General features: G+C 38.4%; 1 protein-coding gene and 1 long non-coding RNA gene across 8 annotated transcripts; both read left to right on the forward strand.

The window, feature by feature from the left end:
• The first annotated feature begins 31,320 nt into the window (after positions 1-31,320).
• LOC309860639 lies at positions 31,321-41,346 on the forward strand. The gene is made up of 3 exons (XR_014309509.1): positions 31,321-31,541; positions 40,426-40,503; positions 41,141-41,346. It is a non-coding gene; the product is annotated as an uncharacterized lncRNA (long non-coding RNA).
• Positions 41,347-54,478: 13,132 nt separating this feature from the next.
• PRR16 (proline rich 16) lies at positions 54,479-242,065 on the forward strand. Of its 7 annotated transcripts, none has more exons than XM_082724149.1 (3): positions 54,479-54,580; positions 55,174-55,335; positions 240,664-242,065. In XM_082724149.1, the coding sequence occupies exons 1-3, from the start codon at positions 54,545-54,547 to the stop codon at positions 241,417-241,419; spliced, it is 954 nt and encodes a 317-aa protein (XP_082580275.1). In that variant the 5' UTR covers positions 54,479-54,544; the 3' UTR covers positions 241,420-242,065. The 7 variants fall into 7 exon arrangements, with proteins under 7 accessions (XP_082580275.1, XP_082580276.1, XP_082580277.1 ...); XM_082724150.1 differs by having other exon boundaries at positions 54,564-54,774; XM_082724154.1 differs by lacking the exon at positions 54,479-54,580 and adding an exon at positions 225,402-225,509 and having other exon boundaries at positions 55,286-55,335.
• Positions 242,066-288,358: the final 46,293 nt, after the last annotated feature.

Consider the following 288,358-nt stretch of genomic DNA (forward strand, 5'->3'; position numbering starts at 1 on the left):
GCACCTTGACTGCACCACAGTTGATATATCCAGCTACATCTGTTCAGTCATCTCCCACCAAAATGACTAGAAGGAGGAATGCCCAACAGAAGAAAAATACAGAGGATGGGCCTTCTGCAACAGAGCTAATGACTATCAACATAGACAATATGTCGGAAAGAGAATTCAGGCTAACAATCATCCAGGCAATAGCTAGGTTGGAGAAAGCCATGGATGATCAAACGGAATTGATTAGTGCTGAACTGAAAGCGACCAGACAGAATGCTCACAATGTTAGGGCAGAGCTTAAAGCTACCAGGGAGGAGGTTCACAATGCTCTCAATGAGTTCCAATCTAATCTAAACTCTCTCAAAGCTAGGGTAACTGAGACAGAAGATAGAATCACTGATCTGGAGGAAAAACAGATAGAGAGAAAGGATCAGGAGGAAGCCTGGAACAAACAGCTTAGAAACCACGAAAACAGAATCAGGGAAATAAATGATGCCATGAAATGTTCCAACGTCAGAATTATTGGAATCCCTGAAGGGGAGGAGAAATAAAGAAGTCTAGAAGATATAGTGGAACAAGTCCTTCATGAAAATTTTCCCAATCTCGAAAATGGAACCAGCATTCATGTACTAGAGGCTGAACGGTCTCCATCCAAGATTATACATTCCAAAAAAAAATCACAACACCTGATAGTCAAATTGAGGAATTATAATTGTAGGTATAATCTCTTGAAAGCTGCCAGGGCAAAGAGGCTCCTTACTTACAGAGGGAAGCCCATCAGAATGACCTCATACCTGTCCACAGAGACCTGGCAAGCCAGAAAAGGCTGGGAAGATATATTCAGGGCACTAAATGAGAAGAACATGTAGCCAAGAATACTTTATCCAGCAAGACTGACATTCAAAATGGATGGAGAGATCAAGAGTTTCCAAGACCGGCAAGGCTTAAAAGACTATGCAACCACCAAGCCAACACTGCAGGAAAAATTTAGGGGGGTTCTATAAAAGAGGAAAAATCCTAACAATAGCATTGAACAAAAATATAGAGACAGTCTACAGAAAGAAAGACTTCAAAGGTAACTCGATGTAAATAAAAACGTATTTATCAATAATCACTCTCAATGTTAATGGCCTAAATGCGCCCATAAAATGGCACAGGGTTGCAGATTGGGTAAAACGACAGGACCCATCAATATGTTGTCTACAAGAGACCCATTTTGGACCTAAAAATACACCCAGAATGAAAATGAAGGGACAGAGAAGCATCTTTCATGCCAATGGGTCTCAAAAGAAGGCTGGAGTAGCGATTCTCATATCAGATAGTCTGGCAGTTAATTGAATTGTTTTTTCTTTTTCAATTTTTTGTCTCTCTTCTTCTGCTAAATCTTTTTTAAATTTTAGCCTTTTTTAACGTTTTTAAACAAATTTATCTAATATATATATATTCTTTTTTATATTATTTCTTTACTTGTTTTCTTTTTTTGTTTCTTTCTTTTTTATTCTGAACCTCTTTATATCCCCTTCCCCCACACACACACATGATTTGGGGTCTCTTCTGATTGGTTAAAGCGTATTTTCCTGGGGTCTTTGCCACCCTTTTAGTATTTTACTTGCTCCTTCACATACTCTTATCTGTACAAAATGACGAGGCGGAAAAATTCACCAAAAAAAAAAAAAAGAACAAGAGGCAGTACTGAAGACTAGGGACCTAATCAATATAGACATTGGTAATCTGTCAGATCTAGAGTTCAGAATGATGATTCTGAAGGTTCTAGACGGACTCGAAAAAGGCATGGAAGATATTAGGGAAACCCTCTCGGGAGATATAAAAACCCTCTCTCGAGAAATAAAAGAACTAAAATATAACCAAGTTGAAACAAAAAAAGTATTAATGAGGTGCAATAAAAAATGGAGGCTCTCACTGCTAGGACAAATGAGGCAGAAGAAAGAATTAGTGACATAGAAGACCAAATGACATAGAATAAAGAAGCTGAGCAAAAGAGGGACAAACAGCTACTGGACCATGAGGGGAGAATTCAAGAGATAAGTGACACCATAAGACGAAACAACATTAGAATTTCTGGCAGGCCAGAAAGAGCTGGCATGATATATTCAGAGCACTAAACGAGAAAAACATGCAGCCAAGAATACTATATCCAGCAAGGCTATCATTGAAAATAGAAGGAGAGATAAAAAGCTTCCAGGACAAACAAAAACTGAAATAATTTGCAAACACCAAACCAGCTTTACAGGAAATATTGAAAGGGGTCCTCTAAGCAAAGAGAGAGCCTACAAGTGGTAGATCAGAAAGGAACAGAGACAATATAGTCACCTTACAGGCAATACAATGGCACTACATTCATATCTCTCAATAGTTACCCTGAATGTTAATGGGCTAAATGCCCCAATCAAAAGGCACAGGGTACCAGAATGGGTAAAAAAACAAAACCCATCAATATGTTGCCTATAAGAAACTCATTTTAGACCCAAAGACACCTCAAGATTTAAAGTGAGGGTGTGGAAAACAATCCACCATGCTAATGGACATCAGCTGGGGTGGCAATCCTTATATCAGATCAATTAGATTTTAAGCCAAACACTATAATAAGAGATGAGGAAGGACACTCTATCATACTCAAAGAGTCTGTCCAATAAGAAGATCTAACAATTTTAAATATTTATGCCCCTAACGTGGGAGCAGACAACTATATAAACCAATTAATAACAAAATCAAAGAAACACATTAACAATAATACAATAATAGTAGGGGACTTTAACACTCCCCTCACTGAAATGGACAGATCATCCAAGCAAAAGATCAACAAGGAAATAAAGGCTTTAAATGACACACTGGACCAGATGGGCATCACAGATATATTCAGAACATTTCATCCCAAAGCAACAGAATACACATTCTTCTCTAGTGCACATGGAACATTCTCCAGAATAGATCACATCCTCAGTCCTAAATCAGATCTCAACTGGTATCAAAAGATTGGGAACATTCCCTGCATATTTTCAGACCACAGTGCTCTGAAGCTAGAACACAATCACAAGAGGAAATTTGGAAAGAACCCAAATACATGGAGACTAAACAGTATCCTTCTAAAATGAATGGGTCAACCAGGAAATTTAAGAAGAATTGAAAAAATCATGGAAACAAATGATAATGAAAACAAAACGGTTCAAAATTTGTGGGACACAACAAAGGCAGTCCTGAGAGGAAGATATATAGCGTTACAAGCCTTTCTCAAGAAACAAGAAAGGTCTCAATACACAACCTAACCCTACACTTAAAGGAGCTGGAGAAAGAACAAGAAAGAAACCCTAAACCCAGCAGGAAAAGAGAAATCATCAGGATCAGAGCAAAAATCAATGAAATAGAAACTAAAAAAAAAAACAAAAAAACAAAACAAAAAAAACAATAGAACAAATCAACAACACTAGGAGCTGGTTCTTTGAAAGAATTAATAAGATTGATAAACCCCTGGCCAGACTTATCAAAAAGAAAATAGAAAGGACCCAAATCAATAAAATCATGAATAAAAGAGGAGAGATCACAACCAACACCAAAGAAATACAAACAATTATAAGAACATACTATGAGCAACTCCACGCCAACAAATTTGACAATCTGGAAGAAATGGATGCATTTCTAGAGACATATAAACTATCACAACTGAACCAGGAAGAAATAGAAAACCTGAACAGACCCATAACTAGTAAGGAGATTGAAACAGTCATCAAATATCTCCAAACAAACAAAAACTCAGGGCCAGACGGCTTCCCAGGGGAATTCTACCAAACATTTAAAGAAGAACTAATTCCTGTTCTCCTGAAACTGTTCCAAAAGATAGAAATGGAAGGAAAACTTCCAAACTCATTTGATGAGGCCAGCATCACCTTGGTCCCAAAACCAGACAAGGATCCCATCAAAAAAGAGAACTACAGACCAATATCCTTGATGAAAATTCTCACCAAAATACTAGCCAATAGGATTCAACAGTACATTAAAAGGATCATTCACCACGATTGAGTGGGATTTATTCCAGGGCTGCAGGGTTGGTTCAACATCCGCAAATCAATCAATGTGATACAACACATCAATAAAAGAAAGAACAAGAACCATATGATACTCTCAATAGATGCTGAAAAAGCATTTGACAAAGTACAGCATCCCTTCCTGATCAAAGCTCTTCAAGGTGTAGGGATAGAAGGCACATACCTCACTATTATCAAAGCCATCTATGAAAAACCCACCGCAAGTATCATTCTCAAATTGACAGCTTTTCCACTAAGGTCAGGAATATGGCAGGGATATCCATTATCACCACTGCTATTCAACATAGTACTAGAAGTCCTAGCCTCAGCAATCAGACAACAAAAGGAAATTAAATTCCAATTCCAAAGGCACATTCCAAAAACTGAAAAATCAATTTTAAAATTTATATGAAACCACAAAATAACCTGGATAGCCAAAGCAAAGGTGAGAAAGGGTAACAAAGCTGGAGATATTATGCTTCCTGATTTCAAAAATAGATAACTGGACTATGTCAAGCTATAAAAGCTACTTAACAGCAAGGAAACAACAAAATTAAAAGGAAACCTATGGCACCGGCAAAGATACTTGTAAATCACATGGATGATAAAATAGGTTAATATCTAAAATATATAAAGAACTCCTATAACTCAACAGCAAAACAAACACACACACACAAACAGAAACGAGCTGCTCGGTTACAAAAAATGGAAAGAGGAACTGAACAGATACTTTTCCAAAGAAGATATTTAAATGACCAATAGGTAGACAGAAAGGGGCTTGGTCAACATCATTAATCACCAGGGAAATGGATATCAAAACCACCATGTGATTTCATCTCACTTCTTTTAAAATGGTAATTACTAGAACGGCAATGTATTGGTGAGGATGTGGAGAAAAGGGAACATCCTAGCATAGATACCTAGTTGGTGGGAATGTAAGTTGGGATAGCCACCATGGGAAATGGCATGGAGTTGGCCCCAAAAATTACAAACCGCATTATGATCTAGCAATGGTACTTCTGGGTATATTTCCAAAAGAAGTGATAACAGTATCTTGAAGATCTGCACTCTGATGTTCATTGAAACATTATTCACAACAGCCAAACTACAGAAACAGCCTCAGTGTCTGTCAACAGATGAATGGATAAAGAAGGTGTGTGCGTGTATGTTTCCATAGTGAAATATTATTTAGCTGCGAGAAGGAAGGAAGTTTGTCCATGGATCTTGAGGGCATTATTCTAAATGAAATAAGTCAGACAGAAAAAGACAAATGCTGCACGGTTTCACTTATATATGGAATCTAAAAAAGCTGAATTCATAGAAGTTGAGAGTAGAATGGTAATGGTGTTTACTAGGGGCTGAAGGATGGGGGAAATAGGGAAATGTCAGCCAGAGCATACAGACTTCTATACACCAGATAAACAAATTTTAGGGATCTAATGTGTATGCGGGTTATCATGGTTAATTACACTGTATTACATACTTGAAAGTTGCTAAGAGAGTAAGTTAAATTTTCTCAAATCCCTCCCCCGCAAATGGTAATTATGTGATGTGTTGGAGGTGTAAGTTAATGTTATGGTAGTAATCATTTTGCAATATATGAGTGCAACAAAACGTGATGCCCACCTTAAACTTACACAGTGTTTTATATCAGTTGTATCTCAGTAAAGCCAGGGTTGGGGGGCACACAGAGAAAAAAATAATAGAAAAGCATACAGTAGGCAAAGACTGCCTAAAAAACCACCAAGATACTATTCTAGAACCAGACAAAATACACTTCAGGCAAAAAAAAAAAAAAAAAAAAAAAAAAGAAATTTTCAGTACGTTTAAATTATAATGATAAGATGCCTTAGTCTATCAGATAGACATACTAATTACAGATTTGATTTATCTGTTAACACAAATACACAGCTTACCAATAGAGTGAACAAATCCACCAGCAAAGGGGAACTATCAAGCAAGTTCTAAATTAAATTAAAAAATAGTTATGAACCATATAAATGTATGTGTATTTTTAATGCATAATATATAAATAATATCAAAGGCATTATTTCTGTGCATATATTGAATTATATATATAAACTTCATATGTGTATGACTTCATTTAACAGCTATTACACTTTCTTTTCCAACCTACACACTGCATTTTACCTAGTTGACTATGTTTCAGCCTGAAAACTACAGTTCTTAAAATCCAGTATTATATTCCACATTTGAGCACATTATATTTCAACTCAATAACAAAAACGTTGATTAAAATAGCAAACATTTAGAATTTTAAAAGTACACTTTAAATACCTAATCATTTAAAGAAGAAAACGATGTAAAAAAATAAAACTACTTTTAATTGAACATTAAAGAAATTTCTACATGTCACACTTGTAGGATGTAGCTAAAAATAGTAGAAGGAATTTTATTACCTTGTATGTGTTTATTTTATATAAGTAAATGGACTAAACATCTAACTTAGGAGTTTCAAAATGAGAACAAAATAATAGGGGCACCTGGGGGGGGCTCAGTGGTTTAAGCCTCTGCCTTCTACTCAGGTCATGATCCCAGGGTCCTGGAATCAAGTCCCACATCAAGCTCCTTGTTCAGTGGGGAGCTTACTTCTCCCTCTGTCTGCTGTTCTCCCTGCTTGTGCACTCTCCCTTTCTCTGACCAATAAATAAATAATATCTTTTAAAAAGAAAACAAAATAATAAAATAACTCCAATGAAAAGAGAAGACATAATTACATGAGGTTTATAAATCAGTGAGATTAAGACAGATACACCTCCAACAAGCCTAAGATCTTTTCTTTCCAATGAAAAGACTAATAAAATGCAGAATTTTTTCAGGTGATCAGAACTCATTAAAAAAAGAATTTTAATTCAGAGAAAGTATACATTTTTTTTCTAAAAGATTTTATTTATTTGATATAGAGAATATAAGCAGGGGGATTGAGAGAGGGAGAAGCAGGCCCTCCCCTAAGCAGAGAGCCCGATTCGGGACTCAATCCCAAGACCCTGGGATCATGACCTGTGACGAAGGTGGACACTTAACTGACTGAACCATCTGGGTGCCCTGAATAAGTATACATTTTTAAAGGTGGTAAAAGAACAAGAAAACATTATGGTAATAATTCTCTCTTTGTAATATAGGTTAACTCAATATTTCCTGGAATTAATCAAAACCTATTCAAGAAATATCAATGTGTTTGTTCTCATGGAAGAAATTAACTCATTATTTTAAAATCTTCTCACCCACAGGAGATGCACCCATCCTCTTGATACACATAAAATTTTACCAAATGTGCAAGGAATTATCATTTCGATGCCCAAGATTCCTCCACAAAAAGCAAAAATAGGAGTACATCTTGTAAGGAGAATGATTATTCCCCAAAGATATCTGCATCCTGGTCAAAGGACTTGTAAACACATTACTTAACACAGCAAACGGGAATTTGCAGATGAACTAAGACCTTAAATAGCCTAGATTATCTAGAGGGACCCAGTGTAATCTCCAGGGTCCTTAGAAGTGGGATAGGGAGGCAGAAGAAGGAGTGTCACAGAGATATGGCAGGGAAAGCAGGTTCTAAAAAGCATGACTGGCTTTGAAGTTGGAAGAAGGAGCTCTGAGCCAAAGGAAGGTAGCCACTAGCACCTCAAAAAACAAGGAAATGAATAGTCTCTTAAAAGCCAAAAACTCCTACAATCCTGTTGGCATCTTTATAGTAGCCCAGTGAGACCCATGTCAGACTTCTAACCTGTAGAACTGTAAGGTAATAAATTTGCATTGTTTTAAGCCATTAAGTTTGTGGTAATTTGTTATAGCTGTAGTATAAAACTAATACATTCCTCAGTGAATTTATGAAGCTAATATATTCTTGATAAAAATTTCACATACGTTCAGAAAGAAAAAGAGAAATTTTATGTCAATCTTACTTTTGAAACAAAAGAAAAGAGTAATACCAGCAAACTGAATTCACCAATATGTAGAAAGTTATACATTTTATTTTATTTTTAAAAGATTTCATTTGAGAGCCAGAGAGGTCACAAGAGCAGGGGGAGGGGCAGAAGGAGAGGGAGAAGCAGACTCCAACTGCGCACGCCCAGCGTGGGGCTCAGTCTCAGGATGGGATCATGACCCAAGCCAAAGATGACAGACATTTAACCAACTTAGCCCCCCATGTACTCCAAAAATAGTACATTTTAAACTAGTATAGTTAAAACAAAGATGTTTTTAACATTGACCAATTAGAGGAGAAAAACCTTAAGATCTGCACAATAGATTAAAAATCATTATATAAAAATTCACCACATATTTATAATAAAAAGTCAAACCAGAAGTTGAAGGAAATTTTCTTAACTGAATATATCCTCGTCTGAAAAACTTCAGGAAATATTAATACTGGTGAAATGCTGGAGTAATTTCTGTTGACATCAGAAATAAGATAAGGATACTTACCATCATCTCAAAAAATATTCTATTCAGGGGCACCTGGGTAGCTCAGTGGGTTAAGGCCTTTGCCTTCAGCTCAGGTCATGATCCCAGGATCCTGGGATCAAGCCCTATATTGGGCTCTTTGCTCAGCAGGGAGCCTGCTTCTTTCTCTCTCTCTGTCTGCCTCTCTACCTACTTGTGATCTCTGTCTGTCAAATAAATAAATAAAATCTTTAAAAAAATTCTATTCATTCTAACTACTTTAGGGAGATAATAAGAAAAAAATAAATGATATAAGAAGTGGAGAAAAAGAAGCAGTTACCTGTATTCTATTTCCATGTAACAGGAAGTTTTTACTTATTTGTAGAAAGGGATTTGCTAAGGACCTCATTAGTATTGCTAATATACTGTTTCTTATGCTGGTGGCGTGTACATTGTTGTGTGATACAGTATTATCCAATCCTTACTGTGTACTGTGTAAAAATATCTTTTAAACCACAAAAATTTTAATTTTTGTTTTATTTTACATCTACAGTCTCTTGTTATGTATTATATGTAATTTGGTGTTTCATTTCACTCTCACTTTCTTCACATCCTTTGTTAGTTATGCTATTCAGATCTGGAGTCAATAAATAAAAGGTTTTAAATGACTCCACAGACCAGAATGGCTATTGATTATTTCCTGAAATGTAGATGCTGTAGGTTCTTCTGATACAATGTTAATCTTGAATATTATGGGTTGTTTAGAGAGCTACATCACTACTAATTCATATTCAATTTTCATTTAACCAAAGTATCTAATCCTAAACTATATAACTGGATGAACGTGTATTTCATTCATCCTTTAACGTAGCCATTCAACAAATAGGAATCGAGTGGTATCTCTTAAGAAATCTGTTTATGTCGCTCAGAGTCTCACAGGAAGGAATGACATGGAGTTAGTTAAAACACAGTCATCTACTCTAAGTCAAGTTGGGTTGGAAGGAAGTCAGGAGGACAAAACAAAATCCTTCTCAGACAGGTCCCAGCGTTGGCATTTGTCACAGCAATGTTACATCACAGCGTATTCAGTCTAACTGTTTAAAATCCGGAGCTCAGTCTACATGGCAAGAAAAAAAAAAACTGAAATGTGAGGAACCAGAAGGTTTGCTTGTGTTGTTGTTACCACATTAAAGAAGTTATATCCTATCCTGAAGGTGTTGGATACCAGCTTCCTTGCAACTTAAGCGAGGAAGTGGGAACATAAGTTTTACACCTCTAAAATACTACTTTGATCACCAAAGCAGAGTGGAAGCCTGAAGAAGTTAAATTGTACACTCAGAAGCCGTAGATGAAATCAGAGGTGGGATTTTTCAACAGGGATTTGAATTACAGTCCCCAAGGTAAAGCTAGTCTATTAGCCTTGTAAAGTGCTGTAATGTCTTCTCAAATTGCATGTTAGAGGTCTGCAGTTAGGGTGTGGATGAATGGGAAGGAAGTTTCTAGCAAAGTTACAAGTGAAGCGTTCTTGTCATATACTGTTGTGTTAGTAAGGAATGAAATCAGCAAATAGCACAGGCTTTGTTTTCAGTGTTTACATGAGCTTTTCACCCATGGAAAGTTTATTTCAACAACTAGACTGCCTTAACTTAAAATCGTAGGCTCTCGTTGCTTCTTCAGAGTCTGTATCATGAAATACTTGTAAATGATTAAGAATGCTAATAGTATAGGACAGTTTCCAGCCTTTCAAGGTGTTGAGTAGGCTTCTCATCTAGCCCACCTTCTAATTACTATCAGAAATAGTAAGTAGGCATTAAATTTAAATACTAGCTTGTTGTCTTGGAAGACAACCTTCAAGGGAGAACTAGTGTTAGGATAACCCCCTCCACCACTTCATTTTGGCCAGTTTAAAATGTATATTTGCGGGGCGCCTGGGTGGCTCAGTGGTTTGGGCTGCTGCCTTTGGCTTTGTCATGCCTTTGTCATGCCTTTGTCATGATCTCAGGGTCCTGGGATCGAGCCCCACATCGGGCTCCCTGCTCCGCAGGAAGCCTGCTTCCCTCTCTCTCTCTCTCTGCCTGCCTCTCTGCCTACTTGTGATCTCCATCTTTCAAATAAATAAATAAAATCTTTAAAAAAAAATAATAAAAAAAATAATAAAATGTATATTTGCAACAAGCCAGTCCTTTACAGGCCCCAGAGGGGGCTACACTGCTCTGAGTCCTGTGCTCAACAGGAGTTATGCTGAAGTCATCTTGGTGGTTTGCCTCTCGTTCAAATGGTTCAAGTCAGAATATGTTTTTCCCTATGGTAAGCTGTAGAGCCAAGAGCCACGATGAATCAATTATCTGCACGTTTAAGAGTGCTTCAAAGAAACTCTGTGCACGGAAGTATTCTGTGCCCTGTGTTCTCTCTGAGAAGCGAGATGGTCTTCCCAAGGGCCAGAATGCCCATTTGCCCCCAGCACTGAACTGAATGGGACAACTGTCACTTCCTTCCATACCTAAAAATCTACGGATTATTCTTTGTTCATTCTCCCACTGAGAGGAGACATTGGCTTTTTACAAATCTAGAGTATATCAAGTAGCACCAGTCTTGTTCAGAACCTTTCAGAAATCTACTGTGGTGCACTGGGGATAAACTCCAGCCTCAGAGCTCTGTGGGAACTGGGTAATGATGTCTCTACCTTCACGCTCTTAGACTGACTGGCTGGTTCTTCAGATACACACAGATATAAAGCCATAGATAGCTCCTCAAACACACTTCAGGATTCTCATCCACTTCAGGATGTTTCCACTTGTTCCTGAAACTAGAATCTCTGTCTTTACTCATGGTAAAGAAGTAATTCCTTTCAACCTTCCAATCTCAGCCCAACTGTGATTTCCTGACTTCATTGAAAAAGCTGATCATCATCCCCAATCTAATGAGGAACCATTGTATTTTCCAAGTACAATTATAGCTTCTTTCATAGTTGATGGGAAGGAGTTATACTGACATATTGAGAGGAGATCCGTTCCAACATGAATATATTAAAAATCATGCAACTCGTATTATGTTACAAAAATAGGTCATCATATGTTTGTGTTTTTACTTAATGACTGTGTATTTCACCTTTTAAACACTATATATTGAAAATCCTTGAGAATCAAGACTGTTTTATTGTGACCATCATTGTATACTGAGCACTTACTTAAGGCCTGATAGTTTTATAATGTATACTTACTTATGATAAATAACAAATAATTATAGTAAATAAAAAAATTGGAGACAGATGTCATGTAATTCATTCATTGACAGCAACCCAGCACATGGCTAAGACTGGATTCATATTTTGGCCTTTATATTTCAAATAGAAGTAGACCAGTAGATGTTTTCTGAGGTTTTGCTAATTCTTGTCTTACTTTAAAGTTCAGCAATAGTGAATTAAGATACACTGTTAAACAGCAGTTCTCATAAATAAGTGACTTATTTTTATCTGTAATTCCAGCACCACTGTTTGAAGAGGCTTTGCTTTTCCTATTTAACTGACTTTGTATATGTGTGGGCCCTTTGTGCACTTCCTCTCCCATTTCATTGATCCAGCTTTATATTATTACCCCAGGATCTTGATTACTTTGGCCTTTGCATAATTTTTTAGATACCATTATATAGCTCTGGTAAACTCATTCTTTATTCCAAGAGTGTTTTTTTATTTCAAAATCTTTTGTATTTTTTATACAAATTTTAGAAATTTAAAATTTGTAAATTTCTAAGAAAAAAAAACACTGTTGGAATTTTTATTGTGATTATACTAAATCTATGCATTAATTTTATATCTTAGCATATTATTGTCTTCCAATCCATGAAAATATTATATCACTCTATGTATAAGGTATTATTTAATTCACTAAATAATGTTCTGTAGATTTCAGTATGGGGATCTTGTATATCTCATGTTAAATTACTTCATGTTAAATTAAGTTAAATATGTTAGTTTTTTATGCTATTGTAAATGTGTTCTATATTTTACTTTGAATTGCTTCTTGCTTATATATGGAACAACAATTTATTTTGGACTCTTGACCTTCTATACAGTAATGTGTTAAATTCGCTTAGTTCTAGTAGATTTGGGTGATTTCTTAGAGTTTTCAATGCATATAATTATTGGTTATGAATAAAGGCAATTTCTTCCTTTCAACCTTCTTTTATTTCTTTTTCTTATCTCATTGTACTGGCTAGTAACTATGTTGATGACTATAAATTTTCATAGATACATGTTATTGGACTGAGGAAGTTCTTCTTATGCCAATACACTGACAGTTTCTTTTATGTATTATAAATGGGAGTTGATCTTAAAGGCTTGATATTTTTCTACATTGTTCTGTAAATGTGGCAAATAATTAATTTTTAAGTATTACACTAATCTTTCTTTCCTTGAGTAAACCCCATTTGGTTGTGATATGTTATACATTTTATATATTGCTGTGTTTAATTCACTAATTTTTTAAACAGTTCTTTGGTTTTTAATATATTCATAAGATTATACTATCAGGGCCCCTGGGTGGCTCATTCGGTTGAGTATCTGTCTCTTGATTTCAGCACAGATCATGATCTCAGGGTCCTGGGATTGAGCCCCACTTCGGGCTCCTCACCCAGCAGGGAGCCTTCTTGGGGATTCTCCCTCTTTCCTCTCCCTTTGCCCCTTCCCTGCTTGCAATTCACTAATATTTTCTTAAGGATTTTTTGCCTCATTCTCTATGATGGTTTTTAGTCTGTGATTTTCTTTCTTAAAATATCTTTGCATAAAAGTTTGCATAATACTGATATTATTATTGATATTACTTTTCCTTAAAAGTTCATGTAATTCATCAGTGAAACAAGCTAGTCATGGAAAATAAATAGTTTATTTTAAAGTATAAAGGATAATAAGGGAATTTTTATAAAGAACTATTTTCCTAGTTTTTAATTTTTTCCTCTTGTTTTCTTGTTAGTGTTTAGTAGTAGGAGTTAAGAAAAAAACTCAGAGAATAAAAATAACATTCTACAAAATTACCATCAGAGTATTTTATTGTCTCTCATAAGTGTACCTGGCAGGACAAAATAGAAAAAATCAGTATCTACGAAGGAGATCACTCAGGTGTAATATTAATATAGGAAGTCATTTATTGCAACTGTTTCCTATCAAGGACAACATGTCAGGGTTTGAGAGAGTTTAGTGGTTAGAAGGAATGGGATGGTATAATCCATTTAAATGAAAGGAGCGTTTATTTGCCTATTAAGGATGATGTAGATGTCACTATAGTCTTCCTTGCAATGAGAACTTTCTCCTAGCTAATGCTAACCTTTAAAAAGGGATATAGGTAGAAAATCAAATACCTCTATCTTTTGTACCCTCTTTACCTATTTTGAGCCCAGTTTTCTCATCATTAGAAAAGTATAGACTGGTTTATAATCAGTAACAAGTATTTTTTGTCATTCGTCTTTTTCTACTTTTCTGTTGAGCGAGTTTAATACTGTAGAAGTTTAATTGAACCAAGAGCAGCCTAATTAGAATGTTTTTAAATTTTTATTTTATTTTTTAAATTATCCTGTGAAGCACATACACACTTAAAACACAGACACGTGTTTGAAAAACACCAAATGTAGTAATAGCGTACAATACAAAGAGGGAAATGGAGGAAAAAATAGAGCCCTCAAGACTCATCGCAGGGATATTGCCTGTGCAGTAGCTGGTCTTTGTTCTGTTCTCATACTAATATCCAAGTCTTTCACTTCTCAGCTCTTTAGCCAGTGTTTCTGGACACTTTGCCAAATAGAGTGGTGTACATTTTTATTCTTCAGGTATCTTATCAACTTAGAGTTCTGCCTGGTTCCATTTGTTATAGCATCCTAAAATATTTACAACCAAATGTATTTCCTTTGAGATTCCAGAGCTCTTAGTCCAGACACTGTGACCTTATTTTCTACCTGCTCCCATGACATTAGTGGTCCAACATGGTCAGATGATAGCTTTAGTTTCCAGTTATTATCAGTCCTGGTTTTTAGTTGAAAACAAAGGAATCCAGTTTGGTTAGTTTCAGTGGGAAGGTAAACATTAAGGAGTTTAGACAGCTTTTAAAATACTGGCAGAGCTGAAGTAACAACTCTTACTTGAGACTTGAGGAATGAGCCTCTCCAAAGATGCTTCCAATTCTGCTATACTCAGACTGCTCTCGTTTCAATGAGCCATCACACGAGCTACTGCTTCCAAGCGTGTTCTCATTCTGCCACAATACAACCAGCATAATCTACATCCCATTCTCACAAAACCGATTCTGAATTAAAGTCCTGTGTGTATACATCTGATGGACAAAGCAGTGATAACATCCTGAGCCTTAGCTACAAGGGAGTCTGGGGGGAAAAAAAAAGGCTTTATTATTCCGTCCCCTGCACATGAGAAGTGGTTTGGAATAGAGAGTGAGTGAGTCATTCATAATATACAAGAGAATTGGTGAAAACAACACCTTCTCTGAATAAATAAACCTTGAGTCTACCACAGCCCAGAGTAAAACACATATACAACATCTTGCAAGATAGCTCCCAAATTCATAAATTTTCATCTTTATGTGAAGCCACTGGTGAGACTTCAATAAAGCATTCTCTTCCAGTACTTCCCAATATTGAAGGCACGAAAATACCAGTTAATCTCAAACACATGTGCCTCTTAACTTATTTATTTCCTCATTAAGTGTGTTTACTATGCCCATGCATAATTGTGTGGAATATCATCATCATCATACATAGGGAATTTGGTAAGTCCACAAAAGGTGATTCTGTCAGAAGTAAATTCAGAATAAGTGTCATAGTGTTATTCAGAATAAGAAGAAAATTACTGTTCATTTCATGATGGAAGGGATCTAATAGAATCTATTGGCCACCAACACTTGCCTCTTACCTTGATGCATGTTACTATAAAGGAATCTCAGGGCTAGTTGATTTTCTAAAAATGTGCATTCAACAGCCAAGTGGGGTCCCAGCAGTAATGACAGGATCATTAGTTATGGTAGAGTTGACCTTGTTCAAGGCATTCTGTGTCATTGTGCCCATGCACAGTCTATTTCCCTAGCCCATGGCAGCTTTTTCAGGATCACTGAACAAAGAAGATTAACTGATATTCACAAATGGGTCATCTTCTTTAATTTGTTGAACTCTTTCCTTGAGGGGCTCTTTTGGAGAACATCTAGAGAATATTCAAGTTCAGAAACTATCCTGAAAAGTTGATCCACATACTCTTTCTCTAGTCACGTTGCCATTAAGCCTCCGTCTGTCACGTGAAACCCTGATCATTACGCCACACCGTTAGCTACTGGCTGGTCCATCTCTTCTTCTAGATGACGTAGATAATAAAGGCGCACTACTTAAAGTTCTACCATTGCACTTCCAGAACACGACAGAAGCTGTAATGCCATAAAGTTCTGTTTCTGGAAAGAGTACATTTATTTTTAGCACCCCGCAGGATTTTGGATTTTATTCCATGACTTAGTCCAGAATATTACATCTGATTCTGAATCTTTTGTTTTATGTTATCTACTGCTATAAAAAATCATGTTTCTCTGGACCCATGATAGTTGCTCTAAATTTTCTGCAGTAACTTTTGTCCAGTTCTTCAGAGTTTTTACCTCACTGAGGTTATGGCCCCAGGATCACAGGAAATAATCCAATTCAGTTGTTCTGGCCCCATGTTCCATGAGCTGATTGCCATCCTAAAATAAGAGAAGGACTAAATACATTCCAGTCTTTCTTGACATGGCATTCTGTTCTAAATAGTCTGTGTGTCCCGGTTGGGAGTATGGGGTAACAGGGCGATGACTTTCAGCGGGGTGCATGATGTGATGAGCACTGGGTTATCTACAACTAATGAATTACTGAACTCTGCCTCTGAATCTAATAATACACTATATGTTAATTAATGGATTTTAAACAAAAATACACACACACACACACACACACACACATATATTCCACATGTCCCTGAATATCTGTTGTGTACAATTCACTGCCCGTTATCAATATCTGTATAATTTAAGTTTCCTTTTTATCGACAGGTGACAGAAACCACCTCTGGGCAAATTACCAACAATAACAAGACAGTTTATTTGGAAAAAGAGCTGGGGTAGAGAATAGGAATCATAGGAATAACTGGGTAAGTGAAGCCAACAGAAAGATTAAATGAGGACTTCTGTGTTCATGTCAACAGGATGCATGTATCTTCTCTTTAGGGAGTGGCCGTCAATGTAATTCTGTTCCAATGAATGTCTTGATGTCACATTGCCCAATTTTCAAATTCCTTGGATAATATCTCTAACTGGCTCATTTTGGCAGTTTTTAAGGGAGTAAGCTTCAGAGGATGGAAAAGAAGTCTCGTGCCAGTTCAGAGTCAATGGGTCTCTTGGGTATGGGTCTTTCCTTTTACAGAGAAAAGGGAATCGTTGACATGAGGATGCCATCAGAGTGTCTTACAGTCTTTCCATCAGGCCCTTAAGGATAGGATAGAAAGGTGCTAATGGGCAAAAGTAACCTTCAACCTTTCTAAGGCCGTCCTTGTATAAGCAGAATGCATTTCCTCTCTACTTTTTTTTGTGAAGTTAATGGTTATGTAAAATTGTCATTTTTGGCTAGTAAATTCATTGACACACTAGTCTCTCCTAAAGAGGTTACCTATTGTATTCTTTATGAGCATGTTTGTTCTATAAGTCATAATCAAAACTTCTTCCCTTGAAAGTTTAGATCACCTATTTCAGCTAATTTAGAAGCTGTAAAATATTTCAACACATGTAAAATCAAGGAAGTGTATATTTTTATAGATTAGAATTCTTTTTCACTTGTCTGCAGCTTTCATTTGCATTTTGAAGATTTATCAAAGTGTGCTGAGAGCACTCAGGGTTCTGAGATAACTAGGTAAGTCACAGGATTATCGGATGTATTTTGGAGAAAGTTCTAGGAAAGTAAATAAAAAGGAAGTGACTAGACAGGAAGTGCAAATGGTGTTAAACAAATTCAAGAAAGACACTAGTGGCAAGACTATGGTATCAACATCATTTTTAACTTTTGTATTTGGCTCTGGAGCGTTTATATTCATCCCATGGCCATTTGATCACCATCTGAGTTGGATGTTGCCTCTGTGTAAAACGCTTGTTAGAATTGCATAAATGTGAAAAATACCAGAGAAACTATTGCCAAAAGAAAAATGACTGTGTCATCCCTAAAGGAAGAGAGATGGAAAAACTGATAGGTTCGTCACATACGTGGTTTTACTCCCATCTCCCAAAATAACCTCAGTGTTTTTATTCCTTTCTCCATTGTACTTTCATGTTGTTAGTTTGACTATGGAATCCTTTTGCTTGGTCTTTAAGGCATTTTGGGGAAAGAATCCAAGTCTTTTCTCCTCTATTCCAGATGTTTGCAATAATGTGTGACTGACATGAAGTCTAACAGTAAAAGGATATTTTTTCACAGGACGTAGTTTGTAAGTCACAGTAACTCAGTACAAAGACGTGAGGTTAAAAAACTTTGTGGTAAGGTTAAAGAATTGGCTGCTAATCCACACAGAGCTATGCCCATCAGGTATTAGCACATCTGGAAACCCAAGTTAGGAAAGGAAGCTTGAAAAGAATAACCTGAATGAAGGATTAGAACTTGAAGCCTGTGTATGTACTAAGACAGGATTTAAAACAAACTGAACATAAATAAGTTTTATATTACCAAGATACACTACTGGGCAGTAAAATATAAAACAAAATATGAGTCCTTAGACTATAGAGAAATTGTCCCTCCAGTTCTTACTTCTATTTTATTTTTTAAAAGATTTATCTATTTATTTAAGACAGAGAGAGAGAAAGCTGTTGAGGGGTGGAGGGAGAGGAAGAGAGAGAACATCAAGCAGACTCTGCGCTAAGCACGAGCCCAATATGGGGCTCCATCTCATGACTCTGAGATCATGACCTGTGTCAAAATCAAGAGTCAGACACTTAATCAGCTGAGCCACACAGGCACCCCTATTTCTATTTTAATTAAATTCATTTACCTCTAAACTAAAATGAATCACAGAAACAAAGACAGCGCTTTTTGCTGCTAGTGGTTTTCACATCAAGACAGAGAACATTTGTGTAGATAGAGACATTACTTATATATTTACACATATAATTATATATATTATGCCTACACACACACATACACACACACACACACACACACACACACTACATAAATATCCACCTTGGGCACAATGAAAGTAAGGCACTTTTAACATTCTGAATGAAAAGTATTAGTGACAAGGATGAGATTTATTGCTATAAAAAATGCATAGGAATTGTTTTATGTGGGTAACTAGCGTCTCCTCCTATAAATTCCACCTGCCCCCCCCCCCCCGCCGCCAGAATTTATAATAGTTATCAGGACAAACAACTTACACAGACCCACAAATATAAAATCAAATTGATTACTCATGCAATAAACCACTAAAGGACTTCCTAGGGTGAAGTGTTGAAACTCTGCAGGGAGTAACCCAAGAACAAAGCAAAGAGAGGGTCCTTGTGGTGGCTTGGAGGTGGGTCCAGGCAAAAGTCCACATGCTTGGGTGGGGAGTCTGCAGATGGGTTGGCCCCTGACCTCACAAGATGAGTGGCACACGGGGACTCATCAAGCTTGCCCTCTGTGGGGCCACAGGAAGATAGGTGAGATATTAAAAGCTGTGAGATCAAACATAGAAATGGTGTACAGAGTAATCAACCCTGTAAGCACAGTTTTATGACTGGGCCTCCTATTCTGTTCTATTGATCTGTGTGTCTGTCTTGGTGCCAGTACTGTCCCGTTTTGATCCCTGCAGCATTGTAGTGTATCTTAAAATCTGGAATTGTGATACCTCCAGTTTTATTCTTTCTCAAGACGGCTTTAGCTATCTGGGGTCATCAATAATACAAATTTTGTATCATTTGTTCTAGTTCTGTGGAATATGCTACTGGTTGTTGGTAGGGATTGCACTGAATTTGTAGGTTGCTCTGCGGTGAGCAGCCTACAAATCATTATGCTATATCCAATTGTTACACTATACAACAGAAACAAATGTAACATTATATGTCAGGTGTGCTTAGTTTTGTTTTTTAAATGAAGTCCAGTTCTTTTTTTTTTTTTTTTAGTAAGATTTTTAAAAATTTTTGAGAGAGAGAGAGAGAGCATGTGGAGGGAGGAGCAGAGGGAAAGGAAGCTATCTCAAGGAGAGAATCTCAAGAAGAATCCCCACTGAGCACAGGATCCAATATGGGGCTCAATCCTAAGACCCTGAGAAGACAACCTGAGCTGCTATCAAGAGTCTTCTGCTTAACAGAGTCACGAAGGCTCCCTGGAATTCAGTTCTTTATTACAAGAATAAATGTAGAAGATATAATGCAATAGTCTATAAATTGTAGTCAAGAGAGGAAGAGATGGAGTAAGCAAAAAAGGATTGTGAATTAGAAAGTGAGGTAAATGTACAAATCTGACAGGTGAGAAAATTCTCTGTAAGGCTAAGAAGAACTTCGGCAAGGTCTAAGTGTTCTTAGGGAGAAACTTTTGTGGTGTCTCTGGGGATGATGAGGCAAGGAGATGGGCTGTGCTAAATTAGGAAGTATTTGTGAAGAATTTAAGAATCCTTAGAAAAGGTCCACTTAACTGATAATAATTTAGAATGATAAGAACAGGCAAAGAAAGATCATAAGTGAGGGTTTCTTGGGGAAACATCTGAAAAAGGTAGAATTATGATACACATTTTCTCTACTTGGCTTATTAGGTCTAGCATTCCATTGAATGTTTGGGTAGATAATGTAATAACAATCACCTTTAATAGAAGAGTATATTTAAAATTGCTTGAGGAAGATTATGCTATCCTGAAAAATAACGTTATCTACAAATATTTATAGTGTAGACCCTGTATATATTATGTTAGATACTTTAGTGTGTATAAGGATTGATATTTTCAAAATTATGATTATTTAACATGTAAAACATTTTTTTCTAGAAAAAGAGGCTTTCAGTGGGTTAGATTACATAATATAAAACCCAACTCTTATATGTTCTAGCCAGTAAATGTTTTTCTCTAGGATAAGTACAAAACTTATACTTTTTATCCCCCAAAACAATTTTTTAAAGATTATTTTTATTTATTTATTTATTTACTTACTTATTTTTGCACATGTGCACATGAGAGAGAGAGCAAGCACAAGAGCAATGAAGAGGGGTAGAGGGGGAAGAAGACCCCCTACTGAGCAGGGAGCACCATGCAGGACTGGATCCCAGGACCCCGAGATGATGACCTGAGCCGAAGGCAAAAGCCAACAGATTGATCCACCCAGGGGCCCCTCCCCTAAAACGTTTGTTGCTAATTTATTGAATGGGTTTGATGAAATATGTTTTATAATTTTAAATATTCTTTATAGAAAAATTCAGATTTACCTTCCACCTATCCCTGTATGGGGATTTTTTCCAAATCATGATAAAACTGAATGAAAGAAAGATTTAAGTGAAACATAGTTTCCCATTTTTAGACTGTTTCAACAAACTATCTTAGTCCCCAGCAGCCTCTGAGGACTGAGGGTTGAGTGGTGTGTGCTTAAAAGGAAGAGATTTTCTAGGCAATATTTTAAGATAGTTGGGTTGCTTTTTTTTTTTCAAAACTAAGAAAAAAATAATAGATGACCTCTCCTATTTCACAAATCCCAGAGACTGAATCATGCAGCAGTGACATTGTTTCGGTAGTCTTCATACTTAAAACGCTAGGCATATAAAGTTTACCTACAACCTGATTAATAAATGGGCCAATGATTTTAAAAGGCACCTTACCCAAGAAGATACACAGATGACATATAAGCACAGAAAAAGAATCTCCACATTATATGTCACCAGGGAAATGGAAATTAAAATGAGATACCACCACACACCTATCAGAATGGCCAAAATTCCAAGCACTGACAATGCCAAGTGTGAACAAGAATGTCAAATTACAGAGCTCGCATTCCCAGCTGGTGGGAATGCCAAACGGGACAGTCATTTTGTTGTTATTGTTGTTTAAATAAATATACACTTATGATATAATCCAGCAATTGGGCTCCTTGGTATTCACCCAAAGGAGCTGAAAACTTATGCCCATACCAGGACCTACTCATGAATACTTATAGATGCCTTACTTATAATTGCCAAAACTTGGAAACAACCAAGATGTCCTTCAGTTGGTGAATGGATACATTAACCATGGTACTTTCAGACAGTGGAATATTATTCATCCCTAAAAAGAAACAAGCTACCAAGTTATGAAAAAACATGGAAGAACTTAAATGTCTATTGTTAAGTGAAAGAAGCCAATCTGAAAAGGCTACATACAATAGTATCCCAACTATATGATATCCTGGAGAATGTAAAAAACTATGGTGAGAGTAAAAAGATCAGTGTTTGCTGGGGTTGTGGGAAAGGCAGTGGAACTATTTTCTGTGATATTAGAAGAGTGGACACATGCCATTATGCAATTTTCAATAACACAGAATATACAACATCATGAGTAAACCACAGTGTGAAACAGGGACTCTGGTGATTATGGTGTATCATTGTGGGTTCATCCATTTTACTGAATGTGCCACTCTCGTTGAGCGTATTGATAGCGTGGAGGCTATGCCTGTGTGGGGGCAGGAAGTATACAGGAATTTCTGTGCATTTTGCCCTGTTTTGCTGTGATCCACAACCTTCTATGAAAAATAAAGCCTAATTTAACAAATGAGTTTAACTAAGGTTATTATACATAGTAAACACTTAAGAGAAAATTTTTATTCATAGTAACACTATTTTTATAATCATGGACAAAGTCTTCTGTTGCCTATAAGACACAGTGATTTAAATTTCCTAATGTTCATCTAGCTCTGATGTTAAAGACAGGATGAAAAATAGAAAGAACTTTTTTGTACCATATGCACTGTGAAACGGTCTATTGTATGTAGTTTCATTAACTTATTTGGACAAGCATTTTGCTAATATTATAATTCTCATTTGGGCAAGTCAGCTGTGTTTTTGTCTCTGGTCATAGATTGTATCCTGACTCTCAGCCTTCTTTTAATGCATGCTTTTGGTAACAAGGAGGAATGGAAGAAGAGGGATAGGTCAACATATCCACAAATTAAACTAGAAAAAAATAGCTCAAAATATATTTCCATTAGCATTGTTTGGTGCTCTCATTTCTGACCTCCCTGTTACTGTAAGTGATTATTATATAAAGCAGTTGAGTTCATCCTCCAAAATGGTATTGCTTTATTAGATCATCTGCTATATTCATTGTGTCTATAAGAGGTACATATTTCTTTGTATTTGAGGTACATTGGGTTATGATGGGCACATTTTGACAATTAGGATTTTCAAAGGCCGTGTAGTTCTGTCTGTCATATTATTAAGGAAAGGACAATTTTTACTTTTAGTTTTGGGGGGGTACCTTTCAGTTTAGAAATAATTTAATTTTACTTTCTCTTTATCCAGTCCACACCAGATTGTTAGACTCTCAAATCTCTTGGGTGATCTATCATTTGCTGAGGTACATGGTGCTTTTAAGGAAACACACACACACACACACACACACAAATCAAAACTTTAGAGAATTGCAAATTGCATTACCCATACACAACTTCTGTCAATTCTATCACAGTCAAAACATAACCAGCTGCTTCTGAGATGATATCAAGTGGCAATTAAAATAGCACCAATACTGTTACACTCCAGTTAGGTACAGAAAATATTTTATCTGGAAAAAGCAAGAAGTATATTTAGATGGCTGGGATTTATGTTCCACATTAAAAGAACAGATGCCTTGAAAGATTAATCCTCGGTGCCATCATGTCTCTTTGTGCAGAATGTTGGACACGATGGGGCTTGTGTGGGCCAGATGCCTTCCTTGTCCAACTTTGAGTCCTCTCATCCTTCAACAATGGCCTCCTAATACGTTCTGCAGACCATTAGTTCAGGAGAATACTAAAAGATACCCTGTCAAAAATGGGTGCTGTGGTCAAACACGATCTGGAAACAGTGTGTTGAACCTGCACATTTTTCTCTCCAGTGAGCTGTCAGACTCTTCAATACACTCACACACATTATGGACCTTCCAGAGGAAATGCATCACTTCCCCCAAATTATTGAACTCTAGAACCTGTGCCAGAGTCACCATTAACCATGAGATAGATAAAATACATGTTTGGGACACCAGCAGATTGGGAGAGAAAAAACACCAGGGAAAATCAGAATTTTGTTGGGCTTATTGGCATTTATCCCACAGTCTAATGTGCTTATTTTGGTATGCACACGGGGGATGAACTTGACTTCTTTCAGTGTGAAAGGCCTTTACGGGAACTGATCCAGAACTCTTTTCTCTTTCTTTCTTTCTTTCTTTTTTTTTTTTTTTTTCTTTTAAGGAGCATCTACTGAGGTAATGTTGCTTGGAACTCACTTAGAGACTTGCTGCTCTAAATTCCATTTGTCGTATTTGTCATTCTTCTCATCTAAGGACACCATCATACTTTTCCTTCTTGGAGCCTTCCAGCCCTGCCAGTTCATCTAGGATAACTGTCGGTTTGACGTGGTTGCCTCAGGGTTTTGTGGTTAAAGAAGGACCCAGCTACCTCCCCAGATTATACAAGGGCCTGAGATCACATTAGGAGAATGCGGTGACGCCAAAGAGGTCTTCTGCTTTGAGCACTAGAGGCAACCGAGGAGGGTGCCCTCCATTAACCCAGATCTCTCGCTGAGCCAACCAGGATCCTGCCTGGCACTAGAATGGACACCTGGCATTAGGACCAAACCAAGACAAAATGGCAAAGCAGATGGTTTATTTTTTTTTAGCAGCCTCTTTCCGTATCCTTTCTCTTCTCTTATCTCCTCATCGGCATGCTCCCTGGGAGCCCCAGGCAGCTTTCCCTCTTTTTCAGATCCTTCCTCTGCAACAGCCCACTTCTCCTCTGCTTTGAAATTAGCTCCCTGATGGGCCACGGTGTGTATGTGATCTTTCTTCAAATATTGAACCAAATGACAGTGAGTGAGTTTTTTCAATGGCTTTATCACATGAAAAGAAAAAAGAACTGGAGCAGGGACAGCCTCATAGAAGGGAGCTATGTGACTTAGCACAGCTGAGAGAGTTAAAACCAGACTACCTTTGGAGAGACATGCAAAAGAGAAGGAAGGCAGTTTGTCCTGAAGAACCCACCAAAAAAATCTCAAAATCTCCAGGTACTCTATCGGAAATTATGTGGAGCTAAAACCAGGGGGACTGGCCAAAAACAGAGTCCTGCATTAAAAATAGAGAGAGAGGGAAATATAAAATATATGCTAAAAGAACTAATTACTAACTTGGTTTCTCTGTGTTAGTATACTCTCAGAAGAAACGATATTCCTTAGACTTAGAAATCACAAACCCAGAAATTCTGTCAGTACCTAACATTATCAGAAGGTGTGCAGTTATTATTAAGACATATGCCTGTCCTCATGGAGTCTTTTTAACAGAACAATTTTTTTTTTAATCCAGAAATAACAATGTAAGATGCATATCCCCAGACCACCAGCACAGGACCAGTGTTAAGACGAAGTCAGGACTATAGCAGCTCTAATGTCTGAACTGTTGGAACTTCTCCCTTTGGTCTCATAAGAAGGTGAATAGTTTAAGAGACAAGAATAATTTCCTGGATGTCTTCCTACAGCCTTGTCTTACTCCTGATTGCCCCGACACCTCTCAGAGAATGAGGTGTTGCAGGAATAGTCCACGACCTGCTGTTACAACCACAAATTCCTCTGTGCCTAAGTGGGATTGGGTGCTGGGAAAAGGATGTTACTCTGGGCACAGTCTTCCCTTGCGTTGGTCAGGAAGTTGTATGCCGGGAACTTGTGCAGAGAGTCAGCAAGTTTTTGTGTACTGGAAGAAACTAGGGAGTTTCATTGCAAGGCTGTTGTTCCCTCTGAGACAGCTGCTGTGCTCCACAAAGCTATTACCATCATTCCCAGCTGCCTACCATCATGCACTGAACTTCTGTAACAGCCCCCTGACAAATGCTTTGCTCGCTGCTCGGAATAGCTTTTTTTCTTCTCTCTGTACAGCTTCAGGAAGTTCTGGGCTGTAGGTTCCAAACTTACTTCTAATTCTTGAGAAATTTTCAGCCTCGTTGTTTCTTAAATTGTTGACCATGACTGACATAAAATTCCCTCTTTCCCTTTTCTAGAAGTCTCTTAGAAATATATCCATTAAACACCAAATTATTCTTTTGGGGTCTCACCTCTCCTGTGGAGACTTAACAGTTGTGATCAACAAATCCCTTTCCCCAGTGCTACAAGGAGATCTATTTTGAGAATTTTGGAAAGGACAGAACTGATCTGAAATACATTTGGAAGGTACAAAAGGCAGAACTTTGTGACTGATTGGATGTGAGTAAGGATGTAGTTAATAGATGTGCGCAGTGTCAGGCGGTAAATGCGCAAAGAATTAGGACAGGAAGGGGAAAAAGAGAAAGAGGTAGGGAACCAGGAATTTATTGGGAAGTAGATTTTACAGAGATGAAACAGGAAAAATATGGACACAAGTATATGTTCGTTTTTATAGATACATTTTCAGGCTGGGTAGAGGCTTTTTCCACCAAACAAGAAATGGCAGGAATGGTAGCCAAAAAACTACTGGAAGAAATAATTCCTAGGTTTGAGCGGCCTCTTACGATCGGGTCAGACAACAGCCCAACATTTGTGAGTTCAGTCTCACGGGCATTGGCCAAGGCCGTGGGCACTGATCAAAAACTACACTGTGCCTACTGGCTCCAGAGTTCCGGACAGGTAGAGGGAATGAGCCGGACTCTTAAAGAAACCTTGACAGAGTTAATTCTGAAAACTGGCGGTGGATGGGTGAATCTCCTTCCCTTCGCCCTCCTTAGGGCGCCATGTACACCCTACTTAAACAAGGTGACCCCATTTAAAATAATGTTCGGGAGACCCCCTCCACTCTGCTCATGGCTACAAAAGGTTACCCTAACAAAGATGACTGATCAGTCTGTATTCCAGTCACTACAGGCACTACCGTATGTCTTAAAAAGAGCCCATGCAGGGATCCAAGCTGCCTACACTGAGAAGGAGACAAAGGTGGAACCACATCCTTACCAACCCAAAGACGGTTTGGATACGCCGCCACCGAGTGAAAAACTTGAAGTATCATTGAAAGGGACCATTTACTGTCATCCTATAGAGGACCCGAGGGATTCCAACATCTTGCTGCAGAAATAAAACGGACAAAACCTGTGGATCCCATCCTAATTTCAGCACTAACTGATTCTTGAAAAAGTCAAAGAATTGACTAATCTCGAAAGAAAAGTGGGGGATGTTGGGGTCGATTCCATGTTAAAACATGTTAACCCCCTGGGCCTGCCTGGGCCTACTTAGCCATAGTGACTCCATGTTACCTAGGTAGACATTTTGTTGTTTAATAAAAGCCTCAGCAGTTACTGCTGTCGGTTCCAGGTAACTGTTACTAAAACACACACCTAAAACAAGACCATTTTGTTTATATCGGTTCTAGGTAACTATTACTAAAACAAGGCCATTTTGTTGTTTAATAAACGCCTCAACAGTTACTAGTTTCGGTTCCAGGTAACCATTACTAAAACACACAGGTAGGAGACATCCAATCAGCCAAAGCCACATATGTAGATGTCTGCGATTGTGCCCTATAAAAACTAGCCTGTAAGAACAAGGGGCGTCGCTCTCTTCGGAGGCGGCCTGGCCGGCCGGTCAGTCTGACTTCTAATGCTTGGCATAGAATAAAACTTTACATAACTTTCACTTTGTCTCAGCCTCATTTCCCTGACCGGTCAGTCTAATTTCTAATGCTTGGCATAGAATAAGGCTTTGCGTAACTTTGTCTCGATTTCATTCCTTTGATAACAACAGTATTACTGTATTACAGTATACAGTAATAGGTTGGAAGGAGGTAGGGCAAGTTGGAAGGAGTTAGGGCAGGATCTCAGATTCTGGTATAGACCAGAGGTAGAAGACATATGGTCAAATCCAAAAAGATGGAGAGCTAATGGATCAACAGGCCTTGGTAAACTCCAAGATTATGTTTTAAAATCCATGATGTTTGTCCAGCTTCAAAAGGGGAAGTTGAAAGTAGAGAGAAATTCAAATGGGACATGTGCAGAAAGGAACAAAGTATAGGCATTCAAGAAATATGACCTAGGCTTGGATCGGTCCTACTGATGGCTGTCACCCTCAACCCATGCCAGAATTTTCACCAAGAGTGAAATTTTCACTAGAGTGAATTTTCACTAGCCAAGAGTCTAGGCCAGAAGAGTCTTCTTACATTGATGTAGAACTTGACTATGTTGATATAATTACTTGATGGTAGGCCCGTGGCAGCCTCTGCTCTTGAAGATTTGAAATAAAAAATAGAAATGAAAAAATAGGAACTAGAATTTAGGGATATGTGATTTAGGGAATGAGACAGTGAAGTTCAACATTTCAGAGATGGAGCAGCTCTGGATTGTTTAAAGACTGGCCTGAAGGTAAAGGATATTGGAAATATAGGACATCAAGGAATTGTGCATTTAATGTGTTGACTCGGCAGGGTATTCTAATGGGGGTTTGTAGTAAACAAAAAGAAATAGCTAAGAACTGCAAATAAAGCAGGTGTTTCAAAATCCCTCTTATGATGGTAACTAGGATAAGGTGAGCACAGTAAATTATGGTGAAGATAAAATAATATGATATTCCACTCCAGCCCAGGCTAATAGAACTGTCTGCAGTGATGGAAATGCTCTATGTCTGCATTAATCAAATAATAGCCAGCAGCCACATGTGACACTGAGCACTGGACCAGGACTAGTTTAACTGAGGCACTGAATTTTTAATGCTATTTAATTTTAATTAATTTTAATTTACATAACCACATTAGGCTAATGGCTATCATTGGACACTGCAGCTCCACAGATCTGGAAGAACCATAGACAAAAACCATAAGGCCAAGGTAGCATAATGCTGATATTACCACCAAACTGGAGCACAGAACACAAATGAACACACAGTGTCCTCCACTTGTCTTTCCAGGCATCTTACTATCTACCCTACTCCTTTATGTGTACAATAGCATGGAGACCAAAAGAGTAAGTCATGTTTAGGGAGCAGAGAGTAATATATTGTGGATAATTATAAGCTCTTGTTAACCAGGTACTGCTGATAAATATGTGTCATTGTAGTCTTTGGTTTTTTTGTTTTTTAGATTTTATTTATTTGTTTGACAGATGGAGATCACAAGTAGGCAGAGAGGCAGGCAGAGAGACAGGAGGGAGCAGGCTCCCTGCTGAGCAGAGAGCCCGATGCCGGGCTCGATCCCAGGACCCTGGGATCATGACCAGAGCCGAAGGCAGAGGCTTTAACCCACTGAACCACCCAGGCGCCCCTTGTTATACTCTTTGTATATGGTAATTATTTTCTGCCAGATGTCTTTTAAGCTTCTGTATCTACAGCAGCGATTCCCAAAGTTTGGTTCATGAATGTGGGGAGGCGGGGGAGGTCCCAGGATACTTTAAGGAGGTCCAGGAGATCAAGACCATTTCCAAAATATACTGTGACACGACTTGCCTTTCTTAACTGTGCTAACATTTACAATGATATTACTAAAGATTTTATAAAATGATAGATACACTTGGCACCAATCACAACATTGGCACCAAACTATACAAGTGATTACTACATTTTTCACTGCCAGCACTTAAAGTTAGAGAGCGAGTAAGAGGCAGGAAGAATTTTACTTAGGAATATCTTTAGTAAAGAGGTAAGATTAGGGGCACCTGTGTGGCTCAGTCAGTTAGGCATCTGCCTTTGGCTCAAGTTGCAATCTTAGGGTCCCAGGATCAAGCCCCACATTAGGCTCCCTGCTCAGCAAGGGAGAAGCTTCTCCCTCTGCCTTTCCCCCTGCTCCTTCTCTCTCTCACACTCTCAAATGAATAAATAAAATCTTTTTTAAAAGGCAGTAAATTATTATTTTTATTAAATCATGGTTCCTCCTTACTCAACTTTTGAACATTCTCTGTGGCAAAAAGGGAAGTATACATAAACCACTTATTCTGGACACTAAAATACAATGGTTATATCCCCAAAACATTGTGCAGTTGTTTGAGTTTTGAGATGAACCACCATATTTTTTAATGAAAATGCATTTGAAAGAATACTTGAAAATTAAAATTATTCAGAATTGGGTATTTGGCAGAACTTCTCTGGAAAATGAGCAAAGTGAGCTTATCATTTCAAGTAAAAGAATGGATAGTATATGTTACCAGAGATAAAATTTGAAATTTGGCATGACTGTTGAAATTCTGAAAAATTTTTATTTGCCACTGTAGGCTTGGCCATTTCTCAGTGCTTAAAAGGTAGTTCTGATAATAAATGGGATATTTTTACACTGTATAATGAATGGTGTTAAAAATCGAAAGTTCTGCATAAGTCTATGAATGAATATTTTTCAAATGACCAGTGTGCACAGTGGTTCATGTAAAATATCAAAATATCAAAACAGGCCAGTGTGCCTTGAAACAGTATGAATAATTCACTAATACAGTTTCAGATTGCACATCGCAACTAGCCTGTAAGAGTTTACCACTTGTCAGAGCGTTAGTATAATATCAAAGAAGGGTAAGCTCAATTATCTTATATGGCTATTGAAATTATCTTTCCTTGATTTATAAATACACTTGTGATTCAGGAATTTCTCTACACCTTCAATCAAAACAATGTTCTGCAACAGATTTAATGCAGAACTGATATGAGAAACTAACATCATTCTGTAAAATCAGACATGAGATTTGCAAAATTGTAAAACAATGGTTTTCTGACTTTTGAGGGAAAATGTGGCTATTTCCTATAAAAATATATTTTATGTGGACATCTAATGGGTTTTTATGATTATTTGTAAATCAATTTAAAATATTTTGTAAATTTCTTTTTTTTAAGATTTTATTTATTTGAAAGAGAGAAAGACAGAGAGAGACAGAGAGAGAGCATGAGCAAGGCAGAGGGAGTTGAACAAGCAGACTTCCAGCTGACCAGGGAACATGACCCAGAGCTCAATCCCAGGATCAAGACCTGAGCCATAGGGCGACAGGTAACCAAATGAGCTACCCAAGCACCCCTAGAAACTTCTTTTTCAAATTATAGCATGAGGAGAGATAAAATTCAGATAAACAAAACCACTTTGGAATCCTCACTTACTTATAAGAACATAAAGGGGTTTTGAGATAAGAAAGTTTGAGAACTGCTGCTCTAGAAAAATCTGACTGATTCTTCCAGAGCCTAGATCAAACCTTTTCTCAGCCATTTGCTCCCTTCCTATACTGCATTTGTATAGAATTTGTATAATCCATGCTTATTATACATGCCATCGCGTGTGTGTATTTTGTGTGTGAGGGAGACAAAGACAGAGAAACTAATACACAGATAGAATCAAGCAACAGCCTTTTGTATAATGTGCAGGCAATGGTACCTTTACAGACAAAGACAATGGAGCCAGTGGATAGGGAAAATTAATATTAAATGAAAAATGCAGCACAGCAAAGCAAGAGCATTTGCTTGATGTTAAAAATACTGTTTGTGAAAAAGAGCCAAGGTAAAAGAATTCAACTTAGAAGTGGCTGAGTTTTTCTGTCTATATTGAGAGAGGGTAGAAGTGAGAAAATCTTCATATTGGTGAAATGACAACTCAGGACAATGAGATCATGTTGCATGGCCTCATCCTCTCCCAGAAAAAAAAAAAAAAAAAAAAGGCATCTCCACCATCTACTAAAAGAATAAAAGAAAGGGGAACTTGGAATCATGGTCACGTGACCACCCTGGCCAGGAAATGAACAGAGATGAAATAAATGAATTGCATCATGTCAGAGGGAGCGTGGTCATGGTTAATGAGCTAAGATGTTTGTTAGAATCTCCCTGACTTTCTCTTAAAGAGCAGGGCAGAGAACGCTCCTGAGAGTCAAAGTCAAGTTCAGAACCAACAGAGACAAAGCCATGGGGAAGGGAGCCAGTGAGTCCTCTGGGCAGGCAAGGAACTCTGCTATGAAGGAGTTCTAACAAGGGGTAAGGTTGTCGGCCTTTATTTGCCATATTTGGCTGTACTTTTATGTTTTGTTTTGTTTTCCATTTGGCTGTACATTAAGCATAAAGCAAATGATATGAATAACTTACTCTGGCAAATAATTGGTGTGTATTATGATTTTTGATGTCTGGCTAATGTCTAATTTAATTAAGAATAATGAGCAACTTAACTAATTAGGACTCTAATTATAATGCCTTTATGGGGATAAGGAGTCCTCGGGGTAAAACAAACCCTATGGCTTAGTTCTAAGAAAAACGGTATTTGTGGCTGGCGTGTTATGGAATCTGTTTCATTAGCAATCACCCTTACGTGGCATTGGTGAGGGTCCAGCAGTTCATGTAAATAAGTTACAGTCTTTTATAACAGTTATAAACTGGATCTCCTAAATTAAGTACCATATTGTTTTTGCTTCGTTCGAAAATTAACCTGTGTTTGTTCTCGGTCTTGTGACCCAAAAAAGGAGTTAACATTCCAGTTTGTGTACTCCCACTGATGGAAACTTTTGATTCCTCTTCCAGTTAGTTCTTATATCCTCTGGTGAGCATTCCATGATTTTCCAAGCCTAGCTGGATGCCTTTCTACTGGGCTCCCATAACTATGCTACCCTCTCTTTTGGGATCTATCATATGGTATTATAAGCACTTACTCATGTATCTGCATCTCTCAGACAAAAAAATTCCTAAAGGAGAAGATATATATTCTATTTATCATATCATCCTCAGAGCCAGACACAATATCAGGGAAATACTATATGATTTGTAAATATTTTTGATCATATTGAAAACACAAAAAATAAGAAAGTACTAAAACAAGTCACAAGAGCTTTAACCTAAGGTGGTCTTTCCAAGCTAAATAAAGGGCAAGGTGAAATATGGGGACAGGTTTAAATACTTACATTTGCACATGCAAACCCTGTAGTCTTTTTTTTTTTTAAAGATTTTATTTATTTATTTGACAGAGATCACAAATAGGCAGAGAGGAGGCAGAGAGAGAGAGTAGGGGAAGCATTGTCCCACTGAGCAGGGAGCCTGATGCAGGGTTTGATCCCAAGACCCTGGAATCATGACCTGAGCCAAAGGCAGAGGCTTAACCTACTGAGCCACACAGGTGTCCCAAAACCCTGTGGTCTTTAGTGTGGACGTAGGAGGTTCTGAATGAAGGATTACAGAGACAACTGGCCCTTCCATAGTCCTTTATTATTTAAATATTTGGGATCACTGGTTATCTAACATACACTCACATTTATTGCTGAAATACTTGAAATATTTTGTGTCACCCTCATCGTGATAGGGGACATTCTACTAGCCAGAGAATCTCTAAAACCATAGTGAATTGTCATGTGGTATATATATGTGGTATATATATGTCATATATATCTTTGGATATATATTTAAATCAGGAAAAAGTATTCACCTATTTCACTTCATACTTATTTTTAAAAAAGATTTATTTCTTTATTTTAGAGAGAGTGAGCTTGAGCAGGAGGGGCACAAAAGGAAGAGAAAATATCAAGCAGACTCCCTGCTGAGTGGGGAGCCTGACTCAGGGCTTAATCTCAGGACCCTGAGATCATGACCTGAGTCAAAACCAAGAGTTAGTTGCTTAATAGACTGTGTCACCTGGGCACCCCTCTGGTATTTATAGGCAATTTTATTTTTTTATTTTAATTTTTTAAAGATTTTGTTTATTTATTTGAGAGAGAGAGATCACAAGTAGGCAGAGAATCAGGCAGAGAGAGGGGGAAGCAAGACTCCCTGCCGAACAGAGAGCCCGATGTGGGGCTCGATCCCAGGACCCTGAGACTGTGACCTGAGCCAAAGGCAGAGGCTTAACCCACTGAGCCACCTAGGGGCCCCTAGATAGAATATATTTTTTAAAATAAGTTCTCTCCTGACCCTTCTTGTTGGCTTACTTTCTCTTGTTAGTTGATGCCATAATATCAGATAATTTCCTTACACTATGTATCATATCTACAACTTAGTATACAATATCTGTCTTTTCTCCCGGAGTGTAATTTTCCAGAAAGGATGGGAAGAAATGTGCATCTTACTTCCAGGTGGGATCCCACCCTTACATTCCCTTGCACAAATCTGATATGTAAGAAGTCTGGGTGAAAGAATGGGAAATGAGCAAGTGTGGGTGAATCTATAAGACCAAACCAAAGGAAGAAAGAAAGAAAAAGAGAGAGAGAGAAACAGTAGTAAGCCTTTCAAAAAGAGAGAGTAAAATTCAAGGAATTGTTGGCATAGTGATAGAGTTGCTGGTGAATCATTCCGGGATAATGAGGCCAACCCAAGATTAATAACAGCTGGAAGCACGAGTAGTCTGGGAGCAGATGGTGCAGAAGGAAGGGGTAGTAATACCAAATCCAAAAGTTGGGCTGTGTGAGGGGAGTTAGAACCATGGTCATTAGTGGTTGGGGTGCAGCGGGGCTGGGTGGGGCCTGTTCTACAGGAGCTCAGGAGATGCAGCTACTGCCAAAGATGTTGCCACAGTGTCTAACCATCCCATAAGAGAGGAAGAAAGACTCTGATTTCTCTTATTCTCACCTCCCTGTTTTCACCTTTGCCTAAACCTGCCAAAAAGCTAGTTGGCAAGAGAAGCTAGCTGGCAGGAAAAACGGTGTTCCCTGTGATGTAGAACAGAGCGAGGGTGAAAAGCACAGAAAAGGGATTAGTGAAGTAACAAATACCCAGTGCAACTGACCCTGTAAGTACCCCGCGGACTGATTTCCGACAGAGCCAGCCCATGGCCAGTAAGACACAAACTAATTCAGTGTCGATGAATTCAGTATAGATTTCTTTTCTGGCATTAGTTTTTTCAAGAGAACAAGGAGCAAAATAGGTCTATTTTAAAATGAAAGTGGGAAAATGAAAATGCACAGATATTAAATCTATGCATACTCATAAGATGGCACAGTGTATGAGAAAACACATACTAAGTAATTAATAAAATGAGTTATATCCATACACAACAGAGAATCATGGTGAGAGTAATCATTTCTGACATGTAGAGTGTGTAAGGCTGCTAGAAACACAAAGAATAGAGTAGGAAAAGTATTTTAAGACTTTTGTGGGAAACATTTATAGCTTCTGGGATGTAAAAATGCGTGATCATAAAAGATCCTGTGTTTTCCTGACATCAACTTTATGGCCCAAGTAATAGATTTCAGCCATCAGAGGAAACATTCCAGACCCTTTTTTCATTGTTTCATTATTAAAGAGCTGGAAAGAAAATGAGAAAAACAGTTTGTCAATTGCATAAATATGGAGTGTTTTTAATAAGTATTCTCTGTGTCTAGAATAGAGAAAACATTTATTAGGGTAAGAAAGATGAGGCCCAACTCTTGGAGATATATATATATATATATATATATATATATATATATATACAGAAAGATAGATAGATATAGATATAGATATATCTATATTACAGATATTACAATACACAGATATATATAGATATATAGATAGATATCTATATATAGATATACAGATATATAGATATATAGATAGCTATATATATATATGTGTGTGTGTGTGTGTGTGTGTGTGTATCTATAATATTTGGTGCAAGGTGTTCAAGGAAAGAAGCAAAGAACACAGACGATGGCTTATTTTTGTCTCCTGGTAAAATCTCCTATGAAAAACGAAGTAATGCAAGACAAGTAAATTATTTGAATTTATACCACCCAGGTCTTTGAGTGGTGTACTTTAACATTTCTAGACACCTGATGCGAGGTCACCAAGTAAACGATCGGTTGGATATATGAAATATTGCAGGTGGAAACTTTATTAGAGTTCATAAAATAAAATGTTTTCATTGTACAGGTGAAAAATTGAGACCAAGAAAGGACAGAAACATTCAAGTTTATAGATGCATGACAGATAATGGAGTTCCTGTTTTTAGTTTTTGTTTCTATTTTTTTAAAGATTTTATTTATTTGTTTGAGAGAGAGAGAGCACAAGCAGTGGGGAGTAGTGGGAGAGGGAGAAGCAGGCTCCCTGCTGAACAAGGAGTCCAATGAGAGACTCCATCCCAGGACCCTGAGAGCATGACCTGAACTGAAGGTGATGTTTAACCGACCAAGCCAGGCAGGCACCCTTGTTTTTGTTTTTATAACTTTGAGTTAAAGTAGTAGGTAAGGCTACTGAATTCGCAGTCCTTCAGCCTTGGGGTTAATTCAGAACTCTGCTACTTCTTGTGCTGAACTTCCACATGTAGTTAAGTTCTTTTACCTCAGTGTTCTCATCTGTACTTGGGGATAAACATCATGGAACTTAGGGTGTTTAGAAGGATGGAATGAACTAATGCATTTCAAGCACTGAGCAGAGTACATAGTAAGGACATGACAGATATTATATTTTTATTGTTCTGCCATACCCCAGACTTTCCATCAACCTCTTATTATCTAAGCTGTTGAGTGGAAAAGATGGTCTAAATTTCTATGGTGATCTCTAAGGAGCAAGGGGACAGCAGTCATTCACAATTTCCTGGGATATTTTCTTTAAAACCCACTCTAATAACCTCCCACCATTGTTTTATTATTTTTTTTTTGTCCAAACCAACAATCTAGATTTATTATTTCATTGCTCCTTCATTATTTCTTCATTACTCCATTAATTATTTATTATTTCTTCATTACTCCCATTATCCGAACAGAACAGGCTACTCAGCAGCAAACTGACCACTGGAATTTTTAGTCTGTTTGGACAAGGAACTCTGTAATTGGCCCTTACTTAAAGGTGTAGAAATAGGGAGAGTTCACTGAGGACAACACTTTTAGCTACATGGTTTTTACATGGGGGCATGGATGTGAGGACAGTGCCACATCGATTAACACAAAATAAGTAAGAGAAGGTAGTGAGTGTTCTGTGAGATGCTTTGTACATAATTGGTGCTCATAAGTTTCTGTTATAATGAACTGGATTAAAAGATATGGAGTTGGAATATGTTCCAGGCATGGTTTTCCTAGAGAATGTAGCAAACTTCTTGAGGACTTTGCAGATGCCTAGCATTCAGTCAGAAATAAATAAATTTTATATATATGCCAAAGTGAGGGCCTTGATAGGAAGGGTGGGTCCACGAGACTAAGGATGATTATATAGAGGTAGAGGCAGTTGAAATATACCAACTCCGAGATTCTCCTGAGCCCTCAAGTCTTGTGGACTTAGTGTACTCAGCTTTATTAGAGAAAAATGGTCACCCTTGTTCGAAGATGGAAGTGTGGCAGTTACTCTTCGGGACAGTCTTGACCTATTCAGGATTATCCCTCAACTACCATCCTTGCCACCATACCAATAATTTTTTTTTAAGATTTTATTTATTTATTTATTTATTTGTCAGAGAGAGAGAGAGAGAGAGAGAGAGTGCGAACAAGCAGGCAGAGTGGCAGGCAGAGGTGGAGAGAAGCAGGCTCTCTACTGAGGAAGGAGCCTGATGTGGGACTCAATCCCAGGACCCTGGGGTCATGACCTGAGCCAAAGGCAGCTGCTTAACCCACTGAGCTACCCAGGTGTTCCGCCACCATACCAATAATTTTGTCCAATCTGAGCATGACTTGAAAATGGAAAAGTTCATTATGTGAAGCAAAGAGATGAATGTTTTACCAAAGGAACTATCAGACCTGGCTAATATGACATGCTTTATATATGCCAAAAAGAATTGGAGAGTAGCCCTGTGAGTGGACACTAAAGGTACTGAACCAGAAGGGACAATTATGGATAAGAGAGAGTTTTAATAAGAGACAAAAACTTGAAGCACAAGTTTCATGCCTCAGGAATTAACCTCTGGGCACAGGCCTTTGGAGATGATCTTCCTATGCTTCTCAGACCACTCTTAGAAAATTGCAAAAATTGATGGCCCACCTTGTGTGAGTTAGAGATGGCAGAACAGCTATGGGAGAGTGTGTAAGAATGGTTCCACAGCCTCGGAGAAGAGCAGGTGTTGGAATGAATCTGTTAGATAAAATTGGAAGAGACTCCAGTTGAGAATGCCAAAGCAACGAAGGATGTGCTGGTGCACACCAGCATTCTTGAGTACCTCAATAATGGCAGTCCTCTGTATGACAGGATTACAGTGGATAATTCGGTCACTTAATGAGGTTGAGAATATCCCAGAATAGCCAAGGTCAGGGAACAGCCCTTAACGTTGGTGTCATGACCAGAAAGCGCATCTGAGTCAAAATGGCAGCCTTGAGACCTCTGACAGCTGGCTCATTTTTGGAGATGACTCCTAAAACATGGTGTCCTCAGAGGCAATCAAGAATATCTATTTCAGGGCGCCTGGGTGGCTCAGTGGGTTAAGCCGCTGCCTTCGGCTCAGGTCATGATCTCAGGGTCCTGGGATCGAGTCCCACATCAGGCTCTCTGCTCAGCGGGGAGCCTGCTTCCTCCTCTCTCTCTGCCTGCCTCTCTGCCTACTTGTGATCTCTCTCTGTCGAATAAATAAAAATAAAATCTTTAAAAAAAAAAAAAAAAGAATATCTATTTCATATATGTAGCCTTGGTGGTGCAGTTTGTGTTTAAGAGATCTTGGTGGGACCAGACTAGGTCATAGTAAGAGACCAGTCTTCTGAAACTGTGTCATGGACTGAATGGTTGTGTCCCTCTTGCAGTTCCTATGGTGAAGCCCTAAGTTCCACTGTGATGGTATTTGGAGATAAGGCTTTGGGAATATAATTAGAGTTAGATGGCATCATAGGGCAGATTAGGGTCCTCATAATGGGGTTACTGCACTTATAAGAAGACACTCTGGAGAGGCTCACTCCTTTGCTCTCTGTCTTTCCCTGTAAGTACAGAGTGAGATGTGGGGCACCTACAAGCCAAGAGAAGAGTCTCAGAATGGATTTACCTTTCTGGCATCTTGATCTTGGACTTCCCAGCCTCTAGATGGAGAAACAAATGTCTGGCATTTAAACCACCAAGTCTGTAGTATTTTGTTATTGCATGTTTTCTTTACACACCTCTGCCTTCCTCACATCCTTCCATGCTCCCCTTGGGAGTACTCTCTCAGTCAAGAATCTCTGTCTCAGGCTCTCCTAATATGGAACCCAACTTAGAATAATAACGTTTATTGAGACTGTACCAAACATGCCCACACTCGTATACAGTGGTGAATAAGACAAGTATTTCATGGCTTCATTGGGCTCAGAGCCTAGTGATCTCATCATTTACTAAGTATTATATTAATGGGATTTGACAGTTATTTATAAGAATACTTTTTTTTTAATTTATAAAAATACTTTTGGTCATTTCATAACATCTTTTAAAGCTTTTATTGGCTTCTGAATGTATTGTTTTTTGATCAGATAATACACCAAATACTATCTTACTTTATAGAAAGTGGACTAAGAGCTTAATACATTTTATACATATTCCAGAAATAGTCAAAGATGAAGTATATTAACTGACTTCTCAACCTGTTCTTGTCATGCTTTTCTGCTCTTGTTCCACAGGTGCCATATTTTCTTGTTTCTCATTGATATATCTAAATGGGTTTCTTTTATAAAAGCATTTCCTCTGATTTCTTCCTTAAATTATTTCTTCAAGCATCCTTTTTAGTATTTTCCAAATTAATTTTTGTTTTACTTGTTTTGCAGCATTTAGTAAGTCCCCCTATTCTTTGGTGCATGCGCGCTCTCTCTCTCTCCCTCTCTCTCTCTCTCTCTCTGCTGCTGCTGCTGTTCCCCATCCTTATTTGAGAAGATAGGCTCCCCATCTCAGTGTTTTCCAGCAATCACAGACTATCAGTTGCCCTGTTCTTTCCACATTCCTTTTGGGGACTACTGAGGATCTAAGTACGTATTTCAGCTATAACCAGAAAGCACATTGTGATATGTGAGTCCTGGCTCATTCTTGGCACTTAAGTTGGTGTATTTCTGCCTTAAGAGATGGTCTTATTTTACCCTCTGCAGTCTTCTTATATATCAAACTTAGAGAAGTAGACATCATGTGAAAACATACAATTTCTAGCATGCAGAGCTACATCTTGGTCTTTTCCTGGCTCAGTTAATTTGACATCTGAGGGCTGTACCCTCCTGCCTGGGATTCAGTTTGCCCCCACTTTTATGTCCTCTTCCATAGTTGCTCTGTTATCCATCAGTCACAGCCTCTGCAGAGAAGAGGACCCATGCAGGTGGGCATAGCTGTGTCCTGATCACACAAAGAAGAAATGTTCAACAGTGGTGAAGATTGCTTTTGTTCCATATTTTTGTTAGTGGTCTGGCATCTAATTTTGAAAAGAAAATTTAGGGAGGCAGAATCATCAAACACCAGGGACAAAAAAAAAAAAAAATTCAAAGCACAATCAGCTAATTGCATTTTGAGATATTTAAAGTAGTGTTAACTTCAGCTATCTTTTCCCAAAGGACAGACACTCACACTCACCAAATACCCTGAGAGCACTTCTTGGGCATATAGTCAGCTACACTCCACCTGCTCCATCACCCAGTGAAAACCCTTCCCACATGTCTTTGAAGTCTTTCATTTTATGGATCTATCATGGAGACTGGAGAGGTCTAATGGTGTAAAACTCTACAGAAAAATGCAAATGCTGTGAGATACTGTACAATGTCGAGTTGCATCTGCCATTATAAAATACTGAGATGAGAACACTTGAATAGAAAGAATAAGCCAGCACAGCATGGAAAGAAACTTGAGTATCTAATGGAGTTTCTAAAATAATTAACATATTAAACAATTTTAGTGTGTTCTTTTCAAGTTAATCAGCAGTGCAGTTCACTATTCTTGTATAAAAGACATAACCATGGGAGTTAAACATAATTCAGCAGCATTTTAAAAAATATTTATTTCCAACTATCATTGTGTTGCCTGATCCCTTTTATCTGCCTGTTCTTGCTTGTAGAAAAAACAGTTGGCACAGTTACGGACAATAATGGTGTCTAAATATGTCCTAATAGCATAGAAGGAGAATATGAACCAGGTGTGTATGATGGGAAACTTATCTGCATGATTTAAATGTGAGAGTTAAAGAAAGAAAACTAAGAGAAAAATACGAAATTTTAGGCATCTGTAGAAATGCGTTACTTTGATCATTTAAATTCACCAAAATTCTACTGTTTGTAAGTAATTTATTAAATAAACTGGATATGAATGCAGTCATATTCCAGGATGGGTATGTGGGTTGGAGAATGAGCCAGAAGATATACCCTATATTGTAAAACACATGCACGCATTATTTTCCTGCAATGACTATCAGCTTGGGACCAAGTCTGGGACCCTAGTTCACTCTTCTCCTAGAGGGAAAGACTTCCTACACAGTGTTTGTAAAAAGTCTTGCAAGTGGGACCCCTACTGGTGGGCCATTCATATGTGAACAGACATGACTGGTATAATATAATAAGGCAGGGAGAGGTAAAACATGGCACTTCCACATAGGGACAGTGGACAAGTGTATGACACAAAGCAATGGTACAGAATGTGAGGAACAGCCAAGGTCTGAAGGGAAATGTGGGGAGAATTGAATAAACAGAACCCAGGGAGGATTTTGTCAAAGACTGTGACTTGGGGACCCAGCCAACCCTGCAGGCAATATGCTAACGAAATATTCTTCCTCTTAGGACACATGGGCGGCACATTTGGTTAAGCTGCAGCTGTTGGCTCAAGTCATGGTCTCGGGGTCCTGGGATCAAACCCTACATCAGACTCCTTACTCAGCGGGGAGTCTGCTTCTCCCTCCGCCTCTGCCCCTCCCTCTGTTCAGACTCATACTCTCTCTATTACTGTGTCTCAAATAGATAAATAAAATCTTAAAAAAAAAAAAAAATTCTTCCTCTCGTCCCCATCATCTGAACCAGTGGAGAAGGCAGACAACAAAGGAACGTGTGGATGCTATCGAGGCAGGTAAGTCTCCCAGGAATAGATCACTTCAAAAACTAGCGGACAGTTTGTCTGGTTTCATTAATGCGATCCCTTGCCCTGGTGACCGCCTCATCAGGCTCCGCTCCATTCGTCACCTCTCTATCCCTCACCTGCCAGCACAATTCCGGCAGCAGAATCAGCAAGGTAGAAAGTCACGGGGGAGCTCTGTTTTAATTTCACAACTTTACTCGAGTTAGGCTTCCAAAATTGACCGAAAAGATCTTAATGTACGTATTGGGTCAAAAATCGAAAGGATCGTATGAAATTAATTTTATAATGTGTAATTGGTGACTGGATTTAGGGAAACCCTCTCTCTTCCCACAGTTTCCAAGCCTGGAAACATACGTGTTGTCAAGTAAATGAGAAATCGCTTATACCCCCGACGGGAATCAATACTGCATAACTTATTGATTTGTAGGCTGCACCTCGTAAAACAATAAATAAGTAAAAATCCTGGGGCAGGAGCAAATGGAGTCCAGTGGCGACATTATTGCAGAATTTGGTACCCGGCGCGGTTTTCACACCATCCCGACCATCCGGTTCGCTTGGCTATAAATTACCTGGCATTCAGCTTATCTCAAGAGGAGCCAACTGAATGTTACCTTGTGCTGGAGCCTGATGACATGCCAGTGGAGTCTAAGTCACACTTTTCTGTTCGTGTGCTGCTGCTCCGAACAGCTCAGAAATGTCGAGAATGTTACTGAGCTGCCAACATGTCAAAGGCATGGGGAAAAGTACATGGCAAAAAGCTTTCCCTTTTGTTTTCTTGGTTGCATTAGTGTATTCTGAGCCCTTTTATGGCTCCAGATGGGCAACACTTGAACAATTGCTTTTCTTGCATAGGAAACATTGCCGTGTCTTTGTGGCAGGGAAAGTCCCATTGTTTATAGCACAGACTGTTCTCCGCTGTGGAATTATGAACCCGAACCTTTGAGTGGATTCAGTCTAATGCTTAAAAAATCTGACATAACCACAATCTTGGAGGTTTCTAAAGTAAATCTTGGTCTGAACTTGAGAATGGGAAATTTCTCTTAAGTAATTCTAATGAAAGAGAACCCTCCCAACCCCCGCCTCCAGCCCCACATTCCCAAAGACTGTAAAGAATAAAGATTGAGTTCAGTTATCAGGCAGCTAAAAATAAGCAAATTCTCCCCTTTACGTATCTGACCGAAAGCAGAAAATACACTAGTTTTTGGCACTGGAAGACAGCAAAGAGGATTGGAGGTGCATGGTATGAAAGACGAGGAGTCAAGAAGCTCTGCACTGTAGGAGAAAGCTCAGTGAGCAAGAATGAGGACACTTGCTTTGTGCTGCTGGTCGTCCCACAACAGTTGTGTGATCTCAATTAAGGCTCCTAACCTTAAAGTGAGGATAAGGGTACTTCCCCACTCCAGTTTTATTGCTTGATACTGGGCCTTGAGGGAGATGATGAGACATTAGGCAGTGGTTGGAAAATAGTAGGGATCTATACAAATACAGCATGAAAAGAATAACAGAACAAAATTTGTTATTTGAAAAAATACATGAGCATAAAATACTCCAGAAACACAGAACAGGATTTCTGATAAAGTCCTCCTATCCCGAATAATCACACTGTATAGAATCAGTTCTTAGGAAAAGCAAAACATGATCAAGTGTAATCATCATTCGAAGCTTTTGGAACAGATCTTACTAAACTGTGTTCCATGAAATTCTTGAAGCAGAACACTTAACAGGTGTTATGTTAAAAGAAAAAGCAAGAGAAGGAAGGGACCAGACAAAGAAAGCATAGGATTCCATAGTCAAATCAAGTCTGGAAACTAAAACAGGTGAGACGCTTCAGACTTTCATATCCTGATATTTACCTTCATCATATGTAAGAGGGGTACATAGTACACCGTGCTTCAATTTTTTTTTTAATTGAAACTGTTAGAATATACTTTGAAAAATTGCTGTTGTAGAGGAGTTTACTTAATCAGGCAATTCTGGAAAGCAGCCAAGTCCTGGATCAAGGGAGGTGGCACGTTCCTTGACGCAAAGAGAAAATCAATCAGAACAAACAAAAAAGAGTAACAGTGACTAACAGTTGTTCAGTAATTCACAGTTTATAAAACGTTTCCACATAATTATCTCTGTTGATTCTCAATTCACTTTAGTTACTGTAAGCACACTGGTGGCGTTTCAGTGTCTAAGATCACAGAGCTAGGGACAGGATAAGAGTTTCAAACCAAAGGTCTAAATTTCAGATCTACTCAGTTTCCACCACCTCCTGCTGCTTTATTGTTTAGAACGAGTAATCGAGACAGAGTAACACTTTGTACCAGTTCTTTGAAAACCCCAAATAAGAGATAGAGATTTTTCCTTCTATTAGATCCTAAAAACCCCATGGCAAAGTGGTCTTTAAAGGAAACTCTCTAGGGAGCCTTTTAGACATCTGGACGGTTGATATGAGTGGCATTTAATGGGATGAGGGAACACTCTGCTGTCCCACTGTGCTACGTGGGAAGGGGCTGAGCCATTTGCAGATGCCCTGCGAAACTGCTAGTTGAGCTGGGGCTAAGCACAGCAGAAACACCGTCTGATAGGACTTTATACATTCTAAAATTCAAAAGGTTTTACAAAAATTATGTGAAACAATGTAGAAGGCATTATGCTGAAATGTCACTATGGAATAAAGACACTGTCTTAAAGTGATCAACACGAAGCATTCTTCCCTTTTAATTGTAGCATTTACAAATACATGCTGGTTGAAAATGGTTTCAGAGAATTAGAGGGGCACCTGGGTGGCTCGGTCAATGAAGCATCCCACTTTTGATTTTTGGCTCAGGTCAGGATCTCAGGGTCAAGAGCTTGAACCCCATGCCTGGCTCTGCTCAGCGTGGAGTCTGCTTCAGACTCTCCTTTTCCCTCTGCCCTTGCCCCCACCTCTCTCTTTTTCTCTCCGAAAAAAAAAAAAAATTAAAACATCCTTATCAAAGAATTAGAAGTTACTGTAAAAGAAATAAAACAGCTTATAAGTATGGAAAAGGATATTGAGAAAAATTTAATTAAATTAAAGCCAATATTATTAAAATAGCAGATATATCAAGACTTTGATCAAATTTCAGTAGTGACAGATGGTTAAAAATATTTTCTATGTTGCCATTCTATACACATATATTCAATTTTTGTGAAATATAACATTAAGAAATCTATGTTATGAAGTTATGTACTAATTATTTTTCTGTATTACCAAGTTAACAGTTTCTTTTCTATCTTATTCTGGTACTGTCCTTGGATGTCTCCTATATAGCTTTTCTAGAACTTGAAGTATTGATGCTTCCTTTTTCTGATCCCTGCTGTCTTTCAATGGATATGGTCATCAAGACTTTTAAAGTACTAGAGATAGGGGCACTTGGGTAGCTCGGTGGGTTAGAGGATCTGCCTTCGGTTCATGATCCCAGGACCCTGGAATCGAGCCCCGCATCGGGCTCTCTGTTCAGCGGAGAGCCTGCTTCTCTTCCTCTCTCTCTGCCTGCCTCTTTGCCTACTTGTGATCTCTGTCTGTCAAATAAATAAATAAATAAATAATTTTTTAAAAAAGTACTAGAGATTGCCCACAGGCCTCAAGATGTAGGAGCTTTTAACATAGGAGAGATGGTTCTTACCATATCTCATGATTACATAGTGCTTTCAAAAAGAGTTAGTTTTGGGACAGCTAATGTTCCCTTGACCTATTTGTATCATTCAAGGGTCCATGTGTGACCAAGTGTCAGGAAGTCTGATTCCAGTCACTTCTTAATTCTGGGTAATCTCTCTGAACTCATTGTCTATATCAGTAAGATTAAAAGATTTGGCTTATATGGTTTCTAAGGTCATTTCTAATCCTGAAATTCTAAGATTCTCTAAAATGTCACTGTAATGAGTGTTTTACATTAGGATGCAAACACCTGCTTATTTTATGATGTTGACTATTCTGACACATGAACTCTGATAATAATATCTGGTCTTTAAATGGTATTATCGTTTATGTACACACCTGAACTCTGCAGGAAAATAACACAGATGACCACTTGGTTTCCTCTTCGGGGAAACACTCCTCTAGTTTATTTTTTCTTCAGCCCAGCAAAATGCATCATTCCCAGATTAGGCATGACTTTTAAGTATATTTCAAAACCTATTAGAATGAACTCTTGCAAATGACGTAGACTCAAAATCTTAAAATCCAACTTGACGTCTTTTACACCAATGTCTCAAATCAGTTGCCAGAGCCTGTAGCTGATACCGCCTTCTCACTCCTGAAAGGTCTATGGATTATTTCCAATCCAGCCTCATTATTCCTCCCTAGTGTATGCCCTGAGGCTCTACCCACTGGGCGTCCAAGGCAAACATCTTAACTGGATTACTGACTGCCTTTCTCTCTCTCTCCCTACCCATTTCTGTCCATTTCAGAGGACTTTAACCTTCAACTTCAGAGCTTGTGAATTGCAAAATCCCAGAGAGCATTGGGCACATACATACTGTGTTTACTCACCAGACTCTACGGTTTAACTCACACACTCTCTAAGAGATGACACCCTCTTCATGTAATGATAGAACTCCTCCTAGGTGGGTAATACCTATCTCAGAGAGCTCTCCCTGCCATCACAACATACCAGAGGCTGGATGGCTTAAACAACGGAGATTTATTTTCTTGTAGTTTTGGAGGTTGACAAGTTGGAGATTGGGATGCCAGCAGATTTGGCTCCTAGTGAGAATTCTCTTCTTGGCTTGCAGATGCCTGGCTGCCTTCGTGCCGCTTCCTGACAAGAAAGGGCCTGTCCTTGGTGCCTCTGCAGAGAGAGGCAGAGAAAGAGAGAGGGAGGTGAGGAGGTGAGGGGAAGGGGAAGAAGGGAAGGGTGAGAGACAGAGAAGTATTGAGAGAGGGCTTCTTCTTAAAGGGCGGTCCCTAATCCTGTCATGAAGGCCCTTTCTAATGACCGCAGGTAACCCCAGTTACCTCCCAAAGGCCCCCATCTCCAAATAACACTGGGCTTAGGGTTCAAACATAGGAAATTTTGAGGGAACAACAAACATGAGTCAATAACACTGGGCTTCAGGCCCCCCCAGATTGATCTCCTCACATGCAAAACACATTCATTCCACCCCAGCAGCCCCCCAAATCTTAACTTGTCCCAGGATGAGCCCTACAGACTCGAGTCCAAAGTCTTATTCCAGTATCATCGGAATCAGGTATGGGTGAAACCGGATGCATAATTCATCCTGAAGCAGAACTGCTCTTTAGATGTGAACTTTTTGAAACCAGACACATGGTTACTGTGCTTCCAACATACGGTGGTGGGACAGCCATAGGGCGGACATTCCTATTCCAAAAGGGAGGAATGCAAGGAAATGGGGATGGGTCCCCAGCAAGTTCCATATCTAGTAGGGCAAATTTCATCAGATGTTAAAGCTCGACAATAGACCAATCCTTTTTGGTTCAGTGCTCCGCCCTAGAGGCCTGCAGGGGCAGTCATCCCACTTCTGTGGCTCCGCTGGGGGGCATGACACCCCTAAGGCCATGGGCTGCCTGGCCCTCTGGCTTTGTGAGAGGGACTCATCCCCAAGTCTTTGGTTGAACCCTATCCAGTCTGTTAAAACCAAGATGGTGCCCTGGATGAATTCTGAATTGCCTTTGGTCCTTCTTCCCCTTTCTTGGAGGAGAGTACAAGTTCATACCCTAATAATGCTATGACCCAATCCTATAGGATCTCACAAGTCAGACAGACTTCCTTTACTTCGTCCCATCTCCATCCCTTTCAGTTCAAAGTGGGTGTGTTCAATTTATATAAGCCTAGCTGTACCTTTGGTCTTTTCTTTGGAATGTGCTTATTTATTATTTATTTTTGCAAAATGGTCAAGCTTATAGTTTTCTTAATGTTGAAGTCCCGGTTCCTTTTTACCGAATAATTCCTCCTTCAGTTCATCTCTCTCTCCTTGCGTTACACTGTAAGCAACCAGGAGGAAGCAACTGTTCCTTTGATGTTTTGCTTAAAAATCTCCTCTATTAAATATCCACTTGCATGGCTCCTAAACTCTCCCTCTACAAAACAGGAAGAGTACCAAAAGGATTCAAAGAAGTCCTTTGCCCCTTTATAACAAGGATCGCCTTTCCTAGTTTCCTTTTTTATTTTTTTAAGATTTTATTTATTTATTTGAGAATGAGAGTGAGAAAAAGAACGTGAGCACAAGCAGAGCTAGGGGCAAAGGGAGAGGGAGAAACAGGCTCCCCGCTGAGCAGGGAGTCCGATGTGGGACTTGATCCCAGAACCATGGGCTCATACCTGGGTCGGATAACTGACTGAGCCACCTAGCTGCCCCTCCTCCAGTTTCCATTACGATGTTCTGAGACTCGCCAGAATGACCCATCATGTCCGTATTTCCATAAACATGCTGTACACGAATATTGTACACTCTCTAAGAGGATGGAGCCTCGCTTTTTAACTCTCTTCTTTCTCGATTCCCACCAGAACCGCCCTAATATCCGCAGTTCTAACATGAACCCCCAAACCCCTCTAGCCTCCTCCCGTCACCCAGCTCCAAAGCTGCTTTCACATTTTTACATATTTTTTTTCCAGCTCTGTCCTCCTTCTCAGTATCAACATCCGTCTTCAACTATGATTTGACTCAGTTATCCCACTTCTGGAAATATATCCAAAGGAAATGAAATCAGGATTTCAAAGACTTATCCACACTTTCCCATATTTACCATAGCTAAGATATGGAAACAACCCAAGTGTTACTCAACAAATGAATGAGTAAAGAAGATGTCTCTCTCTCTCTCTTTCTCTCTCTCAGTGGAGTTTTATTCAGCCATGATAAAGAAACAAATGCTACCATTTGTGACAAGTTGGGTCAATCCTGAACTAAGTCAGACAAAGACAGAAACTGTGTGGTATTAATTAAATGTGGAACCTTTAACAGCTGAACCTGTAGAAAGAGACAGTAGAGTGGTGGTTACTAGTGGTGGGGCATGGTGAAAAAGGGGAGATGTTGGGCAAAGGGTGGCGACTTTCCGTTATAAGATGAGCAAGTTCTGGGGATGTAATGGTGCAGCGTAGAGACTGTAGCTCACGACACTGTATTACACTCTTGAAAGTTTCCCAAAGAGAAGATTGTAAATGTTTTCACTGCAAGAAAGAAATGGTAATTATGAGAAAGGATGAAGGTGGTCAGTGGCCTTTGTTTTACGACATCTTTCAAACCACTACACTGTACGTTCTAAACTTACATAGCGTTATATGTTGCATATCTCACTAAAGCTGGAAAAACTAAACAAAACAAAATCTATCTTCGTCTGAGCTTCCATAACAAAATACTATAAGCTAAGTGACTTAAAGAACTGATACTTCTTTTCTCACCGTTTTGGAAGTGAGGAAATCCAAAATCAGGGTGGCGGCCAATTCAGTTCCTAGGGAGGACTCGCTCCCTGGCTTGTCGATGTCTGTCTTCCCACAGTGGCCTCACATGGCCTTTCCTTGGTGCACACTCCTAAAGGAGACCTCTTTCTCTTCCCCTCCTTATAAAGCCACTAATTTCGGGGCACCTTGGTGGCACAGTGGGTTAAGAGGCTGATTCTTGCCTTTGGCTCAGGTCACGATCTCACAGTGGTGGGATTGAGCCCCTTGTCGGGCTCCATGCTCTGAGCAGAGTCTGCTTGAGTTTATCCCTCTCCCCCACTATGCTATTTCTCCCTGCCCCCCAGAATAAATAAATAAAATTAAAAAAAAAATAAAGCCAGTAATGTTATTCTGAGGCCCCACTTTCATGAACTAATTTAAGTCTAGCTACCTCCCAAAGGCCCCATCTCCAAACATCATCACACTGGGGGGTGAGCCTTCAGCTTAGGAATGCATTGGGGACACAAACATTCAATCTATAACAATATTATTTGAAGCTTGAGTTGAGGCTTGGGCCAAAGCTCATGGACTTGCACTAAGCAAGTGGGATTAAAAAGTACAAGCAGCATACCGATTAGAGTAGTAGCTTCTTTATGGACCCCAATTATTGTATCAAGGTCCACTAGCTCAGATTGGCAGAGTGTCTAAGTCCTTATACTCAGCATTATGCAGAATGCCTAGACTCTTTGCAGAGCTGGGTCATCCCATGCCAATTTTCAGATGAGGAGCTAAAACTTCATATTCTAACTGGCCATACACAGTGGATGACCTTGCTGACCATCTTGTACCTGGAAGGACCCCGCTTTATTTTCCTGAAGGCCAGAATATTCCATAAATAGAGGGAGGGGTACAGCAGCTGCCAACTTCTCTGTCCACCTTGATTTTATGAAAACCAGTAATTCCTCTCGGCTTACTCTCACTTGCTTTCTTGGGGTGGGGGGAGCAAAAACTAAGACAAAAAACTAAGGACCCTGAAACGTACAGCAATAGCTATCACCAAGTACTTATGAAAATTAATTGGGTGCATGAACGATGGAGTAGAGTTTTCAATGATCTTGGGGCTAGTACGGTGTATTGTTTTCTATGCAATGATCAAGTTTGTGTTGGTTGTAGTTGAATCACCTTCTAGGGAAAGGGGTGGCTAAGCTGTTAAATGGTGCACAGTGGCAGGTGGCCAAGGTCTAAAAACACCTCTTTGGCACATCTGTAAGAGTCCCAGACTACCGATAGTCTCAGGTTCTCTCTTCACTTGGCCCAGAAGTTTGAAGCTGAGAGGCAGAATGGGATGTCAGGCACGGGTCCCAGGGATTCAGGATGAGTGGAAATTCCTAAAAACGGGTAAAGGGAATAATTGTGTCAGGATTGCTTGCACGTGTTCTGGGGCAGCTGAGCAGCTCTGGGCGGCTGAGGTCTTCCAGGCTGGAACCCTGAGATGGGGCTGGATGAAGGGTTCTTGGTATGAGTAAACCGAATGCCCAAAGGCAGACTTGAGTGAAGCTGGCTTCCAGAAGCAAGAACGATGAAAAGATATTAATCTCTAAGTGTCAGAAAGAAGTTATGTGATCCCGTTGAGGTCTATATGGGGGGTACCTATTGTTTTTATATTCCCAGGGGCACGTCTCCTCTTTTGGTGGTGAAATAGGGCACCGGTGTAGGCAACTTGATACAAGTTGGGCCAGTCATTAAACATCCTCATCCCAGTTTCCTCACCCACGCCTTGCTAACTCCTACGGTGTCTTTCTTTCTGTGAATCTGTAAATGATTTTGCTTCTTGAAAACACTTTACTTCTTTATTATTATTATTATTTTTAAAACAGTTTACTTATTTATGAGAGAGAGTGGAAGAGGGGTAGAGAGAGAGAATGAGAATCTCAAGCAGATTCCATGCTGATCAGGGAGCCCAGTGCTGGGCTGGATCCCCAGATCCTGGGATCATGACTTGAGCCCAAGGCAAGCACTTCACCCACTGTACCACCACCACCCAGGTGCCCCCAAAACACTTTACTTCTGTGTAAGGAAATTATCATACTAGACAGGCTTTGGTGGAATAACTTGTTTTACTGCCACCTGCTGGAAAATCATAGTAATAAGTATACAAATGCATGCCTTTTCTGTAAGAATGGCACAACCCTGCTCTTAGCTTTACACCCTACCCGGTAATGTCAATGGGCTGAGGTGTCCATACCCTGCGCTAGCCCTGTCAGAATCTTCTCCCGGAAGCTTGCTGTGATGGTCTTTTTCTTTTCTAGTTGCCACGTTGTGAAGATGGGAGCCTGGATTTACCAGGGACCCCATTTTAACCTTATATAGAAATAAGCTTAAGAGAAAGTAACAATCCACAGAAAGGCGGAGGGATACAAGGACAGAAAGAAGTAGTGCCAATGGTCTTAGAATTTCTGGCTGCAATCCTAGGTGAAGATATTCCTGTCTTTAACTTTTCTTTGGTTTGGCTCTGAAACAATTTCCTTTGTTGCGTTAGGCAAAGTTCAGTTTCTGTCACATGGATAAAAAGTAAAAAACATAAAAACAAAACAAAAGCCAACTATATAATGACTTCGGAGATCAAGTGAAATTAACTGATCACAGTTGGGAAACAGGGAAAGATGAGATACTCTGAGGTAATCTCAGTTTTTATATTTGAGTCCTGTGTGGAATTACCTAATTGTTCCTACTAGGACTATGTCTGGCTAAACCTAGTTGCTCCTCCGTAGTGTGGATTCTTGCCTAGAGCAGCCATTTAAAAAGTATTTGTTGAATTAAATTAATCTCAAAACACATAAAGACAGACAACACTTCATTCAGTATTTTATTTTCTTCTCTGGTATTTATTGAGCAAGTGTCTTGCAAGAGATATGGTTCTTCGTAGAAAACTTCCACTTATATTCTCAGATCACATTTTGTAAACCAATGTGCGCTTATCAGTTGAAGCTAGAGGTCATGCCAAAAGCAGTTGAAAAGAAGAAGACTCTTCTCCAAATAAATAGAGACCACTCCAGGAGAAGTATGGGTCAACACGGAGTTCTAGTTCTAGTTCCTTCATCTTTTCAAAGATCTCTAATAACTTTATTAGATTTTACAAACAAAAATAAATTCATATGAAAGAAAGAAAAAAAAAAAAAAAGAAAACCAGAAGTCTCATTAGGAGTGATGTTATGTGATGCCTATCATCTGTTCTTTGAGAATCAATGAGCATTGTTAAGGTAATAAATCAATAAGAGCCACTGCACCAAAATGGGACAAAGTATTTTGGGAATATTCTTGAACTCCTAATGAATTCAGAATTATGTCAGTGTCATAACATTTCCTGCACATCAATTATTAGGGATCAATTGCAATAGATTACACACACACACACACACACACACACACACACGTGCGTGCGCCCAAGAATACTGATAAGTGCTTGTAACTAAAAAAACAACCACTAGATGATCTCCTATAATTATCCAATCCTTCTTGCTGCAAATCTCAGAAAACATAAAGACACAGAATAAAATGCTGGGTGTACAATCACTTCTGTGAATAAGACCTTACGTTTTTTTAGAAGTATGTTTTTGTGTCTACATTTATAAGTGATGGGGTTTGAGTATGTACCCATTTGTAGCTAGTGCTTATACATAAACAAATTTATGGACAGATTTGTCAGAAATTTTACTATGTGTCACTTCTGCTCTGTGGTCTCTGTAATTTGGCTTTAAAACATCATATATGAAATTTTGACAGTCCAGGATGGGCCAAAGCAATGAATTATTTTTTTTCCATAAGGGTTAAAAATAAAAAGTAGAAAGTAAATAGAATACACACACACACACAGAAAATATATTTATATATAAATATGTTTGTGTCCTTCTTGTGTGTATGTCATTTTCTTCTGCTTTCTTTCCCTATTTTTTAACTATGTAAAATTTCTTCTTTAGAAATATTTTACCCATACCTGCTTAATAACTGGAAGATAGTGGTAGCCACAACTGCTTGGGTCCTATAAGCTTTTTCGTTTGGGTTTGGAAGTCAGTTTTAACTTTTCCCCTTTCAGTTCACTCCATGCTGTGTTCCAATATAGACATAAATAGAGGGCTGCCATTATTTAAGAATAAACTGATATGGGTGTGAATGGTGTGTTTCAGAACAATAATTATGATTCAGTTCTGAGCCAGAAGAGTTTTGTTCATTAATAGCAATGGATATCATAGGACAACAGATTTTTTTTTCATATCTTTAGTGAAGGTGATTCAGAGTAGCATGGATATATTCTTACATAACAAGAGTATTATTTTGTCAGTGGGAGGGAAAATACCACTTCCTTTCTTCTCCTCCAATATTCTTGCCTAAAATCATTATTTTTTGAGTTTGGGGGACTTTGGGATTTACTTGCCTACTACTGAGAGTCAAACATTCAAATCTAGAGAAAAAGCACTTTTTCTTTTTTCCTCATATAGTCTTCTGCGATTTCTGACCATTTATCTTTATTCACATATGAAATAATAATCTCAATAAAAATTAGAAATTTTCAGTGGGATAGTTTGTAAAGCTGATATAATTATTTTGACTGTTATATCTACATAATATAAAGAACCTGCAGAAGTAAAGGAATTTAGAAAAAACAAATCTATTTTCCCCAACTCAGAAACCTTAAACATATTACTTATTTAACACTTTTAAGTATTTCTTCTTTTTTTCTCCTCTCCAATTTGCTTACTGCACATTTGTTTCTTTATTCTTTCTTTATTTTAATTGTTCCCCAGTAGCCTCTGCTTTCTTCTTTGTCCCCTGATTTTTCAATGTATTTTTCAATGCTGTTACTGTTTTGACACCATATCTAAATTTCTGTTTTCTTCTGTTGCCTCTTTATTTTTTTCATATTTCATATATGACTTCCAGTGATTTTGTCAAGATAAATTGTTCAGAATTAACACTGACTGACCTTGGTGGGCTTAAGGAACTCAGAAGAACTGTCAAGATTTTCTTCAACTCCAGAAGCTTGTTGGAGCCACCTGGGGTGTGAGGAGGAAGAAGCAAGGGCCCTGGGAAGGCATGACGAAGAGGGGAAGCCTATTAAAATAATGATTCGGAGTAGTGTGTGCTGAAGACAATAAAGTACAGCCTTCCTGCCAGGTCAGTAGCTAATAGCCCATGGGTTTTTTACTAAGGAAATTAAAACTTTAGCTAATGAGAATGGGAGCCACCTACTGAGAATGAAACTGAAGGCTTCCTATTAACTCCCCTCCCTGGGTCCTTTTGACAGAACAGTCAGAAAGTTATTTCCTATTTAGTAGCAAAATGCTTGAAATGGAGATTTTTTTTTTTTAAAAAACGGATGAAAAAAAAAGAAAAGTTGTAGGCACTCTTCTTATTCAACTCCCCTAAGAAGAGATGCGGACAGCTTATTCCCTCCCCGCTCCACTCAAAACACACAGGGGCACAGGTCACGAAAACAGTTAAAAAAAAAAAAAAGAAAAGAGGAGCTGTCCCAGATAAGTACAGCCAAGATGACTCAGACAGTCTCCCCGGGGAATTTTTGGTGTGAAGACTTGAAATTAATAAATCCGCTGTTAGTTTTGTGGAATCAGCAGGATTAGGCTAACTCTTTCAAGAGTATTGGTTGAATTTCATTATTCCAGGGGGCGAGGGCTCATCACTTATGCACATCTCTCCCTCTCTCATGCAGAAGTAGGCACACCTCCGTTTAACTCGCAGGTCACCAGGAGTATGACTGGAGGCCTTCCGAACACACTCTGGTCCTGGGTAAACACCTAGGGTAGCTTTTCTACCCCCTCCCCCCCCCGCCCCCAAATCCAACTGCCGGCCCCACTGTGGTTCTCTGCATGTTGTCACAAAGTGTGCCGGGGCTCCATGGCTCTGCCCGCGGGCGAGAAGGAAGCCAGCGGGGCTAGCCGTGAGAAAGCCCACCTCGGGCTGCGGAGACGAGGGCAGCTCAGGTTCGAGGCCGGGGTTGGGCAGGGCGCGGAGCGCGCGGGCGCCCAGGTGCGGGGCCAGGGCTCCCGGAGGGCCGGGCGGCGGGGACTGCAGCTGGCAACCCCGGGCGCGGCGGGCGGGGAGCGAGCGCGTGTGTGCGCGAGAGCGGCGGGCGGCGGCGGGAGGAGGCGCAGGCGCGCTGCTCGCCCGTCTGCAGCCCCGCGCCGAGCGCCGCGTCTCGGGGAGTTGATGGCAGCACCACGGTGCGGCCGCCCTGCCGAGCGCCGAGCGCAGCCACCCGCCGCTGCCCAAGGAGCGTCCAGGATGTGGGGGGATCGCGGCGGCCGCAGCAGCGCCAGGGACGGGGGCGCGCAGCAGCCTCCGCTCGCCCGCCAGTGCTGACCTGCCTCGCCTGCCCCCAGAGAATGTCAGCCAAGTCCAAGGGGACCCCCTCCTCGTCCTCTCCAGCCGAGGGACCGCCGGCAGCCTCCAAAACCAAGGTGAAGGAGCAGATCAAGATCATCGTGGAGGACCTGGAATTAGTCCTGGGCGACCTGAAGGACGTGGCCAAGGAACTTAAGGAGGTGAGAGGCGCGGGGGTGGGGAAGGAGTTCGTCACCTTTCGCCCCCTCGGGGTTCCGGTCCCGTTTTCACTGGAGACCGCCCGTTTTCTTAACTCCTGGAAAACTATAGAAAGACGCCCGCAGACGGACTTTCTTTGCTCGGGCGACTCCGGAGAACAGTTGTTGCACTTTTTTTTTTTTTTTCCATTTTTTCTTTTTAATCAGGAGGAAATCAACTAGTGTTTTAATCGATGGACCTGGGACGGTGGGAAGGGCGAACGCGTGCGTGTCTCGGTTTGTGTGTGCGTGTAATGTCCGGGAAGGGGGCACATTGGGGGTGTGTCGACAGAGGAAGAAATGAGCAGCCGGGCCAGAGCGTGCAAAATGCTCCTGTCGTGCCCTCTTGCTTCCCCAGAGTCCTTTGGCAAGTCGCTCCTTGCCTGGCAATCTCCCCAAGCCCGGGCTGGAGGGGGGCCGGGTTCCGGGCCCTGGGCCAGGCCGGGGAGGGCAGCCCAGGGGAAGCTTGGCTCCGACTCGCCTCCCCGCCTCTGGAGCCCGGCTAGAAAGAAGAAGACCCGGGCGGCAGGCAGGGGAGCCGAGACTTGGGGATGGAGACGGTGGGGGTCTGGGACTTTCTCACTTTGGCAGTTCGTGAAGCATCCTCAGCTCTCCGAATGCCGCTCCCAGTAACTCCGGGCCTTCCCTCCACCCCACCTCCTTCCTGCCTCCCATCTTGTAGACACTTGGCATTGAACCTGGGGCGCGTCGGTGAGCGTGTTCGTGTGTGTGGTGGGCGTGCAGCAGGGTCTTGCCACTTGCGTCCTGGCTCTTGGGAACCGGACTGTTTCGTTCTTTCCCGCTCCCCCCTCCCCTCACCCTGACCCTCGTTCCACGTGTGCCCTCCCACCCCTACCCCTGTGATTGGGATCCGAGGAAGCCAAGGCGGTGCCGGGGTTGAGGCTGCGTAAGTCAGGCTGCTGCTCCCGGCGGCGGGGGTGGGGGGGAGGAGGGCCGGGTGGGAGAGGTGGGGTCTCCCGCGAGCCTGCCCCGCCGGCAGCGGGTGGCGTCGCGGAGCTGGTGGCGGAGTCCGAGAGCCCGCGGTTCCCGCTCGCGAAGGCTGGCTGGTTTGGCTCTCGGTCAGGGAGTCCGCACCCGCAGTTGTGCCTGAGCGAAGCCTGTAACTTCTAAGGTGGTGGCCGCGGCGGGGAAGGGAAGGAGTGGTACATACTCGAGGTCCAAAATTGTATTCCTGTTTTCTGAGGCCAAGGGGGAGGAGACTGGGGGGTGGATTGGCCGCCTGGCCTCTGGAGATGACCCTCCTCTGTCCAGTTTCCCATACAAACGCTAAGAAAGGGTCCCCTTTCCACCCCCACCTTCCCCAGCCCAACTCCCCTACTCCCCGGATTTCCTATCCCCTCTAGGAACCCAGCTCCGCATTTGTTACCAAATGCAAACCTGTGAAAATGGCCCATTCAGTGGCAGGGTTGGATTTGCCAGTGGCTCATGCCATTTTTGCAGGTTGTTCCAGAGACAGAACGTAATTACCACTGAGGTCCTGAGAGTGGGGACTGACACAGATGATGGGTGCAAGGATCTAACTTGTCCGTGAGCACAGGGCATGCATGGGATCATTGCTTCACAACTGGTTGACAGATGGCGAGGCTGTGCATTGCAATTCAAGTCTAAAGATGCTGTTCGTTTCTTCTTTGTTATTCTTTTATTTGACATCTTTGGCAGGCTGTGTTTCCATCTGAAACATTATGGTGTTTTAAAAAATGAGCAAATTTGGGCTTGCTCCCCTTGGCAGAACTGTGCTTTATAGTAGTTGAGGTTTCTACCGGTGGGGGATGTGGCAAGCCTACATCAGCAAAGTAAGGTGTTTGTTGTCTTGGGGAAGAGGCTGAAATTAAGAGAAAGGCAGTCAAAACTCTGCCTCTGTGGGCACATACTTCCTTATATTATGATGTGTCACTCCACTGTCTATTTTAGACAGAATAAATAAGGAGAAACTGCAGAGTCCTGGTTCTGCTGGGGCTCATTATCTTGTAGACATCTGGAGACCAGGTAGATATAGGGTGAAAACTTTTAACCTCCCCTAGGGCTCTTCATTAGAATCACGAAGAGGTCAGTCAGGAAATATGCAGATCTCTCACCTTTTCTATTTTCTTTGTCTTCTTTTATTTGAGCCTTCCCTAAGGGCAAAAACAAAAACAGGTCATTTACAAAACGTAAGGGGAAACTTAAATAATGTACAACCAAGTAAATGAAAGGATCTATCTTCTGGACAGATTGAGAGATAAAATTTTGACTTAAATGCTTTGGGATCTTTGATTGGCTGCCAGGGCCTGTTTGTGGAAAAATCTTACCCCAAGAGTGAAATTTATGAATGATAAAGGCTGTGATGCTGTTGCTAATTACTTTCTTGAGGCTATCATTGTCCTGGGTTTGCACATGGCCTTGTGTCTACTAAGGCCAAATCTCAGAACTCTGGCCTTTTATATAATGTGAATGATAGTTATTTTGAGAAAAGTATTTATAGGGCATGTTTAACTTATGACATCTTGCAGTTGTCCAGCATTTATCTTTTTAAGATAGTACTGCACATGTGATTGAACATGCCTTTGATGGAGTTTTGAATGGAGGGGTAACTTAAAACTTTGTAAAATCACAGAACTTGTTGGTCTCTAGCTATGACTTGCAGCTCTGAACCTCACTCTTCATCAATTGTTACATTCAGTATTCTGTCAGCTTGCCACTGCTATGTATTAAAAACATAAACTGTTATACTTAGAATTGTAATTCCTTTATTGGCAATGCTGTGCCCTTAGGCCATGCCATATCTTGACATAAATTAGTAGACAGTTCTTATTAACTTGGAGCAGAAATTAGAAATTTTTTAAAAGCTGATTATGACTAGATCACTATGTTAGTCACTGTATGGTATTTGTTTTTCTTTTTTGCTTCTTCTATTCTAAAATACAATATCCTTTTTTGAATATTTTTTTTTTTTTGCATAAATTCTGCACCAACAGCTTTAGACCTTTGAGGTTATTTCAAAACGGCTTTTTCTTTTTAGAAGTTTTCTGGACTTGAGTCATCAGAATATTCAGGTATTGGAGTAGATTCGAATATAATAATAGCTGCTAGAAACATTGTACTAATTAGAACAAAACTCCGCATTATACTGAGTTATGATTAGCTATTTACTTATCCACTGCTTCATCATTCACAATTGGATTATATATTGGAAGATGATGAACAGCATTTTTGCAAAGTCTAAGGGCAGTTTTATTCTATCCTCAGCAAATAGTAAAATCTTAAATAACATGACTTTTCAGAAATAGTAAGGGTCTTTTGATCTTCTGTAGTATAATGGAAAATCCTGAAGTATAATTCAACATATTTATTCAGTGCCTACAATGTGCCAAGTACTATATTATCTTTGTATGACTACCAAAATGAGCAAGTTGTAGATTCTGGTCCCAGTGAACTCAAAGCAGGAGCTTGGGATGCATTTTTCCTGTCTTTGAACATCAATAGTGTGAAAAGGCATTCTTCTTAGTGGCCACTCTGACTCTGGTCTAACAGGCTTGAGAATAAAAAACAGAATTGAGAATAAGAATTAGTGTATGTAGATTTATACGGTGACATTTGCCATGTACTTAGTAAGATAGTCAGCCTTTGGTGAAAAAAGAAGCAGCTTAAAAATGATGGTAAGGTAAGAATTTTAAGGAACTTACAATTTACTTAGATTGTCATGATTAATACAAGTGAATCAGTGCCTCACATATCTGAGTCCTACAATTGAATATTGGAGTTTCTTATGAAGGATAAATCCTTGGGGGGATGAATAGTCAAAAAGAAGATTTTAGATCTTTGAGATGTGGGTTTTATTGGAAGAGTAGAGAGGGGAAAAAATTAACAGGAAATAGCATTGTTACATATAATAATAATACAGTATTATTCCATGATGCTTTTTTCTGCACATAAAAAAAAATTGGGATGAAACTCTAGAGTTTTAGGGATGAAATTAGCTATTACTGGCTTATTAGATGTGAGTATATCTTTATTATTATTATTATTAAGAAATGTAGAAAAAAGAGTCATTACTCTTTAAAAATAGTTGTCAAATAATCTGATATCTTTGGGTACCAATGTACCTGTTCTTTTAGGAAGATCTCACTGGTGAACTGTTTTACCTCAAATGTTAGTTTTAATATGGTATCACAGATCTTATTGGTTAGACAGAGACTGGAATATGTAGTAAAGAGCCTTAGATTTCGGAACAAAATTCATTGCTGCTCTAGCTATATTCTCTTTTAGTTTTGACTGATTATAACTTTGAACATGTTTGTAGTGTTTCATTTTACAACTTGAAGTAAACACTGCTAATGGGTTGAATATATGCATATATTATTTCTTTGTTTAATACATATAATTTATTAAATGTAAAATATTTGATACATATAATTACATGTATCTGTATATGTGTGTGTATATCTATGTATAAAATTACATGTCTATATAAAATTTATTTATTTATTGCTAAGCTTTGTGAATACATATGTCTCTCAGAGAGGACCCAGTTAAGATAAATTATTCTTTCTGTGCCCGAGATCAACTCAGTGGTCAGACTCCTTAGGTGGCAAGTTAGGTCAGTACTGTGCCTGTGGATTGGTAAACACCCATGATCTTCCATATGAGGTCATACAGGGAAATAAATTAAACTTAAGTTTAATTTTGAGGGGCACCTGGGTGGCTCATTTGCTTAAGGGACTGCTTTTGACCCAGGTCATTGGGTTCCCTGCTCAGCGGGGAGTCTGCTTCTCCCTCTGACCCTCCCCCCTTCTCATGCACTCTCTCTCTCATTCTCCCTCTCAAATATATAAATAAAATCTTTAAAAAAAAGTTTAATTTTGAGAAGTTTGAAAATCCACTAGAAATGATCCATTTGGGGACTGATGAAAACAGAAGTCATAGAATTAACAATTAACTGCAGAATGTTTCTGTTTTTAAATGTTTTCTGCTTTTTAAATGGCTTTGCTGAGTGAAGTTCTGTAGTTTCTTGCTTTAGGAAATCCTACCAAGTATTCTTTGGTGAATAAGTCCATGCATATAAAATTCATTACTAGAACAAATTATAGAGAATGATCTCTGGAGTATTTCCCAAGTTCTAAAGTCGGGAATGAATGAAATTTCACAGTTCATTCAATCGTTGCAATAGCTGTACTTTTGCTACTTTATACAACAGTCTGCATCCTCAAACTCAAGGATATTTACCAAATGCCAAAATGTTTTTGAAATTTTTCTTGTCCTAAGCATGATGGCTTAGCATGTTAGTGAAGGAGCAGAATGGTTCTGAGAAAATAAAGATAACCAGTAACCATCTTTCACTGTCTCTGTTTTCAATGCATTAAAATCATTCAAGACTCAAGGAATTAGCTGATAGGAAATTCAGAAAGCCTTAAGGTAATAAATAGATAATGTGCCTTAGCCAATAGTGAAGTAAATATATAATAAAACCAATGAAACTAGGTTTCATTGTTACCTGGATTAAGTTTTTCCACCCTTACTTCTCTAAGGACCTCAGGTATGTAAATCAAAATGCAGCAAGAGAGTAATATAAGTTTGAGTAAAACATATTTTCCCAAACAAATTAAACCACAGATCCTTCTGTAGATCTAGTTCCTGGATAATTTCTTGGGCAATTTTTGAGAATTAGAGGGGTAAAATTCCGGTAGGCTGCTGATTCAGTTCTGATTAAATGTGCATAACTGACGTTAAGCTAAAAATAAAAGATGATAAACAACAAATAGTACTTTTTTCCTCTAAAATTTTTTTTAATTCATTTTAATTCATTTTCTAAGATTTTTTTTTTTTAGAGCAGATTTAGGTTCACAGAAACATTGAAGTGAAGGCACAGAGATTTCCCAAATACCTTCTATCTCCACACATGCGCCGCGTCCCCCCCCCCCCCCGCATTATCAACATTTCCCACTAGAGTGGTACATTTATTCCAACTGATGAGTCTATATTGATATATCGTAATCCTCCCAAATCCATAGTTGATAATATGGCTCACTGTTAGTGTTGTACATTCTACAGGTTTGGGAAAATGCATGAGGACATGTATCCATCATCATGGTATCTTACAGAGTATGTTTATTGTCCTAAAAATCCTCCATGTTCTTCTTAATCAATCCTCCCCCAAACCCACACCCATGGGTATTAGTTTTTTAAAGAACTCCTTTCCTTTTTTTTTTCTTTCTGATTTCAGAAGTAATAGAATATATGAATACTAGAGAAAGCATGGAAAAATCTAAAAATTATACAGGAGAAAATTAAAATTATCCTGAATGCCCAACGGAAGTAGACACATTGGACATTTTGCTGTGTTTCCTTTGGATCCTTTTGTATGCATATTTTTAACATGGGTCAAGTCATATAAAATTATTAAACTATATGCAGGGATATTTTCTCCTTTATTAAGGAGTAGATCATAAGGATTATGTAGATCTGCTATATGTTCCCCTAATGTTGGACATTCTATTAATTTATAAATTTCTGTGGCTGTTAAGTATCACAAAAACTTTTAGAGTAGCTCTGGCAATAAGAATAGCTAAAAGAGATTTTTACTGTCTGCCTTGTACTCACTAAGTATATTTGTTTGTATTAAATCTTCTGATGCCCAAAACACACATATGAGAAAGATAATATTGTTATACAGTTTTACAGATAAGAAGACAGAGGCTGGAGATAAGTCACTTGCCCAAGGTCACTTGACTTGTAAGTGAAGTAAGTCTTTGATGCCAGATATTTTAGTACTAAAGTCCAGGGATTGAATCACTCAGTTCTGTGACTTTTCTTAACTTGTTTTGTTGTTTACATTTTCTTAGAAGTCAAGAGTAGGAGTTTTAGAGTTTTTGATTCATATTAACAGTCTTTCAGGGAGTTTATACAAATTTTTACTCCCAGCAGCAGTATCTGTGGACAGTTTCTTTTTTTTTTTTTCTTTAAGTATGATTAACATACAGTGTTATATGCATGTCAGATGGTCAATATAATTATTCACAATTCTGTACCTTTCTCAGTGTTGATCAGGATAAGCGAACTCTTAATCCCCTTGATCTATTTCTTCCATCCCGCCACCCTCCTCCCCTCTGGCCACCACCAGTTCTCTGTATTGAAAGAGTCTATTCTCTTGTTTGTCTCTTCTGTTTATATTCTTCATTCGTTTGTTCTGTTTCTTTTATTTTTTTAACCTTTTTTTTTTTAAGATTTTATTTATTTATTTGACAGACAGAGGTCACAAGTAGGCAGAGAGGCAGGTGGAGAGAGAGAGGAAGCAGGCTCCCTGCCAAGCAGAGAGCCCTATGCGAGGCTCAATCCCAGAACCCTGGGATCATTACCTGAGCCGAAGGGAGAGGCTTTAACCCACTGAGCCACCCAGGCGCCCCTATTCTGTTTCTTAAATTCCACATGTGAGTGAAATCATATGGTATTTGTTTTGCTGTAACTGACATTTCACTTAGCCTTATACTCTCTAGCTCTATCCATGTCCTTGCAAATGTCAAGGTTTCATCCTTTTTATGGCTAAGTAATATTCCATTACCTGTGTATGCCACATCTTCTTTATCCATTCATATACCAGACACTCTTTTTTAAATTTTATATGAGGCTAATAAATCTTTTTAATTTTGTTTTGTGGTTTATTATTATTTTGTGGTAATAGTCATTGTTTTCCCTGGGTTATACTCAGAGTTTTCGACATCAGTCTCAAGGCAGAATTAATGAGTCAGTTAGACCTTGAAATTTGCGTTGTCCAAATAAATCGGTGCTACAGGATTACTTTTGACCTATTTAGTATTCAAAAAAATGTTAATGACAGCATTACTTAGCATTTTTATATGACAACAGCAAATAAAGGAACAGCTAAAATGGGTACTTGGTGATATCTAGTATTGTATACATCTGCTTTAAATGAATTTAAAAGAATTTGAGAACCTTATTTTCTTTTGATGTTACCAAATTGTCTCGGTAACAATTTCTTTTGATGTTACCAAATTGTTGTTACGTTTTTGGAAATGTTTGGGGTTTCATGGCTTTATGCGATGACTGATGAAGAGAAAAGCTTGTTGAACTCTCTACCAGAAACAAACTTTTTGAGATGACTAACAAGGTCATGTGTATTTTTATATACAGATTTCTCATATTGATTTCAGTGATAGCAATTTTCAGGCAATGCCTCTTCCCACGTACAAAAAGGCGATACACAAAACAACCTTTTTCTAAAATCTTTGTTTTTCCAGCATAATACGGATAGAAATGTTTTCTTTCTAAGCAAAGTTAGTTCCTTAGGATGAAGTGCTTTAGACTAACATTTCCCATAAGACCTGAGAACCCAGACTAAACACTTCTTACTAAGAGATGGAGGTGACATTAATTAAAAGGAGGTAATGGACATATCTAAGTAATGGCCAAAGCAGGCTCACAAGGTGTCCTGTCAACTCAGGACACATATTGCTTTATTTGCTATATATATATTTTTTGTTTTTGAAGATGGAAGGACATGCAGATTCCAAAGGAATTCGGCTTTTAAGCCCCACTTTAGGTAAAAACAATACCATTGTTCAGGCAAAATTTATATTTATGGTCTTTGTCTTCCCTCTTCCTTTGTAAATGACACTTCAAGTTGGTGTTTGGGATAAATGCTTACTTGTAGAATAGTGTGTGGAGATACATTACATACCTGTGCCCAATGAGTCAGTTACTAGAGTGTTTGGCACACTATAAATAGGTTCTCAGGTAATATATGCCATACTTGCTTGGAGAAAGCAAATTTGATGATTTCCAACAGATTTTCTTCTCCAGTACTACACAAAAGCGAACAGATATGTTGGCATTTCTTTGCCTCTTGCCTAGTATCAAATCTTATCCTAAAATTTCCAACTATATTCATGCTGCAGAAAAATACCAAGTAAAATATATAGATATGTATTATATTTATTTATATATTATATTATAAATATATTATTTATTATATATAAATATATATAAATAAATATATATTATTATATTTATTCTCTCTCTCTCTCAGATCAATTACTTCCTAGCAGCAATGGTTCTTAATTTTTTCCTCCATTATCACAGAGCCCTTTGAAAGTTTGACACAATCATGGATATTTCTCCTGGAACAACAGCTCATATGAAAATAAGGTTTTGCAAATAACTTAGAGAATTTTGGGGAGGTAAGAATAACACAGGAAAAGAGACAAAACAAATGACTGTTTGTGTTTTGTTTTGGTTTTTAATTTTCAGGTAGTTATTTGAAACCCAGCTCCTTAATAGTCAAGATTACAAGACCCGCCTCTACAAAAAGGAAAAAAAGAGGTGGTGCCTGGGTGGCTCAGTCGGTTAAGTGTCCAACTCTTGCTTTAGGCTCAGGTCATGATCTCAGGGTCATGATCTCAGGATCATGAGATGGAGCCCTGTGTCCAGGTCTGCGCTGGGTTGGGGTCTGTTTAAGAGTCTCTCTCTCCTTCCGCCCGGAAAATTTTATGCCTTTTATGCTTGTGGTGGGGCCCAGTGGATAGTTCATCAGCAGTTTCCTTCTGCTACACACACACACAGACACACACTAACACTTTACTACTGTTGCCACACTATTGAATGCCCATGTATCTAAAGGCTAACTCTCATATTTTTTTTAAAGACTTTTTTTAAATTCATTTGTCAGAGAGAGAGATAGAGCACAAGCAGGGGAAGAGGCAGGAAGAAGGAGAAACAGGCTCCTCACCAAGTAAGAAGCCTGATAGAGGACTTAAATGGGGACTCGACTCCAGGACCTTGGGATCATGACCTGAGCCAAAGGCAGATGCTCAACCGATTGAGCCACCCAGGCGCCCCACATTTTATTTTTTTTTAGATAGTAAGTGCTTGAGTACATCATCCATAGGACAAAATATTTTCAGAACCTATTGTAAATTAAGCATATGCTTTTCTTAAAACTTTTCCCAGAACAGCATTATTCCTTGTTTGCTTTCACATTTTCCCGCATGACATTAATTCACAAAATAAGAAAGATTTATTGAATTCTTGGTACATGTAGGACCCTGTGCTAAAGACCATAAAGGACACAATCATGAATCAGCTCAAGGACCTGGCCCTGAAGGAAGTCATCTGTTGTAGGGAGCCCCTTCTATGGGGGAGAAAGAAGGCTCTCTAAAGCAATGTGGAATGTGTAAAGGGCCATAATGTTACCCAGAGAATGCAAATATGGGAGGAAATTCATGTTGCTTTCCATTTTAATTGATTTTTCTGTGCTTAGAAAATTTGCTTTGTAAAACATATGCTAACGCCTGGAATGATACATCAGACGAACATGAGGGCAGGCCTTTGAAACTCAGACATTTCTTGCTTTGTTATTCCCCATTATGGCATTCTTTATTTTATTTTATTTTATTTTATTTTATTTTATTGTTTCAGTGTTCCAAGATTCATTGTTTATGCACCACACCCAGTGCTCTTACATACGATGTTAACATATCATAAAAACACAAACTGCCAACACCAGACGTCACTTTTGTGAGACACGTCTGTTACCCAGGAAATAAGGACATGGTTGAAAACCATTAGTGACCGGGTCTTGTTCTCTTTAAGATTTGTTAAAATTAATCATTACTGTTTTACATTCATTGTGACAACCAAGCCTTGGTTAGTAGATGATTTCTACATTTTAATTTAACTTCCTTGAACCTGCTAAAAACTGACATTCGCTGAAAAAGATATCTAGGCAACTATGGCTTTTTACTTTCCATGACAGTGATCAAGCTATACATAATTGGAAATTAACTTGGAATCTTAAAGGTCACATAGCAATGATAAGTTTGTATCTGTTCAGTCGTTGGGTAGAATAAAGAGTAAGTTTGATTATTCCTTGATTGGCTAAGCTGGATGTTCCTGACAAATAATTTAGACTTACTTTTTCTTTTAATAATAGAAAAATTCTAAGGCTCTGTTGCCAAAGAGGGTGGCATCGTTTAAAGGGCGGGTTCTCAGCTGGACCATTTCATATTGCTCTGCTTTGCAATGTTGGACATGTTTCTTAACCTCTCTCTGACTTCACTTCTTCCTTAAAATGGCAATGGAATGATAATTCTACCTATATCGTAGACTAGTTACAGAGATTCAAAGGCTACCTATATGTGAAGCCCTTAAAACAGTTCCCAGGAATAGAGTGAGCACTTTAGTGTATCTGTAATTGTTGCTACTATTCTTTGAATTTGTCTGAGCCTCTTTATTCATTTACTCAGCAAGTAATTGTTGGGAGCCTACTGTATGCCAGGCACTTTCCTAGCAGCAGGGCCTGTAGTGACCAACAAAATTCCTCATGGAGCTGACACAGTGGGTGGGATGGAGATGAGGAAAACAGACCAACATAGTAATTGTCAAATTATGTCAAATCCTAGAAAGTGCTAGAACACAATAGAAGATTCTAATGGGGGACACGGTCATGGGGAGGAGGTACCACTGTGACTAGGATGGTCTGGAATAAGCCTGGCGGAGAAAGAGACATGGCAATATCAGAGAAAAGTTGGAAGGTGAATGAGGGTCCTGTATGGGTGTCTAGGAGAGCACTTTTCCAGGTAGAGGGAACAGCAGTGTCCCGCGTGTTTGCAGAATAGCCAAGAGGCCAGTGAGGGAGGGAGGATGAGTAGGGGTCCCGGGGGGCATGAGGAGACATGTCTAAGGATCATAACTCCTAGAGTAACATGGGTGCCTGGGGGTCTCAGTCTTAGGGTTAAGCATCTGCCTTCAGCTCAGGTCGTGATCCTGGGACCCTGGGATCAGGCCCCGCATTGGGATCCCTGCTCAGCGGGGACCCTGCTTTTCCCTCCGTCCCTTATCCCCCATTCATGCCTGTTCTCTCTCTCTCAAAATAAATAAATTCAAAAAAAATTGTTAAAAAAAAAAAAAGATGGAGGCTTTGCAGTTTTGAACAGAGGAATGACAGGGTCTGATCTGTTTCCATCTTTTCTTCTCTACCTTTTACTCTCTAGCTGAGGCTTTCTCAAACATGGCTCTTTGGGCAAAAAATTCTGTTGTTGAAGGCTGTCCTGTGCATTGTAGGATCTTCAGCAGCATCCCTGGTGTCTACTAACTAGATGCCAGTAGCTACTGAGAATGTCAGTTTGAGAACTAAAAATGTCTCTAAACATTGCCAGGTGTTCCCTAGGGGAGAGGGGACTCATTGTGGTCAAGAACCATGGCTCTGTACAACTTAATAGTGCTTTCTTCACCCACCATTCTATTTACTTATGCCTTTATTTGGTGTTTATCCATCAAGCATTGGGATTTTATGTTTCTTTTCTATCTCAGTATTTCTCTCTCTTTAAACCAACCATTACTGGTGTTTTTCCCCTACATTTATCCAATTCTATTTTCCTTTACTAAACCTACTTTGAAAAGGCACCTTCTCATTTCCATTCAGCCCTTCTCCTATCTCCTTTGCCATTTTTCACAATGGAAAGTCAAACCGACACAGGTCAAGGAATTTAAGTGCAGGTCTGTTTTAGTATTCGGGGGAAACAAGGGAGACTCTGCAGAGGCAATGGCGGTGGCCACGGCTAAGTGACTATGTTCACGCTGCTCATGGTTCCCGAGTGGGGTCAGCGGCAGCCTCAGCTGGAAGGAAAGTGCTCTTCGTCTCCCCTGCCAATCTGTCTTATCCTCCTCCTGCATCTTGTGTAGAGATAGGAGATAGGAGAGGTTCAAATGGTGTGTCAGCTGTTGAAGCCGTTGAAGCTATTGAAGAAAGACAGTGATGGTGATGGTGAACATGACGGACATCAGTTCATCATTTAGAACACAAGGAGCTGTTCTAAATTAACTCATGGGATTGCACCCATTGGTTAACCTGTGAAGTTATTATAAGGTCTCTATAGAGGGGAGCTAAGACAGAGAGGGTCACCAATATGGAGGGCACGTGGTAGAGTTAGACTTTGAATATTTCTCCCTGTAAACCATGGTCCATAATCAGCTTCCCAGTTCCCAGCAGCAACATAGTAGCTCTTCTGTTTTCTGGGTTTTTAACTTCAGGGTCCTCTGTTTTTCTTCTCCCTCCTCCTTTCCTTTCTCTACTTCATCTGTCACTTTCCTCTTTCTTGTTTGTCCCTTCTTTCTCCTGTCTTCCTGTCTTCCACATTTTTTCATTGTCGTCTCTTTCCTTTTGCTTTCTTATCAGCTTCTTTGATATGCCCCATATCATCTTCAGTTATTCAGCCATTTTCTTTAAACGCCTACTTTCTGCAAGGCCAGTTAAATGAAAAAGCAAGCATGGCCCCTCTCATCGGGAACTTACATGCTAGTGTGGGCACATCGTTCAAATACAGGCAGAAATCATATATATGAAGGAGCAGTAAGGACTCAGAAAGAAAAGTGCAGGATGCAGCAAGAGCATAACATCACTGATAAGTCTTGCCTTATCAGAAAAGCCCTAAAAGGGATTTCAGACTGGCTGCCTTCTTCTTTCCACAGCCACCTCCATAATCCCTTTGCCGTAAACTTCACTGAAGATGTTTTAATAGCCCTACAGCTAACTCCTTTGTTCTCTGCAGATTCATTCTCTAAACACAGCCAGATTAATCTTCTTAATGCACTGCTTTCTTTGGGCCACTCCCCCGCCTAAAAGATCATATACTATCCTCCTGATACTTAAAATGTCAGATGAACCAACCCAGCCTCCCAGCTTACATCCAGAGTCCCATTTTTCCTCTTTGACTTTATCTTTGTTTTCCCTTCAGTGAATAACCCAGAGACCATCCCTGACAACGTTGACACCATCTCCGTTTTTTATCCCGCCTTGCATTCCATAGTCCTCTTTTTCATCACTGTGCCTCTGCTTGGCATTTACTTCTGTTGCTTAACAACTATTCCTTATTTGTGCCTTCTTAAAGACATCTAGTATCCTTTCTCTGTTAGCTACTAAACATGTCATCTCAATAAGACATTTTTCAGGTCTCATTCTTGTTATCCAGTGAGGAATTTGAATTTGAGGATCCATCTCCCCATAATACTTATTAAAGGTGCTAAGGGCTGAAAGTCAGTCATTCTGCATATGCAGGAGAGCCTGTCCTTTATCGTTTACTCGAGAAAATCACTGGCAGACCTCCCCATCTCTTCTGTACCTTCCCTTTTTCACTCTGGCACATACGGTGCCCATCAGTAGACAGATGAAAATGAAGATAATAGCAAAATCCTCTCTTGACCCAACTTTGCCTGAAAATTACCTTCCTACTTGCAAGCTCTCCTTTACAGAACCCCTGAGAGTTGTCTCTACTGTCACCACCTATTACCTATCCTTTTATAAAAGCACTCCGATCAGAACATATGCTGTAACCTCAACGACTCCTTATTTAATCATAGTTGATTTCAAGACCTCATTTATTTAATCCCTTGGCAGAGTTTGCACATCCCTAATAATCTTTCTTCACTCAGTTTGAAGACTACTACGCTTTTCTCACCTGATTTCTCTTCCTCTCTTACCTTTATTCCTTCCTCCTCTCAGGTGTCTAAACTCAAACTTTGATTCTCTTTTGGAAAAAAAAAATTTTACACTCTTCATCTTGGTGTTCATGTTCAGTCTTATGATTTTATTCCACGGGTAGGTCCATGACTTCCAGATCTAGGTCATCAGCCCAGACATTTCTTCTGAGGTCTTCTCCCCAGAAGACATATCTCTACTTGGCTGTCTGAAAGACATCTTCCACTTCTCATGCCCAAAACTGAACCATGATCTCCTTCATCCCTCAAAACCTAATACCTTATAGTCTTTCCTGTATCAGTGGATGGTGTTTCCATCCTTCCAGACCTTGGAATCATTAACATCTCATGCTCTCATGCATCGTCTATAGTTCATTGAAAAGTCTGGTCAGTTCTGTCTTTAAAATGTTTCCAGAATCTGACCGATTCTTCTTGCCTTCTGCCACCATTGTCTAAGCCAACATCCCCTCTCCATTGGATTGCTACAGAAGACTTCCTGACTATTCTCTTTGGCCTCCATCAGCCCTTTTCCCACTCACAGTCAGGGTCAAGCCACAGCACATCACCCTTCTCAAATCCCCTTAGTGACTTCCCATGTCACTCAGAGTCACAGTATGTACCATGGTTCTGAGGCTCACAACATTTCCTTCCTCACCTGTTACCCTCCCGCTTCCTTTCTCTCTGCTTTCTTTCTGACTCTTCTTGCTTTGGCCACAGTAATCGTGCTGTGCCATGCACATGTTCACAGCACTCCACTTCTGTTCTGACCCTTGAACCTCACTCAGGATTTACTCCATTGTCACCTACCGTAGCGTCTCCTGGCAACTCTGTCTGTGTTTATATGGTCCACCATTCTTTATCCTTCTTTCCCTGTTAAGGCTTTTCTCCCTTTCTTAATACTTAGCAGCTTCTGTAGCACTGAACAATTTATTTCTACTGCTTATTATTTGTTTGTATTCTACCTATAGAATGTCAGCTTCTGGAGGTCTGTGATCTTTATTTTATTCCCTTAGGCATCTCAAGTTCCTAGGGCAGTGGTCGTCATGTGAGATGGGCTCATTAAACAAATGAATGAATGACTGGATCTCTTCCAACTCCTGTTCCATCGATGTTCTTAAGGGTCAAACTATCACCTTTACTTTCTACTGCATAGCTCCTAGTTACCAAGAAGGAGCATATAGTAGATGTTTATGAAACACTTTCTGTGTGGATTTTTTAATCTTCCTATTACACATGCTTTTAGTGTGTGGGTTGCCTGTAGGGAGGGCTTGTTTCCCCTACTTCAATTTCATTATGTAGTTACCTTCATTGAATGCATTTCATTGAACTCAAACCATATTCTTATTCTTTGAAATGAACAAAGGCTCTCTCTGTAATATCTGATACATTGAATGCTTACTGTGTGTGAGGCAGAGTGTTTAAAAAATATTAATTCAGTAAGTCCTCATGTTTCTGGTCCCCCAACCATCAGTTCCCATGTTATCCGTCCCATATGGAAATTCTGGAGACAGCCTGTCTATATAAACCCTAAATGCAGCATAACCTCAGGGCTTCACCTTGAGACAAAAGTCTGGTGCTGATTTGAAAGTGTCCATTATTCCCTTAGGCTCAGGCATGTCATTTTAAACTCTTCAAAGTGCTTAAGATATAATTTTACTCTCTTTAATGGAATATGTAGACTAAAATAAGGAAAATGAATGTCTACTTTAAAATGCATTCACTTTGGGGCACCTGGGTGGTTCAGTGGGTTAAAGCCTCTGTCTTCGGCTCAGGTCACGATCTCAGGGTCCTGGGATGGAGCCCCGCATCGGGGGCGGGGGGTGTCTCTGCTCAGCGGGGAGCCTCCTCCCCCCCCCACCTGCCTCTCTGCCTACTTGTGATCTCTGTCCAACAAATAAATAAATAAAATCTTTTTAAAAAATGCATTCACGTTGTTTTGTTTTGCTATTTCTTAACTATTATGTAACTTTCTTGCCAACAGGCATAAATTTTAAATTAACTGGAAAATGACATATAAAAGGGATATTGGATACTGTTCAAAACGTTTTAATTATTCCACCATGTCTGTAAGAAGTAAGCAAGCATTTTGTTGCAACGACACAATACTATGTAAAGCATTGAAGAACTAGGTAGCATCAGTATTTGGCTTCTTTTTCTTTTATGTACTCCCTCTAGTGTTCAAAAAATATGAGTACTCAAAATTAGCCTATTGAGTACTAAAGAACAGATATTAATATAGAAAGAGGGCCTTCTTAACCTGATGTTATTGTTATGTTGCTCAGGAGATAATATTGTCTGGTTACTGAACTTTTGACTTACTATATGAAAACCATAGTCTCTTTCCCCCCTTTCCTGTAGGGATCTGGTCAGCTCTGTCTTTTGGTATGCATATTTTTAATCTGTCCACTTCAGTAAGAGAGAATATTGGAGTTCTTAGCTTCAACTGTCTTCATTTTTTTTTTTTTTAAGATTCTGTTTATTTAGTTGAGAGAGTGTGTGGGGGAGGGGAGGGGCAGAGGAAGAGACTCTCTAGCAATTCCATGCTGTGTGTGGAGCCTGACATGGGGCTTAATCCCACGGCACTGAGATCATGACGTGAGCTGAAATTAAGAGTCCAACACTTAAGTGACTGAGCCACCCAGGTACCCCTTGGCTTCTGGCTTTAAACACAATACCATATTACAAATTTTTCTTCAATTTTAAAACTGAAATCTGGATTTTAGTCAGACAGTTTGGATTTGAACAGAAACTTTTTCACATGCTAAATATATATGAAGTGAAAAAAACTATATAACTAGAGAAATGTGTTTCAACATAGAAGTTAAAATATTTAAATAACTGACATAATTTTTCTTTGCCATTTTGAAGCATTATTTAAATGTATTGTTTTCAAACTATCTTAAGAAATAACCAGGATATCCCTAGGTATCCCTAGGAATAACAAATAAGTAAAAAGAAGTAATATATATTATTGTCATTTAATATAGAATATTAATAATTGCTTGGTATATATAAAAAAGACACTTTTAATTGTGAAGTTAAATATTAGTATTTATCAATTTTTAAAAATTAGAGACTATTACTGAAAGTTAATTTTTCCCAACATCATATAATTATGTTACTTATATTTGATTAATCCCCTACAGTCTTTAAATTACTTTGATGCTCACTTTAAACTACTTTGATGCAACTTTTGAGCTCACAGTTGCTCATCATCTCACGACATAGAAAAACAGAAAGTTATTTTTTTAATGACTCCTAGAGATACTATTTTCTTTCTTTCTTTCTTTCTTTTTTTTTTTTTTTAAGATTTTATTTACTTGACAGAGAGAGAGTGCACACAGGCAAGGGGAAAGGCAGGCAGGGGAGAAGCAGACTCCCCACTGCATAGGGAGCCTGATGCAGGACTCAATCCTAGGACTCTGGGATCATGACCTGAGACAAAGGCAGACACTTTTTTTTTTTTTTTAGATTTTTATTTATTTACTTGACAGAGAGAGATCACAAGTAGGCCAAGAGGCAGGCAGAGAGAGAGGAAGGGAAGCATGCTCCCTGCTGAGCAGAGAGCCTGATGTGGGGCTCAATCCCAGGACCCCGGGATCATGACCTGAGCCAAAGGCAGAGGCTTAACCCACTGAGCCACCCAGGCACCCCCAAAGGCAGGCACTTAATGACTGAGCCATCCAGGCACTCCTAGAGATACTATTTTTTAATTTCTATGTACTCCATGGAATTTCTGTTCAGTACGTAAACCTTATTCATAACAGGCTACCTTGTGTGCTATTGGGGACTTAAATTTTTTTAAAATAAGGAGAATAATATGGTACAACACACCTCTTTGGGATTGTTGGACTACAGATAGTGTGTACCACCTCCTTCCTGAAGTCACTAATGCTCATAATATCTAATGAATTCTGTTACTCACCGACAGCCTCTTAGATTACCTGGGTTCTCATATTCTTCATATTGAATATTGGGTTGACCAATAACACTTCTAGGATATTTTGGGTGGGGGTTAGGGGAGGTATAGTTATTGAAAAACTACCCAAATTCTAGCCATAACGCCTTCCTTTTTGTCATTCTACTAAAAAGAAGTCATACCTTATATATTGATAATTTAATATTACCTAAGAGTGTAAACTCCTTTATTTTCATATTTAGCTCCTTCTTAGATTTGAAGTGTTTCTAACCATATACTGTTTCTTATTAGTTCCTGATCATGTATCTTCTTTCCTCAGGAAAACTGATAAAGAAAATTAGATTTACTGAACAAGCACTGATACCTCAATAGAATTGTAGAAAGAAAAGAGAAACGAGACAAGGGCTATGTTGAATGGAAAATATAACAATAAGCTCATGTTGCTTAGAGTTAGATCACTATGTTATAGTATTTAGTGAACCTGAAAATAGGCTGTTATTTACTAAGTTGACACAAAGTGATAATTGCTTTATTTATTTTATTTTTTGTTTTAAATTATGAGGAAAGGTAAACCAACTGAGTACTTTTTAGTCATAAACTTTGATCTCATTTGCAATTATAAAATGTTCTTATTTTATTATGTTACCAACAGTAAATGTATGAGAGGTGATTAAATTTATGTCTTCAAAAGTCCTCCTCTACACCACCCTGTGTAGTACTCCTCCACTTGGCATTGACCTCAAGTACTTTCAGACCATGAAGTACATGATAGATAGCACTTTGGCTGACTTAATTCTCTTTGATGTTCGTTAATTTTTTTTTGAATTATTAATTTTTAATTTTTTATAAACATATATTTTTATCCCCAGGGGTACAGGTCTGTGAATCACCAGGTTTACACACTTCACAGCACTCACCAAAGCACATACCCTCCCCAATGTCCATAATCCCACCCCCTTCTATTTACCAGGGGTGCCTGGGTGGCTCAATGGGTTAAGCCTCTGACCTTGACTCAGGTCAGGACCTCAGGGTTCTGGGATCAAGCCTGGCATCCGCTCTCTGCTCAGCAGGGAGCCTGCTTCCCCTCTCTCTCTGTCTGCCTCTCTGCCTACTTGTGATCTCTGCCGAATAAATAAAATTTTTTAAAAAATCTTTAAAAATAAAAGAATCCACAATTTACCAGCATCTTAAAATGTATCATTACAGATACTGGTTCCATTATTAGTTTAGGAGAAGTATTTAGTACACAGGTATGCATTATAAAATTCTGTAGGAAGTCTTTGAGATTTTGTTTTTTGAAAGTAAAGATTAAAAATAATAGTATATTAATATTGTTCCTATAAATTATAGAAAGCATATTACTTGTGTAATACAGGTGGGAAGTGATGCATTAACATGGCTAGGACTGTAATTTAGAAATGAGATGTTTCTTCAAATTTCAGAAAAATTTTTTAGCAGGGGTGTTGCTTCAGCGAACAGAATTTGGCTAGTGATAAAGAGAAGTTTAAATTTATGGAATTAAGTGAAATTTATTTCAATTTGCCTAGAATAACTCTTTTCCAAAATAAATTTTTGAAATAGTTTAATGATTACACTCAAATAGGTTTCCATTACTAAAGAGAACCAAGAAATATCCATATTTGATTTAATACCCGATCTGTCATTCTAACAAAATGTGAGTAATGGCTCATTTTTTTTGTTGCCATAACTGCTGTAATTTTAGTATATTTTAAAATGAAATTTAGCAGGGGAATGGAAATTACAGGTATAATTATCTAATAAGAAAATTGCCACTTTTTTCTTAATGAATGTATTTCCCACTGGGCATTTTCTTCCTTTCAATCCAACGTGTGCTGTAGGAGAGTAAGAGCCTTATGTTTATTTTATCTTACTTTACCCTCTTAGTTTAGAGCAGTGCCTATCACATAGTAGCCTAGCAAGGATATTTAATGAATATCTATGAAAGTAAAACGTAATCTTTGTTTCTTGACAAGTAGATGTAGAGATAAAGAGTGAATAAGAAATTTTCCATGTCTGAACGTCTATAAGTCTATCAAGTCTATCAAGTCTATCAACGTCTATCAAGTCTCTTTGCATTGCTCTCATTATTTCAGAATCCAACTCTTGTATTGGTTAAGATAGGTTAAGTTATACAGCAATAACAATTAACCCTGAAATGTCAGTGAACTCAACAAAGGTTTATTTGTCCAACACACTGCACTGTCCTATGCAAGTTGGGGTGGGGGGTGCAAACTGCTTAGGGACCCAGGCTTTCGTAATCCTGCTGTCTCGGTGCATTATTTTAGTGGTTTCCAGGCAAACAAAAGAATGAAAGGAGAACTTACTACATTTCATCTGCAAGTGGCCCAGATTGCCTATGCAAATGGAACTGAAGTAAAAACCTAAATGCAAGGGAAGTGAAGTCTTCTTATAAACCCATGATGAAGAAAGTCAGTTGGGATTTGATGAACCCACTGTTGTCTTGGCCACAATTTGTCCCTTTTCAGGCTTGTTTTTCAAAATAGGGTTTATGGAATGTGTATTTCATTGGCTAAGTTTTACACACACACACACATGCACACACACACACACACAGATTCTTGCATATAGGGAAGACTTATCATACTCAATCTATTCAGCACTATTTCCTAAACTTATTGGAGTGAGGATTGTGCTTTTTGGAGACCATCTGTCAGGACTAGTATTCTGTGGTGCAATTTTAGAAAACACTCTTTTTGATTGAATAGATTGACTAAATGGTGGGATGTGTCATAAAAAGAAGAAGCTCACATTCAATGGAATCTTTACCCTACAATAAATTCACGGACACATCACTTTCAATTGTACTTGTCAATAAAACTTAAATAGAACCATAATACACCATTTAGCTTTTTGTGAAAGCAAATTTCTGACAACCTCAAGTGCCAGAGCACAACTGATGGCCTGAAATTAAGAGAGAAAAGAAATGCGTGTAATTGACTTAAGTGATTCTTAACTAATTTATGCGGAGATCATGCACTAAAACATTTATTTTCTTTCGGTCAATTCCAGCTTGTTCTTAGTTGGCCCAAAATATTAACATGCGATTGTTTTCAGCCCATAGCTGGTTATAGCTACCAAATTAGAATGGGTTGCAGGTTTTCTTTTCCCACTGGAGACTTGTAAACCAGTGCTAGTGTGAAACAGAAACACAAAGCCCAACAATTAGGAAAAACCCAGAATGCCTATTAAAAAATGAGCAAATGCACAACAACAATGAACCATATTTTTAGTAAGAGAAAACATCTCTAGTCCACAACTATTCAAGTTCTCCAAATAAAGTTACATTACCAGTAGCATACTCTGTTTTAAGAAGACAGGCAAATACATAAAACATTTTAAATGGCTTTTAATTTCAAGTGTTCAATGTAAAGAACCATGAAGTTTCATTCCTTAAAACTGTAAGCAGAAATAGGAGACTGTCAGAATTCAATTCTGTCGATACAGATTAGAAAACAATACTATAATGCTGTTTTGAATTTCTTGAATAAAATATGTCATATAGATTTTTATTTCTCATTTTCTCTCTTAATAACATGGCAGTTACGCACATCTACTAATTTGCAGTTACAATGAAATCTTAATTAACTTGCTAAACTGTTCTATTTTAGGATAATTTTTAGCCCATTTAGAAGAGTAGGTTTAAAAATGTTTCTTCGGATCTTGTGTAATAACTGCACTTTTGTAACAATTTGCTTCACACTTTTCCTTAAATTGTTTTTCCATAGTTCCCAAAAAAGTATTAAGATAAATACTGATTATCGTCAGTTTGAGGCATTTTATTAGCCAAAAATTATAAAAGGACCATGCACGTAATTAGTTGCACTTTTCATCATACGTAAAGCAGGCATTAACAGGATTGTTACAAGCTTGTAACTCCTGCTATCTGTGCCTGCTGTGGGTTTCCTAAAGTTCTGTGAAATGAGAGAAATGATCTATCATGCAAAGTACAGACCAACTGCAGTGAAATAGTTCATCCATGAGTTACTAGTGCACCTTTTATATATGTTGGTATAAACTAGTCTAAAATGAGTTTTTAATGCTTTCTACTCTTACATTGAGTTTAGCATGAGAAATCACTCACAAAGAGTGGAAAATGATTAGGTTCTGTGATTAGTTTTCTTGGAAATCTCTTTGCTTGAAAATACATTAGAGATACTAAAGAGAGGTCCCTGGATGACGCAGTCAGATGGGCATCTAACACTTGGTTTTGACTCAGGTCTTGATCTCAGGGTCCTGAGGTGGAGCCCTGAATTGGGCTCCACACTCAGCTGAGGTCTGCCTGGGACTCTCTCTCCCTCTGACCCTCCCTGCTGTGCACTCTCTCTCTCAAATAGAAATACTGAAGAGTATTTTCTCTTCTTACATATTTTGTATTATCTTAGATATAAGACCTAAGGGCACATACTCTTTATTTTTATTAATTTTCTTTCTTTACAGTGTATACAAGTATAAGGGAATGGTGTTGCTTTCAAGATCAGAAAGCCTTGATAGCAAAATCCCATAGGAACATCTGATTCCAGTCAGTGAGTTGGAATGACACAATTCCTAAGTGTACATGGTACTATAAAAAATGAAAATGAAATTAATAAGTCATAGTGTGCAATCTCTTTATTCACCTTTGTTTTTAATTCATATGTGAAGAATACACTGTGTTCAGTTTTCTAAGGTTCATTTTTGGAATGATTGTTGGTTTTTGTTTGTTTGATTTTTTTAGTTGAAATAAACAAAAAGCCTATTGATTGTGTTACGAGCACTTTATCCCTTAACTGTTACACTTTTTCTTTATGTGCCATTTTACCAGAGTCTTCAATAAGTAACTTTTTTTAAAAATTTAAAATATGGGCACCTGGGTGACTCAGTCAGCTAAGCATCTGCCTTCGGGTCATGATCTCCAGGGTTCTGGTATCAAGTCCAACATTGGGCTCCCTGCTCAGTGGGGAGTCTGCTTCTCCCTCTGCCCCTCCCCCCCACATTCTCTTGGTCTCTGGTCTCTCTCTCTCTCTCTCAAATAAATAAATAAAATCTTTAAAAAAATTAAAAATCTAAAATGTGTTTATTGGAATGGGAAATCCCAGTCATCTTTGATTCAGGGTGCTTTTAGTGCTCCTTCTGTAGGATCCTCCTTCTGTAAGCCTTTCTCTTTCTGCTGGAGGCTGGCAGAGGACAGTAGACCAGACAACACACATAACTACTGCTTGGGTGTGGCTGAAGTTGGTCATGTTTTCATAGCATCCTGGGCAGTTCACATCCACAGAGTAGGAACTGGGGCTCACACTAGGTGCTGCTTTTGTGTTTTCTCTTCTCCTCTTCTAGGGAGGGGTGGAGGAGGTCCTTTTTGAAAGCATATTCTTGTGGGAAGGTCATCACCATCAAAAAGCCATTTATTTTCACTTAAGCTTTTTGTTTTGTGATAATTTTTGGATTTGCATGTGGTGTAAAAAATAATTCAGAGATATCTCATGTACTTTTACCCAGTTTGCTTCAGTGGTAATTGAAGTCCTAAGACTTGACTAAGTCTAGTGCAATTTCATGACCAGATTATTGACATTGATATAGTCAAGATATGAAATAGTTCCATCACCACAAAGATCTCTCCATATGGGCTTTTTATAGCCCCACACACTTCTCTACTGCTCCCACCTGCCCCCGAACTCCTGCCAATCACTCGTTTTGTTCTCCATTTCTACTGTTTACCATTTTACCATAGATCGCTATATAACTGGACTCGCGCCAAATATTACCTTTTGGGATTGGCATTTTTCCTGTAAATCATAATTCTCCCAAGACCATTCAGTTTTTTTTTTTTTTTATATCAATACAGTTGATCCTTAAACAACTAGTAGGTTAGGGCTACTGATCCCCCATCCAGTCAAAAGTCTACATATAATTTGACTTCTTAAAAAAAAAAAAAAAAAAAAAAGAAAGGACCAATACCTAACTTTTGTAGCAACATGGACGGGACTGGAAGAGATTATTATGCTGAGTGAAATAAGTCAAGCAGAGAGAGTCAATTATCATATGGTTTCACTTATTTGTGGAGCATAACAAATAGCATGGAGGACATGGGGAGTTAGAGAGGAGAAGGGAGTTGGGGGAAATTGGAAGGGGAGGTGAACCATGAGAGACTATGGACTCTGAAAAACAATCTGAGGGTTTTGAAGGGGTGGGGGGTGGGAGGTTGGGGTACTAGGTGGTGGGTATTATAAAGGGCACGAATTGCATGGAGCACTGGGTGTGGTGAAAAATAATGAATACTGTTATGCTGAAAATAAAAAATAAATTAAAAAAAAATATACAATAAAAAAAAAAAAAAAGAAAAAAAAAAAAACAAAAAAACAAAAAACAAACAAACAAAAAAACTTAACTAGCAGTAGCCTACCATTGACCTGAAGCCTTGCTGATAGCATAAACAGCTGATTAACTCATGTTTTGTATGTTACCTATTACATACTGTATTCTTAGAATAAAATAAACTAGAGAAAAGAAAATGTTGTTAAGATAATCCCAAAGAAAAACAAATACCTTTACAGTACTATGCTGTAAAAAAAAAAAAAAAAATCTGTGTGTAAGTGGACCCATGCTATTCACACCCTTATTTATCAAAGGTTAATTATAGTTTGTTTTTTTTAATTGCTGACTAATAGTCTGTGGTAAAGATGTATCTTCCATACCTCATTTAACCACTCACCCATTGAAGAATGTCTGAGCTGTTTCTAGTTTCGAGCTATCATAAAGAAAAAAAGCTGCTGTAAATATGTATATACAAGTTATTTTTGTTTTATTTTGTTTGTTTTTTTAAACTTTTTTTTGCTTAAAGGTTTTATTTATTTATTTGACAGACAGAGATCACAAGTAGGCAGAGAGGCAGGCAGAGAGAGAGAGAGGGAAGCAGGATCCCTGCTGAGCAGAGAGCCTGATGTGGGGCTCCATCCCAGGAGCCTGAGATCATGACTTGAGCCGAAGGCAGCAGCTTAATCCACTGAGCCACCCAGGCACCCTGCATATACAAGTTTTTGTATGAACATAAATTTTTATTTCTCTTAGACAAATGCCTAAGAGTGCGTTTGCTAGATTGTATGTCAGTAGCATGTTTAATTTTATAGAACTGTCAGTTTTCCAGAATTGCTTTACCATTCGTGGTCCCACCAGCAATGTATGAGTGATCCAGTTCCTCTATTTCCCTTGATCCCCACCAGCATTTGATGTTGTCCCAATTTTTATCTTTGCCATTTTGATTGGTGTTTAGTGACTTTTTAGTGTGGTTTTAATTTGTCTTTTCCATGATAGCTTATTATATAGAGCATCTTTTCATTTGCTAATTCTCTAGGCATATATTATTTTTGGTAAAATGTGTCCGTTGTTTTTGTCCATTTTTGAATTGCATTACTTATTTTTTTACTCTAAGTTTTAAAAATTCTTTATGTATTCTAGGTACTTGTCCTCTGTGGTTTGCTAATATATTTTCTCAGTTTGTAGCTTATATTTTCATCCTCTTCACAGGGCCTTTCTTGGGGCAAAGTTTTAAAATTTGATGAAGTTCAATTTAGCAGTTTTTTAAAATTTCATAGATCCTACTATTCTTTCCCTAGCCCTAAATTCTGAAGTTTTTCCTCTTATATTTTCTTAAAATTTCATGTTTTTGCAGTTTACATTTAAGTCTGTGATATATTTTGAGTTAATTTCTCTATAAGATATGAAAATTAAAATTAATTAGTTAATTAAAAATTAAATGGAAATTGAGGTTTATTGCTTTATCTATAGATGTCCACTTGCTGGCACAATTTATTGAAAAGGCTGTCGTCCATTAAATTGCTTTTGCATTTTTCCAAGAAATCATTTAAACATATTTCTCTGGTACTGCTTCTAGATTCTCAGTTCTGTTCCAGTGGTCTAGTGTCTCTTCCTCTGCTGATATCATACAATGTTGATTATTCCAACTATAATAAGGGCTGATGTTGGGTAGACTGGTTCTTTCCCCCTTTGTTTTTTTTCCAAGTTGTTTTAACCATTCTAATTTCTTTGATTTCTTTATAAATTTTAGAATATTCTTGTCAATCTTTACTTAAAATATTTTGCTGAGACTTTGATAGGAACTGTATCAAACTTGAATAACAGTTTGGGGAGAATTGATGACCTTTTAAAGTTGAGTCTTCCAATCAATGAACATGATATAGAGAAACTGGATCACTCATACATTGCTGGTGGGACCATGAATGGTAAAGCAGTTCTGGAAAACTGACAGTTCTATAAAATTAAACATGCTACTGACATACAATCTAGCAAATGCACTCTTAGGCATTTGCCTAAGAGAAATAAAAATTTATGTTCATACAAAAACTTGTATCTACAGGGTGCCTGGGTGGCTCAGTGGATTAAGCTGCTGCCTTCGGCTCAGGTCATGATCTCAGGCTCCTGGGATGGAGTCCCACATCAGGCTCTCTGCTCAGCAGGGATCCTGCTTCCCTCTCTCTCTCTTTGCCTGCCTCTCTGCCTACCTGTGATCTCTGTCAAATAAGTAAATAAAACCTTTAAGCAAAAAAAAGTAAAAAAAAACAAACAAAATAAAACAAAAATAACTTGTTTATTTATTTATTTATATCTTAGTTAATTTTCCATATTAATATTTTGTGGTTTTCTGGATATAGACATATACATGTTTGTTTAGATTACTACCTATTTTTTGAGTGATCATAGATGGTATCTATTATGTTTTAAATTTCAGTGTCCACCTGTTTATTGCTAGTATATAAGGATGTAATTTCTCTTTTGTATATGTATCTTTTATCCTATGATTTTGATGAACACATTTATCATTTCTAGGAGATTTCTTTTTCAGTTTATTTTCGGATTCTCTAGCATTTTTGGACAATTATGTTATTTGAAAATAAGGACCGTTTTATTTTTGCCTTTTTTAACTGCATGCCTTTTATTTCCTTTTATTTCCTTACTTCACTGACTGGACCCTCCAGTAATTACACAAAAAAAGTAAGGAGAGTGGTTGTCCTTCTTTGTGGCCATTGTCAGGGAGAATATATTCATTTTTTTACCAGTCAGTAAAATCTTAGCTGTAGGTTTTTTTAATATGCTTTTTATGAACTTATGGAAGTTTCCTTATATTCTTATTTTTTTTGAGAGTTTTTTTCATAAATGGATGCTGAATTTGTTTAAATTGCATTGATTGATATAATCATGTGATTTTTTTTTTAAGCCTTTTAATATGGTGGAGTAAACCAGTCCCCCATTACTGAAATGAACACCATTTGACTATGGCGTATAATTTATATATATACATGAATTTTATTTGCTAATACATTGTTAAGGACTTTTGTTTCTATAGTCATGAGGGATATCAGTATATAGTTTTATTTTCCTGTTGTCTTTGATCGATGTTGACAATGGAGTAAGATTAGCTTTATAAAATGAAGTGTGAAGCGTTCTCACATCTTTTATTTTCTGGAAGATTGTATTGCATTTATGTTAATAGTTTTAAATGTTTGATAGAATTCTCCATCTGAGCTTGGAGATTTTCCTTCTTAGGAGCTTTACAATTATTATTTAAGGGGCTCCTGGGTGGCTCAGTTGGTTAAGCATCTGCCTTGGCTCAGGTCATGATCCCAGGGTCCTGGGATCGAGCCCCACATTGGACTCTCTGCTCAGTGGGGAACCTGCTTCCTCCTCCTCTCTCTTTGTCTCTCTCTCTCTCTGCCTGCTTGTGATCTCTGTCTGTCAAATAAGTAAGTAATAATAATAAGTTTCCTCATAGGTTATGGGATTATTCAAATTATCTGTTTTACATTGAGTAAGATGAGGTCATTTGTATTTTTCAAAGACTACTAATTTCATGTAAACTGTCAAAATTATGTCTGTAGAGTTGTTTATAATTTTTTTATTGCTTTGATATCAGCAGGAACTGTAGTGATAGCTCCACTTCCATTCCTAATACTGAAAATTTGTATTGTTTCTTCTTCTTGTTGTTGTTTTTGTCACTCCTTAGAAGTTTGAGGTTTGTCAGTTTTGATCTTTTCAAAGAATCACCTGATTTCATTGATTTTTCTATGTTATTTTTCTGGTTTTAATTTCATTTATTCCCACTCTTATATTTATTATTTACTTCTTTTATCTTGTACTAAAATTAACTTCTTTAATCTTGTATTTTGTTCTTTGTTTCTAGTTTCTTGAGATAAGAATTTAGATTCTTTATGTCAGACTTTTCATTTTTCTCTGTTGTAAGCTTGTAGTACTACATACTTCCCTCTCAGCTCTGTAATAGCTGTGTCTCACATATATTGACATTTTTTATTTCATTTTCACTGAGTTCAGTTTACTTTTTAATTACTCTTGAAACCTCTTCTTTGACCCATGGGTTGTTAAGAAGTGTGTTGCTTAGTTTCTGAGTATTTGGAGATTTTCATGTTTTCTTTTTGTGATTGATTTCTAGTTTGATTTCTTCTGAGGTCAGAGAATACACTCTGTATGATTTCAGTTCTGCTAATTAGTTAAGCCTTTCATTTATGGCCCAAAATATAGTATACTTTGGTATATATTACATACACAATTGAAGAAATATGCATCCTGCCATTGTGTGGAGTGTTCTGTAAATGTTAATGGTAAATGTTAATGTTGATTGTATTGTTGAGTTCTTTTATATCCTTCTAATTTTATGTCTAGTTGCACTAGCAATTTCAGGAGAAAGGTTTTGAAGTCTCCAACTATAACTGTAATTTTGTCTTAGTTTTGGTGCATTCTTAGGGTTGTTCTATTTTCTTGGTGGATTGATTTTTTACTAGTACATAATAATTTCCTTTTTATGATACATGTTTTTCTCTAAGTACTGTTTGATCTGATATTAATGTAGCTACTCTTGCTTTTTTTTTTATTGCTGCCTGCATGGTATATCTTTTTCCATCTTTTCTATCTGCCTATATAATTATATTTAAAGTAAATTTCTTGTAGGCAGTATATAATTGTATCATTCACAATACTGATCTCTTTCTTTTAATTGATGTACTTAGACCATTTACATTTAACATGATTATTGACATGTTAAGGCTTAAATCTGTTGTCTTTGTTTTGTCTCCTGTTTGTTCTCTTTGCTTTTCATTCCTCTGTTTTTACCCCTAACTCCTTGTATATTATTTGAACATTTTTAGAATTTCATTTTGATTTGTCTATAGTGTTTTTATGTTTATATCTTTATGTAGCTTTTTTTTTTTAAGATTTTATTTATTTATCAGAGAGGGGGGGGGGAGAGAGCGAGCACAGGCAGACAGAATGGCAGGCAGAGGCAGAGGGAGAAGCAGGCTCCCTGCTGAGCAAGGAGCCTGATGTGGGACTCGATCCCAGGACGCTGGGATCATGACCTGAGCCGAAGGCAGCTGCTTAACCAACTGAGCCACCCAGGCGTCCCTTTATGTAGCTTTTTTAGTAGCAGTTCTAGGTTTTACTTTATGTATACATAGTTTATCACAGTCTACGGGTGTTGTCATTTTACTGATTTGAGTACAGTATAGAAAATTTACCTCACTTTATGTCCTTTCACTGTTCCTCATAGTATTTGCCTTAAATATCTTCTCTTCATATATTTAGAACTATTTTGGACTACCTTAAACTTTTTTATTTTACCACCAAACATGATAAAGAAAACTGAAGAGCAAAGCAGTATCTATTGTATTTACCAGTGTTTTTGTTTACTCTGTTCCTTTTTTCTTCCAGAAATTTTGTTTTTTCTTTTTTAATTATTTCCTTTATATTTACAGAACATCCTTTAGTCCTTCTATTAGAAAAGGTTTTCTCATGACTAATTCTCTTAGCTTTCCTTCATCTGAGAATGTCTTATTTATCTTTCATTCTGTAGGGATATTTTCATTGGCTATAGAATTCTGCATAAACAGTTATTTACTTTCCGCACTTAAAAAATGTTGTTCCACTTCCTTTTTATCTCCATAGCTTCTGACATGAAATTTGCTATCATTCATATTACTTTTCTTCTAAATAAGGAGAAAAGATAGATAAGGTATTATTTCTCTTTCAGTAATTTCATTATTTTTCTTTGTTTTTAGTTTTCAGAAAGTTGGCTTTGATATATCTTGCTTCATATTTCTTTATTGAATTTATCTTGTTTGAAGTTTGCTCATTTTCCTGAACCTGAAGGTATGTGTCTTTTGACAAATAAGGGACAATTTCTTTGAGTACTTTTTTTGTAAACCTCTCTTTCTCCAGTGAAATGATTAAGTCCTTTGGTTAAGTCCTTGTAGATCCCTGAGTCTCTTGTTCTTGTTGTTGCTATTGCTATTCTCAGTCTATTTTCACTGTTTTCCAGATTGGATTATTTCTGTATTGTTCAATCTAATTTGTAATGTCCAAATAAATTCACTGTCTCTTTCATTTGTCCCCTCCATTCTTTTGTTGAGCCTATTCACTGAGTTTTTAAAATACAATAATCAGAATTTAAAACTTCTGATTATTGTATTTTCGCCACTAAAACTTATCTTTGCCTGTTCTTTATATCTTTGATTTCTTTGCTGAGTCATTCTACTTTTTTTATTTGTTTCAAGTATATTCATATTTTTTGTATTTCAAGTATATTCATATTTGTTTCAAGTACACTCATAATTATTTACTGAAGTTTTTTTGTGTGTGTGTGTGCGATGGCTTCTCTAAAATCTTTCTCTGGTATTTTTATCAAGATATTTATATCTATTGACTGTCTTTTTTTTTTTTTAATTTACTTTGGAAAATTTCTGTTTCTTGGGATAATGAGTGATTCCCAACTAAAACTGGGACCTTTTGGGTATTATGTAATGAGAGTCTGTGAGGTGAATGTAGTACATCATTACCGCTAGAATAGGTACAAATCCACTTGCTGTACTCTTGTCTGTCGATACCCAAGGGAAGGAAAGAAAGCTATAGGAAGGGGAGGAGTAGTTTTTACTATCCTTTGGGTATGAAAGTTCAGGTTCTCTCCATAGTCTCCTTTTCTGGAGTGCCTCTATAGAGGGTCTGAAAGATGGGAGTCTTGACTCCCTACTTGGTCTTTGCTGCTCTAGAAGGGAGTGGGTCCCCAATTTTTCTGTGGTATTTGGTTGGAGTACAGCAGCGGTTATCTAAATTTTCCTGTCCTGGGAGGCTGTACTTTTCCTGGTTATTTGGCTAGACAGAGAAAACTTTCTGTTGGGCCTTAATTTTTAGTCTACTGCCCTTGATCTTACCAGCTTGCTGGCTCCTTCAGCAACAAGTCACAAATATATAATACAAAAAGAGAATTCATGGGACTCCCCACATTTTTTTCCCTTGGATTTTTCTCCCCCTGGGTCCCTAGTTGTTTTTCTCTTTTCCTTTTAGAGGTCTATTATGTTCATTTTGTATGTAATGTGTAGGGATTTTAGATGTACTTCATGGGAGTAATAAAGTACATCTACCCCATGTCTTTGGAAGCAGAAGCCTTGATACCATTTGCTTTTAAACAGGAACATTAAGCAAATTCTATATTTGTGATAGTATAGACATACTATAATAATTAAACTTTTTTGGCTAAAATGTTAACATTTAAATCACGAATCTCAATAAGGCAGTCACCAAAGAGAAGCATTAATTCTTAATTTCTTGCCTGTTTATGATTAGATAACAGAAACACCACATGGAAAACTGAGTCTCTCTGAAGAATTTTGTATTTTCTGTCACTCTCATTAAAGAAAATACAAATATAGAAATTACAGTAAAGATCATGTAGTATTCTTATTTTTTGTTATTAAAAGAAGTGGTCTTTCAGAAGTGGCCTTCCAATGGGCTGTGCCAAATAAAGTAAATTCATGTAATGCTCACTTCTATAAATTTTATATCCTTCTTTTTTCTGTTTATGTTACAGGTTGTTTAGAAATTCATGTTTTGGATAAGACTCCCTTGTGCTTATTTTTGATCTTATTATTTTGATCTTATGATTTATTCCTACATAATAGCCAAGAATCCTTAAAAAACAAAGTAAGCAACTATAGTATGTAAGATGATGGAAACACAAAGTGAATAGTTCTGAATTCAGGGAAGAGACATTTAATTTCAAATGACAGAACTTTTTAACTTGTCAACTGAAATAATATAAGGGATTCTTCCTGAGCATATAGAGTAAATGTGAAAGACCATAGAAAGGTAGAAATGTGTAAAATTAATAAATAAAGAATCTTCAGAATTGGCTTTATTATTTGTGAGCAACACACTTCATTTAATGACATGAATTAAATTAATTGCATTTTGCTTCTGAATTCTACCACTTACTTTTAAGTGGTAATAGGTTTGTGCTAGTATTGGGGAAAGATGTTCTATCCATCAAAAGTTTAACTAGGACATCTGGGTTGCTCAGCAAGGTAAGCTTCTGCCTTCGGCTCAGGTCATGGTCTCAGGGTCCTGGGATAGAGCCTCGCATCAGGCTCTCTGCTCACTGGGGAGCCTGCTTCCCCTTCTCTTTCTGCCTGCCTCTGCCTATTTGTGATCTGTCTGTTCAAATAAATAAATAAAACCTTTTAAAAAAAAGTTTAACTACATGCTAGATATTTCTTTTGTCTAGAGAAAAAGCATGGATTAGAAATATTAAGTCACATACACATGCATGGACACACACCCAACTGGATCTCCATAAGCAAAGATTAACTTATTAAAAATAAGTATAGTTAATGATGGTATGATGAAGAAGTAATTATTTGCTACCCTCCCCTATTTGCACTTAGTCCTTTGAGGTGACATGATTAATAAACAGTATATTCTCTACAATTTGAAGGGTATTTATGTTAAGATGATATTTCTGTATATTGGTTCAGGTCTCATTCATAGAAATGAATGGAACCATTCAAATAAAAAAATGTTAGAGAATGTGATCTAGTGTTTCATAAAATAAAAGAATAGGCTGGTATACATATGAAAAATTACTGTGGAAGGCAGGAGGTAGTCAGACATTTTCAAAACAAAGCTAATAAAGATCTAAATTGGAATAAGAAGTCTAGAGGACATTTTTTTAGTATCTCTCAGAAGCAGTGCAAACCCTGTGTCCCTGGAATTTCACTTCAGAGAATCTGTTTTAAGGAAATAACCAGAAACTGAGAAAAACTGAAATAAGAGTGTGTCTCAAAGTATCTGTCTCAGTTTCCTGTTCCTTTGTCTATGTTTATTCTTAATTTTCTTCATGAGTCTGCTTTTATTTGTCTTCTAGGGTTGACAACTTTTCCAGGAAAAGAAGTGCAATAAACTTTGTTTTCAATAACATGTATCAAAATTGTAACATTTAAACCCTATAAGGTAGTAGCTAGTCAAGGGTTACATATTCTTCTTTTTGTCTTTGTTATTCCTTAGACACAAAATCCCCTTAATTCTTCCCTGTGTCTGTGACAGGAATGTTTTAAATGGAAGAAAAAAGAAATTGTAATAAAAAAATAACTGATGTGTTAAGAGGCTCTGTGTACTTAAAGTGCAAGGGCCACCTGGTGCGGAATCTGCTGGTCTTGGTTTAGAGTCCAGCTTTGTTACTGACCTTTGGCAAATCTGTTAATCCCTCTGGAGGCAGTTTTCTCTTTATTTGTTGAAACATATGATGTTCCTGTTTTTGTTGGTCGAAATAGTTCTCTACTGGCTATTTCTGGTTCAACCTAATAAAATGAATGGTAAATTTTCTCCTAGCACCAATGATTTGTGAGTTTATTGTAGAGTGTATTGTCTGGAAAAAATAGTTTATTCTTATTCAAACAATCTGCTTTAAGAGGCAAAGGAGACTCTGGCCATTCAAAAACCTTCTCATACTAACTAGTGAAATGGTTAGTTTATCCTTTCATTTAAAAAATATTTTCCTGGTTCACAATCACATGTTATGTTGAAGCACAAAAATAAAATACTAGGGGTCCCCTAGTTGTAAAAAGTCAGTTGTTTCACATTCATTTAATCTCGAAGACATCAAATTCCACCAATAAATCTAATAAAGTTTAAGAATAAATTACAAAATATCAGTACTGAGCCTTTTTGTAAATGTCGTAAAAATAATAAAATGAATCAGACTCTAGGGACTCAAGTATTTTGTGTTTGATGAAATGAGGGAAAAGGAGAGAAAATGTAGACCATAGGAAAATATTTGCTTTAAAATGATGCAAATTATAAACATTTAAAGTTTTTTTTTTAATTAATACAGTTCTATTCTTTTACAGTTTTCAAGAAGTCACATAGTCTTACATGGTCTAATTTTAAGGGTAGGAAAAATGAGTTTGCTGATATAGAATACTCTAATAGAAATAACAGTAGTCACAGGGTCATTGCAGGGGAAATCCGGAAACTGATTACTATATTTTTGGAGTATGGTGAAAGAAGAGGGCAGAGAGATTCAGGTAACCTCAAAGAGCTGGGACTAGTTATTATTACTCTGGTAAGATTTACACTTCTTGGGGAGAAGAAACTGTAAAATATTCCACATGTTGGAGACAGATATTTGGTAAAGGCTCAGGCCTTGTACACCCTCTTCTTCCCTCTGCTCTGGCCATGGTGCTGATTCTGCTGGACATTAACAGCCCACACACCTTGCATCATCTCACATTGGAAGTGTCAGTGGCAACACACCAGAATCAGGAGATGTGCATTTGGAGTCTTACAGCATATTACATCCTCATGGAGACAAACCAAAAGGGTCGGTGAGAATTTCTTTGAGTTCCTACCAGACATTTCTTATCTACAAAGCTGAGGAGTTAGTGAAGAAATTGTGTCGATGTGCCATGTACCAATCTGATAGGTTGAAAAGAAACTCTTGTGCTTCAGTCTTTGATAAGTACTTTCGATTAACAAAGAGATCAGGGAGTCCCTCCTCATTTGGTGGATGGGGCAGTGACCATTTGGTCTAAGAAGGGCAGTCTCTGGAAGAAAACGATGATGTGGTCCATAGAGAGGAGCTCAATCAGGGATTCAGAAGAGGGCATCAAGCCAGTTCTTTGCTGCACAGCAATGGTGCAGTCCTTGTCAGCCATGGGGAATCTCTCTGAAGCCAAGAGTCTGAAGGAGATGGCAATGCCTGTGTCCTTTTCATGCTGCTTCTGAGGCATATTGAATGCAACTGCCAGAGAGTCATCCGCTCAGGGATTACCTCCATTGTCATGTTGAATCCCTCAGGGCCGATTGTCACAAATCTTTAGGCAAAGAAATGTTCTGCATCTTTAAGGATTTGATTCCACTAACCAAGGGGAACAGGAAGACAGAATTGATTCTAGAAGGCAGGGTTACTCGTGCTTGATGTTGGCAGCTTTTATGGTAGCACCTCTCTGCATTCTAAGAAATTCCCTCACTTTGGTGTTATTTTTTCTGTACATGTTTGGAATGTAATCTGGAGAATCAAGCTGTGTTACAGTAGTGTCAAGAATAATGCTAAAGGGACGCCTGGGTGGCTCAGTTGGTTAAGCAGCTGCCTTCGGCTCAGGTCATGATCCCAGCGTCCTGGGATCGAGTCCCACATCGGGCTCCTTGCTCCGCAGGGAGCCTGCTTCTCCCTCTGACTCTGCCTTCCACTCTGTCTGCCTGTGCTCGCTCTCACTCGCTCTCTCTCTGACAAATAAATAAATAAAATCTTTAAAAAAAAGAAAAAAGAAAAAAAAAAAGAATAATGCTAAAAAGAATTCCACCTGATTAATTTAATCCTCTTTCCTTTCTCCCCTCCTGCTCTTTTTCTTCTGCCTTTCCAAATACTTTTCTGACTATTAGAAATGAGTTGCAGATAATAGAAACTTAATGAGGCTTCTCATAAGTATTTGAACCGAAAACTTAAATGTCTAAAGAATTACTGCTGGGCCCCTTAATAAAGGAACAATTTGTAATGCATTTGGTTATTAAGTGCTCCAAAGCAAATGTAATGAAAACAGTCCAAGTTCTGGATAAGAACTCTAACAGGGAGTTGGTTACTTTACACCTGTCTGAATATGGCGTTTGCTTCCTGCCTGGACAAGGTGTCCAGTCATAAATGGATTTCTCAGATGGGCTTCTTTGTACCTCACTTATCAGATGGAGAGAGGGTTTGAGTAAATGCAGCTAAAATTCCAAGCATGGGTCTCAAATTTTACTTTGAGAGTGTTCATTGTGAAGGATTATCAGACTCTCCATCACTGGAGGACAGAGGTTTCATGCATTTAGCAGTTGTTTAAATGTCAATTATTTTAATGCAAAAACTGGCATGGGATTTTCCATTTTTCTTTGAACAGATTGCTGAAGAGTAAGTTTTAAATAGGTTGAAACCTTCTGTTGTCTTTTCTCTCTCTCTTTTTTTGTTGTTGTCTTTTCACTTTGACTAAGTCTCAAAAGGTGTACATCAACCTTATTCATAAATTATTTGCATGTCTACCTTAAACTGATACAATATCTACTTTTAAATTTGCTACCTCTCTTCTGAAAGTGTATATATGTCTGTTTTATGTATCCATGTACATATATGTAAATGAAAATACACTTCCCTTTTTGTGAAGTCACATGTAAGATTGTTTTATGTCCTCACAAAGTCATATCACTTGACAGAAGAATAAAAGTTTCCTTGCCTTGAAAACTTAAAAATACTGATGTCACAGCAATGATACTTTAAAAGCAAATATATGGAGACTATTGAGTATTTTCATATGCATTCTTTTTGAGTCACCAACTATGTATCTCCATTTCAATTTGGAATTTTGATAAAAGTTACCTTTTAGGTTCATTTACATTTTTATTCCACCTTACAAGGAAAGGACACATACAATCTTATTTTAGAAGAAATCCCTAAAGACAAAAATTAAAACATTGAAATATGTTTTGTTACGATATTTCTAAATAATGTTTAAAAGTCTCTGCCAGAGACATGGACTGATGGTCACTGAACACACGCATGCTGTAAGCTGAACTAGTTTGTATAAGTTAGGACTCTGTTCAAGTTTTAAATTATAGAAAACCTGATTAATAGTGGCTAAAATTTATGACAGTGATTTTTCTTATGTAACAATGAATTCTGGAGCAGACAGTCCAGGGCAAAAGCAACATATTCACAGTGTCAGGAAGCAATCAGGCCTCTTCTGTCTTTCTAATTTTTTACCCATGTCATGTAATCTCCCCTTGTGGTGATAAAACAGCTGCTGTACATCCAGCATCGCATCGGTTTTCCGGTAGAAAGAAGGGAGAAGAACAAAAGTCCCAAGAGGGCTCAGAAGAGCTTACCAGCTGTCTATTCCTTTAAAAAATTTCCCTTTCTGTTCCATCTCATTGGATACACTTGGGTCCCAGGGCAAGCAAGGAGGCTGGAAAGGTGAGGATTTTAGCTTTCTGGCCTCAGAAGAAGACACCTGCCATGGCGTTGGAGATTAATTTTGATATCTGCCATCCTACTCATTACAACTTTCTCTCAGTGGTCATGCCAGACCAAAGAAATCCCAAAGGGGGACCCTTTGATTTTCAAATTTAGCCAACCAACTCCTCCTTTTCAATCTGATCATGGAATGATTTAACTTCTATGCTATTTTTTGGTTTTTTGAGGCTATATCCAGAAACCCTGAAGAAACTAAATGCATAAAGATGCCCTCTTTCTAGAATATGTCACACCTTCCTGAGAAAATACTCCACATTTACTCTTGAAGATTTACACTAAGGCATTTTTATGTTATATGTATATGCCTGTATCTGCCAAAGCTAAAATGGACATTAAGATTTATTTCGTTAAGATTTATAACGTTTGATGATGTTATATCTAGAAAATACTTGCTTCAGTTACAAAGCAAACTTTTCATTGATTATCATTCCTAATTTATGAGTAGTGTTTTTTGGTTTGGAGAACCTTCCAGTTATCAAATATGGCCCATGTGTGACTGCATGCAAATAGTTGCCATATCTCAACAATTTAGTTTGCTCTTCTTCCAGAAGTAAGAATTCCCTCAGGATCAGCATCCTACCATAAAGCGCTAGTTCTTTTATAGTCTTTATTTCAAATGGAGGAGGCATGGTGGGAGAAAGGAGAAGGTACAATAGTTAACAGCCTTTCAGAGTCATTCTGAAATGACTCTGCAGGAGGAGCAGCAGGAGCTTAGCGATTCAGAGAGTAGCCATCCCTGCCAGATACCATTTTCCAGAACTTTCCAAACTATTTCCTGTTGTGTTTGTATATAGAAACAACTGGACACCAAACAATGTATTCGTATCAGTAGCAGATACAGCAGTTACAGCTGAATATTCCCTCTCTCTGCTTTCATGTCAGAATCCCAGGATGGGAGGCCTGGTGGCTCAGTCAGTTAAGTGTCTGCCTTTGGCTCAGGTCATGATCCCAGGGTCCTGGGTTCATATCCCACTTCAGGCTTCTGGTTCAGCAGAGTCTGCTTCTCCCTCTCTCTTAACTCCTCCCCTGCTCGTGACCACTCTCTCTCTCATTCTCTTTCAAATAAATAAATAAATAAAATTCTTAAAAGAAAAAAAAGAATGCCAGTATTGTTGGAAGTGTTAAGGTGCCCCTGCCCCAGAATAATGATACTTTTCAGCCTCTTTTACTCAAATGTGACACCGTTAAGTAGTGGCATTCTGAATGCAAGTCATTGGTAATGCTTTTAGGAAATGTTTTAAAAGGTAGTAAACAGCTGCACATACCACTCTCCTTTTTCCTCCTTTCCTCCCCTTGGTGTTGTCTGGAATAGGGATAAAATGCCGCAGGACACAGTTGCCCTTCTGAGCTGTCAGGATAAAAAGTCACACTGAGATGGGTGACATCTGGAGTATTCATTCCAGACTTCTTGGTAGTTGTGGCTTCAGCTCTGGAGTGCTTAAAATTGGGCTTTCTGTGTGCTAAGTTATTTCTGTGTGCAGTGTTATTTATTAGTATTTTTTTATGTGCAACTTAACACATTTTTCAATTTAAAGGAGACTATGTGGAGACTAATGACAGTTTGCACTCCTAATAGCAGTCTGCTACAATGTGATAAAATCCACTTCCCTCAGACAGTTGATAATCCAAGAAGCCTCAATCCTTTAGAAATTACAGTAGAAAGGGAAGGCTTTAGAACAATGGTATTATCCTTCCCCTCACACTTCTCTGATATGTGCAGAATATACCTAACATTATAAAACTGTTTTTACTTAGCAGCACGGTATGTGGGTAACACCCCTCTGCAAACACTTTCGTGTTGTGCTTTGGATCTTTTTTCCATATATAAGGATCATCTTATGTTTTATTTATTTATCTGATTTATTTGAGAGAGACAGAGAGCAGGTATTGGAGTACACACAGTAGGGGGAGGAGCAGAGGGAGAAGGAGAAGCAGACTCCCCACTGAGCAGAGAGCCCGATGTGGGGCTCCATCCCAGGACCCCGGGATCATGATCTGAGCCAAAAGCAGATGCTTAACTGCTTGAGCCACCCAGGCACTCCACATCATCTTAGGTTTTAAAGCATTAATTTGGGGACAAAGCTACTGTGTTATCAGGATCTGCTTTTCAAACAGTGACTACGTTGAACATTTATAAATACCGCCTGTGAATCCATAAAGGCATAGGAAGTGCCAGGGTTGTCATTGTCTGAATTTAACTATTCATTACTATAAATATTTTGTTCTGTATAATTTGTAAATTCATTTGGGTCATGTTGGCTGGTGACGATCATTTGCTTAATAAAACAAAATTGGTGAAGCTGGAAACCTATGCTGATGGCCCTAGCTTGCTCTGATATAAGCAGTAGCTTACACAGCCTCTTCTGTTTATGTTACCTGTGACTCTAAATAGTGAATTCCCAATTAGCTAACAAAATGCAGTCTTGTAGTAAATCCTTGTCTTTTACGTTCACGCGTGTTTTGTGTTTCTTGTATTCATCTTGTAAATACTTTAACTCGCATGGTTTATGAGCAGCACAGGCCCACGATGGTGTAATTGTACATCTGTGGGCCAGATTGTCCCCTTGGCTTCTGTTAGAGTTTTCCGCATCCATCTGTAGGACTGTTTACAACCATATGCTTTTGGGATCATGTGAGAGGGAAAAGGGCCCGTTAAGAACACCAGAAGATGGATGGCAAGTCATTCCGGGCTACTGCAATTTTTCAGTTGATGCAGTCACATGCAGGGTTGGGGGGGAGGGCAAGGGGGAAGGATGCTGGTTGCCAAGACTCTATTTTCTCAGAGTGAGGTAATCTGGAGGGAATGATGGCTGAGAAGGGCTCCCCCACAGAGGCTTTGTCTGTCTATTGACACTTCTCTTCCTCATTCTTCATAGTTAACTGCAGTAGCATCTAGACATTACTTGGAGGTGGAGGGGGCAGGTTTAAATTTGAAAAGAAGAGCTATCAATTTTCTGCTCCTGATAGCTGTTGAATTTCTGTCCTCTTTCAGTGTTAATGGAACCGGAGTGTTTCCCTAGAGTATTGAGTTAGAGTGGGTGGAAATTCACGTGAACCACCGTTGTCAGGTGACTAGCAGGGCGGTTCAGCTTTCATCATACCTGTTCCATCAAAAATGTGCACGCGCAGGGAAGACTTAACCAAACTTCATTGCTGAATTTTGTATCAGTATGGAGCAATATTTAATCCATGAGTCTACCAAGACTTTAAGTGCTTTTACCAGGATATTTCTTCTGCTGTGTCAGGATGACTGATTCCCTTTTCAGTCTACTGCCCTTCTGACGTGTCAGTATTTGAATCAGTGCATCAATAAGGCTTCCACCAGCCACCACCTCTCCCCTGCCAACCCCCCTGCAAAAAAAGTTTCCAGAAGAGCCAATCTATGAAAATGTTGAAAAGACCTTACAGTAAAATAGCCCAAACTGGATAAATACATGTTTTATTCTAGCTGGGCTTATTATTTAAAGTGTTTTGTCATTAACTTACTCTGACTTGGTGCTCATTTTTCAGCTGTTAAAGCAGAAGAATGATTTATGCCTGCTTCCACAGAGATGGTATTACGAGCAAAACACTCATGATTGGCACCATGCTTTGTGTTCTCAGAAAGCTACTTAAACGGTAAATAATAACATTCAGCTTGTTACATAGGAGCTTGTTAATGTATGTTGGAATACAGTTCATAATGGAAATATGAGAAATGGATAGGTCTTGACAGTTGAAACTGCTCCTCGGTTGAAATTGCTAAGATGAAAAATTACTGTCTGGCATGCTTATCATTGTGCAACAGAGCCTGCTATCTTTGAGGGATTATTTTGCACTTCCTATCACTTGCAGAAAAGGATCATGTCCTATGAAATGCTATCTCTACCCACATATTGGATGATAGGTGTGGTATGAAGTCACTAGTTTGTTTTTGTTTTTTTGTTGTTGTTGTTGTTTTGTTTTTTGTTTTTGTTTTTTGTTTTTTTAACTATCATAAGCATGCTTATACATGGCAGATAAAGGAGAAAGGATGCATTAGGGGTGATGGGGGTCACTGAAAAATCAACTAATTAGCTCAATCAACTAATTAGATCAATGACTTCTATCTAGCATGGTCCCAGATGGGAATACCTAGAGGATTTCTATTCATCCCAAACCCTAGAATTTAGACAGACTGAATGGATAATTAGTGTGTCACATATATCTTTGATGCGACATGGACAAGGAATCAGGACACCCAGATTCCAGGCCCTGTTCTGCCACGAAGGACCCCGGGCCTTTAGTTATCTCATCACTGAAATGTGGGGATTGCCTGTTTCTACTTACTTGGAGATACTAATGTCATGGGGAGGAGTGCATAGTATGAGATTACGAGATATGGTCTGGTTTTCAGCCTTCCTGTTTCAGAAACCTGACTTATGGGCACACTGAATGTGAATCTGTCTCTTAGGATTCCCCCCAACAAGTTCCTATAAACTAATGAATAAAAGCAGAATGCCAGCATATTAATATATAATGAGAAATAGTACTACCAGAGGGGCCGTCATCTTTTGGCTAGATGATTTTTTTTTTTCCCTAAAGGCAGAGAACTTGGGAAACCAGAATATAATTAAAAGCCTGTACAGATTTCATGGAATCAGTTTAGATTAAATGGCATCAATCTAAGGTAAGTTAATTCATGCATAGAAGGCTTTATTTATCTCTGGGACCAGAGAGAACACATCTTTGGGCCAAAGCGTTCCTTCCCTTGGACCAGGCCTCTGAGAGAATGTTCATTTTCTACATTTTTCTCAGCTTCCATTGCTGCCTCATTATTATTGATGATAACCACTTTTTCATGTCTGGGCCATTTCTAGCTCTTCAAAATAACTCACCTTATCTCTCCCTAACCCATTATATGGTGATTTTATAATTCAATTTTCAGAGGGAAACCTTATCCCTCTTATTTCTAAGTTCTTGGTAGAATTTCTCTCTGTCACCCTTCCCCTTCCCTCACTGCCTATATTAGGTTAATTCAATATTTAGAGAAGTCAGATCTGGGACAACTTTCTACTCACTTAATGCATTTATTTGGGAATTTCCTGGTGTTAAGGGGCAGTTAGACTTTTAGATTTTACTTTCATCCTGTAGAAAATAATCACAGTCCTTCGAAATGTGAGCTAGACAGCAGAGAAGTAAGAACATTGTTTTTTGACACAGGTTCGTGTCCCATAACAAGACACACACACACTCCAAAACCTAGAGGAATCACTGATGATGTGTTATTCCCATCAATTTTATTTTATTTATCTATTTGACAGAGAGACAGCGAGAGAGGGAACACAAGCAGGCTTCCCGCTGAGCAGAGAGCCTGATGTGGGGCTCAATCCTAGGACCCTGGGATCATGACCTGAGCTGAAGGCAGATGCTTAACCGACTGAGCTACCCAGGTGCCCCCTTCCCCCACTTCTAGAGGTCTTATAGGAAAATGAACAACCATTGTTTTTAAAAGCCTTGGTGCAAGAGAAATCTGTCTGAAGTCCCCAATCCCCACAGTTAAATTATTCAGTCTTAGTCACCACAGCAGTTAGGTAATGCTTTATTAGTGTGGTTAAGGAACACTGAAAAGAAATAAAATAAAATAAAATAAAATAAAATAAAATGAAAAAAAAATGCTATATGATATCATATTGGATCATTTAAGATATAATATCACAAAATAGTTAAAAGTTACAAAAATATTTTAAAAATTGAAAATAAAACTATAAGATTATTTAAAACAAAACTGATAAAGAGCTGAGATTTTGATTTTTTAAAGATGTAGATAACTTTCATACAATTATATTACTACATAATGGAAAAAATATTTGCTAATTTTATATACTTTAAATGTTCTAGCACCAAAAATTAATTAAGTAGGTGAATTTCAGTGTTTTATATTTTAGATCCTATTACCTCAATCTAATAAAATTGTATTTTGAAGTTAAAAAAAATGGACACCTGAGAGGAAAGAGGTTAATGGTGGTTCAACAACTTTACCCATCACAGCTATGCTGAATTTCAGCACTGCTCTAGATCCAGGCATCTGCTACCATTGTAGGCTCCCAGAGATATCTAGTACACCATCATGGCTGGCACTGTGATTGACCAGTTCTCCCTCACCCCCAGGCAGAGGATAGTGTTCAGGGTACAGGTCTCCTTCCCTCCTGCATCCTTTGTCCATTCCCTTTCTAGGAGGCAGAACTTCCTGTTTTTTGTCCAGTTTTCTGAGCATCGAGGTTGTGAGGGCTCCCCAGGACCCAATCCGTAGAAGATCGCAGTTGCCTGGCTGTGTCTCTGTACTTAGCAAAGAGAACCAGGAGTCCTGAGTTTGGAGTGGGGAGCTGCCAGTAAGGCTGGGGTATCTCTGGTAGAATTTGGTGTATGGAAAACCCCTTCCTCTGGGACTCTTCTCCTGGATGTTCCTCCCACATATTTGGAAGGCATGGATGAATTTCATTTTAGAGGAGGTCGGATTCTGGTAGCTGAGAAAAAAGCTTAGGATGACATTGAGACGGCACAGTACATTGAGATGTAGGCAACATTGAGTTGCCTATAGACACTCTCCAAAGAGCCTGCTTAAGACTTAAATCAGATCAGGTCCTTCTGCTTATATCCTTTCAGTGACTTCTCAGTAAACTGAAAATGTAGTCTTTTCCTCACGGCCATACCTTTTTTTTTTTTTTTTTTTTTAGAATTTTATTTATTTATTTGACAGAGAGAAATCACAAGTAGGCAGAGAGGCAGGCAGAGAGAGAGGAAGGCAAGCAGGCCCCTGCTGAGCAGAGAGCCCGATGTGGGACTTGATCCCAGAACCCTGAGATCATGACCCGAGCCGAAGGCAGTGGCTTAACCCACTGAGCCACCCAGGCGCCCCACGGCCATACCTTTTTAACATCATCCCAGACTTTTCTGTTCTTTGCTCATTATAACGTAGCCACACTGATTCTCCTCCAATTCCCAAAGGTTCATACTCTGTAGGCTCAAAGTCTTCAATACCTGCTTCCTCTACCCGGAGTCTTGACTGTCCTGTTCTTCACCTGACTCATTCATTCTCAGACCTTGAGTGCTGGCCTTGTGCTCCCCTTCCTAATATTCTCTACTATATCACTGTGTTCTCCTTTTTCTTAGAACTTTTCATAGAACTTGTCACTCTTTAGACTTTTATATTTACCTGTTTTTTTAAGCAACACAAGGTCAGTGAGAACATCTGTTTCTTATAAAATAATATGACTAGTATTTAGTAGCACTTCTGGTGTATAGTAGGTGCTCAGTAAGTATTTTATAAATGAATGATGATGAGATGAGTCTAAGTTTCCAGCCTTAGGATGTACTGATTCTCTGTGCCCTTGTGACAAGCGGCATTCACAATGATTGCATAGTCACTCAGTCCAAGGGTTCAATTTAGTTCTGTATGGAACTGAAGGCTCTTATAAAACCTGTGATAAAGGAATATTGATGCACGTTCTTTACCTGCCAAAGATGTATATATGAAGTGTATCATCTGTCCCCTCATATATTCCAGGGACTCCTTAATATTCCTGTAAACCTTCTCCTTTTTTTAAGTAGAAAGATAAACATTAAATGTCCTATTCTATTTTCAGATGAAGTGCCATCGTAAAATAATCTCCTCTGTAAAGTAATGGGAAAGTGCTGTGTGATTGATAATTCTGGTGATGTGATCCTGCTGACGATAGTGGGTGACAGAAGGCCTGTGTAATGTCGCTGAGCATGACACCTTTCTTAGGAAATTGCTTGGCTTACACAGCCTCAGGGGTACTGTCCCTACTGATCATTGTTCTTTTAAAAGTCTTTATCCACTCAGTCACTCCAAAAAAAAAAAAAAAAAAAAAGCCTCATGGTATAGTGTATCAGTTTTTGACACAGTCTCCACATGTATGTGCATTCTCATTTCCTTTGTAAACACAACATGCTTCTCACAATCAGCTATAAGCAATGTGTTACAGAAAATTCATCCCTGGAAAGAGGAATATAGTGCATCTTGTGTGATTGGGGATTAGGCAAAGATCCCACATTCATTATTTTTATAGCATTGAGATATTCTGAGATTACTTTGCTTTTCTTCAGTTGGAAGGAACAGTCATCCCCACTTATCCCTGGGGAATATGTTCCAAGCCCCCCCCTTGGAGGTCTGAAACCATGAATAGTACTGAACCCTCTATCTACTGGTTTTGTTTTTTTTTTCTTCTTTTTCTACACATACCTACTTTGTGATCCAAATTTAATTTATAAATGAGGCATAGTAAGAGAGTAACAATCATGACTGGTAAGAAAATAGAGCAATTATAGTAATATATGATAACAAAATTATGTGGATGTGGTCTCTGTCTTAAAATATCTTAAGGCCCTGTACTCACCCTTCCTCTTATGATGACATGTACTGACAAAATACCTCTGTGTGATAAGGTGAGGTGATGAGAGAAAGTGAGGAGACTGATGAAGACGTTGTGATGGAGCTGTGGTGTGACTACCATTGACCTTCTGATCTGATGTCAGAAGGAGGATCCTCTTCTTCAGACAACAGCTGACTTGATGTAACTGAAAGTGGGACATAAACCTGTGGAGAAGGGGGAGCTTTTAATATTATATTATATTATATTATATTATATTATATTATATTACTATATTCTAATTACATTGCATTAATTAATTATAATACATAATATATTACAGATATTATATATATATATATAATATATATTATATATATAAAATATTGATATCATTTCTTTCTTCAGTGCTCTCTGGAGAGAGGCTGACCTAAAACACCTGTCAGGTGTCAATGATGGTGTCTTTTCTCCTTACTGAGAATATTGTGGCAGGTGATTTTTCCTTTTCCAATAGGTCTCTCTTATTAGTACAGCTGTTTACCCTACATTGTTTTTCCATTACAGCTCGAATTGGAGAATTTTTATGTTAGAAAGTAAAAAAAAAAAAAAGTCAATATTCTCTCTCAGGAAGGAGGTACGCATATATTGGCAATTATCAGATGTTTATATTGCACTTCAAAATTATCACAGCATTGGTGTCTATAGAACATTGCTTCTGCTGAGCAAGGTATGGGCTCTGTAGGTTCTTTTCTTTTTACACTTTCTTCTTTCAAAATGTGGTATGTCAGGCACCAGTCAAAGAAGTAAAAAGGAAATCGGCAGGATATATCAAAATCCCGTTCAGTATCCCGCCATGGACTGGTGATACTCCATGTATAGTGGGCATTTCAGAGGCAGGAAGGCTTTGCATCATAGACGAATGCTAATTCTGCCATGGCCAGGGAAGCTGGTGCCTTCACAACCTGCTGCTTTATTTCCCATTTTAGCAATTTCCATATGGCTCATGTGGTACCTACCAGCAGGCTTTGCCAGGCAGGACCACTGAGTAGCCTGTGGCATTTCGAATACCCCGCTGGGTCTGTATCCTAACCAAGAATGATTTCTATTGTTAGCAAACTCTGCGAGAAATCCTCCCAAGGTAAATGCAATCCAAAGAGAAGGCTTCTTTGGGATTTCCCTGAGGCAGAGTAAAAAATTGGTGGCAAGAAATCTTTGGCACCAAGTACTTTTACACTACTGTGCTGGAAAAGTCTGGGAGAAAACTATTATGACAGTGAACATAGGCTAATTTGCTTGACCTGCATCCTTTTGGAAAGCCTTTTTGTTTGTTTCAAAACATTAATTTTGTTATGTTATTTATCTTATTATAGTTACATGAACAATGGATGAATTCCATTCATTCTCCTTTAAGAGACATCAGAACATTCCAGTTGGAGCAGAAACATTCTCTACCATCCATGAGTGCAGTGCCCCCCTCCCTTCTTTCCGGGCCCCCCACCCACTCGCACAAACTTTCCTCCATAACTCTTAAGACTCTTAAGACTTTCGTTTGTATTCTTTTCCACACATCAACATTTTTTTCACATATATAAGTGGGGTCCCATTGCAAAATATAGTTCTCTTCTCTTTATTCTAATACATAAATGGAAGGAAAAAATTTTTCTGTGTTGAAAAAAATATCCTGAGAAATCTCCAGGGTCCTTGAAAAGATTTGCAATTTCATAGATTGTCTTTCTTGTAAAAAAAGTAGCTAGAAGTTTTTAAAGATTGCTCTTTTTCCTAAAGAGCAGAAGTACTTTAGAATATTCATAGTTAATATTTTGTGGGTAATGGAAAAGCATTTGTAGGTGAAAGTTGGTTTTCTATTTGTCTCCTTCTTTATTTCCAAAAGGGAGGGCCAGTGTATAGTGGTCGAGCTCTCTTATGAGGACCAGGAGACCTGAGTTCCGGTACCTTGTCTGCCACCACTCTCTGTGTGACTTTCCTGGGTGTCTTCTCTCTGAGATCTATAAGATCTTTGTTAGCTTTAAAGTTCTGAGATTCTCTATCATAGATTAGTGTGCTTGCAAATGGAATACAGTATCTTGGCTGGGGAAGAAGTGGTATGTCCATACAGTGATGGATGGGTAGCCCTATTGGGTCTATTGGAGCAACTGGATCTGTAGATAGATTGCCTGGGTTTGGATTTTTCTTGCCTAATTTTGGGTGTATATGGTCCAGTATTGTGCTATGAAAAAAAAAAAAAACCTACTTGCCTTTTCTGATAGTAACTTCAGCAAAAGTTAATCATGATTCTTTCGTTGATGAACTTCAATCTCTTAGACACCTGTTTGCATTTCTCCCCTTAAACCATATCTTGTACCAACAATGAAATGGAAGCTGTTTCTTTCCTTGGTTTAGGTTTTTTTTTATTTTAAAGAGAAAAAAGTGCCAGGAGTTTCACTGTGCCTTTAAAGGTCTAGGTAAATGACAAAATAAGCAGGATTCTTAACTTTCTGGACCCCCGGACAAACCAACAAACCCAGCAGCTCTGTCATTACAGATTACAATGATTATGGAAGGAAAGAGTGGGTTGCCATGAAGGAAGAGTATATACCGACTGAGACAGGAATTAAGAGCAAGTTTCTGAGGCAGTGGCATGGAGGCTGTTTTCAGGATGGGCTAACTGGGGCAAACCTTTTCCAAGAAGAGGAAAAAATAAATTTGAAAGCATTGCTATAGAAGACATCTGCATCGTTGCCCAACTAGGGAAAAGTTATGTACATCGCCATCTTGATAGCAGGGAAGACTCAAATCATGTGAAGTCAGAGAGGGTGAAAAGGACTCTGGGAGAGCAGGAGCTGTATCCCATATTGCTTCCTATTGCATCTCCAGACTCCATTCTTGCCAAAGGAGTGAATGAATGAGCAAAGGTTGGAATGAAGTGACCAGAAGGAAAAGGAGCTGCCAGCAGGTTAGGAAGAAATGCATTCGATGGGACAAAAGCCTCATATTTTTCAGAAAAAAAAAAAAAGGGGTCTTCCTCAGTTGCTGCTAAGAAGTGAAGTGAGGTAACCTGGAATTACCCCCTGGTTTTTGTAGCACTGAGGTAACTAGTAACTGTCCTGGGAGCAGTTTCTTTGGGCATGGGACTCGACAGTCAGATTTGATTAGGTTCTTATGGACAGACACAGAGAACATGGAGACAGGATGCATTATAGTTCTTTTTTTTAGAAGCTGAAGGGAGTCTTTTATGATGGAAGAAAAGAGACACCAGAGCCTTTGAATGCTATAGGATATGATCCAACTAAATACAGAATGCTGAGGTAGGAGGGCGTGACCTATTAGGGGAATTGGTATGCTGAAGAATTGCTGAAAAATAATGCATTTTTTAAATTTTGGGCTTTTATTTTTTAATACCAAGTTACGTCATTTCCAGCTTTGCCTATTTATATTGAAGATACCTAATCTTTTTAATTCACTCTTCTATAGATGCTTCTGCAAACTAATATTTTTTTTTTAAGATTTTATTTATGTATTTGACAGACAGAGATCACAAGTGGGCAGAGAGGCAGGCAGAGAGAGAGAGGGAGGAGAAGGCTCCCCACTGAGCAGAGAGCCCAATATGGGGCTCGATCCCAGGACCCTGGGATCATGACCTGAGCCGAAGGCAGAGGCTTAACCCACTGAGCCACCCAGGCACCCCCAAACTAATATTTTCTATTGTTCTTTTCTGAATCTTTTCTAGATATAGCTAGTCCTGGACATTGTTATAAAGCTTATGCAAAAGCATCAGTTTTTCTATTTTTGTATGACGATGTCCAATATTTTATTACCATTTTGCCCAGAGCCTTCGGTCCTGTTCCTGAAATTGTAGTAAAATCAGAATAAAAAGGAAGTGAGGCAGAGGGTCCCTGCAGATCGATGACTTCTTCCCTTGAAAAGAACTTAGGTTGAACCTGAATGTAGTTTATTGGGTCCCATACTCTCACAACAACTAAAACATTAAGTATTTTACTACATGTAGTATATTAACATTTGGTCTCCTTTGATTTGGGTAACTATTTCATCATTTCAGTTTATTATTATTTTCCTCAACTGAACATCTTCTGTAAGTTGTCATGGATGTGTTACATTTGAAAATTAGTCATAAACTATAAAAGGTCAATCCTTTGTTTAAAACCTTGAAGTTCTTATTTCTCCACTGGGAGTTTTGTGTCTTCTTAGCCTTTCCCCACCCAAATTCTTAAAGATTATTCTGGTTACACTTTTGCTTCATTTCTCTTAAACTGAATGGTAGCAAACTTTTTTTTCCTGCATGATATCATAGATAATATTTCTCGGGAGATGATGACTGGTGTAAAAGAGGCTCATTGAGAAGTGCCTCTGGAGACATCTATTAAGGTAGAGCAGAAGCAGGATTCAGCAGAGGGAGAAGTTGAAAGACACTGTCTTTGTAGGAGTGGTTTCACCCAGTTGCATTGGAAGCACTGAACTTGCTGTAACCCTTCACAGAGGTCTGATGTGAGACCAGAGCCTTTGTTACCCCCACGTCAGCCAGACCTTGAGTAGGGGGTGATTCCAGGAGAGAATGTGTCACCTAAGGGAACAGGAGAGTTCCTTTGGTTTAAGGCGATTCCTGGAAAGGACTCAGCTGTAAATTCTTAACATGTATCTGGGCGTTTTATGCTTCTGTTCTAAAAGGGAGTTTGTAGACAGCATCCAGAATTAAATTTACAGTTTTGAAAATATATTGGGAATGATCCCTGTCTTTTGGTACTGGTTGATACCTGATTTGTGACCCAGGATATGATCTATTCTGGAGAATGTTCCATGTGCACTAGAGAAGAATGTGTATTCTGTTGGTTTGGGATGGAATGTTCTAAATATATCTGTGATGTCCATCTGGTCCAGTGTGTCGTTTAAGGCCTTTATTTCCTTGTTGATGTTTTGTTTGGATGATCTGTCCATTTCAGTGAGGGGAGTGTTAAAGTCCCCTACTATTACTGTATTATTGTCGATGTGTTTCTCTAATTTTGTTATTAATTGGTTTATATAATTGGCTGTTCCCACGTCAGGGGCATAGATATTTAAAATTGTTAGATCTTGTTGGACAGACCCTTTGAATATGATATAGTGTCCTTCCTCATCTCTTATTATAGTCTTTGACTTAAAATCCAATTTATCTGATAGAAGGATTGCTACCCCTGCTTTCTTCTGATGTCCATTAGCATGGTAAATTGTTTGCCATCCCCTCACTTTAAATATGGAGGTGTCTTTGGGTCTAAAATGAGTTTCTTGTAGATAGTGTATTGATGGGTTTGTTTTGTTTTAGTTTTTTTTTTTAGATTTTATTTATTTATTTGACACACAGAGATCACAAGCAGGTGGGGAGAGGGGCAGGCTCCCTGCTAGCAGAAAGCCTGATGTGGGGCTCGATCCCAGAACCCTGAGATCATGACCTGAGCCAAAGACAGAGGATGAACCCACTGAGCCACCCGGGCACCCCAGGGGGTTTTGGTTTTTTATCCATTCTGATATCCTGTGTGTTTTGATTGGGGCATTTAGCCTATTTACATTCAGGGTAACTATTAAGATATTAATTTAGTGCCATTGTATTGCTTGTAAGGTGACTGTTAACTGTATTTTGTCTCTGTTCCTTTCTGATCTACTACTTTTAGGGTCTCTCTTTGCTTAGAGGACCCCTTTCAATATTTCCTGTAGGGCTAATTTGGTGTTTGCAAATTCTTTTCATTTTTGTTTGTCCTGGAAGCTTTTTATCTCTCCTTATATTTTCAGTGACAGCCTAGCTGGATATAGTATTCTCTATAGTATTTTTCTCATTTAGGGCTCTCAATATATCATGCCAGTTCTTTCTGGCCTGCCAGGTCTCTGTGGATAAGTCTGCTGCCAATCTAATATTTTTACCATTGTATGTTACAGACTTCTTGTCCTGAGCTGTTTTCAGGATTTTTTTCTTTGTCACTAAGACTTGTAAGTTTTACTGTTAGATGATGGGGTGTGGACCTATTTTTATTGATTTTGATCTCTGTGCCTCCTGAATTTTGGTGCTTGTTCCCTTTGCTATATTAGGGAAATTCTCTACTGTAATTTGCTCCAATATACCTTCTGCCCCTCTTTCTCCTTCTTCTTCTTCTGGAATCCCAGTTATTCTAATCTTGTTTCATCTTACAGTATCACTTATCTTCCCAATTTTCCCTTCATGGTCCAGTAGTTGTTTGTCTCTTTTTTGTTCAGCTTCTTTATTCTCCAACATTTGGTCTTCTATATCACTAATTGTCTCTTCTGCCTCATTTATCCTAGCAGTAAGAGCCTCCTTTTTTTTATTGTACCTCATTAATAGCTTTTTTGATTTCAACTTGGTTAAATTTTAGTTCTTTTATTTCTCCAGAAAGGGATTTTATTTCTCCAGAAAGGGTTTCTCTATATCTTCCATGCCTTTTTTGAGCCCAGCTAGCACCTTGAGAATCATCATTCTGAACTCTAGATCTGACATATTACCTATGTCCATATTTATTAGGTCCCTAGCCTTTGGTACTGCCTCTTGTTTTTTGTTTGTTTGTTTGTTTGTTTTTTGTCATGAGTTTTTCTGCCTTGTCATTTTATCCAGAGAGAGAATAAAATACTACAAGAGAATAAAATACTGGTCTCTGGCAAAGACCCTGGAAAAATGTACACTAACCAAATCAGAAGAGACTCAAAACTGGGGGGGAGGAGAAATAAAAATAAAAAAAATTAAAATATATATTAGACTGGTGAATAGAACAGAGCCACCAACTTGATTTTGGGTGTATTTTTGTTTCTTAGAATAAACTACCTCCCAAAATTTTAAAGAAAGAAAAACTTATATATATACAAAATAAAGGTAAACACAATGAAGGGATAGAATATGGTTGTAAAGATGAAAATTTAAAAAAAATTCTAAAAAAGGAATTGATAAGTTGGTTGGAAAAAGAAAAAAAAAGAGATTGTGATCAGGCTGGAGACTAGAACGGAGCCATGTGCTAGATTTAGAGTATATTTCGATTTATTTGAAGAAAATTGTATCCTAAAATTTTTTAGAAAGAAAAACCTATATGTATACAAAAAATAAGCTTAAATACAATGAAGGGATAAAGTATGATTATAACAATGACAGTTTAAAAAGGATTTTTTTTTTTAGAAAGGTATTGTTAAGATAAACTAGTTAAAAAATGTTAAAAGAGGAAATAAGAAAAGTTTAAAAAATAGAATAAGAAAAACAATAAAATTTAAAAAAGATTAAATTTACAAGACTAAAAGACTAAAGAATCAGTAAAGAAAAAGACTAAAGGATCACTAAATTCTATGTGTTGCTTTCCCTTAGCTCTAAAGTTCCGCAGCTCTCATTCATGGATGAGCTTGGTCTTGGCTGAATGTTATTACTAATCCTCTGGGTGAGAGGCCTGTTGCTAGTGATTCTCAATTGTCTTTGTCCGAGGCAGAATTGCACTGCCCTTGCCAGGGGCCGGGCTAAGTAATCTGTGTGGTTTTGGTTTTGGAGCTTTTGTTCCCTGAATGCTTTTTGTACAGCTTTGGAGGACAGGAATGAAAATGGTGGTCTCCCAGTCTTCAGCCTGGAGGAGCCAAGAGCTTGGGGCCCCACTCCTCAGTGCACCCTCAGAGAAAAACAGTCAGTCACTCCTGTCTCCCTGGTCTCCAGCCATGTTCCACACTCACCGGGAGTGTGACTGAGCGTTTCTGTCTCTGGTGCACGGCCCTGTTTGCAGTCTCCAAACCCAGCAGATTCCTGCTGGGTGCTCCTGCTGCTCCTCCCAGGAGGAAGGTGAGTCTCCCAGATCTGACACTTGTGGGTCCCTGCTCAAGGAGCTGTGGCCTGATTGTGCCTCAAATCACGGTTTAAGGTTATCCCAACCTGAGAGCTCACTCCTTGGCTCTATCTCTGCAGCTGGCTTCCCCACTCTGGTACCTGGGAACTCTGCCACACTCAGACTCCCCTGGTCTTTCTGTTACTCCAACGGTCCTGAGACCACACTGTCCCCATGAGGGCTCCACCCTCTGCTTAGCCTCTGGAGCGATGCCACTCTGTGGAACTGACTTTTAAATGTTCCAGTTTTGTGCTCTGCTGCTTTACCACTTGCTGGAAGCCCACCCCGCCCCCTGTGGTCTATGTTCCTATTGCTTCAGATTCACTTCTCCACATGTCCTACCTTCCAGAAACTGGTCAGCTTTCTCTTTTTAGAATTTCTGCTCTTCTCTTCTATCTCCTGTTGGGTTTGTAGGTGTTCAGAATGATTTGATAACTATCCAGTTGAACTCCTGGGATCTGACACCATAGCAGTCTGCTATTCCTCCGCCATCTTGCCTAACCTAAATTTATAGTTTTATTGAGGGGAAGGAAGGGGAAAAATGCAATAACTAAGAACTGAGTTTAAGGACAGAGGAAACAAACAACAGGTTGTCTGAAGGAGACTTTTTTTCCTGTCTTCATAGTATGTTAAGATCTTATCTAAAACGTGTCTGGGCTGGGATCATTCACTTTTCTTAGAATAATCAGAAAGAACATGTCATTAGGTTTTGTTATTCTGTAGATTTCTGGATTTGTTGTTGTTGCCACTATAGCTTGAATGCAATGTGCATGCTTTGTTTCTATGTGCCTGGGTGCACACACACAGCCCAGACCCCAATCACAAATTACAGTGCCTGTCTTTATGAGACATATTTTTGTGGTAAAATGTTGACTTCTTATCTGCCTTTGATTTAATTTTGAATCAGAAAGCATGAATCCCAGCCTCTCTTATTCTAAATTAACTTCAAAAGAGCAACTTGAACAATTTGCTTTTAAGTCTTTCATGTATTTGTTTCTTTCTTATAGAGGTAGACTTCATAGCTTGTGCATTTCTAGCAAATAATGCATCTTACCATTTCATTTATTTATGGCTGTGATCTAATTAACCATTAGCTCTGTGTTGGGGTGATAAAAATATGTAGAAGTTTTTTAGGTGTATTTGCCTCTATAATTGATATATTTCAATAGAGTAACTCAGTTACAGCATGTAGGACTGATGAGTTTTTTTGATAGTCCTTGTTATTAATGTGCATTTACCAGTGCGGCAAATGCTGTTTTGAATTGAATACATGAACTTTGCATAGCACAGACACATGCAATAAATTCATTTGTACTTGGGAATATCATAGTTATCCACCATTTATTATTGACATCAATGAGTATGGCTTATTCGCTTCATACTGTTTAATTTCCTTTAATTTGCAGCAACATTTATTGAACATAAAAATCATTAATATTTTATGATTTAACATTTATTTTCAATTGAATTTTTTTCTTAGCACTTTATAATTTGCTACAGGTATTACCCCCTGTAGTCAGTGCTTTATCATGCTTCAATTTATATGCATTTTAAAGTAGCATAACACGTATTTCTTGATGGAAATCACCCTCAGTCAACATTTTCAAAATGTGTATTATTCATGTATTCACTTATTGGTTATGTTTTAACCCAACTTGTACCACAAAGATTTTAGGTAATGTTAAAAATGTTATCTCCTTGGGGCTCCTGCATAGCTCAATCATTCAAGCTTCTGACTCTTGATTTTGGCTCAAGTCATGATCTCAGGGTCATGAGATCGAGCCCACATCTGGCTCCATGCTAAGTGGGGAGCCTGCTTAAGATTCTCTCTCTTCCTCTCCCTTCATCCCTTTCCTTCATGCATGTTCTCCCTCTCTCTAAAAACAAAAAACAAAAAACATACTTATCTCCTTACTTAAAAAACAAAAAAAAAGACAAAAATTCTATCTCCTAAAGGTGAGATAAAGAAGAAATAGATCATTAAATACAAGAGAAATATAAATAAATAATAACTGAAAATCAAAGAAAAGAATATTAATATGTAGACCACAAGGGCCAACCTGGTTCCTGAAATCGAGCTTCCAGCTTGGATCTGACTTTTTCAAAAGTCAAAATAGAAAGATATAATTGCTCAGTTATATAGATTTGATGTTAGAGAAAGTGGCAGCATTATTTTCAACTTGCAGATAAGGAAACTGAGACATAGACCTTTATGTAACCTGCTAATAATATAACATAGCCTATGTGAATAAGGATTCCAGTAGTTAAGCTGACCTCTGTGCCAGATTTGAGTTTTAACCCTTCTCTAAGGAATAGTTGTCGATATCCACCCCCCCAAAAAATCTCTATAGAAGGCATAGTACTGGAATCTAATGTTGGTTGTTGTAGAATTACTGTTCTGAAAAGGCCTTATAAGGATAATTAGTGTGTTTTTATTTGTATTTCTTCCATGGTAAAAACATCACATGTCTCATGTGCAAGCTACAAAATTAAGTGAGGGTGAACAGATTTTGGTGCTTTGGAAGATCCATCTCACACTTGGTTTTCACTGGTCTCCAAACTATGAGGTTGAACATCTGAAATGTCTGATGTTTAACCATTTTTAACCTACAAAATGCCAATTCTATGTGGTTTAACCTAATATTGAAAGTGGTATCTCAAATATTTGATAACTTGGAGGTATGTCATTTATCAGTGGGTTATGTAGACTGCCTTTAAAAGATTCTCTAATTCTGCTTTACCAGTCCATAAGTCTTTTTTATTTTTTTTAAAGATTTTTTATTTATTTATTTGACAGAGAGAGAGATTACAAGTAGGCAGAGAGGCAGGCAGAGAGAGAGAGAGAGGAGGAAGCAGGCTCCCTGCTGAGCAGAGAGCCCGATGCCGGGACTTGATCCCAGGACCCTGAGATCATGACCTGAGCCGCAGGCAGTGGCTTAACCCACTGAGCCACCCAGGTGCCCCAACCAGTCCCTAAGTCTTCCTGAAAATATTCTGTATTATCATTTATACAAGGCAACTTATCATGGTATGTCACTCTTTCTTACTAGACTTTATTTCCTCATTTCCAATGTAGACTGACCAAGATAAGAAAACAAATGAGTTTAACGTTCTTCGTCTACTGCAAAGTGATTGGTGCATGTGAGAGGACTCCATTATATGTTGAAATACACTAAATCAGGTTGTCTTCAAATTCTTTACACTGCCCTCTCTTTGCAAGCTTAATGACTCATGCTCTACCACATGGTCCTATTATAGCTCCCTACTTCTGCCGCTTCTTCTGTGTCTAGACCTTAATAATTTAAATTAATTCATAAATACAAATTGTAACTCAACCATTCTTTCTTCCTTTTAATGTGTGCTCCCTTGCTATACTTCAAGAATCTTTGTAAGCCATCTTCATTTCTTTCTGGAATATGACCAATTATAAATAAATACATTTACTAAGTAGATGTTCCACTTCAAACTCTTCAGTTACATGGGCATCTATGAATATGCAGTACTGACCTAATTTAAGAACGTATGGTTTTTCCTCAGCAGCAATGACAGTGCCACATTATTCTAGTAACTACCGGGCAGAAAATTCTGCTAGGTATTGTAAGGACCATTGTCTTGCTAAATCTGCACCCATGAATAAGTAGACAGAATGGGCACACACAAAGAAGCTGTGTGTCCATCCTTATAGGTCAATAGTGCACTTTGAGAAATAAGCCTTGACAAAGACTCACTGTGCAGTTCAATCGGTCACATTGGTGCAATAGATGTTAGGTATAAGCTTTTTTTTTTTTTTTTTTTTTTAAATGAGGCAAAGGATGATTTATTAGGTAATGAGAAGCTTTGCTCCTTGTTTGAAGAATTTCAGGTGTATAAAAAGAAGAAAGAACATTTTCGGACAAGCATTTCCCCATGCAATAACATGATAGATTAAGGTAGATCTGAAGAGAAATCTGATTTAATTCATTCTCCAGATGGGCCTGGAGGACAGTCAGATCTCCATTTCCAGACCTACTCTTTCTGTTGGGAGTGGGAGGTCATCCGTTCAGGGAACTGAACTGCGAAGAAAATGTTATGTAATTCCCAGAGCCTTTGTTGTCCTGGATAATAACATTAGATCCTGCGGTCATCTTCTTGTCACTAATCTGAGCTTTGCAGAATTTCTCTTCTTCACACACCAGGTCTTACCTAAGTTCACCATTCCCAGTGAGAACCCAGATCAGGCCACCCCAGTTCCTTGTTATTCTTCAATCCATTTATACAACTCCTTTCAGATCTGCACGTCTTCAAAAGCATTTATGTTCTTCAAATATAATTACATGCCTTTCTTTCCCTTTTGACTTTTGGAATACATTTCTGTGCCTTATGTATTTGCTCCTAAGGCAGCCAGTCCAGGAAATAACATGAATTATTACAGCTATAATAATTACAGTTTTATTTATTCATCTCATGGTATACATGTTGCAGGCTCTGTTGTGTGTTAAGCCCTGGGTTGGGCACATCTTTGGAAATATGGGCACTGCTGCCTATACCAAGTCAGCTCCCTACTAGAGATGAGTGATCATAAAACAGCACAATCTGTAAGCACACTAAGTGGTTAATCCTTAAAAAGTTAGAACCATCTGATCTCAGCAAAATCACAGCAGTGTAACAGTCCAAAGACTATGGAGTAATTATTTTCCAAGAGTTGAGAAGCATTTCCAGCCTAAATCTAGGTTTTCAGTGAAATCGATGTAGCAGACTGTCCTGACTATTCCAGAGGAGCCTTGGAAGAAAATCATTAATATGTGATCTGATCAGATAGTATCAGAATAATTTGATCATATCGGGCCACCATTCAGACAGCACTCCTGTCTAAATTGTGTCACTACCCAGATGTATTTTAGAGCCCTAAAATCATGGGAACATAGAGTTGGAAGAAACTTGAGTAATCATCTATGTAAAAATTGTCACCAAATCACAAACTCCTGGTTATGTGAAATGAAGCCAGTGCCCCTCAGTGGGTAGAAGTGAATTAATGGTAGAAGTGAATTGTTAATCCAGGGTTCCCTACTGCTACTACATTGCCTTTGCTGATCACTTCATTTGGACTTCCTGTAACTCTATATAGATTTTCACTTTGATGGGTAACGGCTCCCAGGGTTAAAGCTTATTTAGGTTAGTACCGAAGTAGAAGTTGCAATCAGTCAGCTCCCCTCGCACCCTTGATCAGAGCTCCTAATTTCAGGAAAGCAAGTCAAGCCTGTTGGCTCTGGCAGCCTGTTTGCAGTTCATTGGCCATTCTCACTTGGCTCTTCGCCTCTGTCCAGAGTTCCAGGCTGGACTTTGTGATTTAAACAAGGTCAGTGGACCGGAAGTTCAAATTAGCGTTGGGACATGGATATTGCTACACTCCTAAATCTCCGTGCCAGTGTGACTGCTTCTGAATGGGGTCAGAGTGGTGGAGGGAACAGCAGTGACTTGCTGCCTATAGTACATGCAGATGCTGGAGGTGGTTAAAGGAAATTCCCAGGAGAAGGTAAACAGGAGCACAAACAGTACGTTACTGTGACCGAGTTCAGAGTCAAAGTCAGCTGGGCCTCATACTAGCTCTGTGTCTTATGTAAGCTGGTTAGCCTTCCATGACCTCTATTTTGTAACCTTTGGTAAACAGGAATAATGTCTACCTCATGGTTTGTGAAGGTCATCAAGTCTAATACTTTGGAAATGTTCAATCAGTTCAAGTAATGAATACTCATCTGAAAATGGTAATACTTGTTTTAGCAAGAAAATGAGGATGGAAAATCTACCGCTTACAACATTTAATTAGTATGCATTGCAACAAGCAGAAACACAAATATGCATGTATAAATATACAAATATATATGTGTGTGTGTGTGTGTGTGTGTGTGTGTGTATAGCTTAGCCTGAAAAATATGTGTGTGTGTGTGTGTGTGTGTGTGTGTGTGTGTGTGTGTATAGTGAATATATATAGTGAAATGTCTAGAGTTCTTGCATTAATTAACTACTGTGGAGGTTTTCCTTTGCATGCCATAGACCATCTCCAGCTCTGTCCCTTTAAAATTGGGATCAGCAAACGTCTTCTGTGAAGAGCCTCTTTTAGGCTCTGTAGGCTCAGAGTCCAAATCAAGAATGTAACATAGATGCTTCTACAACAAGCACATTTTCACAAATTTTACTGATGAAATTCAAAATATAATTGAGTACAAGTTTTTGTAATATGGGTCCACAGATGAGAAGTTGAATTCATTTTTTTGGTTTTTTTTGGCAGTGCAAGGAGGGGGGTGGCAGAATCACATTTTCCGTAATCATGGTTCAAAGTCATTGTTCCTTATGATCAAGAAGATTGCTTTCATTGGTGAAAACCATTCCTAGCTTATGGTCTGTACAGAAGCAGATGGCAAGCTGGATTTGGATTTCAGGCTGGGTTTAGCTCACAGGCTGCGGTGTGCTGACCCCTGTCTTAAATGAATAAGGAAACAAAAGAGCCATGAGAGATTCTCATCAAATTAAATGTTAGCAAGTAACAGTTTGAGTTGCCTCCAGCTAATTTTGAGTCATGAAGTGAGAAGTACAGCTGTAATAGTGTATGGACATAGTTAGACATAGAACGCAATTGGAAACAAAACTTGGGATTGTGCCATAAGTTCCCTGGTTTCCGGAAGAAGGCTCTAGAATCTGAAACTGAGCAATCCTTCTCTTTCTTACATTTGCCTGAACTTCCCACTAAGAGGGTAGGACTGGGTTGACACATACCTTCTCATGTGTGTGTTCTCAGATGTTGGGGCCATTTTGACAGAAGGGAGGAAAAAGACATCAAAGGCAGCGCTGAGGGATGCTTGTTTTATTTTCTCGGTTCGAGGAACACAGTAGCCTGGAAGTGAAAACAGACGAGAATAAAAAATTACCTCTCTCCTTTATGCCCAGTGTGGAAACAATATGAAGAAACGAAGGGAAATCCACAGATGTTTCACAGAACCCTTTGTTAAATGATTTAAAAAAAAAAAAATCCAAACTCATTTACTTAATGAATATCATTTAGATAAAAATCAGATAGGAAAGGCATGCAGCAGCCTTAATAGTGATGGAAACTGAACTCCTCCAGCCATGCCATGGTGAGCATCCTGTGTACCCGACCCGGTAGAGTATCCCTTCCCTGCTGCCACTGTGGAAAATTCCAGATTTTAGGTGTAATGGAGGGGCGATATCCGAAGAAAGAACCCAAATGTGAGACCAATAGGGGCAAAAATACCCACAGCCTTTTGTACTAAGTCAGCCCTGTGGAGAGCCAAAAGCATGATTTCAGAGAATGGTGGTTGAGAAGAGCCAGTTCCAGTGTGGTAGAGTTGATGTTGCTCTCGAATGGCCTTCATTTTAGTGCTGCTGGATGGTGAATGTAGCCACATCGTTGTATGGGAATCAAGACATTGGCCATCTGTGGCAACTTTGCCATACTCAGGGGATGGAGTAGAGGAAAGAGCCTGAATTGTGAGCCCATAGAAAAGGAGAAAATGGGAAAACTGTGTAACCTCAGAGGACATACAAGGAGTCCCTAAATCAGTTAGGGAATCTGGCTCAGTGAAGGCATCTGGGTTTCCAGCCAAGCCTTAGAGACCTAATACAGAAGGGATCCCATCCAGCGTGTGCATGCGGCCTGGGAAGGCAAGAGCTACAAAGAGGGTGTGGTGGAGATAGCAGGTCCAGAGATGACTTATGCAAAGTTCATTCAAGGAGGGCATGGGACCAGGTTCTTTCCTCAGAAGTTTGAGGGTGGTAGGAAAATATTGGAGACAGGCAGAGGCTGCCATCTGGAGACAGTTGACAGGTCTTCCCTCCAACCACCCACACACCAGATGACAATGGACATGCTCACGAGGAATACAGGAAAGTGGATCGTATTGATTTCCCCCAAACCCTAAAGAGTTCGGACATTATTCTGAGGCTAGAAAAAGCCACAAAGCCTTGTGGAAAGAGGTAAGGTTGACCCTTACTTCTTGGGAAGGGACTCATGGGAATCATGAGACTCATTTGAGTCATGGAACTCATTTCCCTGGATGACGATTTAGCTTGAATAGAAATATCATCTCTCACATTATATGTACGGAAATGATGCATCGTGAGGACATATCAGATGCTACCTTGTTTTCTAAAATAATCTCTCTTTGAGACAAACATCCTAATTTTTCTCTCTGAAATTGGCAGGCACAATAAGTGCTTAACATTAAGTTATATAAGCAATATTTATCCATTGGAATTAAGTGCAAAAATTCCTGTTGGGAGTTTACTGTCAGAAAGTACATTAACTTTCATGTTTGAGAACTACTCCTGCTCACATCAGTTTGATGCGAGGCGGAAGAAGACAGAGAAATATTCTTAAACATTCTCCTAAACATGAGAAAGGAGGAAAGGATAAACTTTCAGAGTGACTGTAAATCTCAGGCTTCAAGACCAAGATATTTTTAACCCCTTTGTATTGGTTTGCACTAAAATAGAATAATTGTCGAAGGATGTAGTTACCATGGTGATACATCTTTTAAGAGCACATAACTAGATAAAAATCACTCCATTGTAATACCAGAAAATTGCACACAGTATTACAGGCTTGCTTTCTTTTTGATATTAACCTTTTAAACTAAATACAAATAATACAAAATGGAGTTTTACGTGCTTGGATGAAATGGGGAAAGGAAGAATACATTATACATCATGATATATTTATTTTGTATTTTTAAGAAGCTTGCATTTCTTAAAATATTTTTTCCTGTAGTGTATCAAGCATATGTGTGTGTGTGTGTGTGTGTGTATACATATATACATATATATGTATATGTCCATATATATATATTTTTCTTTTCTTAACTTAAATACTGCATGGAAGGCAGTTCACACAATGTCTACTCTAGAGTGATCCCTAGGTATCCACGAACCAAGGTAATTCTCTGCCGACTGCGTTTCCTTTTTCCTGTGACTTCTCCTGTCTGCTTTTTTCCTTCATTTTCATTATGTCTTCCTGCACTTTCTCTTTTGTAATTCCTCTCTATTTCTTCATTCCTTTCTCCTTTGTGTTCCTTTTTTTTCTTTTCCTTCCATTTTTCTTAATAAATAATAGTTTTTAAAATATTGAGCAGTGAGACCAGCAGAAGACTCGTTCCAGGATAACGCCATGGTAGCAAAACAGTGCCTTGTGGCAAGGTTGAGAAGCATTTGATTTTGGGTGAGATGAGGTGCAGGGGATGTGGGGGAGGGGGGTGTGGGAAATGGAGGGCAGGGTGGAATTTGAAAGGAGGGGAAAGGGACAACCTTAGAAGAAGAGGGATTTGAATAATGAGGAAGAGTCGCCTTGGCAGGACTCAGGATGGAAGTTTTTGTTTTCCCATCTGAGCCAGAGAACTTCATAGAATCCATATACTAAAATGGTAGAAGGTTTTGGCAAACATTGTGCACACTGAAATCTCAATTAGAATTTTACCTACATAATTCCATGCAGTACATAGCTTAGTGCAAAGAAAGTAGGAATAGACATACATTTGGTGAAAAATAATTGAAGGTTAACAGAAATAAACAGACAGCCTCCTCCTTCTACTCTATCACATTCTCCTTGCTCAGCTCCATTTTTGCTATATCCTCAGTATACTGGCTAGAATAATGAGGAGGTTTAAAAACTCAGAGTTCAAGTTTTCTATTCCCCTTTGAAGGAAGGAAAACTGTCAGGTGAGAATACAAGAACCTTTTTGTCTTGAGCAGTGGTAGTTTGATGGCAAATGATAGATTGACATTATTTTATCTCAATTTTGTTATGGAAGTAGTTGTTTGGAGGGAGGGAATATTTTTAGGGGGTTCCTTGGCCTCTTCCTCCACCTGCAAGACTCCAGGGAGCTTGGACCTTTATGACCAAAATGCAGTAGGGGGGGATGGGTTGTAGTGAGTGAGAAGGTCTTGTATAGCAGACAGAGATCTAGAATGTGGCTGGTGTGAAGCTTTCCATTCATAGTATCAGTCATTCCCAAATACAGTAAACCAATCACTGAACATGTGTGCTTACTAGCAGGTCATTCCTGTAGCCGCTTCACTTGAGTATTGTCCTCTATGAAGTAGTTTGCTTCTTTTGATTTATGCCTTCTTGTTTGTATATTTATTTTGGCAGCTTGCTTAGTGCCTCTGTCTGAATAATGCTTCAGAACTCTCTAAACTGACACTCATTTGGTAAAGAACCTAAGAGAATATCCAACAACAACAACAAAAAAGTAGTATTGGTGCACCTGGGTGGCTCAATCAGTTAAGCAGCTCCCTTCCACTCACGTCCTGATCCTGGGGTCCTGGAAACGAGCCCCACATTGGTCTCCCTGCTCAGCAGGGGATATCTACTTCTCCTTCTCCCTCTGCTGCTCCCCCTGCTTGTGTTTTCTGTCAAATAAGTAAATAAAATATGTATTATTTTTAAAGATTTTATTCATTTATTTGACAGAGAGAAAGAGGTCACAAGTAGGCAGAGAGGCAGACAGAGGGAGAGGGAGAAGCAGGCTTCCCGCTGAGCAGAGAACCCAATGCAGGGCTTGATCCCAGATCCCTGAGATCATGATCTGTGCCAAAGGCAGAGGCTCAGCTCACTGAGCCCCCCAGGTGCCCCATAAATAAAATCTTTAAAAAAGAAAAGTAGTATCTTCTGAGCATAATGCAAAATTATAAATACTCAGTTATGCATACATATTTAAATGCATAAATATGCTACAAAGCATAATTAATTTACTGCTGTGACTGCTCAGCCATTGTACAGTAAGTTGATGAGACAGTAATGTAAGAGTTGTTAACTGGCTTCTAATGAGTTGAAGACATCCATAGTCAACTTGTTAACAGTGAGCTAATTGAAGAGCTAATTATAAAAAAAAAAACTATTAGAAGTTTCCTTTTTGAGTATCCTTGTGTTCTCTCATAGTTAAAAAAAAAATCATGGAATGAATTTTATATCAACAGAGATGATGAGAATAAAATTTATGTGATTATATAATATGGTCCCCAAGTCATAAAATCCTATTGGTTGGGATCCAGAAACACTGTCTTACCCAGTCTCCTCACTCTGGTCAAGATTACATATAAATCTCATTATGATCTTGCAGATAGGTCATTTTGGATAAAGATAATACACCATGGTTTGGAAATATTTTCTGTGTTTATTACTTACATGTAAGTTCTTCATAAAATCTATCCACAATGCTTTTGAAGTACATTTTTGGCTTTTTATGGGTATAATAAAATGAATAAGAAGATTCTTTGTTAAATCTTATATGAGATCAGACTTTATAGGAATGGAAAATAATGGTGGTTTACTCTGGTACTGGGTACCATTCAAGTTATTGTGCCTCAGAGGTTAAAAACATAATATATAATATTACATTCAAGGAACTTAGAAGAAGTATAACATATCCAGTGTTATCTTTCAAGAATATTAGCTTTTATTTTTTATAAGGAAATGTATTTAGGCTTTTAGTAGAACTCTTATTTTCTGGGAGAATTAACTTTTAATTTTATAAGAATTTTTGGGACAAAAAATCCATATACTAGAGAAAGGACACACAAGCAAAAACCCACTCCAGAGCCTATTCCCCAGGAAAAAAGTTATTGTATTTTGCAAACATCATTCCCAAAACTTTTTCTTGCATAAAAATAAAATTTCCAGAATGAGTGGGCTGGGGTAATGTCTCCCTAATGTTTCTGGTGTTTCCAGATCATTCTAACTCAGAACAATGTACCTTAGGTCTCAGGCAAATGGTTACTTTCCTGATTTTTTACTTGCCTTCATCTTTAACTGCCTACCTCAGGAGTCTTCTGCCACTGAACCTAGGGTCCTAGATGGAAGCCACTAGACTAATGTGACCAAGTATTTCCTATTGCTGCACATTTTGAGTAACCTACTAGATTTCCATGCAATAATTTTTACATATATTCCCCTCTTCCTCATGTATACAACCCAAGGTATCAAATCTAGGAATTCCAAAAACAACTTGATCATCTATAACCCTATTAAGTTTTCTCTTATTTTCTTTCTTTTTCTTTTTTTTTTTTTAAAGATTTCATTTATTTATTTGACAGAGAGAAATTACAAGTACACTGAGAGGCAGGCAGAGAGAGAGAGAAGGAAGCAGGCTCCCTGCTGAGCAGAGAGCCCGACACAGGACTCGATCCCAGGACCCTGAGATCATGACCCGAGCCGAAGGCAGCGGCTTAACCCACTGAGCCACCCAGGCGCCCCTCTCTTATTTTCAATTTAATTTAATTCAATAACTATTTATCGAGTGACCGTTATGTACTGGGCATTGTTGCAGAGATTCGGGTATATGTTAGTAAATGAAGCAAAGATCCTCACTCTTGGAGCTTAAGTTTTAAAAGGGGAGATGGGCATTAAACAATAGACATAATAAATCAATAAGTTGTATAGTATATTAGAAAGTGATGAGTTCTGTGGAAAAGAAAAGATGGACTGGTGTAACGGGGTTCTGGAGTGCCAGGATAGAGGTTGGGATAGGTTGCTATTTTGGATAGATTAGTTATTGTGAGGGTGTGATGGGAACAAAGTGAAAAAATTCAAGGGGGTGAAAAAATTGTCCATGTGAGTATCTATAGAAAAAAAATATTTCAGCTGGTGTAGGCAGCCAGGGCAGTTTCCAAAGCAGACCCATGCCTGGCTGGTACATTCAAGGAAGCATTTGTGGCTGGGACAGTGGGAGTAGAAGGACATTAGAAGATAAAATCAGAAAGGCAATGGGAACCTGGCCATTGGGTATGGTCATCCACATCTCTGAGTGAAATCAGGGACCAATGTCAACATTTGAGCAGAGGAGCACATAATCTGAATGATGTTTTTTTTTTTTTTTTTAAGATTTTATTTATTTATTTATTTGACAGAGAGAAATCACAAGTAGATGGAGAGGCAGGCAGAGAGAGAGAGGGAAGCAGGCTCTCTGCTGAGCAGAGCGCCCGATGCGGGACTCGATCCCAGGACTCTGAGATCACGACCTGAGCTGAAGGCAGCGGCTTAACCCACTGAGCCACCCAGGCGCCCCCTGAATGATGTTTTTAAAGGATCATCCTAATGTTTGTGTTGAAAATAGCCTATAGAATGGTGTGGGCAGAAAGAGACAATTAGGCTGTTGCAGTAGTTTGGGTGGCAGATGATGTTATTATGGCTTGGACCAGCCAGGTGGCCATAGAGGTAGTCAGAAGTGGCTAGATACTGGATATGGTTTGAAAGTAAAACTAACAAGGTGTTCTGGCAGATTGGACATGAGTCATAATAGCAAAACAGTAGTCATAGATGAATTCAGGTTTGTTTGTTTTTTGGCCAGGTTATTTGGGGTTACCTCCTTTGCGATGAGGAAGGCTTTGGGGAGAGAGAGGTGTGGAGAGATATCAGGAGTTCAGTATTTTGACGGATGGAGCTCAAGGTACTTAATAGAAATCCAGACAAATTTTTAATAAACAATTATCTAAGATATTTAGGAGTTTGTGCAAGGAGTCCAAACTGGAAATATAAATTTGGGTGCTGTTGGCAAACTGGTGGTAGTTAAAACCATGAAAACTGATGGAGTCACTCAGTAAGTGATACAGAGAAGAGGGTCAAGGACTGAGGCCAAAGGCATTCAGCACTGGTTGTCCAATGCTGTTGTCTTGTGTTTCTGATTTTTTTTTTAAGATTTTATTTATTTATTTGACAGAGATCACAAGTAGGCAGAGAGGCAGGCAGAGAGAATGGAAGGGAAGCAGGCTCCCCACTGAGCAGAGAGCCTGATGCTGGGCTGGATCTCAGGACCCTGAGATCATGACCTGGGCTGAAGGCAGAGGCTTAACCCACTGAGCCACCTAGGCGCCCCAGGCACAATTATTTTTAAAGGTTATATATTGTGTTGAGTAACAGCCATGGATATAAAGAATGTAATGAGCCAGACTCTAATGAATTTGGAATTCAAAGTGATTGTTTCTATTTATTTCACATTGGATTTATTTTATTTGTGTGTCAGACATGTGGGTATACTTTATATCCATGTGTGTATAATGTACATAGATAAAAGCTCCATGGAGTGTCATATCTGCTACTTTGTTCCTCTTTTCACAATCCACAGTAACATTACAGATCTCTCTTTGTAAGCTGGTTGTGTAAAATCTTTTTTGTTTTGTTTTTTTTTTTTTTTGTTTTTTTCTAAAAAGATTTTATTTATTCATGAGAGACAAAAAGGGGCAGAGGGAGAAGTAGGCTCCCCACTGAGCAGAGAGCCCGATGTGGGCCTCCATCACCGACCCTGGGATCACGACCCGAGCCAAAGGCAGATGCTTAACCATCTGAGCCACCCAGGAGCCCAAAACCTTTTTTGTTTTGAAAGAACTTCAGTCACAGAGAATTTACCCATCTGGTACTCAGAATTCTCATGTACCCAGATTCCCCAGTTCATAACATTTTACCATACTTGCTTTATTATTCTTTCTCTTACCTTATAAGTGTTTTCTGAAATCATTGAGAGTAATTTACATACATGGTGCCCCTTTATTTCTAAATATCTTGTCTATTTCCTATAAAACAAGGATGTTCACTTAAGTAATCGTAGTACAGTTCTCAAGATGAAGAAATTAACACTTACACACTGCGACTGTCTAGCCTGTACCCTTTGTCACATTTCACCAATTGTCCGTGCTTTGTCTCTAACCATAATGGTTGTTTACTTTCATTAAGTGATGTACCATTGTTTACAAAATATCACAGCATCCCTTGCTGATGTTTAGTTATAAAGTTGTGACAGTTGGGGGGCAAATGGGGGGCTCATTCAGTTAAGCATCCAACTCTCGATTTAGGCTCAGGTCATGATCTCAGGGTTGTGAGATTGAGCTCCGTCCTGGGAGTGGAGCCAGCTTAAAATTCTCTCTTTCCTTTTCCCTCTGCCCTTCCTCACCCCTCCCTCCCTCTCTAGAAAAAAAAAAAAATGTGACAGTGGGCAAAAGCAAATAACTTTGTGTGTATGACCTTCTTGTATCAGGAAAGAATTTTGTTTGAATCTCCTTAGTGGCGTATTTATTTATTTATTTATTTTTTTTTTTAAAAGATTTTATTTATTTGTCAGAGACAGAGGGAGAGAGAGCGAGTGAAGAGGGAGAAGCAGGCTCCCTGCCGAGCAAGGAGCCCGATGTGGGACTCGATCCCAGGACCCTGGAATCATGACCTGAGCCGAAGGCAGCTGCTTAACCAACTGAGCCACCCAGGCGTCCCCTTAGTGGGGTATTTAATGTCAATGATACCCTGATCTCATTAACACTGGTTGTGGTCCTCTCCTTTTTAGCAGCATACTATCACACATAATTTATATTATACGATGCACTTTACAAAGTCACTTTATTTTCCCAGTTAAATACCTGACTTATTTTGTTCAGAGGGTTGTATGGATGAAATGTCTTCCTTTTTAGAAAAAAAAAAATCCGAAATAAGTATACATATACATGCATATACATTTGTTTAGATTGAACAAAACACCCATGAATCAGTGGAAAGAAACATGCTCTTTGAAGGGATGTGATTTTGACGGGTGTGCAAGGTGTTCATGTTTACATTTTTTTTAGATCAACCACTGCCCTTACTGGTCACTGATGAATTAAGTTTTAATGCTAACACTTGCTGTTGTTTGCCTCCCGTCAACCAAGATAATTGTCCTTATCTGTTAAGATTTAATTAGGTGATGGGTTTTCTACTTATGTTCCTTAACACCATGGTATACTTGAAGAAGAAATAATTTTTTGGTTCAAAGTTAATTTTAAGAAATTAATCACTTGAAAGCTCTAGGATAACACACATTTATTAATTAACAAAATTTGAATGTGCTGGAGATCACCAGGGTGTTTCATTTGTTTTACCAAATTGATTCTTGGAATAAAAATTTCCCTACCATCTCTGGGCATTTATTTGGCACTTCCAGAAAATGTATTCCTTATTAGAAGGGTCCAGTTTTATCCTGGGTTCACTTATAATCATATCGAATTTCTCAAATTCTATAGCATACACGTTGCATATCAGGCAAAACTCAGAGGCTGCTGTAACAAGTATTATAGAAGCATTACCCATTCCATCCTAAAAACTCCATTTTATCCATGATATTTGTAGCTATTATTAAATTAGAAGGTCCCCTGACCTCACCCCAGCTGTTACTAGACAGAATGAGCTGAATTTGGCCAAGGTAAAGATCATAGTTACTTTCATTACTGATTCTTCAGCTATAGTGATGTGCCAAGTGGCTGCACTTAAAAACTCAGCCTGAAATGAATTGTTTTGGAACTTATGTATGATTTTTAACCATAAATGGTCGCTTGTACATCTCAGATGTTTTTTTAAAATGGTATTTTTAACATGCCGTAATTTTGAAATCCACTTTAAAGCATACTTCCTGCTCAACAAAGGAGATTAAGACTGCCTGAGTTGTCTGTTCATTGATTCCATCCATGTTTAATATTTACTATTTAGGAAATGCAAGAAAGAGATTATTAACGTTCCATTTCCAGTCTGAACAAGGAATTTCTGCTACCCCTATTGCAAGCTACTGAATTAGTCTAATTGATGAATAGTCAGAGGTTTAAGAGAAGTTCTTGAGAAGTCATGGCAATTTTGGCCCTATTTCTATGTGAATTCAGATTTTGTCACTGCTCTGCAACTAAAATGAAATCCCCAAGTAATCTGTTTATGATAATAGCCATCATATATCAAACTCAACTGTAAGATTTTGCATTGTTAAATATACATCCCTTCCATTTATTGGGTATACATATGACAGTTTTGAACTTGTAAACATTAATATAAACTATTATAATGTCACTTTTAGTGGAGATTTAATGGGTTGAATAAAGTCTTCCACTGCTAAAAGTTTGATAACTGCTTAGTGATTTAAATTCATCAGAAAAAAAAAAAAAAAAGAAGAAGAAGGTACAGATCCACATAGGGTGCTTTTGAAAACAGAAAGGATCCTCAGCCTTTGTTTTAATGGGTTACAATTGCAGATACAATAGAAAATTGTCCTTGCTTCCAGACTTTTCTCAAAGCTCCCAAATAATCCCAGGTTCCTCTGAGAGCTCAGTCCTCCAAGTGACCTCACTATTCTATTCCCAGAGGTTCCAGCCATTCTTGGAGCTCTTTGAATTTGTACCACCTGCTTAGAAAGAAAGCCTTGGCTGCTTACTTAGCATTTATAATACGAGTTTGTTCCCTGGAGGAAGATTGAGAAAAAGTGGGTGAAGTGAAATAGAGAGAAAGAAAACTGGTGTGAAAGAATATGACTAAATCGGGAGCAGTTGACCCCAAGGGCAGGAGAGGCTTTTTTTTCCTCCTCTACCTGGGCTCCCAAGAAAACAGGAAAGACCAGCTCAGTATGGTTTCTAGTATTTTGTGCAATTTCTGGCAGGCAGCTTCCGGGCTCTTTCTACAACATGAAGAGAAGAACGTTGCAGGTTCTCATGAATATTTCCTATTGAAGGAAGAAAGGTTTCAAAATAATCATGATTTTGGTAAAACAAAGTCACTCGATGTGTTTTTACATAGTATCTTCTTTTTTTTTTTTGGCCTTTCAACATATTCTACATCCAGCCAAATATTTAATTAAGATTATAATAATAACAAAAGAACCAAGAAACAAGACACAATGACCACCTGTTATTCAAAGTGATTTCAGTTTAGACATTGTTTTGTGAATAACCATCTAAGACTTCTGTTTTCTCTGACAAAACTTTAGCTACTATTTTAAGGCAAAAAGAGCGTTGTAAGACCTGAGATTCTTGTATCATTCATTGATTGAGCATTGAAATGATCAGTTCACTATAATGTAATTGGATGGTTAATTTTTTTAACAACAATTAATATATCAGCTTCAGGCAGATGAAGTCTCTAGAGTATTTTATTTTCGCTATTTCTTCCAAAAATTATTATGAAAAAATTTTACATAGGTGAGAGTTTGTTTGTTTGTTTGTTTGTTTCTTTTTTTTTTCTTTCTTTTTTCTTTTTTGATGAGTGGCTAACATACATAGTACTGAGAGAGTTAACTGGGTCACCTTCAGAGCTCTTTGTTGTTTCAAAATATCTCTTTGGTTAATACAGGATCAACCAAAGGGACAGGAATGCCTGTCCCTCCAAAAGGGCTACTTGGACAGACACTCATACCTGTGTATAGCTGGCCGTGGTTTTTATGTTTTGTTTTGTTTTTTCTTTTTTTTTGGTTTTTTGAAACCAGTTTCCATTTTGGTGAACCTAAAAGGGTTTCATATTGTGATGGTTCCCTGGGCAGAGAAGACATTAATTAAAGTGTCGTTTTCTTGAATGAGCCAAGAATATTCACCCACTGTATTTTTTGCTTCTTTGAAGACTTGTCTTTAGGCCAAGACAGGAAGTCTTTTTTTTTTTTTTTTTTTTTTTTAAGATTGTGTTTATTTATTTGAGTAAAAGAGACAAAAGGCACTAGTAGGGAGGAGAGGGAGAAGCAGACTCCCCACTGAGCAGGGAGCTCTATGTGGGACTTGATCCCAGCACCCTGGGATCATGACTTGAGCTGAAGACAGATGCTTAACCAGCTGAACCACCCACGTATGCCTGTCACTTTGCTTCATAACACACTTTACAGAGCTGGGCTTGCCTTTTCCAGAAAATTCAGGTCTCTGAGGATCACACTTGGATTTCGGTGTCAGTCCTGTTAGACTTCTGTGACCTGGCCCATGTCTTTGTCCTCCAGGTTCACTGTGCCCCTTGTGCCCGCGGACAGCCAGTGTTCTGGTCATGGGAGCCTGTTTTCTGCCCCTTGAAATTGTCATGCTCCTTCTTGCCTTGGACCTTGGATGTACTGCTTGGATGTGGGGTCTTGGACTTGGACTCCCTTCTCCTTCCCCTCCGCTTTGGTATTCCCTTACTAACTCTTCTCTGGCCTTCAGAACTCACCTTAATGAAATTCAGTCATTTGCAGACCCCAGGATAAATTTGTACTACCCTATACCACTATCCCTTTGTAACATTTCTCATAATATACCTCTAAGTTATACATTGTGTTATCGGTGCTTCATTGTCTCCCAGCCAGATGGGACATCCCTTCTGTGTAGGCATGTGCTACAGAGTCATGAACATAAGCATGTGTCCTAACTGTCATCCAGACAAATGCAAATAGAATGTGATATAACTATACATTTATTTATTAATATATAAAGCATGTCTTTTGAGGTCTTACAGTGAGCTGCTTTAGTATTTGAGACAGAGCAATAGTAGCTTGGTTTAGACACAGATGTAGCAATGGGTAACATTTTTTTTTTTTTTTTTGAAAGCCTGTAGATTTTCCTCTCCTTTCCAGCTCTGCATCATTACTCATCCTGTGCATTGGATTTTTTTGAGCAATGTAGACAACTGCACACTAGACTGCATTCCCCTCCTAAGAACTGACGGCAAGCAATTCCACAGTACCTTCTGCCACAGCAGATATGGGGCTCCGACACGTCTCCTTAAGGGCATTCTCAGGTTCAAGTGATGAGATACACTCATGACCCCATCTTTTTTTTTTTTTTTTTAAATAAACATCTATCTTTGGTAATAATTGATCCAGACATGGGAGAGTTCCTTCCAAGATAAATGGGGTCACACAAATTTGAGGGCCCAAGTGGGCTATTTTGGAAGGTGGACATTGTTCAACTTTAAAGGCATTTCCCCCAGGATGTCCCTGCCTCTTCCTTTTCTTCTGAACAGTCCCTGAATCCATTGGCAAGCTTCCCCCTACCCCTTCGTTCTTTTTTTTTTTTTTTTTTTGAAAAATTATACTCAAGTATTCATTAAAGCCAAAGAATAAAAATAAGCAATATGTCTTCTCAGGTCTATGCCATTAAAATCAAATCTAGGGGCACCTGGGTGGCTCTGTGGGTTAAAGCCTCTGCCTCCAGCTCAGGTCATGATCCCAGGGTCCTGGGATAGAGCCCTACATTGGGCTCTCTGCTCAGCAGGGAGCCTGTTTTCCCCTCCCCAGCTCTGCCTGCCTCTCTGCCTACTTGTGATCTCTGTCAAATAAATAAATAAAATCTTTTTTTTTTTTTTAAATCTAGTATTTCTTCTCTCTAGGGTGTTACAGAGAATGTCTGAAAAGCACACCTCTTTATCAGTTAAAACTATTTTTTTGTGTGTATTATATGTCTTAAGGTGGGCAATGTAGTTCAAGGTGGGAGTTACATTTGGACCTGTTTAGAGCCATGACCTTGTTAGAAGCCTCGGGCCAGCCTGTTGCAAGGTTTTGAGTGGTGACAGTTATGCTGGAGTAGTTTTTTTGTTTTTGTTTTTGTTTTTGTTTTTTGACAAAGGAATGTTTTCTTCAAGATAAATTTATCCTTTTCTGTGTTTACTATTAAGGAATATGGCATCTCATAACATCTTTATTCATGGTTTTTCAATATTTTTAAACAGAACTTTTATTTTAGAAGTCATTTTAGATTTACAAAGAAGTTGCAAATACTGTGCAGAGAGTTCCATAATCCTTCACCTAATTTCCCCCCATGTTAACATCTTTTATCACCATGATATATTTGTCAAAATTGAGGAATTAACCTGGGTCATTCGTATTTTAGAATGTATGCTATACAGTCATTGACCCACACCCATTGCATTTCTTCAACTGATACACACTTGGATACCGTAGGTAAATAAGGGAACGGATGTGAACAAAATACAATATGAAAACAATGTTTATTTCCAGTACTTTATTTCTACCAATATCTACATTGTCTGTAGATCATTTACACGTCATATAAGTATGCCACCATAGCCTCAAAACCACCTTGCGTTTCTGAAAATTATTCAACTCATGGGACCCACGAAGGGGCATCCAGATAAAAGTGAAAACTTAGACTGCGGACCTCTTAATGCTGGGGCATTTGGCAGTATGCTTGTTCTCTTTGGGTCTCAGTTTTCTCATCTGTGAAATGAAACATTTACAGTAAAGACCTCTAAGGCACATGTTGGCTTTGCAGATGGACAATTTTCTAATTATTTCTTTTATGACCAGATTCAGTCTAGACCCAGTGTCTGTCAGGCCATGGGAGGATCCAGGTCAAACTTTAACAGTCCCCGAACCTCTGTGATCATTGTCAGAGCACAAGTGTAGACCAGTGGTGTCAAGTTCAAATACCTGAAGTTGTCTGGCAAGTACAGAGCAGAGCCAGAGGAGGAGTGAGGAACCCTGATGACCCGGACAGCCCATGTTCTTTATAGTGATGCAGTGAAGTCTCAGCTCCAGGGACTGTGTCCCTAAGGGACGTTAGGTCTTCTGATCTTTCAAAGGATCTTACACAAACAGCTTTTTATGTGAACTCTTGCAATCTCTAAATATTAACAATGGATCCAATGTCCAAGAAGCCACTCTGTGAGCTAAATTAAATATTTAGTTGACTGATACTTACCAGTTTCTGATTTCTGTTCCATTTCAGTGGCTTTCAAACACTTTGGCCTATTGCAATAGTAAGAAATAAATGCCTTTTTTTTTTTAAAGGTTTTATTTATTTACTTGACAGAGGCACAGTGAGAGAGGAGACACAAGTAGGGGGAGTGGGAGAGGGAGAAGCAGGTTCCCGGCTGAGCAGAGAGCCCAATGTGAGGCTTGATCCCAGGACCCTGGGATCATGACTTGAGCCAAAGGCAGATGCTTAATGACTGAGTCACCCAGATGCCCCAAGAAATGCCTTTTTCATCACAACATAGTACACACGTATGTGTGTGGTGCCTGCATATGTGGGGATATATGAAACTGGAACAAAATTTAATTAATATATATAATACAATTATGTTTTCTATTTTACTCTATATAGCATGTTTTCTATTCTGTTCAATTATTTTATATTTCATTTCATGAAAAGAGCAGTCCCAGTTCAATTAACTCATTATCATGACCCCTCAGTGGACTGACTTCCTTGTCACTGTTCCTCTGAAAAGTTTGGATAGCAGTACTATTTCCTACATGTGATTTTTTTCCACCTTGATCTCTGAGATCTGAAATATCTCAGACATGATTTCCTCAACTTGATATCTTTAGGGACATTCCATAACCAACGTGAAAAATGTGTTGCCTATTGAGAATGTGGGATTTCTCTGTCTCAACTGATCAGTAGAGCAGGAAATAATAGTGCCCCTAAGACCAGCTAAGCAGAAAAGATTGGAAAAAAGGGGCAGAGATAGGCTATTTAGGAAACTTAAATTTGAACATCACAACTTTTTTTGGTAAAAGAGATAATTTTCTTCCTTTTAATTGCCTACAGATGGCCTGTCTTCATGCTTACTCATATGCACATAGCTGTGTCCACAAGCATCCTTGGCTCTTCTAAATGTTTTAATTGTTTCATGGTGAATAAAAATCTATTTTAAATGAAAATTTAAAATGTTGTAATGAAAATTACAAGTTGTTGATGATAATCCTTATAGGTGTTTTTATACGTTGGACTCTCTCCTTGAGAGGAATATTATTATTAGACATTTTATTTGGAATTAATTAATGCTCCTCACTTACCATCAAGCTCATTGAGAACAATTCTTTTGGCTCTAACATCTCATAATTTTATAATAGACAACTGGTAAATGGCAGTGACATTCATGATGTCCTAAAGGAGGCTGAAAAATATTACCACGTGCTTCTTTATCCTTCAAGCCATTGGGTCTTATTTTTAAGAGAAAATATTGGCAAAAAAATTATTAAACTTCCTTATAAAAATAAGATGTCATATAGTACTTCCCACATGAAATCCTTTTAAAAAATGCTGCATGATATATTTAAGTTTTTATTCATGTCTGTGGAGAAATATCCTGAAACCATTTATTTTGTCAGTGAATCATGGAACATCACCACCATATCTCACTGCTCCTAATAAATAATTTCCCTCATTAAAAATAAAATGAAAAGATACCGGGTACCACTTTTTTTTTTTTTTTGACCTTTTTTAAATTTAGCCCTTACAAAAATACATTTGTTCTTCAATGCCCAAACTTAATCTGAAGGCATACATCATTCCCCCAACAGCTTGAAAAGTAAGATATATTCATGCCAATTTCTTTTTAGGTAACTTAAAATAGACTGGAGGCTCTATTTCCTACCGATCGTGACAGTGTAGTTAGACAAAGATACGTTCTACTATCGAAGTAGACATCTACCAGCATTTATTGAGCACCTGCCATGCAAAGTGCTTTTTATAAATCACTCCATCAATTCTCAGAGTGCTCCTAGAAGTATTCTTATCATTTCCATTTTATGAATCGAGGAGGCTGGAGTTAGTAACAGTGTTGTACAGTCAGTGGTACAGCCCCTATTCCTAACTGTGGTGTTACATTGCCTCCATATGTAACTAAAAAAGATTTACTTGCAAGCCTGCCAAAAATTAAGTTTCCACCCTCCCTGGAATATAGAGGAGAAGCTCATGCATCTAAATATGGCTAATTTCAGGAGTACACAATGGCAAAGATATGCCGGTTGGATTGTGGAAATCCTAAAATATTTTTGTGTAGGTTGGAATATAGTTACGGATCGGACCTAGGCTCTCTGGCCTCACCCCACCTACCACCTAGAGTTCCTCCCAGTGCATCCATCGGTTCTCCATGATTCAGAAACTAGAAGATGATTGATTGGCATGGTAGGAATCAGAGGAAGGCTGTCCCCGGGCTCAGGTCCCTGCTCCTTCTGGCTGGTTAGTATGACCTACTGATTATTAAATACTTTAGAGTCATGCCTACACATCAATATTTAACTTAAGGAAAACAGATGCTATGATTACCCAACTCTCACTGCCTCATTTATTGAACAGAAAGTCCAGGGGAGGAGGGGGTAGGTGACTAAGCATTGGGCTAGAGATTTCTGCTCACTTCTCAAGAGCCTTGAGCTCCCTGGTGGTCTAGTGGTTAGGATTTGGTGCTCTTAAGAGCCTTGGGGATGATCCTATCATCAAATCCTCCCAATGCAGGGGCCTGGCAGTGTCTAAGGAGCTCACACCATTATCATTTTCCAAGACTGGCAAAAAAAACCTCACAGATCCTTGGGTATTTTTTCATTCCTGGGAAAATATAAAGGAAAAAATAAAGGTGGGGACAATATGGAAATTCTTAGGAAATTATCTTACTTAGCAAGCGAGGCAGTAAACAGGATAGCGCACCCCGTCCTCTTCACTGTGACCTACCTAGTCTGGGTGGCTGATTCTGTCTAAACTCAGAGGCTCCACTGGTCTGTCCTTAGAAGAAAAATAAGAGCTGGTGACTCCTCTTTAAATCTCGACTAATATTCTTGGACGTGTGTTTCTTGGGAAGGCAAATCATCCTCATTAGGATGCAGTTTTCATTTTTTAATAATATTAATTATCTTTTGGCATTATCTACAAGAACATAATGAATAAAAACAAAATTTAATTTTTGTGATCTGGCATAGGACTTTAAAGAGGAGAATGTACGTCACAAGCGAAGTGCCTGCCTATCTGAAATTATTTAAAAAATTTCTACAAGTAATTATTCCCTTCATGCTGTGAGACTTGCAAACATTCAAAAAAGGGCAAGTGAATCTGCATCTCTAAATGGATATAATAATTGATTCTGTTCCTTTAAAAATCCATTAAAAGGCACTGTGAGCATATATACCATTTTTTACAAAAACACGCACATACACAAGCAATAGATAGTAAATTTTATTTCTTTTTTTTTTTTTTTAAGATTTCATTTATTTATTTATTTATTTGAGATAGAGAGAGATTGAGAATCTGAAGATGACTCCAAGCTGAGCAGAGAGCACGACCCAGGGCTAGACCCCACGACTGTGAGATTCTGACCTAAGTCAAAACTAAGCTTCAGACTCTCAACTTACTGAGCCACCCAGATGCTCCAGAAATTTTATTTTTTTTTAATTTAAAATTTTAAATTTATTTCTTTTACTTTTCATAGAATCTTAATTCGGTAATATGGAAAAAACAATACAGGCTAATGAGAATAGAAACAGCAGAGCTTTCGATGAATGCATATAATGGACTGTTGATTTAGGTTGGGTCTCCTCAACTCCTGTGTGCTGGTAACGATGATGATTAGTCTGAGGAGATCCTGAGGAAGGCAAAGGGCATTTTTCAAATCGTGAATCTTGATTTCAGAAAAGGAAGTGAGGATTGTGTGATCCTGTTTTCAGATGTTGCAGGTAGATGTACATGGTTGATGTTCTCACTCACTTTGTTCCTTAAACTGCCCCTCATTCTAAGTGACCAACTGTAAATACATTAATGTTCTTAGTATTCAACAATGCTCACCTGAGTTATGTGTAGCCCATTATTTTATAGGTATAGATACAAGAGTGTTTTTTCTTGATTCTATTTTTTTTTTTTGATATTTTATTTATTTATTTGACAGAGCTCACAAGTAGGCAGAGAGACAGACAGAGAGAGAGGGGGAGAAGCAGGCTCCCTGCTGAGCAGAGAGCCCGATGCGGGACTCGATCCCAGGACGCTGAGATCATGACCTGAGCCCAAGGCAGAGGCTTAATCCACTGAGCCACCCAGGCACCCCTTGTCTTGATTCTATTAAGTTCATCTCTTTTACAATTTTCTCTCTAAAGGTTACTCATCTCTCAGTTACAGCTTTTTAAAGCAAATTCAGTGAAGGGGGCTTGGGAGTTTAAGCAGTTAATAATAAACAGGGAAAAATGAGAAAATAAAGTATTGTGCACTTTTCATTGCTGGTCAAAGGAGAATGTATCGCTTGAGTTGAATCGGAGTTGTTTTAAAGAAAAATTGTGAAGTCTATAGAAAAATAACAGGTCAGTCATTTCAGACCATCTGTGCTCTGGCTGGTTGACAGAGAAACTTCAATTTAAAGGGTCAAATGTTATAATTGACCTTCAAGCCTTCTGCTTTTTCTTTTGCTGTTGTCCTGGAATTATCTTTTATCGGTAGAGCTGGGAACAAGTGAGGGCTTGACACATGTTATCCTTCCATGGACTGATGTAATATCACACTGCAGTGGCATCTGACTTGCCATTGGCCAAGAGGTGACTAAAGAATTAGGACCCAGACAGCGATAGAAACAGCTGCATGACCGCCATGCTCTCTGCTTTTGGTGAGGTTCCACAAATTAGATTTCAGTGTACTGAACCAAGTTTAAATGTGCTGATATCTGAGTGCTGAGAACATGGAGCCTGGATGTTAAAAAAAAAGAACAACAAGAAAACTAAGTCCTCTCTCCACATAGACACACACATGCGTGTGCATGCCCACGCTCACATGTACACCTATATACACATTCGTTACCGTTCTAGAAGAATGTATTGACTCCTTTCCTCAACCTCCAATTGCCTACATTTGCACGTTTTTCTACTTTTGTTCCTTGAAAAATAAACTTGTTATAAAAATCTTCCTACAATAGAAATTCTTCCAGCATGTCTTTCCACTCTTAAGAATTATATGCTGGCTAATTGAACATAATAATACAAAAATCAAGTAAACAATAAAAAGAATTGGAAGTGGCTCATTGTGGTCTCCCCATCACCTGAAGTTTCAGGCTTCTTTATTCCCTCATCTCCCTACTTAATGGAAATACAGTCACTATTTTTCCATCCTCTGAAGGAGTCAAGCAGGCTTCTTTCCCTTCCTTCAGAAGAGGTAGTGTTCTCCCTGAGAGCACCTCCTCTTCATCTCCTTCCTGTGTATTTCAGGCTGAGCATTGGACTCTAGCCCCTAGTCCACCCTGAGGCGTCTCTCATACCACTGGCCTTCAGTGACCTCTCTCTTCATTACCCATGCATTAATGTTGCAACTTTCCCGCTTCCCCAGATTTCTTTCCACACATTAGTCAGTCAACTACATGACGAATTTTTTTTTTTAAGATTTTATTTATTTACTTGACAGACGGAGATCACAAGTAGGCAGAGAGGCAGGCAGAGAGAGTGGGTGTTGGGGGAAGCAGGCTCCCCACTGATCAGTGAGCCCGACATGGGGCTCAATCCCAGGACCCTGGGATCATGACCTGAGCCAAAGGCAGAGGCTTAACCCACTGATCCACCCAGGTGCCCCCATGATGAATTTTTTGAGAGGAGGAAGCATGATCTGTATTTCTTTGTATTTCTCTAGCATCTCCTGGGTTGGAAGATTCTGAATATGTACTTACTGATTCTTTAAAATATACCTTTGTATTCTAGGTGTTGAGAAAAATGACATATCAGTAAGGACTTAGCAGCCAAGACAGAGCATGGCTAACATAGCTGGGGATGGGGTATTGGCCCAATTAACTAAGTTTCAAATCTGGTAGACTTTATTGTGTTCAGGGCTAGGTGTTTGTCTGGCCTTAACCCTAGGTGATTAATTTGCAAATTAATCAATTAAAAATACTTATGGAGCACCTACTATGCATAGGAACATTGCTAGGCATTTGGGGAGACTGTATTGAATACAAACAGATAAATCCTTATCCTCCTGTAGTTTCTATCCCTCCCCTAGGACTAGAATTATATGATCCCTCATAAAAACGAATATAAAGCAGCAGTCATCGGCCCTGAAAAGAATGATGATCAGGGGGATTTGGCAAAGGTCAGGAAAATAAGAACAGACTTCTTATTCACTTCCTGTGAGAAGGAACTTCCAGATGAGTCCAAGAAACCAGCTGAAGTGAGGAAGCATGCCTGTGCTGGGGAGAATGGAGAGGGGATGCAGTTCCTAAAAATGCTTCCCGGAAAACGAGGTATGCCCAGGCTATTCCACAGAGCTATATGTCATCATCACCAGAAGAAGATCAAGAACACAGTCTTCTTTTCCTGCTTAATACCAACTCCAGACATGAAGCTCAAGACATTCTAGAATTTCTCGAGATATAATAGAGTTGGTCATTAGGTTTGAATAGCAAATCTCTTGGGTTTTCAGAGAGGTTGGGTAGAATGACATGATTTGGCCACCCTGACAATGGGAAAGAAAAACTACGAAGATGAAAAAGTAAATGTCAAAGGGTGGGTTTGATTATTTTGCAGGTACATGCTACAGGAAGGTTCTGGGTCTGGTGGGGAATGAGGATGAAATAAGGAAATTTTAGAAAGCACTTAGGTTTCCCTTCCACTCTGACGAGAGGCAGAGGTGCTTCCACATCCCTTGTGTTGATGGGTCCACCAGAAGGCTCTAACGTATCTCACTGTATACAGCAGACACAGCTATTTGAAAATGTAGCTTGTTTGAGTCTCACAGGCCTTGATTTACACCCTGGTCCTTCTCTTAAGAGGGTAATTTCTCCATGTGTGGAGATAGGAACAATATGGGGGGGGGGTTAATTGATTTAATACTTGAGTATGTACCCAGCACAATATCTTGATCAGAGGTATTCCTCCATTATTTGTCCTAATTCTTCATGACCCTCATTTCTTTTCTTCCTTGTGGTTAATTTACAGCTGACCTTGAAAAACACCAGTTTGAACTAGGCAGTGTTTGGGGTATTTATTTATTTATTAGGATTTTATTTATTTATTTGACAGAGAGAGATCACAAGTAGGCAGAGAGGCAGGTGGAGAGAGGGGGGGGGGAAGCTGGCTCCCAGCTGAGCAGAGAGCCTGATGCAGGGCTCGATCCCAGGACCCTGAGATCATGACCTGAGTCTGAGTCTGAGACCAGACTGTTTCCTTTTTCCAAAAGGAAGCTGAATGAATGCATGACTGTCCAATGATCTTGGGTTAAAGTGTTGGGTCCTTGACTCACTAAACTATGTGCCTGTTGACTGGTTGTTTAATTTTACTTTAGGTTTATGTGGTCAGCAAGTAAAACCTGTGAATTCACGTAAATGTAGGATATGAAAAGTAGAGAAGAGAAATTGTTGTTGATGGGGAATTAATGTCCATGAAGGAGTATGTGGAAAGGCATTAGCCATCCGGGAAGGGCTGCTTGGCTCACCAGAGCGAAGATCTGACTTGGTTGAACAGGTTCTCTTTTGCTAGCCTCACACCTTATGTACATAATAAATATTCAAATATATTAAATATTCAAATATATTTGATCAGAGGAATGATCCCCTGTTTCCAACAGGGGTTCGGTGCGGAATATCAAGAGTATCTGTTAGATTTACTTACTCATGTAAAACCAAAGGAGAACTTTCTTGCTGATGGAGCTGTAAACAAAAGTAGGTCTCAGGCATCCTCTTAGATCCTGATTCATAATTACCTATGGCATTTGGGGACTCCAAGTGACATGTGGCTTTCATAGTAACAGCAGACTATAATGCAAGAGGTAGACTATTTCAGTAAGACCTCATGAGCCTCTGAAGTTTATACTGATTAGAAATTCAGTTTACGTCTTTTACAAGCTTCCAGTGGCTTCTGTTGTTATGTGATTAAAGATGTCAGTGGGGACTAATGGTAAACACTCTTTTCTTAGTGTCATTATATTCCTTCAAGTGACTGCCTGGGGAACTGGATGCTTTATTCTTTCTTATTGCTAGTTGCTGGGTGTAACATTAATATGACCTGTAAAATACCAAAGAATTATAAAGAGAACCAAGACAATAGGCATATCTATTATTTTGGGCCGTGATGTTGACTTTTGTAATAGGGCTGGAGTAAACTGGAAATTGTAAGGCATGTACTTAACCACAGAATTTATCTTTTTACCACTCAGAATCCATGCCATTTATATCACTTAAGATGAACTTGCAAATAAGAAATCTGTTTTCCACTTCCATGCGGATTTGGTATAGCTAGCAATGGCTTGTTCTGCAAAATTGGTGGTTTAGGGTTTTTTTAGTTAGAAATAATTTTAGGAAATTCTTGTCATTCAGAAACTAGTATCTTTTTATGCAAAAAACTAAGCCATGTTTCTTGATCTTGGGCCATCCTCATAGAAATAATCCGCGTGCAGATTTCTTCTACAACTTTCTCAGCATAGACAGATTGAATCTTAGGGTAATGTAAATTTTGCGGAAGACTCTTAAAGAAATTATCGTTGTAACCTTAGCTTTCATTTTCATTGCATGCCATGCCTTAAGAAGTTCTTTAGCACAAATTTCTCATTGATTTTTTAAAGCCTGCCACTGCATGTTGATGGTGAATGCCAAATTAGAATTCAGATAAGTAAATCTGTGTTGTGAGCCTGCTTCTTCAACTCATCATCTTCCTTGTCTTGATTAAACGTGTCCAGCCCTCTGGGCTCCCACATTGCAGGGAATGGACCGGGTGACTCTGACCTCAGATTATTACTCTCCCTTTGTAGATAGAACAGAGATTTCAGCTGGTTGGTCCAAGACAAATCTGTTTATTTAATGTACCTAAAAGTATAGTTTAGTTCTTCTGCCTTGTTTCTTGCTTTTCCTGCAATGTCTTCAGTTGCCACGAAGCATGAAGAAGATAACAGATTCCCAAGGGGCAAATAATTTTCTTTTTTTTAGCAAAAAAATAAGATATTACGTGAGATGCATATATAGATTTTTTACTCTTACAAAATGCTACGTAGACTTATTTTTAAACCACGATCTGAAGCCATTAGAAAGAGCAGTGATAACCAAAATATAGTGTATATGTCCTAAAAACCAATCTCATCACACTTGTTTAAAGATTGGTGGCATTACAAATGGTCAGTTAGATGCTATTTCCTCTGTGTCATCTAAACCTAATTACTTCCCAAAGTTTCCACTCTAAATACCGTCACACTAGGAGTTAAGGCTTCAATATGTGAATATAATGGAGATGGGAAGCTTCAGCCCACAAACGTTTCTAACATTTTATCTATAAAATGAATAACTTCCTGGATTTTCCAAATCATAGATGTAATCTGGCAGATAATCTTTTAAGGTTTCATCAGTTTGAATTTCTCAGTCACTTTCTTTCCTATGTGGGATGACAAAATTTTAGCTTCTGAAATGTAATTCTGACCATTGTCACAATTGTGTTTCCATCTAGAAAATTGATTTTCCTTTTTAAAATGGTGAGCTCTTGCTTCCATGGGCAGGAACTGTGTGTCAGCTATATCATATTCTTTGAACAGAATCACCAAACTCTTCACCAATACCATTGTATGACTCAGGATGGAATGGAATTCTAATTTAGATGGTATTAGCATAGAAATGTGTCTTAATTTCCATTTTCACATCTCCTTTTGCATATAAAAAAGCATATGTTTTGAAGGCCAAAGAGAAGACTGAGTAAACAGCTCACCCAGAGTCAGTGTAGTTCTGGATTATATATATATAAAAATTACATATGTACGTCCCAATTCCTCCTTATACCGTTTTGTTATACTTACATGACATTTGATTTTACTGTGTCTCTGCTTTTTTTATTCTTTTCTTTTCTTTTCTTTTGCAAATTACTTTACATTATCATTACTGTCACCCTGATATGATGAAAAGAAACAAGGACTGGGTTTCAGGACACCTGGCTCCAAATAAATGACTCTGCCACCTGGTACATTTTTCTCCCACTCGCTTTATTGAGGTGTGACTGACTAGTAAAGTAAAGATACATATATTTAAGGTGTACAATGTGCCCTTTTGATACGTACACACATTGTGAAATGATTACCATGGGTACAGACATTTACATATCCATCATCTCATTAGTTACCCCTTTGTGTATGTGTGGTGAGAACACTTAAGATCCATGTCAACAGGGGCGCCTGGGTGGCTCAGAGGGTTGAGCCACTGCCTTCGGCTCAGGTCATGATCTCAGGGTCCTGGGATCGAGCCCCGCATGGGATTCTCTGCTCAGTAGGGAGCCTGCTTCCTCCTCTCGCTGCCTACCTCTCTACCTGTTTGTGATCTCTCTCTGTCAAATAAATAAATAAAATCTTAAAAAAAAAAAAAGATCCATGTCAACAAATGGTTAGTGTACAAGACATTTTTATTAACCATAGTCCTGATACTCCACTTTTGGTCTCTAGAATCAATCTATCTACCTACCTATCTATTTATTTATTTAAGATTTTATTTATTTATTTGAGAGAGAGAGAGTGAGACAAAACATGAGAGGGGAGATGGTCAGAGGGAGAAGTAGCCTCCCCATGGCGCTGGGAGCCCGATGCGGGACTCGATCCCGGGACTCTGGGATCATGACCTGAGCCGGAGGCAGTGGCTTAATCAACTGAGCCCCCAGGGGTCCCTAGAAACTCTTGGTAATATAACTAGAAGTTTATACCTCTGACCAATATCCGCCTTTTTTCGAGCCCCCAGTCCCTGTTAACCACCCTTCTACTCTCTTCCCCCCGCCCCTTTTTTTTAATCCATATGTAATTGAGATTATGTAGTAATTGTCTGACTTTGCCTGGTTTATTTTACTTAGTGTAATGTGCTCCAGGTTCAACTGTGTTTTTGCAACTGGCAGGATTTCCTTCCTTTTATTTTATTTATATATTTTTAAAGATTTTATGTATTTATTTGGGAGAGAAAGTATGTGTAAGAGCTGGGGGGAGAGGGGGCAGAGGGAGAGGAGAAGAAGAAGAAGCAGACTCCCTGCTAAGCTGGGAACCAGACAACTTGACAATTCAGGCTGGGTCCCAGGACCCAGAGGTCATGACCTGAGCTGAAGATAGACACTTAACCGACTAAGCCACCCAGGATCCCCAGGATTTCCTTTCTTTTAAAGGCTAATATTTCATTGGCTGTGTGTATGTACATAAATATTTATATATATTTATATCTATCTATCATATTTTCTTTATCCATTCAATTGTTGATGGGTACTTACCGTGTTTACCTATTTTGGCAACTCTAAATAAGGCTGCAGTGAATATGGCAGTTGCAAATATCTGTTCAAGATGCCGGCTTTACTTCATTTCAGTATACCCCAAAATGGGGTTGCTCAATCAAATGGAAGTTCTATTTTTGCTTTTCTGAGGAATCATTCATTCATGGTACAAATTTATTTAGGGATTCCTAGGTGGCTCAGTTGTTAAGCATCTGCCTTTGGCTCAGGTCATGATCTCCATTCATTGTACAAATTTAGGGATTCCTGGGTGGCTCAGTTGTTAAGCCTCTGCCTTTGGCTCAGGTCATGATCTCAGGGTCCTGGGATCGAGCCCCGCATCGGGCTCCCTGCTCAGAGGGAAGCTTGTTTCTCCCTCTCCCACTCCCTCTGCTTGTATTCCTGCTCTCACTGTGTCTTTCTCTGTCAAATAAATAAACAAATTGAAATCATTGTACCAATTTATATCCTGACCAACAAGTAACAAGAGTTGCCTTTCCTCCGCATTCTTGCTAACACCTGCTATTTTTTGATACTAGTCATCCCAGTGAGTGTGAAATAATAGATCATTGTGGTTTGCTTTTCCCTGATAATTAGTCATGTGGAACATCTTTTCATATACCTGTTGGCCATTTGAGCATCCTTTTTGAAGAATTGTTTGTCAGGCATTCTGCCTATATTCTAATCCACTTATTTGGTTTTTTGCTATTGGGTTATTTAAGTTCCTTACATATTTTGAATATTAGCCCCTTCTTAGATATAGGTTTTGCAAATATTTTCTCTCATGGCATATATTGCTTTTATATTTTGTTCAAATCTTCTTTGCTATACAAAAACATTTTAGTCTAGGGACGCCTGGCTGGCTCAGTCAGTTAAGCTTCTGCCGTCCGTTCAGGTCATGATCTCAGGGTCCTGGATGCAGTCCCACATTGGGCTTCCCATTCAGCAGGGGGTCTGCTTCTCCCTCAGCCCCTCCCTTCCCTCTGCTCGTATTCTTTCTCTTGCTTTCTCTCCCTCAAATAATCTTAAGGAAGCATTTTAGTATGATACGGTTCCACTTTTTACTTTTGTTGCCTGTACTTTTAGTGTCAAATAAAAAAAAAAAAAAAAGTCAGTGCCAAAACTAATACTTGGGGCAAATTTCTGGCAGTGCTGGATATTCATTTTCTTATGCAAAATCAAGGGTTTGATTGTATATAATTATGATTCCTATGGTTTCTTTGGCATTCTTCAACAGGGATTGTAATATGTAATTACATTTAGATTCATTAAATACTTACTAGAAGTATTGGTACCTGCTGATATTAGAAAACATTTCAAGTTCATAAGGATCAGGGTATGGGTGTTGGTTAGAGGTCAGCTACAAAGTATGGGAGCTTTTCATTAGAAATGAGGTATTTCATCATATCAGCATTTTTTTTTAACTTAAAGTTATTTAAGCAATTCCATGTTATTTGGAGTTTATAATTTAAAAATCAGAAGTTTTTAAAATCATTGTTTAAAATAATCTTTTCTGTATGCTAATTAACTGGATTGTGGAAATGTTTTATATTGTGTCCACACCGAGTCATCATGTTGTACACTTAAATATGTTCCGATTTTGTCAATTATACATTAGTAAAGCTGAAAATAAAGTAACATGAGTAATCCATTCTTCCACAAAACAGAATAATGGCCCTGAGATTTTTTTTTTTCCACCTAAAGGTTGGAAGATGTAAATTGGTATGATAACTTGGAAGTAAATTCTTTATTTATAAAAATGATATGTAGTGTGGAAAGATAACAGACTTTTGGACAGATTACAAATAGGATATTAACTCCACTTCTGTGTTTTTGATGTAGGAAATTTTAAAACAAAATAGGTATCTTGTCACTAGGCTCTAATGTTAGTTCCATATGTAACTTTGAATATGATCTCATCTATCTATGATTTTAAGTCAAGATTAGTCTTATCCTTCTGGGAAACAATTGGGTAGTGATGATTTTTTAAAACCCATATATAAATCCCTTTAACAAGTGATACTAAATATTAGTATCTTCCAGTTTTTTTACACAAATTCTTTAAGGAACTCTAGTGCTCACTTTATATGAATGAGATAAATGATGACATCAGTAAAATATGTAGGCTCAATGTATACTCAGTGATGACATCAGTAAAATATGTAGGCTTCACTTGATACTTTGGTAATTTTGGTTTTGGTTATCTTCGGGTTACAGCACACTACAATACCAATTAACACAAACATTTTTATTGGCTTGTGTTAGTAATCCTCAGTTGAAAGCTCCAGATGTATTCAGTGACATAATGGGCTGTAACATTTTCTGGGAAGCTAATATATTGGTGATCCACTTAAATACATGTGTTCTGTACTAAAATGCTGGCTGTTTTTCACTTTCTTCATGTGTGATGTATTAGAAATTAACTGGGGGCAAAGGATTTATTTATTTATTTGTTTGTTTATTGATTGATTTTGGGATGTCTTCTTTTAAATGTGTTTTATTTATTAATTTTTATTATATTATGTTAGTCACCATACAGTACATCATTAGTTTTTGATGTAATGTTCCATGATGAAGGATTTTAAAAAAATATTAAAGTGAGGTACAACCTTGAAAAACAGAGTGTTTTTTTTTTTTTTAAAGATTTTTTATTTATTTGACAGACAGAGATCACAAGCAGGCAGATAGGCAGGCAGAGAGAGAGAGAGAGGAGGAAGCAGGCTCGCTGCTGAGCAGAGAGCCCGATGCGGGACTCGATCCCAGGACCCTGGGATCATGACCTGAGCTGAAGGCAGAGGCTTAACCCTCTGAGCCACCCAGGCGCCCGAAAAACAGAGTGTTAAATTGCTGTAATTAAATGTGCATTAAGACAGAATGACATTCTTAGTTTCTGTACTCTTAAATGTGGAAACTAGTCCATTCAAGGCTTGATAATCTGATTAGCCTTGCCTAAATACAGAGAACCATTTCAAAACTAGTAGTTTCAGAAAGAGCTTGTTCTGCTATGTGTGATTGGGTATGTCATTCATCACCACATGATCTGGAAAGATCATAGGTGTTTGAAATAAAGCCGGACTGTGATTTCTTTCTCTGCCACTTCCTACCTGTGAGATCCTTAGCAAATTTCTGGCCTTACACATAGAATAAAAATAAATAATGCTTGCCACCTAAGAATCTGTGAGATGGAGGAGTACTGGCTAAGAAATACAGTTATTAATTTTCACATGCATTATAAGCCTTAGTAGTTACATGTCAAAACCAGATACCTCTGTATGTTGGCTAACTGAATATAATAATTTAAAGAAAAGAAAGAAAGGAAATAGAAAAAAAAACAAAAACAAAAACAGATACCTCTAAAGTACCATTCTATTTCATTGTTTTGAATATTAGGCTTATTTTAAATGCAATTAACTTTGCAATGGCATCACAAATGGATTTCTTTCACAGTATTTTGACATTGCAATTTATCCTGAATAGTTTTACCCCCTAAATTTTGACAGGGCTGATTTAGCCCATTCACACATGGATCATGGCACATTCTGTGTTAAACGTATAAACAAGTCATGGTTGACTGGGCGGGTGACTACCCTCCCCATTCCAACGGATGTCACCAAAACAATAGCTTGATTGACGTGGCTTTTGTATCTTACTGAGTATTACATATTTCTTTCTGGTGTTTGTGTTCACCAACAGTCAAGAATTTCTTGGCCCTACAAGTCTTTAGAAAAACATCTTTTGCAGAGGTGTATGCTGCCCGCTGATGGAAGGGTTTTGATCACTAACTTCAAAATAAGATTCTTTCTGTGTAAATAAAAATGTGAGAAATTAGAATACTCCTCCCTGTGTCTTCTTAAGTCCATTCACTTTTAAATAGTTTATAGGTAAACACTGTATAAGTCTAAATAGTTTGTAGATAAACATTCTGTAAAGTTTAATTTTCAAAAGGGTGTTCACTTTGCAGTGAGACTCTTCTCTGTCTCCCTGCCTCTCACTCCTTCTTCTGGGAAGCAGGAGCCCTTAATAGTTTTTTGAATTGCTTCCCATGCATATTCTAGAAGCAAGTTTCTATGAATACAGTCAGGAAGACACATTTTACCTGAACTTAGCCAGCATCCTGCTGTGCCTAGGCTTCACTCTGGTCTTTGATATATTACTCTTAAATTGGTTTTTTTTTTTTTTTTAAGTGATTTTCTTATATGTCTCATGGAGTTCTATCAGTTATTTTTCTTTCTGTTCCTAAGGCATACTCAGCTCCTGCAAAATTTTTAAGTCAACTGCTTTTTCAGCAGTTTGTGTTTCATGCTTCATGCTTATCAGATGAGTGTGTGTTCTGCTTTTTTAGCTCTTATACCTTATAAATTGGTGGAGAGGAATAAATCTCTTGTCCTAAGCCAGATACTTTGTGTGTGCCCTTTAGGATTCTAAGGGCACTCCTGGGTCTACCCATTGGTACTGCAGACTTACACTGCAGAATTCAAACCCAGTCTTTTTTTCTGAGATCTCATCTGTTTGCCTAGGGCCCTGTAATGGGCCAAATGTTTTATGTACTCCCAAATTCCTGTGTGAAAGCCCTGACTCCCAAGACGGTGGTATTAGGAGGTAAGGACTTTGAGAGGCAGTTAGGTTTAGATGAGGTCACCAGAATGGGCTCCTCATGATGAGATCATTACCCTTATAAGAAGAAACCAGAGAGCCTGTTCTTTTTCCTCTCGGCCACATGAGGCTATATAGGAAGATAGAAGGCCATTTGCAAACCAGCAGGTGTGTTGGCTCGCCTTCAGAGCCTCCAGAAGTGTGAGCAATATATGTTTTTTTGATGTGTGAGTCTCCCAGGCTGTGGTGTTTTGTCATAGCAGTGCAAACAGTCTAAGACAGCCTGTGTAGTACAGCCTCTTACCTGAGGGACTAGACCTTGCATTTGCTTTTCAGTGAATCTTTCTACCTCTGTGCTTGCCATCGCACTTGTCTGGAGTAGACTGTGTTCACAGAGTCTAGTGGACAGTTATTGAGATACGTAACTGCCTTCTAAAGGACAGTCTGTGGGATAAATGATCTGTCACATTGGCCCAGGCCCTATCTTGTCCAGACCCTCTCTCCTTTCCACCCCTCTCCACCATGGTTTACCATTGTCTTCTGGAGGAGGCTACAGAATTACGGCAGTCATGTGAGTTTCATATGGGTACAAGGCAGATTCCTAACACGATCTGACACAAGCTTTGATTTAAGTGAATTTACCAGGGCCTTGCATTGTTTCTTTGGTTGTACATGGATCGCCACTCCCTGCTGGAAAAATGATTACAGGCTTTGTGCCCTGAGGAGGTAACTGCTTGTTGGCATATCCGTCATCTTTTAGGAGAGCGGGGGAATCCAGAGATACCAGTGCAGTTGGAGGCAGGCAGCGCAGGGGTGGCAAGGGCTGCGCATGCTTGTACATGACCCTAATCAGCTGACTTTCCAAAAAATGTAGGTCTCCAGGTCCCACTCAGGGAGATTCTGGATCAAAGCCCAGGCAAGATATACTTTTTAGAACTCCTTAGGGGGTGACACACTCATACGGTTAGTGGGGAATGACAGTCCCAGAGGGCAAGAGATGAAGTTTCTGTCATGGGCTCTGATCAGGGATATGAGACATTTGGGAAGGATCTTTCTGGAAAGAAAACAGAATACAATCATCTGGGGGTAAGAATGCCTTTTTAACGTTCTATATAAAAAAGAACATAAAGGACCAAATAGTCTCCCTCAGTCTCCTCATGTTCTCTACCACCTAATCAAGGGAACCAGTTCAGAATAGGAAATACTGTTCAATATTTGTGGATTTATTGTTGTACAGCATGGCATATAGGCCATAGCACTTTTCATTTTTGTAGGGAGCTGGGTAATATAAAAGTGAGAATTACATGTTCTTCAGCAGTGATAGATCATACAACACCACAAACCTTTTTCTTTTTTTTTTTTTTTAAGCTATTCTGATACTTTTTTGGCACAGTTTTTAGACATTAACTGTCTTGATATACTAGGTTAAGTTGTCACAACCATCTGAGTAGAAGTTTTGTGAAATGAATTTAGCAAATTTTACAAAAACTGTGAAATGTTTTGGGACGCTGTCATCACCGGCTCCTGACAAACAAACAATGGAATCGCCAGCGACTTCTCCAAAGCTTTGATACTAAGGTGCCCTGTATGCTCTGTCAAGTCATGGAGTTGTTTGTTTGTTTGGTTTGGTTTTTAATTTCTCCCTCTGGGTCAAGTGAGATTCATTCATTTCACTCATGTTTTGACACCCCCATTCCATACATCCTTCTCTTCCCTATCCTGCTTTTAGAGATTGTTTTTCCTTCTATTCATACATGTTTATAAACATGTGTTAAGGGCACCTGGGTCTCTCAGTGGGTTAATTGTTGACTCTTGATTTCGGCTCAGCTCCTGATCTCAGGGTCATGAGACTGGTCCAGCTCTGCACTCCGCAGGGAGCCTAATTAAGGTTCTCTCTTTCCCTCTTCCTCTGCCCCTCCCCGCTCATTAATAAATACATGAACAAATAACTATAAATACACATTTGCTAGCTGTTCTAAGATTTTCTGTTATATGCTCATGAAATACTTACTTTAACCAATTGTTTTCTTTATCTTCCATGAGCGTTAAGGCACTTTATTTTTTAAAAAAAGGTACTCTCTTCTAAGCTTGCAGATTTCACACCCATAAAAACTCTTGAGTGGTGCACAGAGTATTAGAGCCTCCAGGGTAACACAGTGGGGAGAGACATGTAGTAGGCAAGGGTTATGGCAAATTGATTGTTTTAGTTTTAACAGTAAATGGGGCTTTCCATTCAACACAGAATCTTGTGTCTTCGAAACTGAGGAAGTGCAAGAGAATGGAGAAGGCACAGACATGCTTTACAGGGTGTGTTCATTTAATAAGGATTTACGGTCTTGGATGAGATAATGGCATACAACTCGTGGTCCTTGAACTCAGCAAGCTTATGAGTTGGACAAGGCAAGAAGCATCCTACAGCACAGCAGGAGATATCTGTTGGAACATAAGACTCTAAAAAAGGTTGGGAAAATAGAACATCACCCCATAAAGGGAAGCAGAAATGTGCTGTGGGGTCCTGTGAAGTCCCAGCATGATCAGGAAAGGATTTATGCAAGAGATGGGAATGAAGCTGGGCTCTGAAGTGCAGGAATTTACTAGATGGGATGTAGGAAATAATAAATGCCAGGGTAGTGATGGGCAAAATAAATAAATAAGCAAATGTCTAGGAATAGCTGGGTGAAAGGTTAATGCAAAAGAACTATTGGAGGGGCACCAGGGTGGCTCAGTTGGTTCAGGTCATGATCCCGGAGTCCTGGGATCAAGCCAGCTTCTCCTTCTGCACCTCCCCTTGCTTGTGCTCCCTCTCTCTCTCTCTGACAAATAAATAAATCTTAAAAAAGAAAAAAAGAACTATTGGAGTTAAAATTAGGGATGTATTATGGCTTCCATGAGACCTGTAACAGAAACTCCAGTTAAAGAAAAAATAAAGTGGTAGGAGTTATTGAATCAGAAAGTATAAAATTCCAGGTAGAGGATTCACTTTAGATATGGCTTATGAGGATCTGAAGGTGTGACTAGGACCTGATTCCTCTCTTGTTTTTTCTTGACCCTGTGTCTCCAGGGTTTGTTCCATTTCCAGGTTACGAGTCTTATAACTTCCATCCGGGAGATGAGAGCACGTCTGTTGTCAGTTCCATAGAAGAGAAATAAAAGTCTTCCTCCCAGAAGCTCCAGTAAATGTCTCTAAATGGCTTACCTGGCTGTCTTTGAATGCATGACTGTGGTGTATTGAATGGTTTCTGCCAGTCAGTTTCATTCCTAGGGCTGGCTTTGCCAAACCCATCATAACTGCTGAAAATGGAAATGTGAGTTTATCAAGGGAAAGTTAGGGTACTGTTGGTGGAAAAAAGGAAGTAAAGATGCTGAAAAGGCAACCACTAGACGTCTTGTATAGTTAAATATATTGGTCCAGATGTATAACATAGGGACTAAGGAAACTCAGATGGTTTTCAGTAAAAACATGAAACATGACCCAGTACAAAGAGCAATGGAAAAGCATGGCATTCAAATAACCTACCAGCTAGTCCCTATACTGGTAGATATTTTACCTGTGGAAACTCTTGAACACATGCATAGACACATGTACAGTAATCTTCATAGTAGCAAACATTACAGAAGCAATTTTGAAAACCATCTAAATGTGAATGGGTATAAGAGGAAGTGAGTAATTTATTGTGTATTCACAAAATAATACCAGAGGCAAAATGAATAATGTGTAGCAAAATCCAATGATGTGGATAAATCTTAGTAAGAAATTATTCAGTGAAAAAATGGATTCCCAAAGATTATAAACATGATCCTCTTTTTGGAAACTTAAGGACAACTAGGTTTTTAAAATCAGATGTTTTGAAGAATAATGCCAGTGTAAAAAAATATTATTCACAAAGGAATGAGACAGAATGTAAACAAACAAGGTAAATAGTTACTATAAATGGCTATGTCATATGGTTTGGGAGAAAAAAATCAGTGAGATGCAATAGAGTTTGCTGGAGTTTGAATGTTGGGATGCTATTTAATAGGTGATGCTCACCACTGTCTTCTCTTAGAAGTTGGCATTTACCCAGCAAATGGATGGAAGTAAAAGAGGGGGCCATGTGGGTGACAAGGGATGAAAACTCTTCTGGGCAGAGGGGAGAGTAAATGCAAATGCAGTAGTTAATGCAATGGGAGCATGCTTGGTGTGTCCCAGCAACTTCAGAGAAGCCAAAGGGGCTGAAGGGCAGCGGGTATAGGGACGCGTGATAGGATGTCAAGTCAGAACGGCAGAGGAGGTTCAGATCACATAGGGCTATCAATGTCATTGTAAGGTCTAGTCATTACCTCCAACAGATAGAAATCCATAGGCTTTGAGGAAATGAGTGATAACAGTATTTTTAGAAGAGTTACTATGACTTCTTTGTAAAGAAAAAGTACGAAGGCCAAGCTTGGAATCATGAAGGTCAGAGATCAGTTAAAAGGCTTTGAAGTCATTCAAGAGAAGAGCGATGGTTCCTTGGGAAAGCATGATTGTTCTAGCTATCCATTCCTTTGGAACAAATTACCCCACCCTTAGTGGGTTATAAAAAACAACCACTTTATAATGTGTCCCATTTCTGTGGGTCAAGCATGTAAGCAGGGCCTGCAGTTGGTGAGTTCTGCTTCAGGAGGAGCAAGCAAGGGTCATGTCAAGGTACTTGGTCCACAACTTCGCTGAGGGATCCAAGATCCCTTCTGATGCATGCTCGATACCTCAGAAGGAAGAAGGCTGGGATCAGTGAATCGCTCTCTCCCTCCCTGTAGCTTCAGAACTTTTCCACGTGGCCTTCCCAGCATGTTATTCTATGTTATTCTAACTTCTTACTTAGTGGATTACAACTCCAAGAACAAGTATCTTAATAGACCAAAAGTGGTAGCTGCCAGTGTCTCTAGACCTGCATCTAGAAAGTGGAGCAGCATCACTTATGTCCTATTCTATGTGTTAAGAGTTGGCACAGAGCCCATCAGAATGCCAGGGTTTAAACTTTATCTCTTGGTGGGTGGATGCTCAAAGAATTTGTGACCATATATAACCTGCCATTGTACAAGAGGTATAGATTGCAAGAAGTGGCTAAATTCTAGTTAACATGTTAAGTGTGTAGCCTCTAGGGCTGGCTAATGGATTAGATGTGCCTTTGAAAGAAAAAGAAGAATCAAGTTTGGCACCATGACCTTTTATCTAGATACCTGGAGGGATGGAGTTGCCATTTACCAAAATAGGGAAAACTGTGGAAAGCACATGGTAAACTTGAATTTCCAGGTAGACACCCAAATGGACATATCAAGCAGGTTGTCAGATCCATGACTCTGGAGTTCAGGAGAAAGGACTGAGCAGAGGCTATTTGCATATAGATGATATTTAAAATAATGGGCCTCAATATTTATGTTTATGTTAAATTGACAGGTAAATAATGGCAAGAGAATCCTGAAACTATTATTTTTTTTAAAGATTTTATTTATTTATTTGACAGAGAGAGATCACAAGTAGATAGAGAGGCAGGCAGAGAGAGAGAGGGAAGCAAGGAGCAGGCTCCCCGCTGAGTGGAGAGCCCAATGCGGGACTCGATCCCAGGACCCCGAGATCATGACCTGAGCCGAAGGTAGCGGCTTAACCCACTGAGCCACCCAGGTGTCCCTGAAACTATTATTTTTTAACAAAATGTTAGGTTCTTGCTTTCCTATCTGTTAAATCACAAAAGATAATTTTCATTCAATTTCTTTTCTTTTTTTTTTTTTTTTACGATTTTATTTATTTATTTGACACAGAGAGAGATCACAAGCAGGCAGAGAGGCAGGCAGAGAGAGAGGGGAGGAAGCAGGCTCCCTGCTGAGCAGAGAGCCCGATGCGGGGCTCAATCTCAGGACCCTGGGATCATGACCTGAGCTGAAGGCAGAGGCTTAACCCACTGGCCCACCCAGGTGCCCCTCAATTTCTTTTCATTTTGAAATTATTTCACCCAGGGAAGTACAATTAGGAATCTAAGGCTATTGATACTCACTATCTACCAATTTACAAATTCTGTGAAACAAGTTCGTACATCAAAAGGTATGCTGAAACCATTTCAAGTAATCATAAACATGGGATTAATATTGTAGGATTGTTCAGTTTGAAAAATTCAGAACGAACTGTTTGGATTTTAGACAGTTGTTTAGTAATCCAGAGCATAAGGAAAACATGACATGAACTTTGATTTAGGCAACTTGAGATGTTCCAAATTCAGAATTCCTTCTGTTTTGAAATCTCTCCAAAGCCCCTAAAGTCTTAGCATTCTGTACAGTGGAATCCAATTTATGATGCTCTCTATCGCCATCTCTGTCTACACGCTAGTACTGCGGTTGTGCCTCAACCACATTTGCTGATATTTAGTTTTCTGGCCAAGTGGCTGTACATTCACACAAAATTAAGATAATTTATGAAAGAACTGTACCCAAAAGAAGTTTTTTTTTGTTTTATTATTCTACTTTTTCTACTGTTTTTATTATTCTAGTTTTGTTTTGTTTTACTATTCTAGCCTTGTAAGTCACAACGGGTAGATAGACTTGGTGTCCTAGCTTTTGCCCCCCAATAAATATTCAACCTGTCATCTTTTTTTTTTTTTAAATGAACATATATGTATTATTTGTTTCAGGGGTACAGGCCTGTGATTCATCAGTCTTACGCAAAACACAACGCTCACCATAACACATACCCTCTCCAGTGTCCATCATCCAGCCTATCCCTCCCACTCCACTGCAGCAACCTCAGTTTGTTTCCAGTTTGTCTCTTTTGGTTTGTCTCCCTCTCTCATTTCTCCTTGTTTCTTTTTTTCCTCTCTTCCCCTATGATCCTCTGTTTTGTTTCTCAAATTCTTTTGTTTCTCAAATTTTTGTTTTTGTTTCTCAAATTCAGTTTTCTGTTTTAGAACGGTGATAGGAACTCTTCTCACGGAAAACTAATAGTTTTGATATAAATTAGACCTTTTGAAAAATAACATTCTTTTCTGTGTGTAAAAGCACTATAGATTGATTCATTGTCAAAAGTTTAGCTAAGAGGGCGCCTGGATGGCTCAGTGAGTTAAGCTGCTGCCTTCGGCTCAGGTCATGATCTCAGGGTCCTGGGATCGAGTCCCGCATCGGGCTCTCTGCTCAGCAGGGAGCCTGCTTCCTCCTCTCTCTCTCTGCCTGCCTCTCTGCCTACTTGTGATCTCTCTCTGTCAAATAAATAAATAAAATCTTTAAAAAAAAAAAAAAAAGAATCTAAGCTTTAAAAAAAAAAAAGTTTAGCTAAGAGACTGAAATGTAAAAAAGAAAGTAAAGTAGGGTATACCTTAGAGATATTGCCGGCCATCCCAGTGAAGCAAGTCAAATGAATTTTTCGGTTTCCCAGTGCATATAATAGTTACACTTGCATTGTATCTATTAAGTATCTATAATCTGATAATACTGTATCTGTTAAGTGTTCAGTGGCATTATGTCTAAATATACAATGTGGATACCTTAATTAAAAGATAATTGAGTGCTAAAAAATGCTAACCACCATCTGAGCTTTTAGCAAGTCATAATCACTGATCACAGATCACCATAACAAATATAATAATAATTAAAACATTCTAAATATTTTTAGTATTACCAACATGGGACCCAGAGGCACAGAGTAAGCACTGTTGGAAAAATGGCACTTGCTGCCCACAGGGTTTCCCCAAACCTTCAATATGTGAAAAACACAAGATCTGCAAAGTGTGGTAAAGTGAAGCGTAGTGAAACTAGGTATGCCTTGAAACACAATTCCAGGGCAAAAAGTTGATGCTTTCAAATAGAAATCCTTAAATTCCCTGAATAGTCATTTCTTTTATGGAACCAGTCTTAACTGTTGAAGTTGTTGTGGCAAAGGAAACTTGTTAGTTTTATCAATTCCCAGATTTGGAATTTAGTGTACTTCTTTCATGAACTGTATCTTTTCAGGTTAAAATACAGTGATATTCATTAACTATTTTGAATTTGGATATATATAATGAAAACCAATATTTCACTGTTTTTTTTAATAAATGAAAAATCCAGTACAGTTAGGAAAATGTGAAACCACTTCACTCAAGAAATATTTATCGAACACCTACAATATTCCAGTTACTATTGTATACAGTATTGATGCTGTGAGTAAAAGATCTCAAACTCCTTATTCTCTGAGAAGCAAGTAAAATCACAGAATTAGGAATGTGGTGAGATTATAAGCAGTAATTGTTAGTTTGTAGGTAATAACTTGTTCCCAGAATTATCCATAATACTTGCTACTTTGTGCTTGTGCATTAACAAAGCTAAATTTAGTACTCAAATGTTTGCAGCTGTAGGGAATGGATGCATTGTTTGTTTGTTTTCTAATAAGTAATGCCATGCCAATTGAATATATAGATGAGACATAATAAATTAATTTTGAAACTTCCTATGATTAAAATAATCAATGTTGGCATCATTCTAGCTCTAAAAATGAAAGATAAAACTCTAACTTTCAAGAAAAAAAATAGAATGTCTTCATACCTTTGTAGTAAGTGAAGAATTTTTAGAGATACAGAAAGTTATAGCTGTAATAGAAGAATATCAACCAAGCGGGCTAAATGAAATTGACCTGCTGTTTACTTTAAAAAGTCACAAGAGAGGGAAAGGAAAAAGCACAGACAAAGAGGAGAAATGTAATGGGTGTATTTGAGGACTTATTTCCAGAATATACAGCTAGTTTCAGCAAATCAGTAGGTATAAAAAAGACAACACTGGAGGGGGCGAGCACAACTGATGTGAATGTCCATTTAACAAGAATTTATCCAAAAAAAAAAAAAAAATGGGTCTCCCGGGTGGCTCAGTCGGTTAAGTGTGGATATATCTGCCTTGGCTCAGGTCATGATCCCAGGGTGCTGGGATGGAGCCCCACATCTTCCTTGTTCAGCAGAAAGTTTGTTTCTCCCAGTACTTCTGCCACTCCCTCCCTGCTTGTGCTTGCTTTCTCTCCCTTTCTCTCTCTCTCTCTCTCTCTCTCAAATGAATAAATACAATCTTTTAAAAAATAAAGAAAAAAAAAGACCAAAATACATATGAAAAACTACTCAGTTTCATTAGTCAGAGAGAAGTGCAAATTAAACCCACTTTGCGATATTTCTAAACATGCAGCACAATGATGAAAATGAAAAAAGAAAACAGACAATATGGGATGCTGGTGAGCATATGAAAGTACTGGAACTCTCATATGTTATTGGTAGAAGAATAAATTGTTATGGCTGGTCCGAAAACCGTGCCTGGAGCCTACTAAAGCAGAACATAATATATACACTAAAATAGAGAAATTATATTTCTAGGGATATAACAAAATGAACCAGTTCATATATTTACTGAAAGACATGTAAAATAATGTTATAGCAGGAGTATTTAAAATAGCCTCAAAGTGGCAGTAACCCTCTCACGCATCAGTAATAAAATGGACAAGTGTAATATATTCATATGTAATATATTCATATGATGAAATACTACATAGCAGAAAGAATAAAGTTTATGCAAAAGTATGGATTGATCTTATGAATTCATAACATTCCACTCCCTGTGTTGAACAGAATAAGCCTGACATGAAAGATGATTCAGTTATAAAAAATTGAAAAGAGGTAAAATGGATCTGTGGAATTAGAAAGAATAGGGATGCCTGGGTGGCTCAGTCGGTAAAGCATCTGCCTTTGGCTCAGGTCGTCATCCCAGGGTCCTGGGATCAAGTCCTGTATCAGGCTCCTTACTGAGTGGGGAGCCCGCTTCTTCCTCTCCCCTTGCTTATGCAAATGCTCGCTCACGCTCTCTGACAAATAATAAGTAAAATCTTTAAAAAAAGAAGAAGAATGATTATTTTTTTGGAGAGCTAGTAAGTGAGAGAGGGGTAAGGTTCTCTTCTGGCGTGCTGTTCATAGTGTTTCTTCAGGTGTCTGCTGATGTCATTAAGTGTGTTCTCTGTGAATTCCAAAAGCTGCGACAGGTCTTCTGTATGTATGATACACAACAACTAAATGTATTCCTAAAGATTAAAAAAAATAAATGCTGGGGAAAATATTTGAAACTAATAAATTGCTTGAGATTGACTCTTCCAAGACAAAAAGCTTAACATTTTTTTTTAATGAAAAATATCACTTCTGATAGTAAGAAGATGCCCACCCATTTCTATGACCCTTGGGCAATTACTATCCTAAATTGAGCTATAATTCTTTAATCATGCTACTATTTTGTTCTTGTATTTTTACCTGGAAAAATCAGAAACTTCTCACTAAATTTTTAAAAAACAGGGACTATGAGTGGATATTGATTGCTTTGTTTGTTTGTTTGTTTGTTTTTTTCCCATCTTCAAACTTGAACTGAAATATTGGCTTTTCTTGGGTCTTGAGTCTTACAGCTTTTGAATTGGAGCCTATGCCATTGCAGGTTCTCAGGCCTTTGGACTGGGAATGGAACAACCTTGTTGGATTTCCTGGATCACTAACTTGCTGACCACAAGATCTTGGGACTTAACTGGCTTCATTCACCTCCTAAACTAACCCCTTACAATCTGTCTCTTGATTTCTTTCTATGCATCCATTTGTTCTGTTGACTAATACAGCAACCTTTTTTTTTAAGCTTTCATTTATATATTTGACATAGAGAGAGAGAGAGAGAGAGAGAGAGTAACAGAAGGAGAGGGAGAAGCAGACTTCCCGCTGAGCAGGGAGCCTCTTGTGGGGCTCAATCCCAGGACCCTGGGATCATGACCTGAGCTGAAGGAAGACACTTAACTGACTGAGCCATCCAGGCAGCCCCAGAAAGTATTTTTCAAAAGATTTGGTTTTTGCATACTGACATAATATTTTTTTAAAAAAATTTAAGCATGGGTGAATTCCAGGAAATGGTTCAGAATGGGTAATTGCATATCATTGTGGGGTCACACTGATATGATTCATGTATAACTATATATAGCAACGTGTATGGACAAAAGTAATATGTGTCCCAAGAATGTACTTTAAAATTTTAAGAAAGAAATCCAAACCAGAACATTTTTATATTTTCATCTCAAATATCCTGTTTAAAGCCCTGCAGTGTTCGTATATGGAGAAGGTAAAAGGCTGTAAACTCTAAAAAATGTAGAAGCTTGAGAGACACTGTTTTATTAAGCACTAGAGGATGACTTTAGCCCCATCCATCCTCCCCATGGACAGTAACTTGATTAGCACATGAGTTCAGTTTTGGTGAAATACAATAGGAGCAAAGAAATAACACCAATTCAAGCTAATTTTTATTTGTGTGGGTTTCTTCTTTTTTGAAACACTGACATCCTCCTGATATTTTCGGGAAACACCATGTCATGATCATTGCTTCCTGGGATTTTTGCAAATCTTGCACAATCAGTGCAACATTAAAGAACACACAGATGTTTGCTTTGGTTAGGTAATGTTTGCTGTGCCTTCTGCCTCTCTTAACAATACTGAACTTCCCTTACATGAGGCAAAGAAAGACACAGAAGGGGGAAAGGTGAGCCGTAAAGTGCAAAGTATCATTTCTCGGTTATTGACCGATGACCATGTGGCAGGCACAATGCTGAGAGCTGTACTTCTATTCTTCTTATTTTATTTTCCAGAACTCAGAGATGGAGATGCTATTATTATACTAATTCCTTATAAATGGAGAAACTTAAGGAGTTACTAACTCAGAGAAGTTCCCACTATTGGAAAGTGCCTGGGACATAACTTAAACCCAGTTCTTTGGGAATCTGGAGACCAGACTCTTTTTTATTTTTTAAAGATTTAGTTATTTATTACGTTGTGTGGGGGTTGGGCAGAGGCAGAGGGAAAGAGAGAATCTCAAGAAGATTCCCCACAGCACAGAGCACAGAGCCCCACATGGGGCCCAATCTGACAACCCTGAGCTCATGACCTGACCCGAACGGACTGAGCCACTCAGGTGACCATGGGGACAAACTCTCCATTGGTAGGCTGATCTGTAATTGAAAAGAGAAGAATAAGGGGAAGGGGGGAAGACAGGATAAGAAGAGAATGAGAGAATTAATTGTAAAATATTTCATTATAGAAGATATGTCTTCCATTATAAAATATCTGGTAAAATAACAGAAAATGTAAAAGCAAAAAGTCAGCTAGACGCCCACACCCAAGGAACCTCTTACACTGCCAACCAATGTTTTATGCTGAGTGTCCATTTGTTTCCTCATGGTGCTGTGATGTATGGGCTTTAGTTATTTTATTTTCTTACTAAACATTATGCTTTCAGTATTTTCTGAGGTGCTATAAATCTTTGTAAACAATTTAATGTTGTATAATACCACATTAAGAAAATGAGCCATAATTTAATTAACTGTATTTCCATCTGGGGACATTCAGTTGTTCACTGTGATACATAATACAAGTGTGAACATCAGTATTCATAGACCTTTTTCCCAATTTAGGATTAATCACTTACCTCTGAATATCCATTTTGTAGGAAACTTTTTAAATAGTTCATTCGTGACAGAATATTTATTTTAAAGATGGTGTATTATAGTAAGCCTTTTTCAGCCTGACATTGTAACTTTCCTTGCAATAAATTATTTATCATTTTTTAATTTAAGTATAATTGATATACAATATTATATGAGCTTCAGGCATTCACCATAATGATTCCATGTTTTTATATATTGCTAACTGATCACCACAATAAGTCTTATTAACATCCATCACCATATAGAGTTGCAGAATATTTTTCTTGTGATGAGAACTTTTAAGATCTCCTCTCTTGGTGACTTTTAAATATGCAATGCAGTATTATTAATTATTGCCACTGTGGGGTATAGCATTGATTTTTTTTTAAGGTCTTTATTTATTTATTGACAGAGAGAGAGGAAGATCACAAGCAGGCAGAGAGGCAGGCAGAGAGTGGGGGGAGACAGGCTCCCCACTGAGCAGAGAGCCTGATGCGGGAGCTCAATCCCAGGACCTTGAGATCATGACCTGAGCCAGAGGCAGAGCTTTAACCTACTGAACCACCCAGGCACCCCTGTGTTTTGTTTTTTAAATTCTTCCTTAACCTTCCTAAGAAAGCCTTTTAACAATACAGACCAGAAATATTTAAATGAAGATTTACTTTTTCAACATAGCAAGCACTGTGTTCATCAACCTTTTTTTTTTTTTAAGATTTTATTTATTTATTTGACAGAAAGAGAGCACGAGCATGGGAGGTGGTAGGCAGAGGGAGAAAGAGAAGCAGTCTCCCTCTGAACAGGAAGCCTTGATGCAGGGCTTGATCCCAGGACTGTGGAATCATGACCTGAGCCAAAGGCAGACGCTTAACCAACTGGACCACCCAGGCATCACCGTTCAACAATTTTTTTTTTAAGTCATCCTTTATTACCTTCAGGCGTAGGCTTCCATTCATAATATTTATTACTTTAAATCCCAAGCTAGAGCTGGTTGTCAGAATCATTCATTGACATCAATCCTTCTGAGTCCTGAGAGATTGCCAAAGCTTTATTTGGAGAGGTTGGGGGGTGGGGAGTGCCTTATACCTCTTTAAACTAAGAGATAGGGCTTCAACTTTCTTGGGAAAGAGATTGTTCACTGAAATTACGTTTTAGTAGATGAGGTTCTGGTCATAGCTTGGCTTCCTGAATTTGCATGCATTTTGTCAAAATTAATAAATCCTACTTGAAATATTAGAAGACAATTATTTTTCTACTTTTATGTCTGTGTTTTAAATTGTAGGCAGCCCTTGAGTTTGAATATGATTAATGTCAGTAAGTAAATTAAAGGTTTAATAGGCTGACCTTCTCCAACTACAGATCAACACATACAATGAATGTTATGTCATTGGCCTCACACAAGGCTGGTCGGAGACAAAGAACCTGCTCAAAATATCTTGAATAACATTAAGAGAAGATGTAAGTATCATGATAATTATGTGTGTACCTGGGCCCACTGAGTGCCTTTATTTTTAATCAATTCTTAGCAATGTCAGGAGCTAGAGACCACTTTTAGTCTCGTTTTCTGGATGGGAAAACTGAAGCATATATGAAAAGGTAAATAAAGGTGCACAGGGGAGATAGACTTACGTCGACTTGAGGAATAGATTAGTTAGTTGGCAGTTTAGAGGGAGATCTTCCAAGTGGGGTATTCTGTGAAGGCCGGTAGAATATCTTTGGACATGCGTATGGGTGGGTAACTGGTCCAAGAAGGACTTAAAGTGAGCCCTGGGTCTAATGACAGGCCGGAGGGACTTCTAAGAATGAAAACTGAGTAGACAAAAGTAGATTTCAGAGAAGTATTTGTATGAGTCATGTAATTTCAATGGATTCAAGGGGTTATAGAGATAAACTTAAATTCAGAGAACTCCATCAGGACCTCATTGTAAGACAATATGGGATAGAGGTGTCTTGGGTTCACAGTGTTGTGCATTTGGGGCCAAAGAGAATTTACATTTCATTTAAAACAAAAAGAAAGAAGTATTAAAGCAACAATAACAGGGGCACTTGGTTGGTTCAGTCGGTTAGGTGTCTGACTCTTGGGTTCAGCTCAGGTCATGATCTCAGGGTCCTTGGATCGAGCCCTGTGTTGGGCTCTCCGCTCAGCACAGAGTCTGCTTGAGATTCTCTCTCTTGCCTCTCTCTCTACTTCTCTTCCCACCCCTCACTCATGGACTTTCTTTCTCAAATTTAAAAAACCCAACAATAATAACAAAAGTATGCTCTTCATACCTTTTCGGAGAAATATATTTAAAAACATAGGGAAAGATTATGGAGGGCTTTAAAAATAATCTGTAATTTTTTATCAGTGAAGGGATTCCATATTTTCAGAATTATTTTCTTATTTCTTCCATAATAGTATAAATTTTGCTACAGAAATAGGAAATTCAGAATGGTTATTTGCAGATTGTCTTGCAATAAAAAAAAAAAAAAAAAAAAAAATTGCCCAAAGAGTGTGAGATCTCAGACTGCCTTAAATCTAGTTGCAAATTGATATTCCAAAGCCTGCCAAGTCTATTTTGATTATTCATTACTGCATAAGAAATCATTCCAAAACTTGGTGGCTTCAAATAGCAGTGATCATCTATTATCTGTCATGGTCTCAGGGGATATCAGCTAGAAGACACAAATACTAGAGGGTGGGCGTATCTTCTCATTCACTCACAGAGCTGGTGGTGGGCCTTGCTATGGCTCCTGGCTTGCAGGCCCATGTGGGGCCTCTTCGTGTAGCCTGGGATTCCTCACAACATAGTGGCTGGGTTCCAGGAGCGTGTGTCTCAAGATAGAAGGTGAGCCAGTCTGAGGTCATTTGCTTTTTCTTATCTAGCCTCAGAAGTGACACAGCCCTGTTTCTTCTGCATATTATTGATTGAGGCAGGTGTAAAGGTCCACCCAGATTTTAGGAGGAGGGAACGTAGACCTCACCTCATTTCACTGGAAGATTGCCAACACATTTCAATAGAAAGTGTGGGAAGGGGTGTGTGTGTGTGTGTGTGTGTGTGTGTGTGTGTGTGTATCGGCCATTGCAAAAAATGCAATCTGCCATTCCATCTGAGGGTTCTAAAAATTCCCAGAGCCTGGCAAACCAGGTAGGAAGCAATGAGTCACATTTGTCTCCTGGAGGTATTTTATTAAAATAGCAAGGGTGAGGGCAACTCGCAAGGGGAGACTTTATTTTGTCTCTTTAATATCTACATTGTGGTGAGCATTTGTACTGAGAAACAGGGAATTTTCTTTGTGGACTTTGACTGGAAACAGATCTGAAAATAAAACAGCGGGGTCCAGAATGTAATAATTGTGTCAAGAATGGCATTACAACTGTTGGTAAATCTCATGATATTTGGTCCTGTTGTTCTGCCAAAGCGAAGATTAGTTGCCAGGCACGAAGAAAGCCCTGGATGTTGGTAGATGCTTTGGAATTCTGTTGTTTGTTGTTTGAATGGAAACCGCCTCCTACATGCTGGGCACCCTCCCTCTAGGCTCTCCACCAGGTGCCAACATCCAGCCAGGTTCTCAGACACACTGACACAGCACTTGGTATCATATATGCATAATATATGCAGACATTTGACCCAGGAGGTCCCAGGTATGCTAGGGATTCATTGGAAGTTTCAGAGATTGTCTTGACTCTTTGAATGTGACCCCATGTAACACATTCAGTGTCTGTTGTGGGTCAACCATTGTTTGCTACAATGAAAGTGCCACGATATGCAAGGTCTTCCCTGCTCAAGAACATATCTAAAAGAAAGAAGGCATGCAAATAGGCCTTCTCACTACATGATGTGAAGTGCCCTCTCCCAAGGTCAGAGAAAGGGAGGTCTTCTAGGCAGAGGGAAAAGCACTTGAATGGAGGCATAATGCCTCAAGGTACTCATTATAAATTATAGGACAAGGTGGGATGTGCTGGGAGTTGAGACTAGCAGAAGTAAGTAGCATCTGGGACATACAGAAAGAGTTTATTCTTAAAGGGCATTGCCTGAACTACGCACGAGCAGTGACTTCACTTTTTTGAGTTCTGACTTAGAGCCTGCATCAGCAGTTTTTGCAGGAGGATATCAAAAATTGTAAAATTCAAGAGTCAGAAATTAGAGGTCGTGTAGTAGCCATATAATTCTAATTAAGCACAGGGTAATAAGTTGGGCTGTGAAACGTATCATCATTGATTAATAGACAGAAAACTTAATTGCTAAAAATTTTTCATACTCTAATTCTTTTTTCTTACTCTAATTCTTGAATTTTAAAAAGTTTTTATGAACGCTATTTGGAATTTGCTCTACTACATAGATACTACTTTTCTATTCAACATGCAGTGTCTGATTTGATGCTCCAGCAATTTTTTTTTAGGCAGGCACAGAATAAATTATCTGCGTTTTATAACAGGGTAAAATGTATTTTGGATGAGTTTTGAATAACCCATGATCAAAATTTAGCAATTTATACAACCAGGAGTAATAGTTCTGATTCTGACTTCAAATCACATGTTTAAATAAAGGTAGTTTCTTCTAAAATAGTAGCTGTCTGCTCATTAAGAGCCTACATTTTAGGGCCACGTGAGTGGCTCAGTCGGGTGAGTGTCTGCCTTCAGCTCAGGTCATGATCCCAGGGGCCCTGGCATCCAGCCCCAAATCAGGCTCTCTGCTCAGCGGGGAGTCTGCCCCTCACCCCACTCATGCTGTCTCTCTCTTGCTTTCTCTCTCAAATAAACAGATACAATTCCAAAACAACAACAACAACAAAAAAGAGCCTGCTTTTCAGAAGATCCTCTGAAAGCTACTTTCATGTTATCTTACTTAATCTTTCCTGTGATCCCGTGAGAAAAGTAGTGTGGTTGAGAAACTAAGATTCAGAGACCTGAGGCCATTTCCATCACCATCAGGACAGAGTCTCATTGGAATCCAAGTCTCTGGACTTGCCCCCTCACCAGACTGGCCCCCCTGTTGTCCTTAATCTCTCAAAAGTGTTCTGTAAAACAAAACAGCCGTGTATTTTACCCTTGCCCCCCATGGGAAATAAAAGGTTCAGTTGTTAAAACAGTTTTAAAAAAATCCATGGACTTCAAAATGCTGCATAAAAACAAGACTGACATGTCAGTTTTACTTCTGGGCTTGAGGGAAATACATTTTCTCCTTGAAGTAAGCCTGATTTTTCACTAGTGAAATTTTAAGTCAATAAAATGAGTAGCCTACATCACTACACAATGGTGTGAGAAAGTTTTGCTGATATGAGAGGATGAAGGAAGATGGTTTTTCTGTTTGGTTAAAAATAAAGCCTAATATGTGTTTGTCTCCCCTAATACTTACATCCCATTAAGAATGTCAGCTATATTATTCAACACATCAAGGTAGTATTTCCAGCTGAGCTTATATATTTCAGGGAATTGTTAACACTTTACCTTCTGTTCTGGGATCCCTATTACCTTGGAGTTTACTCTCTATATAGAGAAATAAAATACAAAAATAGATTTTAAATTGATGTTTGCCAATCATCACATTTTTGAAATGTAATCTGTTTAACAACTCAGTCTGGGTTTAAGATACCCATTCTTCATTCTCGCCTCCCCCCCTTTTTTTACTTTCTTTTAAAAAAATCACAGGAGAAAAGTCCCAGTAAACTTCCTTGATTAGAATCTTGGCTCTACCATGTTCCAGCAATGTGACCTTAAATTACTTAGCCTCTCTGGGCTTCATTATTATCTTCAGTAAAATAAGGATAATAAGAAAACCTACTTTATATGGTTGTTATAAAGGTTAAATGAGTAAGCTTTTTATTTTAATAAAGAAAGAAAATTAAGCTTATTAGCTTGATTTTTAAGGGTTTTTTTTAAAGTATTTAATTTAAAGACACTTTATGAAATGTACTCTCTGCCTTAAGAAAAAAAATCTGTGTTCCATTTAACCTGGGACAAGGCTAATTTTCTGACTGTTTCTTACTGGCTCCTACTTGAATTCCTTTACAAAAGCCACTGTCTTTAACAAGAACTTCGACCTACTTTCCCATTCTTAGAATCTAATAGTATTTGATGTAACCTAGCCCAGCCCAAGGGTAGAGCTCATAAATTCTCAAGGTAGAGAGAAATGTCCAACCCAATGCAGGCTTTGTAGTCATGTCCCACAAGCTTAATCTGAGTCTGTGGATTTAGGGCAGTGCTCTTTAGATTAACCTGTTGAAAGTCCACAGCCCAAAAGGGATTGGCTCCAAATTTGCCTGCCCAGAAAGTAGCTTAGAACTGAGAACAGTTTTGCCTTCCTTTTCTGTTGCAAATCATTTCTGTGATTCATAGTTGATTTACTTAAATTAATTTTTTATCTAGAATCCTCAGCTAGTATTTTTTAAACATTTCACTGAGCTATGATTGCCATACAGAAAGACACACACTTTTAATATATGTAACTTACTGAGTCGGGAGATACATACATTATCTGTGAGACCATCCACAGACAATGCCATAAACATATTTGTCTCTTCCAGAACTTTTCTCCTGCCCTCCTTTTATATTATTTTTAAAAATTTTTTATTTTTTATAAACATATATTTTTATCCCCAGGGATACAGGTCTGTGAATCACCAGGTTTACACACTTCAAAGCACTCACCAAAGCACATACCCTCCCCAATGTCCATAATCCCACCCCCTTCTCCCAAACCCCCTCCCCCCAGCAACCCTCAGTTTGTTTTGTGAGATTAAGAGTCACTTATGGTTTGTCTCCCTCCCAATCCAATCTTGTTTCATTTATTCTTCTCCTACCCACTTAAGCCCCCATGTTGCATCACCACTTCCTCATATCAGGGAGATCATATGATAGTTGTCTTTCTCTGCTTGACTTTTTTCGCTAAGCATGATACGCTCTAGTTCCATCCATGTTGTTGCAAATGGCAAGATTTCATTTCTTTTGATGGCTGCATAGTATTCCATTGTGTATATATACCACATCTTCTTGATCCATTCATCTGTTGATGGACATCTAGGTTCTTAACATAGTTTGGCTATTGTGGACATTGCTGCTATAAACATTCGGGTGCACATGCCCCTTTGGATCACTACGTTTGTATCTTTAAAATCAATAAGTCCGGAAATGACAGATGCTGGCGAGGATGCGGAGAAAGGGGAGCCCTCCTTCACTGATGGTGGGAATGCATGCTGGTGCAGCCACTCTGGAAAACAGCATGGAGGTTCCTCAAAATGTTGAAAGTAGAACTGCCCTATGACCCAGCAATTGCACTACTGGGTATTTACCTTTTATATTATTTTTTAAAGGCTTTATTATTTGAGAGAGAGAGAGAGAACACAAAGAGGAGGAACTGCCGAGGGAAAGGGAGAAGCAGACTCCCCACTGAGAAGGGAGCCCAATGCAGGACTCAATCCCAGGACCCTGGGATCATGACCTGAGCCATAGGCAGACGCTTGACCGACTAAGCCACCCAGGTGCCCCTTGCATTATTTTGTGTGTGTGTGAGAAGAGCACTTAATGTAATACCCACACTTTAAGCTCCCAGTGCTCATTTCAGCTTGTTTTGTTCCCCATCTAGGACATGATTTTCAGAAACCATTGTAAGAATGTTTCCATCTCAACAGAAGGTAATCAAAAGATAAGTGACAAATTCAGGTGTTCTGTCACCAAGACCTCATTTCCCAACCTCTTCTCAGCTCAGTCCCTACAGGTCCAGCTCGGGTTCTTAATTCCTTCTCTTCCACTCCCTCCCTCTGAGAGCCCCTGCCAGTCTTGCTGTACCCTTGTGGTCTTTCTATGTCCAGAAGTCATTTGTGCACCTGACTTGTCTCCCTGAGAAATAGCCACTAGAGAGGGCTTTGCCTTGTCTACCTGTTTTCTACAGTATTCGGTCAGGACAAGTTTCTTTCTTTCTTTTTCTTCTTTTTAAGATTTTATTTATTTTAGAGAGAGAAAAAGACAGCAAAACCAGGAGGGGCAGAAGGAGAGGGAGAGAGAGAGAATATCTAAGGCAGACTCCCCACTAAGTGCAGAGCCCAATGCAGGGCTCAATCCCAGGACCCTGGGATCATGACCTGAGCCAAAACCAAGAGTTGGAAGCTTAACCGACTCCACCACCTAGGTGCCCCTGTCAGTATGATTTTCTTACTAGAGATTTTATTTTACACTTATTCTGTAATTATGGATAATATTTTTATGTTCATTTTGTAGTAATTGATTCCATGTTAAAGTTTTAGGAAGTGTTACTTTCTCCAGAAAGCTGCTGACTTGTGAGAGGCAGCGACGTATCTAGAATTCTTAGCAGCTGAGATTGATGTGGGACCCGTCGCTGGGTGACTTTGAGGTCAGACAGACCCAGATTTCTATCACTGTGAGCTTGTTTCTAGATGTGTGACCTCCCAGAGTTCCAGTTTCTACTACAGTGAAATGGAGAAGGAAAAATTCGTAAATGGTTTAGTGAAAGTTGAAGGACACCTGGACTGTGAATTCAAGTGGCTGGCTCACCATGAGCATTCAATAAAGATGAGGCATCATTCTTACTACTGTGAATAAATATGAATATATATAAATGTGTATTCATGATTTTTCATCACCGTTCTGAGACCTAGTAGTCACCATGATTAAAGCTTCTCTGATCTGGGGCGCCTGGGTGGCTCAGTGGGTTAAAGCCTCTGCCTTCGGCTCAGGTCATAATCCCAGGGTCCTGGGATCAAGCCCCGCAGCGGGCTCTCTGCTCAGCAGGGAGCCTGCTTCCTCCTCTCTCTCTGCCTGCCTCTCTGCCTACTTGTGATCTCTGTCTAATAATAAATAAATAAAATCCTTAAAAAAAATAAAGAAAAAAAAAAAGCTTCTCTGATCTTCATCTGGTACCTATTTTGTATTCTTTAGATTTAATCTAATAGTATTCCAAACTGTTCTCAATAATGGCATTGCCGGTTTTCTTTTTATGGCACATCCTTGATTTACAGAGAACACATACATTTATCGTACATATTTCCCTTCCTTCACCTGTGACTATATAAATATTTTCATAAATACAGCCCTGGCTTGATTTTTAACAATGGACAACCTATCTCTATTTTACAGGTTTCTTAGAACTCTCAGTGCATTATAAATTATCTGCATATTATATAATAAAATGTAAGTTGATTTTTATTTAGCTAATTTAATAAATACAATAAATGTTTTGGGGGGGTCAGTGCGCCTGGGTGGCTCAGTGGGTTAAAGCTTGTGCCTTCAGCTCAGGTCATGATCCCAGGGTCCTGGGATGGAGCCCCGCATCGGGCTCTCTGCTCAGCGAGGAGCCTGCTTCCTCCTCTCACTTTCTGTCTGGCTCTGCCTACTTGTGATCTCTGTCTGTCAAATAAATAAGTAAAATCTTTAAAATAAATAAATAAACAAATAAATAAATAAATGTTTTGGGGGGTCAATCAAGTACTTTATGTGTTCGTTTTCTTTTTTTTTTTTTTTTTCCTAATTACCTATATAAGACCTTCCTCTTGTACCATAATCACATGGATAGTCTAAGTGGCTTGGGTATATAAATTGTGTTGGTTGCTTTCAGCTTTCAATTTTAAAATAGTAAACTCACAGAGATTAATAGTGTTGTAAATATAATTGCATAGAAGCATTTGAAATTTCTTATCTTGAATCTTTAAAAGGAGAATAAAAAGTGAGTGTCAAAATGGTATATTTCCTAAGAGATACTGTAAAACAGCTTTGCAAGAGTAGCTTATGTTTCCATTTGGTGTGCAAAAGAGAAAACCCCTAGGATTACTATTCTACTCTTGATTTGTTATGCAATACCATTGCTTAAATCTTTATGTGGTATTTTGGACATCTATCATTTTCATCATCAGTGTATCTGAGAAGACAGACTAGCTTCATCAAGGTATTATACTCTGTTACAGTTTTGTCATACATAATGATGATGTCATACTCCTCTTCCATAAATTTTGGTAACACACTTACCTTGGTTGAAGTTTATATGCTGCTTCTGCAATACTCTCTTCCAAACATAAATTTCAAATGAAAATAGTCTATTTATTAATGTAAAAAATATATTTGTAGGCCTGGGGAATGAAATGCAGAATAACTCCTGGAGCAGTGTTCTCTGCAGTGAATGCTCAGTAAATACTCTTGAGTGAACTGACAGTTGATGTCACTAAGTTATAAAATTCTATATTCAGGACCAGCCAATTTGTTTTTGTTTTGTTTGATATATATTGCATCAACTGATATATTTCATTTATATGAAGTGTATGAATCAGAATAAAGATTTTTTTATTTATTGTGACATTAAAAAGACAGGATTTTTCATTGAATGATGAAGCCATAACCTTTTGCAGTGGTTTATTTCAAAAGAATTTGACATAAAACTATTCTATGCATTATTTCTTATCTTTTTATTTGCTGCCCACTGTCTATGTGATTCATTCTTAGAGGACCATAATTTATTTTTTTTCAATGATATGGTACATTTCTGTATCTCAGCTAATAATTAGTTTTAGATTTTCATAATAATGGTTATTACTTAATAGGATACATGAAAATATTTTGTTAAGCATTTTCTCTGGTTGAGATCCGCATCACAGGGCTAAAGATTGGCAGCCATTGTGAAAATTTGAGAAGTTTCTCATCAGAGTTAAGAATGGCTTTGTTCATAAGTGTCAGCAATTATTTGGCTTTGCCTCCTTAGCACTGTCCATTAAAATGTAGAAAAGTCAAGGCACCTGCATGGCTCAGTACATTAGGCATCTGACTTTTGATTTTAGCCCAGGTCATGATTTCAGGGTTATAGGATCGAGTCCTTCTTCCCATCCTGTGTCAGTCTCCATGCTTGGGATTCTCTTTCCTCCCTCTGCCCCTCCCCCCATGTCTCCCTTTCTCTGTCTCTCTGCCTGTCCCTATCTCTGTATTTCTCTCTCCCTTTCTCTAAAATAAATAAATCTTAAACAAAACTAAAAGGAAGACTTCTATTACTGATTTGACAATCTATCTATATTTTTTCTTATCATATTAAAAACAGAACTATGAAATTTTAGTTTTTTTCATTTATCCACATGAAGTCACTTTATTAATCATCAATGTGATGCTTTTAGGAAACATTGTACACCATTCCATCTTCTCTACCAAAGATTATGTATTATTGGCTCTAGGTATTTAGTCAAGCAAACATTCCAGGGCTATGTTAAATAATTTCAAAAATGTAGGAAATGGGAGTCACAAAGATGATGTTGGATTAGGGGACCCTATATCTATTGGTCCCCTCAACTGAGCTGGATATCTACTAGCAAGACCATTTTGAACACCCACAAAATCAGCCTGAGATGTAAGAAGATATATCTGGATCTCTACAAATAGAATATGTCAGGCAGTTGGTCTCGAGGAATGAAGCAGGGAGCCCTGATTCTGCAGGCAGATATTGGAAGATAAACGGAAGAGGGAGGGAAGCAAGATCCTCCTGCACTGGGGCCTGGGCACAGACTCACAGACTGATGGGAGCAGGGAAAGGACTTTAGGGCAGCCCCCAGACTGAAGCTTGGAGCTACGGAGGTGGTGTATGCAAACTGGGGGTGGCTGACAGTTTTAGAAGCACAAAGGGTAGAAACGTGCCTGGACCTGGAAGCAAGGGCTGGGAGTGCTGTTCTGAGGCTCACAACCCAGTACATTGCAGTTTTTAGCATCACAGAGAGGAAACGGAGACAGTGTGGCCTGGAGAGCTCACTGAAGAACAGACTGTTATCCCTCTGTTCTGAGACAGAGGTTTGGACACAGTCACTTCTGCTCTGACTCTTGAAAAAGACACAGAAAGCCACCAGAGAACAAGAGCCCCCCCAAAAATCAGTTTTCACTGAACCCATCCCACTGCCACAGGGGACAGGGCAACCCTGTCCAAACCCTGTTTGGACAGGGTTGCCTCAGTAATAGCATGGCAGGAGCCTCTCTGCAGAGGACAGAGTGAAAGAACAAGAGGCCAGGAACCCTAACGTTTCTTAAAAAAAAAAAAAAAGAAAAGAAAAAGAAAACAGGTGCATCTGGCTTGGATTGTGGTCAGTAGTTTAGACTCTGCATTCCCTCAACCACCCCTCAACAGAATGACTCAGAGGAGGAACCCCCAACATAGGGAAGACTCAGAGACTGTGACCTCTGCCACAGAACTAATGGCAAGATGCTGGAGTAGACTTAAGGGTAACAGTTATGCAGACAATAGCTAGGATAGAGAAAATTATTAATGGCAAGGTAGCTTCTCTAAGGGCAAAAATGAGAGCTGATCTGGCAGAAAAATGTTGTCAATGAGATCCAATCTAACCTAGATACTCTAAGAGCTAGTGTAAATGAGGCAGAAGAATGTATTAGTGATCTAGAAGACAAACTGATAGAAAAGAAGGAACAGGAAAAGGCCTGGAACAAACAGCTTAAAATCCATGAAAACAGAATTAGAGAAATAAACGACACCATGAAACATTCCAATGTCAGAATTATTGGGATCCCTGAGGGATGGGGAGAGAGAGAGAACACTAGAAGATATACTTGAGGAAATCATAGCTGAAAACTTCCCTAATCTGGAGAATGAAAAAAGCATTCACATCCTAGAGGCATAGAGGATCCCTCCCTGAAGGAAAACAGAAAAATTTCCCAACATGTAATAGTAAGACTTGCAAATCTTAGAATCAAGGAAACCATCTTAAGTGCAGTTACTGGTTTCACTTACTTGTGGAGCATAAAGAATAATACGGAGGGCATTGGGAGATGGAGAGGAGAAGTGAGTTGGGGGGAATCGGAGGGGTAGACAAACCATGAGAGACTATGGACTCTGAGAAGCAAGCTGAGGGTTTTGGAGGGGTAGGGGTGAGGGGTTGGGTGAGCCTGGTGGTGGGTATTAAGGGTATTACATGGAGCATTGAGTGTGGTGCATAAACAATGAATCTTGGAACACTGAAAAAAAATAAAATTACAAAAAAATCTTTAAAAAATAAAGAAATTTCAGAATATCAGTAAATTATATTTTATTGCTGCCTCTTCTGGACCTGTAAATAGTGATGCTTGGTTCAATCATTTCAAGAAGGTCTTTGAAGCAGCATAGTATACCCATGATTTATAGCAACTTTGTTCAGGTAACCAGTCGTGAAAAGTATACCTTAGCTTTTCAATTTTCAAACACAGAAATCCCTTTCTACCTTTAAACAAAAAACGGAAGGTTCCCAGGGTTTGGTTTGGTTTGGTTTTGTGTTTCTTTTGACATACTATATTTCAGATGTCATGATGTCATGTGACAGGCAATCATTATTTGTGTTTTATTAGCCCCCAAAGGAAGAACCTAAAACTTGTTATTCTTTTAACTTTTCGAAATAGATCTGTGGTTCCTTTATTATTCTTCAAAGGAATATTAGTTGGGGATTTACACGGTTTGGTTGGTTCCCGTGAGCTGGGTAAGAGCTATGATGAGATTGCAGATGCTGCTGTAGAGAGACCCTTGGCCTGTGCTTCCTCCCAGTCTCTTAACACGCTCACTGTCTGTCTTCGTTTCAAAGTCACTTTTATTTTTAATTTTTTAAAGATTTTGTTTATTTATTTGTCAGACAAGAAAGAATGCACAAGCAGGGGGAGTAGCCGGCATAGGGGGAAGCAGGCTCCCTACTGAGCAAGGAGCCGGATGTGGGACTCGATCCCAGGACCCTGAGATCATGACCTGAGCTGAAGGCAGATGCCATGCTGACTGAGCCACCCAGGCATCCCTCAAAGTCCCTTTTAAGAATTTGCTTCACAGAGGTAACGATGTTTTACCCATGCTTCCCACTGCTCAAGGCACATTAACGATTTCCTCCAACCTCTGTCAGTCCTACCCGCACGGAATTTTATTGTGGTGTTTGTTTTGTTTTCTTCTATTTGTCTTATTTTCCTGAGGTTTATTACTCATATACGTATTTTTTCTTATATTCTGGAAAATTTATTTTATAGGAAACAAGGAAAAAAATGTTAGGATTTTATTTGTTTACTTTAGAGTGAGAGAGAGAAGGAGCATTACCCAAGGGGGTGTTGGTAGGGGCAGAGGGAGAGAGAATCCCAAGCAGACTCTGTGCTGTGTGCAGAGCTCCACACCTCAGGCTTGATCTCATGACCCTGAGATCATGACCTGAGCCAAAATGTAGAGTCAGAGGCTTAATGGACTGAGCCACTTATATGCCTCAGAAAATCTTTTAAATTTGACGCATCCTCAGCCATTCTGATCCTTTCTGAATCCCTCTTCCCGTGAGAATAAAAAAAGTAAATAAACAGTAACAAACCTTACACTTAGAGACCTTCTGTTCACTTTCCATCACTTCTTCTTTTTCTTCAACTCGTCCTTCAGTTGGGTGGCTCATCTTGGAGCCGTTCTAGCTGCGACACTCTGCTGCAGGCCTGTTTTGGTTGAAGCCTTCCCATATGTTTCCTTGAAATATGTCCAGTGGTTTCACTCTGAACCTAAACGGATAAGAAGTCATGACTAGAGGCTTTTGGAAGGGCAAGGATGCAGTAAGATTGAACTTTCGCTCTGTAATCTCCATGTTAACCTTACCCTCATCCCCTGGGAAGGGACCTATGTTTTAATGAAAAATAAGGTTTTCCGTATGCAAAACAGCTTTCTTAGACTAGGACCCTGGCCTAGCTTTCCAATTAGATTCTGCCTCTGAGCCCTTCTTGTGTAGAAATGTTGAAACCAGCACTAATATTCAGAATTAATGATAATTATATTAACATTCTAAGTGGAGCAGAAATAAAGACTAGTTAATGGAAAGCTGTCCAACAAGTGGGGAAAACAAAACGAAATCAAAACTGTCGACTTGTCTTCGAGGTTTTATTTACTGCTGAATGGTTCAAGTTTTATAAGCACGTTAGTAGTTAGGGGAAAAAATGGCTGGAGTACTAATTCTTGATTTTATGTACTGAAAAAAATCATTTTAAGCTATTAATTATGGGGATGTTTCTATGAGGCCAGATTTTACTAACCTATTTTCAATTATAAAGCTGCATTTCCTTAAAAAGTACTTTTTTTTTTTGTTTGTTTGTTTAAAGAAGTAAGGGCTCCTGGGTGATTGAGGCTCCTGGGTGGCTCAGTCAGTTGAGCCTCTGGATCCTGATTTCAGCTCAGTTCATAATCTCAGGGTTGTGAGATCAAGCCCCATGGTGGGCTCTACATGCTAAATGGGGAATCTTCTGGAGATGATTTTTCTCCCTTTCCTTCAGCCCCTCCCACCCCCCAAAAATGTATATGGTGATCATTTTTATGCCTTCTTAAACCTCTAGATAGTATTTCATCTGGGTTTTTTTTTTTTTTTTTAATTCATGCTCTGATCCAAGGTTCTGTTATTATGTTTGACCCACAGAAAACTAAATGAGATTAACCCATTTTTGGTGGAGCTTTGGATTGCAAACTGAGTTCTTCTTCATGCTCATTGTACTCCTGGAATCAGAAAGTTGTCAAAAGGAGGATCTCTCTCACTGGCCTCCGTATTCTGAGAAGCAAATTAATCCTTGAAATTCCTCATATTCAAAAAAGAGCTGACTCTTCATCCTGAGATCATATCTTCCAAAAATATGTGCTTTCCTTCCTATAAGAAGGGATATTCTTCATCAAGTTACATCACTTGGACTCTCTTTTCAAATTATTCGGGGATATTTGTCAAATCATGTGGAAACAGATAGGATAACTACAGGATGAAGTGCCATTATTCAGGCTTTCAGACAATGAAAAGTTTCAAGATTAAAATAACAGTAATATAGGCATGAAAGAAAGACTGAAAGACCATGTATTTTATCAAATTTTTTTTTTCCTGTAGAAAAAACAGTTCCTTACCATTTACTATATAGATTTATGGTAAAGGACATTTTGTCCATCACTGTCCATGTCTTCCCTAGCCAGCTGAATAAATTCCCTGGTACCATGAGACTAACTAGTTCAAAAATTCACCTGCCTTGAACTATTCTATTTCAGTGCTACACTCTTATTTAAACTCTGACTATCTGATACGGCAATATGAGTTTTTAATTTTCAGGTCAATATTAATTATGGTCAAAAACACTCTAAAGCTGTAAAAGAAAGCTTCCATATATACATTATTTGATTTGATTCTTTTGAAAATATACTATTTTGTGTTCTAAAACACAAATGCATACAATTGTTTTATTGCATTATCCAATGAGGCGTGTATATAATATTGTTCCTCTGTTACTTTCACAAAACCTTACAATCTTTTTTAGTATGGGTGTTAATGCCTGTGTTTATTTGAAATGGAACTCTCCAGTGATTTGATCATATTTTGGTCCTGAAAATTCACATTTCCATTTTCTTGAAATGAGGGATCAGTGATGAGTTCCCTGTCTTTTCCACAGTTGAAATTCTTATTGGCCAAGGACATGAGCGTTGTGCGTACATTCTAAAAATGATGGGCAAAAACATCTACTTAGTAGTTCAGCAGAAATTAAGGGACACATAAGGAATTTATACATGGATCCTGGTTATAGTACATCTTGCCCAAGTCTAAATACTGTGAAAGAAACCTAGTGATTAAGCTTGAATTTTAAAATAAGAATCACATTTTGTATAATTGCAGGTTTTCTGAATAATCATCGAATGTGCAATTAGAGCTAGTATTGGTGTGCTATAAATGAGATATGTTCGATTTTATAGTCAGATTTCATCATTGTCTTTCTTTTGAATTTAAATTTTGAATTTGAATTTATAAAATTCAAATTGAAACTAATTTAGTTTCAATTTGAAATTGGTTTCAATTTGAATTTTGTAAATTTTTTTTGCTATTTTCCTCTTTCTTTTAAATCTTGAAATATAGGGCGCCTGGGTGGCTCAGTGGGTTAAAGCCACTGCCTTCGGCTCAGGTCATGGTCTCAGGGTCCTGGGATCGAGTCCCACATCGGGCTCTCTGCTCAGCAGGGAGCCTGCTTCCCTCTCTTTCTCTCTCTCTCTCTGCCTGCCTCTCCATCTACTTGTGATCTCTCTCTGTCAAATAAATAAATAAATGATCTTAAATAAATAAATAAATAAATCTTGAAATATAAATCTTTGATGTTTAATTGCCCTATGGAAGGTCATGCTCTATATTTTTTCAGTAATTCTATAAGCCTTTTATTACTGAAATTCATTACTTAAATCCCTTGTAGATGTTTCTGCATCATTTACATGAAAGCTATTTAAATCATCCATTTTACCTTCCATTTCAGACAAAATAACTGATAATTATCGAAAATTTGAAAGTTTTAGTTCCTTTCTATGACTGCTCTACATGTATGATCTATCACAGAATTAAATTCCATATATATGTATGTATGTATTTATTTTTCATATTTTATTTATTTATTTGTCAGGGGGAGAGAGAGAGAGTTTTAGAAGGAGTATGTATGCACAAGCAGTGGGAGCCACAGGCAGAAGGAGAAGCAGGCTCCCCGCTGAGCAGGGAGCCTGATACAGAACTCGATCCCAGGACCCTGGGCTCATGACCCAAGCTGAAGGCAGATGCTCAACCAAATGATCTACTCAGGTGCCCCTAAACTCATTTTTAAAAATATATTTATACTGTAGGTCTTTCTGTGTGTATTGGTGCAATTTCAACAGCACAGTGATATGCTGATTCTTGATAAATACTTTTTCTTTAAGGCAGTCATTTATCATGTCGGTGATGGCCACTAACAGTGAGACTGAACCCTGCAATTCAGTTCTTTATATCCAGACACATGAGTCCTTTAAGAAATCTTGACTGAGAGTCCAATAGTTCTCTGCTGCTTAACCTAAGAGCTGAGCATTAATTAAGTTTGTGCAGCCATAAACAGATCTTCTTCGATTCTCAGATGCTAGTATTCTAAAGATGAGTTAGAGGTTATCACTTCCCTACAGGAACTTTCAGTGAGGCCCCTTGGATACTGATTAGAATTTGAATTGGGCTTTCCTTTGCAAAGCATCCTAGCACACATGGATTCAATTGATGGACATTTGTAGCTCCTGGGTATGGGTGTATATTTGATTCCTAGATAAATGTGATTGCCTAATACAGAGATGTCTTTCTCTTCCATTACCAGACCGTGACCCTGTGCCTCTGACACATTTTACAAATGTATCTTGTTGATCATAAGGAGACAAGATAATGTGGCAAGCTCAGTGTGAAACCTAATCAATGTTCAGTTCTGCTGTGGGTTTTTTTGTTTGTTTGGTTGGTTAGGTTTTTTGTTTGTTTTAGTTTGGGTTTTCTTTTTGGCATCTTGTTGGAAGGATAAGCAAATACTCAGGACAGAGTTATTGAAACAGATTGTGGATGTTGATTAGTTCTACAAAGGCCAAAAATGTAAATGCACATTTGTCAAGAATTCATGTTTAGTGCTTTCCCCTCTCACAAATTCAAATGATCTTCTGTAATTTCCCAGTAGCTGATTCCAAGCATAGATTTCAGACAGTGTCCTTCTAGAATGGGTAGTAATACTCTGGATAATGGAAGTGTGATTTCATGACTTCCTTCAAGCACTGACCAGATAATTTTGAAACTTTTTCATTTTGGTTTTAGCCTCGTCTGAGACTCTGTCTAAAATACATGGCAGGATGACAGGGGGGAGGGTGGTGAAGGAAGGAATTGTGGAGTTTGTAGTTGGCAGAAAAGTTGTATTGCTGAATAAGATCACAAGTTATGGCTGGAATGGTTTGGTAACAGTTTTTTCCACTGTGGAAAGCCAGGCCCTGTCTGCCAAACAGGCGAACACGATCTATACTGTCAGAATGGAAGAAATAGAAAAAGTGGTAGGCACTATGAAGCCAGGGCATTCCAGCAGTGAACTTGGAGTTCAACAATTGGACGTTGCGATGAGGAGGGACATAAAGGCACCCAAACACTGCAGGGTGGTCCATTACTGGGTGGCCTGGAGAATATTTGACACAGAGGTTAATGAGAAGGTTATAGCGTTCAGATCCAAATTCTTTCTTTAAGAGAACTTCTGTCAGTGGAGACCCCGACATGCATTGCTCCTGCTGTGCTTTTCCGGTTTAATAACAGAAATGAGAGTAAACAGTAATGGGCTTGAAAAAGTGTTTCTCCTTTCCACGTTTTAGCTCATATAATTCCTTCATTGACCCTATGAAGCTAGTACAATTATTTGTTTGTTTATTTGCTCATTTATTTTTAACCTCCCTTTCAGAGATAAGAAAGGAGAGGCAAGTTAGTACGGTGCCTGGGGCGCATAGCTAGTGAGTCTGGCTATGGGTGCCATATTTCAAACACTCTCCGTGTCTTGGTTTGAAGAATGAAACAGTAGTGTTCAACAGAGAAGTCTACATCCCCTTCCTCAGGCCTTTATTTTAGTGTCTTTTTTATGTGAAAGATTTTTGGGAGGAGGGGGAATAAAGAGGAACATAAATTCCATCAGATAGATTAATATAGACAGCTTCATTTTTACCATTTCTTTGCCTTTCCACTGTAAGTTCATGAATCTCTGATTCTTGTCACAATTCTTAGAGGAGTATTCAGTGTAGATTTAATGTGAAATGTGGTTAGAAATTTTGACTGCTGTTCCTATTTGTTAACTTTATTAAAAGTGTGAGCCATAAAATTGTTTAATACTGAGTGACGAAGATTGCCTGCATAAAATAATCCATTGGGTTATTTTTTAAATTAGCATTTTTTGCATTCAAATTTTATAATTCCTTATTAGCAGAAATGTTTCCTGTAATGCACATGTATGTAATAAAAATGTGGTCAGGGATTCTGGGTGTTTCACTCCCAAAAACCTCAAGGGCCCCTGGCACTTAACTGGTGCTCAGTGAGAATTTCATGAATGAGTATTCATCATGAAGATGAATGATGAAGTTAACTGCCTTGAGCTTATTCACATGTATGATTTTGCGTTTCCTCTACTATTAAATAAATACTCTGGGTTATTGTTGATAAAAAAAAATATCAAGTATAGAATGGGAAGCAGCAGGGTGCTGAGAAAATCATGGTGAGAAAATTGTTTCTCCATTCCCTGCCCCACGCTGGTTCTTTGGAGTGCCTTGAAGGAAGGATCCTTCTCAGTTTTCTCTTCATTGCTAGTACGGACAAAGTATAGGGCTCTGTAGGTCGTTAGTGACAGAGTGAGTGAATGATTGGGCAGATGGAATGACATAGCTTGTGTCCTCTTGTGATCACGTAGTATGAACAAGGTCCAAGTACAGCAACCTCAGTGTTTGGGGAACATGCTACCAAAGGCTTATGGCCGAAGTGAGGACCACATACTTGGGAACCAGTGATCTAGTATCTCTGGATTGGATGTGACCTTATGGACCACAAAGTCTTTATGTAGACCTCAAGGCCATGGACTCTATGTTCACTACCCTCTGGGACTTAGAATTTTTATAGTAGCACGGCCCTGAGATCACATAGCCTTTGCTCTACATTCCTCTGTCACTCAGATTTAGTATAGTGCTGTGTTAACGTGTTCAGGGGTAGGTTTGTCTGAGGTTGGTTCAGTCACACAGCTAGCCTTGGTTTCCTAAGACAAGGCATCCTTTCAAACATTTGTGGACCGCTGTCTGGTTTCCAGAAGCTCCTGTATGCCACTACACTACTGTCAATGTCCAGGGGTTGACTAACTGCTCCTTCTCTTCCTGATAACTGGCTCTGTGCTTATTTGTGTATGTTAATGACACATTGGACAGTGGAATTAAAATAGTATTGCCAAACGAATAAGTGTTCATTTCAGGAGACTTACCACTGACGTGCTATATTGCATCATGTTCTTAGGAAGAACAGGTGGGTTTCTCATTGAAAAGATCTGGAGCATTTGATTGCTTGATCTCTCCTCCAGTTCCTGTTTCCAGCCACGTGATGCAGTCCTTCACATGTGTTAACTCCATACACATGCTTCCCATGGTACCTCCTCCTCTCTTCCGTTCACCCGTCCTTCTCCACTGCTCCGGCCTATTCCTTCATAGGCTGACTAATGCCTTCCCCTCCATTCATCGTCTCCTGTACCTGTTCAGTTCAGTGTGCTTTGGAAAGTCTGGAGTCAATACACTAGTTGTAAAAGTTCTTTAATTTTTTTTTTTTTTTTTTAACAGAAGCTCCATAACTTACTCTCACCTCTCCACATGTTGACCCAGGGAAACAGTGCTATGGGTACACAGTGACAACAGGGCACCAGGAAGTGCCTGAGAAGGTCGGCCCCACCTTGACATGATGGGTGCTGGGATTTGGACAACACATACCAGCATCTCTAAGAAATATACAAGCCCAGTATATCATTTGTTATTTGAAATATGTATGGAAGCTGAGATTGACAAGTAGATATTTGAATACTAAAGTTATGAAATAATGATCTTAAATAAAAATTAACAATCGAAACACCATTTAAATGATCATATTTTTAGTTTGTCTTATGTTTAAATTCCAAAGAGGAAAATACATATAATAATACCATGAAATTAAGCAATGCTTGCTTTGTAGGGCTCCAAAGGTTTTTTTTAAGGAACACTTACAGTGTGTTTGTAACCAAGATTTAACTTCCAAGATGCCAGGGTTAATGAGTTTGTGTTAGCATACCTATACTTCCTGTGAGCAGAGCTAGCTTACACTTCCATAATTTCTCTTTATATATATTGACTATAAACAACTAGTCAATTTGAACATTAAAAAAAAATAAAAATTACTTAAAAATATGATTATTTAGAAGGAAATACTGACTTATGCTCATTTTTTCCCTGAAAGGTTGATTTGTGTTATGTGGAACTCATTCATATTTCAGGGATAGTCGGCTATACCATCTGTGACCACAGGAAGGATCATTACTTTTAACAACTGTGAATTTTTAATGAAGTGAAAACATGTAGAGTCAAGGTCCACAATGTTTTGTGTTGCAAATTTTTATTTTCCCACCATCAAAGTCTACCAGTACTTTTCTATATAGAGAAGAATATGGGTTTATTCCTTATTAAGCCCTGATGCTTCTGGAATAATAGTTTAATTTTGATATTTCTATCTATATAGGACTCTACTTATCATTTGTGTTAAATTCGAAAGCCAAATTTTTTCACACTAGATAAAATTTGAAAGATACCATGGTCAATTAACTATTGAATTGGAGGAGTAAATTTATTATATCTAAAACCAAAAATAAAAGATGTCTGGGCAATGTCGAATATTGGTGATATTTGTCATGTTTCCGATGACTATTTTTCTTTAATCAGTTAAATCCTTTCATCATGCCTCGGGGAATACGCTATTTGAAATGAATTCCTCAGAGTAGTGTTGGTTTTGTAGTTGAGAAGCTGTTACAAAAACTTTCTCTATTGGTGTACAATGAATTCAATAATGTGATTAGTGAAAAAAAAAAAATCAATTTTGAAGCCGTAACAGTTATACTGGTTTTTAAGAGTTATGACCTGTGCCATAACTTATCTTCATTTTAATATGCCTTACTTATAAAACAAGAGCGAATGTTATTTGGGATTTAGCTATACTTACCTTGTCAATCAAATTCAACTTAGAAGTAAGTAAACTAGGATTTATTGATACTCTGTAAATATAAAAATATACTGAATTGAAAGTCAGGGTACATTGTTGACTAAATAAGGAAAATAAAAGATTAAAAACCTGTCTATATCTACATTGATAGACAAGCCCATGGAGAAATATGTAGAATTGCTTTTTTTTAATTCACTTTCCTTTTTATAAATAATGTGATTTCACAATAAAGCTGCATGACATATCCGAGATCAAATTCCATGGGGAAGATAATGTAAGACTAAACCTGAAGATTTCTTACTTGTAAATGCTAGCTCTAATATTAACTCATGATTAATATTTTGGGAGTCATTTATTCAATGTGGATTTCCTAAGGCCATCAGCTGACCTAGTGGACCTAATTTCCACGTATTCTGTTTGGCAGGACGTTTTTTACAGGAAAAGTAGTGCACTGTAGGCTCAACATTTTGCATCAGAATAAAGTCTTGATAGTCTCTAATCAGACAATGCATTTGTTCTCCAGTGAAGTATTTTTACGCTTTAGATTTCTGTTGCACTTATCAGACAATGATAGACCCTCTCAAACTCATTTATAGTTTTCTAGAAAACAAATTCAGGTCTAGTATTGAACTATGTCAGCTGAGTTTAGTTCCTTAAAACCAGAGATCTCACTGTTGAAATAGTTACAAAGTTGACTAGTAAAAATTAGTGGTATGGAATTTGCAGTGCCTTTGCATAATGCTTATAAGAACTATAAACTTCTTCAAAAAGTATTTGCCACACTGAACAAAAGAAAAAGGCAACATGTTGCTATTGAGTTTAATCACACCAGTAGTTGCTGGGGGAGGGGGGCGGGCTGGAATCTTAGGTCAATTGAATAGCGGTTGTCACTCAAAATGGTGGTTATTATTATACTTGCACACTGATTAAAATTACCTATCCAATTTAAAGAGATGTGGGGAAATTTGGGAGGCTGATGAGTCTCAGCAATAGGAAACTTTCTCCTCAGTGTGTTATTTAATATAAGAAAGCATTCCTTTGATATCTTTATTACATTTTTGTTAAACTGAAAAGGTACAGTTTGACCTAATAGAGTAGACGATTTAATTCATGCATATACTCAACAATTAGTGAAAATGTGCTTTGAACTGGGTGTCATGGGAGAAATAAGAGATGTGGAGACTACTAAGGGTTCTGCCCTTGATAGGTTCAGATTGTAGGAGAAAAATAAAATTTAAAAAAAATCAAGGTAAGATAAGTGAGTTGGAAGTACATCAGAGAGAGATTACAAAGTCATAAATTGAGTCCAGGGAATGAGGATGAATAGTGGCAGTAGAGAGAAACTAAAATGCATGAGGCTTAAAAATTGAAATCAGGGGGTGCCTGGGTGGCTCAGTGGGTTAAAGCCTCTGCCTTTAGCTCAGGTCGTGGTCCTGGGGTCCTGGGATCGAGCCCCACATAGGGCTCTCTGCTTGACGGGGAGCCTGCTTCCCCTCCCTGCCACCTGCCTCTCTGCCTGCTTGTGATCTCTGCCATCTTCACAGCCATGGCCAAGTCTCCTCTTTCAGTTAGTGAAACGAAAAGAAAACTATGAGAAATCTCGAGGAGGAGTTTCGCAGGATTGTGCAGTTCTGTAACAAAACAGTGGATGAAATTTCTCTTGAATCTTTTCATCACAAAGAATATCCTCCAATGTGGTGACAGTGGGGAATTGTGGGGCATGTGGCAGCAAAGCGCCCTGCAGCGGGGGTGGGGGGGGAGGGCAGAGATCAGCTTCGTGGTTATGCCGCCATTTTCTACAGATGTGTGCAGGAAACCACGCTTATGCGAGGGACTTGCTTGGTTTTGTTGTGAAATCACAACACTGTAGAAATTCTTCTAGAGAAGTGCTGTTTACATTCAGCCTTAATCAGCAAGCCAGTACTTCTCTGATACTGGTCAGTGGACTTGGGAATTAATGCAAAGCCGTAGGTAATAAAAAGCCAGAGTGCACTCGTCTTTGGTTATCTTTGTAGTAGGTCCTACCGTGTCGGGGTCCTGTTATAGAACCGATACATTTACAATTCCACTCTGATGGGCCACCCCTCCATAATGCTTTTTGCTGAATCCTCTACTTCCTCAACCTCTAGATGTTGGTGGGTCCAATATTCAGTCTGAGAGCTCCCTTCCGACTTCTCTCCTCCTCTCCACCCCCGTGCTGACCTCAGCTAGTCCTTCAGAGCTCATCAACAGGTCCGTGTGAGTGCTTCTGAGACTCACAGACAGCTGTGGCCTGACCTGTGCCCATGCCTCATCTCCACTGAGTGTTTCGTAGGCATCTCAAAGGAAACATGTCTAAAGCGGAACTTCAGAATCCATACCCAGCCCCTCCACTCATTCTCCCTTCAGTTTGCTCAATGTCAGTAAATCACCCTAGAATCCCACCAACTACCTGGCTCAGAACTCTCAGGATCGTTCTTATTTCCTCCCTTGTACTCACCTTGCGTGCCCAGTCCTCTAGAAAAGTGGGTCAGGTCTGTCTTCAGAATGTGTCTTGAATCCTCCTCTTCACCGTCTTTCACTGCCCTCCTCCTTTCATCAGATGGTCGCTACATGAATTCCTAACCAGACCTGCTTCCTCCCTTGCCATCCTATAACCCGTTTTCCTCAGAGCCCCCAAAGTAGGGATTGAAAGAGAAGACATGTTGAAAACCATGTCTCCCCATTGTCTCCTTCAGTCCATTGCGGCCTCTGCTGACCCCAGAACTCACCTGTCACTCAGATGCCCCCACCTGCCACTCTATCTTGTATAAGCTATTTTTGGGGTCCTTTGGAATTCCCACATTCAATTCTGCTTCTAGGTTTTTCCTCTTGATGCCTGGCGCCTTCTCCCCTTACAGTGTCTGTTGCTGTGTTACCTTTCTCAGAAGCAACTTTGCTGACTGGGCTGTCACTGTCCATATGTGTCTTTGTCACTCCCTATCACATACTTTGCCTTTTGGCACCCAGTTCTCTCATAGTACGCTTTGTACTTTTCCTCATGGTGCTTACCACTCTGTGATATCTCATTCGTGTGCTTGTTTTCTTATTTGTTGACTATCTCCTCCCTGCTGGATATGAGTTCTTTAAAGGAATGGACCTGTTCTTTTCACTCCTGAATCCTGAACACCTAGCAAAGGAATGGCCCAATAAGTATGTATGGAATGAAAGAAAAAAAAAAAGCCTACAGATCCGTTTGTTCCTTGTTTTTCTACTTTCCAAGGCTTTAAAAGGTCGCCAAGAAATAAATACTCTTCAGAGAGCTGAAGAGATGCCTTACTCATGACTTTGATATCATCTTCTGAGCACAAATCATGAAAAGTGTACATTTTTTGGAAGTCGGCTCTCCATATTTTAGTAACTTTTTGCAATCTTTAAGTCACGTGCTTTTTGCATGATTTTCTTTTTGCTCCTTTAAAAGCCTGTATGTCAAAATAGAATTTGATTTGCAGAAACTTAATGTTAGCGCTTTGAAAGCATTGCAGTAGGGAGAAAACAATAAAAAATGCATACTGTTCACTCACAAACACAACAATTTTGTGTGTTGGAATTAGGGATTAATGTATGAATAATCCTTCCAAAGGAAAAAATGAAAGGTAAGATGAAATAGTGCTCTGACTGCAGATCTGTTAATTTTTTGGTGTTTTTTTTAAATTTTTATTTTCAAGTATTTACAGAATATAACACTATTTGGAAATGTGCTGTCGCTGCAGTTATTTTAGGAGTGGGAAGCAGAAAAAAAAGTGTTCCAATCATCAGACTCCTTAGTAACTTGAAAAAGAGACATACACAAATGGAAGGGTTCTATTGTAACAAATATATCAGGAGTTGACATAAATTATGGTGAATAAATCCTCTCACCATTCTTAGATTTTCCTTGGTAGTTCTATGTAATAATTACCTACTCCCTAGCTGATTCCTATTAAAAGGGGTTCTGTATGTGTAAATGATAGGATTGCTTATGACATGGTGGAAGGCAGTTCAGCTTAATGATTGGAATATGAATTCTGGATTTAAAATGCGTGCTTTTGAATTCCAGCTTCACATCTTTTAAGTATGTGCGTTGGACAAGAATCAGTAATTGCATGCTTGCCTTTTAAGGTTGTTTTGGACATTAAATGAGATAATCCAGGTAGAACACTTAACGTCCAGAGCATGAGAAACCCCTGACAATGTTAACGAATATTACTCTATTTAGTCTCATCTTTGCAATTATTCATGTTTTCAAGTATTATTAACTGTCGTCTTTCCCATAATGCATCTTTCCCAAAGATTGCCTGAGGACGCCTGGGTGGCTCAGTTGGTTAAGCCTCTACCTTCAGCTCAGGTCATGATCCCAGGGTCCTGGGTTTGAGCCCCAAATCAGGCTCCCTGCTCAGCAGGGATCTTGCTTCTCCTTCTTCCTCTGCCTTTCCCCCCACTTGTGCTCGCTGGCTCTCTCTCTCTGTCAAATAAATTAATAAAATCTGTTTTAAAAAGATTTCATTAGTTTAAGTTTTCATTAGAAAAATAAGAAATAATCACATTAATCTGTTATAGATTGGTTAGTTGTCTAGAACAGTGTTTTCCAGTATAGGTCAGAGATCTTCCATTGGGGAATAGCAGACGGCATTATTTTAACATTTTGAGAGATGCTCCATTAAGCAAATTTAATCAGGTTTCTGTACATTGGGACTTTGCAAAGCCTTTAAAATGTTAATATAAGGGGCGCCTGGGTGGCTCAGTGGGTTAAAGCCTCTGCCTTCGGCTCAGGTCATGATCTCAGGGTTCTGGGATTGAGCCCCATATCGGGTTCTCTGCTCAGCAGGGAGCCTGCTTCCCTCTTCCCCTCTGCCTGCCTCTCTGCCTACTTGTGATCTGTCTGCCAAATAAGTAAATAAAATCTTTTAAAAAAATGTTAATATAAGGCTACCTTCCGTTTTTCTGGAGGTTCTAATACAAGTGTGTACTTAATGCCTACATAATTAAAAAGTTTTAAGTGTTCATATGCACCATGATCTTCGAAGAAAGACATAAATTGGGCAAGATTTTTCAAAATTGGAAATGTTTTTCCCCTTGTGGGGGGGCGTCTGCTGCTCTCTCAGTTCACAGATAGTGAAAAAGTTACTGGTCAGAGAGAGAATCTTCTTATGGTGAAGTTTGGGATCCTTTCTGGCTTATGAAGAATCTCATCTACTAACTTGAAAAGCTTGCTTTTACAGTATCACATTTATATAAAATGGATAACGGAATTTAAGATAAAACTGAAAGTAGGGTATAATTTAGACCTTTCTTATTTCACTCATCTTTGAAAGAAGCCTTTTCCTGCGGCTTAAAGTAAATCAAATAGTATGATTAAAGGAAATTGGTCTGTGTACAGAACAAAAAACTGATTAGGCTTCTACTTTTCTTTTCTGGGAATATGTCTTCAGTTGGACATTTCTGTCTTCCAGTAAAATACGTAGCAAAGCACAGTGTTGCCGGCTGCACCGTGGAGCTCTTTAATCTGGTCTGTACTGACAAGCTGTGTGACACTGGTCACATCACTCAGCCTCTCTGTGCCTCAGCTATCTCATCTGAAATCGGAAGTAATGGACACTCCTTCATAGGGTGTGATGAAGATTAAATGAGTTACTGTTTTTAAAGGATTAAGAATTATTCCTGGTTCATTCCTGGCACTATTAATACATCAATCAATTAAGTTGAGGAAGCTACATCCTTGCTTTTCTATTTATTTTCCATTCTATTTCCTTCTGTGGTGTGTCTAGTGTCATACTCAAAAAGACGTATTAGCAGGAAGAATTTTCATGATAGAAATTCAGTTCTGCTACTTTGTCTCTGGATCCAGGGATGTTTCTATCCTTCCCCCCTTCCCCCCTTCTTTGATTGCTTCCTTCCTTCCTGGATTTGCATTTCCCTGATGAGTAGTAAGGTTGTGCATTTCCTCATGTGTGTGTTGGTCATCTGTACATCTATCTTCTTTGAAGAGGTATCTACACAGGTCCTCAGCCCATTGTGTGGGAGTTTTTTGTTGTTGACCATCTAAGTTTTTTATATATTTGGGATATTAACCCCTTATCAGATATCATTTGCAAATATCTTCTCCCATTCAGTAGATTGTCTTTTTGTTTTGCTGATGGTTTCCTTTGCTATGCAGAAGATTTTCATTTTGATATAATTTGGCTAGCAGTTATTAGAGACTCTACCCCAGCCCATGACTCTGGGCATGGCCAGACAGGAAAATAGGTATTTTGCTGCCCTTCATAGAAAAACATATGTTTGTGTTTCATAGCAGTTTGTGTTAAAGCAGGAGGAGTAGTTGCAATAGTGGGCAAATAGATTCAGATGTCTTCTAAACATCTTGTTTGAATAGCACTACTAAACTCTTAAAAATTATTTCCATAATGGTTTGGTACATAGCTGTAATTATAATAGTTAACATCTAGTGAGCACTGCACAACGTGTGTTCATCATCAAACCCTTACTATAAGCTAATAAAATAGGCCTTGTCAGGGGACCTGTGTGGCCCAGTCAGTTACGTGTCTGAATCTTGGTTTCAGCTCAGGTCATGAACTCAAGGTAGTGGGATCAAGTTGGCTCCCTGCTCAGCATGGAGTCTGCTTGTCTCCCTCTCTCTCTGCCCCTCCCGGACTTGCACTCTCTTACTCTCTAAAATAAATGAATCTTTAAAAGATAGAGAGGGCTGTCATTATCCCCATTCTACAGTGAAGAAAACCAAAGAAGCTAATGACTTGTCTAACTTTGAATTAACATGATACTAAGCTGGCTTACTAACCTAAGGAATACAGCTGCAGACTCCATACTGTTAACCCCTTAACAATTCTGTTTCTTTTCACCTCACAACCTTAGAGAAGAATCACAGAGCATTTGAAAAGTCTAAATTTATGGTTTTTATATCTCTACACCAATTTCCCCAAGGCTGAATAAAAGCTACAGATAGGTATACCCGTGTGTGTGTTTATGTGTGTATTACAGGTATAATTACAGGTATAATAGTACATGAAATTAGATCACGATGTCCATAACAGCATTATTCATAATAGCCAAAAAATGGAAATAGTCTAAATGTCCATTAACTGATGATTGGATGAACAAAATATGACAGAACCATGCAAGAGAATATTATTCAGCAATAAAAATTAACCAACTCCTCATACATGGTACGATAAGCAAGAACCTCAAAAACATTATGCCAAGTAAAAGAAGTCAGATATAAAAACCACACAGTATATGATTCCATTTATGTGAAACATCCATAAAAAAACAAATTCATAGAGCTGGAAAGTAGACCTGGAACTAGGGGTTGTAGTAGGGTTGACTGCAAATAAATAAGCAGGAGAGGTCTTTTTGAAGGGTGATACCTGTCCTACAGCTAGATCATGTTGAAGTTTACACAAATTTCCCGAAAATAATTTCCTAGGAAAGAATTGTACACTTAATGGATGAATTTTCTCATATGCAAATTATTCCTCAGTGAAGCTGTTTAATTTTAAAAAGTAAACAAATAAACTTAATCATAGCCCAGAGACTGAGTATTTTAGTCCATAGTTTAGTGAGAAAGATGAACAGACTGAAAATCAAGTTCAAAAGTTGATAACATTATAATTTTTACATTTCTCTGCCCCTTCCCCATAATTTGTAGAACAAAAGATTAAAAAGTCATTTCTTTATAGTTAGCCTCAAAACAAGTTGGCAATACAATAGAAAGTTTTGTTTCTTTAGAGTTCAGCCATACACAGTTTCCCTTTGATGTGATGAACTGTGCATCTGACTTTGGAAATAAATTAGGTTTCTTTACCTCATTTAAAGCTTGTCTCTTAAATAAAAATCTTGAAATGGAAGTTGCACTACGATATTCGATACCTGTGGAGAGGAATCTCTACAACGTATGGAAGGAACTTGCTGTCTTTACCCTGGGTGGGTCATTGATATACTTCTTTAGTCAGTGGCCCAATTTTATTATGTTCTATCCATTGATTTTTTTACTCATTTCTATTTTGTGAGGTATACAGGGCATTTGATTTTCATTTCCCCTGCTTTGCAGATTAGATAACAGAGGCATATAGAGAGTTAATTAGGTCTAGAACTCAGCTGCCCTGAATCCTAGTCATGCATAACCCATAAATGATTCCAGTACTCTCTACTCATTGTTTGAAATAATAGGTATTTAATAAATGCAGATTGATGACTTTGGTAGAGCCAGGGTGGATATGGTAACTAGGTTCTTAAGCAATTTCATGACTATCATTTTAAAAGACTCTCTTAACATCTTGTCGTAAGTTGGAACTGCCAGCAATAAGGATTGAAACTAAGATTCTGTACTGATGCATTATAATAGCTTTTGCTGTGCATTAGCAGGCATCTTACCTGGGCAGATGGAGAAAAGTATGATCCCACAGAAACTATACCTATTTAAAGATAATTTTCCTAAGTGCATCATTTTTCATTCCTGGGCTTCAAGCTTTGTGAAAAAAAAATTAGGGACATATTATAGATTATTTCGCGATTTGTGCTGGGTCTTCAGGCATCAAAATAAAAGAGCGACACCACTGACGAAAGGTGGAATTAGGCTCTGACATGCCTCCAAGAGATTCTTCCCCCAGGACTAGGCTGAGTTGGCATTCCCTGACTCTGAAAAGCCTCAGATCTCGGTCTCTTTTTCATGGACTCAACAATTTACGGCTAGAGATGGATTTTTCAAAAGGAATGAATTTCCCAAATCCATTCTCTCCCTCTTTAGTCCCTGTCTGAAAGAAATAAAAAGACCCCTTAGTGTGTTTTCTTGTTTCATTTTAAACAGTATCTCCTGACCTATTCTTAGTCACAATTACATGGCTTGATTGCCTTCTCTTCTGTTGTTCTTAGTCTTCTGAGTGTTTTTCCTTTTAACAGTGACGCGGATCCTATAACCATTTCTTCAATTGTTCTGTTATCTTGTGAATTTATGTTTCTTGTGAATTTATGTTCCTTCCATGAGAAGATAGATGGTTCCCTGGAAGGCTGAACATCAGGCCCCCCGCCAAGGCAGTAAAGGGGAAAAGATACAAAATGTAGGACAGAGGAATTAGATTTCTGTAGGATAAAGCAGATCTTTGACTCTTACTTTGTTGAGGGAAATTGTATCTCGGTCTTCGCCATCCAAAATTAAGCATAATAATGTTATGCTTAAGGGAATTCAACAATGAACATTAAAGATCCCCAACTTTAAACATAATAAATATGTTGAAATATATTCCCTCAAATTTTTTGAAATACATTTTTTCTGCTTTTTTTAGAGACTGTACTCAATTTTTAACATGTCTGCCTGATTTCTTCAAGTGCCTATTTCTAAAATGCAAATGTAATGTGCATACACAGTATTCCTATATGCCTCTTGACCAGTAAAGGGATCTTAGAATGTTTTAATTCTTCTCACTACCTTACTATCCCGTATTTAGTTTCATCTTTCTTAAATGCCTTAAAGCAGTCATTTTATACTTACTGTCACTTTATACTTACATTTTTATTTAGCTTTACTGATATGTTTCCCCATTTCTTTGCTCACCATTACTTCACACTCATTTCTGGTTCAGTTTATTTATTCCCAAAGTACATCCTTTAGTTTTTTTTTTTTTAGATAAGGGGAACTAGTAGAAGCCTCTCTTTGTTTTTGCTTTGAAAAATATGTATTTGATCCTACATTTTAGATTTACTGGACAGATGATTCATAGTAAAGAGTCATTTCAACTCAGCCTTTTAATAATATCAGTCCATGATCTTCTGATGTCTCCTGTAGCATCCAGTCATTTGCATTCAGCTGTTGTCATAACTATTATCATGTAGCAGTTCATCTGTTTTTTCATTTTGGTTGTTTTCAAGAGCTTCTCTGTTCCTTGGTCCTTGGTCAATCCATTATGACAGCCCTCAGATGTGGAGTTTTCTTTTTTAATCACATTCACATCTCATTTTTTTCCCTCATGTGCAAGGATTCACGTTTTTCATCAATTCTGGAGAATTCCCGGCCATTCTTTCTTTAAATACTAACGTGTTCCTGTTTTCCTTTTTTTTTTTTCTTCATTCTCTCATCCCTTCCTCCCTCCCTCCCTTGCTCCCTCTCTGTCTCAGAACTCCTGTTAAATGCTGTTCCCTTTGGGGGCACCCAGATGGCTCCACCAGTTAAGAGTCCAGCCCTTGGCTTGGGTACAGGTCACAATCTCACTTTCATGGAATTGAGTCCCACGTCAGGCCTCTTGCTCAGCTCAGAATTGGCTTCAGGTTCTCTACCCACTGCCCCTCTTCCCACTCGCTTATGTGCCTACGAGATCTTTCTGTAAAATTCTGGAAAATAAATTATGTAAAATAAATTTTAAAAAGATATCCTCTTTATCATCTACATCAATTTTTAAAAATGTATCATCTTCTTACTGTATCATCCTTATCTCCTAGCCACTTTTTAATAATTTCACAATCTTTATATTACTGCACTCTACTTCCTTCTCTGTTTTCTAATTCACTGCTTTCCCCTTCAGCTATGTCTAATTTGATGTTTAGCTTGCTTATATGTTTAGTTACATTTATACCCAATGTCTTTTTCAATGTTTATTTTTTTTAATTTATATCTTTAGTCACTTTCAACATACTTATTTCATACTTATTTTATTTTTTTTTTGTTTAATTTTTTCAGTGTTCCAGAATTCATGGTTGAATTCATTGTTGAATTATTGCTCCATGCAGTACGTGCCCTCCTTAATACCCACCGCCTCTCCAAAACCCTCAGTTTGTTTCTGAGTCCAGTCTCTCATGGTTTGTCTCCCACTCCAATATTCCCCAACTCCCTTCTCTTCCCCATCTCCCAGTGTCCTCTGTTATTCCTTATGCTCCACAAGTAAGTGAAACCATATGATAATTGACTCTCTCTGCTTGACTTATTTCTCTCAGCATAATTTTTGTTATTACTTTGAGCTCTTACATTTCTATATCTTTTGGTTGCTCTCTGTACCAACACTCAGTCATAGTGGGTTGCTTCTTTATATGTATTCTCATTTCTTTATTATAAAGTTATCTAAATCTTCAAAGTACCCTAAGATCTGACTTGCCTCCATTTCTTCCAGAGGCTTCTATGCCATTACTAGCTCACCACTAGATACACTTTTATAATTTCCTGGCTTGGAATTGCTATTGTATGCAAATTCCATAAGTTTGAAACCCAAGTCTAAGTAAAAAAATTTTTAAAGTTAATTAAAAAAAGAATTCAAACCTGCACTTTGTTTTCCCTGAACCCACAGTGCAGAACTACATCCTTATATTCTACATAAAGTAGATATATTTATTTGTTTCCTTGGCTCCACCTTCAGGAGGGTACAGCTCTTGCAAGACCCTGTTCTGATGCAGTTGTTGCTACTTTATTATCTGTGGTCCACGTGGAGCGTCAAGCCCCAAACCCCTTGATTACCCACACAGATAGCCCCCTCTTCTTCAGCACAAGGTTTGTTTCTCGACTAGCTTTCTGGACAGTCCCTTTCCTTTTTGAGCAAGTCTAAATATGCATTTTAGAGATGTTTCAGGCTTTCTGGTCTCTCTAGTCTAGTATATTGTAGGAACAGAAGTCTCCCATATCCCTTTATTGTATATGTTCTCCCTAAATGTTCAGGACTCACCCACCAATAAATGTATTTTTTATGTTTGGACTGGATGCTTACCATAAAGAAGCCAATGACCATAGAATAAACTAATAGTGAAGATTTATTGAAAACTAAAACTGCAGAGGGAATTCACTGGACTCAAAATAGACACAAGCTCCTCTTTCTACATCACCAAAGAGCTGGTGTTTTAAAGTTCATGGTTCTGGGGCATATTAAGAGCCCTAATTTTATATGTACATGCATAATATAAACCTGGATTACTTCTTTTCTGCTGAGCATGAAAAGAAATAGATTGGAAAGAAAATAATTTTCCATTTGAGTGTTGCTTTTCCTTGATTTTTTTTTCTCTTATTAGATGAATCTACTTCCTCTGCCTTTATGTTTTCCTATTTTTTGCTGCTTTCAGCTCACTCTCTCCCACACACTTTAAAAAAAGATCTCTCTTAAAAGGAACCCTGATTTAGCAGTTTTGTTGTTGGTTTGCTTTGAAATGCATGCAAAGTAACACATAAAGGCAAAGGAAATATTAATATTAAGGTACTGTAATATTATTATATAATCCTCCTTATTAGAAGTTTTAGCTATATTCACTAATTCTTCTTGATCTCCTCCTCCAGTGTTGGCAGGCATCATAACCAGCTTTTTCTAAAATAAAGAAATGATATCACAGATAGCTTATTTCAGCAAGGTCATTCATGCAGTTATTAGTAATTAAGATATTTTTAAGCGTATATATATCCAGAATCTCTCCAAACATTGTATTTGACCCAGTGTTTTTTCAGGATAATTTATGACATATATAGAAGCTAGAAGAATTTTGATATCAGTAATCTATAAGATAATAACACTGTGAACCCGGCACTGTTTCAAGATTTTCCATTAATTTATTCATTTAAATCTAATAGTCCATGAAATTCTGTTCTAATCCCATTTAAAGGCCAGACTCTCTGAAAACTTAAGCTCCTTCTCAGAGTTATGTAGATAGGATGTAGTAAAGCTGGGGCTTATAACCTCCCCATCTAGCTGTCAATTATTACTCTGCACTCACAAACACACATACATACCTAAACCCTAGTATACATACACAGGAATACATGAGCTTTTTCACATGCACATTTCAACACACACAGCTTGTGGTGTGATAATTATTTTAGAAATATCTCTACCTCTCTTTCTATCTCTCTGTTTATTGGTTTAAGAAGAAAAGAGGCAAAGCCTTCCACTCTTCATTTTATAATATGACCCTAATTAAATGAATTATCTGATCACTGGCAAATATTCCAATCCTACTGAAGGATGTTATTTTAGAGGCCAGTATTTCGTAGAACTGAAGCCTTGTCTGTGCAGTTAACTTCAGGGAGCTCTGAAATCACTAAAATCTTAGTTTGTTATTTTTGAAAAAAACAAAAGATTTTCTTTTGAATTCCAATATCCGGTGACTTAATTCAGCATATGTACCATATGTAGTAAGTAACTTATATTTTGGTGCTTAGTTATCTTATACCTAATGATTACCTATTAACCAATATTTGATATTTAATAAAGGTTTTTAGATTGAATTAGTGTATTTTTGTTGTTTTAATATTACTTGAGGCTTTTGGGTCCTATAGTTTGTTTAAATCATATAATTGTTTGGAAAGAAATAAATCTTAATTATAATCAGTTTTATAACAAGAAGATTATAAAAAATGGAAATACAGTCTGATGATCAGGAAGAACATTTTAATTCCTTGCATGATATATCAGTGTAGATTATATTCTGTTCTCTAGTTTGACTGGACAAAGCTTTGTGAAAAGTTCTATGGAAATGCTTTGCATAGCCTCAAAAGTCAGTGCCCCAAAATGATGGTTGCTTTTCTGATCTTCCTTCTTCACCTAAAAATAGTCTCATTGCCATTTTAAATCAACACCACCAAATTAAAATTTGTGACATACAGAAACTACAAGGGTTTTTACACGGATGGCATTAACATAGTTGACACCATATGAAAAGAAAACATGAGACAGGCACCCATACGGGTTTCATGACAAGAGTTGTTCTCATGCTGCACCAAGACCTTGTAACTCATCGCCAGCACAATCAATCACAATTTCGAAGGCAGTATATTCTTAGGAAAGATTGTGTCTTATTTACACGCTAACCATTCATACACAGATAAAGAACTGGGATTACATTTAAAATGGTTGCACGTTCCTGGGAATGAAGCATTACATCGGGGCTAGAGGCAGAGCATGGATTGTCCTGCTCTTTTCCTCACAGGATAACTTTTGGCCAACTCTTTCATCTTCATTAAAAAGTAGACTGATAGAGGTGCCTGGGTGGCTCAGTGGGTTAAAGCCTCTGCCTTCTGCTCAGGTCATGATCCCAGGGTCCTGGGATCAAGCCCCGCATCAGCCTCTCTGCTCAGCAGGGAGCCTGCTTCCTCCTCTTTCTCTGCCTGCCTCTCAGTCTACCTGTGATCTCTGTCAAATAAATGGATAAAATCTTAAAAAAAAATAAAGTGAAACTTATTTTTTAAAAAATGTAGACTAATAGTATGATCAAATGACCTTAATATTCTCAAAAAAAAAAAAATCAAGACTAAACAGAGCAAGACCCAGCTCGTCTCTGCTCCTGTGTCCCAGTATCTCACCCCCAGAACCACGGCGAGGCTGTAATCCTGAAGTTTGAACTTGCCTATGGCTTCAGCGTGTTTCTTTTTGCCATTTGGCAATTGGCAGTCCGCGAGTCAGTGATTTAGCTGACTTCCTGCAGAACGTGGAGGCAGTGAGTGAGAGAAGTAGCCATTGCCTAAAATTTGTAGAAAGATACCATTGCAAGGCAAAAGGAGCAGAGTAAGGAAGGGTGGAGGTGGAAGAGGAGCAGAAACATAGCAAAAAACAAGCAACAAGTCAAGGCCGAGGGCGAGAAGTTAAACAAAACTCAGACCCAGTTTGAAATGATCCTGTCAGAGCGAACAGATTAATAATGGCTGACACAGATAAAACCAATAATTGTCATGCCATTGAATAAGCAGCAACAGAATATGGAAGTGCTCTGTAGTTTTAAAAAAGTGCATAGGGGGGAACCTGGGTGGCTCAGTGGGCTAAGCCTCTGCCTTCGGCTCAGGTCATGATCTCAGGGTCCTGGAATCAAACCCTACATTTTGGGCTTTCTGCTCAGCAGGGAGCCTGCTTCCCCCCCTTCTCTCTGCCTGCCTCTCTGCCTACTTGTGATCTCTCTCTCTCTCTCTGTCAAATAAATAAAAATGTTTAAAAAAAAAGAGTGCATAGGGCAGGGAAACAAATGTTTTTTCCTCTCCTTTTCTTTCACGAAGCTCTCCAACCTTTTGTGATAAGGGAGAGCCCCCCCTTCCCGGGATATTGTCAGAGTTTCACACTGTCTGCAGGAAGTCTGGAACAATCCTCAAGCAACAGTGCCTGCCCATAAGTGCACTCTTCATGCTCATAGAGAGAAAATGGAACACTCTCCACACCTCTAGATTTGCCCTTCCTTGGTAGGGATACCTCAGGCTTTCTTCTCTTCTCATTGACCTTAGTTCCTTCAAATGAACAATTATAAGAAAATGTTACTGTTGTCTCTAAAAAACATGCTGGGGACAAATTATCCCTAGGCAGCTTCACTCTCCATCGCCAAACTGAGCAGAGCATTTACCTGAGGCTGTAAAGATGAGATCCTTTGCCTGTTGATTACATTTATCTGGTTGTCCCCAGAGCCCCAAACTCAGTATGTGAGTACTGAACCCTTCTGGTCCCCAGACATGTCCCTTCTTTCCTTGTTAGGTATGCCATGTGGTCCCCATGGGTACATTCTAGCCAGAAATGTTGGTACCCTCCAAAACCTTCCTTTTTTCTTATACTTCACATCTCATCAACCACCAAGTACTGCCTGTCCTACCTCCTAGACATCTTCACAGTTTATCCTTTCCTTTGTTCTTTAGTTCCTTCGCATTATCACCATATCTCTCCTAGAACAGCATCCTTCCTCATTAGCCTCAGCTCTGTCTGGCACCGCATGGCCCTTTGGATATTTTTACCTACAAGTCTGAACTTGTTTCCCTGTTAAAAGTTCTTCAGTGTTGGCTTATTTCCCATAACAGTAATTTTCAAGCCCGTTTTTACTGGGCAGACTCCTCTCTCAAATGGTATTTTATGCACTAGCTCAAGTGCATGGAGGTGATTCGATGTGATGTTTATTGTATGAGACAGGAACATAGAGCAGTGATCTCGGAAAGGTTCTTACCATCATAGCTTGCTGGGTGACCTAAGGTACCTCAGTGTGTCTGCAGGGCAGAATGGCAGCTTAAAAATCACTAGTCTAAATTATCGTATGATTTCCCTGACATGAGGAAGTTGAGAGGTAACGTGCGGGGCTTGGGGGGTAGGAAAAGAATAAATGAAACAAGATGGGATCAGGAAGGAGAGCTGCATTCCAAATCTGTACATTCTCTTAACAGCCATACAAGTACTTGGGCCAGTGATTTAACTTCTGTAATCTCTAGTTTACACTCCTGGGCAGGGAGGAATGATAACTTCCTCAGAATAAACATCCACTTCAATGATGTACATAACGTGTTGCATTTAAGTCCAGGCATACAATAAGCCTTCAGTAAATGCTGGCTATTATCTGTATTTGACTCCAGCATATAGAACACTGGTCCTCCGAAAAGCTCTAATGTGTATAGCTGGGCTACCGTGGAAAAAAAAAGGCAAAAGGAAATGCCCTAATATTCTAAGTACAAAGAGCTTGGAAAATGTCAAATACCAATATTTTAACAAATAAAGTTTAATTTTGTTCATATTCTTTCTTAAAGTATTTTTAAAAGATTTTATTTATTTATTTGGCACACAGAGAGAGAGAGAGAGATGACAAATAAGCATCGAGACAGGCAGAGAGAAGGAGAAGCAGGCTCCCCTCTGAGCAGAGAGCCTGATGAGGTACTTGATCCCAGACCCTGGGATCATGACCTGAGCCGAAGGCAGAGGCTTAACCCACTGAGCCACCCAAGCACCCCTAATTTTGTTCATATTCTCAATAAAAGTATCCAATGGGAGTTAAAGACGTGTAGGGCAGATGCATGGCACAGGTTAATGCCAACAGGGTGAGTGGACAGAGCTTCCCGCCATGTCTGACAGCAAGCCATTGCTTTAACACTTAAGTCCACAGAAAATTGAATCACATTTATATTTTCATTTAGTATTGCCTCTTGGGTCAAAAGCTTTCATAAACTTTTGAGCTGAGGGCCAAGCCTACCTCATTTTTAATGGTGTGGTCATATTTTTCATTTGACCTGGCATTTGGAAAGGCACTCCAGTCCTTTTCTTTGAGTAATGAATGGTGCCTGTTTTTGTCACGTAGAACATTGTCAGTGAGGGTATTCCAAACAGTGAAATAACACCACTGGCTTATATACTTCAGTTGGTTTGCGTTGTGAGCTCGTAAACCATACAGGAATTTAAATAACTTGAAATGGGACCTTTGATAGAATGCCTTCTTACATGACCTGCATTTACAGTTAAAAGATTCATCTCAACAACCTATTCCTCTAAAGCCAGCTGTTAACTGAAATAAAATATTTATTCTTGTGGCTCTCTTCTGACTAGGTGTCCCGCCAACACTTGTATGTCTTGTCATCTTTGGAGGGTGTTTGGTATTTTCCAACTTCCATTTTCTCTTCTCTTTAAAATTGTAGATTACTTGGCTGTGTTTATGGCCTCGCTATGTAGACAAGATATGAATCCTTTTTTACTAAAGGAAAGAATCATGAAATTGAATACATTCCTCTTTGTCTTTTCATATCACCCTAAGTATCAACCTGTGTGTTACAGCATCATAGGAAGCCCATTCTAATGTAGCTTGGAATTTAAGCCCATAACTGTGTATTGGTTTAAAAAGTTGGAGGCACACACGCACACACACACACACACATACACACACAGAAAGAGGGAAGGAGGAGGAAGTAAGAGGGAGACAGGGAGACAGAGAAAATATAAATGAAAAATGTTTTAGTTAAAATGCAACTTTAATGGCCCAAACTACTGTTTTTGACCAGGTACTATGAGCAAAAGTAGATAATATAGAAATAATGGAGGAAAAAATATACATGCCTCATCCTCAAAGTGTTTGTGATCGGGTAATGTAATATGTCAGTATTTGCTGCAGATAACTGGCTTCGACAGAAGGGGACATTCTCAAGTCAACTTAATAAGGGGTTTAGAGGTAGGTATGTCTGTGGGTACCGCAGGACTGGTGAGATCAGTGGCCCAGAGGTATCATCATGGGCTGAGGTTCTTTTATTGTTCCATTCTGTCATCCTTGGTTCTGGTATTATGCTCACTCTGATGACTAATATCTGCAGTACTTCCAGACATTACATCTTGAATATCAATGACCAGAAGAAGAAAAAAGGAAAAAAAAAAAAAAAACCCATACTCTGTAATCTTGTGGTTATCTGTCTTAAGACAGAGAAAAATTTTTTTTCTAGAAATGGCTCAGTAGTCCAGTGAAGGGACTGTAAGACTGCTTTAAACCCGTGGTTGGAGTGGAATAGGTCTTCAGGAGTTACATTCCCCCAAATAGGAAGATAAGGTGAGATCACAAGTCAATATTATACAGACCAGAGAGTGATACATATTACAGAAATATTACTGAGGTGTTACTGACATGGAGAAATGACAAGGAGTTTATCAGTAGGAAGAACAAGTATGATCCCTTTGTGGTTGTGTGGGATAGGTGAAGAGAAAGGCAAAAATATTTCTGCCACATTATTTAAAAATGTTACTACTAACTTTTCCATCATTACACCCATCACAAAGGCAGCCAATGATGTATATATAAGGTTATTTGTTTATTTTCTGTCATTGCTTCCATACTGGAACTTTGTAAGAACAGAAAACATGACCATCTATTGATATTGATCAATATGTCCCTCTCTGTTAAATGGATCAAAGAATGGACGCATAGCCTTGGGGAACGCGGAGAATTTTCAGCTGTGGAGAGGAGGACATTCCAGATAGGGAACATCATTAGCCAGGTCCTAAGTCAGGAAAGCTCAGCCACCTGCCTGAAGCTTAGGGTGAGTCTAGTCGAAGAGCGAGAAACTACACTGGGATGGTAGGCAGAGGATACAATGCGTGGATTCTTCTTAGTGATCCTTAAGGAGAAGAGAACATTTCAGAGTTGGTTGGTGATACAGTAAGAGCTCTAGCTTTTGCAAGAGAAACTTGGTGATGATATATTTGATTGACCACCGGGGACAGAGTGAGTACAGCACTGGCCAGAGGCTGTGTCAGTGATCGAGAAGCTACTGAGATACTGATCCGGGGTGAACAGAGGAACAAAACTGTGATAAATGCATGTCTAGAATATTAAAGATGGGAATCGAGATGGCTTATTAAAATGTAAGTCAGAGGGGGATGCCTGGGTGGCTCAGTCATTTAAGCGTCTCTGCCTTTGGCTCAGGTCATGATCCCAGGGTCCTGGGATCAAGCCCCATGTGACGCTTCCTGCTCTGTGGGGAATGTGCTTCTCCCTCTGTTCCTCACCCAGCTTGTGCTCTCTCTCCCTCTCTCTCTCAAATAAATAAATAAAATCTTTAGAAAAAGATAAATAAAATTTAAGTAAGGGCAGGGCAACATCCTGAGATGGGGTATTGGGAACACCAAGAGAAACATGACACTGCCACTATAAATATCAGAAGCGGGCATTACATTTTGTTTTGCATTCTTTACTTTTATTTGCAGGGATGTGGGCTGCGGAGACAGAACATGTGGTAAGAACAGGCAGCGTTCTTCTCGGCTAAGGACTTGGTTGCAGATCTCCGAGGCTGCTATATAGGAAAATATAGGAAATATAGGACACTGCCAATGTTCAATGCCTGACGTTGAACAGAAAGACAGTAACAGTAATAAAATGTGTATGAAATGCTTTCTGAAACAAAGAAAATTATAAGGAATTCACAGGAACCTCAGGAGAAACTTATAAAAAATCAGAATAGGACTATGACAGAAAAGGCATGGGATGAGACATTTTAGAAAGAAATATTGACTACATTGATGAGCTTTGCCCCACGTGTATTCACCTACTGCCTGGTATGTGTCTTGGGTTTCACCATGTATTTGTAGGACCAGAAATAATTTTGTGATGCCTTCCAGTATTTCCTCCTGCTTTCAACTAGATGACAATTAAATACTGGAGATACATGAAAATCTCAATTTTTGAGGAAATTTCCCCCCAAAAAAGAAATTTTTAGAAACTGAGTCTGAGTCATTTTATGTTTGGGTGATGAATATCAGTGTCTGCCAAGAATTTTTTTTTTGAGTAATCCTGCTTTTTTTTTTAATTTGGTCTGTGGCTTGACAGATTCCATTTAACAAATTCCTCTGATTGCTGCAAAGTCTTAACTTATTGAAGTCTATTATGATATCAACACTTCATCTTGTTTCTTTAATAAATCCAGTCCCTAATAATTCCAGTCTCGTAAAGACAGTTTTTAAAACCTCTAATTGCTTTTGGATGACCTCCGAACCTTCCATAACAGCTTATATAATCCTTTCAAATCCTGTACAGTCTAGCATAGGCTTTTGTAAAATTATCTGAATGTCGTACTTCATTTTAATGTTATTTCCTAAAATACTTCACACCAAAAAAATGACTGTTTACAAGTAATAGGAAATTACCAGGTTATATGCTTCTATTTGTGGAGGGGCAAGGTTGAGACTGATTTAGGGGCTCTCAGGGAAATGAAACAGCAGTAAATGCATATTTAGCTTTCCCACAGAGGTAGAAGTGACAGGACTTATTACATTATTAGATAACAGCATTTTGGAGAGGAACGGCTTACAAGTCACCAAAATGGGAAGATCGGGTAAAATATGAGAAATTTTAGGAACACTGCTAACTCTTTATTCAGGTTCCTTATACGTTGGTCTTCTCTGAGCTTTGGTATGCTAATATTCCATGCATGTATACAAGCAGGGTATAGAAAAGGCTCATCTACATAGTATTCATTGAGCGTTTATGAAACCAAGCTTTCTTTAGTCACAATGGTGATCCCTTGCTGGACCTAAGTGTACAGCATAAAAACAGCTAATGTTTATGGAACATCTGTGGTAACTTCACATTTATTATCTCCTCTTACTCTTCAAAACATCTTTTTTTTTTTTTTAAGATTTTATTTGTTTATTTGACAGATAGAAATCACAAGTAGGCAGAGAGGCAGGCAGAGAGAGGGGGGGAAGCAGGCTCCCTGCTGAGCAGAGAGCCTGATGCTTCAGGGCTCAGTCCCAGGATCTTGAGATCATGACCTGAGCTGAAGGCAGAGGCTTTAACCCACTGTGCCACCCAGGTGCCCCTCTGTTTTGTTTTTTGTTTTTTTTTTGTTGTTGTTGTTGTTAAACAATGATTCAAGTCTTGGAGATATTAAGTATGTTCCTAGTGTAAATGGTGGTACCAAGATGAAACTGTTTATATCACCTATAGGCTCTACCATCTTCTCTTACATTCAAAACTTATTAACGTCACATACAAGTTTCAGGGTTGGTTGAACTCACTTAGGAACTTTCTACTTAGGAACTTTCTTCTTACGAATGTGTTGCTCGCTTGGAATCACATTGCTTTTCTATTTTTCTCATTTTTAAAAATTTTTCAAAAATTTTTTAGATTTATTTATTTATTTATTTGACAGACAGAGATCACAAGTAGGCAGAGAGGCAGGTGGAGAGAGAGGAGGAAGCAGGGTCCCCACTGAGCAGAGAGCCTGATTTGGGGCTCGATCCCAGGACCCTGGGATCCTGACCTGATCCGAAGGCAGAGGCTTTAACCCACTGAGCCACTCCGGCACCCCAATTTTTCTTGTTTTTTTAGTTGAAATTCTTTTTTCAAAAGAATTTAAGTCTTTATTATCTTTAAGTGAATCAGTATTATATACACGGCTGGAAGTTTCCCCAAAACGAGTGCCTTTAAAGAGAACCAATGTTAAGATTTCTTTTGGAGCAGGGGATAGAATTGGCAAGGCGAAGGGTTAGACATGGCTTGGTCAATGGTATGTTAGTAAATATTAACAATCAGCTCTCTGAAATGGGGAGGCAGAGCCCAGGTTTGTAACATTTTCTTATTTTTGTGGTCTAAATACTACCTCTGTAGCTTATTTCAAGCTTCTGGCCTGGTGTCACCGAGTGTGGAATTGGGAAATGGTGCACAGTAGCACACTGTATGTAGAATGTCTTGCATATACACTAGATGTGAATGAACTGAAGAACATGCGTAATAGTAAAATGTTAGGAAGTGATGGGTTTGAATATTCATAACCTTCGTTCTTATTATGATTATATTGTCAGTTTATATAATTTGATTTTTAGTAATGACTTTAACAATAGATTCACAAATTCCAGAAAATTCAACAAATGGCTCTTATAAGCCATTAATAAACTGCTTCAGCACACCCCTGGGATGGATTTAAAGATCTGTTTTGAGTCATGTAGAAAATAAACTATCTGGGGAAAATTTTAGCTCTGTCTCAATACAGTTTTCTCCCGCTCTTTTTAAGTTTAGTTTATTAGTTTTAATAATGGAATTTCAGTAGTATGAGTTTTTCTAGGAAGATTGCAATATATTTCTTGCTAATTTACATTGATCGTTCATATTTATGGGGCATGAGTCAAAGCAGACCATGTGATTCAAAGTTAGCATGAAGATCAAGGTCATTTTGCCTCAAGAATAGATGAGGAATATACAATCAGTTTTGAAAATCATTGTCATTTCTATTACTACTGACTATAAGCCAGTACCTTATTTTGAAACTTCAGTCAAAAAGGATAGATAGGGGCACCTGGGTGGCTATGTGGGTTAAAGCCTCTGCCTTCGGCTCAGGTCATGATCCCAGGGTCCTGGGATCAAGGCCCACATCTGACTCTCTGCTCAGCGTGGGGCCTGCTTCCTCCTCTCTCTCTCTCTTCCTCTCTGCCTACTTGTGATCTCTGTCTGTCAAATAAATAAATAAAATCTTTAAAAAAAAAAAAAAAAACAAGGTTAGATACTTGGTTTAAGAGTAATGTGAACAGAGGTACCCGGGTGGCCCAGTAGTTTAAGAATCTGCTTTTGAGTTAAGCCTCTGCCTTCATCTCAGGTCATGATCTCAGGGTCCTGGGATCGAGCCCAGCATTGGGCTCTCTACTCAGTAGGGAGCCTGCTTCCCCCAACCCCACCTGCCTCTCTGCCTACTTGTGATCTCTCTCTGCCAAATAAATAAATAAAATCTTTAAAAAAAAAAAAAATAAGAGAGAGAGAGAGTCCGCTTTTGGCTCAGGTCATGATCTCAAGGTCCTGGGATCCAGCCCCGCATTAGGCTCCCTACTCAGTGGGGAGTCCAATTCTCCCTCTCCATTAGCCCCTCCCTCACCAGTTCCTCAAATAAATTAATAAATAAATAAAATATTTAAAATTTAAAAAAAGGATAACATGAACAGATATAATTCTAACCTATGGTTATTTGGCAGGTAGTCATTATAAGACTGAAGATAGGTTATTACAATACCATATAAGCAAAATATGCTATGTTATTTTTTGCAATGTTAAATAAATAATATATTTTCTATATGACACTAAGGAAATAGTTAAGACATTATTTAGGCATACTTCTCATTAGACTTACAAATTTCGCTTTGTGAGGTAAAAATGTTGGTGATAACATTTATTGAATATAGCTTCATAAAGCACTTGTTAATAAATTATGTGATCTACCTTAATCTTCTATGAAAAAAATCCCCTCAGCACTCTTCTGTATTTGCAATATCAACCCTTAATACTATATGGTGTAAATTTTTGGAAATTTTCTTTAGAAACCCTGTAACCAAGCCTATACATGCAAAGAGAAAGAAAAGTGAACAAATCATTCAAAATTTGGCTAAGCCAGATTTCCAAATGATTTTTGTACAATGCTTTCTAGTTTTCAGTTGGCCTCTTTAGAATCGATCTAAGACTCTTTCCAAATATGTACATTAATAGTAAGATCAAGTTATTTGACAGTCAATTTAAATAATTTTGTGGGAAAAAAAACTATTTACAGTGGTGTCACTTTTTTGGGCTGATACTCTGTGGATATCATAAATTGGATCCATTGTAAATGTCACTTTCATGCAAGATTCTATATTATTATATTCTATATTATAGTAGTTACGACAGTATTATAGTAGTTATGATTTGTACTTTGGAATCATATAAACTTGTTATTTCCTGGGATGTGTTACTTGATTCCAGAAAGTATGGTATGAAAGGAGGAGGGGAAACAGGAGGTGAGGGGTAACTTTATAGTGAAGAAACCTGACAGGCACTACTTGAAGCCATGTGCTTTAGCTCAAAATCAAGCATGGTAAGTCAGTGCTGATAGGACATACCCTCAATGTCATGTGATGAGAATGGCACTTGACCTCTTTGGTCTTCTTCACCCAAATACATTTCCTGAATCTAGCCATGAGAAAAACATCAGGCAAGATCCAGTTGAGCCACCTTTTCACAAAATGCCTGACCAGTAATCCTCAAAACTGGCAAGGTCATGAAGCACAAGGGAATTCTGAGAAACTAGCAACCAAGAGAGCCTAAGGAGACATGATGACAAGATATAATGGATCTTAGATGGGACCCTGGGACAGAAAAAGGACATGAAGGAGCAACTGAGGAAATCCCAGTACAATGTAAGCTTTACTTAATAATTATGTTTTGATAATCAGTTCATTAATTTTGGTGAATGTACCTACCACAGGAATACGAGATTCTAGTAATAGGGGTAACTGAGTGTGAGGTTATATGGCAACTCTTTGTACTATTGTTTTTACAAAAATTCAGTCATTCTAAAAATGTTCCTTAAAAAAAGTTTATTTAAAATAAAACTGACATTTTATTAAAATATTTAATTTAAAAAATGTTTAAATGTTTTTAAGTCTTTAAAAAAGACGCTTCTCATACTAAATATTCAGCTGAAGATGTAAGACACAGAGTGCATATGAGATAAGATTTCATTTTTAATAAGTTCAAGGATAGAACTAATCTCTGCTTTTAGGAGTCCTGAAGATGGTTTCACTTGGGAGAAGAAAGTGACTAGAAGGGACCCTGAGGCATCTCCCCGAGTGGGAGCAGTTTTAGATCCTTGGTCTCCGTGTGGGTCACATGGGTGTGTTTACCTTGGAAACCATTCGTTGAGGTTTTCTTAGGATTTTTATGCTTGTCTCTCTACATATGTTATCCTTCAATAAAAATTAAAAAGCAGTGGTGTTATTTGGTTTTGCCTAATGGCTTTTGGAATACATAGATTATCGAAGTTTTTTTTTTTTTTTAGTCTTAAACACCAAAATTCACTTTATGGGAATGATTTAAAAGAATATCAAAAGTTAAAAAAATGTAGTATTAACCCATAAATGGTCACATGGAAGTATCACTTTGTGAATTTCCAAACTGAGTCTGGGATGGGTTAGGGATTTCTCTCGTCCCTGTGCACAGCTCTCACAGACTTTTATTGTTGTTCTTACTGTCATTGTATGCAACTACCATTTTATATGCCTGTTTTCTTCTATAGAATAAGGTCATGGAGGCAGAAACATTATCTTACTCATCTTTTGCTCTCCAGTGGCTGGCCTATGTTCTCAGAGGAGGTATGTAGTCAGTAAAGATGACTGGTACTCATGAGTTAAAGAATGAATACATGTATAATCCAGTAAGTTCACACTAAAGATCATTTACTTTTTGAGATGTGTTCGTGTATAATGTTTCTGATAATTCTCCTCATTCCTTTCTTCTCTCTTTCTGAAATCTACCTTTCTAGAAATGAACTATGGGGTGTTTTAGGTTAATGTACCAATATTTTCATCTTTCTCTTTCTTATTTTCCATTTTCAGTCATTCTGTCCTGCTTTCTGGGCTTTATCCTCTGTCCCTTTTACTGGAGTTTTAAATAGGGTAATAAAATGTTAACTACGTGGAAGCTCTTTCTTATTTTTTATTACATATTTTCATAGGACAACATTCTTTTTTAGTGGATGCAGTATATTCTCTGTCTCTCTCTGAAGATATTTATATGTGAGGTTACTTTTTCTCTGCATTGTATTCTTTCTAAGTCCATTTTCTCTCTTTTTCCCCTCCTGGGCCAGTGCGGGTAGGAGAAGGTTAAGGAGATTTTCTTCAGCTCTAAATTTGTTCTGATCTTTTCTACAGTCATACTACAATGTGTTAGGTACTGGGGGGGATAAAAAGACTATTTTGGTCTTCTAATACGTCCATTTTCCAGTTTCCATGCAAAGGGGTAGAGGTAGGAGCAGACTATCTCAGACAAATGAGCCATCATATACTAATACACAGAAGTAACAAATAGCATGATGTGCTCTGGGAAGTGCCAATTAGACATAGCCACTGTATAGAGGCAATCGTAGGAGTAGTAAAAGAGGAAGTTGAAAGATCAGATCATATAACGTGTTTTATATTCATTCAAATTAGGATTCAACTCTGAGGGATTCATTATCAAAATAGCAGGAGTTTAAACGAGTTGGAAGTCTACTTTTCTCTCATGTGAGGTAGGTGGTCCAGCACACCTGCTACTCTGTGATCCAAGATGGCCAGCCCACCATCATGTCAGCATTCCAGGGAGCATACGGGAGAGTAAAATCAAAATCTCCTCCCCTAAGGATGTTTCCCGGAAGTTGTACACTTTACCTTCCATCGGCTAGGCCTTCATTGTACATCGCATCTACTGGTTACACAAGAGCCTAGGAAATGCAGACTTTTGGGAGAGGGTGGCCCATGTCCTGCTAATTTTCTTAGTTCAGTATTCTTTTGCTGAGGAAGAGAAAGGGGTTTGTTAGGGGACAATTCAGTCTCGTTTAAGAGTTTAGATTTTATCTAGACTGTGGGGGAGGGCCACTGAGGAGGTTTAAGCCAGGAAGTCCCCATTTCAGAAAGGTCACTCTAGCTGTGACATCAAGGATAAAGTGACATGAAATTAGCAACTATCTGAGTGATTCAGCAACCAGGAGAAGCACCTAAGTATGAGGAGTCTGACATGTCCCAGGGGTCTAGAAAGGCTGAAGAGAGGACATCCGTACCAGTGACATTAAATGACTGAATTGATTTTGGGCTTTTATCCGCAGGGTTGTACATTTGATTTATAATTATTTGTGGAATGCGGTCACCCTACATCAAGGCCTGAGTCAGATAGATGGTGAGCAGTACTCTTGACATGAGATACGGCTCCATAATCTTAGAGGAATTTGGTCCTCTGAGATTGGTAGAGAAGCTTTGTTTCTCTAAGGGTGTATACTATGTTTTTTTTTTTTTTAAATTTAAATGGCACATACACATGGTACACATTTACATACAAAAAGATATACCAAAAAAGTATACTTTTCTTTATATTCCCAAATCTGAGAATGTGGTAAGTCCTACTGTCTCCGAGGAATTGCGTATTCTTCTCCAAAACCTCCCTGCATACACACACATACACATACACACCCCTTCTTTTTTTAAAACACGGGAGTATTATTTGCAGAGGATTTCCAATGTAAGTTTTCAACTTAATGGAATTTAACTAGGTATGCAGATTTAGCATAACAAAGGATATTAGGCAGTGGGTGTAACTATTGTGTCGGCTCACTGTCAAGGGGTTCAAGAATAGGGGCAAAAAATTCTTGTCTATTCACAAGAATCAAGTCCCAGTGATCCCTGTGCTCCCCAAAGTTGTATAAGAATCCCTTTGAATTGAGTGTGATTCTAGTATTTATAAATGTACACATTTGCATTATTATTCTCATATATATGTCTATATATGTATATATGTATATAGCATGGAATTTAAATGCAAGCTAGTTACTTCATCTGGTGTTCAATCATAGTGAATCCATCCAAAGGCTAAAGGAAAAGCTCACTGCATTTGAATTGTAAAAAGGATACATTAGTCTCCAACTTAGAATATTCCTAAAGGCTTTTCAGAAGAACCGTGATCTCATTGTATACACTGTCCCATATTTTTGTTCTTGTTTAATAATACAGGTTCTTAATTTTTTATGTCAGGCTTATCAGCACATGCAAACCTTCCTTTATTCGTTTTTTTAAAGAGCTGTGCTACGTATACTCCAGTTCCCTATTGATGAACATTCTATTTTGTTTGGTATTTTCATCTTATTTTGTTTTAGTTGGTGAGAATTTGTTTTTGTTTTTTCCTGCCTTTTATGCACAGTGTTTTAACAAATGATATGTAGATTAGCATTCTTATATTCCTGATGGGAGTGTATCTCTGTTGACATGTATGTACCTATATTACAAATAGTACTTTAGTGAATATGAGAAAGAAAATGTGTATATAAATACATACGGACAGTTAATGTGAGTCCCAGTTATAGTGTTGAGGGCCAATGGTGTGTTTACTTTTCACTTTGATTAATTTAAAATTACCCAGTTATCCACTGGAAGTAGCCTACTATATGCTCCCCACAAAGGTTTTTATGGTGCCCCAGGTAGGTAACATAAATGCATGCAGAAGTCTGTGTGTAAGTTGTTCATCCTGAGACCAAGCAGCCTCTCTATATTCTCTTAAAACATTGTTCACCAAGGGCACCCGGCTGGCTCAGTGGGTTAAGCCACTGCCTTCATTCAGTTCAGGTCATGATCCCAGAGTCCTGGGATTGAGCCCCATATTGGGCTCCCTGCTCAGTGGGGAGTCTGCTTCTCTTAGTCTCTCTTCCTCTGTGCTCTCCCTCTCTCTGTGATAAAATTTAAAGATTTTAAATAAAATCTTTGAAAAAATTTAAGAAGATAAAACATTGTCCACTAAACTATCTAAATCGAATAGCTCATTTAGGTTACATGCTTGCCAAGGCCATCTTGTAAAAAAATTTTTTTTCACTTTTGCTATTTTCTCAGTGAAAAATGGTATTTTAATGATAAGTTTGAGTAATATTTATATTTATAAGCAAGGTGCCTGCCTTTGTTTGTGAACTTTTGCATTCCCTTTGAGACCCATGATGATGAAGGCACAGGTGTTGAAGATGCCACTGCCAGTAAAAAAATAAAAGGTGAAAAACATACCAAAATATATTGAGCCATCCATCAGTGGAGCCTAAACATAGACAAAAAGCTGGTAGAAGGACAGGAAAATTTCAGAAACTTCAAAAAGCAAAAGAGATGTGCTTCTTATTGTTCACATTTTTCTTTATTTTTCATCAATATACAATCCACCAGCATTTCCCCTTAACTTGCTCATTTATTGCTCATGGTAACTTTGGGCTGTGGCAATGATGAGTGCTTAATAATGTGATACTTAATGACAAAAATGTTCAGTTTCTACTAGTGATTGTATATGCTGGCCTGTTGACATTAAGTCCATAAAATTGAATTATACCCATTATCAGAGGATGAGAAATTAATTTTGTTGACAGGAATTTTCAATGGATGGTTTTTCTTGAGTTCCAAAATTGAAATTCTTAAAAAAGATTTTTATGGTACTGAATAATAGTTTAGTGTGTAAAGAAAGTATGGAAGGAGGTGGACATATATAGACACTTTCACACAAATTAGCAAAAAAAAAAAAAAAATTAGAGGAAGGAAGGTAGAATAAGTAGTTTAGAAATACTTGAGGATCCATTTAATGCTTCATTTTCCCCCCTAGCACTTCTTAATTTAATTTATAATCTGAAAAACTCAGGGAAATGGTCTGTGGGATTATCTATTAGAATACCCTAGAATCAAACATAATGCAATAAAACCATGCAGTTACATGCCCCATGATAATGCAAATTTGGATGATAGTGATTGAAAGTTGGTTTTCATCGTCAGCCCAATCCATATATTTAAATGAAGGTGATCAAATGAGGAGGAGGCTGAAGATGGAAAGAAGAATGAGACCCTCACTTGGGGAACCAGGCAAGTCAAGGGAAGTCCTCATGGCCTTAGTATTCATCCTTACCAACTCTGTGGATGAGGGATGACACAGGTGCCTGCTAATCAGGAGATTCCCAAATTACTGTTGTTATCTAGGAAGTCCCAACAAGTCTTGAAATCCAGCCTCTGCCCCCAGTCCACAGTTGAGACAGAGGGCACAACTGCCCCCAGGGGGCACCAACCTTCAACTGGCACTTCATGATTTTGTGTGGCTGTCCTTCTAGTATCATGACCAACTCCTACAGGAATGAACTCTTGGATCCTACTTACCACACAATTACAGTTTTATTGTACTTTAATTTCTGCTGACTGGAAATCTGCTACTATACTACCTCTGCATCATGGAAGAAGAAGTCACCTGAGGAAACTTAATTGTGTAACTAAAAGTTATGTGTTTGTTCATCTGGCTCAATTATCTGTTCACTTCTTATAGCCGCCCTTAATAGATGTGAAGTTGAATGGTGGTAGCAATTATGTGAAAAAAAAAAAAAAAAAAAACTGTGTTTTGTTTTGTTTTTTTTAATAACTTCTCATCACATTGAGCTCCAAAGAAAGTAGAAGAATTTCTAATGGTAGTAATGATTTTGGGGTGGAAAGGGGGGGAGTTTATATATCAAATACACCAGAATAGGGGAAAAAATAATTGTGAGTACAGAACTCAACATCTGAAATCCAGTAATTAACTGTGACTACAAATAAGCTCTAAAAGGGACATGTTTAGGTTGACTTTTATATATACCTTACCAAAGTAGCTTTTTATCATTTTGAAAATAACCACTTAGGTAATTTTTGTGTCTAATATAAATAAATAGAATCAACTTAAATAGTCAGTTGTTGACATATCATACATATGTGATATTTTTGTGCTTGATGTTTCAATACTAAACTATTTGGGAATTTATTTTATTAAGTCTTTATTATGAGTTTACCATATGTTTGTGAAGAAAGCACATCCAAAAAATTTCAGTAGAAATATTTGAGATTAATAATAGAAGGACTTTATATTTTTGTTCTATGAGAACAATCTACATTTACCTTTGTAGTAGCCAAATGATTTTTTTAAACAAAGAGCCTGTATTATTACTTGAATAAAGATTGCATATGTAGACTATTTTATGTATAAGGAAATATCTCCGCACCATCATCAAATCAATTGTATTCATACATTTTCATTTGCTAACTGTTTCCCAGGGTTCAATTATTCTATTACTCACAGAGCTGAAAGGGTACATTAGAAATGGTCCCTGTATGAGACCTCTGTATATTTTACTGTTTGAGGGAGACAAATACTTAGCACTCCTCTTGCCAACCCAGGCTTTAAACCAATTGAGAAATTCAGCGTAAGCAGTTTGAAGCTAAAATACTTCAGTTACTGATAAAAGGCCGCTTGAAGAATGAGACTTCAGTGCAGTGGTGTGCCAGAGCCAACTTCTAGGAGCTGTGAGAGCTCGTTGTTCACATACCTTCCCAGTTCCATGCTCAGGGACACCATGTTGGTAGCTTACAAAGACCTGTGGTGGAAGGATGCACACCACAGAATTTAGTTAATGACATATAGCGGGGACCATTTTCCTCCTGAAGATCTGGTTGTTAACCATTTAACAGTGCACCACTGCCTGAAAGCATCCATTAGTCCGAGTCCTGAATCCCTGTACTTACCAGCTCTACCCCACACAGTGGAAGCCAGGAGATGCCTTCCTTGCACTTGGAGCTGAACAAGTGTGTTAGTTACATGCAGAGAACACACTCTGCGTGTAACTAACTCGCTGGAGAAAGCCAAAAGGAACAACTGTATATTTGGTCTTTCCAAACTCTTCCATTCATTTCACATTCCCAAGAGAGGAAGGAGGAGATGAACATCTAGGACTCTGCTAGGAGGGAAACAGGACGGGTGTTAATGTTCCTTCATCCTTAATAAATTCTCCCCAATTCCTCTGCTTTTTGCTCTTTTGTCTATTGGATTTAGCCACTAAGAATTAACTATTAAGGAATAATATTGTTCTCTATGGGGAGGAAATTTGGATTTCATTAGGAGAGTTTTCTTCTTGCCTCTATCAGCATGCTACCTCAATACCAACCATTGCTTCTTTGAGTACCCTCCTGGAAATACTGGTCATCCATTATTTTTTGTCTCCAAAAATTCTCGACCTATGGACCCTCCTATGAAATTGAGATATTAATAGATTTAAATTCCATTTTTCTCTCTATAGATTCAACTACAGAATTCCCTTACACATTTTTGTTTTCTGGAACAATATGTGATTTCAGAATGGAAGGCATTCCCTGTGCCCTGCTGAGAAATCAGTGGCTGTGTAATTTTCTGGTATAACATATCCCAGCATAGTTTAGCAACTTTAGCCACACCTAGGCTTATAGGATTTGGGTATTTCTGAAGCTGTTGTAACAGTTTTCCAAGGATGGCCAAAGACATGCTCTGAAGTTGCATTCTCCATGGAGCCCATAACGTGTGCAAAGCCCAGAAAGCACCAGTTAAAGATGAGGGAAAGCAAAAATACCTATGTCCACCACTCCACTGTCTTCCAAAAGTACTAGAATTGTTCAGATGAGTACAATAATTAAATCAATTTCAAAAACTTTCCATATTCAATCTGAAGATGTATTTGCTGGTCTCTTTCTCCTCTCACAAGACGTCCAACCACATTGTCTAGCAGAAGCTTTGCAATTTAACAGACAGATCATTCGATGTTCAGCAGATGACAGATTTCCTACCCAGTGCATCTTCACAGGCTCTTAGTCAATGAAGGAGCTGAGGTAACACACACGTCTCCCTGTCACTACATCCGTGTTGTCAAACATATTCCCAAGTCAGATTCTACTTATTCATGTCATAGAATGTCTCCTTAGCAATCTCAAATGTAAAGCCTAGATCCTGGATGAGTTCCCCCATTACGAGACTTAACTTCAAATTATGAAGCTCTACTTAAGGACAGTATAAATATGTCCATTGCTTTAGACAAAATAAACATTTTAGAGTAAATGCATCGACTTTCTTCTGATTCCCAAATATATTTATTGTAGTTATTTCTGAATTTGAAACCGTGTGTCTTTATGAATAGTATTTGTTGTTTGCAACACATTTTAAATAACATGATTTAGTGGAAACATATTTTACAACTCTTTGACTGACAGGCATCATTGCTAAAGAAGGTTGCCATGATTCTCTTTCTGTTTCTTTGTTTTCTTGACATAGAACGCATGTATTGATAACATCACATAGTATATATTAAAAATGTTCAGAGCTGCTACATGGTAAGGCAAATTAAAATACTTTGTAGGCTTTGCATTTGAAAACATTTTTAATTTTGAACACTTCGAAACATATGGAAGACTACAGAAAACAATAAAACGCATAGTACCAGTGAAACAGATTTAATAGATATTCTGGTTTGCTCTATCTGCCTTGGAATTTGCTTTTCCCTGTTTAAACTGCAAAGGAACCACAAAACCTCTGAGTCCCTTGCTCCCAACCGAACCTCCTCTTTCCTCTTGAAGTTGCTACCTATCTCCCTGTGCATGCTTTGGAACTTTTCCTGCGTGGATCCTCATGACGATACATAGTCTCACGTGCATATTTTAAAATTCACATAAGTGGCATAATTAACGAATTTAGTTTAAATTCTAATTTTGTTGCTTGATGATTAGGAAATATAAAAAGCAAAAGTGGGGGCGCCTGGGTGTCTCTGTCAGTTTTGAGCAACTATCTTCGACTTGGATCATGATCCCAGAGTTCTGGGATCAAACCCTGTGTCAGGCTTCCTGCTCAGCGGAGAGTGTGCTTCTCCCTTCCCCTCTGCCAGCACCCCTGACTTGTGCTCTCTCAAATAAATAAATAAATAAATAAATAAACAAATAAATAAAATCTTCAAAATTAAAAAAAATAAAAAATAAAAAACAAAAGTGGACTTGAAATCCTTTTCCATGTTTAATGAGATCCTGTGTTGTCAAGTATATTGCCAAGCAATTTTTGCTTGTTTTTATTTGTATGGTTGCTTTTAAAGAAGTGTTCAAGAGATCCTGTGGTCTTTGTGTTCTTAGCTGCTTGCCACTCTGTTGTCTCTCTACTTGACGGATAATTTTATAAATGCTCTGGTAATGTCTTTTCTCCTTCAGGATGTGTGGACCTGGCCGCCGAGTATTGCTCTGATCCTTTTCTCATGTCTTTTCCTGTCATCTTCTGGGTTGGTGAATTTTGCTGTTTGATATTTTGGTTCTTGAGGGTAAAGAAGTTCAGTCTGTTGTCCTCATACCACGCAGCAGTTTGGCTGGGGAGGAGGTTCGTGGGTGACACTTCGTCCCTCCCAGAACTTTATACACATTGCTGTTCCGTCTTCCATCATTTGATATTGATCTGGGGAAGTTCTGATACCAGCTTGATTTTTCTCACTTGAACTTAACTTGCCCCTTCTGCCCGGCTGCCTGTCCTTGAAGTGCTGGTTATTTCTTAGTGGCAATTGCTAACCAACAGGTATTACAGATGCACATTGTGTGGTTTAAACAAACTAGCTCCTTTCTGTCAGAGAAATTAGCCTTTTGAATACATTGGTTTTTTTCTGTTTTATAATAATGAAGCCTATTAGGAAAACCAACATTCCCTAGGATGGATATCCACTTTGCATTTCCCCCCCCTCTATTACTATTGTTTCCTCTCTAATTTCTGCAATCAATACTGACTTCAGAACTCAAGTGAGGTGCTTGCTTTGGACATTGTGTTTGAGGGCACCTGTTCTGCCTCCCCTTGCTGCCTTTTGGGACCCAGCCTCCAAGTCCAGCTTGTGTATGTATCTAGATCACATCCTGTATCTAGATCACACCCCAGGACCCTAGAACTTGCCATTCCCAGCTATCAACTCCAAAATGTCTGAAGACTTGTGGTAGCTTCCAGTCATGATCTTTCTTTCTGAGAGAAGACCAGATCCCTGGTACATTGGGGCCCAAGGAATGGCCAAAAGTGACTGTTTGTAGAGACTATAAAGAGACAAAGCTTGGAAGTATGGGTTAGGGTATCAACATTAAATGCTTTTGAGGCCCCTCATGGTGTAAGGAAGACTGAAATGGGAAAAGGAGAATGATGGGCCATGGTTGGAGTTTGGGGGCCAGAAGCTTGTCCTTCTTCACTGCCACACCCTGATGAAGAATGCTGAGTAGTCCAAAAATTCTGTATTTAAACTTGGACTTCCAAGTCTTTTTATCCTGGTCAGTAATTTAGTTTCAGTAACATCTTTTCTCTTTCTGTTTCCATTTCATTTATGAATTTGGTCACGATGGTATTTCAGAACTCAGTTTGTTTCTTTGGCTTCAATTTCTCTTCTCTTTTATTCTGTATGTATTTACATCTCTATGTCTTCACATTGGTTGCTATGTATCTGTAGAGGTAGACAGAGATCTTGCTCTAGATAATGGAGTAGGTTTATCTTATGAGGTATTTCTTTAGCACAAAACATTCAGGACACATTTTCTTCTATTTCCTCCCAGTGGAATTCATTACCTTTTTCTGCGAGTGTTCCGTGTTTCTTCTCTTCCCCCAGCCCTTGCCACAATAGTGTTTACAGGGTTTCCATGCCAATTTTTTTTTTTTTTTTCATCTTGCTTAGCTTGAACAGCTCTGTTTGGAACTTCCCTTGGGCTTCAAGCAATGTGGGTGACTCCTCCTCACCAAACCCCTCCGCAGTGTTCCTGTCGTGTCTCAGTCCGACTTATTTTCTCAGGCAAGCCCCGAGGTGGGAAGGCGAGCTTCTTTCATATCCTCACCACAGTTCCATAGCTTGAAGGCATGGGGGAGATGCAGCAGAGGTGGGGATGGAGAGGAATCAGGATTTACTGCTTTCCTTTTTTAGGATCGATGATGTTATGTTCCAGTTCATTCTCCTGCCGCATTCAGGGTTATCACAGTCCTGTGGGGAAGGTGTTTCTGTGTTGTGTTGATGCTTCAGTTGCACATGGTCCCAGGGCTTCTGCCTCCACCCCCACCCCCCAGCCCCTTGCTCACTTGCCTTGTTCTATCGTCTGCTCTTCTGCAGTCCTCCCCATACTTTGGAGCCCTCCCTCAGTCCCTGTCCACATAATGCTTTCAAATTTATTTATGAAAATATGAGGACTTTTTTTTACTTCGCTTTGTTACTTCATCCCAAGGCAGGACTGCAAATCTAAGGATCCGTAAGGACCCAAGGTAAAACCTTCTTTTTCTTTCTCTGATGCCTTTCCAATTTGGGACTGTGAAGGGCACCGCTTTCGTTCTCCCGTTTCGGCTCTTCAGTGCTTTTGGCTGTTCATTGTTTTATCTGAGACTGCGGAAGGAGAGTCTACTTAGCTCACTTTTCACGGTGGCCTCCAATTTTATGAATAAAAGGAATGCACACATGCCGGCTAAAAAGATGGAAAAAGTTGATCAGGGTATAAAAAGTAAAACAATGAGAAGTCATTTCATTTACATTTTCATTCAAGGCACACCTCCTACTGTCATTTGGTGTTATTACCCAGAAACTTTTCCTTTGAATTGCTTCCTGGAGATCCTATCTATCATGCTGTCTTAAGTAGTAGGTTTTGTTCTTGACCTCGAGGGCTCATGCCAGAGCATTTGGAGTTTAAGGGAAAGGAGTGCTCTGAGGAGCTTGGGAAGAAAAACACTCATTAGAAAATTGGAAAACAGCATGGAGGTTCCTCAAAATGTTGAAAATAGAACTGCCCTATGACCCAGCAATTGCACTATTGGGTATTTACCCTAAAGATACAAACGTAGTGATCCAAAGGGGCACATGCACCCGAATGTTTATAGCAGCAATGTCCACAATAGCCAAACTATGGAAAGAACCTAGATGTCCATCAACAGATGAATGGATCAAGAAGATGTGGTATATATACACAATGGAATACTATGCAGCCATCAAAAGAAATGAAATCTTGCCATTTGCAACAACATGGATGGAACTAGAGCGTATCATGCTTAGCGAAATAAGTCAAGCAGAGAAAGACAACTATCATATGATCTCCCTGATATGAGGAAGTGGTGATGCAACATGGAGGCTTAAGTGGGTAGGAGAAGAATAAATGAAACAAGATGGGATTGGGAGGGAGACAAACCAAAAGTGACTCTTAATCTCACAAAACAAACTGAGGGTTGCTGGGGGGAGGGGGTTTGGGAGAAGGGGGTGGGATTATGGACATTGGGGAGGGTATGTGCTTTGGTGAGTGCTGTGAAGTGTGTAAACCTGGTGATTCACAGCCCTGTACCCCTGGGGATAAAAATATATGTTTATAAAAAATAAAAAATTAAAAAAAAAAAAGAAAGGAAATCGGTATTTTCTGACTTTTCAGCATTAAAACTTCACTCTTCTCCTAGCTCAGAAACTCAGCTCTCTTTTATACCTACATTCACATAACTGTAGTGTATACCCAGTCTACTTTGGAGAATCAGATAATGACTCTGTTGTTTTTGACAGTTGAGTCAAAGCTAACTAGCCCCACACCGACCCTGTTTGCTAAGCAATTGTTTAAAGCAGCTTGTAATAGGAAAGTTTCTTGGAACATGCAATGACACCTCAGTGTCACATCTTATTCTGAGGTGGACTGAGGGTAATTTTTGTTTACCACTAGTAAATATGGATGTTGGGAAATTGACTCGCTTTAAACAGTAACAATATTCAGTAGTGTATCTGTTAGAACATATATCAGAAACTAGCGCATATATCATATATCAGAAACTAGACAAATCCTTGTATGGTAAGATATTGATGCCACAGGCCTGGCAAGTATGACTCTCTGGGCACATCTTACTACATGTGAGGAGGCAGGACAGGGTTGAGAAAAAATATTTTAAGAGAGACAATGACCGTCAGGCAAGTAGGATGCCCTGTGTTTATTTATTATTTGAGAAAGGCTAATTCGGGTATTTTAATTTTGAGGAAAATTTGTCCAAAATATTTTTTTCATTTGTATGAAAGGAGCGTAACCCTGTGGTGCGTTCATGTAAGAACATGGGGTCTGTTGAGCCCGAGGTCTCAAAATGGTGATGTGTGTGGTGAATTATGCCTGCGTACAGATTTGGCTCAACCTGCATGGTCATTTTTTTTTTCTTTTTAATGGCACCAATGCTTGAAAAATCTGTAAATTTCACATATAAATCAGTCTTTCTAGCTTCTCTAGAAGTCTTTAGAAAAGGGCAAAGCAGAGGTAACTCAGTGGGTTAAGCATCTGACTTTAGGTCAGGTTATGATCGCAGGGTCCTGGGATCCAGCTCCGTGTCCCTGCGGAGTCTGCTTCTCCATCTCTCTTCACCTTTCCCCCTTCTGCCTTCCCTCCCTCTTCCCCCCAACCCGACTCATGCTGTCTCTCTCAAATAAATAAAATCTGAAAGAAAGGAAGAAAGAAGGAAAGAAAGAAAGGAGAAGAAAAGGCCAAGACAAGGCCTTCTTTGCCTGTCCCCTTTATACGGTGGTATCTGCCACTATTCACCATAGTTCCCTCTTTATTGTAGTACATATACATGCCTGCTTTTGCTCTGTTACTTCATGAACATTCCTTGTATAGTTCTGTTAATGTTTAGCCCTAGTCTTCTGAAGAAAAAAAAAAGTTGAATGGCTAGATATTACAAGTTACCCAAAAGATTTAGTCACCATTCCCTAATTATTGGTTCACATATATGAAAATCATATATTAATCATATATTCTAAAATCCACACACATCATCCTCCACATATTAGATCTAGACATTTCAGAACATGTGGTTTATACACTCATAATTTTCATGTTATTTAGAATATTTTTAAAAATCCCTTTCTTAATGAAATTAACTTGAATGGGGGCACCTGGGTGCCTCAGTGGGTTAAAGCCTCTGCCTTCAGCCCAGGTCATGATCTCAGGGATCAATCCCCGAATTTGGTTCTCTGCTCAGCAGGGAGCCTGCTTCCTCCTCTCTCTCTCTGCCTGTCAAATAAATAAATAAAATCTTAAATAAATTAATTTTTAACAAAAAGAAAGAAATTAAATGGCACAGTTGTTCCACTTTTTGATTCAGTTAGACCTCGGGAAAAGAAAAAGTCTTACTTTGAAAAAAAGTGGGTTTTATACTAACAATGTAACAAATACGTTAATTAATTATTTTTTAAAATAGTAATAGAGAATTTGATGACTTGTCATGGAACTGTGTGTAGTTTTCACCACTAGAGGGCGTTGCTTTTTTTTTTTTTTTCAATCAGTAAGATTATTGTGAGGATAAACAAGTTTTTATGGCTTCCAAATTTTAACTGTATAATTACAAAGTTTCAAATGTGTATATACTATATAATATATATCATAATGATATGCATAGTATGCAGAAATCTTATCCTGATATCTGATATCTGATATCCTGATATCTTATCCTGTAAGTAAAATATGTAATATTTGAAACTGCAGAAAAGGCAATGTTTCATATTTTGATAAGTGAAGAGTAGTCAATAATGCAAATTCACAGATGAGAAAAGATTTACAGTTCTCCTGTGCTCAGTGCCTTAACATTCTACAAGTGCTAGAAAAATATTCTACATTTTGCTTATCCAAATACCATATGTAGAACTTGTATATTTATATTACCTTTGCCAACAGTTTTGTTAGAACTAACTAACCCATAGGAATAACTTTAGCTACAAATGTTCTGAAATCTCTGTTCTCATAAAGAAAAAAAAAATCATGCTGAAGTCTTTCAGGGAATTTTCAACAGAGTGAGAGCCATGAAAGATCAATTTTCAAAGACCTAGAGCATTTAAGAGGCTGCTATCTCACCTTGGTGAAAATCTTCATTGTTTTTCAAATTACATGTAATTTATTTTTCTAAAATATCTCTGGGGCCCTGATAAATAAAGACAATAAAGACAGATGCTTGGGAAGCCAATTCGAAAAGAATCCCAAATTTTAAATTCCGTCTTTCTCTTTCATTTCATGTATTCTGATTCCATTAAATCAGACACGCAGGTATTATTTTGTAAAATACAACTCGCCTTACTCCATTAAGATTTTTGGAACTTAGGCACAGAGGGAGATATCATAATGCTTGCATACCTTTATTAAACTGAGGATAATGTCCCTCCGTATGTTTGTGCTAAGCATGCTCTCATCCTAATTGAGTTAGACTGGCTATTTTCAAGTTGGGAAAGATATTCTAAAAAGATGAGCTGTAGAGATTTTCACATGTTTTCACTAATGCAAAAATAATGTAATATAACCTTCCCATTTGCATCGTTTTCTGTAATTATCCCTAAGTTTGCTTAGGACAAGAATCATCTTTTTTAATGACTTGCTTTATGGAAGCATCTTTCTACTTCCTCAAGGCTCCATAAAATCATAGATGCTCACATCACTTTTCTGTTCAAACCTTGCCAATTTTTTTTTCCAGATACAAGTCAGACTCACAGTATTTAGCATGATAGTGAAGATGGTTAAGCATTCTAGCACTTTTTCATCTTTTTCTTTTTCCTTTTCTGTCTTTACACATGTTCTCCCTTCTTAAACTGCCCCTTCATGGACCCCCAGGGAGCACATGTACACACACACACACACACACACACACTCATCCATCCCATATACCCCTTGCAGTCTGCTATATGACTTTCTTTCTTTAGTTTTTTTTTTTTAATTAACATATAATATATTATTTGTTTCAGGGGCACAGGTCTGTGAATCATCAGTCTTACACAATTCACAGCACTCACCATAGCACATACCCTACCCGATGTCCATCACCCAGCCACCCTATCCCTCCCACCCCCTCTTCCCTCCAGCAACCCTCAGTTTGTTTCCTGAGATCAAGAGTCTCTTATGGTTTATCTCCCTCCTGATCCCATCTTGTTTCATTTATCCTTCCCTTACCCCATTGACCCCCGACCCTGCCTTTCAAATTCCTCATATCAGAGATCATATGATAATTGTCTTTCTCTGATTGACTTATTTTGCTTATCGTAACACCCTCTAGTTTCATGCACATCGTTGAAAATGGCAAGATTTGGGGTATTTTGATGGCTGCATAGTATTCCATTGTGTTTATATACACCACATCTTCTTTATCCATTCATCTGTTGATGAACATCTAGGTTCTTTCCATAGTTTGGCTATTGTGGACATTGCTGCTATAAACATTTGGGTGCAGATGCCCTTTCGGATCACTACGTTTGTATCTTTAGGGTAAATACCCAGTAGTGCAGTTGGTGGGTCGTAGGATAGCTCTATTTTCAACTCTCTGAGGAAACTCCATGCTGTTTCCCAGAAGAAGAAAGAGAGAGGGGGGAAAATTGGATGATGTTCTGATCTTGGAAATCTCCATTTATTTTTCAAACCATCCCTCCTTCCTTAGTATATGTGCTGCCGAAGCGAGCATGCATCCCTCCTTCCTTAAATTGCATTTTATTGTTCTTTAAATGCTCTTCCACTTTTTTTTTTTTTTTTTTTACCTTATCCTTCAAGGTCCATCTTAAATGTTTCCTACCACCAGGACCCTCCCTGACATTGTTTATCCCTCCCTCCATGGTGGAATTAATTGTTCTTTCCTATCTGCTGTCAAAATATTTTATCCATACCTATGTTATAGCATGTATCACAGATGCCACAGACAGTTTCTATGTCTCTCTCTCTCTTTCTTCTTCTTCTTTTTTTTTTTTTAATTGACAAAGTTGAGAACTAATGCCAGAAAGGAAAGACTCACTTTCACTGTTGTATAACTAGTAAGAGTCCACATTAAAATGACATCCAAATATCTCATCTTCAAATCAAATAGTATTATCAATATCAATATTTCTAGTACTATTATATTGAGTGTTTGATACATGTTCTTATTTTTATAGTGTAAGTATATTCTTGAGATATTATGGAAAGGAGTAACAGAGTTTTTTTTTCTGATGTTTTTGACAAGTAATTTCATATTCTCCATGGATTCTAAGGTAATTTAGATAAAAAAAATCTAATTCACTGATTTCTTCTTCCTTTATGTTATTTACCAAACGTTTAGCTCAATATCTGAGATGTATAAAGTAAACACCTATGTCAGAATGCCACTTTAATGTATATGTCAGTATTTCTTAAGAGGTCTTGATAAATGAAATGCTTTAGAAATCTTACAAGTTTATTTTAATGTATCATTGTGGTGCCTTCTCTCCACGAGAGCTATGTCTGAAAGTATATTTTTAAACCATGCATGTATATGTTGTGCATATATATTATATGGACATGTAATATATGTTACATATGTTATTCTATTATTATTAAATATATTTAATATAATAATGTATATATTAGAGAGAGGGAAATTAGGAATCTCATGAATACAGTTTATTTACAACCAAAATTCATTACCCCCAAAGTTTATAAACAAGCACCAAACTGTAAGCAATAGGTAACTAACTTAAAAATGTTTTGTTACAGTATTTTTCATTTGATTTTTAAAATGTTTATTATTTTTTAATTCAACATATATGTCAGTCCCAGACAAAGACACAGGATACCCTGCCCCCTGGGAGCTTAAAATCTCACCAAGGAGACAGACATGAAAGGGCTGATTGCATTCAGTCACTATATTAGTGTGATATGTGCTGTGACACATACATGGAGGTGCTCTTGGGCTGTGGTAGGGACCATGAGAACATTCTGGAAGAATTCTTGGAAGAGGAGATATGGGGACTGGTGTTTGAAGGATAGGCGCTGTGTGTGAAACAGAGCGTGTGTACATGTGATTGTGTTTGTGTTATGGGAGGAAACAGTGAAGAATGACCATGTCTAGGTAGACTTCTATGTAGATTTATGGATTCTCTATGAATGACTTCTACAAAGACCCAGAGAGGGGCTCCTGGGTAGCATCCGACTCTTAGTTTCAGTTCAGGTCATGATCTCAGGGTTGTGACATCAAGCCCTCGTCAGTCTCCATGCTGGGCATGGAACCTGCTTTAGATTCTCTCTATCTCCCTCTGCCCCTTCCCATCCCCCAGCTCTGTCTCCCCCAAAATAAAAAAAGACCCAGAGATAGGAGCTTAGCTTTTTGAAGCACTGGAATAAATAAAAAGAGCACAGAGAGGAAAGTGACATAGGAGCCTGCAGGTGTGGAAAACAAGACCCAGATCTGAGGGATATTATGGCCTTGTAAATTATCTGACCTCGATCTTAAGAACAATTAAGGCTTAATCATTCATGTCATGTAAATACATGTAACAAATGTATACATATTTTTCAAAAGCTCTGTCTGACCACAATGCAGAGAATAGATTAAATAGAAGAATGAATTGACTCGGGCAGTTTTGTTTGTACAATCTTACTCATGATGCTGACAGGAAAAAAAAAAAAAATATATATATATATATATATATATATATATATAATTTTATTGAGCTGCTTTAACATCAGTAGGGAATATAATGCACAACTAGTGGTTTATTTCATTTACACTTCTACAAATACAAAAAGAGAGAGGGATTGAGAAGTGTAAGCTGGTGTTAAAGTTGCACTTGCATTATCATGAGCTACGGCCCCCCTCCGAATATTCTTAACGTAATGGAATCATATTGAACTGTGTCCTTAGAAAGTGTACAGATGAGTCTTTTACAACTATTAAGCCACTAAAGCAACAATGATGAGGAATGTTTCCTTTTCCACACTTTACAAGCAGCCTTAGTAGAAGCATGTTGCCTGTTAAAATACCAAGATACCTTATAAAAAACAGAAATTAAAGTGAGCAGAGGCATTTCAGGTGTTATAATCTGTGGGTAATGTTTGCTACAGGGGAAAGAAAAGTAAACACCTCACCTGATAGGCGAGTAAAAAACTGATAGACATGTCAATGTGGGACTTGGAGCCCACGTAGTACATTTCAATTATAGGAAGCTAAGCTGTGCTTTAATGGTACTTTCTCCCTTCGTTCATAATTGTTTTATGTTCATTCTAAAGAATAAGCATTTAGATGGTGTGTGACCATTAGAAACTGTGTACACCTCAGAGATATTGTGGGTCCCTTTCCAGACCACAGTAAGAAGGCAACTGTCCCCATAAAGTGAGTCAAATGAATTTTTTGGTTTCCTAGTGCTTATAAAAGTTACGTTGACACTCTACTATAGTCTCTGAAATGTTCAATAGCATGATGTCTTTAAAAAAACAATGTTCATATGCTTTAATTTAAAGATATTTTATTGCTAAAAAATGCTTTCAGTGAATCATCATCTCTTTCCTGCCTCCGTGGGGATGGCTGCTGACCGATCAGGGTGGTGACAGCTGAAGTCTGGGGTGACTGTGGCAGTTCCTTAACATAAGACAGTAATGATGTTTGCCACATAGATTGCCTCTTCCTTTCAGAAATGCTTCTTCTGTAGCACGTGATGCTGTTTGATAGCCTTTTCCCCACACCAGGACTTCTTTCCAAATTGGACACAATCCTCTCAGACCCTGCCGTTGCCCTATCAAGTAAGTGTGTGTCATATTCTAACTCATTTGTCGTCATTTCAACAATCTTCATGCCATCTTTCCCAGGAGCAGATTCCATCTCAAGGAACCACTTTCTCCGCTCATCCCTAAGAAGCAATGCCTCATCCACTCAAGTTTTATCCCAAAATGGTAACAATTCAGTCCCACATTCAGGCTCCACTTCTAATGCTAGTTCTCTCGCTCTTTCCCTCCTAATGGCATCTAGACTCTGCAATAAAGCAGATCAAAATAATAAAACAAAGTATGCCTGTATAATAATTTCAGGAATTTCTACTTCCTTCAGGAGCATCTCAGAAATGCTCAGGATTCTATGTGGAATTGATTTCAATGAAACCAGGTAGTTTCGTGTTACGAGTTTAAAAAAAAAAAATTGAAACGTCTTGATTTTGCAAAGTGTGGAGTTAAAAATTTTGGATTGTTTAGTGCTTCAAGTAACATAACCTGTTGAAACTTTTGTGATTTTCCAAAGCTGCCAGGGCCCATTAACATTTTGGACAAATCGTATCTGGAGTTAAATTTTATAGCTAGACCGAGGCTATCTGTATACTATCAGTACTATGACTATAAAGTACTATTAAGTACTATGACTTAAAGGAAATGAACCTAGTATAACATGAGTGTCCCATCTGCACCTCTCTGTCAAAGCACTAACTTCATGCACTTTTTTGGTGATGCCTTAAATCTCACCCTTCTGATGACTCATGTTTAAAAATTGCAATTTACAGCATCTAAACTTCTTAACATGGCCTACTGGGCACCCCCTCTACCCAGAACCTGGTCTTTATCTATTTTCAGCCTTCTGTCCTATTCACTCGTCATTTCCTACTTTTTTTTTTTTTAAGATTTATTTATTTATTTGTCAGAGAGAGAGCGCACAAGCAGAGGGAGAGGGAGAAGCAGAGCAGGGAGTGGGCCACCCACTCTGGGGCTCAATCCCAGGACCCTGGGATCATGACCTGAACCGAAGGCAGAGGCTTAATGAACTGAGCCACCTACTCGCCCATTCCTACTTTATTCTTTACAATCACATTAAAAATAAGTGTTTCATAATTTCATGCCTCTGCCAGAAATGACTTTTCCTCCTTATTTTATTTTACCATTCAACACTTCTCTCAGGTGTCACCTGGCTTGAAATGATCTCTGACCAATGCTACCAACCAACCCGCTTGGAAAGAGTAGATCACTCCTGCTTTCCTGGACTTGCAGATCCTTTTACCACCACACACACACACACACACACACACACACACACACACACACAATGTACCATAATTATTAGCCTACATGTGAATAAATAAGGTCCAGCTCATCCTTTATCTCTGATTTTCTTGGGTATTATTTTAACCATCATCAAGCTAGTTATACATACTTTTGTTCCCATCTCCAAATCACATTCTTTATAAGGACATACCAGTATGATTCTCATTCCTCTATCCTTTTTTTCTTTTCAAACTAGCTTCCATACCCAGCACAGAGCCCAGCTCCAGGCTTGAACTCAGGACCCTGAGCTTAAGACCTGAGCTGAGATGTCAGGCGCTTCACCAGCTGAGCCCTTGGTGGCCCTTCCTTCTTTATCATCTCTCTCCAGTGTCTAGTCCTTTCTCAAGACAAAACCCCTTTTAGCTACTCATCTTTATGTTCTTCTTTTGTTTTTAAGATCTTATTTCTGTATTTGAGTGAAAGAGAGAAGGCACATGTGCACAAGCAGGGAAGGGGCAGAGGAGAAGAAAAAAGAGATTATCAAGTAGACTCAGCACTGAGCATGGACTTCGATGTGGGGCTCGATCTCATGACCGTGCAATCATGACCTGGTGCAAAATCAAGAGTGTGGTGCTTAACCGACTGAGCCACCCAGATGTCCCTTCTTGTCTTTATTTTCTCATTAGTCAGCTATCTAAGTAATATCCCCAACACCTTTTTTAAAACTTCACCTCACGACATTTGACTCATATTTATGGAAGATGAAGAATTAATCTTTTGTCTTTTTCCATACGTTGAAGAGATCCATCAATAACAAGTATCTCAATAGTAAAAATAGAATGAAACAATGTTAACGAACTCATAAAGAAATGAATTTAAACGTGTATCTCTAAACTTGAACCTCCCAGAAATGAATTCAATTGAAGATATGAGTGAATTCTCATCTCGCACACCATTGTTATCAACCACACTGTCAACAGTTTATTTCTTCCCCGGTTCAGTACTGTGTTACAAATTTCCAGTTATATGACCTGTTGAATGGAACTCATTATTATTTTTTTTCTTGGAGCTTTCTGATTCCCTGTGTTACTTTAAAGTAATTGCTTTTTAGGGACACCAGGGCGGTACAGTCTGTTAAGCCTTGGACTCTTGGTTTCAGGTCAGGTCATGATTTCAGGATTGTGGATCCAGCTCCAGGCCAGGCTCGATGCTTAACAAAGAGTCTGCTTAAGACTCTCCCTCCCTCTGCCCCTCAGCACCCTAAAATAAATAAATAAATAAATCTTAAAAAAAAAAAGAAGAAGAAGAAGAATTGCTTTGTAGGTCTGTGATATGAGTGTTATTCATAAGTTCTTTTATTTGCTTTCACACTTCTGTGTTACAATGTTTCTTGGCTCTAATTCTTCCTGTCTCGGATTCCATTTTACTGTGTTACAGTATGTCCTTCACTTTCGAAGAACAGATACAAGGGATATATACACTGTCCTTGTCCCTAATATCCAAAAATATTTCAATTTTCATTTACATTGAGATGGTAATTTAGCCAAGTGTAGGAATGGGATTGAAATCACTTTAGCCAGAACCATTGGAGTTACTGGTAAAAATGTTTTTGGTTATTCATTTGTCCTGGAGAAACTGTGATGTTTATTTGATTTTCACTTCTTTCTGGGTGTCTTGGGTTTATCTGGTGGGTGATTGACTTTGTTTTTCCCTGATTAGCCCTCAGATGGTGTTTTCCATCTGAAGCTCCCTTTGTATTATCAACTATGAAAGTTTTTCTTTTATTGTTTCTTTGAACATTGCCATCCTACCTTCCCCCCCACATTGTTCTGGAACTCCTCAATCAGTTGGAGGTCCAGGGCTGATCGTCTTGCTCTCTGTGTCCTAACTTTTCTCTTGTATTTTCCTTTAAGAGAAAATCTTGCTTTATGGTTGGGAATCTTTCTTAGATTGTATCTTCCAGCCTTCCTATTATTTTTCTTTTAATTTAATACTTATGCTTTATATTCCAAATACTTCTCTGACATCCTCTACTTTTAAAAGTAAATAACTGTATGGTCTTTTTTTATAACTGCAAGACATTCTCAACCCTCTGTAATACACTAATTAGATTTATTGCAAAGTTCTCTTTGGTTCACCAATAATGGCAGCTTCATCTTCACGATTGACTCAGCCTTCTATTTATCCAGAAATATTGTTGAGTTCCCTTATAGCTATAATCTCAGTTGTTCAATTTCCTTATAGGTAAAATCTCACTTTTTCTGCCATGCTGCTAATCTTGCTGCCCTTCAAAGAACATGAGGCCATTTGACACAGTGTTTTCCACTGTGAATTATAGTCAATCAACAACTTCACACTCTATTTTTTGCATTGATTCTCACTCCCACCCTCTCTGTATCCCACTTTCAAGTTTGAAATCCTTCTGGGATTCCATCAGTGCTTTTTCCACCTTTTTATTAATTCATCCCAGTATTTATAAAATCTCTGATCCATGTATGCCCCACTTTGAGAAAATTTTCTGAATTTATTACTGTCGTTCCCCTTTACTGTCATTTAACTATGATTTGGAGAGGAAGACACTAAGTACGTGTGATCAGTCCCTATTAAACTAGAAACATTTTTTGTAATTCTCACTGTCTCCTGAAATAACAGATGAATAGTATTTGCACAAGAGATATTTGTCAAAACCAGTTGAATACACAGAAAGCAAGACAGATTACAGTATAGCTTTATCTTGCTATTCTGTTGATGAGGCTTGACATGAATGATGGTGCTGTTTGTTTTTCTTTTTCATCTTGGTTGCTTCCAGAGAACAGAATATCCATTGCCTCTTTTATGTATATGACAAAAGCAAACAACACAATACTTCCCCAAAATATACTGTGTGCTGTCTGCAAAAGTTTCAAAAGTAATGCCTGGGTGGCTCAGTCAGATAAGCTTCTTGCTTTTGGCTTTGTCTCAGGTCATGATTGGTCATGAAATCAACCCCAGTACTTTAAAAAGTTTCAAAAAATTAAACATTTTTAAGGAAGTTTATTGTTCCCATGTACTTCCCAACAAGAATAGTTAGATGCATATGATTTTGTTTGTGTGGTGTGTGTGTGTTTCAGAGGTTACTATTTGACTTGAAATATTTTTCCTCCCTTTTTGTTCTATAGAATCATTGCTATTCAGTAGGTGCATTGAGCCCCATATAAAAGCCTCCATTCCCCAGCCTCCTTGCCTCTAGGAAACTTAATTTTGGCTGGTGAAATGTAAGCAAACCAAATGCATCGCTCCCGAAACACCTCTTTTAACAGCCGTAGTTATATGCCTTTGCTCACCTTTTCTGTTCTTCCCCTTGAAATGCTTATGTGACAGCTAGAAGTCCAGCTCTGAAGTTGGACATGAAATGTAAGTCACACACTTGGCACAGCAGAGCAGAAAGCTAGGCAGAGCTTGAGTCTCTGATGGCTTCAAGGTACGGCCTTATCTGTCCTAGAATATTCCAGGGCCAGCATGGTACTCTCTCAGATGCACCAAGGATAAGGAGAATGCAGAAGCATGAGCTAATACAAAAATATTAGTATGGTGTTTGGGATATCATGGAACTATAGCAGCAGCCAGTTGGCTAGGTCTGTAAGAAATAATGTTAAGGATGAACAGTTGGTGTAGAAATACAGAAACAGCTTCAGGAACCCAAGACTATTCTAGTCATCTCTTGGGAAGCAAGCATTTAGTGTTTACCCCCTGGGCAACTGTTCCATACTGGTCTTTGGGTGTTTTCAAATATCAAGAGAAGCCTGAGTAACTCCTGGGATTTTTTTTTTAAAGCTCTTACATTTTTTTTTTTTTCAAGATAAACAAGTTCCAAAGCAGAGTTAACCAAATTTGTGGAATGATCTCAGTGTTTCCACATATTATTATTATTTTTTTAACACAAGCACATTCACAAAATGATTACAAGAATTATTTGTGCAGAGCCATTCAGAGGCAGTGTATAACAAACCCTGTATTCTAGCAATGGGACAGAAAGTTGTATGATCTATGATGAACTACTTACTTTAATGCTACCAATAGGTCGGTAGCATAGGTAATAGATACATAGATGAGTATAAATTAGGTCTTCAAAAATTGGTATAATATCCAAAATAGATAGGAGGTATGTGAGTTATGAACAGAAGGCCAAGGATATTGGCCACTTGTCCTCATGCTGGAAGAGCCCCACTGGTGACTCCGCTCCTCTCTGTTTCATGTCTTTCAGGGAGGATCTGGCTGGGTCTGCCAGCTGCTGTCCTGTATACTGTGCCACTGCTAGCCAGAGCTCTCGGGTCGGCCCGCACTGGGGCTCAGCCACTGACCGTAGTCTGGGAGCTATGAGGAGCTATGGCAGCTCTCTTTCTTGGGAAAAATTCCTATGGCTCCATTCATTTCTCTCCTTAGATCTTTATAGTTGATGCCACATATTCAAAAGGTGGTGGCTCTGATAAATCAATATTAAAGACCTTAGAAGATCTCACAAACTTTTTTTATACAGATGTAAGTCAGGGCTAAATTCTTTCTTTCCTTCCACTAAGTTTGAAGCTGCCATTCTTATAGTTGCAAATTATTACTAAGGAGACTCTAGAGGAAGATTCCCTCAAGCAGAGGGAGAGTTTTCTTTGTTTTTAAGGCAATTGAACTATATATATTGTGTGGTTTTTACTTAAACAAGATTAGCAGGGTTTAGGAACATTCTAAATACATGTACAGCTGTTGACATAGACAAATAGTGGAAGATAAATATAGACTTAAACTGGCTTCCCTGTTTTCGAGAGTGTCTGAAATGTTCTCTACCCCAAGCTGTGGCGCTAGGCTCAAAAAGTCAAGAACATGAGGGGAGAGCTTACCAGGTGTCACCCATGCCTTATTTCCACCTGCCCTTTCTCTACTTCATCCATTCCTTTGTGCCTTTCTGCACCACCTGGAATTGGTGAGTGTGAACACTTTGAAAATCAGACCCGAGTTGGAAAAGCTGGGGAGGGATGGAAGTGAGATTGAGATACGTCTTTTCTCTCAAAGTCTACTTTTGTCCACTTGGCTCTCTCAACCTATTAGAGCATGTACTCTTGCAATCACTGCTTCCTTCCAGGAAACTAAGGTGAAAATCCATGATCCTGGTCTGAGGGGAGCACGTATAAATAGATAATTCCAACATATTAAGGCGATTGTAATAATAAAATAGACATTGCCACATGAGAACATAGGACAAAGAGCTCTTATTTATTATTATTTTTTTAATTCTAGGTCAGTCTGTTTGACCTGACTTTCACTCTAATGATAACCCTACATTGTCTCTGTTTTTTGTTCTTTATAGTTTAATATTTATAGAATTAATATAAATGAATTTTGGATTTCCACAAACAGCTTAGATCATAAAACCATGTCATTTCTGCCAAATCTGCCTCTCTTTTATGAAAATTTTGAAGGATACTCCCCAGGTATGAAAACCTGGAGCTCGTGTGATTCCTAAATCACAATTATTATTCTTAATTATTTCACAGTTGATCCACAGCTCCCTTGTATGTGATCCTAACAAAAACCTCTGAAAAATCATCAAACACATCTCCTGTTCTTGTCCTTTCTTTAAATCTCTTTGCTTGCATTCCATGAGCAGATTCCCCTCTAGACATGAGCAGCCACAATTAGACAGATGGCTCAGTTTCATATTCAAGAGATACATTTCTCCCTTGCTTCTAATGTTAGGTGTGCATGTTCTCAGATTTAGGATTAATGTCATGCTTCTTCTCACCCCCAGATATCTGCAAACACTCTGTCCCCCTAGACCTATTTTCTTTCATTTTGTTTTCCATTTAATTCCATCTTGACTGTGGTTATGATTCCTTTAGTTGCAACATGGTACTTTGAAAGAGTTTCAGCTAAACACTGAAATGTAATTATAAGGACACAGTGTATTCCTTGTCTGGCTAATTTATTCATCTCTCACTTGGCTGAGATAGAGTCTAACTAGCCAAGTAAATAAACTTCAGCACCTTTCAATATGTTCTCCACATGGCAGCTGCAAGAATCACTTCTTTCCTTTCTTTCTAACTTTATTTAACTAGTGTTAAATATTTATTTTATTTTCAAGTTATAAAATGATTCACACAGGACAGAAAATAAATAAACTAATGTAAAACTATAACCCAGACTTAACCAATGTCAACCTTTTCTCCTAATTACTTTGCATCAATTTTAAAAAGAAATAAAGTATCTTAGCCATACGGTAGCTGCCTTTCAACATCCACTCCCCTTCCTTCTTGCCTAAATTTGATGTGTATTATTTATTTCCATATTCTGTAACATAAAGTACCCTTGTTTCTATATATCAACAGTAAAGGCAAACTGAGTAGTTGTGTTTTAACTTTGTTATACTCAACTTTCGGTTTTTTAGATTTATCCCTACTGATACATGTAGTTCTGGTTACTTCCTTTGAACTACTTTTTGTTTTGCGTACCCAAGTACTTACCAACCGATATTTAGGTTTCCAGTTTTTTGCTATGAGATAACAAACAACCTGCAAAGAACATTCCTATGCTTTTTCAACCCTGTGCACGTCTGTTCGAGTTTCTCTAGAGTAGGGTAGGCGTTTTTCCTAAAATACCTGTACCATAGAGAATGTCCCCTGTCTACTTTATAGGACATTGTCAGAACTTTTCTAATAGACTGAGTGTATATTGCCTTTAGCAATGTACATACTCCCCAATTATCCACATCATCATCATCAGTTGGAATGATCAGACTGTCTTGTTTTGAATCACTTTTTAGAATGAAATGCTATTGCATCTGTCTTCACTTTGCCCTTCCTTGATTACTCATGAGATTGAGTGGAAATGAGGCATTCTGCTTGTGTCAGTTACTTTTTGACAACATTCTTCTGAGTGTGTGTGTGTGTGTGTGTGTGTGTGTGTGTAATCTCCAAATTTTGTTTCATTCGTTGTTTTAAAGACTTTTGAGAGAGAGAATGCAAGCAAAAGAGAGAGAGAGCACAACCAGGGGGAACAGCAGGCAGAAGGACAAGCAGACTCCCCACTGAGCAGGGAGCCTGATGTGGGACTCAATTCCAGAACCCTGGGATCGTGCCCTGAGCCAAAGGCAGACACTTAACTGACTGAGTCACTCAGGCGTCCCTGTCTCAGTCTTTTTATTTTGCCTCCATTAGTACAGAAACAATACTGTTTTGATGAGGAAAAATTTAGGTAGACCTTTTTGCTTAGTGTTTATGGAGCTGCATCAGGTTTCATTAGAATATTTGCCTGCTGTATCTTATTTGTGTCCATTTATATGAATGTTTCTGTGTCCTTTTTTGAATAAAGTATTGTAATCATGTTTGTTGTGATTACTAATATATTTGGAGTTATTTTTTCTCTTATGTAGTTTCTTTTCTGTTTGCTATGATATTTTTGTTTTGTTTTTTCTTATTTTCTGCCTTTTTAAAATTTAAAAGTTGCCAAATTTTTCTTTTTTTTCTTTTTTTTTTAATTTTTTTATTTTTTATAAACATATAATATATTTTTATCCCCAGGGGTACAGGTCTGTGAATCACCAGGTTTACACACTTCACAGCACATACCCTCCCCAATGTCCATAACCCAACCCTCCCCCCCCTTTTTTTTTTTAAGATTTTATTTATTTATTTGACAGACAGAGGTCACAAGCAGCAGAGAGTCCGGCAGAAAGAGAGGAGGAAGCAGGCTCCCCGCCAAGCAGAGAGCCCAATGTGGGGCTCAATCCCAGGACCCTGGAATCATGACCTGAGCCGAAGGCAGAGGCTTTAACCCACTGAGCCACCCAGGCGCCCCTTACCAAATTTTTCTTACTCAGTCTCTAAACTTTATATTATTTTGGAAATTATAAGTTTGTCTCTTAATTCAGTAATGGCCCTAAAATTTTTTCACATGCATTCTTGACTTAATGAGCCATAATCAATATCACATTGCTACTGATTTTTTACACAAAAAAAAAATACAGTGACCTTAAAATGTTTTAACTCTGATTGTTTCCCAATCAGATGTCATTTTTCCTACTACCTGACTTTCATGTTTTTCTCATCTCTCCAATTAGTCATTAGTACATTATTGTTTTGTAACCAATACACATTTTTATTATGTTATGATTTCTTTGCTCATCTATGCTCCTTGTATGCTAGCCCTTTCTTCTGGTTTTTTACCTTTTTCTGATTTGTCATTTATCCGTACCTTCAACACTTAGCTGTAAAAAGTACACTCTCCCAGTCTTTATATATGACAATGTTGATTTCACCCTCACATTTACAGAAGAATTCAATTATATTTTGTTAATTTCTTTCATTATGAAGCATACTCTTAAATTTTCTTCAGACTTATATTGCTTGTTTGCAAATCTGTCATCCTAATTTTTGTTGCTCAATACACACTTGGTGTCCCTTGTTTTATTGCTGTAAAACTCCTATCATTACTTTTGTAGGAGAAGGAGACATTCCTTCTTTTTTTCCCGGGGTTCTTCTAGCTGGTTGAGGAATTAAATTGACATGGGACAGAGTAACAGGAGAAAAAACCCAAAGTTTTATTATCTATGCATGGAGGTCCAATAATGTAACTGAGATCCAAACCAATGACCAAGGCAGGCAGTTTTTGTACATTTTAGACAAAGAGAAAATAAATTAGTGAGGAATTGACAGGATGAAGAAAACAAAGGCTTGGGAGCTCTAATTAGTAAGGAATTCTAAGCAGAATTTGGGCTGAGGTAGTAGATGAGTAAAAAAGTAACAAGAGGGCTCCTGGATGATTCAGTCAGTTGGGCATCTGCCTTTGGCTTAGGTCATGATCCTGGGGTTCTGAGATCAAGCCCTGTATCAGGCACCCTGCTCAGCTGGGAGCCTGCTTCTCCCTCTCCTCCCTGCTCATGGTCTCTCTCACGATCTCTGTCTCTTTCTCTCTCTTAAATAAATAAAATATATGTATTTTTAAAAAGAACAAGTTTTGTTCCTATAGTTTTCTTGGCTTTAAAACTCCTATCTCTGGTGATAACATCACCTTTATCTTCCTTAGTGCATGGAGGGTACTTTTCATACAAAATATTTATTTTGTGCTTTCAGGAGGACTCAGGAGGGTGTGAGTGTCCTTGCACCAGCTGGGTCCCATGTAACTTTAACAAGAAATCATTAACATGCCATTTCGGTACGTTTTGGGCATCTACACTTTTTCTTGTTCTGTACTCTTATGACAGCATGTCTGGGTGTGTGTTTATTTATATTTTCCTGTTTGGAGCTCTGTGTGCTTCTCTCATTAGATGATGCTTCCATTCTGAAAAATAGCAATTTATCATCTCTTTGAACAGGGCTTCTCTCCCTTCTGGAACTCTCTAGGACTCTGTGGTACTTGATCAGCACTTAGCAGGACCGTCTCACAGCCTGACCTCTCACGGTGCCCTTCAGCCCAGAGTCACCTTCCTGTGGCTTGTGCTCAGGCTCTGTCTTCTGTCAGAAGAACTTTATCAGGCCCTTCCCTGAGCAGCCTTTGGAATCACTCCTCTTCTACCATTTAAGAGCCACTCATACTTCAGAGAGGTTTTGCTGACTTTTTTTTTTTCTTTCTATAAAGTCTTTATTTGTCTGTTATGAATAATTGTTTTTTGTGGTTATCCCAAATGATTTTGTAAATTTCATAATTGTTATATGCCTGACTAGTATCCATGAAATATCAAAAGAAACAAATGCCCATCCAAAGAAACAAATGGGCGTACTGAAAGGCTCTGATTAAAGTGATTATTTTCAGGAATAAAAGTAACTATATCCTCTTTCATTAGTTGGATGGTGGTTTGGTGAAATTTTTATACTTTTAATGGTTTTTGGTTTTCCATGATGTTTTCTTAGCAACATTCTACCAAATTACAGCTTTCCAAAAGTTGTAGTTTTGTGTATAAATCTTTAGTATGATTTTTGCTGACTTTTTGATGGGCTGTTTTTATTCTCCTCTTACAGTATCTCGGTCTGTTATTCAGAGCTCCTAGAAAATGTGTACTTTTACAGTTATTGGTTTGAGTATCTAATTCATACCAGGTTCTTCCACTGGATTCCCTCCTCCACGAGGACTTTTCAGTTGACCTTTATAAAGTCCACAAGTCTGAACTCTGGAGGTCCACTTATATGCAGATATCTTTCTAAAAATACAATACTGTAAGGTACTTTCTCTTCCTTATGATTTCCTTAATAACATTTTCTTTTCTTTAGTTTTCTTTATGGTAATAGTACAGGAGATAATGCATACAGCATACACAATTGATGTTCGTCAACTCTTTCTATTATCAGTGAACAGTCCACTGTTAGTGGTTAAGTTTTGGGGGTTCAACAGAGACATAGCTTTGCATAGTAGAGGCAGCACCCCTAAGCATTGTGTCATGTAAGGGTCAACTGTATTTTGTCTGTTTTAGTTTTTCATTTACTAGGCACTTGGGAAATAACAACAAGGAGACTAAAACCCACCAGCAGCTATAGAACTGCATGGGAGGTCCAGGCAATACTGATTCGTCTCTGAGCAGCAGCCTCCCTCCCTTGAGAGTGGACCAGCTTTCTCTTCTTCCCTGTAGATATGTAATGTGATATAAGGCTCAGGGTAAAGAGTCTCTCCAGGTGAGATCGTGCACAGTAAGGTGAGCCTGGACCATCCCCCATCGCTCACATTCTTCCTGTGTCCTCCCACTTTAATTTCTGGGATGTCTGGGCTAGAGCTATAGACTGTTCCATCAGACTAGATCATTTCTGGATAAATCTCTTTCTCCCTATTTTATTCTAGAATAACTGATCAGATGTGACTTTGCAAAGTAACAACTTCAAAACTCAAAATGAGAAAGAACACGTTTTCATTCATTCTTTTTTGTTTGTGTTTTTTTTTGTTGTTGTTCACTCTCAAACTAAAAAAGTAGCCTTCAGTGCATTTATTTAACAAATATTTATTGAGCCCCTTTTAATTGTCATTCACCACTTTAGGACTTTATGTCACAGTAGTACCAACAAACATGGTCTCTGATCTCACCGAAATGAGAGTCTAGAGGGGAAAGACTATTCCAGGACTTTTCCTACTCTCTAAACAATCACAAAGTATGCAAATGGTTTCAGTGAAAGAAATAAAGTTCCCTGTGAATATTTAACAATTTCACCTGACCCACATGGGAAATTGCTGGAGAACAGGGAAGGCTGAGGTCATGAGGGACTCCTGAGCTAAGGCTTTAAGTCAACAAAGAGGAGGCGTCAAAGCATTTCAAGAAGAAAAAATGGTATGTGAAAATGTCCTATGGCAGGAAACAGAGTGACAATTCTGAGGGTCTATAAGAAGAACCAGGAAGTTTGAGAACAGAAGAGCAAAGGGAAATTTATTAGAGCTGAGGATGGAGAGTCATTTGAGGAGAGAAAGTAATGTGCTGACTGGGTCTGGCTAAAAAGGGCCAATTGTTCTATTTTCAGAAATTTTGTGTGAGCCTGCTGCTAAATAACCATTATCAAAAACCAAACTATAGAATCACTGAACTCTACTTCTGAAACCAATGATCTGCTGTATGTTAATTGAATTGAAAAAAATTAAATTTGTATATATATATGTGTATATATATATATGTGTGTATATATATGTAAATTACATTAAATACAAGGCTTTCTAATTGTTCTCAGTCATTCTTAATCATTTTACTACATTCTACCATTATCTGTGCCCCTGAGTTTATTTTTACTGATTTTACTGGCCTGTAGAAGCATCTCTGCTGCTATGTCAGTGAACATTTCTTCTCAATCTCAAATGCAGTGATGTCATATTCGCTAACTTGAAATTGATCACCGTGGGAGTTTACACCAAAGAAATTGGCAAACTTTTCGAATCAAAACTCCCTTACACCTCTAAGAACCAGTTTTAAACATTTACCAGCTCAACACTGAGGGAAACTATACACGACTTTGGAGACGGTGTTAAGAATTGATCTTTATCACAGGAGAAATGAACAGGCACTGAAAGGTTTTGAGCAGGGAGTTGACGCCAAGAGCACATTTCTGTTTTAGAAAATCACTGACACAACAGAATTGAAAGAGGGACCCTGTGGTAAATAATGGTGGCTCAAAGAAATGCAGAGAAGTGGGTTTTATATATATATAATGCTGAAATTAGAAGGCTGAGCTCTGGTGACAGTAGCAAGAAGCAATCCCTTAAGACCCTCATGAGCAAGAAGTAAAATCTCTCCATCCTCCCTACCATTCTGGATGCCGATAATGTTTTCATTTTGAGTCCAATTCTGCCACCATGTGTCAAAGAGCCAGCTTCACAGTGGAACACACTGAGACCTGAAGACGGAGAGACAAATCTGCATATGGAAACGTGAAATGAAAAGACTATAGATAAATAAACTGTTTTAAAATGATCTGTTACTTTCCCTTCTTTGTATATGGGTAATCGTGACTTTGGGGCGACCTTGAGCATGGTCTGCAAGATCTCTGCCTGAGGGAGGGTGAATGAGCGTGTTCTGATATCCAGCATTTGAGCCGAGGCTTGCTTCCTTCCAGCAAGCTGCCTCCTGACCATGTTGAACAGGACAGAGACCCTCAGGCAAGCCTGTTAGGGGTGATGCCAGCGTCCTTCCATGAGCAGCTTTAGCATCATGACTCTTCAGTCCTATCTCCCTCCTTCTCATCTATTCTCCTTCATTAGGGCCAGCCACACTGGATTCTCCGCCTCTGCCTGGTGTCTGCAACAGATCTTGAGATGCTGTGACTCGGATCCCTCTCCCAAGTGATGGCAGACATCTGCTGTGCAAGTTCTTGGGGCCAAGAGAATTTTCTGCCCCTTTCCCCAAAATCAGACAGCTGCGGCTTCTCCCCTTTCTCAGAAGCAGGAGACTGTTGCCATTCCCTTAAATCTTACACGTTGTGTTTTATAAAGGATGAAGATCTGGGAAGTCCCTGGGGTTTTATGCCTATGTGCCCAGGGATGGGGTGGGGGGGTGGGGTCTCCCCCAGACTTATTCATTCCATTCTCTGCCCTGCACTCCTCAGCACCCAACAGCAGAGGCTCACGGAACAGAAACATGAGTGAGGACAGACAGCATTGTGCCTAGGCTCCTGGGAACTCTAAATTGTCATATTTATTGATTAAAGTTCTAGCTGTTTCCTCACTTTGGTGGAGGCTGTCTATTCCCTATGACTTGCCAAAGGTGCAAGTCATGTGCCCTTTCTATCCTCAGAGGCCTGGAGACTTTTTGCAGCTCAGCTGGGTGGGTATCCTTGCGATTCTCCATTCTCTGATCATCTCAAGAAAAGTTAGAGTTGGGGTGCCTAGGTAGCTCAGTAGTGGGTTAAAACCTCTGCCTTTGGCTCAAGTCATGATCCCAGGGTCCTGGAATTGAGCCCCACATCGGGCTTTCCGCTCAGCGGGGAGCCTGCTTTCTCCTCTCTCTTTCTGCCTGCCTTTCTGCCTTCTAGTGATTTCTGTCAAATAAATAAATAAAATCTTAAAAAAAAAAAAAAAAAGAAAGAAAAGTTAGGGTTTTGCAGAGTATTTGGCTTTTTTCATTTTTCACGTGAGATTAATGTTCTCTTGTAGTTTTCTACAGGCTGAGCCTAGGGAAAGCCACCACCCCTTGTTTTTAAAAAATCATTTCTGTTTCTGTATCAGGGTCTTATCTTTGGTGGGTTCAGCAGAGCCAGAAAGAGAAGGTATATGTAATTCATATATTATGTTCTAGGTACATGACAACATTAGGTTATCAAATAGTCCACACACCTCTCGAGGCCATTCTGTCAATGTATGGAATGGAAACACTTTCCAACCATGGAGTCAAGGATGTAGTGTGAGTCAAGGTTCCCTGAGCAGATTTCCAGCTCAACAGGGAGACATTGTTCCTGGTCTGTTTGGTTCTGGGTCATTGTTAACGCAGTTACCTTGTCCTTTCCACCAGGTGGTTGACCAGATTGATACCCTGACCTCCGACCTCCAGCTGGAGGATGAGATGACCGACAGCTCCAAAACAGACACCCTGAACAGTAGCTCCAGTGGCACGACCGCCTCCAGCATCGAGAAGATCAAAGTGCAGGCCAACGCACCCCTCATCAAACCCCCAGCGCACCCGTCTGCGATCCTCACCGTCCTGAGAAAGCCAAACCCTCCGCCGCCTCCCCCGCGGTTGACCCCGGTCAAGTGTGAAGACCCCCCGAGAGGGGTGCCTGTGGCCAATACCCTGAAGACCAATGGCACTCTCCTGCGAAACGGAGGCTTCCCCGGGGCACCGAACAAAATTCCAAACGGAGACATCTGCTGCCTACCCCCCAGTACCTTGGACAAGGCTCCCGTGCAGCCTCTGACGCACAGACCTGACAAAGACAGGTGTCCCCAGGCAGGGCCTCGGGAACGAGTTCGGTTTAATGAAAAAGTGCAGTACCATGGCTATTGTCCCGACTGTGACGCCCGGTATAACATAAAAAACAGGGAGGTCCATTTACACAGCGAACCTGTCCACCCACCGGGGAAGTTTCCTCACCCAGGCCCTCCCCTCCCTCCTCCGCCCCACCTCCCTCCTTTTCCGCTGGAAAACGGGGGGCTGGGAATAAGCCACAGTAACAGCTTCCCCCCTCTCAGACCTGCAACTGTGCCTCCTCCCACTGCACCAAAACCACAGAAGACGATCTTGAGGAAATCAACCACTACAACAGTGTGATGTATGCCATTTCCAAAACCTTTTCGTTTTTTTTTTGTTTGTTTGTTTGTTTGTTTGTTTTTGTTTTTGTTTTTTAATTCTATACTATAAACATAAAATAATAAGTAATGAGCACTTTCTACTCAAGCAATAAAAAGCCCAATATATTAATCCTGCATTCAGCAAAGTGGCATAAAAACCACCTGGTAAGTATGCACTATGTCATTTATATCCCGGGTACACGGTGTTTAAAACAGTTGCAACATCAGAAACCACAGAACCATGAAAAAGCTGCGTTTTTTGTTTCTTGCACCCGACCTCGGAGAAACAGTGGCCTGTAGATTTCAAATGGTTTGATTTACCATCAGAGGTGGAATTAGATTCATTTTATTCATGCCTAACTCATCTATGCACTAATAACATGTCACCCTCCTAACTTTGGCCTGATGCTTTTTAGGAAGAAATTTTAATACCGAAGGACTATTTTATTATTTTTTCTAAAGATGTTTGTCACTAGTTTTACATTATGAAATGCTGAGAACAGTACCAAAAAGTTTATTTTCTATACTATCCAATAATGATTATATGTTTCCCCTATATATGTAATGAAAGATTTTTGTCTGTGGAAATATCATATGTCAATAAACGACAGTACCTAATGGCAAAAGCACGCGTTCCTCAGAGCGGAAATGAAGCAGTGGTTCATTGAATCCTGTGTGAATATTCATCAAAATGGGTAGCTACTCTGAAAAAGTTTGGAGAAGATTACAGTGAGTATCCAGCCGCAGTTTCTAAATCAAATATCATTATCAGGTCATAAGTAGTATTTCCACATTATCATGTTATGCCTTGTGGTACGCCAAGGCCATATATTGAAGGTCTCATTGACCCAATACATGGCCAAACCCTTTAGATCCTCCTCACACTCTGCGTCCCTCCCAGTCACACCATAAACCAGAACACTGAAGCAGTGGGATGATCTGCCTCCTTCAACAGCAAGTTCTCTGCCTCCCCAAGGGAATTCCCATTTATAAGAGAATCATAGCGGAAAATAAAGATGCTTCTGGAATAGGACATTCCTAGTATCAGCCTTAACGCTGTTTCCCCTCACAGTTGTAATATGCCAGGGATCTTTGTTATTTTATAGAAGCAAGAGAAGACATCCTTTCCTCCTAACATCTTACAAAGGTCCTTCTCTTAAGGCTAACTTGCCAGCTTATGTCACTTACCCACCCGTGGATCAAGTTCACTTCCCAACTACTGTGATTTGGACAGATTGCGTATTTTGTTTTGGAACTAGAGAGGAGTTCATCTGTCCTAGAATCGTGATGACAAGTGCATACTGAACAAAAGTTGTTCATTAATTGGCAAGAGGAGAGGGAGTTCTCTTTGGTGAAATTTGGTTTATTGAGCAGCTTAATAAAAAAAAGATACTATAATTTTGGGACTATTTGGCTTTTGATCTCAATAGTTTAATTTTTGTTGCTACAAGGAGGCTGTCTTGTTTCTTTGTCGCCTTTTTCAAGCCATATGATGGTAATCTGGAATACTGTTTTTCAACAACTTCTTATTAAAAAATGGTAATGTCCGTTAGGCAGAATAACAGAGGGAAAATGACTTTTTGAAGGAACAATTAAATGAGTAACAAAACAGAAGATGTCATGTTACAAATTTACTCAGCATGATTTCTTTCCTGTGTGTATTGGCTGTGAAGATAACACAAGCACTATAAATCCTTTTTTTTTTTCCAGAAAGTTACAGAATGTAAGACCAATAATAGAGAAGAGCCATAATCTCAAATTTATTAATTATGTGATAACTATATTTAATAAATCTGACCCAAGTAAACACAGAATTGACTTTCCTAATAGCAAGCTAATATATTCTTAATTTTTTCATGCATTCACTTAGACTTATTAATAAACCCAAACTTTCATCATTTTCTAGATTTTAGTAATTACTTTCTTTCAAATGTGCAGCCAGTGTCAGACCATATGGTATCACAAACAGTCTTGGAAGACACGCAGCTTTCTCCCTTCAGCTCATCTTCCTTTCACAGCAAGTTACCATGACCTAATAATTAGCTTTTCGTTTGAAATGTTGACCCCTGTCCATGCCGGGGAGCCAGTCTGGATCTCAAGGTAAGAACTTCCTAGCGATCACAAATCACTCACAGAGCAAGTAACTCAATTACAATGAAGTGGGTTGAATAAGCTGACTAATTCAAGCGGCGGAAGAAGGACCTTGAACCAGGTGCTTAGTCACAACCTGTGAGGCTCAAATTCATCTCCCATTCTCAAAGTAGAGTCAAAGGTACCCCACGAACAACCATCTTTTTAAGCGTCATTGTTGACATTGCTAAAAATGGCAGTACCCATTCTCATTCAACACTTGTCCAAGCAGCTTTTGGCCTAAAAGGCCAAGTTAAATCCTAACCTAAAAGAGTTAAGAGGGGATGAACTTCTCTTATTGGTTTATTAAATACTCAGATTCAATGTTAGATTATATCAGTGTTGGGACTTTCTTTTAAGTTTATTTATTCCATTATTTCATTTTTTTCTTCTTCCATTAAGGTTTGAAATACATTGGGTCAATAAGGTATTTTTCGTTTTGCTTTCTTTTTCCCTGGCAGATCACTTTGAAACATTCACCGGAATGTATGTTTTTAAATAGTTATAACCTTGTAAAACAGGGAATGCAACTAACCGAGGGCAACATAATAAACTTATAATTAAAGTGTTGCAGGTGGCCTTGCCACTTCTGTCATCAGCCAACATGGCTTTCAGAATTCTAATTATCTAATGCAGGCTCTGTACATCGGCCATTAAATTATTGTAAAACATGGTTCATGGTTGCTCTTCCCAAAGATCCCAAAGCAAACCCTTTGGGGCAGTTCTTTTTCCCACTGTGCATTTGAAGACTTACATGACCAAGCAGAGTGAGCACCACTGAGTTAGCCTCTATTCTCTTTGGAAGGTGATGTTCCTACAAAATGTCCAAAATGTTCCTACAAAATGTCCAAGGATAAGGCTGCCTGTGGCAACATTCATTTGAGTGAAAGGTAGAACATGGACTTTTTTTTTTTAAGTAGCATCTCTTAATTAAATTGAAAAAGGAAAGCATTTCTCTTGCTAGTTTAAACAACGATGATCCCATTTGGGGAATGGGAGGTTATTGTATCTTGTCTGTTGAAAGGCGAAAAGAAAAGAAAAACTGACCAAAGTTTTCTTCTGTCCCCTAGCAGTGACAGCAGTTATATAAGGAGATAAAACTGATATTCTTTTTAGGTAATGCTTAAGTTAAATTTAAAGTATCTGCTCAAAAATACTGGGCATGCAGAAAGAAAAATTCCCCACTCTTTCAATTTGTTGTTATTATATTCATACCTTCCCTCATTAGCTTAACATCATTCTAGGGGGGAAAAATGAGTGGTATTAACTGAAGTGGTTTAATTAACCAAAAAATTCTTGTGTTTGAATTATGTCTGCATCTAATTATTTAATGAATAAAGGAATAGGGCACTGTATTATAGGACTTTCTTTGGACAGACCAGTAGTTGCCTTTAGCATTACCAAGAGCAGTAGCTATGCACCGTCTTTGAAACTATGCAAGACCTTTTATCTACAGATTCTAATTATGTAGTTCTTTTTGGATGCTCTGTGAAGAAAAGCCTGAGTAGCTTCACATGCATTCACGCTGGGAATGATGTAATCAAGTCATGAGTCACTGTCTGGACTGAACTTTTTCTGTAGAATACATGCACGACTGCAACGTCAAGTCTTCTACTTGTCCCGGTTCCGTTCTTTCTCCTGACTCTGTTGGTAGCACCTTTTGCTCTAAAGTACACCCACATCTGTAGCAGGAGTTTGTAGTGTAATGTACTTTGGTATGTACTGATGATTTCTAAGTGAGGAAATGATTTACAAGAATAAAGTTGCATTAAAAACCCACATCACAAAATTAGATAAAGTGCACAGAATCTGACACTTACTAGACGCTATCACTGAATCACATGACATTTTCCAGGTCAGTCCATAAGTGGGACGGTGCATTTAAATGTTTCGGCTAAGCACGTGGGAATTTTAGCATCCTTCAAGTTGCTCGATTCTGAAATAATGGCAGATGTGATACCCATTAGGGTACACAGCAGTGTGGAACATAAAACCACTGTTAGCCACCTCGTCTTAGAGCAGCAATGATGAAGGGTGTCATTTTTGTGAAGCCCTTGGATCTATCATTCCAGTCTTTTGGGGAAAACTAAAGTGGAACATAAGCCCTGCAAATAACCCTCCCTGTAAAAAGTAGTTAAATCAACACGTGGTATAGACTTGTGCACAGGCCATGGGAAAACAAGGAGGAAATCTTGCTTATCACATTGACTTCTAGATTGATCAAGGATAGGTAAGCTAATATTATTAATTATTTTTCTGAAACTCTGCATATGTTAGAGTTCCTCCAAGTTCCCCTATGAATGTAAAAAATAGATGATATTACCCTGTTCTACAAGTGAAGGAATCCAGGACCTCAGTTTCAGTATTTTGCCAAAATCAAAATCAACCCCTGGGTAAGTGACTGGGCTGGCATTTGTGGTTTTTGTTTTGTTTTGTTTTGTTTTCTGTTTTTTTTTTTTTAAACACCTTGACTCCCCATAATTTTCCCCCGTAAAGTTGCTACTTAATTATGTTCTTCATAGTCCTGAACTTTGCAAATCTTTCTTTTATTCTGAGTAGTTATTTTGACGTCTGAAAGGGGTTACCTAACGTTATTTTGACATTCTTAATATGTTTGATCTTTGCAGAATATAAAAGGGATTTCAGGCAATTTAGGAACCATCTAAAGTGAATGAGCTGCTGAATAATGCCAGTCTCATTTTCTTATGGATTATACCAGCAACTTTACCTTTCAGGGGTTTTTTTTTCCCCCTTTAAGTTCAAAGGCTGTCTATTATTTTAGTTTCTTTGCCTAAGAGGTTCTGATTTCATAGTATTAATGCCTTTTGACCCTGAATGTGTCACTTTCATTACTGGTATTTCTTTTGTGAATTTCATCTATTAATATTGACCCCTAAGCTAAAAATAGCAATTGATCCATTCTGGAGAACCACTAAAGGACCAGTGCATTAGAGCTCTCTTTAGTAAAAGACTTTCCATCCTCTTGTTACTATACTATAAATATGATTTTCCACTGTTTGATAATGTAGTTGTCAATTCTCCTGACCCCCACAGGGAATTTTGGACCCGCTAAATAAAACAATCATGGGCCCTGCGGTGGTTTAGGGTTGATATTGACAAGATACATACTATCTAATCCTTGTCAAGGACTAACTTTGTGCCATTCTTCTATGTGTTTTGTGTATATTATTTTTCCTTCATACCGCCCTTTTCCCCCATAGCAACCCAATGTCACAGACACTGTTATAAACTACATTTTGCAAATGAAACTGTGGTACCAGAAAGGGGCTGCCCAACATGGTAGAGCCGAGAAGTGGCCAAGACAGAATTGTAAGGCAGGCACTTAGCCCCCATGGCCCAGTTCTCCACCACCTTTCAGAACTGCCTAGAGCATAAGCCTTGCATTGTGCATGGGTCACCTGTGCAGGTGAAGGTCACCATGTCACTGGAACTAGCCTGAAGCTGTCAAAAGGTAGCCCATGAGAAAAACACAAGTGTATTTCTGTATAAGTCGAGATAGTGTAGGCCATGGCGTGGGAGCGAAAAACTCTAGTATCTTAGAGGGACCTGAATTATTTCTTGTTCACTTTAAGTTCATCTTGAGTCCAGGAGACTCTCCAGGTAGTCATTTGGCAATATGGGCTGTGCTGGATGTGTAGAACCACCATCTGGTCAACAGAGGATGGGGTTACTGGAGTCTTACCTGTGCGTTTACCTTAGCCGCTGTACATGTCATTGGTCAAGTCCCCATGTGCCCTAGAAAGGAAAGGAGAGCTGCCTATCCATGGGTACAAGTCATGCTTACCACCATTCCTAAGAGGTAATTTTTTGGTGTCTAATTTGAATAGATTACAGATTATTATAGACACACCTTTTCCTTTCGAATCACTTGATGTTCATTTAGTCTCCTCATAGATTAGGATGACATCTGATTTTAAACAAAGATGGAGAGAAAAGAAGTGAATTTAACAACTAAAGCCTTAGTGGAGGGAATTGACAACATTTTCTGAGATGAGAGGTAAGTGAGCCCTATTGTCTTCAGCTACCGCATCTGCGCTCTATCTGAGGCTGCTCATCTACTTACAGTTTGTAGTGGAGCCTTTTAGATCGCGCACTGACTTTTCAGTAGCCAAATTCCTAAAGATCTTTTTTTAGTAAATTAGGTGGCTATATGAATAATTATCCCTAGGAGAATAGATAAACCTAATTTGAAGACACTTAGTCATCCAAGACAGGTTAAAGAAATATGAAAACTCTACTACAGAAATTTAGGTCACTGATGGTATAAATTACGACAATATGTATACTATTCATTTATGCCGAATTTATACTATTCGTTTAGGATAAAAATGTAAACTTGAAAGCAGGAGGTCTGGATTTGAGTCTCAATTTTCCCAGCTCCCAAGCGGTCTGGGTCAAATTGCCAAGCTGGGTCTCAGGCTTGCTTTCAAATGGAGATAATGGTGTCCCTCTTTTCTATGCCATAGGGCTCTTGAATCTTTATCCTCTTGCCATAGGGCTCTTGAATCTTTATCCTCTTTCCTTTGTATTTTAGGGGCTCACCTAATCCTGTTTTTACTTCTCAGGGGCAAGGATGATAATATCAACAAGAGGATACTGCCATTTGCAAATGAACTTGTAAGACAACAGGACCACATTCTTAAGCTCTTTGATAGGCAGCAAGGCTGAAATGTAAAACAGACAAAGCCCCACCGACAGGTGCCTTCAGGTTGTGAAAAGCTACAGAATAGGCAGGTACCAAAGTGTTCTACCTCCTTCTTTGCAAATGTCATTTATTTGTCCCAACTCCCAACTCCTTAGTTCCTGTCTCTCTTGCAGTCCCCCAAATAGAAGTGATGTGCCTTTTCCTTGCTTTCTTTTGTCCGTCCCTTCACGTGGTCTTCAAGCTCTACTTGTTGCCCACATTGCTCCTTTCACACAATTTCTTTCTGCTGTAGTCACATTGACACGCCTGACCATCCCCCACGACGTCCCCATTCTCTAATATCTTTCTCTGTTTCTCCTCTAAAGAATCCCACCTTCCAACCTGCCGTCCTAAGGCCCTCATAACTGAACAAATGTGAAAGTACCTTACGAACAGTAAAACCTCAAACAAATGTCTGTCCTTGTGATTGTTTTGTGATACTTCTTGTCTAATTCCTCTGCTTCTTGTTAAGCTGGTAGACTGATTTGTATTTGCCTGCATTCATGCTAATGATATTTTAGTCAGGTCATTTATACAGTAATTATTTTACTTAGATGTTTTCATGTTTACTGTGATCAAGGAAACTAATGATTTTCTTAGAACTTTGCCAGTTCATATGTAGAAGTCTCATTTTTGATTTATTAAGTTTTGTGAATTAGCAAGTCAGAAACTGAACATGACGGAAATCCTAGGTGACTACAACAGAAAGCACATTTTATTAAATTGTTTTGACAAGTGTAGCTTTATTTTAATTTTTTATGATAATATTTAATAGCACATGAGTAAATTCATTTAGAATATAATTTGTCAAGCTAATTAAAGTCTAATACCATTAGGCCTTTATAAATCTTTGAAAAATGTTTGTTCGACTAGGATATTAAATCATCAGGCTTTTGTTTAAAAAGAGAATGTATGTTTGTGGTTAAACATATCATTTATCAATATTATTAAAATCTGAGAAAGCATTAACTTTTGTTTTTCCTTAAACGAAGTCTGATGTATTAGAGTGTTTCGATGAGGTATACCTTTCAGAATGACTAAGAACCAAAGTTTTTGATCATAGCAATTAATGGATTAAGTATAAATAAAAAAAATATTGCTAATAAAAGTCCACAATTATCATCTGGAACTTCTACCAATTCAAACTCTTCAGGACAAAAACAAGATATTTGGATGTACTTTACCTCCTTTTTAAAACTTCATAGTTTTACGGAGACAAATAATGATGACTGTATTCCGATTGATATTTGAAATACACTGCTACCATTCTGGTTTTTAAAATTTTTTTCTATTTATTTATTTATTTGACAGAGCCAAACTTGGTTTGCCTTTTTCTTCTCAAGTTGTTTTTTTTTTTTAATTTTTATTTTTAAAATTTAGATTCAATTAATTCAATTAATTAACATGTAATGTATTATTAGTTTCAGAGTTAGAGGTCAGTGTCTTATACTCAGTGTTCCGCATAAAAGTGAGATCACAGGATAATTGTCTTTCTCTGATTAACTTATTTTATTCAACTTAATATCCTCTAGTTCCATCCAGGTCAATGCAGAACAGCAAAATTTCATTTTTGATGGCTGCATAGTGTGTGTGTGTGTGTGTGTGTGTGTGTGTGTGTGTACATACCACATCTTCTTTATCCATTCATCAGTCGATGGACATCTGGGCTCTTTCTATAGTTTGGCTATTGTGGACATTGCTGCTATAAACTTTTGGGTGCAAGTGTCCCTTCGGATCACTACATTTGTATCTTTGGGGTAAATACCCAGTAGTGCAATTGCTGAGTCATAGGGTAGCTCTATTTTCAAATTTTTGAGGGAGGTCCATACTATTCTTCAGAGTGGCTGCACCAGCTTGCATTCCCTCCAACAGTGTAGGAGGGGTCCCCTTTCTCTGCATCCTCACCAACATCTGTCATTTCCTGAGTGGTTAATTTTAGCCATTCTGACTGGTGTGAGGTGTTATCTCATTGTAGTTTTGATTTGTTTTTCCTGATGCTGTGTGATGTGGAGCACTTTTCCTGGTAACTGTTGGCCATTTGGATATCTTTGCAGAAAGTCTATTCATGTCTTCTGCCCATTTCTTAATTGGATTATTTTTTCTTTGGGTGGTGAGTTTGATAAGTTATTTATAGATTTGACATTCTTTTTTTAAATAGATTTCTAAGTAGACTTAGTTAGCATTACAGAGAATACTAAAAATAGCTCCTCTATATCACTTCCCAATAAATCAGAGCATCATATCTCCAATTTTCAGCTGTATTTAACTTCTGCTTCTCCATTGTTCCTTTTATCTAAGTAATTTGGATCTTTTGCCAGCTGTCTTTTTTTTTTTCCTTTAGTAATTTATTCCCAGTGACACTCTATTCAGAGAGGCTGTTAGCACCTCAGTTTCAATGTTTCATTTGTTACCTTCCTGGTCACTTGACATTTCACCTGAATGTCCACTTGATTTGGCAGATATCCAACAGAAAGATTTTTCTTTCATCATTTCATCTCAGCCCAGAAATTGCGAAAGCTCGGGACAACCTGCCATTTAAAATTGCTAAGTGGGCCTGGCAGTTCTAGCAAAAACCTTTCTAAGGCTACTTTTACAACCTCCGCAGTCCAGGGAGCCCAACACTGATAGGACTGCTCCAACTAAGAGGTCTCCAGGACTGGAACCCTGACATGAATTACTCATTTCCTGTTGCCACACCTTCTCCTTGCCGTGTACCCTGAGCCTGAAATAATTGCTCCTTGCTATTTTGGTTTTATAAATCTTGCTCCATAGATTCCCACCATTTAGCTGAATCCTTTCCTCATCAATCAGCCAATCAATTCATCAAATAAAAAAAAAATTAAAAATGTTAACACCACCGCAATGGTAAAATGGGTACAACATAGGTAAAAATCCAAAAAGGAAAACAGAAAGATATATATGGAAAAAATAGGAATTAAATTAGTAATTAACTAGTAAATAAATATCAAGTGTATGTCTTCTCTTAAATTAACAGAATTATGCAAAGGTAGTTATGGTATCTGCTCTCACTGGCAAAAAAATAACGTACAGTATTAAAATAGAAGAAACTTACAGACCCATCACTGATTAGGTTAGGAAATTGACCTCTCAGTAAGACAAATAAACTCATGTACAGAAATGTAAGTTTTCTCTTTTTAACTTACAGAAATGTAAGTTATATCTTTTGATACAAGATGTATTCCTTTTTTAAAAGATTTTATTTATTTATTTATTTATTTAAGCGAGAGAGAGAGAGAGAGAGAGAGAGAGAGAACAAGTGTAAGAGCACAGGAGTGAGTGGGAGCAGGGTAGGGTGGAGGGAGAGGAAGAAGGGCGAGCAGACTTCGTGCTAAGCACAGAGCTGGAAGCTGGCTTGATCCCACAACAGTGAGATCATGACCTGAGTCAAAATCAAGAGTCAGATGCTTAACCGACTGAGCCACCCAGGCACCCCTAAAATTTATTCCCATTAACTTAAAACAAGCAGTTTCCAGGAGAAGACAGATTGGTGCATATTGGTGTGTGAGAATCAGAGTCTTGGCAGAGAAGAACAACCAAGAAAATGTGAGGTAATACGTGAAGTACTGTCACATATGCAGAAAGCGCTAGGCAGCAGGAAGGAAGGGAAATGAAAAGGAAATTGAAATGAAGAGCAATCAAAATCTTGAACTTAAATGAAGGCATGCATACAAGGGAGAAAATGAAGGTTATGCCCTTAAGTGAATTCGTGAAGGTTTAATTGTCCTTTTTAGCATTTCAACAAAGATTGTATAACGCGCCACTTGTCTATTTCATGTAAATACTGGACAAAACCAGGGCACGTGGGCAGCTCATCTGGTTGAGCACCAGACCCTTGGGTTTTGACTCAATTCATGAACTCAGGATCCTGAAACAAAGCTCCATTACTGGCTAGAGGCTCAGCAGGGAGTCTGCTTGAGATCGACCCCCCACCCATTTTTATTTTTTTAATTTGAAGGTACACTCTACTTTGACTAACAGCATCAGGAAAAGCCACTTTTCCCTCTCAAGATGTAGATAGCTGAGAAGACGGATTTTGGAGAGGCAATGCTGCCTATAAATGTTCCCATGAGAATGAGGCTTTCAGTTGGGTTTATATTTAGTCTTTCAATTACACGCATTTAAGATCCACCTCGCCCCAAGCTCACTCCAAGTCGCTAGGATGATGCAATGGGGACAGGAATGAATGCTCCCTGCTGGCAAGGACCGCAGTGCCAGATTCAAAGACAAAAGAGGCAAATCACCGTTTGCATCTGGAATTCTGTCCAGGATATTGTCCTTAAACCACCCTAAATCGTCTCTACTTACTGGATTCAAGATACAAAGTTAACATGACTTTTATTTCCATTGAGAAAATTCAGAAATTTTGTTGTTTCATGGTTTTGCCCAGTATTCTCATCTTCTTTCTTTTTGAAGGTTTATTTAATTATTCGAGAGAGAGAGAATGCACACGCGTGGGGGAGGGGCGGGGGGCATTTCAAGCAGACTCCCTGCTGAGCCTCTAGCCAGAAATGGAACTTTGTTTCAGGATCCTGAGTTCATGAATTGAGTCAAAACCCAAGGGTCTGGTGCTCAACCAGCTGAGCTGCCAAGGTGCCCTGGTTTAGTCCAGTATTTACATCAAGTGTGTTTCCCAAGACGAGCTAACCTAAACCTGAGGTTTTATTTCTGGGAGAGTTACTTATGATGTGAACCAGGAGTAGGCAACATTCTTTCCCCAGCGCTTGATTAAATTCCTATGATAAAGAAACAGCCATCTCAATATGTATCTGTGGACTGAATTCACAGATCGAACTTCACACTAAGGTGTGAAGTGTTGTATTGATTATGTCCTAGTCTCATAGCTTCTTCTATTGTATTGTCCCTTACAGTGTTTGGGCAGATTGAAGAGATATCTGAAAAGGCTATTTTTATATTCTTGGTTCAGTTGTGTGAGGTTCCTCATTGATAGTTTTAAAGTGTGACATTTACTGAGCTTACAGTTATAAAGGTTAGTCATAATAAATTTCCTAACCTATGAAATAAGGGAAGATACTCTTGTAGTTCTTGTAACCTATGGGCGGTTATAAAAAGCTGCTGATTACTTTATACACACTCATCTTTTAGAGAACAGGGCAATGGGGTTGAATTTGGCAGTATATATTACCTCAAGGTATCTTAGAAACTTTTCTTTTTCTTTTTTTTTTTTTTTCAGTATTGTTTATTCCCTCAGAGGGTTTTTTTTTTTTTTTTTAATTATATTGTTATGAGGGGCGCCTGGGTGGCTCAGTGGGTTAAAGCCACTGCCTTCGGCTCAAGTCATGATCTCGGGGTCCTGGGATCGAGCCCCACATCGGGCTCTCTGCTCAGCGGGGAGCCTGCTTCCTCCTCTCTCTGCCTGCCTCTCTGCCTATTTGTAACTGCTGTCTGTCAAATAAATAAATCTTTAAATTATATTGTTATGAATACTCTGTTATTTTAACAATTAGTTTTTATATGGCTCTTTGCTGTACTAGGGTGTGACTCTCTCTAGGACTTGGACCATAATCTAATTGTCTTTCTTTCTCTCTCTTCCTTCCTACCTTTCCCTCCCTTCATTCCTTTCTCTTTCTTTCCTTCTTTTCTTCCTCTCTTCCTACCTCCCTGCCCTTCCTTCCTTTTCTTTACTTTCCTTTTCCCTTCATTTATTTCTCCCTTTTATTAAAAAATAACTTTTATAATTTATTATTATTATTTTACCTTTTGACCCCTTCACTCATTTCTCCTCAGCCCTGGTCTATAGAAACCACAAATCTGTTCTCTGTATCCATGAATTTGGGTGTTTTTGTTTGTTTGTTAAGATTCCACATAAATATTACCTGAAGTTGTCCTGGAACTTTCCTATAATGACTTAGATACTGACAATATATCAAAGTTTAAGCAAACAGAAATTTTTTTTCCCCACCAAAATTTAAGCACAGAAGTAATATAGGAACATAGGCTCTAATAGACCTTTCTGAACTTCCTAGGAGAAAAGTTTCTTAACAAAGAGAAGCAAAACCCAAGGGAGGTGGTGGAAAAGGATAAGAGACTCATCGATTCTGGGGGAGATAGCACTGTGAGAAGTTTTCACCTGATCTTGGATCTTGGAAATGGATAGTCACGGGGGCAAGATTTCGATGAAGACAGGAAATGGGCTTCATTGGCTTGAGGTTTTTTTGTTTTTGGGGTTTTGCTTTTTTCCTCTCCTGCTTTGGCCTAGGGACATGTTGCAAATCTGAAAGAGTGCAAGGTTCCTGTAAAGGAGTGGTGCTAATTGCACCAAGGAGAACCTGGTTTTCTTTTCCAGATGGAGTGATGATGAAATCTGAGAATATATGTTCTAAAAATTCTTAGCATTTTATGGTATAGAAAGTAGAGCACCACTGTGCCGAGGAATATTTTAGAGCTCGGATATTCCCTCTCTTGGCTAGATGTGCGAGTGTGGCTGTCTGTGCTGACGAGACATCAGAGTCCCCTGGGAAGGTTCAGATGCTGAGGCCCATCCTGGACCAATGAAATCAGAATCTCCCCATCAGAGGCCCAAACATCAGATATTAAAACTACTCAGGTAACTCTAGGATTTCCGTATGGTTAAAAACCACTGAATCATAGTAAACAAACAAACAAAAAAAAAATGGTACCAAAATTGCTACATCTGGTATTCCTTATTTCATCCTAATGGCAATAGTATGAAATCAGTACTTACAGATTCTCTTTACCATATGAACAAGAGACAGGAATATATTTAGAATTCTACACTTTATTATTTTTTTATTTAATTTTTTTCAGTGTTCCAAAATTCATTGTTTATGCACCACACCCAGTGCTCCATTTTAGAGAGCTTAAGTGGAGCATTAAAATCTTGTTTCAGTTAATGTGGCATTTAAAAAAAAAGGTAATTAATTCCTGAGCTAGAGATTTCTTAAAGGTAAATTTAAAGTGGGGAATACGTGCGTTTTGTGTATTAGCTTACCTCTCCAAGTTTCTGTGATTCCCTGGGTCAACATCTATTTCAAGAAGTGAAAAGTTAAATTTTATATTAAATTGTGACAAAAACCAAAGGTTGATTTGTGTGCATTTTAAGAGTATTGCTTAAGTGTTGGTAACATGCTTAGGCCAATAATGCTCAACTATTTACAAATATAGAATGTTACTCTAATTTTAGGACAATAATTCATTATTGGCCAGCTGTTATTCAGATTGCTGATGGTATCTTTAAGCTAAAGTATCAAATATTCTGACATTGCCAGAAATCTTATACTCTTATGACCTCCCTCATTTCTATTTCTCTACAATTCACGTCAATTGTAATAAATTATTTTAATACTTTCCACACATACATTAAACAAATGTCAAGTGTCTATTTCATTTTTATGTGAAGGAAGTAGGAGTCAATCTTCAATGTTTAGAAAATATTCTTTATAAATTCTTTGTAAATTATATATTCTATTAATTGTGTTCATCTTTTATCATCTGCTTCTATTTTCCAGACTAGCTTGAACAAACTAGAAATTTTTCTTTTTTCCTTTTTGTGCTCTTTGGCTAAAGAAGTAAAGATTAATTTTTTTTTTCTTTTTAATGTTCAGGACATAAGTAAGACCATATCATTAGAAGTACTCAAATTGTATATTAAATATTAAAGATATCTAAATGCCTGGGTGGTTCAGTCAGTGGAGCATCTGGCTCTTGATTTCAGCTCAGGTCATGATCTCAGGGTCGTGGGATTGAGCCCTGTGTTGGGTTCCGTGCTCAGTAGGGAATCTGCTTGAGATTCTCTACCTCTCCTTCTGCCCTTCCCCTTCCACTGATTTGCTCTCTCTCAAATAAATAAATATTTTAAAAAATGATAAATAAGACATCCATAACTATAAATAATTCACAATGTTCTTTTCTGCTCCTCTGATAATGAATTACTCCTAGAAATTAATATTGCCATTAATAAATTTGAACTGAAGCCTGTGATAGGTTGATGTGGATAGAAAACAGTTGTAAAACATCTCAATCTAAAAATACTAAATTATTATTCCAACAGAGAGAAGTATTCCAACAGAGAAGATCTCGGTATGTCCTTGATTGCTTATTACATAACAGAAGAAGCATCTTTGAGAAAGCACTTTCATTTAAAAATATATACTGTTTCTTTTAGTATTCCCCTTTAACAGTGATGTAGCAAAGTTCAGAGAAATGTGATTAATTAAAGTGAGTATAAAAAAATTGCTCTCAGCATTCTTAGTAGTGATGATCCCAGTGAAGAATCAAAAGAGAGGAGACCGTTTTCATATTTTTGAGAATCAAACCAAAAGTGACTCGTATTTTATTCTTTTCTAACCCAGCAACTTGGAAGAAAGAGCTCTTCGGTTTAACTTGGGAGCACATTTAGAGTAAAATATACTTTGAAGTTACATTTGATATCGCTGAGCATGTCGTCAGCAGGCCTTCTGATGTGATGACACTTCAGTGTTCTCGCTTCATGATTTTATTCGTTCCTGAAGACAAAACTTGAGGTTTGGCTTTGGAAACTGATGTGCCCTTTCTACATGGGGTGTTGATGGCTCTGTGTTGAGGCTGGAGACCTTTCCAGTCCTCTGACCAGTATGTACCTGTCAAGGCCCCATCTTTGTTATTGGTGCTAAACTGTGGGCCATTCGAGCCATTGGGCAAACGCTGGAAATAGAAGTTGCTGTTAGATGACTTGAGTCTAACTTCCATTAAAACACACACATGGGATTTTTATTTATTTATTTATTTTTAGTTTTTTACACTATCGTAACAGTATACTAATCTCTGAAAGGAGGCATTTGGGATTTTCAGGGACCTCTCCTCAGGTTTGTGTGATTTGAAAGGGAGAGGGAAAAGGTAACATCTACTAAGCAACCACACTGGGTATTTTACATACGCTGTATTATTTCATCTTTATAATGACTCTTATCAAAGAAATACTGCACCAGATAGGTTCAGTAGGCAGGAGTGACTTTGTTCAAGACAAGTGCAGTTGGGGTCAAGACTCTAGCAATAAGGGAAAAGACTGAACTCGCCCCAACTGAAAAGGCAGAAGAGTGTTCAGTGCTGTGGTGAGCTGGCGGGGGACCTTCATCTGGGGATGATGGTCGATATGATCAGACTGTCTGTTTTGGCTGTTTGGTGCTTATTGAAATTAGACTCCCCACTCCCTGCCTCCAGAGATACAAAGAAAAGGGCACAGGTGGTATCATTCTTGGTCATGATTCCAGAGGATGGCTCCAATTTGAGAAAGACATGCCTGAATGGTAAGACTGGAGCCTGAGACACCCGTGTGGCTCAGTGGGTTAAAGCCTCTGACTTTTGCTCAGGTCATGATCCCAGGGTTCTAGGATGGAGTCCCAGGTTGGGCTCTCCGCTCAGTAGGGAGCCTGCTTCCTCCTCTCTCTCTGCCTGCTTCTCCACCTACTTGAGATCTCTCTTTGTCAAATAAATAAATAAAATCTTAAAAAAAACAAATACTGGCAGGAGACTGAAAGAAGATTCCCATCTTGAAGGGCAGAGAATGAGCTTATTTTATAACTGAAAGCTGTCTAAAGTGAAAGCTCTCCGAAGAGGGGTTGGGAATCTGGTAGTCAGGAAGAAACCTGTCAAAAGTTTCCTCAGGCGGAGGGGAAGTTATGGCCATCTTGATCGCCTTTAAGGTAAATGTTTATTTCTCTTGTTATTACAACAAGAGAGTGGAGCTTGTTTATTTGCCTTGGGTCTCCCAGGTGTTAAGCATTAAGACCTGGGACTGACCCTAATTCTCATCTCCGCCAAAACCTGTGTATTTCCCAGCACACCGTTCAGCCTTGTCAGAGTGCCAGGCAAGAGAACACTGGGCAGGTAGGAATTTTCCAGAAGTGCATTCTTAAATAATTACCTGATGATCCCCAACTCCTATAGGGAAATTCTGATCTCTGAGAGGTTTGTTCATCTAAACTATTGTATGCTCATGTTCTATTGTTTTCACCAGTCTGAATATCTTATGGGCTGAAAGCAGCCGTGACTTTAAGGAAAATCCTCTTCATATGCCTGCCTGTTGTTCTGCGTTTCTAATAAAGGCTTCTTAAGGGCTGCAAGTAATTCTCTTAGGATGTTTGTGAAAGAGCTTGCGGAAATTTCTAGTTTTGCCTCTTACTTTGAAAACCATGGGTAATACTTAGGAGTAAACACCTTTCTCCATAAGGGGGGAAAAGAAAGGAAGGAAATGAAAGGAAACAACTCTTAATAAAGGGAGTTGTTTTCACTCAAATCTTGAGAGAAACAAGTAAGAAACTGTTTCTCAGGGTCTCCCAAGGGTAAGGGGCCGTTCTGTGGCATTTCCGGATAAGGCTTGGCGGCCCGGAAATCGTCCCTAGGCTCCGATTCTCATGGCAGGTCATAAACCAATGGTCCAGAGAGACTCACGTCTTCTTCCCAGTAGCCTACTGATGTGTTTTTAGCTTGAATGAAAGAAAACACTGCAGTTTCTCTGCATGGGATCAGCATCCCTGAGAATATTTAATATTTTCACTTAATAACTTTAGTCTTGATTTACAATTTATCCAATGACAGCCCATCTATTTTGTCAGGGTTTTGGGTGACAGTGGAAGACAGCTCTTTTCCCCTCAGTGAAATCTCTCATACCTTCACCTTTTCTGGTCATGAGTGTACCATAGCAAAAAGTGGCCATTCTTCCTTGGTTTCGATCTTAGATGGAAGACAAAAATACCACCCCTGCATTTTGGACAATAAATGCATCAAAAGCTTAGAAAATTCCAATCAAGTGCTCTCATCATGGTTATCAGTTATTTCACCTTTCCCATAGAATGGTGATGACATGGTTTCTTCTATGAAAAAGAGTCATTTTCTTTTATAATAGTACTAATGAACTCCTGGTTGGATTTTAATTATGAAGAAATGGTTTCCTTAGGATACTTGGAGTGACATTATCTTAAAAACATCTTTACTTGAATATTGCCAGTGTTCTGGTAACCCTCAGATAAAAGAAATTAAAAATGCTATTATTTCAAAAAATGCTATTACTGTTGTTGAGCAGATAAAATGGGAAGTGTAAAGGGGACACTTGTAATTTTATGAGGTACAAAGAGCCATTTTCAAGGACTGTAAACCCCTAGAGGAAGATGATTGTGGGTTTATATGAAGCATGTCTATTTCAAAAGAACCCCAGAATTAGATGAAATGAACAAGCACAATTAGAATTTTTTTTAAAGTTTGGGGAAATAGAATGCAGAATTAAGGAAGGGACAGGGACATTATCAAACACATTTAGTTTAAATTATCCTGTAGTTGTAATGGTATCCTCAGGCTATCCTTAACTGATCATTTGCAAATGATGTTAGTATTTCCAGTGAGATTTTGGGGGGAAAAATTTGATCATTGTTCCAAATATCTTTCACATTTATTTTGAGCCTTTGGTGTTCCTTTAAAAAATCCTCATAATGGTATCTCATTATATATGACTATCTCTTTCTGACAAAGGTTTTACTACAAATAAACAACTTTAAATTAACTTTAAATTAATTACTAACACAAAATTTCGAAGTAGAGCCCTTTGATTTTAGCTTGATGTTTCAAAAGGAGAGTAGCCTACTTTAACCAGCCTGCATTTTGGTAGTGGCTTGTTCTCAAATTCAGTGCTTTGCTATAAGTTGATATACTGAAGGGTTTTGAACTTATAAAATGTTTGTCCTGCTGAAAGCAAATAGAAATTTAGAAATATCACAGTCATCTTGAAATAAGGACACTGTTTCTCTTGCAATAGTAGAGTCTGAATTACAGGTTCTTCCAGACATAATGATAGATAAATAACAAGATCTTTCCAATGAAGTTTTGCAGTGTGTGTTTTGGAAGGAAGATTTATGGTTTACATTTCCTTGTACAGCTTTATTCTTTGAGATGATTCCCTCAAATGAACTATTGGATTTCAGAATTTTCAAGAATAAACTTTCAAAAGTAAACGGACTGCCATTTGATGAACTACAGAGGGATGGTATATCCCTTCCTTGGATATATAGCTGGGTTGACTCCTCACTAGCCCATCTGCTTCAAAATCCACATGGTTTTCATCTGTCCCCATATCTTCATAATCATACCAATGTCATAATCACATGAAGTGCAGGAAACATTGCCCACCTCCCAGGTATGTCCAATCTCATGAAAAGAACAGATATATCCACAGCATTAGTGACTACTGTATTCATTTTTCATTGCTGTCCTAGCGCATACAAATTCAGTGGCTTAAAACACAAAGGAATTGTAACTCCTGTACTCAGACATCTGAAGTGGGTTTCATTGGTATAAAGTCAAGAAGTCAGCAGGGCTGTATTCCTTTGTGGATGCTCCAGAGACAAATTCCTAGGTCCTTCCCAAGTTTAAGAGGTGGCCTACATTCCTTGGTTCATGACCCCTTCATCGTCCAAGCCAGCAATGGCTGGGTAAGTCTCTCACGTAGTACAACTTGGACCCTGACTCTTTTCTCATCTCTTCTCTTCTTTTTTTATTTAGTGGGGTCATGTGATTACATTGGGCCCACCTGGGTAATCTAGAATGATTTCCCATCTCAAGGGGGTTGATGAGCAATTTCTATTTCAGCTGCCATCTTGATTCCCCCTTTTCCATGTAACCTGAATATTCATAGATGCCTGTGATCAGGATGTCAATATTTTTGGAGGGCCATTATCCTGCCTACCACAACAACAATTATTTTACTTACTTGCTGACCTGTTTCTCACTGTTTGCTCTCACTGGGATGTCTGTCTCTTACAAGTGCTCCCATTCTGGTTGAATGAAGACTGAGTACATGCATGGAGAAAGGAAAAGTATCTAGAGTGCTGTTTGTTAGGGTTTAGGGTACACGATGAATACTGCTCCTCTTACTTGTGTTAGGAACCATGTGAGATATATGCAAAGGTCCAGTGTAAAGCTATCAGTAGGTTACGTTTATTACTAATCAAAGCTAGAGTGGAGGTCTGGACCTGTGGTCCTATAGATTTATCTCTTTGGGATTGCAAAAACTCAGCTCCCAAGTCTGAAGCAGTTGGGACAAAGGCCTGCTTCTGTTTCAGGTGCAGATTCTGTAGCGCTCAGGACCCAGGGCATAAGAATACCTGCTCTGAGGAGATGTACCTTCAAAGAGGAGGGAGCTGACCTGAGTGTGATCATTTCCTCTTCCAAATTCACCTGAAGACCATTCAAGTTTCTTTGCTTATGGAAAAATGAGGAACTTGTAGACTGAGGTCAGGGGTGTCACTCCATGGAGTCTCTCTTGTGGCTGAAGTGAGAGAAAACTTGCTAAATTGCCAACCTTCATTCAACCACATGTACATTCCACTGTTGCTTCTTTTCTTTTTTCTTTAAGGTTTTTTTAAAATTTATTTTCAGCATAACAGTATTCATTATTTTTGCACCACACCCAGTGCTCCATGCAATCTGTGCCCTCTATAATACCCACTACCTGGTACCCCAACCTCCACCCCCCGCCCCTTCAAAACCCTCAGATTGTTTTTCAGAGTCCATAGTCTCTCATGGTTCACCTCCCCTTCCAATTTCCCCCAACTCCCTTCTCCTCTCCATCTTCCCTTGTCCTTCATGCTATTTGTTATGCTCCACAAATAAGTGAAACCATATGATAATTGACTCTCTCTGCTTGACTTATTTTTATTTGAGAGAGAGAGCACAGAGAGTGAGAGGGAGAAGCAGAATTCCTACTGAGCAGGGAGCCTGACAAGGAGCTCTATCCCAGGACCCTGGGATCATGACCTGAGCCAAAGGCAGATGCCCAATTGATTGAGCCACCCAGGCACCCCTTCTTTTCCTTTCTTTTACCTTAATGATGAGCTTTTGACTCTATGTCAGTGTTCCATGGATTAGTCCTGGTTGGGCTATTTTCAGGCTCTTGAAAATACCTTCTTCTTTTTTAAAAATATTTATTTGAGAGAGGGATAGAGAGAGCATAACAAATAACATGGAGAACATGGGGAGTTAGGAGAAGGGAGTTGGGGGAAATTGGAAGGGGAGGTGAACCATGAGAAACTATGGACTCTAAAAAACAATCTGAGGGGTTTGAAGTGGCGTGGGGTGGGAGGTTGGGCTACCAGGTGGTGGGTATTATAGAGGGCACACATTGCATGGAGCAGTGGGGTGTAGTGAAAAAATAATGAATACTGCTATGCTGAAAATAAATAAAAAATAAATTAAAAAAAAAAAAGAAGGAGAGAGAAATCCAAGCTGACTCCACACTGAGCTAGAAGCTTGATGGTGGGCTTGATCTCTTGACACTGAGATCATGACTTGAACCGAAATCAAGAGTCAGACACAAACTTGACTGAGCCACTCAGTTTCCCTCTTAAAATACATTCTTTAACCTCATTACATAAAGGTACCTACAACCTATACTACTCCATACATTACAACTTGGCTTTCATGAGCTAGAGAAAGAATGTCCTGACCCACCTAGATATGCTTTCATATATAGAGAGTAATTATCCTTTTATAACATAAACAAGAAATATTAAATATAAAAAGACTCAGCACTAATTTCATAATCTTTGTAGCTCTCCATTTAAAAAAGTATAAAAGCAATATGGTGTAATATAATATTATATCATATTATTATATGATGTAATGATGTAATATAGTCCTGGAATCAGGATGCGGACATCTTTGGGGAGATACTCTTCTGCCTTCCATAGTTACAACTATTTTACTTCTCTGCTTCCTTGTTTTTATCTGTTTCCTCCCACCTCAGTATCAACTGAGCGATATAAGTGGGAAATGGGAATTCAGAATCTTAAATCTTTGAATTTCTGAACTTAAAACCCATATAATTACACCATTGATATTATGGATGGAAAATCAGAATCCAGAAGACATTCAGTGGTTTACTCACATTGCCACAGCCCCTACAGTGAGTCAGAGCTTGTTGCTGGGCTTTCTATTAAGTAGCTTTTTCTCCTCTCAACCATACTGATGGTGCATCCCCTTTCTTTTCCTTCCTTCCCTCCCTCCTCCTCCTTCCCTTTCTTTCTTTCTTTTTTTCTTTCTTTCTCTTTTCTTCATGTGATATAATTTGGAGATAAATAATTGAATTCCTAAGATACAGATAATATGAAAATTGTAACATGTAAGTATATATATAATACTAGAAGACATAGGAATGTATTTAGAGTGATATAAAAGCACTTGAACATACCTTGACTTTAACAACTAGGCTTTTCCTAAGCTGTTGTCCTATACAAAAGCCCAAATTCCATGCAAAAACTGCCTTTGGGCTAAAAATTTGATACATTTTCAAGATCCATGAATCTTCCTAGTGCCCCAAGGACTTGGTTCACATATATTATGATTACAACACAATTATAAAGAGTAATTTTCTGACTGAATGTCTTGCTTTTTCAGGCAATCAGTTTTTTTCTTTGTGCTAAATATGTCTAATATTATATTAAATCCCAATATTCAATCCACTAAAAAAATGGCCCAAGAAATAAATGGTATGTGTCATTATTATACTTGATGAAGAATATTGAACAACTTGTTAGAATTTTTATTAAAGTCAAACACAGCAGTACAGACTGTAAAATACGTAATTGAAACTGATTTAGTCTCTGAGAAACAAAATGGTATGATAAAAATATTTATTTTTTGCCTGAATTGACTTAGGCTGTGGGTTATAGGAATTATATTGGTTTGCTGTGTCTAACATTCTGAAAGCTACAGTCTTGTTAAACTTTTGAACTCCACATGCCCTGCCTTTAAAAGAAATTATAGGACTTTATTGTAAGTACACAAAGCTCTGAGGAAGAGCCCTTAGAAGCTGCTTTGGTTTCAATATTTCATATTTATGTCCTTTGTGACTCACTGAAAAATACAGAAACCTCCACATGCATGTAATTCCATTTATGACATAATTGGGTAATGACTAAACTATAAATGAATGTTTCTCAAATGCATTCATAAGTGAAAATTAAATGAATATATTCATATTTATGATAATATTGCATAGAATATTTAATATGATTGCTATTGAGGAATGTTGTATATTCATAAACCCTTTATAGACATGTTCTGCAATTTTCATTTCTGAGCAAATACCAGGTCATTGCATGCTACCATATTCTTCTTATCGTGTTAAAAATATACCAAAGCAAAAAAAAAAAAAAAAAAGTCAAGAAAACCAAAAAATAGACAGTGGTGGTGTATGAAAATCAAAGTGAATCAAACATGTTGGTTTTCTCTTTACGATTCTTTGCCTGTCACCATTCCAGAAAATGCACTATTTTTTGAAATTGACTCCTGTTGCCCCTTCCAAGCCATTTTCAGATAAAAAGTAAATAGGATAACAAGGAAGTGTTTCTCAAGTGCTGCTTGATTGACACAGGCCTTCTTTCTCTCTGGAGAGCAGAGCCCACTGCCATCTTGCACCCCTCCAGCCACAGTGCACCATGCTGGTGTTCCAAACATTGAGCTGACTCTAGGTCTTAGCAGTGGCAATCAGTCAGCCTCCACAACCTTTCATCTGCATCTCTACCACAAATCAAAAAGAAAGAGCAGGAGAACCTAGTAAAAATCAAATCTGGGAAAAAGAAAAAAAAAAAAGCAACTCTGGAAGTATTCCAACATGAAGAAATGTCCATCACAAATGGAAACACTTAGAAGCCATCATGTTTTCTCACATCCTTGCAACATTTGTTCAGATATTTCTTGGGCCCCTTTTTCATCCAGCTCCTCGAATCCCTCCCCTTTCCTAGCTTTGCGACGGGCAGGAGTTTGTCTTCCCCTCTGTGCGACCAGTCTTCTCAGGCATCATCATCATTGACTTCCTTTTGATGGTTGAATCTAAGTAAATTCCACCATTTTTGCTCTTAACTTTTATTATTTTTCTCTTTATTTCCATCGGCAAAACAACGACAACCTGGTTTTCACTGTCTACTCCATAAACCACCATCAGTTACCTGAAGACCATGAACACTTCATCTTACCATTTGTGTGTTTTTCCTCCTTCCTTCCCCAACTGCAGCACCAATGATAACCTCTTGAAGACAAAATTCCTTCTCATGGTCCCTTGAATCACCAACGGCAGAGCATGATTTGTGGGAGGATATAAGGCTTGATACTTGATTGTTGGATGAATAAGGACAATATACAAGTGAGTTAATGAGTCAAGATTCCTGAGAAAGTTCTTTATTATCAGGCAATATGATAAGAACTGAAGGTGAGGAAGATGAATGTGGTTCATGTCCTCAGCAAATTTACAGTCTACCAGCAATTTCTGTGCCATATCCCTCATCGTTTGACAATTTTTCTGATAGTAAAGTGTTTTATTATAATGCAGTAATGAATACCTTACTAAAAGTGGTTTTTCTGCACCAATAATTTTGAATAGCTTTCCTGTCATAGAATCAGTGGGTCAGGTTTTAATTATTTGTTAGCTCCTTCCCTTTTCAGGTAAAATAAGAGAGTTATAACTATTGACAGATTCTTGTTTATATTTTTAGCCGGAGGAAAATGTTTTCTTGAGGGGAATAGTGTAGTTTTGTATATTTTATTTCTGGTCAAATCATTCTTCCTGACTTTTTTTTTTTTCTGGTTATCTTTGATCATTTATTTTGAAAACTTCTGAGGGAACTCATGGATTCTGAGGGAACCTGACAAAAATAATGATTTGATTAATAAACTCATGTGGGACAGATATATTTGCATAGAAATCAGAAAGCTGTTTCTTACACCTGTGTATTTTCAATTTTCTAGTTAGCCTCTGGCTACAAACAAAATTTCAATGCTGTCTGTCACATAAATAGGCTTTTTCTGCTTCGTAATAATTGAGAAAGATGATGACATTTGACAGGAAAAGAACCTGAAATGAGCAGTGTGCAGTACTTCCTTTGTGAAGAACTTGGTGTAATATCCTTCCTCACCTGGTGCTCTCCGCGACTCTGGGCTCTTCATTTGAAAAATGAAGCACACTATTAAGAATCAAGAGAGTATTCATTAAATTTGAATGTCAGGGAGGGAACTTTATAGGCAACTTTTAATGTTTTATCCTTTCATATCTAAATCAAGATAGAAATGGTAAGTTAGATTTCTTTTTATATTTAACTTGTGCCTTACATTCAGTACTGCAAATATGAAGCAGCAAAGATTGAATATTCTGCTTTTTTCCTTCTTTAGTCTAGAAATTTGTTGCTAATAAGACAAAAGATAAATGCCCTGTGGATTCAACCCATCATCTTTATAATCCATTAGATTTGCTAGAACCTTGAACACTGGGAGTTGATACTGCCATTACTATTTCAGAAATCCTATAAAGTCTTATGCATTAGATATTTTTGTAAATTTTTCACCTTTGGCACTGAAACCAGAGATAATTATTCATTTAGGATATTTGAGGACTTGCTCAGTAAAGTGGAAAAATCTGTGTTCCATTGGAGACCTTTGACTGCAAATATCAGAAACTAACCAACCATCTGCAAACAACCAAAAAACATCAATTATCTTTCATACCAAGAAGACCTAACCCCAGCGATGGTGGTTTAGCAGTTAATTAATAGAAGCAAGAAACCAGTTTGTTTGTTTGTTTGTTTTTCCCCTGCCCTTAGTGTGTCTAGCAAATCTCTTCACAGTTTCTAAATCATTTCCACAGTTAAAGATCCCACATGCAAAAGTCTCTGAAGAAGGAGTGGCCAACTCTTCCTGGATTCTTGTTTAAAAGCCTAATAAACCTTTTCCAGAAGGCACCCAGAAGTCTTCCCCTTACCTCTCATTAGTTGGTGTTGTATCTAACACCTCCGCCTACAGCAATCACTGGAAGCTGAAGGGAATTATAATGTTCAGCTACAATCCATGATTTACCATAGATCAAGAGAGCTATTACCTTCCCCTGGATGACACAGTATATGAGAGTGCACCTGGAATGTAATCAGGACTCTTGTTCTCAAGAAATTATAGGGATTTAGCTCCTGGTAGGCAACACATACAATGTCACAAATTAAACTAGGTTCTGGACCGGGAAGATTGTACAGTTTAGTGTGGGCAGCGGAAGACAGTAAAGAATTGTAAGCAGTTCTACAATGCGTTTCCCCAAGAGAAGTGTGTCAGTGATGTCACAGAGGTTATGAAGAGAGGCACTGGAAAGGGGGATTTTAGATGGAGGGGGGAAAATGGCAATGGTACAACTGAGAAGAGAAGACCAGAAGACAAATATGAATACTGCATAGTAATCAAAGCGGTTTAGAGAAGAGGTCATAGTTTTCCATTTCTCACTGCATCAAGTTTTGACAAACTGTGCAAGGTATCATGTAAAGTTATTTTCTGTTGCTTCAATCACCTCATCGTGTTGATTTACAAATGACTTATTGTTCCCTATTTTCTTGGAATACATACCCACAAGTCAGACAACTTCTAGAGCTTTGTTATCGCAGGAGACTTTGTTATTTCAGACCTGGTGAGTTTGACTGACCAGAGTTGGGATACAGTGGTGATAATTAATGGTGACATTATAATTGGATGTGATGGCACTGTGGGTTTGACTGTGTGTGGTGCCAGATGGGTTGTAGAAAATATTTTATTCTGGGCTTTTGAATTGGGATACTAAACCTCATTAAGCACTATACAAGAAATTAACTCCATTAAGGTAATTGTCAATTACGCTCCCGTATACATGCCGGAAAATTTGTCGCCTTTTTCTTTTCTTTTCTTTTCTTGTTTCCCCGGTAAAATCATCATGAAAGGAGAGAGAGTAGATGTGATGACATTTTGGATGCAAAGCTGATAGGAACATGTTTTACACTCATTAAATCTATTTGCAAGTAGTGCTATGATTTGAGACATACTGTACAACAGCAACCAATTATTGTCTCATGCAATGTGTGCTCACCATTCCAGGTGAGGTGAGGAAGGCAGCATGACAGTTCTAAGGGAAGAAATTTACATACTTTTAATTAATGACACAGATTCAGTAAGTTTTGTTTGTTTGTTTGTTTGTTTGTTTGTTTTTTAATGATTTTGTCTTTAGCTCCCATGTGAATTACGTTAGGGAAGAACAGCTTATCTGTTTCTAATTGATTTGAAATCCTTAGAGGCTATATGAAATTCATGTACAATGAAGAATTGCTCAAGTGTGATCTTAATTTGCAAGACATTACAGAGTGTACAGATTAAAAAGTAAAGGACCCTATACAGAACCCTGTATATGGTGGGGGATTGTGTTTTGATTTTTTTTTTTTTTTTTTTTACCACCAATGAATTGCTTAGAAAAGGGCCCCACAGGGTAAATGTTTATTGTCTATTTTATTATTTTATTAGTGTTTTATTTTTCCAACTAGGGGCAAGAATAAAGTAGTGATTTGTAGCTCTATGATTGATACCACTTGTCCTATCTTTTGTTTGTTTAAGATTTTATTTATTTATTTGACGGAGAGAGATCACAAGTAGGCAGAGAGGCAGACAGAGAGAAGAGGAAGCAGGCTCCCTGCTGAGTAGAGAGCCCAATGTGGGGCTCCATCCCAGGGCCCTGGAATCATGACCCAAGCTGAAGGCAGAGACTTTAACCCACTGAGCCATGCAGGTGCCCTGTGTGTCCTGTCTCTTGTTCTGTTAAATGGGGCCTCTGTCTCTGTGGATGTGAGACACCAGAGTCAGGAGAGTGAGCATTTCTCTAGGTTTTCATCCCTGATTGTTTTATGTTTTCCTCTTTTTTTTTTTTTATTTTTGCCATTCCTTTTCTTTTCTTTACCTTTATACTGCCATTTTCTTACACCAAATTCTGGTTTATTAAATTTCCTTTAGATCCATCACCATCTTCTTCCTCTCTTCCAAATAAAAAAACATGCATCTTTCTTCTTCTCATGTAAGACATCACATTCTTCCAAGCCTCTCATGGTGTTTGATTCATGAAATAGAGAATCATATAATCATTACATATAGATAACAGCAATGCTCCTAATATCACATAACTGTTTTTTTTTAATTAACATATAATGTATTATTTGCTTCAGGGGTACAGGTCTGTGTTCATCAGTCCTACACAATTCACAGCACTCCCCATAGCACATACCCTCCCCAGTGTCCATCCCCCAGCACCCCAGTGAATGGTCTCAGTCATGGCCAAAATTTTTCTGGTTTTATTAAATTGTAGGAGAAATAGTATTTGCAAGGTGAAGGAAGCTAATCTCCCATTTCTCTTTTCCACTTTTTGATCGAGTTAACAAATAATAGACATTTTGAAAATAAGAAATAAGGTTCCTGACTAATTGATTCCAAATCTCTCTCTCTCTCTCTCTCTCACACACACACACACATTAAACATAACACCTGGCACATAACCCTTTTCACAGCTATCAGCTATAAAGTTCTACTAAAAATAAGACTTAAAGAGATGTTTAGCCTGTGTAATCTGGTCACATCATGGTAAAGGATGGGATACAATTTCAGATTCTACATAAAACATGTTTTGAATGGTGATATTCCTTTTTGCAACACTACCCTCCCTTGTAGTTTAAACTGCAAAAGGTTTTTTTACAGATTAACATAATAATCTTAGGATACAGAATCTAAACTTAGTCTGTATTTTTTAATGTTTTATTTAACATAGGGCTCGGAGTATTTAATAGATGGTAGTGCCTAGCGTCAAGCTCAGTACGTGGCATGTTGTAAGCACTCAGCTTCTACCTGTTGATTCTCTAAGTAACCTCATTACAACTTGATTGGCGCTTTTACTCCCCTTTAATGAATTATAACTTGGATTAATTTCTCTGTCTCTGATTAGTAATTCCAGAAAGGAGTAGATGGAATAAACCATTGTATTCTCTATGTGAAATAGTTTTCCTTAGTAAATTAGTAATACAAACAGGGTTTCAAGAGGTTAGTCAAAAAAGGAAACATTCTAATAACTTTAACAGCTTAACTAGCATATAATGTGCTGATGGAAAATATTTTATATATTAAATAAAGCAAAAGGGATAGCACTTGCGTTTGTCAATACAAGTCAGTTATGTTAATATTTGGGCCAGTGAAGTAATGATTCCTGGTTTTAACACAGTCTGAAACTCACACTCCAAGTAGTTATTAATTAATTAATCAGTAGTTATTCCACATTAGTACCTTTCTCTGTGATTTTGATTTCCATGGTATTCCAGGTTATGTGATTCTTTAATTTGCCCCTGTGTTGTCTATATTTTAAACCCTTGATCACCATGGGTCTAAAGTTCACAGATCCACTTAAATATGCTTTTTTTTCTTTTTGGTGAGTACAATGCAGTACTACAAGTGTACTTTCTCCGATCTCTTTCTTATGATTTTCTTTTTTTTTTTTTTTAAGATTTTTTAATCTATTTATTTGACAGACAGATCACAAGTAGGCAGAGAGGTAGGCAGAGAGAGGGGGGAAGCAGACTCCCCACTAAGCAGAGAGCCCAATGTGGGGCTTGATCCCAGGACCCTGGGATCATGACCTGAGCCGAAGGCAGAGGCTTAACCCACTGAGCCATCCAGGTGCCCCAGCCTTATGATTTTCTTCATAAAATTTTCTTTAGTTTATTTTAGTCTAAGAATACAGTGTAGAATACATAAAAGAAAATGTGTGCTAATTGAATGTTTTATGTTATCAGCAGGATTTCTGGTTAGTAGTTGGGTACTAGTAGTGACGTTTTTGGGGAGTCAAAGTTCTGTGTGGATTATCAGCTGCCCCTCACCCAGGCATTATCAGGGCTAAATTCTACATTTATTTGTGTAGCACTTTTTATTAAGTTATCATTTGTAAAAAAGGTTCATTATAGTCTCTCTTTCAAAGTAGAGTTATTTCAGGCTATTATTTTACTTCGTCCTTGAGATCTTAAGTTGATTATATCAGTTCATTGGTTTTTACATTTTTTGAGTGTAAAATAATTGGGAAGTACCTAAAAGAAGGGCAGAAGTTGAGGTCCTGCTAAGATCATGACTATCTCATCAATGTCACACTTGTGTTCAGGACCCTGAGGTCCTGGACTGTTGCACATTTAAGTGATTCAGTTTTTTATTTCCAAGACCTAGCCCAGAATCTGACATATAATAGGTCTTCAGTAAATATTTGTTGAATAAGAATTTTTTAAAAAGAATGAATGAGAAGTGGGGGTTAATGCCATTCAAATGTTTGATTGATTAGAGCAGAATGAGTAAAACATCCCATAGTGTTCAGAAACTTCCAGAAGGTTGATGTGGCTGAAAGGGCAGGGGTTGGATGGGAAGTACCATGAGAGAGAAGGAAGAGCAGTGAGTGGCACCAGACCCTGGAGGGTTCTTGATACCAATGAGAAGACCTAGGATTTTATTCTATAGGCAGGAGCTAATGAGATCATGCTTTAATTTTGGAGGAAAAAATGCATCTGCTGGTAATATGAAAGATGAAATCAAAGATGTTAGTGGAAGGAGGGGGTCAGATATAAGAGATAGATTAAAATGATAGAATCTATGGGGTTTTGAATATGTCATATACTTGGGTTAAGGAGACAAAGCCCACTTTGTAGTGCCCGATGTTATGGTCTAGGACCTGAGAAGAAAAGCTACTTACTGGCATTGGCATTGGAGCAGGGAGATCAGAGTCTGTGGCTTAGGAACAACATTATCATTTATTGTCTGAATTATATTGTCTGAATTGGATGTCTAGCCAACCAGATTTAAACAAGTGTATTATATCACGGTCACCCATTTCTTTTAGGACGATACTCTTGTACCTACTATAGTTCTTCATTAAATATTTGTCTAGGATTTCACACGTCAGCACATTTTATTAGATGCACATTGTAAGCCTAAGGAAAGGGGAAAAAGAACTGTGTGATTGAAGTAGTGAATAATTTCCTCTCTGTTTGCCATGGGAGTAAACAGATGATTACAGCCAAGAGTCTTAGCAGAGAGAAATAGATGGAGTTAACTGTTATCTTTGCCATATTGTCTGTGAAACAAGATGATACAGAAATCCCCAAGTTCACTCAGGGGTTTATGGCGCCAACAGATGGAAAAATCTTGAAAAAAAAAATGAGTTAAGCCATGTTGCCTTAATTATAGTAGAAATCAAAACCCCAGTGTAGTGTTTTCAACTTTTCAAAGTATGGAAAAAGGGATCAAATAATTTTATTTTGCTAAAAAGGGTGATTTTTATCAGCAACCTCTTTGAAAACATCACTTGATTCCCTAGGCTTGTCTAATATTGTATGATGAGCATTTAGTCGCAGTTTTTCTGACTGGTTTGTTAAGTAAGTCCCTTGTATTCATTGCCAGATATCTCCCTTCTGGGGAATTTGTCTTGACATCTAGGTCATTTCTCCACAATTGTGATGTTACTGTGCTCTATTTCACATCGCTGTGAAATGAAAACAAAGAATCAGGAAATTAAAATGACCAGTGTTCTACTTTTTAAATATAGTCATGTAACTAATGTGAAGATAAGCAACCGTTGGGCCAGAAAGCACTGTATTCTTTCATTGTGCAATTAAGGGAAATACATAATAACCTAAAATTTTATTAGATACACAAAATCCTGGACAGTCAGTTGCTTGAGACTTTCCAGCAATTTCTCAACCTTCAACAAATATTAATCAGGTCAGTTTATAGTCTGACCTACTGTGTATATCAGGCACTATTCATGCAGTGGAGAAATAAAACCAAATTATCATACGGTTGCTACCTTTCAGAGTCTATGATTTAAAAAAAAGTCTTATTATTTAAAACTTAACATTTCTTTTTTTTAATATCAGTGTTATTTATTTATAACTATTTTTATTAACGTATAATGTATTATTTGCCCCAGGGGTACAGATCTATGAATCGCCAGGTTTACACACTTCACAGCATTCACCATAGCACATACCCTCTCCAATGTCCATAACCCCACCACCCTTTCCATACCTTCTCCCCCCCGGCAACTCTCAGTTTCTTTTGTGAGATTATCTCTTATGGTTTGTCTCCCTCCTGATCCCATGTTGTTTCATTTTTTTCTTCCCTACCTCACAAACCCACTGCCCTGCCTCTCAAATTGCTCATATCAAAGAGATCATATGATAATTGTCTTTCTCTGATTGACTTATTACACCCAGCATAATATCCTCTAGTTCCATCCATATCGTTGCAAATGGCAAGATTTCATTTCTTCTGATGGCTGCATAGTATTCCCTTGTATATATGCACACTACATCTTCTTTATCCATTCATCTGTTGATGGACATCTAGGTTCTTTCCATAGTTTGGCTATTGTGGATATTGCTGCTATAAGCATTTGGGTGCATGTGCCCCTTCAGATCACTACATTTGTATCTTTAGGGTAAATACCCAGTAGTGTGATTGCTGGGTCATAGGGTGGCTCTATTTTCAGCTTTCTGAGGAACCTCCATGCTGTTTTCCAGAGTGGCTGCACTAGCTTGCATTCCCACTAACAGTATAGGAGGAGTCCCCTTTCTCCATATCCTCTCCAACATCTGTCATTTCCTGTCTTAATTTTAGCCATTCTGACTGGTGTGAGGTGATATCTCATTGTGGTTTTGATTTGTATTTCCCTGATGCCAAGTGATGTGGAGCACTTTTTCATGTGTCTGCTGGCCATCTGGATGTCCTCTTTGCAGAAATGTCTGTTCATGTCCTCTGCCCATTTCCTGATTGGATTATTTATTCTTTGGGTGTTGAGTTTGATAAGCTCTTTATAGATTTTGGATACTAGCCCTTTATCTGATATGTCATTTGCAAATATATATCTTCTCCCATTCTGTCAGTTGTCTTCTGGTTTTGTTGACTGTTTCCTTTGCTGTGCAAAAGCCTTTGATCTTGATGAAGTCCCAGTAGTTCCTTTTTGCCTCTTGCTTCCCTTGCCTTTGGTGATGTTTCTAGGAAGAAGTTGCTGCGGCTAAGGTCGAAGAGGTTGCTGCCTGTGTTTTCCTCAAAGATTTTGATGGATTCCTGTCTCACATTGAGGTCTTTCATCCATTTTGTGGCTATTTTTGTGTGTTGTGTAAGGGATTGGTCCAGTTTCATACTTCTGCATGTGGCTATCCCATTTTCCCAACACCATTTGTTGAAGAAACTGTCTTTTTTCCTTTGGACATTCTTTCCTGCTTTGTTGAAGACTAGTTGACCATAGAGTTGAAGGTCTATTTCTGGGATCTCTATTCTGTTGCACTGATCTATGTGTCCATTTTTGTGCCAGTATCATACTGTCTCTTTTTTTTTTTTTTTTTTAATTTACTTATTTGACAGATAGAGATCACAAGTAGGCAGAGAGGCAGGAAGAGAGAGAGGAGGAAGCAGGCTCCCCACTGAGCAGAGAGCCTGATGCGGGGCTCTATCCCAGGACCCTAGAATCATGACCTGAGCTGAAGACAGAGGCTTTAACCCACTGAGCCACTGAGGTGCCCCAGTATCATACTGTCTTGATGATGACAGCTTTGTAACAGACCTTGAATTGTGATGCCACCAACTTTGGTTTTCTTTTCAACATTCGTCTGGCTCTTCGGGGTCTTTTCTGGTTCCATTTAAATTTTAGGATATTTGTTATATTGCTTTGAAAAAAAAAATGGATGGTATTTTCATACGGATTGCATTAAATGTGTATAGTGCTTTAAGTAGCATAGACATTTTCACAATATTTGTTCTTCCAATCCATGAGCATGGAACGTTTTTCCATTTCTTTGTGTCTTTCTCAGTTTCTTTCATGAGTACTTTTTAGTTTTCTGAGTACAGATTCTTTGGCTCTTTGGTTGAGTTTATTCCTAGGTATCTTATGGTTTTGGGTGCAGTTGTAAATGGGATCAACTCCTTAATTTCTATTTCTCCTGTCTTGTTACTGTATAGAAGTGAAACTGATTTCTATGCACGATTTTATATCCTGACACTTTACTGAATTCCTGTATGAGTTCTAGCAGTTTTGGAGTGGAGTCTTTTGGGTTTTCCACATAAAGTATCATATCATCTGCAAAGAGTGAGAGTTTGACCTCTTCTTTGCTGATTCAGATGCCTTTTATTTATTTTTTTGTTATTGTCTAATTGCTGAGGCTAGGACTTCTAGTACTTTGTTGAATAGCAGTGGTGATAGTGGACATGCCTGCTTGTTTTCCTGATCTTAGCGGAAAAGCTTTCAGTTTTTCCCCATAGAGAATGGTATTTGCTGTGAGTTTTTCATAGATGGTTTTGATGGATAATGAGGTATGTACCATCTATCCCTTCACTTTGAAGAGTTTTGATCAAGAAAGGATGCTGTACTTTGTCAAATGTTTTTTTAGCATCTAGTGAGAGTATCATATGGCTCTTGTTCATTCTTTTATTAATGTATTGTATCACATTGATTGATTTGCAGATGTTGAACCAACCTTGCAACCCTGGAATAAATCCCACTTGGTCGTGGTGAATGATCCTTTTAATGTATTGTTGGATCCTATTGGCTAGTACTTTAGTGAGAATTTTTGCATTTGTGTTCATCAAGGATATAGGTCTGTAATTCTTTTTGATGGGGTCTTTGTTTGATTTTGGGATCAAGGTAATGCTGCCCTCATAAAATGAGTTTGGAAGTTTTCCTTCCATTTCTGTTTTTTGGAACAGTATCAAGAGAATAGGTATTAATTCTTTTTTAAAAGATTTGGTAGAATTCCCCTGGGAAGCTGTCTGGTCCTGGGCTCTTGTTTGTTGGGAGATCTTTGATGACTGCTTCGATCTCCTTACTGGATATGAGTCTCTTCAGGTTTTCTATTTCTTCCTGGTTCAGTTTTGGTAGTTTATACCTCTCTAGGAATGCATCCATCTCTTCCAGATTGTCTAAATTAATTATATATAATTCTAATATTAATGTAATTAATGTGATTAAATATAATTATAATATTAATTAATTAATGTAACTAATTAATTATATATAATTTAATTGCTCATAATATGTTCTTATAATTGTTTGTATTTCTTGGGTGTTTGTTGTGATCTCTCCTCTTTCATCAATGACTTTATTTGTTTGGATCCTTTCTCTTTTCTTTTTGATAAGTCTGGAGCTCTTATCAATCTTATTAATTCTTTCAAAGAACCAGCTCTTAGTTTCATTGATTTGTTCTACTGTTCTTTTGGTTAATATTTCATTGATTTCTGCTCTGACCTTTATTATTTCTCTTCTCCTGCTGGGGTTAGGCTTTCTTTGCTGTCCTTTTTCCAGCTCCTTTAGGTGTAGTGTTAGGTTGTATACTTGAGATCTTTCTTGTTTCTTGAGAAAGGCTTGTATCACTGTATGCTTTCTTCTCAGGACTGCCTTTGCTGGGTCCCACAGATTTTTAACCATTGTGTTTTCATTATCATTTGTTTCCATGAATTTTTTCAATTCTTCTTTAATTTCCTGGTTGACCCATTCATTTTTTAGAAGGATGCTATTTAGTCTCCATGTATTTGGGTTCTTTCCAAATTTCCTCTTGTAATTGAGTTCTAGTTTCAGAGCATTGTGGTCTGAAAATATGCAGGGAATGATCCCAATCTTTTGGTAACTGTTGAGACTTGATTTGTGACCCAGGATGTGATCTATTCTGGAGAATGTTCCATGTACACTAGAGAAGAATGTGTATTCTGTTGGTTTGGGATGGAATGTTCTAAATATATCTGTGATGTCCCTCTGGTCCAGGGTGTCATTTAAGTCCTTTATTTCCTTGTTGATGTTTTGCTTGGATGATCTGTCCATTTCAGTGAGGGGAGTATTAAAGTCCCCTACTATTATTGTATTATTGTCGATGTGTTTCTCTGATTTTGTTATTAATTGGTTTATATAGTTGGCTGCTCCCACGTTAGGGGCATAGATATTTAAAATTTGTAGCTGTTCTTGTTGGACAGACCCTTTAAGTGTGATATAGTTTCTTCCCCATCTATTATTATATTCTTTGGCTTAAAATCTAATCTATCTGATATAAGGATTGCCACCCCAGCTTTCTTTTGATGTCCTTTAGCATGGTAAATTGTTTTCCACCCCCTCACTTTAAATCTGGAGGTGTCTTTGGATCTAAAAAGAGTATCTTATAGAAAGCATATAGATGGGTTTTATTTTTTTATCCATTCTGATATCCTGTGTCTTTTGATTGGGGCATTTAGCCCATTTACATTCAGGATAATTTTGAAAGATATGAATTTAGTGCCATTGTATTTCCCATGAGATGACTGTTACTGTTTATTGTATCTGTTCGTTTGTTTTCTACTACTTTTAGGCTCCCTCTTTGCTTAGAGGACCTCTTTCAATATTTCCTGTAGGGTTAGTTTGGTGTTTGCAAATTCTTTTAATTTTCATTGTCCTGGAAGTTTTTTTTTTATCTCTCCTTCTATTTTCAATGATAGCCTAGCTGGATATAGTATTCTTGGCTGCCCATTTTTCTCATTTAGTGCTCTGAATATATCATGCCAGTTCTTTCTGGCCTGCCAGATGTCTGTGGATAGGTCTGCTGCAAAGTAATATTTCTACCATTTTACGTTACAGACTTCTTGTCCCAAACTGCTTTCAGGATTTTCTCTGTCACTGAGACTTGTAAGTTTTACTATTAGATGATGGGGTGTGGACCTATTCTTATTGATTTTGTTGGGGATTCTCTGTACCTCCTGGATTTTGATGTTTGTTCCCTTTGCCATATTAGGGAAATTCTGTACTATAATTTGCTCCAATATACCTTCTGCCCCTCTCTCTTTCTTCTTCTTCTTGTGGGATCCCTATTATTCTAACATTATTTTATCTTATGGTATCACTTATCACTCGAATTCTCCCTTCATTTTCCAGTCATTGTTTGTCTCTTTTTTGTTCAGCTTCTTTATTCTCAGTCCTTTGGTCTTCTATTTCACTAATTTTCACTTCTGTCTCATTTATCCTAGCAGTAAGAGCCTCCAGTTTTCATCACGCCTCATTAATAGCTTTTTTAAAATTTCAACTTGGTTAGATTTTAGTTCTTTTATTTCTCCAGAAAGGGATTTTATTTCTTCAGAAAACATTTCTCTAGTATCTTCCATGCCTTTTTCGAGCCCACCTAGCACCTTGAGAATCATTATTCTGAACTCTAGATCTGACATATTACCAATGTCCATTCCCTAGCTGTCAGTACTGCCTCTTTTTCTTTCTTTTTTTTTTTTTTTTTTTTTGTGGTAAGTTTTTCTGCCTTGTCATTTTATTCAGATAAGAATATATGAACGAGAGAATAAAATACTAAAAGGGTGGCAATGACCCCAGAAAAATGTACATTAAACCAAATCAGAAGAGACCTAAAACTGGGGTTGGGGGGGAGAAAGGGGAAAAAAGAAATAAAAAGAAAAAAGTTTAAAAAAATTATATATTTTTAGTCATAAAATATATGACTGGTAATAGAACAGAGCCACCCATTTTAGGTGTATTTCGGTTTTAGGTGTATTTTGGTGTCCTAAAAGAACCTACCATCCAAAATTATAAGAAAGAAAAACTTACATATATCCAAAAAAAAAAAAAAATGTAAACATGATGAAGAGATGGAATATGACTGTAATGATGAAAACTTAAAAAAAATTCTAAAAAAGGAATTGATAAATTGATTGGAAAAATAAAAGAAAAGAAGGAGAGAATGTGCTCAGGATGGAGACTAGAAAAAAGCCATGTGTTAGAATTAGGGCATATTTTGATCTTTTAGAAGAAATTGAATCCCAAATTTTTTAGAAAAAAATACCTATATGTAGGGGCGCCTGGGTGGCTCAGTGGTTTGGGCTGCTGCCTTCGGCTCGGGTCATGATCTCAGGGTCCTGGGATCGAGCCCCGCATCGGGCTCCCTGCTCTGCAGGAAGCCTGCTTCTCTCTCTCTCTCTCTCTCTCTCTCTCTCCCCCCCTGCCTCTCTGCCTACTTGTGATCTCTGTCTGTCAAATAAATAAATAAAATCCTTAAAAAAAAAATACCTATATGTATACAAAAAGTAAGGTTAAATACAATGAGGTGATAAAATATGACATTAACGATTTAGGTTTTTTTTTTTTTTTTTTTTTTTTAATTTATTTTTTATTTTCAGCATAACAGTATTCATTATTTTTCACCACACCCAGTGCTCCATGCAATTCGTGCCCTTTATAATACCCACCACCTAGTACCCCAACCTCCCACCCCCCACCCCTTCAAAACCCTCAGATTGTTTTTCAGAGTCCATAGTCTCTCATGGTTCACCTCCCCTTCCAATTTCCCCCAACTCCCTTCTCCTCTCTAAATCCCCATGTCCTCCATGCTATTTGTTATGCTCCACAAATAAGTGAAACCATATGATAATTGACTCTCTCTGCTTGACTTATTTCACTCAGCATAATAATCTCTTCCAGTCCCATCCATGTTGCTACAAAAGTTGGGTATTTGTCCTTTCTTTTTTTTTTTTTTTTTTTTTTTATAAACATATATTTTTATCCCCAGGGGTACAGGTCTGTGAATCACCAGGTTTACACACTTCACAGCACTCACCAAAGCACATACCCTCCCCAATGTCCATAATCCCACCCCCTTCTCCCAAACCCCCTCCCCCCAGCAACCCTCAGTTTGTTTTGTGAGATTAAGAGTCACTTATGGTTTGTCTCCCTCCCAATCCCATCTTGTTTCATTTATTCTTCTCCTACCCACTTAAGCCTCCATGTTGCATCACCACTTCCTCATATCAGGGAGATCATATGATAGTTGTCTTTCTCTGATTGACTTATTTCGCTAAGCATGATACGCTCTAGTTCCATCCATGTTGTCGCAAATGGCAAGATTTCATTTCTTTTGATGGCTGCATAGTATTCCATTGTGTATATATACCACATCTTCTTGATCCATTCATTTGTGGATGGACATCTAGGTTCTTTCCATAGTTTGGCTATTGTGGACATTGCTGCTATAAACATTCGGGTGCATGTGCCCCTTTGGATCACTACATTTGTATCTTTAGGGTAAATACCCAATAGTGCAATTGCTGGGTCATAGGGCAGTTCTATTTTCAACATTCTGAGGAACCTCCATGCTGTTTTCCAGAGTGGCTGCACCAGCTTGCATTCCCACCAACAGTGTAGGAGGGTTCCCCTTTCTCCACATCCTCGCCAGCATCTGTCATTTCCTGACTTGTTGATTTTAGCCATTCTGACTGGTGTGAGGTGATATCTCATTGTGGTTTTGATTTGTATTTCCCTGATGCCGAGTGATATGGAGCACTTTTTCATGTGTCTGTTGGCCATCTGGATGTCTTCTTTGCAGAAATGTCTGTTCATGTCCTCTGCCCATTTCTTGATTGGATTATTTGTTCTTTGGGTGTTGAGTTTGCTAAGTTCTTTATAGATTCTGGACACTAGTCCTTTATCTGATATGTCGTTTGCAAATATCTTCTCCCATTCTGTCAGTTGTCTTTTGATTTTGTTAACTGTTTCCTTTGCTGTGCAAAAGCTTTTGATCTTGATGAAATCCCAATAGTTCATTTTTTCCCTTGCTTCCCTTGCCTTTTGCGTTGTTCCTAGGAAGATGTTGCTGCGGCAGAGGTCGAAGAGGTTGCTGCCTGTGTTCTCCTCAAGGATTTTGATGGATTCCTTTCGCACATTGAGGTCCTTCATCCATTTTGAGTCTATTTTTGTGTGTGGTGTAAGGAAATGGTCCAATTTCATTTTTTTGCATGTGGCTGTCCAATTTTCCCAGCACCATTTATTGAAGAGGCTGTCTTTTTTCCATTGGACATTCTTTCCTGCTTTGTCGAAGATGAGTTGACCATAGATTTGAGGGTCTATTTCTGGGCTCTCTATTCTGTTCCATTGATCTATGTGTCTGTTTTTGTGCCAGTACCATGCTGTCTTTATGATGACAGCTTTGTAATAGAGCTTGAAGTCCGGAATTGTGATGCCACCAACGTTGGCTTTCTTTTTCAATATCCCTTTGGCTATTCGAGGTCTTTTCTGGTTCCATATAAATTTTAGCATTATTTGTTCCATTTCTTTGAAAAAGATGGATGGTACTTTGATAGGAATTGCATTAAATGTGTAGATTGCTTTAGGTAGCATAGACATTTTCACAATATTTATTCTTCCAATCCAGGAGCATGGAACATTTTTCCATTTCTTTGTGTCTTCCTCAATTTCTTTCATGAGTACTTTATAGTTTTCTGAGTATAGATTCTGTGTCTCTTTGGTTAGGTTTATTCCTAGGTATCTTATGGTTTTGGATACAATTGTAAATGGGATTGACTCCTTAATATCTCTTTCTTCTGTCTTGCTGTTGGTGTAGAGAAATGCAACTGATTTCTGTGCATTGATTTTATATCCTGACACTTTACTGAATTCCTGTATAAGTTCTAGCAGTTTTGGAGTGGAGTCTTTTGGGTTTTCCACATATAGTATCATATCATCTGCGAAGAGTGATAATTTGACTTCTTCTTTGCCAATTTGGATGCCTTTAATTTCCTTTTGTTGTCTGATTGCTGAGGCTAGGACCTCTAGTACTATGTTGAATAGCAGTGGTGATAATGGACATCCCTGCCGTGTTCCTGACCTTAGTGGAAAAGCTTTCAGTTTTTCTCCATTGAGAATGATATTTGCAGTGGGTTTTTCATAGATGGCTTTGATGATATTGAGGTATGTGCCCTCTATCCCTACACTTTGAAGAGTTTTGATCAGGAAGGGATGCTGTACTTTGTCAAATGCTTTTTCAGCATCTATTGAAAGTATCATATGGTTCTCGTTCTTTCTTTTATTGATGTGTTGTATCACATTGACTGATTTGCGGATGTTGAACCAACCTTGCAGCCCTGGAATAAATCCCACTTGGTCATGGTGAATAATCTTTTTAATGTACTGTTGAATCCTATTGGCTAGTATTTTGTTGAGTATTTTTGCATCTGTGTTCATCAAGGATATCGGTCTATAGCTCTCTTTTTTGGTGGGATCCTTGTCTGGTTTTGGGATCAAGGTGATGCTGGCCTCATAAAATGAGTTTGGAAGTTTTCCTTCCATTTCTATTTTTTGGAACAGTTTCAGGAGAATAGGAATTAGTTCTTCTTTAAATGTTTGGTAGAATTCCCCCGGGAAGCCATCTGGCCCTGGGCTTTTGTTTGTTTGGAGATTTTTAATGACTGTTTCAATCTCCTTACTGGTTATGGGTCTGTTCAGGCTTTCTATTTCTTCCTGGTTCAGTTGTGGTAGTTTATATGTTTCTAGGAATGCATCCATTTCTTCCAGATTGTCAAATTTATTGCCGTAGAGTTGCTCATAGTATGTTCTTATAATAGTTTGTATTTCCTTGGTGTTAGTTGTGATCTCTCCTCTTTCATTCATGATTTTATTTATTTGGGTCCTTTCTCTTTTCTTTTTGATAAGTCGGGCCAGGGGTTTATCAATTTTATTAATTCTTTCAAAGAACCAGCTCCTACTTTCGTTGATTTGTTCTATTGTTTTTTTGGTTTCTATTTCATTGATTTCTGCTCTGATCTTTATGATTTCTCTTCTCCTGCTGGGCTTAGGGTTTCTTTCTTGTTCTTTCTCCAGCTCCTTTAGGTGTAGGGTTAGGTTTTGTACCTGAGACCTTTCTTGTTTCTTGAGAAAGGCTTGTACCGCTATATATTTTCCTCTCAGGACTGCCTTTATTGTGTCCCACAGATTTTGAACCGTTGTATTTTCATTATCATTTGTTTCCATGATTTTTTTCAATTCTTCTTTAATTTCCCGGTTGACCCATTCATTCTTTAGAAGGATACTGTTTAGTCTCCATGTATTTGGGTTCTTTCCAAACTTCCTTTTGTGGTTGAGTTCTAGCTTTAGAGCATTGTGGTCTGAAAATATGCAGGGAATGATCCCAATCTTTTGATACCGGTTGAGTCCTGATTTAGGACCGAGGATGTGATCTATTCTGGAGAATGTTCCATGTGCACTAGAGAAGAATGTGTATTCTGTTGCTTTGGGATGAAATGTTCTGAATATATCTGTGATGTCCATCTGGTCCAGTGTGTCGTTTAAGGCCTTTATTTCCTTGCTCATCTTTTGCTTGGATGACCTGTCCATTTCAGTGAGGGGAGTGTTAAAGTCCCCTACTATTATTGTATTGTTGTTGATGTGTTTCTTTGATTTTGTTATTAATTGGTTTATATAGTTGGCTGCTCCCACGTTGGGGGCATAGATATTTAAAATTGTTAAATCTTCTTGTTGGACAGACCCTTTGAGTATGATATAGTGTCCTTCCTCATCTCTTATTATAGTCTTTGGCTTAAAATCTAATTGATCTGATATAAGGATTGCCACTCCTGCTTTCTTCTGATGTCCATTAGCATGGTAAATTCTTTTCCACCCCCTCACTTTAAATCTGGAGGTGTCTTCGGGCTTAAAATGAGTTTCTTGGAGGCAACATATAGATGGGTTTTGTTTTTTTATCCATTCTGATACCCTGTGTCTTTTGACAGGGGCATTTAGCCCATTCACATTCAGGGTAACTATTGAGAGATATGAATTTAGTGCCATTGTATTGCCTGTAAGGTGACTGTTATTGTATATGGTCTCTGTTCCTTTCTGATCTACCACTTGTAGGCTCTCTCTTTGCTTAGAGGACCCCTTTCAAGATTTCCTGTAGAGCTGGTTTGGTATTTGCAAATTCTTTCAGTTGTTGTTTGTCCTGGAAGCTTTTAATCTCTCCTTCTATTTTCAATGATAGCCTAGCTGGATATAGTATTCTGGGCTGCATGTTTTTCTCGTTTAGTGCTCTAAAAATATCATGCCAGCTCTTTCTGGCCTGCCAGGTCTCTGTGGATAAGTCAGCTGCCAATCTAATATTTTTACCATTGTATGTTACAGACTTCTTTTCCCGGGCTGCTTTCAGGATTTTCTCTTTGTCACTGAGACTTGTAAATTTTACTATTAGGTGACGGGGTGTGGGCCTATTCTTATTGATTTTGAGGGGCGTTCTCTGAACCTCCTGAATTTTGATGCTCGTTCCCTTTGCCATATTGGGGAAATTCTCCCCAATAATTCTCTCCAGTATACCTTCTGCTCCCCTCTCTCTTTCTTCTTCTTCTGGAATCCCAATTATTCTAATGTTGTTTTGTCTTATGGTGTCACTTAATTCTCGAATTCTCCCCTCGTGGTCCAGTAGCTGTTTGTCCCTCTTTTGCTCAGCTTCTTTATTCTCTGTCATTTGGTCTTCTATATCACTAATTCTTTCTTCTGCCTCATTTATCCTAGCAGTGAGAGCCTCCATTTTTGATTGCACCTCATTAATAGCTTTTTTGATTTCAACTTGGTTAGATTTTAGTTCTTTTATTTCTCCAGAAAGGGCTTTTATATCTCTCGAGAGGGTTTCTCTAATATCTTCCATGCCTTTTTCGAGCCCGGCTAGAACCTTGAGAATTGTCATTCTGAACTCTAGATCTGACATATTACCGATGTCTGTATTGATTAGGTCCCTAGCCTTTGGTACTGCCTCTTGTTCTTTTTTTTGCGTTGAATTTTTACGTCTTGTCATTTTGGCCAGATAAGAGTAAATGAAGGGGCAAGTAAAATACTAAAAGGGTGGCAACAACCCCAGGAAAATATGCTTTAACTAAATTAGAAGAGATCCAAAATCGTGAGTGGGGAGAAAGGGGATAAAAAGACGTTCAAAAAGGAAGAAAGAAAAAAAAAGAAAAGAAAAAAAAATTTTTTTAAAAAAAGAAAACACCTGAGAGAAATGTAAAAAAGAAAAAATATATATATTAGATAAACTAGTAAAAAATCGTTAAAAAAGAAAAAGGTAACAGTTAAAAAAAAAAAATTTTACCCGAAGGCGAGAAGAAAAAGAAAAAAAGAAAAAAAAAATGAAAAAGAAAAAATTAAATTAACTGCAAGACAAAAAAAAAATCACAGGAAAAAAGCCATGAGTTCCGTGCTTGGCTTTCTCCTCCTCTGGAATTCTGCTGCTCTCCTTGGTATTGAAACCGCACTCCTTGGTAGGTGAACTTGGTCTCGGCTGGATTTCTTGTTGATCTTCTGGGGGAGGGGCCTGTTGTAGTGATTCTCAAGTGTCTTTGCCCCAGGCGGAATTACACCGCCCTTACCCGGGGCCGGGGTGAGTAATCCGCTCGGGTTTGCTTTCAGGAGCTTTTGTTCCCTGAGCGCTTTCCGTAGAGTTCCGGAGGACGGGAACACAAATGGCGGCCTCCTGGTCTCCGGCCCGGAGGAGCCGAGAGCCCAGGGCCCCACTCCTCAGTGCGCCCTCAGAGAACAGCGCCCAGTTACTCCCGTCTGCCTGACCTCCGGCCGCGCTCCGAGCTCACCGAGCCTGCGATCGGTTCAAGGTAACACCGAGCTGTGAGCTTACTGTCGGCTCTGTTTCTGTAGCCGGCTTTCCCGTTCCAATACCCGCAAGCTCTGCGACACTCAGACACCCCCGATCCTTCTGTGACCCTGCGGGACCTGAGGCCACGCTGACCCCGCGTGGGCTTCGCCCCGGTTTAGCCTCTGGACTGATGTCCCTCAGCGGAACAGACTTTTAAAAGTCCTGATTTTGTGCGCGGTTGCTCCGCCGCTTGCCGGGAGCCAGCCCCTCCCCCCGGGGTCTATCTTCCCGTCGCTTTGGATTCACTTCTCCGCCGGTCCTACCTTTCAGAAAGTGGTTGTTTTTCTGTTTCCAGAATTGCTGTTCTTCTTCTCTTCGGTCTGCCGATGGATTTTCAGGTGTTTGCAATCTTTAGATAAGCTATCTAGCTGATCTCCGGCTAGCTGAAGCAGTCTCAGCTTGCTACTTCTCCGCCATCTTGACTCCTCCCCTCTCAGTCACTCAACGATTTAGGTTTTAAAAAGATTTTTTTTAGTAAGGTATTATTAAGATAAACATTAAAAAAACATTAAGTGAGGAAAGAAAAAAGTTAAAATAATAGAATAATAAAAAAAAAATTAAAAAAATTTAACTTTGAGGGACACCTGCATGGCTCAGTGAGTTAAAACCTCTGCCTTCAGCTCAGGTTATGATCCTTGGGTCCTGGGATCAAGCCCCGCATCGGGCTCTCTGCTCAGCAGGGAGACTTCTTCCCTTCCTCTCTCTTTGCCTACCTCTCTGCCTACTTGTGATCTCTGTCAAATAATAAATTAAAAATCTTTAAAAAAAATTAACTTTGAAAGACTAAAGAATCATGACAAAAAAGCCATGAATTCTATATGCTGTATTCCCAGAGCTTTGAAATTTTACAGTTCTTATTGGTTGGTGAGCTTGATCTTGGCTGATTGTTCCTGGTGATCTTCTCAGGGAGAGGCCTGTTGCCATGATTCTCAAATGTCTTTGCCAGTGGGGGAGTTGTACTGCCCTTGCCAGGGGCTGAGCTTAGTAATCTGCGTAGGTTCACTATTGGGAGTGTTTGTTCTCTGAACACTTTCTGTAGAGCTTTGGGGGATAGGAATGAAAATGGCAGCCTCCCAATCTCTAGCGTGGAGGAGCCAAGAGGTCAGGGTCACACTCCTCAGTGTGCCCTTGGAGAAAAGCAGTCACTCCCTCCTGTCTCCCTGGTCTCCAGCCCCACTCTGTGCTCACCTGGCCTGTCACTGAGCATTTCTGTCTCTGGTGCATGGCCCTGTTTGCAGTCTCCAACTCAGGAGATTCCTGCCACACACTCCTGCAACTCCTCCCAGAGAGGAAGGTGAGTCTCCTGAATCTGACACTTGTGGGGTCTCTGCTTGAGGAGCTGTGGTCCAACTATGCCTTGCATCATGGTTTAAGGGAACCCTTAGCTGAGAGCTCACTCCTCAGCTCCATCTCTGTGGCCAGTTTCCCCGCTCTAATACCTGAGGGCTCAGATATGGTCTTTCTGTGACCCTGCAGGACCTGAGACCACACTATCCCCACAAGGGTTTCTCCCCCACTTAGCCTCTGGATTGACGTCCCTCAGTGGGGCAGACTTATAAAAGTTCTGATTTTGCGCTCCGCTGTTCCACTGCTTGCTGGGAGTTGGCCCCTCCCCCCTCGGTCTGTCTTCCTGTTGCTTCGGATTCACTTCTCTGCATGTGTGCCTTCCAGAAAGTGGTTGGTTTTCTGTTCCTAGAATTTCTTCTCTTCTCTTCTATCTCCTGTTGAGTTTGTAGGTGTTCAAAATGGTTTGATAACTAGCTGAACTTCTGGGACCTGATGTCATATCAGTCTGCTATTCCTCTGTCATCTTGCCTCTCTCCACATTTCTTTTTTTAACATTTTATTTATTTATTTTATATAGAGAGAGACTGTGAGAAAGGGAACACAAGTGAGGGGCAGTGGGAGAGGGAGACACAGGCTTCCTGCTAGGCAGGGAGCCTAATAGGGGACTTGATCCTAGGACCCTGGGATCATGAACTGAGCTAAAAGTAAACTGGGCACCTCTAACACTTACATTTCGATATTTTCTTTTCTTTTTTTTTTTTTTTTTAAACAAGGGATTTGTATGTTCACTTAAAAATTTACATTGAGAGTTCATCTTCTGGTAACAGAAAAAAATTACATCTGTAACATTTTTGTAATTCTTGTCAGTACCAATTTATTTTATATCATCATTGATTTTGTGCTTATAGATGTAGGTCTAAATATAGAGGTTATTTTTCCTCATCAGTTTGTGTGGGATGTTGATGAATGTCTTTTACACTTTTGAGAGGGAATGTTCCTTCTCAATTTATTTTTATTTTTATTATTTGTTTGAAGATGTATTTATTTTTGAGAGAGGGAGAAAGAGATAGCATGTGTGAGCAGGAAGGGTAGAAAGAGAGGGAGAGAGAGAATCTGAAGCAGACTCTCCCTCATGGAGAATCTGAAGCAGACTCTCCCTCAACATGGAGATCCACTTGGGCTTGATCCCATGATCCATGAGATTATGACCTGAGATGAAATCATAAGTCCAGTGATTAAGGGACTGAGCCCCCAGGAACCCCTCTTTTTTTTTCCTTTGTGACCAGACTTGTGTCTTGATGGTAGAAAGTTATATGTCACGTGATTAGGGGAGTTATAATGTTTGCAGGGGTTTCCTTAATACTCTGCAACTTATGGATTTTTATTAAGTTTATATTCAGAAATATATTGGGGCACCTGGGTGGCTGAGTCACTTAAGCATCTGACTTTGACTCAGGTCATGATCTTGGGTCCTGGGATCAGGCCCTGTGCCCTCAGCAGGGAGTCTG

This window comes from Mustela nivalis (genome assembly GCF_964662115.1).
Source record: "Mustela nivalis genome assembly, chromosome: 3".
Taxonomy (NCBI): Eukaryota; Metazoa; Chordata; class Mammalia; order Carnivora; family Mustelidae; genus Mustela; species Mustela nivalis.

Bases quoted from the DNA above. Each gene is read 5' to 3' on its own strand.
- PRR16 (XM_082724149.1), top strand. From the start codon at position 54,545: ATGACTGGAGGCCTTCCGAACACACTCTGGTCCTGG. The intron at 54,581-55,173 runs GTAAACACCTAG...GCCTGCCCCCAG, and splicing joins CGAACACACTCTGGTCCTGG to AGAATGTCAGCCAAGTCCAA. The intron at 55,336-240,663 runs GTGAGAGGCGCG...CCTTTCCACCAG, and splicing joins TGGCCAAGGAACTTAAGGAG to GTGGTTGACCAGATTGATAC.